The sequence below is a fragment of the Raphanus sativus genome, chromosome 5 (genome assembly GCF_000801105.2).
Source record: "Raphanus sativus cultivar WK10039 chromosome 5, ASM80110v3, whole genome shotgun sequence".
Taxonomy (NCBI): domain Eukaryota; kingdom Viridiplantae; phylum Streptophyta; class Magnoliopsida; order Brassicales; family Brassicaceae; genus Raphanus; species Raphanus sativus.
Window position 1 is genome coordinate 24,270,193 of NC_079515.1, and position 269,204 is coordinate 24,539,396.

Below are 269,204 nucleotides of genomic sequence, written 5' to 3' on the forward strand. Positions count from 1 at the left end.
GCATGGAGCATACGTTACTCAACCCCCATCCACCAATCATCCCCCAACGTAGCATATTTTGGATTACACTTTCTCACAACCAAACAGAATTGTGTATTCTCAAAGTTGCATGATCCAGTTCCCTTTTATAAATGGATACGAAGCGTGTTTCCATTGTCATTAAAGGAAATCTAACTTTAATCAATATCTTCTTAGAGATAACAAAAAGGAAAGTTTAATCAATCATATAATCCCAGATTTGTTTTGAATGTAGATTGCTCTCAGGAAAAAAGAAAAAGAAAAAAGAAGATGTAGAAGAATTGCATTGCAATTAGTTAACTAGATTTGACCCGCGCTTCGAAAGCGCGGGTATTATTTTTCACTTTTATAAAATATATTATTTATTTGTAATTATTGAATTTATTTATTTTAATATTTTTTTTAATAAATTCGACACATAGAGTGTCTCTGATAAACTATGTATTTCTCTAGTTTTGTTTTATTCGCTCTTCAATCAACATATTTATTTGGCTTATTGTTAAAATAAATGATTATAAACTTTGATCTCTGCACCTACGCGGATGTATATTTTTAAAAATATGATGATATTTGTTTTTCATGTAACTATTAGGGTTTAGTAAAATGAATCCGAGGAACAGAACTGATACCAATCCGTAAATATAGTACCAAACCTGCACATAAATTGATTAAATAGTTGAATTATTCAAAATTTTGTTAGTTAGAGAACCGAATCGGATCCGAACCAAAATATTCGTGTACATGAATTTATCTAAAGATAGATTTATATATTTATATATTAATTATTTTTATATTTAACGTATATAAAACATCAAGAATGATAATTTTAAATTGGTTTAAAATACTTGAAAATATATATAGATAGTCAAAAACAAATATCTGAAATAGTTAAAGTATACTCAAATCACCAAAAATACTTAAAATAATTATTGATTCCGTATCCAAAATTTTAAATCAACCCAATTGATATGTTAAGTTTAGGTATTCTGACATATGTTATTTAAATTTATAGGTAATATATTACTTTATTTATAGATTTTGAGAAATTTAAAATATATAGTGATTTAAAACTTTAAAAATAATTTAAATAGGTTATCCAAACTAAACCCGCAAAGATCCGAATTAAACTCAAACAAAAATTTAGAAATATCCTAATAGAACTGAAATCTTTGACCTCGAAAACCCGAAACGCAAACCAATCAGAACCAAACCCGTATGGATGTTTGAAAACCCATCCTTAGTCATTATTATATATCATATAATTTCATCATATAATTAATCGTATTTTGTATGTACCATCATATAAGTAATCATATAATTAATAGTATTTAATACGTATCATCATATAAATAATTACATATATTATATTTTAAAAACTTAATATGAAATATAAAAACCATAATTTGAGTTGGTATTTCAAATTGGACTTTGTATTGTATTTTTCTTATATATATTGACAACATTATTTTATGATGGACTTAATGACTTAAGCCCATTAATTTTTCTGTTTAATACTACTATCTTTGTTTCCAAACAAAATTATTATTTTTAAAAACTACAATCCATGTTTCCAAACACACCAATTTTTTTTAAAACTCTTATCCAAGTATCCAAACACAGTGAAATTGTACTTCAGCTTTAATAAGATAGATATACTTATGCAATCTAAAATTTTGTTAATGAGAATATTTTCCTAAACAGTTTTAGCGTGCAAAAAGGACAGGGGATATCGATATTTTGTATTGAAGTATTAGTTAATTTTCTAAATATCTAGCGAAAAAAGTGTGGCATTAAGGGAAAATATATTTAATTAGGTTATGACTTTTATTTGGGAAGAAAGAATCGAGAGAAAGAGAAGGTTATAGATTTTTTTTATTAGATTGCCTAAGATATTTATTACGTGGTGAGTAAGATTTGGTTATAGATTTTTTTTTTTTTTAAATTAGCAATAATCGTGAACCATTTGTTACACCTATAGCCAAACACACTAAATTTTTTTAATAATCTTATCCAAGTATCCAAACGCACCGAATTTGTACTTCACCTTTAATAAGATAGATAGATTACGCTCTATGTGATCTTTTATTTCATAAAAAACGATTGCTTACCCGAAATGCAGCCGAAAATAAAAATTAAAATATATGATTAGCTAACTTTTATACCAAACAAAAAGACAAAACCATATTACATCCCACACGACACATACCAACGCCATTTGATACTAGTTATTGAAAGTGGTGTTCATTTGGAGACAGCACGTGCACATTAGTGGAATTACTTTGATTTAAATAGTAATCACAAATAATAGTAACACTAGATCTTGATCCGTGCGACCGCACGGGTATTAATTTTCAGTTTTAGTTTTTTTATACTAAATAATATATTTATAATATTTAATCGTTTTATATTGACTAAGTTAGGGGTGGGTATTTGGGTATCCACTCGGATTCGGTTAAAATCTATTCGGATTTGAGTTTTTTGAGTTTAAAGATTCTAGCTCTATTCGGGTATTTATAAATTTTGGTTCCGGTTTGATTCAGATCTTTGCGGGTTTGATAACCCGTTTAAACTATTTTTGAATTTTCAAAATTTATATATCTTTAAATTTCCCTAAATCTAAAAATAAAAATAATATAACATGTAAATTTGAGTAATGTAAGCCAAAGTACCTAAATTAAAAATTAAAATAGATTTAACTTGAATATTTGGATGAAGAATAAATATATATTTTAAATATTTTTGGAGTTTTGATTATTGTTTATCTACTTTAAAATGTTTACTTTTGATTATTTTTTATATTTCAAATATTTTAACCAACTTAAAATAGCTTATATCTTGGATATTAATTCGAAAATAGCTAACATATCGAAGTATATAAATATGATTTAAATACATTTGAATATCCGAAATATTTCGTTCGGATGAAGTTTGGTTATGGTTCTCTAGATACCAAAATGGTAAATCCGTTTGGATATTATCTAGTTTCGGTTCAAATTTGCTAATACTTTTTCGTTCAAATTTTTTAAATGAAGAGTTGATATTATAATTTTCAGAATCGTTTGTCTAATAAAAATGTATTTTTTTTGAATTTGACATTGATTTAATGGAGAAGTTAATGAAGTGTATTTAATTCAAATTTAATTTTGGAAAACACATTAATATAAGTGGAAAAGACAAAGCATTAAAATATGAATGATTATTTAATTTTGTATTTAGTTTAAATTTAATTTGGAAAACACATTAATTGTAGTGAAAAAGACAGCATTAAAATAGAAAATATTATTTAATGTCAGTGGCATACCATTGTAAATAAAAGTGAAAACTAAGGGGTATTTTATATGGGTACTTCTATTTTAATAATATAGATTTTAATTAGTGCTAATCCTACTGCCGTATCTACTTACCAAAAAAAAAAAATCCTACTGCCGTATCATAGGTTCAAATTATTAGATGACAAAGAGACAGATGTATATAATATTCTCATATTTGTCTACGATTATTAAGGCTAGTTAATGAGCTTGTTATTTTCTTTTATCCTAATAACATTGTTATGTAAACTAGAATCTATCTACATGCAATCACTAGCAATATGGCAACACCTTCTGTTGGATTACGTTGTCAAATGAAGGAAAACGAATATTCACTTGAAAGATTATACTATATCCTAATCCACCGACGAATGAATTGCCTGTCATAAACACGAACACGGACTTTCAGTGCACTTGCTAACACTCGATCGTGCTCCCTAACTCGCTCCAGCATATTCTCCAATCCACTGTAGTTAACGGAGACTTAACGTGGACTCCTCGCAATTCGAATTCACTCTTACGTTAAACGTGTAGCGACCTTACCCTGACGTCTTGACCCCACGGTCGTTAGGAGCTCCGTCTATGTCTCTCTCAATTCATCCAGTAATCTCTTAACACGTGTACACTTTCCTTTCAAGACATATTCGTCTCGATTTAATTTCCGAAATTAAAGAGATCTTTTTTAATATAATAAAGTTTTTCTTCTGGTTTATTTATGCTTTTTATTAAAATATATATATTTTTTTTTTGTAAAGGAGCCTTCAAATAGCAGCGGGAACGCGTATAGTTACAGCTACATTCTCCTTTAGCTTTCCCCCTCCCTCTCTCTCTATATCTGTGCTTCTTGAGTTTGTTCTTTTCGAGATCTGTGCCTCCGTGTTTCCTCTTCGTTCGACCCCTTTGCTCGTGAGATTTTATCGACTCGCTCAGGTATGGATTCACCTGACTTTTTGCATAAGCCACTAGCGATAAACATTCGACGATTGCTGTTATATTTATTCTTTCCGCTGCTAGGTTTAATAGCCTGTAGATCTGAGCTGAGTCTCGAACTTTCGATTGATTCACTTTCATTTCTTGATATCGAAACTCCATATCCATTGCCGAGTCTGTGAACATGATTCAAGAGAGAGTGCCCTGTTTTTCACTTTTTATTAGTATAAAAATCGAGTCTTTTTGGGTGGGTTTGAGAACGGTTAGGTCGGTAAAATACTTCTAAGGATCCATGAACTGCTGCAAAACAAAGTATAAAGCGTTTCTCTGTAACTTTCCTTTGTAAAATATTTTGGTATCTTGTGTGTCTCTGTGTCAAGGCATTGCGTTTTGTATTCAGTTGTGGTGGATAACGGTGTGTAGATCTTTGGTATATATAACGAACGCATGATGAACATATATGTTATTTACATCTGTTTGTGTTGGGACAGATGCTTTATCCGTATTTTGTTTCCACGGTTTTCTGTTTGATTATTTTGTATTTGTTTGCAGAAATGGCGCCACCAATTGAGATTGCTGCTACCAAGAGCTATGCTGAGAAACAGGCTTCACTTCCTCTTCTTAACGAGAGGATACTTTCGTCCATGACCCATAGATCAGTTGCTGCACACCCTTGGCATGATCTTGAGATTGGTATGCAGCTATATAACGTAACAATTCCTTCTTCTTTTTTTGTACAGGTTCTAAGATGATTTAACTCTACACTTCTTATTTGCTTTGTTTTATAGGACCTGAAGCTCCAATAATCTTCAATTGTGTAAGTTTCTGTTGGCAACGCTCTTGACATTTATGCAGCAAAAGCCCCCAAGGACTAATAAGTTTTTGTTGGAACTGTCTCAAAAAGTAACTCTGCGCTTGTTCACAGCTTCTATAGAAATTATATCGGTTTTATCTTGAGATATGGATTGAGGCTGTTGAATGATAATAATGATCTCATTGCCTGAATAGGAAACCTGTTTAGTTGAGATATTTCTTTGGGAATCATTAACAAAGCATAGGGGAGATATTATTGCAGGTTGTTGAGATAGGAAAAGGAAGCAAGGTGAAGTATGAACTCGACAAAACTACGGGTCTCATCAAGGTATTCACTTCGTTGCAATAACTTTTTTTCGCTGTCCTTTCCACTATTAGAGCCTTGCCAAGGTTTAAAACATCGGATACTGTTTTCAGGTTGACCGTATTCTTTACTCATCAGTCGTGTACCCACACAACTATGGGTTCATTCCCCGTACCCTTTGTGAGGACAATGACCCTATCGATGTTCTTGTCATTATGCAGGTAATCTCTCTCTTTTTATTTTTTTTTGCCTGTGAAAAGTTGAGACCTGTATAATTCATCACATGCTGTTTATTCGTTCATCTGTGCTTCTTATAAGCTTTGAAAAGTTCAGTAGAAGTAGCTCAACTTTTAGCTATAGGCTCTAGTGTATCTAGCCTAAGAGATGTTGAGTCTCGGTTAGTGAACATTTAGCGAGAGCTAGGCTAATAAAGGTGTCTCGGTAATCAGTTTCGTCTGGTGAACCTGAACTAGAAAAGCAGTTTTACAACTTTTGTTTGACCAGTATAGAAAACACATGTCATGTGAATCATATTGTATTTTGTTCTACAGGAACCGGTGATCCCTGGATGCTTTCTCCGGGCCAAAGCTATTGGGCTTATGCCAATGATTGATCAGGTTGAAAACATTAAACATCCTTTTATGTCAATGTGTCATCTTATGTTCTCACAACACTAAAAGATATTGAGACTATATGCTCTATTTATGCTTTTAAAAAGGGTGAGAAAGACGACAAGATCATTGCTGTCTGCGCTGACGATCCAGAGTATCGCCATTACAATGACATCAAGGAGCTTCCACCCCATCGTCTGGCTGAGATCCGCCGTTTCTTTGAAGACTGTGAGTGTTCTTTCTTCATCTTCTTTCAAGCTTTATTTTGTCTATGGTGGATATAAAATTAGGGGTGCATCAAAACTAAACCTGCCATCACACCATCCGTATATGAGACTCATACATATTCTTGGATTCTTGTCACAGATAAGAAAAACGAGAACAAGGAAGTCGCAGTTAACGACTTCCTCCCTGCTACCGCTGCCTACGAAGCAGTTCAGCATTCCATGTAAGTCCTTTTTTTTTAATTTAAAATGACTGTTATATAAACTTCATTTATAAATGTAACGTTGTTTCATTGAATAGCTAACTAATAACTCTTTTTTTTTTTGCGACATGTAGGGATCTCTATGCCGATTACGTCATGGAAACCTTGAGACGGTGATCTCTTTCACCATCAAGCAACCAACAAAGAACGTTTACAACTGCATTTTCACATTTGTTTTCTTGACAGATGTGAAGTGTATACAAAGAGTAAAAATACTTACATATATATGTTAGGGTTCAAAGGATATTCATCTGTGTATGTCCTTTTTGTTGAATCCAGTAGTATGATGCCGAAAAAAATCAAAGAAACTAAAGAACGTTGGTATTTTTTTACCCATTTTGGTTGTTCTTTTTCACTTCACCTGTATCCTTTTACCCACGGTAAATTGTGTTTTACTCATACTCCATCGGAACATCGTTTATAGACTACAAGACCAATATTTTCTTGTTTATGAGTTCATGCATAACTCAAGCCTTTATCAGTTTATATTCGGTTAGTCAACTGAAATATATCTTTTGAATCTTCTACTCCAATCTTGGCTAGTTTCAAGTAGCTGAGGATCATTACTCGTTTTTTATTGTTTAAGATCCACGTAGAGCTTCTCAGCTAAGTTGGGATATCTGTCGAAACATTGTTGTAGGCATATCTCCTCATTCTTCTATTGTCATGACTTCATCGATCATATTCCAAAACAAAGCAGAATGAACTATATATAGACTTTTCGGTACTGCGTAAGCGCAAGTGATATGTTTGTTGTGAGACTGGTATCGTTTACAGTGGGTGCTTATTACCATTCTACCCTTACTTTTACCCAAAAATAACCGGTTTAAATCTAAAACCCTTTCCGACCTCTAAAACCACTCGGGCCTCGACGAGAAGGAAGACGAACAAGGAGGAGGAGGAAGAAGATCGATTGGCGAGTAACCACCATGAGCTCCTTCAATGGAAGCAGCAACATGGATAACTTTCTACTCCAAACCCTACTCGGACGCCTCCATATTCGTCCCCCTAATTCTTCTCCTCTCCTCTCTCAATCCCTAGACGACCTCCTCCTCTCTCAATCCCTAGACAACAGCGACGGCGATGACGACGACGACGGAGATTCTCGGAACAGCCTCGATCGGGAAGAAGCCAGGCTGGAGAAGGAGCTGATCCGCGTCATCGTCTCGGGTCGAATCGATTCTCTGAAGGCGAATTCAGGGCAGGCCGTGACGGTTAACGAGCTCCACATCTGCGTTGGGTTCCATGAGGACGAGGAGTCGGATTATCGTGTGTGGGAGTGGCACGGACAAATCATGCTTTTCGATGAAGAGAATGGGTACACACCTGAGTATATCTACGGTAATTACTTCGAGAGGTTGCTGCCCAAGAAGAAGGAAGCGAAACAGGAGGCTGAGGAGGAGGAGGTTGAGAATTTGGGTCTGAGAGAGCTGATTGATGGTGGTGGAGGTGATGATGCTCGTGGCAGGGTTATTCACAGGAACATCAACATCGGTTCCTCGAGGTTTGGTTTCTTATATCTCTCTCTGCCTTTGAATTTTGATTTTTGACCATTCTCTGTTCTGTCGCTTCATGTAGGAATGTCTTAGGTAGTCTTTTATGCTGTTAGGACTGCATGAGCTGCATTCCTAGAGTGCAATCAGTCAAGTGTTAGGACAGGTTCAAGTTTTTGAGGTGATTTGTTTTTGTTGATCAAATGTTGGCTATCATTATAAAAATGGTTATTCGTTTGGCATGATATTTACTGTTTGTTTGGTAATTAGACGGATACAGTTTGGTTAGCTACATATTTACAATACTCTTCTTTTTTTAAAAAAATTTGATCCACTGGGTCCTGGGTCCTGGCCAAAAAAAAAATGGAACCGTATAGTGTTTGGTCAGTTCCTGCTATTTACAATCTCAATGTTGTTTAAATCTTCATATGATGCCAAATATATATATGTATACATTCCTATTGAAGTTATATGGCAAGAAACATTAGATCTAATCTACTCCAGGTTATTTGTAGTGCTAGGTCTTGCTCTTACTTTTTCATATGCTTGTCATAATCACTTTTCTTGCAAGCTCTGTTAGATTAAACTCGTCTTGTTTCGCTTTAATTTCCAACTGTACCTTGGTTAATTTTGAGTTTGGATATCGCAAAAAAAAATTAAATCAATCACTGCATTTTACATGGTTCATGTGAATTGGCAGGGCCTAAGTGTTACTTTGAGCGACTTGGCAGTAGATGTTACATTGCTCATGAAGATTTCAAGATGTGTGGAGTGATGAGGACAACAAAACATAACGCGTTGGTGGGGTTTACGGCTTCTGTTCTGTTCTATTTAAACCAGTAAACCCATGGGTGAATCAGTTTCCTTTAAAACAACCACCTGAAGTTGTTTCTGATCCAAATTTACAATACATGTTTGATGAACAGAGCCAGCAAAAATTACATGATTATGGTCATTAAACTTTTCCCTTGTTTTGTGTATTTTATGTTCTTAGCTTGAAAATCACTCATTTCCCAATATTGATGCAGCCGTATTGTAACTTCAGCTCTTCTACAACGATGACAATGTGAATTTGACACTGAAAGAGACGAGATTGTAAACACTCCCAAGCAAAATCTAAGGAATGTCAAAAATGTATAAATCCATCAGCGTAATTAAAAGGCCAATTAATGGGTTCTAATTAAAAGTTCATCAGAAAAGTGAAAAGGAATCGAGCCCATGAGCTTTGCTTAAAAAAAAAGAAGCATAGATTATGAAAAATCTCGTCCGTCAATTTAAAATCTCCCGATCTACGCCACGTCACGAATCCACGTGAAGCTGAAGACAACCAATAAGAATCAGCACAGGCTTCTATATAATAAATCTGCTCCTACATTACTTTTCTCATTCACCGAACTCACACAACAAACATTCGATTCTCTCTCAATCTCTCAAAAAAAGTCAATTGATAATGGCTCCCAAGGCGGCAGAGAAGAAACCGGCGGAGAAGAAGCCAGCAGAGAAGGCCCCGGCGGAGAAACGACCAAAGGCGGAGAAGAAGATCTCGAAGGAAGGAGGAAGCGACAAGAAGAAGAAGAAGTCGAAGAAGAGCGTGGAGACGTACAAGATCTACATCTTCAAGGTCCTGAAGCAGGTCCATCCCGACATCGGAATCTCCGGGAAAGCCATGGGGATCATGAACAGTTTCATCAACGACATCTTCGAGAAACTCGCCCAGGAATCTTCGAAGCTCGCGAGGTACAACAAGAAGCCGACGATCACGTCAAGGGAGATCCAGACGGCGGTCAGGCTCGTTTTGCCGGGAGAGCTCGCGAAGCACGCCGTTTCTGAAGGGACTAAGGCGGTTACCAAATTCACAAGCACTTAGGGTTTCGTTTTTTTTTTTTTTTTAATTTACGTTTCGATCTGGGTTTGCATGTTTAGATATATAATGGATTCTCTGTCTTGGATCTTTTGGTTTCTGGATTGTATTCAGTTAGTGAGATGGTTGAATGAACAGGTTTTTCTATGTTAATGAATATCAGCCTTCTTTGGATTTATTAAGGCCTCAATTGTTTTCAAATTCTTAGAATCTTGGGTTAATTCTTCCACTAAATATGTTAATTAGATCTTATGATACTTGAAAACAATCTATTTATCAATCAGTTAATTCGTCATTTGTTTGGTTCTTTGGATCATCGGAGGGAATTGCTAAACCTTACATTGATTGGTTGGAAGATGTGTAGCAAATTGATTTCGATATCGAGTACTTAACACTGGATATGCGACAGTTACTGAATAATCGTATCTCAAGATCGAGTTCCAGTAATTCGTTGCAAGTTGGAACAAAACAGAATCAGCCCTAGTCTTAAGCTGAACGGTAGACAGAACATTAAAAATGCATAAGGAGAGCGATTGTCCCGACAGAAGAAATGACAATCACATTTGTTAGCGTAGAATTCACTATGCAAATCCCAAATTAATGATCAGAGAAATCTCACGAGAAAGAAAACTAGTCGCAAAAATGCCTGTATCTCTGTTTTTGTTAATTGACTCTGTTGTCACTTTAATACACAAGAACTGATGCAGTGTAGTTAATTCTGTTTACAGCCACTGAAAAGCGTGTTAGGGAAACGAGGCAAGTGCGTTGGGAAGCTGAACGTGCCATCTTATCTTACACCCTCGATTAGGAAATGGAAAGAGATAGAAGAGCAAAGAAAACCTGAAGAAGATAGAAAGAGTGGACAAGAGGGAAGCAGCAACCTTTTTTAGATTAATTGCTATGTCGTTACTCCCAAATCATAATTTGCAAGGATTTGTTTGTATCATCTACAGATAAATTGATTATTAGTTGAATTGAAACGTTCTTTCAAACGAATATCAGGTAAGAGTCAGATTCCTCGATTTTCAGTAATGTATGCTAAAAAGGTTATGGGATAAAGATGTGTGAACAAACACAAATCATGTCACTGGGCTTTAGGGCCCATGGTGTAATGTATAATTCGTTTTTTTAATAATAAGATTGGCCACGTCTTTCTCGCCGTAGATGTTGTTGTTTGACCTTTCTTATATTGCTGCTATAAAATGGTGTTAGATCCATCCACGTTAATCCTCCTCCTCTTCTCAAATTAGCTTCTTCTTCTCTCTCTTTTTTTGCGTCCTGGGTATTAGGGAATCTCATACTTAGATATGGTCAAGATCTGATTATTATGGTTTCGATGATCCGGCTTTAATGTTACCCACCTGATTGATTGATTGATTAATTGTTCCCAAGGCGGTTGTTGTCTCCACTGATTCCTAGATAAGCTCTGTTGGATTGGATTAGGTGTTTTTTTTTTCTGTTTGGTCTGGTAGGGTTTGGAAGAGAGCATAATAATAGAGAGAGATATAATGCGGCTGAGGTCCGAGTTACTCATATCTTTGGTTCCGTCGTTGACTTTTTATCATTCTTCAAATCGTTTGAAACCTCTCGAAAAGAGTGATTGGCGTGGTAATCTCAGTTGAAGTTTCTCGCTCCTTTTGTTTTAGTTTCTCTCTCTTTAGATCTTTTGCTTGCCTTTTTGTTCCATCTCCGCCTTAGTTTGGTACTCACTCGGTTTCAAAAACTAATCGAAGAAGAAGATTGTTTCGCCAGTGATCTTTCTTTCGGTGTGTGTTTTTGACGTTTCGGTTACTAGTCCAGGTATTAATCTATCTATATATATGAATCTTTTTACTGATGTTTTAGTACTTTTGATATTGTTCTTTCTTGGCAGTTACTGTTTTTGGATATGAGCTCTGTCTGTGGTGGTGGGTTGGATTTCAAAGATGCAGCCTCTGCTTCGAGCCCCAGTACATGTTGTAATAATAATGGCTCGAATCATGTCTCCGTTGTTACCGGATCTGAAGATGCTCAAGAGTCTGATGGGGATGATAGTGGTAATATACACCAATATCTGAATGAAGATTCCAAAGTCATCACCAAACCGCCGGTGATCCCAGAGCCTTTACCTCTCAAGTCTTGCGATGATGAAGGAGAAGACAAGAACCTTGCCAAGGTCGTCATCTTCTCTGAGAGTGTAAGTTTCCTCGTACTCTAAAACTAGTCTAGAGCCAACCAACTCTTTTATATAGTCTTTAGGGGTGGATGTACTAGAATGCGGAGGATTTGGACTATAAAATCATCTCTGCCTGAAGCATTTACATAACATATGACTGGAGAATTCACAAAACTGACTTGATGATTTTGAGATATCCCTTTCTTTTTTTCCGATTTGAGAGAGGTAGTACAATCCTTCGGATTGGTTATTGCTGTCTGAGTTTATCTATAGGCTTGTGATTAGCACTTTCCCCATGTTAGGTACATGTTTACAGATTTTAGAACCAATACAGTGTAGTCTTAGACTCGTAGTCGTAGATGCATGAAACATAGTATGATTAAAGAATTTTTAACTGTCTTAAAAATATTACAGTACATTTCAGACATGGGAAAAGAGTGTCAGTGGCTGTTGGAGCTTTATCAATAGATATTTTTGGTTGAAGTATATGATTGTGATCTTGGGTTCCCTGTTTATGTTAGCTGCTTCTGACTGGTGTTCTTGTGACCAACGACAGGTGACTGCGGCGGCGGCTACTGTCATTCCAGCCATTAAAGGCAGCCGAGAGAAGCATGGCAAGCCGCTCGAGAAGCTGAGGGTGTCATGGGCTGAAGATGTGTATGATCCTCCACCTTCCATCGTCTCTCACACGAGGAGCAAGAAACATCAGCATCAGAAATCAAAGAGCAGAGATAGCTTGAAGAAGAACGGAAAGAAAGGACATAAGGGAAGTACTGGTTCTTCATCATCATCATCCCGTGGCAGCAAAGACAAAAAGTCGTCTTCTTCTCGCAGCAAACACAGTCGTGATAAGTTTGGATGGGCGACACAAGTGCCTATCGCAGCCGCATCTTCTTGAATTTTGTCTTTTGCATGGGCAGAGCACGTGCGTCTACTTTATTACTATTTCTCTTCTCCTATCTCTATATATAAATAAGCTCTTTGCTGTGAAGACGTTTCTCTGGATTACAGAACGACTTTTGTTATTTGTACGGAATGGATTTTGTTTTGTTGTTACAATAATTGCTACTAGTTTTGTGAAGCTGGCTAAATAAATAGTTGTGTGCTAGATATGATTTTTGAAACAAAACAAACGGTTATATGTCTCATCTTTTGGCTTTGTGCTCGTCTTAGTTGCTACCAAAATGCAAAGCACAAAAACCTACTTTAAGTGGTCATTCCTTTTCGAAACCGACGTATATAGTGAACCACGAGTGGCAAACTAGAAACAGAAAGAACCAACTTGTTTTCATTTTTTTTTTAAATTCCTTCCTGTTGTACAAAACATTCACTAGGTTTGAAACCTCTCCTGTGTCAACCCTAAGTCTAATGTTCTTTCGTTAGAGTTTGTACAAAAGAAAACAAGAGAGGTACACAAGAAATGACCCTTCTGCAAAAAGAAAACAAGAACTTGGTTTCGAAAGATGAAAGAAAAAAAGCCCAACTACCCAGAAAAATCCAGATGAAGCTTCGAAAACAAAATCTTCCAATAGAGATGATGGACGATGGATGATATCAGATGAGTGGAATTGATTCACAAAGTGTCGGCACTTTCTTCTCCAGCATCGATGTTCCCTTGAAGATTGTAAGTTGCACTTCTCTCTGGTACTTCTGCAACTGCACAGAAACACAAAACACCATCTGTTAAGTCCTCTTTCACCATTGTCTGTAGCCAAACGGTTGAGCCTTTAAAGGTATCATTAAAACAATAAAGATTAAGGACTGTGCCAGGAAAAAAAAGTATTTACGTACTTGCTGTTCAGACATCTTTGTGAAGCCAAATTTCTTTGTCCAGATAGACTCAGCTTCTTGAGCTGCTGGGAGAAGCAAGTTCTCAACACTCAGCGACGAAAGAAGATTTTCAATGCAAGCAAACAACACTTGAAAGTAGCCCTACACAGCACCATAGCCAAATCGGTTTCGTTATTGAAGGAGAAGGGATATAGCAAAAGCGAATCCGACTCAGCAGAGAAACAATGACATGTACAAAATAAAAAGCTTACCCTTCCTTGATACTCTCGGATTGTAGCTACCATAGGAAGCTCCGCAACTTTCTGACCAAATATCCTAAGCAGCGCAGCAGATACAACAAGGGAGCTATACATGCATGCATGCATCATCATCGAAAATAAGAACCAAATTAGAATCCCATATCGAGCTATTCGGATGTGGTAAGATAAATGCATCGGTGACACAAACAAACCATACTTCACCATCAAGACCAAGCAGTACATTCCTCCAAACTCCTGCCCTGATATATTTCTCCTGTAAAAATTTAATGCATGAACGATCAACTACTATCAAAATATGAATGAACAGGGATACTGGAACTGAGTTTATCTTACCCGTAGACCATGACAGGAATGAGATCACGACCAGACTTTGCTACTATAGGATCAAAACACTCCTGAGAAGTATAAAGGCAAACATGTTTACTATATACGTGTTTATAAAGTAAATTCACAAGCCTGATAATACTCAAAAATGATAGGAGCACATATATATATATATATATATATAAGTCAATGCATACCCTGAAAATGGTAGACGTTCGTGAAAGCAAGTGTTCATGCTCTGGGCATCGACTTTTCCCACTAAGCATCATCCATTCCACAGTATCTCCATTGTCCCTATAGATTCCTTTTTCTCTGTACTTTTTGCTTATTGTGTCTAACAAAAGCGTGGGAATAGTTTGTGACCCACGGGAAACAGAACTCTGAAGAGCCGTGTGAATCCTGCTGCAGTCACTACAGCAGAACCACTTATCTTGGGGGATTCCCTGAAACATTAAGTAAAAAAAGTTGAGATAGGTTCAATGATCATGCCAACATAGAAAAGGTAAGGCCAACCTTACGGAACTTACTTTCAAATCACAAAGCTCATTCTCCCTGAGACAACCTACGTGGTACTCTTTCTCACACTTCAAGAGAAAAGAGGCAAATGGCCATTAGACAAGACACAAGTTGTTAAAAGAAAAACTTGGATCAAAGAGACCAGGAACAAGAGAGTACCTGGTCACAGAGAATAATTGTCCTATCGTCAAATTTCCCAACGCTAAAATCATGGGACCTATACGAGATGGGAGTAGAATCAATTAGCAGGGTGAAAGACGCATATATATGACTAACTCAAACTATATGAAGGTATACAGCTAACCTGCAAAACACGCAACCACCAATTTCACTTTCTGGTGGTTTAACAACTCTTCTCGGTCTTATAACTATGGGTTTCAAATTAGGATCAGTAGCAATGGCCGTTTTACTAGAGATAGGTCGATCATTGCAGCTTGAGCAGTACCAACTACCTTCAGGCATAGATTGAAATTTCAAGCATGCTGCATATGAAAGGGGTCATGAATTATTAGAATCAGAGAACAAGCAGGAGCTTCTATGAAAGCAATGCTGATCTAGAAAATCGTCTCGTAAGAAAATTTGGAACAAGAAGTTGCATATTCACGGTAGTAGAATGAACGAGCAAGTCCACCACCTGTATGAAATGCTTGAGGACATCCAGCACAGAGTAACAAATCTCCACCGACGCAACAAATACAACACATGTCATCACTTTCACCACTTGTAATGACATGCCCATCCGCCAATGACAGGGCTATGTCATGCAATGACAGTCCGGAAGATATGCAGATATGATGATAACTGCAAGAGAATCAAAAAATATTTCATATGTCTTATGGCACTATTGCAAAAACACATTGTTACTAGATAACTCACGGTTGTCGCCTAATAGCCATTCCAGCATGCGATTCAAATTGTGAAGGGCTGATCTGTTGTTAAGAAACACAAATGAAAATATGTATAAAGGTCAATTTTACATAATCACAGCATCCAGCATTTTACCACTCGGTCGCAGCAGCTACATACTATACCACTTCCTTGTTTGTAACCCTGCAGTAGATTCTGTAAGAAAAAACAAGTGTTAGTAAAAGCCTGCACTAAGAATAAACAGAATAATGCATTAAGCTTACGATAACAAACCTTTCCTTTAAAATAGTAAGCCAGTTCAGTCCCATCTGGTAGCCCATTTGGCAAAAACAGCAAACGGTGTAAATCATTGTCCCTATAAACATATGATTGCAACTTTTATCATCACCGAGGGATTGCATTCTTAAGAGTGAGCGTGAGCAGGGAGACACAAATAATGAGTTTCAAAAACGCAATACAAACCTGCCGCCTTTAGAAACTTTCTTTTCGTAACCCAAACCAAACATATGAGAGGTACGCCTACAGGATCAACAACCAAGTAAATTTTCTATTTTCATTAAGCAAATACATTAGATATCTAAAGCAAGAAGATAGAGGAACGTACTTTTTTGATTTTGGTTTTGTACATACTTCCTTTCTAATATAGTTGGTATCTGGGAAATAACATGGAGCAAAGACTTGACTCTCATCAAGAGATGGACCAGAACCAGGATAACTGCAACTTTCATAAGAGTAACTTTAACCATGTTAAGCGTCTTATTAAAATGAACAGCTAGATAAGTAAAGGATCCAAATACAACAAATCCGTGACAAATTCCAGAACAAGTAATAACACAAGTAGGCTGCCAAAGTACCTGACAAGGGATTGAAACGAATTATCCATGGTATGATTCCAATCATCTTCAGCCATGTTATTATCCTCCTGCTCGAGACTTTCTGAAAAAGAGAAAGTAGTCAGCGATGTTTCAGAACAGTCAGTCAATCTATGGACCTTTGGGGTGGGCCTAGAACACAAATCTTCAGAAAGTAAAAGAAGACAGGAAATTCCACTAAATATTTAGATACCTTTCCAAGCCTGAAAGCCCTCCTCATTCAGAGCAGAACCCGTCACTTTCCTTATCACCTCGTCAAGAACATCAACAGGAACAGTCTTGAGCTCTTGAACTACGTTGTAAACCGACCTTCCATTCTCCAAAAATATGTGAATATTAGGATGCTTCGTTTTTCTACCGGCATGCTTCTCGAACTCACAGGCACCTAGAACCTTCCCACAAAACAAAATATCACAAGTTTTATCAAAGATTAAAACCTGCAAGCAGTGAAGCCACACACACTATAAAAAATCGCAAACTTACTTTGGTGAAATTACACGCAGGACAGCCACACAAAAACCCACCCGAGTAAATTATCCCATCGAGCTCTCTCTAATGACCACCATTAAAACCAATAATAAGAACACAAAATAATCGCAACAAAATGAGAATATTCCAAACCCATATCACACAAACAAAGAAGAGAAAACTAACCAGAGGTGAGTTTGAAATGTACTTCACCCTCGCACCATTAATGATACCAGTCAACAACAGCTTCTTCACATCAGATACAAAGTCGCTAACTTTCTTCCTCGAAACTACATTGGAAGAGGCACGCTCCTGAGTGGTGGTCATCGGCAAATGACATAAAGCAGCTTCCTCCTCCTCCTTTGGGGGTTTACTGAGCTTAAACGTGATTCTCGTTATCCCCGTTGTGCTGAGATGCTTCGGAATCTCCAATACGAAACTAGACGTTACCCCACCACCACCACTAGTAGTCTCGGAATCGCTCCCGGAACAAGACCCAACGCGACCACCACCTGAGCTCGATGTAGCAGCAGCGTGGCTAGTGATGATATCCACTGGGTTCGATATTTCCGAGTTAATGTCATCGTTTGATGATGTTTGTTTCTTGTTTGAGTAAACCTCTTCGATGCAGAGACGACGACGGTGTCTCTTCAATGATGGATGATGATTCTCTTCGGCCATGTCTCCCGGGAAAACTGCTTCTTCTTCTTCTCCCATTTTAAGAGATTCTCAAACTCTCACGCGATTGCATTCATTCGAGAAGATAGAATGTGTTTCACATCAATACTCGTGAGAACAGAACGAGGCGGAAACCCTAGAATCGAGATTTGCGGGAAGTGATTTTGAAACAATCGATTGCGAAACGAATACGGAAGTACGATTTGCAAGGGGCAGCGAATAAGGGTTGGGGTTTCGGGAGTGAAGATTAGAGGGGAAAGTAGTGTGAGAGAGAGAGAGAGAGATGACGTGCGACGCGGCAACGAAGCAGAAGGAGAGCTTTTATTAGCGCTCATTTTATTTTTTTTTAACTTTGAAAACAGAGAGAAATGATGACGAAGGCCAATTATTTTTTTTTCTCACTACGACAACTAATTTTTTTTTTTAATTAACTGGCGTAGGACAACTAGTTTAGGTGGATAATATTTTTACCCACTGCTTATCGTGATGGAGCTATTCGAAGAGACGAGGAGCAAGGGATGTTTGTGAGCCTGACGAGTTTACTTACAATATGCTGATTGATAGATAGATAGCTAATGCTGTGAAGGGAAGTTGGATGAAGCTCTAAATATGGTTAAGCAAATGGAACTGAGTGGTTGTGCGAGGAGACTAGTGATAACTTGCAACACTTTTGATTGACGGGTTTTGCAAAGCCAACAAGATTAGAGAAGAAGGGAGATATTCAATGAGATGTGTGACATAAACACATTCATCCATGGTTCATGGATCAGATGAAGACGAAAGCTGACTAGTTCACATGTAGTTAACTTCTAACACATTTCTGCAGAGGATGTGACACAGAGAAAGCTGTGGACATCGTGTAAACCATGACTTGAAACGGGTGCGAACCAGACATTGTTACTGATGGAACCTCGATAAGGGGTTTGCGTAAAGCTGGTAGAGGTGAAGTTGCAAATAAGCTTTCGAGGTCTATTCAGATGAAAGGAATTGTTTTGACACCGCACACTCACAACCCGTATTTCAAGGATTGTTTAGGAAAAGGAAAACAACCGGACGCAGTCTCTTACAGAGTTATTTCCCGTGGGCTATGTAATGGAGGCAGACCAATCTGTGAAGCAGTGGACTTTCTTGTTGAGCCTGAGATTCTTCTTTGTTTAATGTTGAGGATGAAGTTCTTTTCACGCTATATCACTGGAGGAGACACTAGGTGAACATGGTGATACATAAAGTGAAATTCTCAGAGGGCTTATGCTACTTATGGTGGCGTCTTTAGACACAGTGGCCAGCAGAGGAGAACCTTCCCGTCAAGATGCTTATACCTTTGAGAAGAGTTCTCACTTTCCAGTTGAAAATAAATTAAAATAGTGAAAGACTATCTGAAATTATGGATCTTATACAAACATGCAACTCCTTACACACAAAAAAACTATCACGAAACTGCTAAGTTATGAAGAAAAACACAGACATGCAGACATGTCTGGTAATGGATGACCAATCTAGAAAAACACAGACATTTGTTCGAACTCTCTTCAACTTATAAGACATTTGTTCGAACTCTCTTTGGCATCTCACAAATGTTTCAATTAATTGTACACTTCTTTACACCGGCATTCACCATCACCAGTCTAAGGCAATCATCAGTATTGGCGTTATTACCGATATGACAAAAGCTCCACGCTTCACTAGATAAGCTTGAAAGCTTGATTGCTTACCTTTAGTGAAAACCTCCACCAGTCCAAGCGGTGTCTGATTTCCCGTTGTGACCAGCTGATTTCTTGTCGCCGGCACTTTGATAATAACCATCATCTTTGGGATCATCCCAACCGGTCCAGCCATCTGCTTCCTTCTTCTTACTTTCATTCTCTCCCCAATCGTCCCAAGAATTTGACTTGTGAGAACTGTTGTAATGACCACCTGATGATGACTGTGACCCTCTTCCTCCAACAGAGGGATTCGCTGTTCTGTTCCCATTTCCAAAGTTCTGGTAGTAACCATTGCTCTCATTTTCATTACGCTGATTCCAGCTTGTTGTTCCTTCTTTAGTGTACTCTCCGACCTTCTGTGACGCAATTGCCATTACTCCTTTCATGATCCCCCATGTTCTCTGTCCTATCTCTGTTGTCTTACTCGCTACTACATTTACAGTTTCACTCACCTTGTGATCATACCCACCTTCCTTCACCTGCCCAAACAAAAATTAGTTTCTTTATCTGATTTTAACTTCACTTAACCAAAACTATGGAAAAAATGGCCAATTAGTGTCTTAACTATGGGTCGCATCGTTTAACTGATACATAAAACAATTCGATATCCATATCCGATACATGATGTAATAACAAATTTCTAAGAATAAAAAACTTTTTAAGTGTCTGTGACAGGCAGTAACGGTAAAACGATGATGTGGAATGGCTGGTAGCTAAGTCAGTTTAGTTCAAACGAGACGACGTCGTTTAATCAGACCCCTGTCTCTCATAGCTAAATAATACATCATCAATCACTTTGTGCTCGAGTAAAACCTACGTTTATGTGTGCAAACACTAAATCTATTATGTCGAAAATGGATAACCGGCGCCTAGGTGAGAGATTAAGCTAACCAACAACTTAATAAATCAACATAGATACTCAGCTAACGAGACTCCAGATAAATCAAAGAACCGTATAGAGAGCATCCAAGCATGATATTATTCTATACAGAGTTATAAAGAATCTACACTAGACACGACATAAAAACTCTTATATAAAGATGTCCAAAATGGGTTAAACGGCACTGAGATGAGAGACTAAGCTAAGCAGCAACTTATGTAAACCAACATATATACTAGACAACGAGACTACAGATAGATACCACAAACTCGATGCTGAGCCCAAATCAAATGTTATGAATTGCACCGTATGAAATCAAAAACAGAATGAAAGTGTTACAAGTACCTTGGATGTGAACTCCTTGGTTCCTGTCTGAACAACCATAGACAATCTTCCAAAGCCCTAAACCCATCACATCTACATTATCATCATCATCATCCTATTCAAAGAAACAAACAGAAACAAAAAAAAAAGCATCTCAAATCACCTGAGATACGACGGAGAAAACATTCTCCTGCTGATTATTACTTCTCTGTACCGGACCCGAGCTAGATCCAAACCCTACATACTTGCCTCCCTGCGAAGGAGGAAGCCCTTCAGGCTTAAACTCGTTCTCCGCCACTCTCCTCGCGAAGAAACTCTCCTTCCCCGCAGCCGAAGCCTCAAGCTCCGACCTCGTGTATATATCCTCCGACGACTTCGACTTCCCCAGCGCACCTCCTCCTCCTCCTCCCAACCCCCTAAAATCACTCTCCGATTGATTCCGTCTCATCTCCGTCGAAGATCGCTCGTTATCCCATCCTCCGTTACTTAACGGAGGTTTCTTCTTATGCACCCCAACCGCTTCCTTAGCGACCGGCGGATCACTCCAAACCCTACCTTCCGCCAACGCCTTGATCCGGTCGCGATACACAGTAGCGGCGTTGGAACTGTACTTGGAGACGATATCCGTCTCCTTGGGGATTCCGTACTGCGCGAGGAAGCTGTTGAGCCGGTCGTTGCCTCCTGCTTGCATCTTCTTGATCTGGATCTCTGACCACGAGTCCATGGTGACGGATCTGACGAAGGAGATGTGTACGCCTAGTCCTCGGTGCTTCCCCGAGCACTCCAAGCACATGAAGATTCCGTAAGAGACCGACGCCCACTGCGGATGCTTCTGAGCGCAGTCGACGCATACTTTGTTATCAGGTTGGGATTGGAGTGTTCGTAGCTGTCTCGCCGCCGCCATGGTTCCCCGGAGCTCCCGAATAATCTGATGATTCAAATCGCAAACTCGTGCTGATAAAATGTGTTGTTGGGTTCGTGTGTTTGGCACGTGCGAGGTTCCTGGCGCAGCCTCTCAAACAAGGCATAAACGAGACTGTCATTATATCATCTCTATGATATGATGTATCCTATAATAAGTACATTGAACAAAAAAAATGGACTTTCTATGTTTTATGAGTAGACTCCAAAACTGCTGAACCAATCAAAATTCTATATTAAGTTAAAATATGTCGTGTGAGATCTATTTTTTATTTTAAAATTAAAGTGTGTGTGGCTTAGTTAAATTCCAAGTTGTAAAGATTATGGATCAGGAATGATACTTTGCGAAAAGGTTGAATCTGCTGAGCTGTGTCCTAGTAGTTTGTCATTTGCATCATGTTGTTTTCCTTGTCACTTGCGTGTAAAGCCAACGCATACATCTTAGTGGTTTTTAGGACCTCTTTAATCACGTGTTATCTAATATTAAGCCGAACTCATCAATCTTATTGCAAAAAGGTCATGAAAATACACAAAAAAATGTCAATCTGAGTGGAACCAACCATTTGTCTAGCTGTTTTTCTTTTGCTGGTCCAAACTATATGATCGCTATTAAATTTATATTACTAGACAGTACTTGGGACCTTCCAAATAAGGGTTTCATAGTAATTCCTTTCTCCACAAGGAACCGAGTAATTTAGACAAACGAGATTGCATCAGTACAATACATTTGACTTTTTTTTTGTAACACAGTACAATACATTGACTACTTACGAGTTTAATATGATACGCATCAGTACAATAATTAATCAAATTTTAATACATGTCCATTATTGACAATCACTATAGTAGCTTACAAGTTACATCTCACAAGATGCATAATCACGGTTAGTTATATGTAGATTGCTCTTACAATTCTTACCACTTTAACCATCAAGGTAATGTTCAACTAGCTACATCAATTTTTTTATTCATACATTTGCATCTCCATTAATACTTTGAGAAGACTCCTTAGCAATTTTGGAAACCTCAATCTCCTCTACATGACCTTTGTTATGTTGTTGAACCACAAGGACTGATGGGATGATGTGGTTGATCGAAGAGGCAAGCACGTCCCCGACAGGACCTAACTCGGGGTGTTCGGCCTGACGACGCTCAGCCAATGCAGCCACCTCGGCCAACGGCAACCTCGCTCTTCCTACCAATATGAGGTCAAAGTCTTTGCCTTGTCCTATTGATAATATTTCTTGAATTATATTGGGTGGTTCCTTTTCATCGTATTCCACTACCTCTTTCCATTTGTTCTTGAAATCTTCTAATGCTCCTTCGTCTAATTCCTGATTTTGTTTGTTGCCAAACAAAAAGAAGATAAAAGATTAAAAACCTCACCTTGTTGACCTAAAAACCCGGTTTGGTTATGTTCTTTTTGAAAACAAACCAAAACCAAAACCAAAACCAAATCGAAATGCGGATGTATGACTTGTACTAAAATACCACATAACCAGCAAAATTAGAACTATACCTTTTCTTTTTCTGGATCCACGTTGGTTGTCAAGCAGGTATAATACTTCTCCTTGCCTTTAGACAATGCCGGTCGTAACGTGACGGCGTTACTCCTCACCGTCTCTCTCACCAAAAACCTAACAACGGTAATTTTAACAGCCGGATGCTCTGCCATCCTCCTGCTGAGCTCCAAAGCCTCACGGTCATCAGGCCCACCAAAGAAAATCACACAAACCCTTTTAACCACATTTGACTCATCATGGCTTGAACTTTGGGCCTCAAGAGACCCAAGCCCACGGTCAACAAGAACCGCCACCGAACACGGCGCATTTCTCAAAACCCTCTGGTTAACTAGTCTCCAACCATGACCGACGTTTTCGGTTATGTTTCCATCTCCACGATCATGATCAACGTTCCATCGTTTGTGGAAAGGTAAAATGATCATTGTGACCCTCTTGGTCTCTGCCATGTGGCATATGTCCTCGTGCATTGTGTGTAAAGAAGAAACTGCGGTAATAGGACGGACAGCGACTCGGCCTAATTGACGATAGGCTTGGAAACCTCCTACGACGCTGCTGTGATTCTCGCCTCGACGGTAACGGTGGACGGAAGGTAATCCGTTTTTACGGGCTCTTTGCACCGTTATGATTGACGAGGTTCTTTCCGTTAGTTCCATGAGGTGCATGACGAACAGTTTTAGCCGCAGGATCTGCCAAAATAAATATATATGGTATTAACTAAATTAGTACCCCCTCTCTAAAGAAAGCAGCTGAACTGAATTTTATATCGTGATTGTAATAAAGGAAGTCAGCGTGGAAACATATATCTATCATGCATCGTATATGTTTAGGGCAGAGCGGGTTATAAACATATATATTTCACTATTATTGATTAATGATACCATCAGATCATGCATAGATTTAAATGTAGATTGTAAAACACAAATAGATATAAACAAAGGTAACTAACCTTGGTGGTTCGTATGGACTCGACGAGAGAGATGAGGGATGAGACATTGGCTGGACCATGGAGGCAGGCGAGGATGCGAAGCTCTTCCTTGGTGGAGTCTTCGTTCGACGACAAGTCCTTTAGTTTGCGGTGGGTGCCACGTGCCGGTTTGTAAATAGCCATTACAGTCGGCGTCGTAATGAACGTTGTGAAGAGTGCCATCAGCACCAATATCGCAAACGTCTCGTCGTTTAGCACCTAATTAAACCAAACCAAACTCAACCGACCGCACGTACGTACCTTTAGATAAAAATCACAACACTGTCTTGTTTTATATGCAAAAATGCGGTTCGTATACAAGAAAACCTTTAATGATTAACGATGAGTCGTCAAGGATCCAAATGTCGAAATGATGTTACTAGGTTATAGTTTTGTTCTTAATAATATTATACTAAAGGGCAAACAAGAACCTTAAAAACTGAAAAAGAAACTACTATTAATTACTTTAGAAGAGCGCAAACAGGAGCTAACCTTTTTCTCCTTGCCTATATTGAGTACAATGAGCTCCACCAAACCTTTCGTGTTCATCAAGAAACCAAGAGTCAAAGCCTCTCTCGCAGGAACTTTAACCATTACCGCCACAGCAAAAGTTCCTACGATCTTTCCGGCGCAAGCCGTAACCACGACAAGGCCCAACATCCCCAACGACTCAGCTCCTCTGATCTTCGCCACGTCAGTTTTCAACCCACTCGTGGCGAAATAAAGCGGTAAGAGTAAACCGGAGACAAAATCCTCAATCCGTTCAATCAATCGCTGACCGAACTCTCCGTCTTTCGGTATAGTCAAACCGAAAACAAACGCGCCGAAAATCGAGTGAATACCGATTAGATCCGTCACGAAACCGGAGACCATGACTCCAGCTAAAGTCAAACACACGTAAGACTCTTGCACGACGTCGTTCTCGGGAGATCCGCGTTTTGCGACCCATCTCATTCCGGGTCGGATCACAACCAACATAAAAACAACAAACCCGACACCCGATAACAAAACCCACAGCGACACCAACGGACTCTTCTTCTCCCCACCGCCCTCCCCGTTTCCCGCCAACGCAACCGCCAAAGCCAACAGAATCCACGCGGCCACATCGTTGAAAGCGGCAGCAGCCATCGCGGTCTCTCCGATCCGCGTCGTCAGAAGCTTGAGCTCGGCTAAGATACGCGCGAGCACGGGGAAAGCCGTGATGGAGAGAGCGACCCCCATGAAAACGAGGAACTCGGCGTATCCGGGTCTATCCGCGGCGGTGTAGAGAGTATTCCTGATCACGAAGGCGACTCCGACGCCGGCGAGAAACGGGAGCGTGATTCCGGCGACCGCGATCCCGAAAGCGCGTTTGCCGCTGCGGCGGATGGACGATAAGTCGAGCTCGAGGCCGACGAGGAAGAGGAAGAAGAGGAGTCCTATGCTCGCGACGGACTCGAGTATCGGCATGCTCCATGTCGGGAACACACGGTGCATGTACGCCGTGTTTCTGCCTAGAGCAGACGGTCCTAACAAGATCCCTCCCTTCAAAAACGGATGATGGCAAACTCGTAAATAAGAGCGATGGCATAATTGTAATTAATTAGTGTGTGCTAGACTAGAGTGTAGTTTTTACTTACGACTATCTCGGCGATGACTTTAGGTTGGCGGAGAGGTTTGAAGAGGACGGCGAGGGAGCGACTGACGGCGACGATCAACGCCGTTTGGATGATGAGTAACGGAAAGGCGAAGTTCAAGGGATTGTCGCCTTGCCACGCTCCGTCAGAGGAGGTTTTCACGGCGGTTATGTTAAAGGCCATACTCTTCTTCTGTTGTTGTTTGCTATCTAAAGGCTATATTTGGAACATGTGATAGATAGTTCATGTGATAAGAAGGTGACGTGAAGACATTTATAGGCAAACATTATAAAAAAAAATTGATTGAAGATTCAAAAAGGTAATGGTGTTGTTACTTGTAAGTTTTGTGCGAGTCATGTGTGACTTTGAATTATTCTGGATTACAGCAACGTATAAACAGTAATTATGCACCCACCCAACAGACTATGGTTGATAGTATTATTCATTTATTTAGATTTTATGACTTTCAGATTTCTCTATTTTGGTCGGCAGGTCGATATCTCTAGAATTTTGTTTACACAAATACTATGGGCATAATCGAAAATTAATGCATGTTAATCTTGCACACGACTATTATTATGTTTTGAACTTTTATTTTCTCTGACAACATGTTATTATGTTGCCACCACATTAGTTTAAACAAAAACATCTGGAATTTAAATAGACATGCAAGTTTTGACCTCTTATTACCTATTTATTCACAACAAAGAGACAAAACTCATATCACAAACAGGAAATTGCAAAATAATTGACTGGATGTTGTCAGCGAAGTGGGAATCATGCGAGTCGCAGGTGGAACGCGAGACACCGGCGTTGACATATGCTACGTATGCGTGATTGGATCTTAGCAGATGCATCCAGGTGACACGTATCTTTCACTTCTCATATACTATAAAATAAATTGTACCATAGTGTTGGCATTATTTCATTAAATAGAGCTGTATAATTTTCCAAGAATCGGTATCTACATTATGCTGTGTATTGACGACTTTTATAACTTTAGAAAGTGGTATATGACTTAATGTACTTCAGGCAATTTCTCTATAAATAATTCTTTTAGTTTTTAATTTGTTGTTTCAACAAACGGAATATATATTATTACTTAAAAAAAATAATTTGTTGTTTCAACAAACGGAATATATATTATTACTTTAAAATATATATATATATATATATAGCATAAACTGTAAAATTTATACTTGCAAAGCCTATATATCAATTTAATTTATTTGTTAATTATATGCTAAATTGGCCATATCCTTGGAACTGTAAAATAAAACACTCGTAAACTATATTACAAATAAAAACGTTAAACATATTACTTTTGAAAAGTAAAGTTTTTTTTTTTTTTTTGCTAAAATATTTTCTATTAAAATGCATGAGAAATAAATGTTTTACAAGCGAAGCTTAGTGGCAAATGCCTTACAAAGAACCGAACCCGAAACTGCAAGCAGTAGAATTTTCATGCTAAGTAATTTTTTCACTCGCCCAAGTGAAAAATTAGGTAGCAGAGCAGTGTAGAGGTGGGAGAGCAGAGGTCAACCTTATCAGGAGTTCCATGCCTGGAAGAGGAGAGAAGCAAGGGCAGGATCATCCAGTCTAATAGCACCAATCCTCAGCTTGATTATGTTATGTATCTCCTTAATGACAGCCTGTGGGAGCCTGAACCTGCTTCTATGAAGCCTTCCATTACGCTCAGCCCAAATGCAGTAGATGGAAGCTTGCCAAGCCAAGAGAGCAAGGGTTCTAGTATGATCTGGAGTTTTTAATCTCCCCAATTCCGTTAGGATTTCAAGCCAGTCTCTTGGTGTGGAGAATCCCGCTCGAGCAGCAGAAGTGTTCCATATCTCCCAAGAGTATGGGCATGAAAAGTACAGATGATCCCTGGTTTCAATGTCAGAGTTGCAGAGGGTGCAGATAGGATCAACATCAAGTCCCCACTCCACCATTCTGTCTTTAGTAGGACACCTGTTCAAAACAAACAGCCATGATAAAAACTTGTGCCTTGGGATTCCTTTGGAGAACCAAATTTCTTTGCACCAAGAGACTCGCCGGTTATTCACACGCAAGAGGTCATAAATTGCTTTTGTTGAGTAGGACTTTGCAGGCTTTCCTTGAGGCGACCACTGATAGGTATCAGCTTCATTCGTCAGCGCCAGTGTGGAGAGATGGGTTTGGATGTTTACTAGAGCTTCTGATCTGGCCGGGGGTAGTTGCCAAGTATCAAGCTCCCATAATTCTGCCAAGGTAGTAGCTGCCAAGATCCCAGTATTGCGAGAGTGTTCTCCTCGGAGGTATGCCGCGATGCTTCCAAATGGTGACCAGTTACTAGACCAAAAATAGCAAGTTTCGCCATTTCCCACCACCATCTTGATCCAATCGTAGACGACGTGGCACTGCAACAGTAGGTAATTCGCCAGCCAGGAGTTCTTCTGCTTTGTATTTATGACCCAAAAGTTGTTGATGTTCCCATCAAGGACTTCCGCTTGATACCAAGTGGCCCAAATAGAATCCTGTTTAAAGAAGAGGAGCCAGATAAGCTTTATTGCACAAGCAGCATTCCATACAACCCAGTTTTTGAGCCCCAATCCTCCTTCATGTTTTGGGGTAGATACCTTTTCCCAAGCTACTTTCGCCGCCCCACTTCCATCCAATTTACCTTTCCACAAAAATCTTGAGCATAGTTTATCAATCTCCGATAAACAGGCTTTAGGTAAAATGTAGGCAGAAGACCAGAAATTAATTATTCCGGAGATGACAGTTGAGATCAATTGCAGTCTTCCTGCAAAAGACAAAGATCTCGCAGTCCAACTCAGAAACTTCGATTTTATGGCCTGGATTAGTGGGGCACAGTGAAGCATCGAGAGCTTCTTGGTACATAAGGGCACACCCAAGTATCTGACAGGTAGCGAACCAGTAGCAAGGCCTGTAGCAGCTGATATAGCCTCCATTTCATGTGGTTTCAAGCCTGCATAGTAGATTGATGTCTTGTCTACACTTATCCCCAGACCTGAACGCGCTTCAAGTAAAGTTACATAATAGTGTGAGAATTCACGAGAATTCTAGTTACAAAATAAATAAACAATCAGATAAAACTAAAATTTCAAATTGTGGTTAATCACTCTCGTATAAACAAACTCTCTTTCTAGATAAATTCTCCGCCTTCTCTCTAGAAAACCTCTGCCGTAATTAGCGTTTTCCGGCCGACGGGTGGGCTTCTACAGCCACCACCGTCGGTCCGGCTTCCTTTTTTTCTTCTTTTTCGTTTTATGTTGTTGTTTTTCTTTTCGGCGTCGCCTCTTCTCTTGACGGTCGACCGACCTTGACTCCGGCGTTGTGCCTAGTCTTCTCAGGCGAACGGTCGGCTTCTGACTCCGCGTCGTATGGCAGCTCTGTTTTGAGACTCCCAATCTCTATTTTTGATTACGGTGGTGTTTGTGAAAGCTTTGCTTCCGGAGGAGATTCCGGATTCCGGTGGATATTTTCCGGTAAAAAAGATTCAGGTGATGTTGATGGTGAAACCAATGGCTTGGATGAGAGCTCGAGATTGTCTCGATGAATCTCTCCAATCAAGTGAGCCATGATGAAACCAATGAATGCGGCGACAGCAGAATCCGGCGAGTCCTGGTGAGACCACTGGCGGTCTTCGTTTTCCCCGGTAATGCATGTCGGCTGGGTCACGACTAGCGTCAAGGTGACGCGTGTTCTGGGTGGTGTCTCAATCGTGAGCGTCTGTTTGCGTGGTGCGACATGTGGCGAAAAGAGCGGTTTAGGTGGTTTGGGTTTTGGTCCACCGTTTTTTTTTTTATGTTTTTGGGTCCGTTTGTATTTTTAGTTGGGCCTCCTTTGTCTCTGTACTTTATGGGCTTCGACCTTTTAATAAAAACCCATTTAGATGGCAAAAAAAAGACACTAAAAATTCAAATTACGAGTCGGTCGTTTTTCCATTTCTCTTTTCTTTTTTTTTCTTTTTTTTTGACAACTAAAATACAAATCCATTTCTCTTTTCTAGAGAAATAGATTTGGACTTTCTCATGAGGGCCAGCCAAAAGTGCTAAACAAGTGGTCCTCCAAATTTTGAGGAACAGTTAGATACTTAGATCAAACACATAGCAAATTTGGTTTCACCATCTTTTTTTCTTTTCTTCTGGTACAAGGTTTCAGTGTTTCACCATCTTTCTTCTTACTTTACATCCCAAGGAACTAGCTTTCACTGAACTGTTTGTTTATTTTTTTTTTGGTGGGGGTGGGGGATGTGAAGACCGAGGATAATCTGAACCATTATCGATCGCCCGTCTCAGCGAATCTGATATTTTGAATTTCATTTTATGTTCGAATAAGTCTCTTTTCACTTAAATTGTTTTCACAGCTAGTATATATATTTGTAAAACAGTGTTTTTACCAACGTAATATTTTAGAACTCGAGTTAGGATTTGATTTTGTATTTTGTGTAAACAAATAAGAAATTTGTGTGTTGCCTTTGCGTTCGAATACGTTTTCGTATTCGTATTTGTGCAGTCATATAGCTGTTTTCTGTCTATGTTTGTTTTTATATATGTTTATTTTGCATCTCAAAAAATGGTACGAACGTACCCTAAGTCATAAGCCATAACGACCTTTTTATTCAGTTGAATAGATCTTTGATCCTACCAATTGATCATTGGCTAAACACTCCTTACATTCTTTTCATTATGTCCTGATAAAACTGAATATTAATTTCACTTGTATTAAGCCATCTGAAGGTTGGTGCCATCGAGACTTTTCTTGATTGTGAATATAATGCCACATACTAAGTTTAGAACGACACATTGACTTTGACATCAACGTGTCACACGTATATTAAACCAAATTGTCTGTCAAACATCACTTTTAGTAATTAGAATTTTAAGAAAGATTTGCAGTTACATTAATGTCTGAAACAAACGCACATTTTGCTGCACTGCTTTTGGCTGTGTTTATTGTTGAACGAGAAAAATTAGAAATGTCGAGTAACAAGAAAAGTAAATATTGCAGTGGATACAGCATAAAAACACCTCCAATGCAAACTTTATTTTTCCTTCTATAATAAAGTAAAAATGAATATGGAATATAATTATAAATACTAAAATTCTACTCTATTTTTCATTTCATAATGGAATAATAAAAAAAACAAATATTATTTAATTTATAGAATAAATTCCATTATGAAATAAAGATATGAAGTTGAATTTCAACATTTTTTACTCTATATTTTATACTCTATTTCATTTTATAATAAAAAATGGAATGAGTTGTAAATGCTCTAAACAGTAAACACAGAACAGTATAGAGGGAGAGCCCATAACTCATTAAAAATTTTGAGAATAGTTGAGAAAACTCAGTAGTGGCATTGATGATTTATATCAAGTGCAGACAGTTCAGTTCACATTTATATATATTTATTTGAGCAAAATTTCACTGAAATATATTTTGAAGTTACGACATACTCCCTCTGTTTTTTAAAGATAGATGTTTTAAAAAAATAAATTGTTTCACAAAAATGTATTTTTTATGTTTCCTATACAAAAATTGCAAATTTCAACAAAATTGATTGAATTTATTGAAAGACTATTGGTTAAAATGCATTGGAATTTGATAATTTCTAAAAATGATGTATAGTTAATGTGTTTTCTTAATATGTGTGAAAACATCAAAACATACATCTTTAAAAAACAGAGGGAGTATATCATACAGAACTACATAACAGCTAGGTCTGCCGAAAACTCAAATTCGTAATTAAATAGTGCATATAATGTAATGTTTTTATTTGGTTCTTTAATTTTATTTTTTCTGCGCCATAAAAATTTTAGCCCAACAGGCTTATAGTAGCTTTTTGTCCAAATGGATTATAGTAACATTTTCTGCGTTACGGTAGTTATCGGGGCACATGGCATTTAAGCCCGAAAAGCTTATCGAGGTGCTACAGGTCAAAATGTCTTCGTAGGGATTGGGAACTAGAGTCCATCAGACTATCGAGAATTAAATGAGGAAACTAAAACAAGATTATTTAGAAAAAAAGATGCCAATATTATTATTCCCATTGATTCTGAAAAACATTTTACAAAATCTGAAACAGAAACAATCGAATCAGCCGCCGAATCCGTACAGAGTTCTTCCCTGCCTCTTGAGAGCGTACACAACGTCCATGGCCGTAACAGTTTTCCGGCGAGCGTGCTCTGTGTAAGTAACGGCGTCGCGGATCACGTTCTCCAGAAAGATCTTGAGGACGCCGCGAGTCTCTTCGTAGATCAATCCGCTGATACGCTTCACACCTCCTCTCCTCGCGAGACGACGGATCGCTGGTTTGGTGATTCCTTGGATGTTGTCTCGGAGAACTTTCCGATGCCTCTTGGCTCCTCCCTTTCCTAATCCTTTTCCTCCCTTTCCTCGCCCTGACATTTTTTTTTTCTCGGGAAAGTTTAAGATTCGAAATTCGGTTTGAGAAGAGTGATATGTTTGGTGATTGAGATAATGGAAGGTAATGAGGGGTTTTATATATTAAGGGGATGAGACGAGGACGACTTGTACATGTGTTTTTTCTTTAATGATTTGAGAGAGTCTATGTCGTTGGATCATTCATAAATCGACGGTTGTTATTATCGATCCGCGTGATTATAGTCTGCTGACTTTTAGACCGTTAGATGTGCTGCTATCCGTGTCATTTGGCTGAGTGAAATTCTGAGCCGTCAGATCTTGTGGTTGGCGATTCGCAAGACGAGGGAAACGAGCGCGGGAGTGTTAGGCGCGTACATGCCAATATTTTTACGAAATTATTTGTACTTTTCCTTTTGTTATTTTGTGATTATAGTTAGTTCTCTTCGTCGTTTATACGATTGTGTTTTTGCCTTTTGGTGTTTCTTTTTGGCTGGCCGGGTTAGAGCATCATCAACGCGGGTGCTTAGCCTGGGTTTTTAGTGTTTTTAGATTTAAAAAAAAGGAAAATTGTGTAATTAAAGAAGCCACGCTGCTTAATTAAGAGTCAGAAGACCCGTTGCTTATGAACACGTGTCAGACATTCACCATTCTTCCTCTCTCTAGACGAAATCGTCCGCCTCTCCCTTTTCCCGATCACACGGTGGGTGATGGAAAAAGAACACAGAGCCTCCTCCCTCCATTCAAGATGCCTCCGTTCACCGCCGTGGCTGTTGATGCGACAGACAGTTTCCAGTTTCTTCGTCGGAGGATCTCAGCAAGAAGATTAAGAAGCCTTATACCATCACCAAGTCGAGGGAGAGCTGGACGGAGCCTGAGCACGACAAGTTCCTCGAAGCTCTTCAGCTGTGAGTTAATTTCTATTTTCTTTGAGCTCTCACTATTAATGGCTATTGCGCTTTGCAAATTCACCGTTTTGAGATTCGATTGAAGCTGTACTGAGGTTGGTAGTATAATAGACGCATCCTATATTAAAGCTTGTTTGGTATTTGATCTGATATCTCTTGTGCTTGTGTTTTTCTTTTTATAATTTTTTTAGGTTTGACAGAGACTGGAAGAAGATTAAAGCTTTTATTGGATCAAAAATTGTGATTCAGGTACAGTAAATTGGAAGAAGATTGAAGCTTTTAAAACGACTTTACTCCCGTAGCTTTGTTTTATTTTCAACTTTATGTTGTGTAATGTGTAGTGTTGACGCTTTGGCTTCACCAGGAATCAAAGAGAAAACTTGTTTTTTATATGAAACCGCAAGCTTTCTCTTTGATTCTTGTTCTCACTTCGCACTTGGTGAGCTTCTCTCAGTCTTACTCTGTTTTTACTTATCTTACTTCACTCTCTGTTTTTGTCTTCACTCACTCTTCTTGTTTCTTACTTGTGTTACAACTTACAACCAAACACAAGCACATACTCTCTTTTATCTCTCTTGTTTGTTTGTTGCTGTACAGAAGAGAGAACACTTATTTGTCTACATTGTTAACCTTCCGTATCTTACCTCCTAGCAGAAGCAACACCAACAGCGAGTAATAGTCATGGTCTCATATCTCTACTATTTTTCTAAGAATCCCAAAATAGGAGCCTCCCGTTGGAGCACACAAAAGTAGAAGGATCTTAATTAAGTCTATTAAGTTTAGTTTAATACTAAAAAATTATTAAGCCACCCTAAATGGGTTTCAGGGTTAATGGTGCTCTTATGTGTATCAATCTTAATTACTTTGTGGGATAGAAGTTGCAACTTTTTTTGGAAACTGTAATGTCAAGTTAAAGAAACTTGTATTGAGACTGAGAAACAAGATGTTTTACGGAGTTTGAGTCTTACAGGACATGAGAGAAGCTTGTTATATCTACGAGTTCCATGGTAACTTCTAAAGCTTTATACCATTTTATAAAATTTACTTGGATGGTGCTTTCTGGAGCATTTTGCTTTGATTGTTCAAAGGTACATTTTCTTGATTTTTCAGTATTTAAATGAAATAAGAGGTAATAAAAGATAAAATGATAAGTTTCAACCAATAATCACCAGTCATGGACAAAATTCTCTTCAAATCCCAAATACTAAAACACGCATAATATGAATAACTTGTCATTCTGAGAGATAAGATGCTCACTTCTTCTTCTCAGTAGCACCACCACCACCAGACCTACAGTCATTACAACAACAAAATCAGTTTCTTTTGCTGTCTATGCTTTAGCTGAGATGAGTATTCAGAATGAAAATTTCAATTTGAAGATAGTTTTGCTCTTATTTTAACTATACACAAGCAACTAGGCTATACAATTAAGTTAGGACTTAGAAACACAAAACGCACAAAAAAAGGAAGCTAGGGGTATTTACCTCATCTTGCGGAGAACGCTAGACATCTCCTCTCTCTTCCTCTTGGCTCTCTTGTGGGTACCCAACTTACGCTTAGCGACCTTGAGAGCACGCTTGTCTTTACCAACCTTAAGAAGCTCAGTGATTCTCTTCTCGTAGGGAGAAAAACCAGCTACTTCCCTTATCAATGATCTGATAAAGAGTGTCCTCTTGCTCGTTTGCTGAGAGAGCACATCAAAAAAAGAAGCAAGAAAGTCATGAATCAATCACAAATTACAAAATGCTGTAACATATGTTGCCACCAAAACCCCGAAATCAAGAACCCATCACAACGGCTTAAGTACAAGCTAAGGAAAATTAGGACGCTACAGAAGCAAGGGCTTTGATTTAAGACAGACTTGTGAACTTAGTACATGCACAAGATGGACGATGTTGGCCCTTAGGTCTACAATAATAATGGAGACCGTCAGATCATGAATCCAGAAACTATGTTCCACGCACTATGTGAAAAAAACTAGCAGAAACTAAGTAAAACTAATCCAAAGAATATTATAGAGCAGAGAGAGAGAGAACATACTCCTTTGCGAGAACGAGGACGAGGAGCTAATTCGCGTCTGGTGACAACATGTCCTTTGTTCAACCCTACGAACAAACCAGTCTTTACTTGCGGAGTTGTCATCTTCTTCTGCAAAATTTTCCAATACCAACAGATCAAAGAGAAATCTACATACAGTTTTTGCAAATTCGATTAACTTAAAACGCATTTTCAAGACAAATTAAACAGATAAATGAATTATGAAGTTATACTTTGCTTTTGGATCGAGCTCCTCCTCCGAAACAAGGAAGACGACTGAAAAACTCTGAATGTATATACGGAGGAGGAGGAGGCTAAAGAGAAACCCTACCTAACCCTTTTCCCTATTACTTTGGGCCATTATTGGGCCTTAACGCGGGCTTAGTTTTAGACTTTTACAGTTCTAAACCATTTTTTCTTACAGGAAGGCCACCGATTGCTTTTCTTTCCAAAAATTAATCCGAAAATCTTTGAAAACTCGAAATGGTTTTAAAAAGAGGGCAAAAGCGTCTTTTAGTTAATTGAACCGGAAAAAGAGGAGCAAAGCCATTTTGACCCGTTTTATATTTTTTTACTGCTTCGCCATTCGTTTTGGTTTGTGTTCCTCTTAGACAGATTGTTTCTCCGAGATTCTTCCTGCCGCGAAAAAAGGTTTTCATCTATCCATTTCTCCTGTTTCCTGTAAAATTGTGTGTTTTACAGATCCTGATTTATTTATTCCTCTGCCTCTTTTTTTTTTTCTTTTTCTGATTGACAATTGTCATTTTGATTCTTTGAATTTGATTTCTGCATCTGGGGGTTCGTCATTATGTATGTGGCTTAATCGAATGAACCTAAATTATCCCATTTAAATTCAGGCGAGTGATAGTATTATTTTTCAACTGTGTTTCTCTTGTGTTGTATGTTAGTTTAATATTATTATTAAATCGAATTGATAACGTGATTCTGCTGGATCTGGATTCTTTTATCACATTCCTTTTAGATTTTGGTTTCTTGTCCTTTCTCTGTCTTGGTATTTTTTTTTCTTGACTCGTTGAAAATGAAATTGTTCTTTTTTTTTGAACTTTTGTTTCATATAATAATGTTATTGGGTAGGTTTGAGCGTGTTTGAAAAGAATCATTGACTGCTTTGCTTTTTAATTTTTAAATCTATTCTTGTTTTATGCCAAATTGGTGTGAATGTTTATTGTTTGTTTGCAGAAAGTAGAAAATGGCTGACGGTGAGGACATTCAACCCCTTGTCTGCGACAATGGAACTGGAATGGTTAAGGTAAAATAATGCTCAAATAGAACATCATTCATCTATGTTCTGTCTATAAATTTTACTTCTTGTCTATAAAGACATTCTCCCCAACATATCACAGACCTGAAATCTTATTGGCCTATGTGTTGTTCTCAAAGTGGATTTTAATTAAACTAATCTGTAGCTAAGCAACGACTCATTAGATAGACGTGTGAAAGTTCTTTTTTTGCTATCCTATGAACAATGTAGCTAAGCGAATCTCTGAGGTTGTTTTATGTTCTCTGCTGTTGACTTAGGCTGGTTTTGCTGGAGATGATGCACCCAGGGCTGTGTTCCCAAGTATCGTTGGCCGTCCTCGTCACACGGGAGTGATGGTTGGGATGGGACAGAAGGATGCTTACGTTGGTGATGAAGCTCAATCCAAGCGTGGTATCCTAACCCTCAAATACCCTATTGAGCACGGCATTGTCAACAACTGGGATGACATGGAGAAAATCTGGCATCATACTTTCTACAATGAGCTCCGTGTTGCTCCCGAGGAGCATCCCATTCTCCTCACCGAAGCACCTCTCAACCCAAAAGCTAACCGCGAGAAGATGACTCAGATCATGTTTGAAACTTTCAATGCTCCGGCTATGTATGTAGCCATTCAAGCTGTCCTGTCACTTTATGCTAGTGGTCGAACTACTGGTATGTCCTGAATCCTATAGGCTTTAAGAAAATCAAAGACATTGTCCTGAAAAGCTGTTATGTTGTAGGTATTGTGCTCGACTCTGGAGATGGTGTGAGCCACACGGTCCCTATCTATGAGGGTTACGCTCTTCCTCACGCCATCCTACGTCTCGATCTTGCTGGTCGTGATCTAACAGATGCTCTGATGAAGATTCTCACGGAGCGTGGTTACTCTTTCACCACAACAGCTGAGCGTGAAATTGTCAGAGACATTAAGGAGAAGCTCTGCTACATTGCTTTGGATTATGAGCAGGAGCTTGAGACGGCTAATACCAGCTCCTCAGTGGAGAAGAACTATGAGTTACCTGACGGCCAAGTGATCACCATTGGAGCTGAGAGGTTCCGTTGCCCAGAGGTTCTTTACCAGCCATCCATGATTGGTATGGAGAATGCTGGTATCCATGAAACCACATACAACTCCATAATGAAATGTGATGTGGACATCAGGAAGGACTTGTATGGAAACATTGTGCTCAGTGGTGGAACCACTATGTTCCCTGGGATTGCTGATAGGATGAGCAAAGAGATCACTGCTTTGGCACCGAGCAGCATGAAGATTAAAGTCGTTGCACCGCCTGAGAGGAAATACTCTGTCTGGATTGGAGGGTCCATCTTGGCCTCTCTCAGTACCTTCCAGCAGGTAACTAGTCCAACCAGACTCATTTCACCCAAACCAAATCATTTGTTATAATTTCTGACTGTCGGTTCTTGATTTTTGCAGATGTGGATTGCAAAGGCGGAATATGATGAGTCAGGCCCGTCCATTGTTCACCGGAAATGCTTTTGAGTCTGAAGTCAAGTCTGATTCCGGAGAAGCCATGGGGGTTTTCCAATTCATCCTTACTGGGTTTTATCTTTGTTCTCTACTGCTATTTGTACTTCTTCAAAAATTTCAGATTCTGGCCTAAAGACATTTTGAAGCACTTACAGTATCTTTTTGTAGTATGGATACTTTTTTACTCTTGTCAGTGAATAAGAACACCTATTTTCCTCAAGTTTTCAAGGCATTGGATAGCAGTAAAAGTACAATGTATCGCTATACAATAGTTAAATGTTGTTCATAGCATCAGCTTGCTATCATGGACATGGACGTAGACTATAGCTTATAGCTTCATGTTGTACTTGCTGATATTTGCATATGATAAAATCTTTGTTGTACTTGCTAATACTATAGCAAATCTAAAATCTAACCAAAACTATAACAATAACAATATTTAAAAGTTCACCTATAATCGTTGTAACCAATAACCAAAACTCATTTAAATGATTTCTATTTAATATATATAATAAGAAGTGTATTTCATCAAAACATAATTGGATGAATAAGAAGTATGAAATATTTTTTTATTAATATACATTTGTAATAATAGATATATTTAGAAGCGTTTACAAATGATTTCATAACATTTTATAAATCTTATAAATGAATTAATAAACCTTTTTAAATGATTTAGTAAAGTATTATAAATGATATATGAACTCTAATAAAATGATTTTGTAAGCTAGAATACAAAAAAATGTTCTTAGATAATTTCAAAATCTTTATACAAATGATTTATGAACAATTCATGTAGGCGCTTTAAAAAAAATAAAAAAGTTCTAATAATATCTTACATAGAAATGTAATATTTTTATAAAATATACAATCATTATATTTATTTCTATAAAATAATTTGTTCTAAAAAGCGGCCTAGGCGGCGCTTAGGTGCTAGGCGTTACAGGACCATGACGATTACTCTTTAAACCGCCTAGATAATTATAATATTGTAATAATAAATAATATATAATTTATTATTCATAAATTATAATAATTAATATATTGTAATATATATTTTTATGAAAATAATTTTTATCATATATAAATAATAGTTTTTACTATTATTAAATATAAAATATTACATATATTTAATATATTGCTATAGTTTATAAACGTCTAAACCGCTTAACTAATAATTTAGGCATCCGTTTATTCGTTTTAGGCGATAGGCGTTAGGTCGCCGCCCATTTAGCACCTAGCGCTTTATTGAGCTTTATTAAAAATGGATTAAATAATTATAAATAAATAATTGATAAAGACCAAATTGATGAAACATTATATACCAGATTTTATATTTTACAGCTAATTACCATAAATTATTATTTGCAAAATAATTTTGTTTTATTTAATAATTTGTATTAATGGATTCAAGAGTTACTTTTTATTTTTTGGATCTGATTAAAAGAAATAATTGATAAAGATTACCAACTAATTAAATTATAATAATTTTTCGAAATGACCTACGAGTGACAAAATAAGCAAAATTCAATAAATGTATTTTCAATTAATATATACTATGAGCACAAATTACAACCACATATAAAACATATTCTCTTCGATAGCGTCATGTGATCATGATTCGAAGATCAGAACAATCTATCACCAGGTATCATTAGCTGCCGCTAAACATCAAGCCCATTTGTGAAAAAGCTAAACGAGATTCACCGACAGGAACTGTTGGACGTTTACAATGGAAGAGCTGGGCGTTGCCGAACAACGTTCAACAAGCCCCTTGTAGAAATGTAATATTTTATAAAATATACAATCATTATATTTATTTCTATAAAAAAATTTGTTTTAAAAAGCGGCCTAGGCAGTGCTTAGGTGCTAGGCGTTACAGGACCGTGGCGATTACTCTTTAAACCGCCTAGATAATTATAATATTATAATAATAAATAATATATAATTTATTATTCATAAATTATAATAATTAATATATTGTAATATATATTCTTATGAAAATAATTTTTATCATATATAAATAATAGTTTTTACTATTATTAAATATAAAATATTACATATATTTAATATATTGCTATAATTTATAAACGTCTAAACCGTTTACAGGGCCGACCCTGGGATAAAGCTCATAAAGCTAGGGCTTTAGGCGCCAAAAATATATATTTATTAGGTGCGCCAAAGATTAATAGATTCTCACTGGTCCAATGGCTTTGACATCTTCTAATTTTAACTCACACGTGCGGTTCGAAGCGTAGATCTTCCTTCTTCTATTCTTTTTTTAAATTTATTTTAGATGATAATGAAAGAATCCGATCAATTTAGTTTCCTTTAGTGACTAACTTCGTTTCCGTTTTGTATTTTTTTTGTCAACGTTTTGTATCTCTTATTGAATGGCAGATTTTTTAATATTAAATGGCAGTCTTAGAAAATAAAACAAATCAATTAATTTTCCTTTCTCGACTGATGTCATTTACCAGATACAATTCTTATTTCCTCTTCTTTCATTAGCATTACCACATAATTCTTCTTTCATTCTTCATGGTTACAAACTAAAAAAAAATTTAGAATTACTATTTTTCAGCATAATAAAAACAATTTAAGATTTTGTTTGATTTAAAAAATAAAAATAAAAAAAAATTGTTGATAAGGGCATAATTTTTTGTGTGCTTTAGGCGCCGTAGCACTCCGGACCGGCACTGACCGTTTAACTAATAATTTAGGCATCCATTTATTCGTTTTAGACGATAGGCGTTAAGTCGCCGCCCACTTAGCACATAGCGCTTTCTTGAACTTTATTAAAAATGGATTAAATAATTATAAATAAATAATTGATAAAGACCAAATTGATGAAACATTATATACCAGATTTTATATTTTACAGCTAATTACCATAAATTATTATTTGCAAAATAATTTTGTTTTATTTAATAATTTGTATTAATGGATTCAAGAGTTACTTTTTATTTTTGGATCTGATTAAAAGAAATAATTGATAAAAAATACCAACTAATTAAATTATAATAATTTTTTCGAAATGACCTACGAGTGACAAAATAAGCAAAATTCAATTAAATGTATTTTCAATTAATATATAGTATGAGCACAAATTACAACCACATATAAAACATATTCTCTTCGATAGCGTCATGTGATCATGATTCGAAGATCAGAACAATCTATCACCAGGTATCATTAGCTGCCGCTAAACATCAAGCCCATTTGTGAAAAAGCTAAACGAGATTCACCGACAGGAACTGTTGGACGTTTACAATGGAAGAGCTGGGCGTTGCCGAACAACGTTCAACAAGCCCCTTGTAGTTGCCTGTTACAGGGAAACAGAGTAAGTACGAAGCTCGAGTTCTGTGAACCACAAATCTTGCTGTATAGAAATCACACTACCTCGTAGAAGGAATTGAAATTTAGGCGTAAAAGAAAACGTCTCAAGAACGGGGCTCGCTGGCTCCCGGCAAGCTTGCTGCTTCTCAGTATGGTGTACAAAGAATTCGACTTCTGGTTGAATTCCTTCAAAACCGCAAGAAAGAAAAAACTAATGAAAACAAACCACTCAGTGTTATAGTTTGAACTGGATGCGAAAAGATAACGCACCTCGGATATGTTTTCAAGTTCCGAAGTGTTTGGATTGCTTTCATGATTCTCAATGTTCCAGCAGAACTGGAGACAGAGTTTCATGATGCTGTCGAGTATCCTCGACACTGCACCAATGTCGAGGAATGATTGAGAGATAAGAGCAGAGAGATACCTGCGTTTGTATTGTACAGTAGGTAAGGTAAGTAGAAGGGTTGTAAATAAACTTTATTTAAACCGTAACAATAGCTCACTCTTGATGGAAGCCAACGAGTTCAGTGAAGTCTTGAGAGTCGTGGATGTGAGTTTGCAACACCTTCCATTGAGATTCTATCACGTCAACCTTAAGACAAAGAGAAATCAAACCTTAGATGTTTTTTTTATCAATCCGTATTGAGACCAACTTTTAAATCCTTCCGAGACATCGTAAGTTTCTTTACCTGAATGTAAAACTGAAGATTCCTTATCAGAAACGCCATGTGCTCTCTGACTCGCCACATGGGTCGTATGCCTTGTCGTCTTTGCTGAGATATTGATTCTTTCGTACCATCTTTCCGATGTTGAGCAAAATCCATGTGATCCTGATGCATTACAGAAGCCCATGATTTCTCCAATTCCATCTGAGTTCTTTTTAGCCGTATCAAGTACTGGAACACTTTGAGATACCTAAACACACAAAAAATCTGTAGCTCTCAGAGAAAGTATCAAGCAATTCAAGTTCCAGCAAACAGCCAATTAAATTGAAGCAAGACCTCCTTTGAAGTGAGAAAAATTAGAAGAAAATGAGGATATAAGCAATGCCCAGTGATTCTTACTTAGAAAGTACTTCTTGAGTGAAAAACAATTGCATGGGCCAATCAACAGAATACTCAAGAGCAATAGCGTCCCAGCCATCCACAGAGGTGTCTGATGTAATTTTCGCCTTCCCCGTAAGAGCGACTTTGGATCTCGCCAGGTCAGCTTGTGAAGATCTTACTGTAACTCCGAATGAAGGCAACCTATTGAGTAGCAGTTAAAACAGCGAAATTATGGAATTAATTTGTGCTTCCCACTTAGATCTAAGGCTGGAAAAAGTCATATAATATAAGATCCGTTAATTAAGAACTTGATGTTACTGACCGTAGGGATACCCTAGAGAAATACTTATCTTCCTCACCAATGGTTTTTGTTGCAGCCTGTGCGTAACCAAAAGAGAGCGTTATATACACAATTTTGACCTGATCAGAACCTATTATCATGAAAACTCTTATGTTGTATAAACTTACCAACTGAAATGGTACCATTAGATCAGCTTCTCCAGTTGACTGGCGAGGTGGAAAACGCATCAACTGGCGGCTCTCCTCTAGAAAGCACTGAAATCAAAGAGTCTATGAGATCAGGTTACATGTCTACAGGATTTTTACTGAGGCTAATGCAAGAAACTAGGGCATAAACAAACTATATGGACATAAATCAACCTTATTTTCACCTCACGAGAGAAAACATATATTAATGTGCAGTTTACCTGAAAGAAATCTCCTTTTTCTAGGAGAAAATAATCTTTTAGAGCTTTAAGATGACCATTGAGATCAGCACGCACAACGACAAGCTGTAGAAAGGAAGGTAGTGTCACAAAAACTGATCCAAGAGATTAACAATCAGAAGTTGTCAGGTGAGAACCTGCCAAAGATGACTGGCTGCTATTGCTCGAACAGAATCAACAGTGCACTCAAATGATCTCTTGTGAAACTCAGATGATTCCTGCACGTAGAGGTATAAAAATTTAAGCACAAAGTGATCGTAAGAGAAAGGCAGATACTAGTTCTACCATGAACATGATAATAAAGGTGTCCCGTGAAAGAAACCGAAATCAACCATGAGACAGTCTCCCAACCAATACCTTCAAATCTTTGAGCATAGCTTCGATCTTGTCTGCCTCAGATTGAGGAAGCAACTCTTCCCCGGTAAGATCCGCATCTAACTCAGTTTCCTTCTCAGAGAAATCACTATGCATAAATCCACGAATTCTTTGGGAGCCACGCATTGTCTGCTGAAAACTCTTGTCCTTCTGGAACTGGAAAGCAGGACTGGGATTTCGCAAAACCCTTATGGCTTTCCCCGCAAAAAGAACTGATTCACCAAGACGCATGGGAATATGATCAGGTAACATATCCTGCAATATAAGAACAAAAAGATCAATAAAAAAACAGTAACTGTTACCTAATTAAAAACTGAAAAATGGGCATGGAAAATACCAAGGAGATGTGAAATCCAGAGTGCCAATCAGTTAAAGATGTCTCGTGAACTGAGGTACGAGCCAACTTATCAGATATTTCTTCCTGAGATGAGCGATGATCCAAATCCCCATCTTCCTGCCTGCAACGTAAATAAGAATTGAACTATGTATTCTTTAGAGAAAAACATACAGTAACCAAAGTGCACAGCCATAGGAAGCTAGTATATTACGAGGACAACTAATGGCGACATTAAGAAAAACGAGATGGCACTCAACGAAACTACAAAAAAAAAAAAGCATAGAAAATTTACAGTTACCTTTTAATGAAAAACTCTTCATGAGGATCTTGGAGAATCCCATAGACCATCCAAGCCGCAAGTTGATTATACATGACCTGATGTCCATGCCAAAGAAGCCTACACATGGATATATGGGAATAAGCAACAATACATTCAGGAACACCACAAAGCAAAGTGGAATACCTCTGGAGACAAGCCCTGAGTTCAGGAACACCACAATGACATCTTTTGTTCAACACATTCAAAAGCTGCCCTCCACGAATATCATCACGCTCAATCTCGAGAACAACCTCGTAAAGTGGCGGGAAGAGAAGGAAAAACTAGACAGACAAACAAAAAAAAAAGATATTTGGCTTTTACTCAAACTGCAACCCTAAAGCTCTCAAATGCATTCACTCACGTGTTGTGTACCTACCTTATTGAGTCCCTGAGTGACGGTAGCAAGAATAGGCGTAGTCTCAGCCAAAAGCTTCTGCTCAATGTGAAGAACCGCAGACCTGTAAACCGAAAGAATCTCCACAATTCCATTAGCAACGGCTCTGCGGTAGACACTAGGCTTCTTCTGCTCGCTACTACCACTACTACTCTGCTTTGACAGCTCATCGGCTCGTTCCAAGGGATGCACACTGGTTACTACCACTGACCTAATCCAGCTCAAGTTCCGGGACTTGTTCGCAAACCGGTCGAGCTCTCTGTAGTAAAACCCTAGCTTGATCAACCTCTCGATCAGGTCCCTAAACGAAGCGCAATCACGATCCAAATCAGGTTCGATTCACGGAGAGAAGAGATCGAGAAAGTACCTTTCGCTGGGTTGGATGAAGGAGATGTCGGGGGCGAGTTTGAAGGTGGATTCATCGGAGAGAGGGGAATCGAGGCCTAGGGTTTTCAGTTGCTCCCGCTCGTCGATTATGAGGTCTCCGGTGAAACCTAGGAGAGCTAGAAGAAGCTCGTGCAACATTGCTTTCTCGGGAGGGAAACAGTAAAATCAAAATGACCAGACGGTCACTGTCGCCGGAGGAACGGTTGGTTTAGTGATGTGTGGGTTCAGGTGGCAACTGATGTAAATTCAAGATAAAGCAAAGTTTGTTTTCGTAATTTTTCGATAGTCCCTCCATAAGTCTCGATTTTAGTCAGAGGGTCTTCGTCAAAGGCTCAGACAAATAAACCAATTCGAAACCAAAGTTTAACCGAAACAAATCGAAACTGTAATTAGATTAGGTTAGCTTTTATTTTGAACCACTAATGTAAGCTTAAGAAATGGATTGTTTGCAGTTTCTACAATGGTTTTCGATTTCTGATTTTCTAAAAACTATTTTTTATCAATCAAAATTTTTAAAAAGTAGATTTCTTAAATTTAGAAAAATTAGATTTTGAAATAACTACCTACTTCTTGGCAAAAACCACATTTTCTTCGATTCTTTAAACAATGTACGTGAATTTTTTAATTTTTTTTTCTGAAATTTTAATATATCTATATTTTTAATATATATATATATATATATATATATATATATATATATATATATATTTATGCATTAATATAGTGTAGATAAATAAAAATAGATTAGCAGTAACTATTCCAAAAATTGTATGAATCACTAAGAAAAAAATAGTAACTATTCCATTGTCTTTAGATTATACATTAATAATTAAATTTACATATTAATAAATTTACATAAATATTTTTGTTTGTCAAAATGTACTTTAAATATGACATGTGCTTTTGACCTACTTATGTCTGTATTTAAAATCATACATTTGAAAAGTGTAATCATAATTAGTAGCATTACAAAATTTGTATTTCTAATATTTTTAGTTGATTTAATGCAACCAAGGAAAATAACATCCCAAATACGGTTTCTATCAACATGATGGCAAGTATAGCCATATTTGAAATTAAAATAAAATTATAATTTAATAAATGTTTAATAATTATAAATAAAAAATTTAATTAATTCTGTACAAATGTTATAGCATAAAATATTAATTAATTAATGGAAAAATAATCTACCTAAGTTCAATAACTTAACTTTTAAAGAATATTATTATTTTGTGATTTTGTTCATGTGTTTTGTATCTTACTAGGTGTTTTGCCCGCATTTGCGGGCTTAATAATTTTCTAAATTACTAAATAAATATATTATCAATTCGAGAACCATTAAAATAAATTATTCTCATGCTTTTTATATATTTAATAATTAACTAAATATTAATTTTATATAAAATAAAGTTTTCTTATTTTAATAAGATATTTTTATTACATAATTTTTTGAAAATATTCATATATACATAAAACTATACATATGTATTTATATTTATTTTTAAAATATTTTGATGTAAAATATTTTGGATCACATAATATATAATTTTTTAGATAATGATGAGAATCAAATTAATGAAATTCATTTTTAATTTGTGAGCAATTTTAATATTAACAAATCTAATCTAATTATTTATTAAGGGTAATGAAGATTTTAAATGCTTTAAATTTTACCGTGAGAAAAGGAAAATCGTTTTGAAAATAGTAATATAAACTACTTGTTTTTCAGTTATTTAAAATTAATATTTTTTTGGATCACATAATATATAACTTTTTAGATAATAATGAGAATCAAATTAATGAAATTCATTTTTTAGATTTTGGATAAATCTTACTATTATTAATTTTAATCAGTTACTAATCAAATAAATTTTTTATTTTTTATTTTTAGCTTAATTATATATTTTAAGTCACTTAATATTCTCTTTTCAATTATTTAAAACTAAGAATTTTATTTGATTAATATTTAGTTATATACTTTATGTTTTCAACTTTACAAAAATTTCAGATAACAACACAACATTAATATATGAATTATATTTATATTTAAAAATATTTTAGATTTTGGATAAATCTTACTATTATTAATTTTAATCAATTATTAATCAAAAATAATAATTTTCGTTTTCATTTTTAGCTTAATTATATATTTTAAGTCACTTAATATTCTCTTTTCAATTATATAAATTAAGAATTTTATTTGATTAATATTTAGTTATATACTTTATGTTTTCAACTTTATATTTATGTTTTCAACTTTATATTCAAAGAAATTCAGATAACAACACAACATACATATAGGAATTATATTTATATTTTAAAATATTGGTTATGATAAGTTATTGGTTACAATTACCAACTAAATATCATGATAAGTTATTGGTTATGATCTTTAAGTTTTTAATAGAATATCAAATTATTTATATATGAAATTTATGTATTAAAATACATATATTCATTATTTCGTTAATTTCTTGAAAGCTTTCATATATATAGTAGAAATATTTTCACTGTATATTTTTGCAACTAATTTTATTTATGATTGAAATATATTCTTTTTAGATGATAATATATATATATATATATATAAAAATCATTTTTTAATCTTTACTAAAATATTCTTGGATAATAACAAAATATGTATATGAATTATCTTTTTTATTTTAATAATATTTTATTATATCAGTTTTAATGAGTTATCTGATTTCATAAAGATTAAATTCATTTTTATGTTTGGGTTTTATTATATTAAATCATAATTACTAAATATTTTATAGTTAATCATTAATATATGCGTTACTAACTAAAAGACTATGATAATAAATTATTATTTTATTTCATTTGAAAATTCTTACACTTTAATTATATTTTTTTTGAAATTTCTTTGTACACATATTTATTATATAGAAATAAATTTTGAAAGTCACTTAATATTCTCTTTTCAAATATATAAAATTAAAACATTTATTCGTTTAATATTTAGTTATATACTTTTTGTTTTCAACTTTATATTTTATAAAAAAATTCAGATAAACACAACATACATATAGGAATTATATTTATATTTTAAAATATTTTTAGATTTTGGATAAATCTTATTATTATTAATTTTAATCAATTATATAATTAAATAAATTAATTTTCGTTTTTATTTTTAGCTTAATATTCTTTTTTCAATTATATAAAATTAAAAAAAAATTATTTGATTAATATTTAGTTATATAATTTATGTTTTCAACTTTATATTTTTATAACAAATTCAGATAACAACACAACATACATATAGGAATTATATTTATATTTTAATATATTTTTAGATTTTGGATAAATCTTACTATTATTAATTTTAATCAATTATCTAATTAAATAAATTTTTAGATTATATATATATTTTATTCATTAAGGGTAATATCGATATTAACCACTCTAACTTTTAACGTGGGAGCTCCGTTGCGAAAATTACTTCGCAAATAATAGTATAGATTATATAAAGCTTGGTTCTTCAAAGTTACTAATTAACATGATTGTGACATGTGTCAATAAAAAGTTAAGATTATGACATGTGTCAATACATTTTTTTGTTAAGAATTTAAAAGAGATTTAGAAAAAGAAAATTATTATAAAAAGAAATTATTTTATGGTTTCTTTTTAGGATTTTAGAAAAGAAAAATTACTATTATATAGTATAACAAGATTTTATAAATTTTGTTTTTTAAATTCGTTTTAATATCACATACTATTTTACAATTTGCATTTGTTAATTAATACTAGATTTTACTATACAAATAATTTTTATTAGGATTTTACAAAATTAAAATTATTATCACATAACAGCTTAAAAGTTTTTAAAAAATTAAGATTATGACAAGTGTTAATACATTTTTAATAATTTAAAAGAGATTTAGAAGAAAAAAAATTATTACAAAAGAAAATTCTTTTATGGTTTCCTTTTAGGATTTTAGAAAAGGAAAATTACTATTACATAGTATAACAAGATTTTATAAAATTGTTTTATTTTTAAATTCGTTTTTAATATCACATACTATTTTTACAATTTGTATTTGTTAATTAATACTAGATTTTACTTTACAAATCTCTTTTATTAGAAAAAATTAAAATTATTATCACTTGAATGTGACACTTGACAATATATACTTTAAGATTGTGACATGTTTTTAATTTTTTTATCTTATTATGAATAGTTAGGGATCTTATTCAAAAAAATTTGGTAGTAATTTTCCTTTTTTTAAAACCTAACCAAATTTTGTTTTTGTAAAAGTACTCATTTTCCTATAAATAATTAACTTTCCCCTATTTTAATAGACAACTGTATGTTTTTGTCAAATTCCTGTCAAAACATGTCACAATTAAATCGATGCCATGAATATCAATTTGATAGCAATTTTATTTTTTTTAAATCCTAGAAAAAAGATAATTGTAAAAGATTAAGAATATCAATTTGCTTTTTCTAAAGAGCATAGAAAAAAAACGTAAAAGAATATTTGATAGTAGTTTTTTTTCAAAAAAAAATTCTGAACTAAAGATATTTGTACCATATTTTCTAACTCCTAACCAAAAGATAATTCTTTTATTAAATTTTAAATAAAAGACAATTGTAAAATATAATGTTTCCATTTTTTAGATCCTAACAAAAAAATATTTTAAAAAATATTTAATAGTATTTTTAAAAATAATTTGGTGAAAATATGATTCTAAATTATTTAATCAACAAAAATCAGAAAATAGGATGTTGTCATGATTGGTCTTTATATATGTTTGGTCATACGAAAATCAACCGTATGTTTTATATATATTTTCATGTCTGGTCATAAAAATAGATTTTTATCATTATTGTCACCATATGTGATCTTTATATGTGTTAGGTGACAAATAAATCAAGCTTCATATATAGTCATATTATTATATTTTTACTATGTAGTATTTTTCTAATTCATTTTTAAATATACTGTTATTGTGGAAATATATTACTAATAAAGAATGAATTAAGATAATCATTTAAGATTAGATCATTTTAATAAAATGGTATATTGTTACTATAAATTGAGAAGCAAGTAATTTGAAAATAATAATAAAGCACTCATTGGAAAACTACAGATCCAAAATGAAAAAAAAAAAACAGAGAAATTGACTGAAATACTATAACTAGAATATTACTTTTTAATACTACTTTCGAGCAAAAATACCATAATATTTGAGTTAAATATTTAGTGATTATTATTTAGATTTAGGGGATGAAGTTGAGTTTATAAAGTTATATTCAGTTTTCAAATGATAAATATGATTGTGAACGTTGTTGTATATTTAAAATTAAATTAGAAGAACTTTATAATTACCTCTAAGATTGTGTTTTCTTCAACCTTTTACGATATATAATAAAATAATTTATTTATCTTAAGATTTATCACCACAAAACTATATTTTTTCCACAATACTATTACTAAAAAGTTATGTTTTTTTTATAAACGGTTATTCACACAATCAAAATTCATAAATATAGTCTTCAACATTCACATAATTTTTGTAGTTATAAGATGTATGTAGTGATGGTTTCATTATCATTAATTAAATAATAAAAAAATGATTCAAAATGATTTATATTGGTTGAACAACTAAAATTACACCAGACAAACCACTATGTAGATGATATCAAATGCACAAAAAACAATTTCAAGAACTCTAGAATGACAATACAAAGTTCACTAAATGACTAAGAAAGCTTTAGAATATATGTAAACAAGAAGAACAACATAAAGTAAGTTAATAGAAACATTACGTCATCGAGTTTATTGGCTTTATTTGACTTTCAAGTATTTTAATTTCACTCTAATTTTTATTTCGGGTTAAGGTTTGATTTAAATTTTTAGGTATGAATATTTCTCTATCACTAAGTGTAAAGTTGATAATAATTCAACTATGTGCCATAATTATTAAAATACAAATATTAACCTGAATTTATATGGGAAAATGAGTTCCTAATTATAAAATAAATTTCACAAACATATGCAGACTGAATCCTAAAACTATTTTAAATTAATTTATTGTTTTTATATTCTTTATAAAATTAAAATAGCAAACAAAACCTGTGCAACGCACGGGTCCATATCTAGTAATAAATAAAACATAGAGAATCTATGAGAATCAAAAAGGGAAATTCTTCTTACTAAAAATATAATTACCTCTTTTTGTTTGGTTATTTGGAAAATAAGTCCAATCTAAATCCAAAAACTCAATTCAAAAACTAAAAACAATCAACCTCCTAATAGGTTTGGTTTACTTTTTGGATCTTCCTATATATTAATTGAGAAGTCAATTAAATGATTTTTGCTTATATGTTAATCGGGAAAATCGCATAAAAAACCCTCAAAGTGTCACTTACTAACACTTTAAACCTTGAAGTTTTTTCACTAACACTTTTAACCTTCAAAGTGACATTTGTATCATAAAAAACCTCCAAATCAAAAAATTGACCGGTTCAGCAGGTAATTTTTCAAAAATAATTATTTAATTAATAAAATAAACAAAATAAACAAATAAAAATCCAAAAATAAATAAAAATCGAAAATTTTAATAAAATTTACAAAAGTCAAAAAAAAAAATTAAAATTTTAAAAAATTAAATAAATATATTAAAAATTAAATTATTTTCTAAAATATTAATAAAAATAACTAAAAAATTAATAATAAATAAGATTAAATTTAAATAGAGAAGAACTAAATAAAAAGTTCACAGTTTTTTTTAAAAAATGGAAAATATAAAACTCAAAATTCAAAATTCACAAGTGACGATGATGGTTTCTCACATAACCATTAACAATGACGATAATTGTCATATCTCCAATGATAGTTTCCAACATCATCTTAAAAATGACAAAAAAATATTTTTCAAACTTTTGAATTTTCATTTTTTGAAATATATGAATTTTTTATTTTATGTTTTTAGTTTGATCTCATTTATTTTTGAATTTTAATTTTCTAAATAATAATTAATTTCGGATTTTTTTCTAACTTTTTGATTCTTATGTAATTATATATTAATTAATAAAAATCAGAAAATTAGAAAAAATCAGAAAATTAATTAAAATTTAGAAAATTAAAATTCAAAACTAAATGAGATCAAATTAAAAAAAAACAGAAAAATAAAAATTCATATATTTCAAAAAAAAATGAAAATTCAAAAGTTTGAAAAAGATTTTGTTTTGTCATTTTCAAGATGATGTTGGAAACTATCGTTGGAGATATGGCAATTATCGTCATTGTTAATGGTTATGTGAGAAACCATCATCGTCACTAGTGATTTTGAATTTTATATTTTCCATTTTTTAAAAAAAATTGTGAACTTTTTATTTAGTTCTTCTCTATTTAAATTTAATCTTATTTATTATTAACTTTTTAGTTATTTTTATTAATATTTTTAGAAAATAATTTAATTTTTAATATATTTATTTAATTTTCTAAAATTTTAATTTATTGTTTTGATTTTTTTCATTTTTGTAAATTTTATTAGAATTTTTCGATTTTTATTTATTTTTTGGATTTTTATTTATTTATTTTGTTTATTTTATTAATTAAATAATTATTTTTAAAAAATTACCTGCTGAACCGGTCAATTTTTTGATTTGAAAGTTTTTTATGATACAAATGTCACTTTGAAGGTTAAAAGTGTTAGTGAAAAAACTTCAAGGTTTAAAGTGTTAGTAAGTGACACTTTGAGGGTTTTTTATGCGATTTTCCCTATGTTAATCATAGAGAAACTTTAAAATTTATTGTTATAGTTTGATTGGTTGAGATTTTCAATTATTTTAATGAGATCTAAAATAAAAACTAAATCTAGATTTGATTTATATCACTTACCAAATAATCTAAATGATATTACAAATAATAATTTATGGTAACTAGCTGTAAAATTGTAGAGAGTTTGGTAATGTTTGATTAATTTATTTTCATATTTATATACTACATAAAATAATTAATAGAGCACAGTTTATAGAAATCGATATATGATATCATACTCTTATATAAAACATTATATTCGTAACATGATTGAAAAGAATAAAGTAATATTATGATTAAAAAGAATTATAAGATAAAATTTTGGTTCATTGATTGTATGGTTTGTATTACTATTTAGAAAGAGAAAAATAAATATTTGGCAAAAATATGTAAAATTTTAGTAAAAAATTAGCAAAATATTGATAAAAAGAATGAAATAACAAGAAAAAGGTCAAAAATATGCATACTATGGGTTGGATATATGAATGTGATAATTAAATATATAATTATACAAGCATTTGTTATTATTAAATTTTCATCAGTTATTACTTTACGATATTTTGTACATAATATATATTTTCATACAATATTTATATCCACGAATTCGCGGACAACCACCTAGTTTTCTCTTAATTGAGTTGTAAATACTTATGTTTTGGTAGCTGGATTTAATGACGCCAAATACTTAGGTTTTGGTAGTGGGTGTTAATGTCCTCTTCTTTCTTCCCCAATTGACCGTTTGAAATGTCGAACATGAAATTCAAATCAGTTAGTTTTATCAATACATTTTAATCTAAAAACACTTATTGTATTTGTCTATAAAAACTCGGAGGTTATAGTATCGTTAAAACATTAATAAAGTCATCGTCATAAATTCCGAAGAAAATGCCGCTTAAGTGCACGTATTGAAACTCTTCTTTTAGCTTTCGCGATTTCTATGTTGGCTTGGCGGCCTGCTTGATATTGTTCGCCATCGCCAACTGTTTGATCAACGGAGGCAACTTCGGCTGGACATTCTCGTCGTCTCCGCCGGTCTCACGTGTTACTAAATCTTATATACCTAGATAATCATCTGTGTCTTTTTTTAACACTGAAAGATGATTATATTAAACAAACAACACTACATTGAAAAATACAGATCTGAAAACCAAAGCCGGACGAAACCAGAAGTGAAGCTGGCATAAATAAATTCTTCGGAAACAGAGCCCAAACAAGGGAGTCATTAACATAACCTTAAACTGCTTGCATGATGAAAAGAGGGAAAATCCAAAAAAAAAAACAAGATCAAAGCAAAGAGGGAGAGAAACTCCTAAACGACACAACACCAATACTCCATGCGGGTATTTTAAGAAGTGAGTAAGAACCAGGAACCTCCCATAGTAAATAAGTGCAGGCAATTAGAACCAGAGAACATGAGCTTTAACACCGGAGAAAAGAACACTTCGTTCTGAACGGCGAAGTCGAGACTACAACGAGAACGACCAGGAAACACCAACTGAGAAGCCGTGAAAGATGAGGACTCGATCAAACCTTTGGAGAGAAGACAGGGAGCGAACCACACCACTCCGACCAAAATCAAACTTGATAAACAAGCGTGACTAGGGATCGAGACGAAGCAGAGCCAAGAGACACCAGCAATAGAGAAAAGGAGCATGCAACCTAGAAGACACACCACCAAACCGTTGATCTTGCGGACTGGAAACTCCAATCTCGAAACAAGCCAAATCAGAACAGATCTATGATAAATCAAGATCTTCAGCTTTTCACCTTTAAAATCGAACATGCAAATGGTCGGATGAAACATTGGAGATGGAATAAACAAAAAAACTAAACCCGATTTCAATCCTATAGAAACGGCCGGAGTCGGTGAACGGAGGCTCAGAGATGAAGAAGTTTTTTAAGAGAGAAGATGGAGAGTTGAGAGTTTAGAAAGAGAGAGTATCAAGCACTCAGATGGTCATCTGTGTCTATGACACGAAGTTATACTCAAAAAATGTCTTTTTTTACACAAACTCAAAAAATGTTTATAATTACTAGTCACTATGCAAACTTTAAGAAAAAGGATTAAAACCGACTAAATGAATAGTTACCTTTTAGTTGTGACAAAAAAAAAGGATAGTTACCTTTTAGAGGGACATGTCTTTTCACGAAGAGTGTGTTACAACTGATATAATTGTGTAAGAACCCGAAGCTTATGAAGAAGTGAAGACAAGTGTTGGTTCAAACTGGTCTGTGTGTTTTTGCTTTGCTTCCGTCTACTTTTTCATAAGATACAGGTTTTTCCTCTTTCTTCTTTTTTGCATTTTAAAACATATAGAACACACGTGGCCGACAAGATCAGCCTATGACACAAAATAACATAGGATTCAAAGATAATGAAAACTGAGTTTGGTCTGGTATTTTACACTTGTGTTTTCAAAATATGTAATGAAAGTTTTCTTCTGAAGTCGTCCTAAACACAGCCCATGCAAATTTACTAAAGCACGACCATGTGGAAATTTACCAGAGATCTCAAAACTCAAATAGAATAATTCAGAACAACATAGTTATTATTTATAAGATATATACAAAGAAAGCAAGCAAGCAAGAAAGCTTAAGACGAAGAAGATACAATGTGAATTCAACGGCAAAGCTGAACGCATAAGCTATTAATCCGTGAATCCGAAGGATTAGGCAAAATGTACGACCCAGACTTGCCGTTCCTCAAACAGGTCATGCTCAATTGGTTGCCTAATTGAGTCGTCTGCATTGAAAAACGAAAAAAAAAAGTTTTAAGGAGATTCTATCCAAGGCTCTGGAGAAAGAAACCATGTAATAAATAAAAAGGGCTATCAAGAAGAACTTTTACCGTGCAAGAGGCTGGTTCTCGGTTACAGCTCCATCTAGAAGTTGGAACACATGATAGGTAATGACACCATGAGCAATGTTTGTTTCCATCCACATTGTTGAAAAGCGAGATCAAACCGCCAATGAACCTGACAAGTAAACAAACCGAGGGACAGAATCATTTTAGATGAGTATGCATATGGACTTAACTATAAGGATAATGTGATTACTTACCAAGCAAGTAAGAGGAGAAGAGACAGGGTCCATAGTATGGCCTGATACATCTTGTACTTGTGCGGTTTACCTAGAGGAGCATTCCTTTGGTGGTTAATCCATCCGTAATGGGGACGGATCAAGAGCACGAATCCAAGAAGAAAACCGGTAGCAAAACCACCTATATGAGCAAAGTTATCTACTCCCGGAAGCACACCGAGTCCCAAGTTTACCGCCACAATCAATACAAGAGTTATTATCGTCACAACCTATACAAAAAAAAAGTATTAACAAACAACATCAAAGTTCCAATCTTTTAGAAAGTTGTTGAAGGTATCATCATCAAGTACCTTGTTCGAATAGATTGTCCAATTGATAAAGATCTCAGAGAGCATTCCCCCAAGTAAACCAAACACGGCTCCAGATGCACCCACAGAGATATTTGAGCGGAGGAAAAGAGCTGACAATATACTTCCTCCAAAGCCAGATATCAAATAAAGCAATCCAATCCTTACTGAGAAAACAATATAAAACTATAGGTTATACAAACATTTCATCAAATGTCTGTAACAAAATCGATCTAGATAGGCAGAGAGAGAGAGAGAGTACGTACTAAAACCGAACTCACGTTCCATACGCATACCGATGAACAAAAGAGTCAACATGTTCACGAGTAAGTGAACAACTCCACCATGTAACCAGTTGCAAGAAAGCAGACGCCATCCTTCATCTCCTTTAACCACTTTCTTCACTTCTAATCCACCCATTGTTCGTAACCTGTTACACAAAAATCAATCTCAAAAAAGTCAAACTGACCGAGTAAAAAACAATTCTCTGAAGAAACAGAGAGCCTTTACGTGAGAGAGGAAGGACCAAGAAGAGGATTCTCCCGTGTGCTCTGAAACGAGAACCGACCCAAGAAACCGGCGAAACAATCTCCAGATTTCTTCGGACAGTTGTTGACGTACATGGTGATCACGAACACGACAACGTTTGCGATCACGAAACAGGGGATGAGCCAAGAGAACCAGCTCCGGAACTCCTTGACTCCTCTTCCTCGTTCTGCATAAGAACCTCCTCGATTTCGATTCAGCGATCGATGTTGCCCGGATTGAGTCGACGACTCTATGTTCACTGGGTGGATGTTGCTGCTCTCTCGCTGTTGGGTTTTTCTCCAAATCGGAGCTGTCTCTGAGTCCTTCTCACCCATTCGAAAGCAGTTAAAAGGTTCGAGATTTGAACAAAATTCGAGAGGTTTGAGATTGAATTTGAGGAAAAAGTTAGGTTTTTAGGTTTAAATCGGTTTCGGAGTTTTGAGCTTAAAGCGAGTTCTTCTTCAGACAAGAAGGAAACTATCTTCTGCAGATTGTGTCTGAAAATAAGAAAAAGGAAAGAGTTAGTCAACGGTCTTTACCAAATGTGCGTCGTCATCACACGGTACATAATCATACCAGTAAACCAATTTTCCATTAGATTACCAAAGTTGGTTTGTTCTAGGCTTCCGGTTAAGTTGAAAAATTCGGTTTATACATAAAACCTTATTTGTATTGTATGTCATGGAATTTTCGGTTATATAGCATTTTCTTAGTTATATATATTTTTTTCTTGGTCTTATATTTTTGTGTTGAACAACTACGAGTCTACTAGTACTTAGTTTGCATTCAAACATTACATTTGAATACAGATATTAAATTCTGGAAAAAGTATTTGTTATAGAAAATCAACACTCGACATAAAAATTTCAAAATGTTTTTCAACTTCTTTATTTTAATCAAAGCAATATACACGAAGCAGTGTTTATTTAAGAGAAGGTCGTCTTTATTCTTTTTGTTTCTTTTAAATACTCCATAAGTCAGGAATAATCTTATCTACTATTTATTTCGTTGAGTTGTGGCGATGGTGTGTTTTTTTTTTTTTTTTTTTTGGTTTAAATGTCAAAATTTATACCACTTTTTTGAGTTTACATTGTTGTGAAGCAAAACTTATGACAAAAGAAAGAACAAAGGAACAAAGGAAAGAGCAATTTAGAGAGAGTAACATTAACTATAAGGGGAAAAAAACCAGAAATAAAGATCAAGTAAAGAGGGAGAAGGAGCAGAAACAGTAGGCCAAGATAATGACAGCAAACGATCTCTCATAACACGGTCCACCCTTCTGAAAATCGCTCCTGCGTCGATGATACTCCTGTGAAGATGTGGGTGTTTCTCTCGCGTCACAGGCTGTAGATGATGACTTGGTTCAGAAACTTCAGCACAATCACCGCACGGGAGGCAAGAGGTCCGGAAAGCTGCTGGCACAGGCGAACAATGTCGGTGAGGGAGGTGGGCCTTGACGCCAAGTACCTGCCACAAAAACGAGTCCAAGTAGCAACCGCAAATGGACAAAGAAAGAACAAATGTGATATAGATTCATCTACTAAGGAACAGAGAGCACAACCTGGCGGGACCGTAAGGCCCCAGGAAATGAGACGATCCCGAGTTGGAAGTCTACCAAGGAAAGCAGTCCAAGAAATGAAAGAACATCTAGGTATTTCCTCTTTGAACCAAACCACTGTATGCCACGGTACCATTGGAGTAGCGACTCTCGATCTCTCCCAAGTAACCCGAGAGGAGAAAGAAGGTCCAAAACCACCGGAACTATGTCTCCATAAGTAAACATCAGCACCGCTAGTAGGGGTAGGAACTGGCGTCGTCGACAGGATTACTTGGAGAGTTTCAGCGTAATCAGAGCGAGCCGGAGGGAGATTCCAGTGACCATTACTAACTGCCTGAGAGACGGTGGCAGTAAGAGATCCTAAGAGAACGAGAACCCGTCCGAAAAGAAGATGCAATGGACCCAGCTCAGTCCAATAGTCATACCAAAACAAGGCTGTGTTTCCATCTCTGATGCCGCATCGAAGAAAGGTATGCAGTTAATCCTTCAGTTGTAGCATACTCCTCACCGCACTTGAAAACCTTGGCGCATCATTTATAAGCCATAGACTCCTGCCATTGAAAGGTATGGTGTGTTATTTGCTAAAAAGAAACTACTTTAATTAGCATATTTTAGGGTTTAAACATTAGGGTGCTAGGATATATAACTATAGATGGATGGATTGTAAATGAAGGAAATTAAATAATATTTCAGAGGAATAGTTCTGTCGATATAGTAGAGGAACACCCATAAAAAGGGAAACAATGGGAGAAAAAATGTACAATTCCAGTCCTCTCTAAAGCTAGGTTTTTACTTGGGTTTTCAGATATTTCTTGTGCAACATGGAGCTAGCTAAGTTTCCATATATCAAAATAATATTATTTTCCTTAACAAACTTGGTCATATTTGGATCAAACTATATAAATCTCTAATTTTTGTTTTCAAGTTTTTTCAAATAAAATCTAATTTTTGTTTTCAAGTTTTTTCAAATAAAAATATTAAATGTACAATTCCAGTCCTCTCTAAAGCTAGGTTTTTACTTGGGTTTTCAGATATTTTCTTGTGCAACATGGAGCTAGCTAAGTTTCCATATATCAAAATAATATTATTTTCCTTAACAAACTTGGTCATATTTGGATCAAACTATATAAATCTCTAATTTTTGTTTTCAAGTTTTTTCAAATAAAATCTAATTTTTGTTTTCAAGTTTTTTCAAATAAAAATATTGGTGTTGACTAGCCGTTTGTAATAATACTTATCCGGGATCAAATCAACTCTATCGATATTGATAACAAGATAATTGATTTTGGGGAAGGAAAACCATGTACTAACCTAAAACATGATAAATGGAAAACGTTGGTTCACATGCAAAATATCAGCAAGGCAGAGGAGAGGCGAACCTGTACCTCAAGAGCTTCTTGATAGAGTATTAACCGCTCACGCTTTCTGGTCTGACCATACGGGCCAAAAGAGAAATTCAATAAACGGTCCTTTTTAGTAGGAATAATAGTTTTGATATACGATCCGGGTTTAGATTCGGTTTAGAACTATTTAAGTGGATTTGAATGGAAAGACATACGATTGCCATTTTCCGTACTTTGACAATGCTAGTGGAAGATAATAGATTGATATTACAATGACTTCACCAAAAGTGGCTTGGGGACATTTTACTGATTACTGAGATGGTGTGAGGTTCTAAGTAGTAATAGATGTTTAACGCATGTATGCTAATGCTTGTGTGACTCAAACATGCATATAGATAAAACTTATATTTATATTGAATGTATGTGAGTTTTCGCCTTCCAGTCTACTGCATTATTTCAAATGAATCTGTTGATAGTATAAATAGAGACTTAACAAACAGAAAAAATATATACATAGAAGATCCAAAAGTAAAAGATTGATGAGAGTACAGAATTGGAAGAAATATTATTGACTCTCATAGAGAATAGATTACGATATACAAAAGTTTATATAGAGATTACTAAACCTAATTCCTAAACTAATGGAATATTACATTATAGATAATTATAAGTTTCCTATTCTAATATATTGACATATATTTTGGATTTGGGTCGATCTTCTACATCTCCCAATACCCTCCCGTAAGCTCATACGTGGTTGGTTGATAGCACGTGTGAGATTGGACAAATCTTCAAAATATGGTCGTAGAAGTAATTGATGGGAGAATCAACGGCTCTGGATCTGTAACATCCAACTCTTCTTAAGAGTAGTTAATGTAGAGGTAGAAAATCGCTTGTTTTGGGGTCACCAAATACTTAGCTTGAGTAGTAGTAGTAGTTGAAGTATGTATACCTTTATACCATCATGAGTTCATGCTTCTTAATTATGATGGAAGGCTACGTAAGAAACCATGCAGAAACAGGTGCACCGCAAACAGTCTGATGCGTTGAATTTGCAGCGATTTGTTTGGTGGTAGTAAGCAACAACTATTTGTAGTTGTAAAATAGTGCGGAAGTGACGGCCTTGTTGTCGTGAATGAAACAAAGGCGGATTTTTAAAGAAGTTGACGGCTTGATGAAGCTCGATTGCTTATGTAGAAGTAGAACTTGAACGCTGCTTGATGAAGCGGCTGTAGTAGAAGTAGTAGTGGTGGCGACTTGATGGAGCGCAGCAGTAGAAGTAGTAACTCGAAGAGAATGCAACACTGGTTTGTGAAACAATGACGATTGTTCATGTTGCGGAAGCTACGACGGCTTGTGCAGCTGCCGATGGCTTGAGTAGTAAAGTAGTGCTTAAACAGCGATCTTATTGTCATGAATGGAAACAAAAGGCACCCCGTGTAGAAGTTGATGATGAATTTCTCTTTCACATAGAAGTAATCATAGAGAAGCAATTAATAAACTCGTGAAGAGCATTTCACACGTGACTTCTGCTTCTTCTTTATTTTAGTAGAAAGTAAGAAAAAAAATAGAGATTCAAAAGTCTTGAATCTTGGCTCTGATACCATAAAAGATTGATGAGAGTATAGAATTGGAAGAAATATTATTGACTCTCATAGAGAATAGATTACAATATACATAAGTTTATATAGAGATTACTAAACCTAATTCCTAAACTAATGGAATATTACATTATAGATAATTATAATGTATTTGGATCGATCTTCTACATCTCCCAGTAAAAAGAGACTTACAGTATAACACACCCTTTCTGAATAAAGCTAGTATTACAAATCGTATCTGGAAGACTTAAAACAGTCCTTCAACCTATAGTGATTCAAAAAATCATCTATGAGAGTCTGAGACACTCTAAAAATTATAGCAACAAAGGACAAGGAGTAAAGAGGTCTGATGCATGAATTGCTATAGCAACCAATATATGTTCATGATATCTTAGACTATAATAGAACATTATTTTCTCCTCTATAATCACTATATTTTAGAGTTCTTTATTATAGAATTAGTTTTGCTTTAATAGTTAACTCTATAATATAATGACTCTTTAAGGGAAATCTGATTCTCTAGTGATTTTAGCGTCAGATAATGTTCATAGGGGATGCTATATAGTATAGCCAAGTAAATTAACAAAAACAAATTAGAGAATAACTTCTTAACAGAAAAAAACTAGAAAATAACTTGTCAACCTATATATTTTGTGTACACTGTGGCAAATTAGCAAATCATAGTGTATGTGTGTGTAGAACAACCATTATACATGTTAACTAGTAACCTCTGATTCTCTATGATAACGTGACAAGTTGATAACAACAATTATACAAAGGGAATTTAACCTCGGGATAAAAAAAGTTAACATATCGGTCCAATTCATAACAGGTGAATTTAAATATCTGGTTATCACCGTCTCTTTTCTTTTTTAACAGCAATAGCTACTATGAATTTAAGTTTCAGAAAAAAAAGCTACTATGAATTTAAATATTTGGTTGTCACCATCTTTAAAGTTATGGTTGCCATGTATTTGTACCTAACTGCGATAAAAACCATCAGATGAATTCTGCCTGAGACGAAAGTTTGATTAACCACTAATTAATCTTGTAAACATTACTACAACCTTTTGCAAATGCTGATCGAACGTCTAGCGATGTTTTTTATAGTCTCACGGCTCCTCTCCTCATTGGGCCATACGTTTTGGGACAGTTTGGACCTGCGAACCGATAAAATCAAACGTCGTCGTTTTAAGTATTCACATGGCGGGTCCCTCTCACTCGTTCCCCCTTAACCGATAAAGTGGTTGGTTTATCTTTGCAACTTGACCACGTGTTTTTGTCTATCCATACAAAAAAGTATCTGTATCCTTTGTTCGTGTAATAAATAAACACTTCACGGCCATACGAAAATATCTCCGTGTTCGTGTAATAAATTAGTAACATTCTCTTTCGATCTCCATCTTCCACAATTATCCGTTTCTGAGTTTTTTTTTCCCTTCGTTTGAAGAAACGTAAATGGCGAACAATGGACCCAGCTGGGACGGATTGCTCAAATGGAGCCTCTCCCATTCCGATGGCGCTTCCCCTTCCCGCCCTTTGAGGTCCGTAAGCTCTGTTTTCACTGTAACTAAGATCATTTAGATTCAAAGATCTTTCCTTTTTTTTTCTTGATCGGATTTTAACCCTCTTCGTTTTCTTCAAAGCTTTTTTATCTCTGATCAAAGCTTCTTACGATGGGTTATTATATGATCGAAGTGCTCTGTTTTTCTGTTAATGAATAACATTTGGATGCTTAATCTTTGAATTCGATGCGGACTTGTTTGCTTATGATCATGTGTTCTTGTTAGTGAGGAAGATCGACAATGGTTCATGGAAGCAATGCAAGGACATACGATCGATTCAATTTCTCGTATGAAACAAATATCTCAAATCATGAAAATGCCTGATCACCTCTTGGATTCTCAAGGAGTCACAACAGACGATCTTGAAGGTTCTTTTACTTTTGTTCCAATGTCTGAATTATTCAGTTCCTCCAAAAGCAATGTTCCGATCGATTTTTTCAATCTTTTATTCGGACAGGAATGTTGGATGAGTTGCAAGAACACGTCGAGTCAATCGATTTAGCCAATGGTTTGATCTCTTACACAAACCTTTATTTTTGTTTTTGGTAATATCTTTTTGACATGTTTGGATCGTGAACGTTCAGATCTTCATCCCATTGGAGGTTTGGTCCCACTCCTTAGCTATCTTAAGAACTCTAACGCCAAGATCCGAGCAAAAGCAGCTGATGTTCTGACCACGGTTGTCCAAAACAATCCTCGTAGCCAGCAGCTTGTTATGGAAGCAAATGGCTTCGAGCCCTTGTTAACAAACTTTACTACTGATCCGGACGTTAGAGTCAGGACCAAAGCCCTCGGTGCTTTATCTTGTAAGAGTTACTTATCTCTAAGCTTCTTGCAAGAGGTGAGGACATGAAGTTTTGACAGTGTTTTGTTGTTGCAGCTCTTATCCGTCACAACCAACAAGGGATTACAGCTTTCCGCCTAGCTAATGGTTACGCTGGCCTGCGGGACGCACTGGTCTCTGATACCGTTAGATTTCAAAGGTAAAATCAGATCCTATCATTAGATTTTCGGAAATCTAAAACAATTTAATAAAAAAAACAATACATATTTTAAAATAATTTTGGATGCTTATTTTATATATACATCTCGTAATATAGACCAATATTTCACTTACCTATGTCTATGATGACCGGTTCTGCTTTAAACATCTGTAGAATATGCATTAGACAGGAGTGTTATTAAGTCCATGATGTTTATAGACTCTTTCCATTTCAGGAAAGCGTTGAATTTGATTCACTATCTTCTCCAAGAAAGCAACTCAGACTGTAGAATCGTTAGGGACCTTGGATTCCCTCGCATAATGATCCACCTAGCATCCAACCAAGACCTTGAAGTCCGTGAATTCGCTCTTCGTGGTCTCCTAGAGCTTACCCGTGAAGAATCCGAGAGAAACCTCGACAGAGCGGATGTGAATCTAAGACAGCTTCTCGAAGAGAGAACAAGAAGAATCATTGCCATGTCGGATGAAGATCTTTGTGCGGCTAGAGAAGAAAGAGAGCTAGTGGATATCCTTTGGACCGTGTGTTACGATGAACCGTCTCTTCTAAGAGCGAGAGGTCTGGTCTACCTCCCGTGTGATGACGAGATGGCTCCTGATGTTGTTAGAGACCGCTTTGAACCTCCGCTAAGGGCTTGGGCTGCAAGACGAGATGATGAAATGAATGAACCACCGGTTCCACTTCTTCTTGGTCCTCCTGCTCAGTGATCTCATTGCTATGGGCCTTTGATCCCATCACAAATAAAACTGTGTGGAACAGTTATTTCAAATGTTCTACCGTTTCTCTGTTCAGTTCTGCCAAGACTATATTACAATCTATTTCAGATATTGAGAGAACATCGACCATATCAACGATTATAGACACATAAAATCAAAAAAGAATTTGGAAAATCGAGAAATTATTTTACCTAGAAAATAAAATTTAGCTCTTTATATATTCTTCCATATTAGTATTAATTTAAGTCAATGCATATTGTAATCTGAGTCAATAGCATTCCTTCAAATTCTTAAACTCTCATCAATTTATAACAATCATAATCTTATATATAATCAAAGTTCTCGTAAGAAAATCTTACATCTACGCAAAACTGTATATACATTCATAAAAAAATATAAATAAATAAAGCAAGAGCATCATCATACGTTGCTAATGTGGTTGTAACATCATCAATCACCTCCCACCAGAGAGTAGTGAATCAGCGATCGAAGACACACCAGTAAACCCTCTAAACACCGAGGAAGAATACGACATGGCTATACCGCTAAAACCGTCTCTCCCTCCCAAGCTCATCCCATTCCCCGCCGACAAATCCAACGGCGTCAGTTCCGGCAAGCTCACGTCTCCTCTCAGATACTGTAACACCAGCCTCATACTCGGCCTAGCCCGAGGGTCCGAGTGAGAACACAACAGACCGAGCTTCAAAACCATTTCAACCTCTTCGAGATCGTACCGATCATCACACCCAAGATTCGGATCTTTTGCTTCCATTATGTTCCCTCTAACCCACAAACCGAAAACCCACTCCACGAGCAAGAACGTATCATCGCTCTCGCTGTGTAGCTCGATGGGTCTCCTACCCGAAACAACTTCTAGAAGAAACGCGCCAAACGCATAGACATCGGTAGCGGTCGTGGCGCGTCCCGTACGAGAATGTTCAGGTGCTAGGTAACCCAACGTACCAACGACGTGAGTTGTCTGAGGATCCGACCCGTGATCATACAACCGGGCCAACCCGAAATCCCCGAGTCTACCGTTGAAGTCAGCGTCTAACAAAACGTTACTAGCTTTCACGTCACGGTGGATAACCACCTGTTCCCACTCCTCGTGGAGATAGAACAATCCAGAGGCAACTCCTTTGACGATCTTACACCTCTGCCTCCAGTCCAACGTCCTCTCCGGATTGTTGTATAGATACTTGTCCAAGCTCCCGTTGGGCATGTAATCGTAAACGAGAAGAAGCTCTCCTCTCCTACGACAGTACCCCAACAAAGGCACCAAGTTCCGATGACTCATCCTCCCGATACTCACGATCTCCGCCACGAACTCTTTCATACCTTGTTTCGAGTCGTGCGAGACTCTCTTCACAGCGACTTCGAGCTTCGACGTGGGGAGTATCCCTCTGTAAACTCTCCCGAACCCTCCCGAGCCGAGGAGATCCTTCTCCTTGAACCCTTTCGTCGCGTGGTAAAGCTCCTTGAATCTAAACCGGTTCTTGCCGAACTCCGTCTCCCAGTCGTCGAGCTCTTCCTCAAACTTCTTCCTCCTCCTCGCCACGTAGAAGGCGAGGGAGATCACGGAGAAGATCAGAAACAGGGAGATCAGCGGCGCGCCGATCTTGTAGAAGTCCGAGACTCGCTTCGGCTGGAAGCGAGGAAGCTTCGGGAGGTTCGACGACGTCAGCGGAGGAGCTTCTCCGTTTAACCGGAAACTCCATCCGGCGACGTAATGCTCCGAGATCACCGAGCCGGTCGCGGAGGCGAAACCTACGTACATGTCTTGAAGTAGAACGGAAGAGAGATCCGTTACGTGAGTGACGAGCGGTTTACTAGGCTTGTCGGAACCGTACGGAGACATGGTGACATCGATTCTATTACCGAGACTGTCGTAACTGATCCAAACCTGCATCAGTTTGCGGCTGATCAAGTTCAGATTCTGAAACGAGTTTTTGTTGTCCCAGTATCCAGCTGTCGAGTACTTGACCGATCTTAACCCGTTGATGTCGATTCCGACGTGGTTATCGTTCGGATCTCCGAACTCGTTGCTCTGGATCGTGTCGAACTCCACTGCGAAGACGTGGTTCGTGTCGTTGCCGTTGTTGGAGCTGTTGAAGAGGCCGATGTACTGGCTGGGAAGAGCGGAAGGGAGACCCGGGGACGGAGCTACGACGAAAGCGATCCCGTGGCCGCTCAGAGTTGGGATCTGGGAGTATATGGCGAAGACGAAGGTGGTGGAGAAGGAAGAGACGGTGGCGTTTGGTGATGATGATTCTTTGAACCGGATCGGTTTGGTGTAGAAGGCGTGCCCGGTTTTTTGTACGGTTGTGTTGGTTAGCTTTAGGAGACCGTTGGGTGTTACTGTGGCGAGGCCTTGGAGGGAGATGTCTGTCGGAGGGTTGAAGCCATTGTAGGTGAGGATCTGAGAAGAAGATCTCGAGGTTTGAGAGAGGAGGAGGAGGAGACAGAAGAATATGAGTTTGATGAACATGGTTGCTTCCGGTTACTTCCGGTTTAGTCTTGCTCAGTTTTTGAAGACGATGTGTGAAACAATAAAGAAAATCACGCCCGTGATTGAATAAAAGGTGTCAGAGGTAGGTTGTGGAGTACTGATCAAGATAATAAAGCTCGAGTTAAATGATATTTAATGGCATACTATTGATTATTTATTAATATTCGTTTTCGTGAGGACTATCTAACACCCCATCACTTTGATTTTGACTACTACATGAAAGTCCAGTTTGTCTGCACGTGGCTGCCATTCTTTGTAGGGTTCTTTGTAATAGTAATAATAGTCAAAATGGTCGATCGGTTTGATGTTGATAACTTTAGTTTTTCCGGTGACAATGAAATTGGAATTTAAGTCCAAGCTTAGGGTCATATGTTTATTGACCATACATAAAGACAACAAATTCGCATTTCTGATTTTGAGAACTTATCTTATTATCTGCAGGATTTCTTTTTGGTTAGTTGATAATATAGTTTTGTATTGAAGATGGTATAAACTAGTATAAAAAAAATTATTTTGGTATAAGTGAATTTCACTGTTTTATGTTTTAATATATAGAGGTCTATGCTGAAAGTGAGTTTCGCACTTCCATCAATTTTTTCTTTTTTTGAAAAGAGCCTTCTATGCATTATATTAGATAAAGAAAAGATACAAGCCTTTAGGCAGTGTTTTGATTTTAAGGAACCAAGAAAGCAGCATGTTAAGAGAACACACAGCAGTAAAATAGATCAGAACATGAAAAAACGCCAGTATGCTGAAAACAAGTGGGGATATAGGACTCATCAACATGAAGCCTTAGGATTGAGAACACAGGGTGTGATGATCAGTAGAGAACCAAAGTTGCAGCATCCTAGAGGAGTTCTTTGTGTTTTGATCTCTTCTACTAGCAATCCGGTTCCTGATAGTGGAGTCAATTTGTAAGAACAGTGAATCACAAGACCTAAACGAGGAGTTGTGCAGTCTGTTGTTTCTCTCCATCCAAAGATAGCACATTGTGCACTGCCAAGCAAGTAGAATCAGTTGAGTGGAGAACCCCTTAGCAGGAAGAGCTTGGAGATCGATCATAGTCTGATTCCAATCCTGCGATGGTAAGAACTGACACCTCTGTGCAACCTGTTGCCATAGGTTCCAAGAGTAGCTACACCGATAGAAGAGATGATCCCTTATTTCTGGTGCAGCCTGGCAAAGAAGACATGATGGATCAGTATTTATGCCCCATTGAATCATTCTATCTTTTGTTGGGCATCTGTTGAGGTAGAAGAGCCAACATAGAAAGCTATGGCGCGGGATGCCTCCTTTATTCCAAACCGATTTCACCCATAGTAGGGGGGTAGTAGCTTCCCTGAGACAGTCATAGAAGAAACCAGTAAAGAACTTGGTAATAACAACTCCATTTATCTCCCACACATAAGAGTCTTCATCATCAGTGAGAGATAAGGTTGTTAGGTAGGCATGAAGAAGCACTTGATTCTCTGTTCTTGCTGGTGGCAGATTCCAGGCACCATCCACAAATAGGTCCTCCAAGCGAGTATCCAAAGGTATACCCAGTCTAGTTATGTTTCCTTCATTTAAGAAATCCAAGAGTTTCCCATAAGGAGACCAATTATCCCACCAAAAGCGACAGGTAGAGCCATTTCCCACTCTCAACTTTACCCAACTGTAGATAGAGTCCTTGGCTTTGAGGATTTTATTAGCCATCCAAGAGTAGTTGTTTTTCTTCTTTGTTGTCCAGAAATTGGCTAATGAGCCTCCAAGAATTTCCTCCCTATACCCTGCAACCCATATTGAACCGGCCTGTGAAAATAACATCCATACCAGCCTCAGCATACATGCTTTATTCCAGATCACCAGGTTCCTTATCCCCAATCCACCCTCTGACTTCGGCTTCGTAATTGTTTCCCAAGCAACTTTAGCTGAGTGACGTCCTTCTACTGAGCCTTTCCAGAGAAACGAACTACACATAGAATTTATCTTTCCAATGCAGCTCTTTGGTAATGTGAAGGTAGAGCACCAAAAATTATTTATTCCAGCCACTACAGTTGTAAGGAGCAACAGTCTCCCAGCATAAGATAGAGAACGTGCGGACCAAGAAGTGATTTTACTTTTTATCTGTTGAAGTAGAGGTTCACAATTTGCAAGCGTTAGCTTTTTAGTGCAAAGTGGAACACCAAGGTAACTGATTGGTAAAGAGCCCTGAGATAAACCAGTGGACACATCTATGGTGTCGGTAACTTCTTGAGAGACTGCAGAGGTGAAGAAGCTAGTCTTAGTTCGGCTAATAGCAAGACTTGAGACTTCCTGAAACTGATGGAGCACCTGAAGAACACACTGCACAGACTCCACTGAACCATCAACAAAGATAAGGAGGTCATCCGCAAAGCTCAGATGAGTTAACCCTGCTTTTTCACACTTAGGATGGAATTTCAGTGCATCCGAGGAGGCTGCAGAGTTGAGCATGGCAGAGAGACAGTTCATCACTATCACAAATAGGTAAGGCGAGAGGGGATCACCTTGACGAAGACCCCTTTTCCCTTTAAAGTATCGATGAACTAAGCCATTATAGCCGACCGTATACGTTGGAGTACATATACAAGCTTCTATCCACCTTATAAAAATCTCAGGGACTTCAATACTCCTTAGACAGCTGAAAACAAAATCCCACTTGACCGTATCAAACGCCCTCGCAATCCCACTTCCATCAATTTCCGATCAGGTTTCACTTAAATTAAAAAAAGTCTAACAAACGATTCAAGCCTAGCTCGTTAAAGAGCGTAAGTAACAGAAGAAACGTGACGAGCCCGAATCCGTGCCTTATGACATTTGTTTTATTTTTATTTTTTGGACTAATGTAAAATTTTATTCACCAGAAAATCTTTAAACAACAAGTGGATCTTTGATTGAAAAGAAGAAAATGACATTTGTTTTAACCGGTAAAAGAAGTATGGATGATACAATGGTTCACAATTAATGTTTATGGATGGGATGAGCTAAATCTGCATTGCAGCGAATATATGAATATTCTGAGAAAGATAGAATGTACTCCTTTCGTTTTATATAAGTATAGTTTTAGTTTTAACTTTTGTTTCTTTATAAATATCGTTTTATATTTCCAATATATATTTTACATAAATTTTCCAATTTTTATCTTTATATTTAATTTATTAATTAATAAAAACTTACAAAAATTACATTAAATAGGAGTAAAACAGTAAATTTGAGTAAAACAGTAAATTTAATAATAAAAAAATTAATTCGTGTGAAAAATCTTAAACGGTACTAATATAAACAGCTATCTTTTATTTCATTTAGAGTATTTTTGGCTATAAAAGAAGATTTTTGTTAACCAAATAAATGACCGATTTTTCTTTTGAGAAAAGAGAATATAAATAACTTAACGATTTCAATAACGTTTTGTAAAAGCGAACTTGATTCTAATATCGAGCTCGTCACATTTGTTAGGACATCTTCAATTTCACTCTATTTTTTACGCTAAAACAGAGTTTAGAGTAAAAAATATTCTAATAGTACTCTATTTCTCACTCTATAATAGAGTGGAAAATAAGTTTACTCTAAATATATACTCCCTCCGTTTCTTAAAGAGTGTCGTTGTGACATTTTTCACACAGATTAAGAAAGTTGTTAAAATATATGTAAATTGTAATTAATTATACCTCTTTGACCAATAGTATTTTAGATAAATAAAATTATTTATAAAATCAATGCAGTTTGCAATTAATTTTCAGTTGAAAGTTAGTATAATTTACATTGGAATTGTAAAGTGACACTCTTTGTGTAACAAGAAAATGAGCTTAGAGTGACACTTATTATGAAACAGAGGGAGTAGTAAGTTATTTTTTTGTTCATCACTCTATTTTCTACTCTAAAAATAAAGTACCATTAGAATAAACTTTATTTCTATTATAAAGTCATTCTATTTTAAAATTAAAAATAGAGTAAACAATTGAAGATGCTCTTATGTCATCTTTTTACGTCGATTTATTTCTATTGTAAACGAGATTTCCAACCTACTCATCCTTTAGTCGTTCTTTAGACATAGGCCTGGGCACGGATCGGATATTCGGGTTTTTGAAGGTATTTGTGATTTGCTTCGAATGTTACGGATATCTGATTTTTCGATTTGATTTGCTTCGGAAAAATACGGATATTCGGAAAAACGGATATCCGGAAAATAAATAGATATTTGCGGATATTCGCGGATACTTACGGATCTCTCATTTGTTTTGATTAATACAAATAATCTTAAAAATTTGATACAAATTTGTTTTGTAAAATATATTTTTTGCATGATATAAAAGATAAAAATTAAAAAAAGCAATGAATCTTCATATTTTGTAAATTTTTAAACTTAGTTAAAATTATAATAACACAAAACTTAAAAAAAAATTATAATTATCGTAAATATTTTCTCTTCCTTTTATATAATACTTTTATATAAGTAATAATATGAATAGAATCTATCAAATAATATATTAGAATAATAATTATATAATTTTATACATTTAAAACTTTAAATATAATCAAAATATACATGTATTTATATATTGACGGATCGGATCGGATATTCGCTTCCCAAAATTTTAATATTTGTGATTTGCTTCGATTTTGACGGATATTGAATTTTAGTATTTGCTTTGCTTCGAAAGCTTACGGATATTCGGAATTTTCGAATCGAATAGCAACGGATAACGAATCAAATCAAATTTAACGGATAAAATGCCCAGCCCTATTTAGACATAATACCAAACTCACTATTCAACAGTTCATAATACGATAATCACTTTGAGAAAATAAAACCTGAAGTTCGATGACTAGTGTGAATGGAAAATAAATTTGAGGAAGAAATTCTTGGAAACGTTGTTTTCAGAAAATTGAGTTTTTGAGTTTTATTTGGATTTGGTCTCCACAATTTCCAAAGCATCTCTCGTTGACCAAAAATAGAAACGGTCTATACTATAATCTATTTTAATATTATGAAGATTCTCTAATGACGAAGACTTTCAGGATATCGACAGAAATATTATTCTTTCGACATTTCTAAAACTAATATAGTGTAAACAATGACAAGATATCAGAACACATGTTAGCTTGAAGGTGTAGATTACAGACAAGCGAAAAAAGAAAGGCTGAGATTTGCTGTGGAATATATCGTTTGCTCCTTTTTTTTGAGCAACTATCGTTTGCTCCTCTAAGATGAAAAAAGCTGACATTAAGTAAAAATCCTATAAATTAATAAATATTGAAACTTCAGTATTTTATTAATTTATAGATTTATTAATTTACAAAAAATATCTTTTTCTATTTGAAAAGATATTTCTTTCAAATAAGAAACATAATTAATTTTAGTATATATTTATTAATTTTCTTTTGAAATTCGGTGTTTATATTAGTTTTATTATGTTATCTGGTATATAAAATCTGATTCATAGAATTTAAATATGGTTTTAAATATAATTTTATTAAATCTCATCAAAATATATTAAATATTAAAAATATAAAATAATTTTATTATGAATATAAAATAAAAAGTATAATGGTCGGTTTATACTTATATAAAATATATATAAATATAAATTATTAATTTATAGTTTTAATGAAACTGTATATTGACATAGGATTTTGTAAAAAGTTAATATCTTATTAGTTTATCGATTGTGTCATATTTTCAACTAGTTCAACTTGAAACCGGAAAATTTATTATTTATGTTGTTTATTAAGTTACAAATATTAGTTTATAGAGTTTCAACTGTATATGTATTTTTGTTTTTATTACAAATATTTTAAGAACATAAAATATTATTCCTCTGCTTATATTCTTCTTTGAATATTATTGACTGTAATTTTTAAAGGATTTTTAAAATACTGGGAATTTGAGGATATACTTTGAAATGATTAATGGGTCAATAATAAAATGAAACTGGTACGCAATTATATTACCTGTTTAAGTGAAAGAGATGCAGCAGAGTGAAGAAAATTCAAAGAGAAAAGGATCGAAGAAAGAAGAAGTGAATATAAACAGAGTTTCTTTTTCTAGAAACAGAGTTCCGCCTTCTCACTAGAGCACAACCGCGGCGATCTGTGTTTTCCGGCCGACGGAGGGGTTCCCTTAGCCCTCGTCGGTCCGGCTTCTCTTTGTTTCTCGTTTTTATCTTTGTTTTTTTTGTGTCTTTCCTAGCTTCCGGCGTCACATCCTCTTCGTGGTGGACGTCTGGCTTTGACTCCGGCGTCGCATCCTCTTCATGGTGGACGGCTGGCTTTTCGGCGAATGATGTTGTGGCTTCGCTTCAGGCGGTTTGATGTCCAGTGAAGAAAGCAAAGGGCTAGTAGTTGGTGACTTCGGTGAATCTGAATGAGACCTCGAGATTGACTCGATGAGGCTCTCCGTTATCAGAGTTCATGCGAAAAAGATGAAGTTGAATGGGCCGGCAATCAATTAGTTTCGGCATGGTTTCATTGTCCCGATGAGGCGTTTGTTCGGCGTTCTCCGGTGGAGACTCTAGATGGTGGCGAAGCGGTGGGGTAAGACGCGTGTTCTTCGGTTGGCGAGACTTCAACACGTGTCCACTTCGTGCCTCTCAATCAGACGCGTGTTTCAACGCGTGGAAGCCTACTGATTCGATCACATGATCGGTTTGGGCCAGTGTTGGATCCTTGTAGTTGGGGCCATTGTTGGACCATTTCGTTTTAATATATGTGTGTATGTTTTTGGGTCTCTCTCTTTGGGTTGGACTTTGTATCCTGGACTTGTAGATCCATTAATAATAATCATAAATGGAAAAAAAAAAGTGAAAGAGATACCACAAGATACTCGTGATGCAATAACAAACTATTGTTTGACATTTCTCCTTGGGATGAGTAAGATTCATGTGACTTTAATGAAAACGTGGGCTTTTATCCGCACACGTACACCAAAATATTGTTGATTGTTACGTCGTAGTTTAGTTGTTGGTATGATGGTATTAGTCACATATCTTTGACCAACACCAAAATAATACAAGAATGAAATATCTTTTCTCGAGTAGTGTTGAGAACATGAATACAAATACGAATACATTGACACAAAAATGTAACCGAACTTCTAGTGTGCTATTGTAATATTGTATTTACCCTCAAATATGACATATTGTACACGATCAAATTCTTTTTTTTTTCTGTTTTTCTTTACACGATCAAATTCAGCTTATGCTTTTGAAAATTTTTTGGTTATAAACTTATAACATTTTCTAATCTATATAAAATTGTCTAAAAATTATTATCAGTAGAAAAAAGATGATCAATAACTACTCTGGTGATCTTAAAACTCGTTTACGTGTAGGAAAACGCGATTTGTGAGAAAAGGAATCGAGACGAAGGGAAAGAGAAAAAACAACGACTTTAAGGAGTGACGATGATAGTGATGGTTATGAATTAAATGGACAAGTGGTCAAAACTTGTCCACTATCTCTTGGAAGGAAGGAACTTCTCAATTCAATCTTGACCGTTGATTTTTTGGTGTCAGTCAAATACATATATGATGGTCGGTCTAACGATATGATCCCATCTTTTAAAGTTTCTTTGGATTTTGACCAAAAAGAAAAAAGTTTCTCTGGACTTTTAATTTTGTTCCATCCCGACTCAAATTGATTACTATGTTCGGACTCGGAAGTATAAAACAGAGCAAAACAAAGAAGATTTAAAAAATCGAAAATAATAGATACAATTAGTCAATTACCGAAGAGAGAAACATTGGCGGATCTAAAATTACGGGGATTTGAAAGATTTTAAAAAAGAAAATTATAATTCTTTTTTTTCAGAATTTAGGGACATATATCCATGACAAAGAATTCCAATTTTTTGGGATCAAGACCAATGTTTCACTAGCCAAACACCATGCAGTGTTGATTCAAAAGTTCTTAAGATGTCATTAGATTACATATCCGACTATCCCCCCAGATTTGGTGGACCACAAGAAAACCAGGACAGACATGAATGGAATGGCATTAAAAGATTAATCAAAGGTGGTGTGAATGTTGCGCGCAGTTGAAGTAATATACTTACTAAACTGCTAGAAATAATATAAATGTTGTTGGGATTGTAGTACTGGTCTAAACAGTTATATTTGTAGATACACAAGTAACATACTTACATATATTAATTCATACACACATGTTAAGCCTATGTCATATACATGTATCACACATGTAATTTTACCAAAACATAATAAAGCCATAAACTATTATGAATTTATGATCAAGCATTCAATCCGGGTAGTTTTATCTAACATACTTCTTCTTTCTTCATCATTTGCAAAAAAATGGTCCGTCCCTAAGAGACGATTAATGTGTATATTTTCCCACTCTTAAAGACGGACCACATGCATGGCTGATATTCATGAAACATACATCTCTAAGCAAAAAGTATACAAACTCGAAATGTATAGTAACATTAATTTTTGTAACTGATACTTAAGTTTTGGTTTAAAATATAGTAACATTTCTAGACATGGTAGGTGCATTCTATCGATAGGCGTTTTAGTAGTGTTTTTTTTTGAAACACTTTTATTTTGAAACACTAAAAAATTGTAGGGCTTCATTCTAAAGGGAACCCTCCAAAAATTTTCGAAGGCCCAAGACAAGTTTAAGCCCAGGAGGAGGCTTGGGGCAATGAACGCCGCCTCGGTTGGTACCTCATTAGCTGCATCATTGCTGCAAGCGCAAAGATGCGTTTTAGTAGTTTTTATGCTGTATTTTTTGTAATTTTTTTGTGCTGTATTATTGACAACTGTATGCTAGTTTCTTAGAGTCTTAAGAGGTTAGTAATAGTAGGATGCATGAATTACAATCATGAAATTGTACGACCTGCCATGAATCGGTTTGGAATAAATTAATATGCGTGTGCGGGGTGTGCCTTTACACAAGGCCATAACCGTAGAGCATCAGAATAAAAATAACATCATGTAGAAGAAAGAGAAGAAGGAAAAAAAATGCACTTAAGCCCAGGCCAGACCCAACGCTTGTATGTTAAATCAAAGAGAAAATTACCCAGATTAAAATTTTGTTTTTAACCCATTAGATAAAATAAACCAACAAAAGTTCTTGTAAATGTTTTTTTTTCAAATAATTTCTTTAAGTGTTTCAAATAAACTATACAAGGTTTCGTAGATTTAGTGTGACATAATACCATCATGTGTTTATCTTTTGCGCAAGTGAGAATCTATCTACGGTATTGGTGGAAATTCATTAGTAGAGTTGTATATCTCAAATTAAGTTGATACTCCGAAGTTGTTAACGTATAGTAGTGATCGTATTATTATATCTTCCGTTAACAAGTTTTTGGTGATAATCTCGTACTAAAATTCTTCATATCTCAATGTTATATATTCTGAAAACTTGGGTATGGTATTGCCGTATTGGTCATAGATAATAGTATTTAAGTTAAGTATGATCAAGACGTCTAAAATCATATTCCGACACTTTTTCTTTGCGTTGCAGATAAAGAAAACATGTGAAACTCAAACATTGAAAAGTCGGCAAATGAAATGTTCGAATTAGAACTATTCTTCGAATCTTCCAAAGCATGACCCTTTTCACATTCTAACCATGGAGTTAATATAATCTTTTGGAGATTGTAATGTTTGTCAATATCAGTTAATTGTTGGATAGTTCCAAGACACTATTGCAGAATTGTTCTATACAGTATATAGTTTCTCGCATCTTGCTTAAGGAAACTATACGACTTACGCGTATATGAGATGTATAAAGGTGAAATAATATTTAAGTTAACAAGTTATTAACCAAGGAAACGTCGTCATCATCATTTAGCGTATGAGATGTATCCTGTCGGCTTATCCGAATTTGAACTCGAATAATGGTAAATCAACAACACTAATACATACTATCATTTAGCTCAAACCAAATTGAAAAACATTTCTTAAATATTTTTAAACAATATAGTAATTATTGTCGGTTGATATGTTAGTATTATATACCAAGGCGAAATGTAAACACTAAAGCCAATAAAATGACCAATCATCACATACACTATCTAAAAGTCGACAGACTTTTATATAACAATGACCAGGGTCCAAAGAAAAAAAAAAAAAACAATGACCAGGGTCAGATTCACAATGTATACACTATATATCTAACCGTTCTCATTATCCAACATTACCTTGTGATTAATCAAATTTACACATCTTCACAAATCAAAACACCCCTTTGTATTTGATATTCGTTTATATACTCTCGATCATATACACCAATGAATAGAAAATACTTGGCTCGACGACCATATTCATGGTCTGGACAATCAAGACCTTACATATGCGACTTTTGCGAGAGAGGTTTCTCCAACGCACAAGCTTTAGGAGGGCACATGAACATCCATAGAAAAGACAGGGCAAAGCTGCGGGAGGCGAACCTAAAAGAAGATCGTGAAGACTCCATATGCAGCAGTTCAAGAACTCGGTTCCAGCAGCAAGATTTGATTGAACTGCCTTTCTTCGTTGATAAGATAAGTACAACAAGAAAAGAAGACAATGATAAAAGTGGAGACTATTTGGGAGATGAAGAAGAGAAGAAAATTAGGTTATTTCGAAAAGCTTTGTCCCAACGTGCAGAAGTGATAGATCTTGAGCTTCGTCTAGGACTAGATCCTTATAAGAAATCACCAAGTACGTAATTATGTGAAAAGTTTAATCACCAAATACGTATATATGTAATTATGTGAATATTTTTTCGTTCGTTTGGTTTGATTTGATTAGAAATTGATTTGTTAATAGAGAAAACTACCAAAATAATCCCGAACTTTCAAAAAAATGCCAAAAAAATTCAAACTTGTATTTAAGCAATTTAAATCATCAACTTTTCAAAATTGACCATTTTAATCTTACATCAATGTTGACTCAACCATTTAAACTCAAATAAAGTCAACAGTTAACTTTTCATTAACATCCGTTTAGTTCAATATGATGCCGTTTTGAAAAACACTCATCTTCATCAAAAAAAAACCAAATCGAGAACATAGACGCAAAAGAAATCTTTCCTAAATACTTTATTTCCTTCATGGAAGAAGAAAAGAACACACCAAATTAATGTTTTGGACAAACTAATAAGTTCAAACTCACGATTGTATCTAACATTTGGTTCCACATAGTACTGAAGTTTTGTCAGTTCTAGAGATGGAACAGCAGGTTATGTATACTACAACTAACAAGCCTTGGGATCCAGCTGGTACTGCTACGGCCAAGACTCCATATAAAGACTCATATGACATTGATGGAGAGATACAGTGAGAGGGAATCAGACAGTGTTGCTGGTACATCAAAAGTTACAGATTCTGTAGAAGTTACTTGCTTATATATGAGTTTGAAGTTTTTTTGGCATTTTTTTTGAAAGTTCAAGGTTAATACTACACCTAAGCCAACATTGTATGTGCGTAATGGTATCTGATTTTGATGCGTTTTTGTATCACAATAGTTTATTGCCAGGAATGCTTATATGTAGATGATTATTTAAGATTTATGCATTTTGTTTTAAATCTTACGAAACACAAATACAAGATAGTAAGCAAATATCTATTGTTCTTTTTTTTTTTTTGCATAGCACAGTATTAATTTAACATATTTAGTTAGAACTTAGCAAGTTGTTGATACAAAATTGAATTATCATCCATTTTTTAAATAAGATTTCGTTCAGGACTGACAGATAAGAGTCAATGACCACTAGAAAGAGTTTTGAGTTCTAATGTCTTAAAAACAAACCTATAATTATTTTTTCGAGTTATAATTTTTTGGTTTTGAAAAATTAGAAATTTGGAAAGAGTTTTGGTTTTGAGTTATAATTTTGTACACTAACTTGAGTTTTCCCAAACCAATCACCAGATCCAACAATGCACACATTTTCATGTTTTACGTCTCGTGAAAGAGATGCTTATATAGGTTTTACAAAAGCTGTACATACATGATTTTTGATGTATGTGTTTTATTCAAGCTTCCCTGTCTTCATGTTTGTTTTAAGGGACAGAGTTTTAACTTTGCATTGTGTTGTCAGAAGGTAAATTAATTTACGCAACATAACAATAAAACAGTTTTGTATGACATAATCCTTGGCTTATTTGGATGATTGCGAGATAGTTGAATTCTTATAGATTGTCAGCAATCAGCATGAACAAGAATGGGAACAGCGCTGTGCATTATGTAATCGTTTTAAAAGAGCGATATATATATTAACTCACACATTGCTTAGTGTAATATGACCAGTATGATCCCTTCTTTCTGAATATAAAGGTGGTTAAACTAGTAGGTTGTTCAATATTTTTATCTTTGGAAATCTTTGTTTAGTAAACTCATGAGAACAACGTTTTATCCCACTGAATTTTGTGACAGTGACCGTGTCATGCCATCAATAAATGTACAATATGATCAAACTGATTTATTAACTGTCTAAATATGATTAGTTGTTTTTAAAGTCGTACATGTCTAAAGTTGCGAGTAAACTGCGATAAGGAACCGTGGCATGACCACTAAGTAGCTGTATTAGTATTGCAATTTGTTTCAAAACGTTGTATCAGAAACTTTCGTTGAAATCAAGTTTTTATGTAATAACCCTAGAACCGTGATCTTAGTATTAGATTCTCAAATAATAATTATTCAACAAACTATTTCGTTAAATCCCAGGTCACAATTTCATATACGCCAAAACTGTAAAAGAGCATGAACGCTAACTTGCACTCAAAGCAATCATCTGAACAATTGGATCGAAAACAACAATCTTAATTAACTACAAAGAAATCACTTTAAAACCAAGGAACAAGAATCAGAATAATCTGGACACTTCGATATTCGACGGAGTCACAAAGACTGTGAGCCACTCATACATACATATCGCCTTCAGCTTGTCCAGGAATGACAATCAACTGTGCGTCTGTGTGCGTAGACCATCCGTATATTTTCTTTTATAAAAACCAACCAACATAAAATCAATTAGTTCTGCAGGATTTAAAACCTGATCATATTATGCCCTTTTTAAAAATAATAATATTAAGAATAATTTGTGTATGGAAAGGAAAGATACACAAAGTAGCTTAGGAAAGCGGAGGTAGAGAAGCAAAATGGCATATGTATACTGCAAAACAAAGTCAAGATCCAAGGACAAGTATACATATGTATCGAATGTGAATCAAGTTATGATTACAAGATTACAAAATTAAAAATTAAACAACTGTAACGCCCTTCCATTACTTCTTTCCTACTTAAATATATAATGTAACAACTAGGGGAAAAACAAAACAAGAGTGTCACTATAATTGCAATACTATATGTTGGAGGGCACGAGATTCCATTTAATATAGATGGTATGGACAGCCAAATGTCAGTAAGATTACTTATGTTTGGTGATTAAGGATCTAAGATTCTGTTTCTATATGTCAAAGGATTCTAGAGATCTGTGACTTTGCTACCTTTTCGGTATATAATGTGTTAGACTTTGCTACCTTATTTCAGACGTTTTAAGGATTCTGGAGATCTAACGATTTATAAGAATTGCATTTTAAAATTTTTAGAAAGGGTTGATTTGTTCTTCGTCTAACACCTGCAAAGCACGTTATGCCCTAAGTTGTACACTTGTTTAGGGGTATATATATTTTTCTCATATCTAGCTAGAGTGTGTTTTTGAATATCTGTCGTGAATTAGTGTGTTGATCATTTTAGAATTGCAGCTTTCATTTAAGAATATGAATTGCATATTAGAGTTACAGCCGAACGCTTTATCTGAGTGTGGTTACTAAAGTCTCATTACCAGTTACCACTACGGGACATGATTTCACCCAAGGTTAGCTTAGTAAATTACATGCTTGGGTTGATTTAGCACTAAAATACTTTATAACTGGCCAGTTGGCTACTGATCACAGAAGTATAAAGAAATATTTACCTCGGAACTCATGTCACGTCGCAGGAGGTTTTGTCTCGTTGTTCCAGCGAAGCTTTTATTTTGGTCAATCCAGTTGCAATAGAAAGTTTTCACAAATTTTGCCAACTATGATTAAATTTTAAATGATATCTGAAAAGAATATTACATATCAATACACGCTCCGACGCACATCCGCAACCAGTTCATTCTTATTATTATTTTTATTTTTTTGTAAAAACAGTTCATTCTTATTGAACGATTCATCTTTGAAGATTATATAAGCTATATGATTTTCCCCACTCACAATTTACTGAAGTTGACGTTTTAAATAATAAAATCATCGTACTTTCACATATTGTATTGTGAGGTCTTTCAAATAAAAGAAAAATATTATACACGCACGAAAAATACAAACGTACAAATGAATACGTACATAGATACATGCATGCAATAAAAAAACGTCTTCCACATGTCGTCTACTCATGAACGAATTTCTTTAAGAAGTAAACAAATCAGAATTTTGTATCCATTCGAGATATCTGAACGCAGCTTTTAATGTACCATGATGCAATCGGGACATTGAAATGATCTATTCGTTTTACTCTATGACAAAAGATAATAAAACAAGTATTGATTATAAGTTATTACTTACAAGTTACAACTAATCTTCTTTAACGGAAAAATAGAAATCATAATACACAGCTAATATACATACCTTCCACACCCTGAGAAAGCACCCGCCCATAATAAAACAAAAATGGAGTTTCCATTGCTCTCTTGCTTCTCTCTCAGCACATTCACTCTTCTCATACTTCTCTCGTTTTCTTCTACTGCTGACTCTTTCAAACGATGCCCTAACTGTGGCTCCACCCGAGTTCCATACCCGCTAAGCACAGGACCCGGTTGTGGTGATCCGGATTACAAGATCCGTTGTGACAACCGCGGTTCCTTATGGTTTGATACCCTCAACGGATCAACCAATCCGATCAAACTCATTGACCCCTCAGGCCAACGGTTTGTCCTCGTTCCACCAGGGTTCGAACCCAACACATGTGTATCAGTCGATATCAAGAGCCACGGTATTCAGCTAGACCCAAACCTTCCTTTCAATGTAAGTAGTAGCAACACAGTTATAGTCATGAACTGTACGAAAGTCGCTCGAGATGATTACCTCTCTCAAGGTTTCAACTGTTCAGATAATAGCTTGTGCCACAAGTTTCTAAATGAGAATCCTGAGGCACGAGCTAAGTGCCGAGGAGTGACATCGTGCTGCTGGTTTAAGACCGGTGCATCGGTTAATACTTATAAAGTTTATAGGGCTAGGGAAGATAAGTGTACAGCTTATCAGAGTTTTATGAATTTGGATCTGACGATGCCGGTTAGCAAATGGGGCGAACAGGCCGTGGAGATACTATGGGAAGCTCCGAGAGAGCCGGTTTGTAAGATACCGGGAGATTGTACGGATTTGGTGAATTCGGTTTGTTCGGTTGATCCAAAGAGTTTAGGACACAAGAGATGTTTATGCAAGAAAGGCTTACAATGGGACCCAGTCAACGCAGTATGTGGAGGTTCGGTTTTGTTATATGGCATTATGGCCTTTGATTATTGAGATTTGAGTTGTGTTTTCATTTTACTAAATGCAAAACTAATCTTTGTTTTAATTTTAGGTAAGAGGTGCTCTAACGGAAAGAAATGCAAGCGACGGAGCAATTTACCTTTAATCGGAGGTAAATCAAGTCCTCAAATTGCATATGCTAATCATGATTATCGACGGGTTAGATTCGGTTGGGTAATTGATAAACAAAAATTACTCTAGTTGAAGCTAAATGTAGGAAGAAGCAAACCAAAACATAGGCTTTTAATTTGGATATCAATTTGGCATCTGATCAAGTTTGTACGGTTTAACCAATGTTTCGAAAATCCGACCGGATACCGACTCAGTATAGACAATAGATACTGGTTGACAAATAAAACCGGTTCAACCGATCAAACTTGATTTTTTTTTTGTTTTTTGTAAATTAGATATATTTACCATATCTCCACCAAAAGATAGTTCAGCATATGATGTATTTTGTGTTTTTTTCATTAGCTAGAACAATAAATAAAAATTTAACTATATATATATATACAATAAACGAGTGAAAATTGAAATTGATAAACACGCAAATGATTAGTCGTATTTATTTATTTTTACAATTAAGAGCCAAAATAATTTTTTAAACTATCTTGCTTAAGAAAGTATAGATAAATAGAAAAATATTAAGATAAATATAGTCAAACACTGATTATATAGTATTAAATTTTCATAATAATTAAAACATATTAATTATGTGTTGATTTTAGAGTCAAGTTTTTAAAATGATCGGAATCACTGTTTTTTTTTGCTTTTTCTTAAATTTAGATTGTAAAACAAATCGAACACGGTTTATCAAATAGTCACAAATGAACTAGTTCAACTAATCGATTCAGTCCGATTATCGAAACACAGTGTTTAACTTTCTAAATTTTATTTAGGTTTTATACATTGTAAGACCGTATGTATTACTCCCTCCGTTTCATTTTATTTGTCGTTCTAGACTTCGACACACAGATTAATAAAACATTTAATTTTGTATATTTACTAGAAAAACATCATTACCGATACATCTAACCAGATTTCAACCAATAGAAAAATAATTTAGAATAAAAATCAATAAATTTTGCATTGAAATCATAAAACGATACTTATTTTGAAACGAAAATTTAACTCTAAAATGACATCTAATTCGAAACGGAGGGATTATTTAAGATGTTTATTTGAAATATTAATTTAGATATTTTAATCTAATTTTCTCCATGCTATAAAGTTTGGTTGATAACTTTTTGGGTTCAGGTTATATTTTATATCACCTTATAAAATTTATCAAAAAATATTTTTATAATCTGATCGGGTTTGAGTTTTGTTGGGATATTGTGTTTCAGAAATTTTGGTTTACAAAAAAAAATTGTGTTTCAGAAATTTAACTCGATAAACAATAGAACTCGGATTCAGGCCGGTACGGTTCGTTTTGGTATATGATATGGACTGATTCGGTTTAGTTATTGAACAGGTTTAGCCGGAGGTGTGGGCGCCTTACTGATCGCCGGAGGCGTAATGAAGATGATAATCTCGAAGCAGAATCGGATCGTCGCCGGAAGCCAATCGTGGGCGAGCATAAGGAAACTCCACCGTCACCTCCTGAGCACAAACAGCGCCGGACTCGACAGGATCTTCTCCGGCAAAGAAATCATCAAAGCCACGAACAGCTTCTCCAAATCCAACCTCCTCGGCTTCGGCGGATTCGGGGAGGTTTTCAAAGGAGATCTAGACGACGGGACAACGGTCGCCGTGAAACGAGCCAAGCTTGGGAACGAGAAGAGCATATACCAGATCGTCAACGAGGTTCAGATCCTCTGCCAAGTAAGCCACAAGAATCTCGTGAAGCTCCTCGGATGCTGCATCGAGTTGGACATGCCGATTCTTGTTTACGAGTACGTGCCTAACGGAACGTTGCACGAGCACATCTACTGTAATAGAACAACGTACGATCCTTTACCATGGAGGCGCCGCCTGGTGATCGCTCACCAGACGGGGCAAGGACTTGCTTACCTCCACTCGTCGGCTTCGCCTCCGATATTCCACAGAGACGTTAAGCTGAGCAACATTCTCCTCGACGAGAATCTCGACGTTAAGGTCGCCGACTTCGGGTTATCGAGACTAGGGGTGAGCGATGTGAGCCATGTGACGACGTGCGCGCAAGGGACGTTAGGGTATTTGGATCCGGAGTACTATCTTAACTTCCAGCTGACGGATAAGAGTGACGTGTACAGCTTCGGTGTGGTGCTGTTTGAGCTTTTGACGTGTAAGAAGGCGATTGATTTTAACCGGGACGAGGAGGATGTGAATCTTGTGGTGTTTTTGAGGAAGGCGTTGAGAGAAGGGAGATTGGCGGAGTTGATTGATCCGGTGATATTGAAAGGAGCGACGGAGTTGGAGATGGAGAGTATGAAGGAGCTTGGTGTTCTTGCGGAGCGGTGTGTGAAGGAGACGAGGCAGAGTCGGCCAACGATGAAAGCTGCTGCTAAGGAGATTGAAAGCATTTTACATGGACTTGCTTCTGTGCCGTGTGAATGAGAATTCAAATTTTTGAAAAAAAATTGTTTTTTTTTTTTGAAAAAAAATTGTAAAACGAAGTTTCTTTGTGTTGTCGTATAAGAATTTCGTATATAATATGAGATGACAAGAATATAGACATAGGTGACGTGCAAGTGTGCAGTTAGAAAGAAGCTGTTATTGGGTGGTTATGGCGATGGAAGAAGCGATTGTATTATCCTTTCAAACAGTGTATTCTGGTGATGCTCCTACGATCTAGACATCTTCATGATGATCTCGATGTTACTAATTGTCATGGTTTTGGCTCTTATCCAAAGACACATACTTTTTTTTTTGAACACAACCAAAGACACATACATAGTGCTCTTTTTCTGTCTTTCTTGTAACCAAAGAAAACAAATCAGAGAAGAAGCTCGTACCGACAGAGATTGTGTGTTCCAAACTTCCAAGGAAACTGAACTGCTCGAGGCAGTAGTGTGTCTTGCGCTGGACACTGTGACCAAGGTTAACAACAACAACCTTTTAAATTTTAGGTATTCCGGACCTTTGACCCATATAGTTCTGGGCTGAGGTAGCTATTTGAGACCACCTGAACTATCAATGCCTTAGGCTGACAAGATAACTAGCCCAACATGTGTGTAAATTTTCTAGCGCTGGAAGCGACCAGTTGCAGAGTTTCGGGCCTTTGCTCCCAACCCCTAGAACCCAGCCGCTGGGTTAAGGTAACATCTTTGTGTTTCTTGTGGTCAACGTATATAGATCAAGTTTGATGAGTATCGTTAGATAAGGTGTTGAATGTTAAGCCAGAGAAATATTTAGAAGTTGTGATATAAGCTTAAGAAAACAATGATGGTTTTCATATGAAGCTAAATGTTACATGTCATCTTAGCCAGCTTACAATTGTTTCTTCACACTTGAAGAAACTAAACCGAAGCATAGATCCAAAATGAGACATGAAAGGAAACTGCAATTTGAACCCAAGTGACGAAAGAAAGCGCCACAGCAACTCCATACCTAAGACATGAAAACTGGTCATGGACATCGCAACACTCGACATCTTTGGCGTATAAAACTACAACTCCTGCTGATGAACATGCAGCTGCAAGAGATAACACTGCAGTCACCTGCGCTTCAAACAACAAAAACAATTCAATCATTTATAGAGAGTCCAGCAAGGAGCAGCTATCATTAGGAAAGAAACCGTACCAAGTCGCCACCGAGGAATAAGCTAACCAAGATTGGGGTTTGGAGATCTTTCTTATACTTCAGAGCAGAAAGATAAGCACATGCAAGCCAGAAACTCCACGTTGCTTGAAGACACATTGAAGCACTCAAGTAGCTGAAACAACCAAACAGGGTACTGATTGAAAATCCGACAGCTAAGGGATACAAAAGGTTGTTAAAGAGAGAATCTAAAACTATACTGGAAAGCAGTGCGGTTATAGGACTCCGTCGCAGTGAGCATAACGGACATTGATGCGGAAGCAGAAAGAAATTGTCCGATTCTCAGTATCAGACCACACACAGTTCCTGGACCTCCGATAATCTTGCTCATCTCAGTCGATTCTGATGGATCAGCTAGGAAATTGAGGAGCCAGCAAGAAACTCTAGCTTTTAATTTTTGGAATTTTGGCGGGGAACAGCAGATGCAGAGTATGGTAGCCACTTTTTTTTTTATGAAACCCTAGCTTTTACGAACGCTAGAAGATTATCGGCATTTGTTGTTGTTGTGTGCAATGTATGATCGACACTTAAAGATAAGAGTTTCCGAAATTGCTCTAGTTTCGATTATTAAGCTCCTTCTCCCCGTCTTTCTTCTTTTTGACATTTACAATTTTTTTTAAGCTTGCTTTTAAGTTCTTGAGCTAGTGGAATAAGGTAGCGTCTGACGTGGCTCCCAAATTTTTCTGTTTTGGCTTTTTGTTTATGAGGTTTTAATTAGCGATAACACAATCAACACTCGAATATTCGCTCAGATTTGGTTCAAGTTTTTTTGATTAGCGATGGTTTAGATATTTTGCTTTTTTCGGAATTCTGACAAGATGGTGTGAGTAGTATAAGGCTTCAAGTTCGGTTAGTATCACTGAGTTCTACTTTTTAAAATTGTCAAAAAAATATTTTATTTGCTCAAATATTTTTTATTCAAAATATTTAGTTATTTGAATCTGTAACATTTTACACAGATTTGATTTCGTATTTTAATTTTTAAAATATGTTATGATCTTATTCCGGTTCAGGCCGAGTTTTGGTAATATATCTGAACTATCACGATTTTCTTACAAATCGAATTTAAATTTTTAGTTTTAATTTAGGTAATTTATTTGGTATTTCCATTGAATTTTAAACAGTCGTAATTAGTAGGGCTAACTAAGCAAGAGATCACTGTAATACGTAGCTTAGAATATGCACCGTTAGAATTCATCCACGTGTATGTAACCTTGGCCATCGCACGAACAAACCTCACGATTTTCCCGCTCTATCAATCTGGTTGAGCCCTGAAAACCCCAGATCTAAAATCGCAATCCTAAAAGCTCCGAGTCTCTGAAAAATGGCGAACGAGATCCGATCCTTCGAACTCAACACCGGTGCAACGATCCCATCCGTCGGTCTCGGGACATGGCAGGCTGCTCCTGGCGTCGTCGGCGACGCCGTCGCCGCCGCTGTGAAGGTTTCGTCTCACGATTTTTAGTGATTGAATTGGAAAAATCGTTTCAATAGTATAATTGTCTTTTCTCGTTTCGCAGATTGGGTATCAGCATATTGATTGTGCTTCAAGATATGGCAATGAAGCTGAGGTAAATCCATTATATGCCTCAACAATCTGAGTTTGTGTTATTTTCTAAACCTTACTTATCTGTTAAGCTTATAGTCTGTGATAGTGTTTTAGGTCTCATGGACTATAGTGTATAGTATGATATGATCATCCTTATAGGACTATAGGATTGGCTAATATACAAGTAATCTTACAATGGACACACACTGTCTTCTTAACTAGCTTTAAAGTGTGTTGGCTTATATTATATATACTGGATTCATGGAGATATTGACAAGGCGCCCTATTGCAACTGCAGATTGGGAAAGTTCTGAAGAAGTTGATTGAAGATGGCGTAGTGAAGCGTGAGAAGCTGTTCATCACATCAAAGATCTGGTATTTTGTTCATAGCTTTACTCATTTTCAGTTTTTCCCCTTTCGCGTCTGCTTGTCCTCTAGCTTTTGATTCTGTCCGTGAGTCTCAGGTTGACTGAACTCGACCCACCGGATGTTCCTGAGGCATTGAACAGAACTCTACAGGATTTGCAGCTTGACTATGTCGATCTCTATCTCGTAAGCAATGGCTTCTTCTTAAAAAAATTAAAAATGCTGCTTTTGTTTATTTTTCTAAAAGTTTGCAAAAGGTTTGTTAAAATCTATTTTAAATCCAGCTTAGAGAAAGAGTTGAATCTCTTGATTAGGAGCTGTTATTATGCCTTGTCATACTTCATTGGGTCTTTCATTCTAGATGCATTGGCCTGTTCGGTTGAAGAAAGGCTCTGTTGAGTTCAAGCCCGAGAACATTATGCCTATCGATATTCCTAGCACGTGGAAAGCAATGGAAGCACTGTATGATTCAGGCAAGGCGCGAGCCATTGGGGTAAGCAATTTCTCTACAAAGAAACTCTCGGATCTCGTGGAGGTTGCTCGCGTTCCTCCAGCTGTGAACCAGGTGGAATGTCACCCTTCGTGGCAACAACATAAGCTACATGAGTTCTGCAAGTCCAAAGGGATTCATCTCTCTGTAAGTTCGAACCACTTAACATTGGCCAATTCATTATAGTCAAAGCTTCATTTTTTCCCCTACATGTGTATTGTCGCAGGGATATTCACCATTGGGTTCTCCAGGAACAACATGGGTGAAAGCAGATGTTCTAAAGAGCCCGATCCTGGAAACGGTGGCTAAAGAACTCGGTAAGTCTCCCGCGCAAACCGCACTTCGATGGGGTCTTCAAATGGGTCATAGCGTGCTTCCCAAAAGCACAAAGGAAGCGAGGATCAGGGAGAATTTCGATGTATTGGGATGGTCAATCCCAGAAGAAATGTTTGACAAGTTCTCAAAGATTGAACAGGCAAGTAAAAAACCACACTACCTCTGCAAATTGCGATCCTAATGAAGAGTCTAAACATTGTTTTGTTGTTGTATTCACTGTGCAGGCTAGGTTAGTGCAAGGTACATCGTTTGTTCATGAGACGATGAGTCCTTACAAGACACTTGAAGAGCTTTGGGATGGCGAAATTTGATGTCTTTTGTTAAATTTCAATGCTTAACCATTTCCCTCTGAATATGGAGAAAACTATTTTTCCACCACTTTTCTCATTTGATAATAATAATACAACACAGTTCAATAGCAGGTTTTATTAATGTATTTCCTCTGTTTTAAAAGAACATCATTTTGAAATTATTTTGTTTGTATAAAAGTATATTTTACCATTGTTTTTATCAGTATGAAATATACCACAAGAAACGGAGAAAACCGGGAGTATAACACAAATCAATTTCAAGTTATCAAGTTCATGTGGCATAATCATCAAGCTGAGTGAGATGGCAGTTATCAATGTATAATCAAGAGAACTGATTCAATTGGCACCGAAACTTAAAATATCTTTTATAGATCAGCAAAAAAAGAAAAAAAAAGACGCGAGTTCGTAGCTAGAAAATATTCAAAGAAACATGGCAAAAACAACAAGAGAGGGCAGCTTATAGATTAATCTCTATCTCTCACTGTTGTTTGGCTTCGACTTCTTCTTCTGCCAGAGCCTGTCAACGCCACTGTCTGCGTCTCCCTGCAATTTCAGTCCAAACGGTTACTAGACAAACACAATAACCACACACTTCGCTAAAACAATTCCCAAAGATCAATACTAGAATTAGAAGAAGAGCTATAACAAACCTGAGCACGGACAAAGCCGCAGAGAGCGAGAGTGGTGAACTGGCCAGTGTAGATACCATCGGCGTCAAGATGACCAATGTTAAGCTGAACAGAGGCATGATCCTTTGAGGTGATCAATCTGTTTGTGGCCGAGCTGCAAAAATTAGTCAACCAAAATAATCAGCTAAAAGATTAATCAAAAATAGCAAACAACATAGTGTAAAAAGAATAAAAGAGCTTACCATTTCCTTGGAATGTAAAGCTCGGTGACGACTCCTTCCTCGTTCTGCATGATTTCTTAGCTTGGAAAAATCGATCTGATACATAAGAAAAAATAATGTCTGATGAGCTATAGAAGTTTGTTTTCAAACAGAGAAAGATTCGCTAGAAACAGATGAAAAAAATGAAGTGAAGAGTAAGCTTAAGCTCCTAAGTCCTAAAATAGACATCGTCAGATAAACATTTAACGAAAAAAATGAAAATGGAGAATTATACACGAAAACGAATGCAGCACAGCTATAAATCTAAACAAACCAACTTCAGAACAATGATTCCGATAGTTTCACGGAGAAAATAACTGGAATGAGGAGATTAAGAAGATTAAGAGCCTAAGAAGATAACCTGAGCAGAAGAATAATCTAATCGGAGAGAGCAGTGCGGCGGCGTGGAAAAATAGACTGAGAAGCAATTTATGTTATTTATAGTCATGGGCTGTTAGGGTTTTTTTGGTTATATGAAAAGGAACGTTAAAGACTGTTCTACCCTTCGTATGTAATCGAACCGAACTGAGCTGAACACATGATAGTTTCGGTTTATTAGTAATCCGAATGAGAACGTAAAAAATTGAAATACTACGGTTCCAGCTAAAATCGAATGATCTGAACCGCATAACAGAGTCGTTTTTTTTCCTTCTTTTAAACTTCATTAGTTTGCGCTTATTTGTCACAGACTCACAGAACATGGAACATATAAATGAAATAAACAAGTTAGCTCCATCCTAATTACAAGATTATAATGTTTAATTTTCTTTCAAAGAGTAGTTTTGTTGACAAAGTTGTTTGTTTCACTAGCAGATGACAATGATACACATACAAATCTGGACGAAGCAAAACTGGTGTTTACAAGTTTCTTCTTTTGTTTTCTTAATATTCAGGAACTCATATTCTCCAATGTGATCTCTTACATATCATAGACCTTTCACCAAACCTGAGATTTAGATCAATAAACAATGACAAGAAACCAAAAAAAAAACATCAAATCTAGTGATTTGTCAACTGTAAATTTAGAGAACTCACACAAGAATCATCACTTCATCAAAAGCTTAACCAAAACCTCCGACTTGTTTTCATGTCCCGAAACTGCGGTCTCCAGGGTCTCCAAGCCCAGGGATTATGAACCTAATCCCATTAATAAAGGTACCAAGAACATTGTAACTCCATACCATACGCTAGTTTTCTTACAGAAATCAAGAATCCAGTAACTTTCATAACTTACCCCTTTTCATTGACTTCAGGATCAATAATTCCAGTATACACATGAAGCCTGGAACGTTGCAAACGAACGGTTTAGTACTAAAAATTCCCGCCAAATTTTTCAAACAAGTTAAAGAAGAGTCAAATATTTTCGGTATTGACATACCCGGGATACTTCTCGTTAAGCTTAGATAGGGCAGGAGGTGCAGCAACCGCACAAATCTGTAAACATGGAGATACGGATAAAGCAATATATATATAGCTGAAGAATGTTCTTCAGTAGCCAACAAGCTACTTCATGTTTGTAATATGCGTACAACTTTGATTTGCTGAACAGACAAACCACGTTCCTTCAACAGATCCATCGCCGCAATTATGGTACCGCCTGTTATACAAGTAAACCCAATCTTGTCACACGCATAGAGAAAGCTACACTTCTAGTTATGAAACATTCGGTATTATATCTGAGGCACATCAAAACACTAACTACACTTGTTCTACTACGATCTATATTTCTTACCTGTAGCAAGCATTGGATCCACCAAAAAGACTCTCGAGTTGTCGGGAAATTCATCAGGCAACCTGAAGAAGAACACGTATCAAAGCTGTCCCCCCCATAAACGATTCAGTACATACTACATAATAATGATGTGGAGAAGTTCTTACTTGTTGAGGTACACCGAAGGCAAAAGTGTTTCCTCGTCCCGACTTATTCCTGGGGTAAGAAAGGACATCATAAGCTTATTAGATTAAACGTTTCTTATCTTCAGGCAAGCAAGAGATGGTATATTTTACCTAAGTGATATATTTTATTTGCAGGCAAAACTGTTGATGCGTGTTCTGCAAGAGCAAGACCAGCTCTTAAAATCGGAACAACCTACACCAGAGACAAAAGCGCAAGAACAAGAAATGACTTTTAACTTTTATGGATTGAGAAGAAAAAAAAAAAGAGTTTAGGGAAGAGACAAACCGCTATAGGCTCTCTAGGATCAATGAATTCAACAGAAGCAGCAGCACCCATTGGAGACATGATTTCTCCAACAACAGTTGGCTTTACACATCCATCACATAGGGGAAAAAGATGAAGAAAAAGAAAAAAAAACAAACATAACAAAAAGAGAGAGAGATGTGAAACTTTAGTCAGAAACATAACACGCACCAGCCACTCTCGAGATGCTTCATACATCAATAGTCTCCCTAGTTCAGCGATTGCACTCCCTAAAAGAAGAGTCAGATTTTCAAAATAAAGACACAATACTTTTCACTGTACAAAAAAGAAAACATGTCTCTCAAATACTCATCCTAACAGGGGTAGTTAGAATCTGCACTAACACTCTCTCAAACACTACTAATCTTATAATACTCACTGAAAATGGGACAAGGAGTTTGGTCGTTTCTCAGGACAGAGATCCAGTGTTTGATCAAAGGATGTGGTGGCACGAATACCTGCAATAACAAAAAAAAAACAAGAATCAATCCAACTTTTCACTTTTGAAATAAAAAGGTTATATATTAATTCATTATTTTATACAACTACGGAGATTTAAGACTTTCATTAGTCCTCATGGAGAGAGTTGTAAGAAGAGCATTCACATAGTGATTGACTGGCTCCAAATACAGTGTTAAATTTAGAAAACAATTGAGAATCAGTTAATTGGTTGGTTCTCTCACCTTCTACATATTATAGTTTATTCATTCTTCAAAAAACTTTCGTTCATTTATTAATATAAAGAAACAAAAAACTATGATTAATTCCAGATAAAATTTACCAGCATCCTATTGCTTCCTTTAATCGAGCCTTCCGACGCCGCCATTTTCGCTCTTACCGGAATACTCCGCCGAGAAGGAGAAGCACCCAGAGTCTATATAATTCGAAATCAAAATGAAATATTATCGAAAAGGATAGACTCTCGAGAACTGTGGTTGCTACCTGAGCGATGATGGGGGAGGAGTTAAAGGAGAAGAGAGAGGAATGATTAGGCATTGTTACGCGGCCGCATTGTTGTTGTTGTCGAGGAGCAGAACGCAGCGTTTCAGAGTAACACCGGAAAGCGTTACCGCTAATTGTTGAGCACGATGCCATTCACGGCGATGTTCGAATTCTGGTCTGAGATGAAAAAATTTGAGAAAGACGATCGACGATAGAGAGATAGATAATAAACCGGCCGTCACAAACTGTACCGAATTAGTATTTGGTTACATTGGTTTACGAATTGAGCTATAATATATTTCCTTTTTTCAGAAACCCATTGGGCTTTAGACACCTCTCGGTATTGCCCACTTTTACGATCGAATGTGCTGTTTGAATGATCTGTGGGCATGTTGGTTCATATTTTGTGTTTCTTTTTCTACCAGATCGAATAGTTTTGTCTGTTGGTTGAGTATATAAACTTTAGATATCGTTTTTCATGACACACTGTTCTTATTATATTCATGGATACCAATCTCTCTTGGGGCAAAGATAAAGAGTTAAAGCCCATGAACCAAAAAGTCAGTCGTTGCTCTTTTGCAGTCGTAGCAAACAAGCTTTTTTTTGCTAAAATCGTAGCAAACAAGTTATAGTCTAGGATTTATTTTTGCAGGATCGTATGTGCATTTGACTGTGTTGATTGATGTGCGTTCTCTAACATTAGTCAGCGTTGATTAATTTAGATTTGTTTGGTTTTCATGTCCACAATTTGATGAGTCGATAAATCCATATAAAACCAACAAAAGTACAACGAAAAAAAACATAAAATGATGATCGTATGACCAACCATATAGCGATGTTACGTATACTTCGACGTATTAGGCGTCGAAGGTGTCTCAACATCATCGCCACCGTCAGCAACAACCACACTTGATTGCACACTCTTGTAAGTATACCTTCTGGCCACAAATACAAAGAAGCATATATTTGCAGCGGTCAAAGTGGCTATCGTCCAGTAAAACCGGTCCAAGCGGCTGCTATTAAGATCTTTCCCGAACAAGCTCTTTCCGGAGATTTTTTCAGCCAAACGATCAGTCACCGCCATCAAAAGATTGTTAACAAAGCTAGCCGCACCAACCACACTAAGGTAAAGTCCTATGCCTAAACTTCTCATAGAATCAGGAACTTGGTCATAGAAATATTCTTGAAGACCCACAAGGGTAAAAGCGTCCGCTATACCTATAACTATGAATTGAGGAGCTAACCATATAGCATTCATGGGCACGTAATGTTGCTTAGTATAATCCAATCTTTTTCTCTCTACCAAAGCAGCAATTATCATGGCGAGTAAGGAGAAAACCATACCGGTTCCGATTCGTTGTAGAATGCTAATACCCCTTTCTTTTCCTGTGATGCGTCTCGAAAGTGGTACGAGAGTTTTTTCATAGACTGTTACGGAGATGATCATGGAGAGAGCTACGAGGGCAAACATGGAAGATGGAGGAACTATGAAGTTGTGACCGATGTGTCGGTCCATGATAATGGCTTGCTTGATGAAGAATGTTGTGCTTTGAGTGGCACATATGCCAAAGGCTAATGTAAAGAACCATATTGGAATCATGTTGATGAGTAGCTTTAGTTCTTCTACTTTTGTTACCGTTGCTAGTTTCCATGGACCCTCCTTCTCGACCATAGCATTCTCGATTCCTCGATTTTTGATAATGGCTGCTTTGTCTAAAAATCTGCAAATCGTATAGGAATTAGTTCCATGTATGGATGCAAAAAACTTGTTATAGTTGAAAATTAAGTTTTTAATCCTGATTCTCTAGTCTATATTTGCGAAGTGATTTGCCACATGTCCTCTGTATAATCGTTTTTACAAAAAAAAATTGTGACATGACTATCAAGATTGATGACATGTCATATGGTTAAATATGACATGGACAATTATATTTAATAATGATATATATTTTTGGAAATCTTTTTAGAATATGACAATAACTCATATATTACATTTAGTATTGATTTATATTTTTGGTAAACTTTGTAGAATATGGTAATAACTCATAAATCATCATTACAATAAATATATTCAAATATGACATACTGAATTTCGAAATATTATATAATTATACAATTTTTATTAGCTAAAATTTTCTGATTTAAAAAAAGAAAAATTTTAATCGTAATATCATTAGTTTCTTTTAGATATCTACAAATAAATAATTTTTAACCAAAAAAAATAAATAATTTTTTATCTAAGATTTTAACTCTTTATAGATACATATATATTCTTAAATATAATTTAAAATATAAAAAATTATGTTCTCTTAATTTTATGCTTAATTAAATGATATTTATATTAATTATTGGTCAAACATAATAAAATATATAATATTAATAAATTATATTTTTAAATATAAAATTTAACTTTAAAAAATTCATCACTGCACATGGTGCAGGAAAACACCCAGTAAACAATTAAAAATAAAAACAAATCCCAATCCTCAAAAGCTTGAAAGTTAAAATTTTGTGCCATTAAGTTATATGTTTAAATAATATTTATAACTTTATAAGTAATACTTTTAAAATAAAATTGTGATGAAAACAAAACCATTTACATCTGAATGATTCTTGGGCATTTTTAATCAATTTTTTTAAATAGGTAAAAAACTTACAAATCATATATATAAACCAGGGCTCTAATTTTTTATTATATGGAGACATCAGATTGGGCTTTGAGGCAGTTGCATCGTTTATTCTTTCTGAACCAACTATGAATAATTCAACCGATTCAACCCAAAAAAAAATCCTAAACGTTTTTAACAAAAACTAGATTTGTGTTTTGAAAAAAAAACTGAATTCAAATAGAGATGTAACAAATCCGTAAATTATATTAGATTTTACTTTGTTTACTATGTATTGCTATTCAATAACCAAAACCGAACCAAAACCAGAATTGAACATATATATAGAATATAGTTGTAACTTGTAACCTTATTTGAGAAAAAAATTGTAACTTTTTTTTGCTAAAAAAAGAAAATTGTAACTTGTAAACTTACTTAAGGTTTTCTGTGCGGGAAAGAAGCCGTCCTTTAGTATACTCTTCTCTAGACAACTCATGAAGAAGAGAAGAATCATTAGGACGAGGAAGATGTCTTTTGGCAATGGCAGCAACAAAGACTTGCAACATCGGTGTCAAGGGGCTACCAGAAGGTGGACGATAACGATAGAACGGTTTACCAATAAGGAAGACCAAAAGCGATGTAGCCATGACTACGGTGAGTATGATACCAGCCACACCCCAACCAATATGGTCCTCTATATAGACGACTATAGTCACCGCGGTTAAAACACCAGCGCATAGACCGGCGCTCCACCAGTTAAAGTAAGACATTTTCATTTTCCGCTCTTCAGGATGGTCGTCTTCGAATTGGTCAGCTCCAAAGCTCTCAAGGGATGGCTTGTGACCTCCAGTGCCTATGGAGATTAAGTATATTGCGATGAAGAAGGCTATTTCGTGGGCTCTCCTTGGCTCAACGCACACTTCTTCATGACAAGGTTTCAATCCCGGTATAAACCAAGACAATGTTAACAGAATCAAACCCTGTACATTGAAAAAAAAAATATCAACAAAGATAAGAAAATAGAAGAAACAAACCATCAAGTTTTGACTGATCTGAAATTAAATATAATACTATAAACAAGGTACATATTTGAAACGCGACCGTCTCAGAAAAACTCAAAAACTTATCAAATATGTATTATCAGAAACATAAGAGAACAAGAGAAACAAACCATCAAGCTTTGACTGATATCAAATTATATAACATAAACAACGTATATAATTAGAACGTGACACTCGCAAAAATAATTAAAAACTTCGTGAAAAATATATATTATCAGAAAAATTTAAAACAAGGGTCCCAAATATTTTAAAACCGTAAGTTTTGTTCGAATCCATCGGTAGCACGCACATGCTAACAGACAGTTTGGATATAAAATATCAATAACACTTTTAACATTTGGAGTATTATTGGACCGGTTATGAGAATATATGTATGCAAGAGATGCTACTATATATAAAAGGCCCACACCAAAACAACTAGAAAATGTATATAAATAAGGTTTTCAACAAAATAAATAAATAACTAAGGTTTGTATCTTAAATATTGAACTGAGTATCAGATTTTCGAGTACAAGATATTACCATAAGGTAGATGATGGTTGCAAGTAGGACAGTGGCATAACGGCCGATATAAGCATCGGCGACGAAGCCTCCTAGAAGAGGCATTAAAGTGGTGACACCAGACCAGTAGTTTGCATTTCTTACTGCCATCTTAAGATCTTGGTGAAGAATGGTCGTTAAGTAGACCACTAAGCTCGTCGAGATCCCAAAGTAACTTAGCCTCTCACTGAACTCGATTGCTGCATATACATATATATCAAACAATAAGATTATATTGTAAATATTTTATACAAAGAGTCTCTACACAAAGTTTATATACAAACCAATGATGAAGAGTGCAGCTTTCCAAGCTCCGGTTCTAGCCCGAACAGGAATCTCTCCTCTACTATCGAGAGAAGAATCAAGAACCCATTTTTGTTGATCATCGTATGACTCTATATCGTTCTTGCTCTGCTCCATAACTTTTTGTATTGATGATTGAGAGATAGAGTGAGTGTCTGAGAGAGAGAGGATTGTTGATGTGTAATGTGTTTGTGGAGAAGCAATCTTGGTTCTTTTTATAATGGATAACATTCGCTATGTTGACTCTTCTTGTTTAGTGCTTCAAGATTCTCTCAAAGGAATTAACCACGAAAAAGACAAGTTAAGTTGACAAAAGAAGACACGTACGTAAGAACTTAGCTACTACTCTGGTTCTTTAATAAATGCGTACATAAAAAGATTCACATTTAATTTCACACGATTCTTCTTCTTACGCCTATAGCTATAGTTTTAGTACTAAAGTTTATACAGCAGATACATGGAAGTATAATGATAGTGAAGTTTTGATTACGCTCAGATAAGTACAAATCTCGGTGTGATGTGGTACACATCTTTTTCCAATCGCTCACCCTTTCAGATTGTAATTTATGTGCTTTGTGGACCTCACGAGTCTCATAAATGAAGTTGAAATTCCTATTAACTCCAAAGTTTACGAGAGTTAGAATTAGATCAAATTTAATCGAAGTGTTCTATGATCTTGAATGAACTAAATCAGAGATATTTGATGATTTTTCTTTTTGGAACACTAGAGATTTGATGACCATATGTGATTTTTGTTCAACAACTTTGAGCTAAAAAGACAATAAATAATTTTATACTCCAACCAAAAGTGAAACAAAACTAAAGTACAACTACTTTTTTCTCTAAAATACAAACATTTTCCAATCATGAGTAAAAGATTATTAAAGCTTCAAAAAATATGTCTGTAAAATATAAAATAACTAACTTTTAAAAGTTTAATAAAAAACTCATAAAATATACTCAAACCTAGAACCAAAATAAAATAATTACAGTCACAAACAAACTTTACTTTGCGTAATTGTATATCAAAAGATATAAAGTCACAACTCCTAATTAGATCTTAGAGCAAACTCACCGAATAAAAAACTAATAAGAGGCTGTCAATTTCTTTATATATAGATTTAAGATAATTTCACTATTGTGATTTTTAAAAGACCAAAACCGATGATAAAACATCATTTATAAATTAAATATCTGATAGAGTTCTAACATTATCTCATTTGAGACATCACTCTTTACATTTTTAAACTATAAAATTAAAAATCATTGTTAAATATCTATCTTCATGGAAGTGCTCTTAGTCCTACTCCTACCTCAAAAGAAGCTTAACATGGATTTGTCGCTGTGCAAATATTATACGAAAATCTTATGGATCCTGAAGAATCTATATATCATATAGATTTGATGCCTGTAGTGTAGATTCCCTCTTGGCAACCACCAAGATAGCTTTTAAGAGTAGAGAGTTAAAACTTAAAGCCATCACACAAAACTTCTCATTCACATGATTCCAAATTACCAAAACTTTGGTCCAGAAGATTCTGGAGAAACCCTTTGTAGGCCTCTAGGATCTGATCCTAATGTCTACAAAGAGAAACCCTTGTAAACTCCTGCAGTTTTTATTATAAATGTTAATACAATAATACAACTACCTTTTAACTTGATTAATTTCCTCTTAAGCAACGTTTGAATCATTTGTTTCTGAAGTCTCGTTGGAGGAAAAACACGACCAGTAAAACTATTTAAACTTCGTAAAATAACAATTTTCATTCTTTAATTACTTCAAAATCAATCTCAACTCCATGATTGAGCAAAAAAAAAAAAGAATCCATAGTTAGGTAGATATATATTACCCAAAATAGTTAGGATTACTAATTGATTTATCATCATTTCTGAGTTCCCTTACGTATCTTCTTAAGATCATACATAAAATTCAGCAATAACAAAAAGATTTTGCCGCCATGTTTGAATTTTTTTTTTATCACTATCATCTCATCTATTAATGGTGTTGTTAACCACTACCACCACATTACACGATCAATATTGTACTATATTACTACTTTAAGTCTATAATCACTCGTGAGAAAGGAAAAATGGAAGAGTGATGTAGATGGATATTTGGAAATATTCTAAATATCTTATTATTGATTTTATTAATTATTTAGATAATTATTTTTAATGTTTTAGGGTTTTATGATTTTATTATATATAGCCGTCTATGTTTATGGTTGTATTCAGTTTTGATTTGATTAATAAAAGTTAAGAGATTTCTCTTTGTTCCTTGTTTTCGGTAGATCATTGGTGATCTCAACGAATTTAAGAAGACATCGATCTTAGACATTCTTAGACTAAATAAGATCTTTGTGATTATCCTAGTTTTCTGGGTATTCTTAGAATCAACGGATCTCTAGTTCTATCTTTTAAAGCTTCCGCTACATCAGGTGGTATCAGAGCCGGTGTTTTGATTTCTTAATCAAAACTGGATTTTGGATTATGGATACTTTGTTCGTGGAAAGTGAAGTTATTATTTACAAAGAAATAATTGGTCCTGCCATCTATGATCGATATGATGAGGACATGATGATTGGCGAGCGTATTGATTTTGTATTCAGAAAAGATGCTTTCAAGTCAACAAACAAGCACGTGAGAAATCTTTTGGGTGTTGTTAAAGGTCAAATATCTAAGGTTTGAAGATGATAATTGGTCTACACTTGGAACACCATATGGCGTTGATTGAAGACTTGTTGGAATTTTTGTACAAATTTGCTATGAAGTTCAAAAGGGGGAGGAGTCAATTGATTGTGCAACGTGCGGTAATTGTTTCTTGGCAAACAAAAGGGTTTTACACAGAGGATCAAGATATTCGATGGCTTGAAGGATTTTACATATGGAATAGAAGAACAAAGTTAACAGGAGACTACAGTTAAAGATTCAGGGACGAATCTTCTCCAACCCGGAGAAAATGATGTAGATAGATATTTAGAAATATTCTAAATATCTTATTATTGATTTTATTAATTATTTAGATAATTATCTTTAATGTTTTAGGGTTTTATGGTTTTATTATATATAGCCGTCTATGTTTATGGTTGTATTCAGTTTTGATTTGATTAATAAAAGTTAAGAGATTTCTATTTGTTCCTTGTTTTCGGTAGATCATTGGTGATCTCAACGAATTTAAGAAGACATCGATCTTAGGCATTCTTAGACTAAATAAGATCTTTGTGATTATCCTAGTTTTCCGAGTATTCTCAGAATCACCGAATCTCTAGTTCTATCTTTTAAAGTTTCCGCTACATCAAAGAGGCACACTTAAGCATAATCATATAACTGCAACTGTAACAGTAACCATCACATGTTAATTAACTAGGGGATTAATTATGCTTAATACTGTAACCCCCATCCAAATTAGTGACGTCATACGATCAGTATTGTACTCTATTACTACTATAAATCTATTATCACTCACGATAAAGGATGAAAAGGAAGAGACACACTTAAGCATAATCATATAGCTCCAACTGTAACAGTAATCATCACATGTTAGTTAATTAGTGGGTCAATTATGCTTAATACTGTAACCCCCATCCAAATTAATGACATTTTTACGATCATTATCCTCTACTTCTAGAGTGATTCATATAGCCTTTTCTAGAAACTCTTATATAGATATGTGGTTAGGGAGACCAATTCAAGTTTTAAACTTAAGTGGCTGTTGCTAGCTTGTTGGGGATCATTGCCACGAGAAAGTTGTGAATCTTTAGTGGATGGGCTACCAAAACCAAATACATCATTCCCAAACTTTGAATATTTAAGTAAGGAAATAGTAGTAATTAAAAATAATTATTGTTTAATTAAGAGTCAACTCTTATCATGAATGAAAATAATGGAAATCTGAGGTTGTGGTTGAGGAAAGTGGATTACCTTTTCACATAGTGCTGATACCAACATTGTCTGATTATGGTTCTAACTCAGTGACTGTTAAAATAAAAATATGAATGAGTAGAAAACAACAAGTAGAAAAATGTGTACAAAGAAAAAAGTATTGAAAATAAATATTTATTACTTTCATTCAATATTAATTTTGATAACAAATGTTTTTGTTCTATATTTCCTTAAACCCAAAAATTAAAGAGTGATAAGAAATCATATGTATCAAATGTTTTTCATAAATGATGTAGTTTTTAAGGAATGAATAGGAATTGACTATTCTTTTTAATTTCATTTGTCACCATTTAAACCTTAAATAGAGACATCAAAGTCATAGGGGATTGTGGATTATTAGAGCATCTCCAACGGGGGATATTAGGCATTTCTTAGCTCAAATTCTTAGGCAAACTGATTAAAAAAATATATAATATTTGGGATAACCTAAGGATCAATCCTTAGTTAAGGATATTAAGGACTAAGTCCTTAATGTGTTGGCAGCTTCCGATTGGTGAGGCGAAAGGTTGTGTTAAAAAAAAAATCATTCAGATTCGCTAGGAAAAAAAAAAACCAAACGGCGGAAGGAAAGGCGACTCGTTGACGAACGATGATGGCCCCTGGTTTAGCGACTTGATCGCCGTAAATCTTGACGCCGAGTATTTGACAAGGAGAATCACGACCGTTCTTAGTACTTCCGGCTCCTTTCTTGTGCGCGGATTCAATCGTCAATGGAACCGGAGCTTGGAGTTTTTCCAAAGGGAGAGTCACGGTGAAGGAGGTAATTGTTGATTCCAAAGGGAGAGTCACGTAATCATTAACGATAAGCATCATCTATCATCATCATCATTAGCACTACAGACAGCTAAAATAGATTCATATTTTTTATCAAAAGGAATCACCTTTTTGTAGTTGTTGATTTGATATCTTGTGGGTTTCTACCTTGTTTTTTTTCTTTCTCTGCAATTACAGATCGAGAAAGTATCTGGGTGAGAGAGAGAGAGAAAGATCATTCAAAGCTTCTTCTTTTTTTTGTAAGAGAATGGGATATCTCGTGGGTTTCTTTTTCTGCGTTTTTCTCTGCTTCTTTTTTCGTAAAATCATTCAAAGCTTCTTTCTCTGCAATTTGATATCTCGTGGGTTTCTACCCAGAAAAGATGTTAGCTTTGTACTTTTATGTGTCGTTTAATCAAACAGTAGTTCACATTATATATGACTGAGCTTGAATTTGATTATCATCTGTCTGCTTTTGTGTTGGACATTCTCTGTTTAATGATCACACGTTCTTTAATATTACTTAGGATCTTGTCTGAAGAATTGATTATTGGTGATTCTGCACTTAAAGATTATTTATTTTCTTTCGTAACGGAAACTAATGTAACATTCTCGGTTTTGTTCTTGTAGTGGGACAGGAACGGTTTAGAACACTGACGAGCTTTTACTACAGAGGCGCCCAAGGAATCATTCTCGGTAATCCCCATCATTTTACCAGTGAACTTGATTCTTATATAGTTAGTGTTGCTTATATAGTAGGAACCAGTGAACTTAGAGCACCATTAACGGAGACGCTTAAAGAGGTGCTTAATGTTTTTATGATTTTAAAAAATAAGAAAATGATGTAATTAGGCAAGATACGACGCTTAATTAAGCACCACAAAAGGAGTGGCTTAAGGGACACGTGTCTCGCATTCACCTCATCCCGTCTCTTTCTCTCTCTCAGGAAAAACGATCAAATCGACGGAGTCCGTCCGCCTCTATCTCGTGTCCATCGTCGATGAAATCGACGGTACTCTCCGCGTGTCGTTCGCTCTCCTCATCGCCTCCGTGAATCCGTCGTCGTCGTGATCTGTCCTCGAGATGATCTCTCCTCGAAGGAATCGATCGAAGAAGATGATCTCTCCTCGTTTCTCTCGCTCTCCATGAATCTCTCGACTCTCTTTGTGTTTTAATTAATTAGGATTTGAGTTTTGAATCAATCTCTGAACCAGGTAAAGGGGAAGATGGAATTTACTAGTATATACTCTGTATATTCTATGGCTAACACATCGATTCTTGACAGGGTGATATGATTGCTCCTATTCTCCATGGTAAAGTATCAACCAACATTAGTAGTAGCCCACATCAGACTAATCAGCCATGTATCGTAAATTGTAGCAAAGGACGTGAATCTGAGATTCAACGAGCACTTGCGTTACAGCATGCTTTAGATGAGAAGGTAATGGGATCAACATTGCTTGCAAACGAAAACTCTACCTTCTGATTAACTTGAACTAGCTTATAAATGTGATGTCTGACAGGAAATGGAGCCTGAGATGCTAAAGATTGTCAAGGGTTCAAAGACAAGAGTGCAAGCAATGGTGGATGCAGCTATCAAGGTAATGATTCACAGCCACTTTCATATATTCTCTTGCTTACATACATATGTTTTGCTGAGTTGTTGCTCACTCTATGGTTCTAGGCTGCATCATCCTGTGTTGCCTCTTGGTTAATGATTCAGGTTCGTGCATATTCAAGTCTTGTAAGATTGTAGTTTAGTCTTGTGTCTTGGACATTTTGTTTAAATGGTGAATTTGTGTTATTTTTTTTTTAAGAATCACTAAACAAGATGCTTGCATTAGAGGATAAAAAATTAGAGATTTCTTAAATAAAGTGCTTAACATCTATTTATTATTAAAAATTGATTAAGCACTCCATTAGGAGTGCTAGGGATAATGATGCTCTTATATAGTTAGTGTTGCTTATATAGTAGGAACCAGTGAACTTGATTCTTAAGCACACCAAGAGAGAGATAAAGAGCAGTTACAAGATAAAGAGCAGTTTACAAGATTCTTCTTCAACCTCCATGACGTCGATTCCTGAGCACACCAAGAGAGAGATAAAGAGCAGTTACAAGATTCTCTCGCCTGACACGAGAACAATGGGTGAGCAAAACAATCTTCTACTTCGATTTCATCTATGCATTTGCTTTGTATTTCGGTTTTGTTGATTGAGATTAATGATCATAGTTTCATAGAGTTCATAGATGTACACATATACATATACACATATAAAAATTCCAAAGCTCTAAGATTCAATTAAAAAAAAAAAATCTAAGAACTCCATGATAGATAACACCATTGGAGATATAATTATGGTTAGAATCCTTAACTATTCAGAAAAAGAAAAAAAACAATATTCTAATCCTAAGGATTCCAATGGTGGGTAACACCATTGGAGATGCTCTTACATCTTCAGCTTCAAATTAAAATAATATAGAATATATTTTGTGTGAAAATTTTATTTTCTTTTTTGACACAGTTAATTAACTTTCATATAGTAGTTCATTTTTGACTCATTCAATAAAATTTTCATTTTCAGTGAATGAAAAGAAAATATAAGAACACTGAATAAATGAAAGAAAAGTTCTCCCATTACCCTTTAGTGGTTGAATCGGAGGTTTAGAAACACATCAGAGAATATATTTTCTAAAAGCTATATTTTTCTAATATATATCCTCAAAACCAGTGTCTACAAAATACGATGGAACCAAGATGTGAAGTTACACAATTCTGTGGCATTTCTTGTCTTGGAGGCTCATAGTTCATTTCTTCATCATTTGAATAGACTTCATTGATGCTTTATATTTCATATTCTATTATGTAAAAAGCTTGATAAACAAGTTATGTATTTTGTATGAATCGACATATTGAATAAGTTAATAAGATGAGAAAAAATATTACACTTTAAAGGTTTACTCCAAACTTATTATGGTATCGGATTTTTCGACACTAATCCTAAAAGGTTATGTATATCTAATCGATTTTTATTTTACTTCTTTTTTTAGACCTTGTTTTCTCGAACTCTTGTTCAATGGAATTTTTTTTTTTAAGATAGCTGCTTTGAGTTTCATTAGGTAAGGGTTTTATTTCATATATGATTTCTTTCTTCATCGTATTTCTTTTAACAGATTTTTTTTTAAATGTTCTCGGTTTTTAGGGTTTTACATTATGCTTTTATTTTTATCCATTATGAAAAAAGAGAGAATACGTGGTTTTATACTACAAAGAAGACTACATTTTCATGTGATTAGCTATCTACTATAAATCTGATGGTGATCATGAAGATGTTTAAGATTGATGATTCCGATGGATATATACGGATCCATATGTTGCAGTACTTTGAGCATGGATCAGATGGGTTTGTTCAGTCTACTTGGTGGCATGAGACGACGAAGGTGCACAACTACTACAGTGTTGAATTCTTCATGGAATCGATTGTTCAGTCTACTTGGTGGCATGAGACGATGAAGGTGCACAATTGATACAGTATTGAATTATTCATGGAATTGATGACCGCATTAAGGTATAAACGTTATTGATGGCTCTATGGAGGAGTATAAACACCATAAAAATTATCTGATGATTGTCCAATTTCACATGTGTTACCACATATAAATTTCCCGGACGTGATAATATTTGGAGATCTTAGAAATTACGAGATTGCTCAAAAAAATATTTTGACGTAACCCTTATGAAAAATATTTTTATGCATAATTTTTTTTGGTTAAATCTGTTATGTATAAGTTATGTTTACTATTCTGTTATATAAAGAATTTGATAGACAAATTACGTATTTGTATAAATAAGTCTATTGCCTACGTTAATGAAGATTAGAGAACTATTCTACTTCTTAAGTTTCCTTTAAACTTATTATTTATCACCACCATGTATATACATTTTTCACTATATACATTTATACAAAAGACTAGTCATAAAATTCGGAAAATCCATAAATAATTTAAGATAAATATTTAATATAAGTTATAATTTGGAAACAAATATATATATAAATCTTTAAAATTTTGAGATAAAAACAAGTGTTTATCATGCTTTGTCCAAAACTGACCCTATCATACATATAACAAATGTATGCTCTGGCGATAGGACCACCAAAAAGATTACTCTGCGAAGGAAAACTCAAAATACATATAGTGGACTGTGCATGCATGCTTTAACAAAAAGTCTTGTTAAGGTCTCTATCAAGAATAGATACCATTTTGTCCAAAGCTAAGAATAAATAGCACATGGTGATCGTGCTTGAAAATTGTTTTTGAAAGATCTTGCTTGAAATTTCTTTAATAGAATTTATAATTTACCTAAGAGATTCTGCTATTCTTTCATTGACAAGCCGTTTTCCTGTCCGAATATACTCTTAGAAGTCAGTTCAAAAAAAATTATTTAAGAAGTCTTCCTTTCTATTCCCATTTCTATTCTCGTGTTGAAATTGATGTTTGGAAGAGAAATAGAGGGGGCAGATATGATTTCCACACGATAATTGATTGAGAAAAACTACTAAACTTCTTCCACTAATTACAGTCTTGTGTAATGCATGACGAAAACAGAAAGAGTAGAAAGCAAATGGATCATAAGAAACACATGTTATAGACTTATATAACAAAAACGATGATTGATGCAGACTTAAAATCTATCTTATTAAAGTAGAAGTACTTTAAGCTTTTGTTTGGTAATAGGGATAAGAGTCTTTAAAAAAAAAATTTTGTTTGGTAACAAAGATAGTAGAGAATTTTGTTTTTTCCTTATTTAAATGATAGATTTAAGTATTTAATGTCTTTCCTAATTTAAACAATAGATTTCTTTAATAGAATGAATCTTATCCAAAATAAATTCCTTTATAGATTTTTTGTTAACATTTTTATATTTTTCAATATTTATTAATAAAAATAATAAAATAAAAATCACACATCAAAATCAATTTATATATCATATAAATAAAATATACAATATTTTATTTATAAATTGTTAGTATAAAACTTTTATAATATAAATCCAATTAGTTATAAATATTAGATTTTTATATGATACACTGTGATATAATAGACGATTAAAATCACATACTATTACTATTTAAAGTAATAAATAAAAAATTTGTTTTAAAATGCTATACTAACAATTATGTAATACATATATATATATATATATATAGATATTATCATTAGAACAAAGAAAAAAATTGAAGTGAAAGCAAATATTTATACGGCCACGGGTCAAACTATAGAAATAAACAACAATGACGTAAGATTTTTTTATAACAAATTTATTTTAATTTCAAATATGTTTATATATTTTATGTATTTATAAATTGTTTTATTTGTTATTAAGAATGCTAAGATTTTGGAATTGGAAAAAAATATGATCCATCTCTATATTATTTTAATTAGGAATTTAAAATTTATATCAAAATATTTTTTTAAACTTTTAATTTTATTATAACTAAAAATGTTAATTTTCAATCTAAATTTATGTTTAAATATTACAAATATATCATTTATAAATAAAAAACTAATAACATAAAATAAATACCCGCCCGGTTGGGCGGGTCAAGATCTAGTATAGATTAAAGTATTTAGTTGAATTAGTCAAGATAGATCATCATTACCTTACAATAAAAATTCTACGTTTGACAACGGAGCAGGTCGACTCACTTAGTCACTTTGGCACGAGTTACTAACCTAATTTTGATCTAATACTATATTTTCAAAATGATTTTATCGCACTTAACTCTCGTTAGAATTATACCGGTTAAATTTGTCATTATTCTTAATGATCTAATTCTAATATACTAATTTAGGATCTTAATTTTTATCTACTATTAACAAGTCATAGTAAAATCACTTAAAAGAATTATTTAATACGAAATATTTGATTATTTACGTTATTAATAAACCAAATATAAATTTAATTTTTTAATTATAACATAATTTATTGAGAAAGAATCTAATAAGATCTTACTAAAAGTTTAACTATTTTTATAAAATAGCGCATTAATTAATTTTGTAATTAATAATATAATACTATCATAAATCAATATTAATTAAAAATTTATTCTAAAACAAGAAAATATAAATTCTATACTATTTTATAAATTTTAAAATTATAACTTGTATTACATAAAAATAGAAGTGAATTATGAGTTAAATATGACAAATTATATTAAATAAGTAAATTAATAAAATTTATTTTAAAAATTGGTTCACTTAAATAAATTATCACTCATCATTAAAATTTGTTAAAATTCGTAAACTAAATAATATTTTTATACAAAAATAAATTTATTAACATATGTTAAACTTTTATATCTACAACTATATGTTTTCTCTTTATTTTTTTTTTGAAACTCTCAATAGTATATTGTTTGAAAATGTTTATATACAAATATATAATGGTATATAATAACCTTTAGTTCGTAAATTATTTTAAAAATACGTTATTAGAAAACTATGAAATTTTAATAATTCATTTACAATATTAATGACAAATCAAATTTTAACTATAAATTTATTTTTTTTATTCTAATTATGAAAAAATCTGTTGAGAAAAATTTAGAAAACATTACCAAAAGTTCAACATAGAAAACATTACCAAAAGTTCAAATATTTTTTATAAAATAATGTATTAATGTAGTAAAAATTTCAAAATTGATGTAATCTCTCAGACTTAAAATACTTGTCTAATTTTTTTAAAGTTTTCTTGAAAAAATATATTATTTTAAAAATAAATATTCAAACTAAAAATGATAATACTTAAATTTTATAAAAGATAAAATCATAGATAATAAAGAATATCCTTTTGAAATGCACCACAAAAAAAAACTATATATGTTGTAAAAATTAAAGTAATATAATATATTGAAATCTTAATTAAAAATAAAATTTAATATCATAACATCCAAAAATATCCTCTATCAACAATATTTACTAAAATAATATGATAAATGCTACCATATATAAAATTTACTAAAATAATAGAGCAATATTATTTAAACAAAATAGTGTTTTTACTTATAAATCCTCAAAATACAAAGTTGATGTTTGTTAAAGTATATTAGTTAAAACACAACATGTAAATATAAATGATCTTGAACATATATAGTTTCTATAATATAAATAAATAAAGTTTAAAAATGTATTATATGCAAAAAATATAAATTAAAGAAAAAACATATTTTGGAGGAAGTTCTCGATTTGATTATTTCTGATTTTTATTTGTTGTACATAACTCCAAAATATATTTGTAATTAAGAAAATAAAAACAAAGTAAAAATGTATTAAACAAATAAGTATATATTAATAATACTGAATAAGAAATATAAGTAATAATATTATAAAGTTACACATAATATATAACACTAAAATAGAAATTATATATTTAAAACATTTGTAATAATATATATAATATATTTATAAAATAAAACAATATATGTACCGACATGCGAGTCAAAATCTAGCATATGTCATTGTTACTTAGACAAAAATACATGTTCTGGTTGATAGTGATAGCCACCAGGCATCAGGGGTCTAGTGGGCCTTTTTCATATTTAGTTAGTTAGCCACTGAGGCCTTTTTCATATTTTGCATTAGAGCCCAAGAAGATTTCGGCGTAGGCCCAATATCTACACATTGAAGGTTTGTATTCGTAATAGGGTTATGTATAAATAAATACAGAATCGAAACCTCTCCTTCAAGTCAAAAACAAACAAGGAGGAGGAGGAGACATGATGGCGAATTCACAGACGGTTATGCTTGTGATCAGATCAGCACGGCCGACATTTCGAAACAACCGCGATAAAGTGGCTTTCGTAGTCCACGCTTCCTTCGTCACCTCTGGTTTCAGACTCGTCGCGATCGGACGGCCTGCGTTCGCTGCAGACGCTCTAACTTCCTCTCCTGCTCAAGGTTCGTATTGTGTTTACTATTCTAGGGTTTAGGATTCTGATTGTCGATTATCGAACAAGTTTGATTTTTAGGTTTTCCGTTGCTTAGTGTTGGTTTCCTCTTTTAGGAGGTTTTCAGTTGTTAGGGTTTAGGATTCTGATTTGTGGATTTTGTAGGCGAAGTTGGGATCGAGGGGTGGAACGAGTTCGAAGAGTACGCGTTTGTGTATGCGAAAGGATCGAAGAAGTTTCTAGTTAAGTGTTTTGCCATAGAGGATAAGCTTCTTGTTGATGCTGTAGATGATGGTGGAAAAGAACCTGCTCATATCGAGATAGAGTATGTTGTAATCGTGCCCTCTTTGTTTGTTTGTGTGCTTGATGGTGATTGGAGTCTTGATTTTACTTTGTTTTTTTTTCTTGTTCAGAGTTGACAAGTATGCTGCTGAGTCTGGAGTGGAGGGTGATAACGATGCACAGTTCAAGAACTTGGAGAAGTTAGTCACTGATTTGCAGAATCGGATTCTCTACAAGCTTGATGAAGGACTTAAACCTGTTGTTGCTTCTACGTCCCAGACCAGGTAAATCCCCCGTTAATTATAGTTACAGTAAACATAGGTTTGTTCTGATAGATGTGATTGCATAGTACTGTCTCGTCAATGTGCAGAAGAGACTACTAGTATTGTGAAACTTATATTAATGGTGTGAAGCATTTGTTAGTAGTTGGACTAGAATGATATAATGATTTCATGATTTTTAAAGTGTATTTTATGACTTTATCATATTTGTGGCTTGTAGTTCGGAGAGTAACAAAGTGTCTGAGCCTGGATATTACAGTCGAAGGTGGCCTGTTCCAACAGGCCCTCCGGTCTTTGGTGGTTTTGGCGATGGGAGGAGCATGCTTGTAGGACCTAATGATACTCGCATGTTTCCCGGATTTGGTGATCATCCTAACTTCATGATACCACCAGAACCGTAAAATCTCTCTCCCTTTCTAGCATCGTTTTCTTTCACACAAATGCACATACACAGCTCATATAGTTGAACACAAGAAAAGTTCTAAAAAAAAAAAAAAAAAAAGTTCTCAACTAAACATAGATTCTTTTGGTTCTGACAGGGGTGTCCCACCTCCTGGTGTTCGGTATGATCCACGTCCACATAATGGCCCAGATTTTGGCCCAGGTTTTGAGCCAGGCCCGTTCAGAAGGTATGGTAGTCTATTTTTTCTTTACTAAACGAATAAACTCCTCAATCAATTCTTGATATCTGACGCTTGTTTTTCTCAATTTTGATAGGCCTCCTCCAAGGAGGCCAGAAGATGTTCATCCCGATCTTCAGCATTATCGCCGCGGTTATGATGCAGGCTATATAGCCGGTTATGATGCATTCTATAGATTAGCCCATATGCAGTCTAAAGGAAAGCCATCTTAGAAAAAAAAAAAGAAGCACAAATTCATCTTTGTTTTAATGATATAAGCTATATTTGCTTTGCTTTTAGTCAATATTTCCCTAGCTGTTTATTTCTTTCTTTGGTTCTGTTGCATAGCTGCTTATATTTATAACTTTGATATATATATATAAAGTTTTGTTTTATTTCGCTTTTGAAATTCCCTCTGGTTAGCGTCTTGAATCAATTCGCCTGATTGTTTATCTCAACCCACTATGCTTGATTCGCCTGATTCGCCTAGGGATAAGTCTGTTCCCCCTCGCCACGAATCCAGAGGCCGTCCTCCGGGTCCTGAAAAGGACAAAGGCATTGCCATCACAGACGTCCCATATGCTAAAACCCCTTCTACTAAACCCGCAGTTATGGCTCAGCTTAATGGAGATCAGGCTGGAACAAGCAAGGCTGCTGGTAATACTTCAGTCTCTGAAGTTGAATCTGACTCTGACGACATTCTCTCCTCCGATTCTGAAGTTGAAGAAGGGCAGTACACCCCAGTAAAAACAAGACACATGACCAGGCTTGGTCGGGACAGAGGTCCCAAAAAAAACTAATATCTTTTTTATGTGTACAGAAATTTTTTGTTGGAATGTGCGTGGCTTCAATAAATCAACGCATCGTAGCGGCTTTAAGCATTTTATGCGGCGAAATAATTTTCTCTTTGGAAGTTTGATCGAAACCCATGTCAAGCAGCAGAAGCAGCAGAAGCTTGTCCATGCTGTGTTACCGGGCTGGCTTTTCGATAATAATTACTCTTTTTCGGAACTAGGAAAAATTTGGATTCTGTGGCATCCTAGTGTGAAGGTGGACGTCTTTCACAAATCTCTGCAACTGATCTCCTGCGAGGTCCAGCTCCCTGACTCGCCTACTCCTATGGTCGTTTCTTTTGTTTATGCTTCAACGGATGAATCTGTCAGACGGGATCTTTGGGATGAGTTGATCACTCTATCTAACGACCAGCGTCTATCAGGGAAACCGTGGGTTGTGCTAGGAGACTTCAACCAGGTTCTAAGACCGGAGGAAAACTCTGTTTCTACTAGTCCCAATGTTGATCTCCCAACCCGTCTGTTTGCTGATACTCTAATTCAGTCTGGCCTCGTTGACTTAACCTTCAGAGGCTCCTCTAATACTTGGTGGAATAAGAGGCCTCTTGAACCTATTGCCAAGAAGCTCGACAGGATCTTAGTCAATGAAGAATGGTTTCTGGCTTTCCCTCTATCTTTGGCTTTCTTTGGGGAACCAGCATTCTCTGACCATGCCTCTATGAGCTTATCTCTCCAATCTGGGAACCCAAGGCAGAAGAAACCCTTCCGGTTCTTCAATTATCTCCTGGAAAATGAGAACTTCCTCCCGCTTGTAGCTAATCACTGGTTCTCGTATCAAGCCTCCGGACACTTTATGTTCAGAGTCGTCAAAAAGCTAAAGAGCTTGAAGAAGAAAATCAGGGAGTTTAGCAAAGACAATTACTCTGATATTGAAAAAAGAGTCAAAGAAGCTGCTGATGCTTTAGCCACTGCTCAGGTCCGCACTCTAAATAATCCTTCAATCGCCAACGCAGCTGTAGAACTGAACCTCCAGGAGAAGTGGATTAAGTTGTCAACGGCCGAAGAATCTTTCTTTTACCAACGCTCTAGGGTTACCTGGTTGCAAGTTGGTGACCGTAACACACCGTATTATCACCGTATGGCAAATTCAAGGCAAGCCAAGAACCATATTCACTATCTTGAGGATGCAAGTGGGCAAAGATTTGAATCTCAGTCTGACATTCAGAATCTATGCATTGACTACTTCTCCCAACTCCTTGGTAAACCTGTCGATCCGCCTTTGTTTATTCAAGATGACATCTCAAGCCTGTTTCAGTTTTCTTGCTCAGCTGACCAGCAAGCATCTATGGTTATGGCCTTCACTGCTGAGGAAATACGAACAGCTTTCTTCTCACTGCCGCGTAATAAAGCTAGCGGACCAGACGGTTTCTCCCCGGAGTTCTTTATGAGTGCTTGGCCTATTGTGGGAGGTGAGGTTATTGCTGCAGTATCAGAGTTCTTCTCCTCCGGATCGCTACTGAAACAGTTAAACGCTACCAACCTCGTCCTCATTCCCAAAATTCCTAACGCCTCTAAGACAACGGATTTCCGGCCTATTTCTTGCTTGAATACTATATATAAGGTGATCTCAAAACTCCTTGCTGATAGGCTCAAGCAAGTTATTAGCATGGCGGTTGGGCACTCTCAATCTGCTTTCATACCAGGCCGCCTCCTCTCTGAAAACGTTCTACTAGCTACTGAGATCATCCATGGGTACAACACCAACGCGGTTGAGTCGAGTGGAATGCTGAAGGTAGATCTAAAAAAAGCTTTTGACTCCATCAGATGGGATTTTGTTGTCGCCTCTCTGAGAGCAATTGCAGTGCCAGAAAAATTTATTAACTGGATCTACACCTGTATCAGCACGGTTTCCTTCTCTATCTCAGTCAATGGACATACGGGAGGATTCTTCAAGAGTACTCAAGGTCTGCGACAAGGAGACCCACTTTCTCCCTATCTCTTTGTGCTAGCTATGGAAGCGTTTTCAGGTCTCTTACGAGCTCGCTATAACTCGGGTTATATCCGGTATCATCCTCACACCGAGGATCTGGGGATATCTCACCTTATGTTTGCAGACGATGTGATGATCTTCTTCGATGGTAGCGGCTCGTCTCTCCATGGTATAAATGAAACCCTTGAGGATTTTGCAGGTTGGTCAGGCCTGTATATGAACAGAGACAAGACTCAGTTATTCCATGCTGGATTGAACCAAGTAGAAGCAAACGAGCTGGCAGTCTACGGATTTTCTACTGGCACGTTACCTATACGCTACTTAGGCCTCCCGCTTATGCACCGAAAGCTAAAGATCTCAGAGTACTCACCCCTGATTGATAAGCTAAACAGCAAATTCAATTTCTGGGCAACAAAGTCACTGTCTTTCGCTGGTCGAGCGCTGCTGTTAAAGACAGTTATTACTGGAATGGTTGTTTTTTGGATCTCCACTTTCTCTCTACCTAAAGGTTGTATCAGCAGGATCGAGTCGCTATGCTCGCGTTTTCTCTGGTCAGGCTCTATCGATAGACGAGTTCAGGCCAAGGTCTCTTGGAAGACGGTGTGTTTGCCAAAAGAGGAAGGGGGTATTGGTCTTAGAAGCTTTAGAAGTTGGAATACTGCTTTGCTCTTGCGCTTCATCTGGCTACTTTTCTCTGGTAGCGACTCTCTTTGGGTGGCTTGGCATAAAACGCACCACTGCCGTTCGTCGTACCAATTCTGGGCTCTCCAAGAATCTCAAACGCAAACTTGGAACTGGCGTTGCCTCTTACGGTTAAGAGACTTAGCCTCTCGTTTCTTGTTCAGTGAGATTAAAAATGGTCAAGACACAAGCTTCTGGTTCGACAATTGGACACCCTTGGGACCGCTGATAAACGTTTTTGGCCAGGCAGGAACCCGTAGGCTCAGAACCCCAATAGATTCCTCTGTAGCAGAAGCTTGTAACGCGAGCGGCTGGAGGCTTCCTCATCCTAGATCAGACCATGAAGTTACTCTTCACACATTCTTGTCTACATTACAACTGCCCTCCGTGGAAATGGGACAGGATTCATTCAGCTGGGTCATAGGACATGTCTCCTATACATCTTTTTCTTCCACCATGACTTGGGAGGCACTAAGACCAAGAGGCACAATCCAGCGATTGGCAAAGTACATTTGGTTCTCTAGCGCCACACCGAAGCACGCTTTCCAAATGTGGGTAACAAACTTAAACAGGCTCCCAACCCGTGATCGTTTGTCGTCCTGGGGGATGCAGGTCCCTCTAAGCTGTTGCATATGCTCAAATCTTCCAGAATCAAGGGACCATTTGATGCTCTACTGTCCGTACGTCTTAACTCTGTGGGCTGAGATCAGGGTCAGACTTCGATGCATTGTGCCTGTCTTCAACAACTGGTCCCACCTTATGGAATGGGCGTGTTTGTCTACAACAGGAGCTCCTGCTGTCTTAAGGATGCTTGTAGTCCAAGCTATGGTTTATTCTGTTTGGAGACAGCGAAACAACATGCTGCACAACCAGTCTCTTATTCCACCGTTAGTTGAGTTTAAAGACATCAACAGGCAGGTCATTAACTCCATATCTGCCCAGAGGACCAAGAAGAGATTCAGGGACCTCATGTGTAGATGGCTTATCTGATCCTTTAAGTCCCGCACAAGGATATAACATGATCCTCTTTTGAGCTTCCTTAGATTTTTAGTATATCAACCCCCCTGTTTTTTACTTTCTTTTTGCCAGGGTTTTGATTTGTATAGATTAGCTGCTCTTGTAGACAAATCTTTCATTTTTAATGATATTTACATATTTAGCAAAAAAAAAAACCCACTATGCTTCTGGTTTTATGAATTTATTTACCGATGATACATGTGTCTTGGTGGCTGTTCCAATCGACATCATGCATGGATTGTATAATTGTTGTTTTAGCTTGTTAAAACTTGTTTAGGTATCCACTATAAGGAACCGTTGAAATTTAGTTTTCTCAGTGTCTTGTTGTTATCGTGCGTTTGGTCTTAGAGATGTTGTTTGCTCTGGCGCCGAAAGGCCCATTTGCGATTCACTCGAGCCTCCTTCATCGTTGTGTCCCTGATTCGTTTTTTCCACTAGAAGAAAAAGAAAAACGGTTTGGCAACAATTAGATCAGAATCTTACGAATGGGGGGCCGACTTCTTTCCTTTGCCAAACAAAAGTCTTGCAGAAGTTCTACTATTACTTGAGCATGTTTAAGCTTAGCCCATTAATAACAGTATGCCTCACTATTCTTATCACTATCCATACGCCCAGCTACTTTCTCCTCTGTCTTAATTCGCTAATTTTCTACAAAATGGCTAATCTCACCATAATGGTAAGCTGAAAACTAAAAATAACCATTATCTCTTCAACTAAAAATCTACACTATTAATTCATGTATTTAAAAATTCTGAATGTAGTTAAAGAAATTAGAATTTTTTTTCTTCTCAATGCATTTCTGTTTTGCTTTGATAAACTGTGGAAGTTTTTCTTATAAAATATTCCAACTTTTGTCCCCAATAGTCAATGAGACAATGACCAATGGAGAAGGCATTCCAACTGTCCATGTGATTTCTCTAACGTGGAACCTTTTTTAATTATTTTGGATATGTACAAATTGTTTAAGCGAGCCCACCGCATGTTCATGTGAAGGTCACATGGAGTGGTTCCATCAACAAAAACTTGCCGAAAATACTTGAAATGGTTAGCAAGGAAACCAAACATTACAACAAGATGTTAGTGTACATTATTCTGGTATTGTATAAACCAAAAACACAAGAATCTCCTCGATTCTATTTGTCTGCGTGTGTCAACAACAACTATTGAACTTAATATATTGATATGATTTCAAATACAAATACAACAAAGAAAGAAAAGAGTTCACTTTATTAAAAGCATAAATTGTGATTATTATTTTTTTATCGAACATATGAGATCACAGCCTTTTGTTTAGTCCTTGACAACGGTGACCGGGCAAGGGGCGTGTTGAATCACAAAGCTGCTCACGCTTCCCATTATTATCCTGTTTCAATATTTAAACTAATTAGAGTTTACGAAAAAAAAAAATTAAACCAATTAGTCATCTACACACTTTGGAAAAAAAATTAATTATACACTTGCAGGAAGAAAAATGTTTATCTTTGAAAATTCATGAAAAATATAAGAGATATGTATGTTACAGGTGTAACCATTGATTAGATTTCAGTTTTAGAATATCTTGGAAGGGCTAAATAGTTTGTTTCTTTCTTAACTATCATAGGAAGACAAAATTTTCAAAGTGAAAACTAATCTAATTTGGTTGGGAAGTTATTATCATAGAAGCTTTATATAGCTAAAATTGTTCTTCCTCCAAAAAAAAGATCTCTTAACCAGCTAAGACATAACAATTTGATTAAGACTAATTAACAAAATATTAAGAACCATCAAAATGACATTGTTTTAAGATTGTAAAACCGTGGACTCAAAGACAACGGCCCTATGAGGTATTTGTCATTATCTTCAGATGACGAATAATTTTAATAATGAACCGACATTAACAATCTAAGTTATATTTAGCAAAAAAAAAAACAATCTAAGTTATATCACCCTTTCACGTTATAAATTTCGTATACGATTATATTACATCTAATAGTACCATGCAATCAATAAATGCCATTCTGGCTAGACATCAAATAAATAAACAATTTAAGAAAAACCTTTGAAGGGCACTGAGTCCTCTGCTTCCCATGACAATAGAATCAAGTTTGAGAGATTTAACAGCATCAACCAGCTTCTCTCTTGCATCTCCCCAGTATATTTTCGTCACTACATGAATCTGTTTCCAATTATATTATAAGTTTATAACCAAAGATTGCCAAAAACAATTATTTATTTTGATTAAGTCAAGAAATATATTTGTAAAAAAGAAACCTCTTTCTGCCTCGAACCAGTGTCGAGCATGTCAAGAACTGGTATATCGATTTTGACACCGTATTTCTCCATAGTCTCTGGTTCTCTAAACTCCACCAACGGTATGAGAGCTGCAGCACCAGATAAATCCGGGTTAAACCGACATTTCAATCACAATGTGTTTAAAAACCGGATGGCTAAAGAGAAGACTTACGAGAACCGGATTTAAGCCAGAGGGAGTTACGAGGTCCAGCTTCAGAGGTTGATAACGCGTGAATGATGTAAAACGTATCTCCTTTATCAGCTAAGTTGTCGATGGCCCATCTCAGTGCGTTCTTGCTGCTCTCCGAGAAGTCCATGGCGATTCCGATCTTCCTGTCTTTAGGCATCTTTCTTGATCAAACTTGTGATCTGTTTTCTAATTTTCAAGTTTTTTCTAGAGAGAGAGATGGTGAGGAATTGTGAGAAGATTAGCTTATGGCTTTGAACGTTAAAGTTACAACTTATAAGATTTGGAAAGTGAGATAGAGAGACCAATGATGAAGTTTCCTGGATGCTTTCTGTTGTTGGATCCCCTGTTTACATCAGAACCGTCCATGTTTAAAATACGAGATTTTAATATATAATGATAAATTATACAAATTGCTAATAGATTAAATGTAGTATTAACCACTAATATATAATTAAAGTTCAGCAACTTGGTTGAATATATGAATTTAAATTTAATATACAACTAATATTTCCACATAATTCCAAATGATCTGATCCAACATTTAAAAAGAAATGCATCACATGATATAAATAATATTATTATTTCAATAGTACATCAACATTTCTGGTAATATATTCTTAATTCATTTAATGAGTTGGTTCGCCATTGGATTAGGATGGACATGTGATCAGTAAGTTGAAAGCGCATGGTCATGAAGGTACATGTTCTAGATTATGAATTCATTTTCAAAAGTTAATATACATGTTTAAGGTTGTTGTGTGTAGCAGATGTTTAAGTGAAATCTTATGATTCTTTTCTTGTGAAACAAATCCTGATTGTATTGCAAGTCTCCGGAACTAATAAAGTGAGTTAATTTGTTTTCTCTGAAATCAATAGTTCTTGGTAATTATCGAGAAACAAAACAAAGACGGTAAATATTTGCGTTTTGCGCTTTTATATCGTGATGACTAAACTATTTAAAGAAGCAATGTAAATACAAACGTAAACGCTTGTTCAAATCTAGTTGGTGAGTTTAGAAGTATCTATATTCAAGTTTTATAGTGGTACGGTTGTAGAGTTGTAGTCTATCAAGTCTTTTGATATCAAGTTTTTTGATACGATATTACTTGAAATTCTTTAGATACACTTAGAAGTTGTATCTGATCAGAATTTTACAAATCCAAGACACATCACACTTTAACTTGCAACTATAGTCTCCAGTCTCTCATGATCAATATATTAACTTGATCCTGTTTATATACTTGTAATTACACAAGCAGTCCGCCTCGCGATTTATATAGTAGATATTAATAGCCAACGCCCATTTTGCTTAAAGGTTTGCTTTTAATGCATGAGTCTAAATGTAAACATAGAGTTCTATTTATAAAATATAGATTCGACGTCACAACCCTCAAAGTTAGTAGCTAGCCAAGATATATAAAGAGCCGAACAACTCTCACTTGATGCTATTCTTCTTGGTACTTTGTTATCCTGAGAATACAGTGAGTTTTTCAACCTCAGCATCTCCTGCTCGACATCATAATCATCATTCATCATAGTTAGTGGGGCGGACCCACCATAAAAATTTAAGTTGGGGTCACAATATATAGGAAAAAAATTATACAGGTCATTGTCAGGTATCGAACTGACTCCACATTTCTTCAAGTAGGTCCGCCTCTGATCATAGTTGATTAACAGCTCACGTAGACAGAGCTCCAACAACTGCATTGTGGACTAGTTATGTAGATAGCCACGAGTTAAAATGGCATAGTAAACTTTTCATTTGCGTCTCTAGGTTTTCTAATTGATTAAATGGATTCTTGTCCCAATCAGTACCAGCCCTGGGTACACATGTGCTCCCGGCCTGTTTAAAATATGTAATACTTCGACCTTCAAATAGTGAAATCTTTGGTAGTTTCATTGGTTTATACTTGATTCTAGTGTATTTGTAGGTGTTCGGTTTAATTCTCTCTAGCTTCATTTTTTAGTTACTAAATAATAGGCTCCAAATTTTGTTTTTGTTGCTTCCAGCCCTTTATTTTTACGGGCCGGATCTGGTCCAATACATAATATAAGTATCTGGGTAAGGATCAAACCAACTATTGAGAATAACTTTTTCTTTTCTCGGTAGATTTTATTAACAAACCAAGATGAACACAGAAGAGTACAGACACTAAGCAGGCAGAAACAGAAATATCTCCTGAGACTAAGCCCACACAAGGGAGACAAGCTAAACAAAGGATTAAACTACAAAACAAACACTTGGCTAGAGAACCATCATCTTTAAAACATCACCAAAGACTAGAAGACTTAAGTCTAAGGGAGCAGACAGCTTCAACACAGAAGCAACTCTCACAGCAGATGTCACAAAAGTAACCCACCAACAAAGACAAGAGTCCCTTGCTTAACCTTCATCCCAGCTACAGAAGTAAACCGGCGAAGTTACAAGAGAAGTCAACACAGATCCGACCACCTCTGAGAGAGAACAAATTAAAAACTTACCCTTAGGAGAACAGAGGTATTTCAGAACTCGCAACCTCCAAACCTGAAACCGGCTGAAGCAGACAAACCGGGAAGGTACCGACGGCAAGAGAGGAAAGCAAGAGCTTTCCTTAAAGTGTATCCATTCCAAAGTACAAACTTCAACAGGCTGGAGGAGTGAAGGAAAATACCAACATTCCAAACCTCAGCCAAACCTAATCTGACAACAAGTTCTAAAACCACCCGAAGCAGCGACGAACGAAATTACAGCTGCAACCAGGCACAAACCGGCAAGAGAAAGAAGATGAACTCTAACCCGTCAATAAGGGAAGGTGGAGACAATCCGGATCAATCAAGAACAGAACCAGTCCATCTCAATGACTGACGCCGTCGCTTGGCCTCACCACCCGAAGACGAAACAGTGTAAAGCCGTAAAAAGGAAAGCAAATCACAAAGGGAGCTCAGCTCCGGTGCTAACGGAGCCACCGGAGCCGACCAAAGCTCAATCTGATTTTTAGATCTGGGTTTTAGCCACTCAAATCATGTCTTTTTCTAACTCGGGTTTTGATTCACTGTTTTAGAAATGTCTAGCTACGATTACCAACATAAGTATCTAAAAACAAGAAGTTCTAATGTAAACCAAAATTAATAATAAAAAAAGGTTCGAACATGCAAATTTGGCAATTCAAGTTCATCTCTGTTTGTTTTTTTTTAAATTATATGGATTTGTTGGGATGATTTGATTAGTATAGTCAAAGTTGTAAACTTGCAATCATCTTGAAGACCAACCATATTTTATACATCGTGTAATCAGAATGCCTACTCCTAATAGTTAATGTGTTTATGGGGCTAATTAAGTGATTTCGTATAAGTAGTACATTTGGGTTGGAGTTTCGTACTTCTTTTCCATGAGCCTTTATCAGGTAATATTGAAAAGATAATTAAGTCGTATAGTAAATAATACGTTAATTTGAATCGTAAGCGCTAACTATAGTAAGAGAAAGTATATTATTACAGCCGGCGAAAAGAAGTTAGCAAATTATTTTGCACATTTAATAGAAATATTTATGGAATCTCTTTGGTTCAGTGGTTTGACCAATAATTCATTAATACTTCTATACTATGAGGTTTGGGTTTCAATTCCCGGATAAGGCAGAATTATGCGAATTAAGGAAGAAAAACTTTACAAGAAATCTGCAGCATAGCACAAGAAATACGGTCAAGCGTAGATTCCATAGACAGCTCATGTGATGCAGTCAGACGTAAATCCTCATACGACAGTAAAAAAATTAGAAACATTTGGATTATTCCGAGGAAGATCATGAATATGAAAAATCCAAAATAGTTTCTAAGAAGTTAAATGAAAAACCTTGACATTTGAAATCACTTGAATCCATCTGCAGATGAATTTGATATAAGATAACAATGATCATTCGAAGATTTTGCGACTTCTCTCTTCAAGACGAACACTCATATTGAGCAAACCTTATCTCCGACAACCGGTATGATCTCTATCCCTGGTCGGAAATCTCTTCTTTTCCTTTTCTTATTTTTTCTTTGCGTTGTTCTCCTTTCCTGCACATCTCCGATATGTGAGCATCTCTAGAGGATCTTCTGATGATTCGGTCTTGCTCGAGAAAGACAAATCTTCTAATTTTACCTTTTATTCTAAAGTTGCAACGAGGTTATGGTTGGATTTGAGGCGGAAAGGCGTCAGCTTTTTAAGGATTCGAAACTCGATTTTTCAGATCTGGCAGTTTCGTCGGATTTCAAGCTTCTGAGAAACAACAAAAGCCGAAGTTAAGTTACCTTAATTTGGTTTGGTATTAAGTGGGGTCTGATTCCTCCTGTTGATCCTCTGTGCTCGCGGAAAGGCTTTGCTTCTCATCGGATTTGACATAGGGGTAGTTAGTAAATGCAGTTTGTTATCCTCAGTGTATTGGTGTGACGGTCTAATCTTCCACGGTCTCAAGTAATTCTTGAGGGTTCGCTTACCTCAGAAGCGCGTGCAAAGTCAGGACTGCTGCTGCGTGGTGGTGTCTTGCCTCCGGTCTAAGCGTGTATGGTTTGATGAGCTAGTAACCACAGTCGTCAAATGGCTGTTGTGAGACTGGTCTTTGCGACCATTCTGCTTGTTTATTCTGTCTATTGAATTCTTTTGATCATTCTTATTTTCTTGCAGTGACAACTGCTACAGGAGTGGAGGCTTTTTAAACATGTTCTGGTACTCCATCTATCGGTTCGCGGCAGTGGCAAATGGCGAGAGCTCATGTCGTGTTCATATGGTCTTTGGTGTGTTTGTTCATTGATGACTCCATTTGAGGAGATAGCACATCCCAATGCCAATGGTTTGGCTGTTCGACCGTCTTGGTAGTGCTATTCTTTGTACTTGGGTGCATGTTTGGGGCTATTTGATTGTGGTGGTGGTTGCTCTCTTAATCCCATCTTTGTGCCATGTTCACGAAGTTATACCGATTTCAATTTTGGTCAGAAAGTCAGGTATGAATTTAAAGTTCTGTCTCCGCTTAAGAGACTACAGTTGCCTCGGCTAGGATGAGAATGAGATGCATGAGCTCCTTTACCTAATTAACTTAGTGCGGTAGTTTTGGAGTTGCATTCAAAATTTGAATGTGTTACCAATAGTTGTACTACTTTTTGTTTAATTTCTAGTTTGATGGTTACAGTAAGAAAGCTAATCGGAAAGTTAATAAAAAATTTAATTAAAAAAAGATAATAATGATCACACCACAATTTTGCACAAGTCACTAATAGTATACTGGAAACTGACAAAAGAAATAATATTATTTGACCACAGATTTAATCAGATAGTTAAACCGAATATATGTCCGGTACAAACTCCCATACATGGTTTTCGATTACGGATGTCGCGCAAAACACGCTAAGATGAGTTGTAAACTCAAAACATAAACAAAAAGAAGGATAAAAAGAAACATACTAGATTTGCTGCTTTGATTGCGTCTGATTAGAAATAGATTTGTTGGTTGGATAGCTCATGCAAATGTTACTGTCACGTGCGTAGGCTCTCCACTCTGCACATGCAGCCACACAGGACCAAGCCTGCCCAAACTTCTCAAACACCAAACTTCCGTTTCTTTTTCTGATAAACAAACTTTCGTTTCTCGAGTGTGTAGTAGATCTTCGCACATTTTTGCTTGTGATGTAAGCTGATTCATCTTCTTGAAAATTTATACATGTTTCACATAAAAAAAAATTAATACATGTTCTAATTGTCCCAATTATCTTTTTACACAACAAAGAAATATTTGAAAATACGATGGTTATGTGTTTGGGATAGAAGCAAGAAGCTGCAGCCAAATATTATAATTTTACTTTCCGAAACAAACACAAATGACCCGGACGAGTTAGTCCAGTGGTACCCCGAGGCTTCGGCTGAAGGAACGCGGGTTCGAAACTCGGGCGGGGAGGCGTGTCCAGGACCTTAACCGGTACAGACGCAGGCTGGCGCCGGGCCTAGGTGGTGGGTCCCGAAAGGGCCAACACCTGGTTAATCAAAAAGAAAAAAAAAAAAAAAAAAAAAAAAAGAAACAAACACAAATGTACATAAAAGAGAGAAAAGTGCGACAAAGCAACAAAGCAAAGGGGAGGACATTATGGAAACAATAAGCAATAATAAAAAGATAAAAAAAACAGTTAAAAATATATAGTCAATACTTGCGTCTACTCTCTTTGTCCTGGAGTTTTTTTTTTTTTTTTTTTTTTTGGCAACGAGTCCTGGAGTTCATGTGATGCATGTTGCATTTCTGATGTCAAATAACATCAAATCCTATGTATATTCTTTTTCGCGGTGCTTGCTGTGTTTATGTATTTATGATTTAAAATTATAATGTTTTCATGACCTGTGTGAAAGAGTGCGTTTCATGTTCTATATGAAAGTGATGTTTTTCTTTTTCTTTTATCATACTAGTTGGCAAAAACCATTCAAGTTACTTGCTGTGAGCAACTAATGTATGTTTTAAGAAACAATTACGAGGCTTTGTCTTTTATATGTACGTCTTTTAAAAGGTAAGATTAAGCACAGTTACATTCTAAACATGCATGTTATATGTGTTATTATAAGTTTTTTCTTTTGGCTAAAGATGTGTGATTATAAGTTGCCAACTTAAAATTCAGCGAGGACCAATAAATTAATCCTTGTTTGTATATTTCGAATGAGTGTGTGTTAAAAGTTCCAAATATATATAGGCTAAGAAAGCAATATATAAAGATGATTTTTTTTCTAACAAATGCCATACTAATTTTAAGACAATTCCAAATTCGAAATCTAGTTTGATGGAACTTAATTAACATAAATCATACCAGAAAGCCGATTTCGAATATTATGTGCAATCTTGTCGACTAACAAGATGTATTCTTTGTTTTTAGAATATGTTGGATTGTAATGTGGAAGAAGAACTCAATACGTTGTTGAAATTCGTCTGTTTGCGTAGTGAAAGCTAACTATTATGTCAGTGTGGATACCAACTTTTACCATTTGAGTACGATATCTTTCAAACACAGCCTCTATTATTTGAAAAGATCAGCTTATTGGCAAATATTTATGAGATTTAAAAAAGACCGTTAAAAGATTGTTAATCCATAAAACAACTATTAACACACATCTGAACAAACAAGTTAACATAAGAAGATGTCAACAAACGTTAATAATAGTTATGTGGATCATTCTTTAGTGATTTTTTTTTTATGTTCCTTTTGCATAGCCAAGACTGGCGAGTCAGCTTTTACTAAGGCTATGTGCGGTTTTTTCCTTTGGGGTCGACAGCCTCCTCGACATTAACTAGTATGTAATATATTATCAGATAAAGATAAGAAAAGCATGCAATGCACGTATACTTGGCCGGTAACAAAGAGACCCTTCCACAATTGTTTATGCATTCTGAGTCATACATAACGGTGTATATTATATTTTTATGAAAGGTACCAGAAATTATGTTGGAGTGTGGATTCTTCACACTAATTAGAAGCGTGGTCAATGATAACATTTGAGTATTTCTCAAAAAGAAAGCTATAATAATTGAGTTGTTAGTGTAATTAGTGGTTTGTTCCTATCGTGATAAGTCAAATAAGTAAGAAGAGAAAACGATGTTAAAATAACTCCAGGCTCCGACTTATCTTTCGGCGGAAAATAAGATCAAAGCGATCTCTTTCTGCTTCGCCTTTTTTTTTTCATTTGCGGAAATGTGTTCTTAGATTTCGGAAAGTGTGTGGGAAGCCAATCATACTAACATTCATCTCCCGTCAGCATAAATAAATCGATACATCATCATCTCCTTTATACTTTAATTAATTTAGGAACGAAACAATATGCAAAACTGTAGAAGTACTGCACGTGGACTACCGTAAGCCAACCCACATGTAGCCATGTAGACAGAATGCATGCAAATGCTTTTTTTTCGGAAATGGTCGAGAGTACAAAACACAATGTGATTTGTATATCCTTAAGAAATGAGAAAAGAAGTTTGGATAGTTGACATGATTTTAAGATCCATATCGTCTACGCTGGTGAAGTGATTTTGTTCGTTTCGCTAATTATCATCTAAAACACATGTTTTTCTAACGAAAACATTTTTTTTTAACGAAAACATTGATAAGAGATATAATTCATATGAGCTAATAAAGTTACTAACACTATCAAGGGCTGTCCATTCTTGTCTACTCCAAACCAAACTCTTTTTTACCCTAAGAAAATTTTACTTGGTCATAGTCATTGATCTTCGATCCCTCACCGTTTACATAATCGCCTTCAAAATTGTACGAAATTTGTATTAGACAAACCTTTTCTCCGAGAAAATGAATTTAAATAGGCAGGATAAAAAGAGCTCGAGCATATAGGTGTATCCTTTTTACTATGTAAGTCAATGAGGTTCCATCCGAAAACCGTAGAACCGACCAAATATGTATATGACTTAGTAAATGATGCTTGCCGGAGAAAAAAATATACAAGGATAAAAGTAGTGGGAAATGGTGTGGGATAACTTGTAGGTGAAGAATCACGTCCCGTTCCCTGTTCGACCAAGTGGGCACGAGATGGGCCAAATGTCAAGGATCACTAATCCAAATAATTAAACTGAAACACGTGTCTTTTCCATGTCACATCATCGTGCAGTGCAGTTGAGAGAATCGACTTGTTTTGGTTCCATCTGGAGCTGATCTGGTTTCAAGCACCGTTAAGCAATCTGACGGAAATTAAGTTTTTCAACTACCGATGGCAAAATCGTCATTTGCGTAGTGTATAGAGAAAGTAACAATGAAACCTAAATTAACGTGCTTTCAACGACGGTGAGTGGTGGTGTGACACCCATATCTTCTGTTTAATTACGATAATAACCTTTTTCTACTGTTTTCTGTTAAACTTATAAGTTATAACCATGTCTCTACTAGTATTAGTAATTATTCTTGTTCAAAAACGCGTTTTCCGCGTCCGATTATTCGCCGAGAAAACGTGAAACGGCTTCTTTCCATGACAATTTAGTCTGATTCGGTTGGTTAATCGATCAAAGATAAAAACTTCATCATTTTCTCGATTTCAAATTCAAAATCATGATTTGCTATACGAATTCTTAGGTCAAAACGAACAAGATAAGAAGAAAATGAAGAAATCACAGAAAAAATGATGAAAGGCGGCCATGGAGTTACAGGTCTAACATTGAAGATGAGTGTATTTCAGTATTTTTATTTCATTAACCCTAAAAATAAAATAAAAAAGCCAAAACGAAGTATGCCTTACTCGAATCGCGCACCTAAATGAACAAATACCTCGAAACTTACCACTAGACAACGTCAGATACTAGTTTTTTGTCACCAAAACAATTATTATAACATGTATCTATGTAGAAAAATAAAATATAACCTAAAATTAATCACCGATTAATCCATGATTAATCTCCGATTTTTTCATTAGGCACTAGGTCCAACCCGAACGCATATGTAGCGTCTACCGAGTTTCGGAACAAGGTAATTATACAAGTTTCTTTGTTGTGACGTTAATCATTTAAATCAGGAAACTATACTCGTCCAGAAGGGGTAACTTGGTAAACTCAATGCCCAGGGCCCAGGGAATGACGGTCTAACAGCTATCACGTGCTAGTCAACCCGGTATCACAGATATTCAGAGAATAGGTCCCCGCTAACTTACTTGCCATAACCCCCTCGTCGTAGCCCACTAGTAGGCCAACATCACTCTCTCCCTACGCTGTATTCAAAAGCGCGTGAAATCCATTTTCCAAACCGTATGCGCGTGGAAACGCAACCTCTCCCCCACCACCACCACCACTCCACAACTAACTTTTTCTTCTTCCTTCGCCTACAAATACTAACTTTTCTTTTTGCGAACGAAGCAGTAACCTCTGCTATAATCTAACTTCCTCGATACTCGTGAAAGACCGACCTCTCAAGAGAGCCATGGAACCTACTAGCTTAAACGACGACGTTGAGTTCCGACTTCCGCCTGAGTTTCTCACTGACGACGACTACAAGCTTTTCGAGGGTGATGATGAGTCCACCAACTTGTTCCCCTACGAGCTGATTCATGGATTCGGTTTAGACTCCGGTTTTGATAGTAGAACCGTTAAGCCAACCGGGGACGAAGTGAATTTCTTAACCGGATCGACCAGGAAAACCGCTCGGTCATCATATCTGGAAGATGATGTCTCCTGTGGATTTCTCGGTAACCACGCTTTTCCCGCCGATAATAACTACAAGGTGACTAGACATAAGACTCATCTTCTCTCCGTTTACATTAACCGGATTTAACCTCTGTAACTAACGTTTATTGGTTTATTCAGGCGTGGGGTGCGACTCGTTCAAGTCCTTGTAGGGCCGGGGACGGTTACGGTCGCCGGAATCAGAACTGTCAGACGCGAGTTTCTTCTCAGGCGGCTGCGTGTGATCTGTATTGCTCCGCGGTGGAGGAGAAGCTGGCGACGATGAATATCAGCGACGGTTACAACAACAGTGGCAGGGGAATTGTCGATCTTCCCAGAAAACATCCCCTTGCCCCCGCCGCCGCCGCCGCAGTCAGAAACCCTAACGACGACTCTGGCTACTACAGTCGCCAGTCTCTCCAATACCATAAGCTACAAGCTCTCCAAGTAATCAAAATCGCAACTCTCTTGCGTCATTTGATTTCCTGAGTTTATGATATATGTATCAGTGGTGCTGATTTTTGTCTTCTTGCTCCAGTTTCAGCAGCAACAGCTACTGCTGATGCGGAAAAGAAGAGGATTGAAGGCTAATAATAGCAACAAAATTGTTACCCAGTCGCCATCTGTGTGGTCTAATCAGCAGCCACAGAGAAGTGATGGTTCGGGCATGCGTGCTGTTTTCCTCGGAGGAGGTGACCGCACCGGGAAACGTAGATCAACCGGGACCGGCGTCTTCTTGCCTCGTCGCGTTAACCATACTTCCCCTGAAACTCGCGAGAAGCCCAGTAAGTTTTAATGAAGCCCAGTAAGCCCAGTAAGTTTGGTTATAAAAAAATTCTGATGGGAAAGGTTTACTCTCTTGGGATTTTTAGGTGTTGCGACGGTTTTGATTCCGGCTAGAGTGGCGAAGGTTCTTAACCTAGACGAATCTGTTGTCCAGCCATCGGTCCGCTCTTCAGCTAGTAGTAGACTCAACGGTATAACAAAACCCGAACAAACCCATAGCGAGAGATAATTTTTTTAGTTTTATTAATTTATTTTTGTTTTAACAGAGCCGTCGTGGAGACAGAAGAGTTACAATGGCGGATTCTCGAGCCAGATGAAGATGGAGCAAACAGCGATTGAGCCTCGGTTGCCATCGGACTGGGCTTACTGACCGAATCGGGTTGCGTGGGTGTTTTTTTTTTAGGAAAGGTTTGAAGGAAGTAAAAAGGAGGAATAAGATTTGGATTTTGATGACTTAGGGTAGCGAAATAGTAGCAAAATTAGGGTTTATTATGGATAGTGTAAGATTTGAAGGACCAAGAAAAATAAAGGAAGGGAGAAAGGTGAAGAAGATCCTGTGGACATGACTGGGTTTTGGATTGTTTTTAACCACACCACTGTTGACTGAGCAAAGCAACAAGAGTCCCTTTTGGCTTTTTGTTGTTTGTTTTTGGTTGTCCATGGGGAATTAAAGTCTCAGTTTGTCTCTGGGCTGTTGCTTTAGTATCTACCCCCTTCTCTCTCCCCCTCGTTTGTTCTCACAACTCTTTAATCAATGGGAAGTATTAGTAAAAATAATTTTGTTTGCCAATATGGAATGTGTCATTTTATAAGATCGTTGCATCCTGAATCATGTCTTAATATTGCGAATAAGGTATCTCGCAAACAGTGAAGTATATGTCTAATGTCTTACGCGGAGCAGAGTAGTTTAGACCCTTTTTTTTTTTTAATTTGCCTAAAGAGCCTTGTTACTAGCTCTTTCAATCATAATTGTTTGGTGATGCACTTATCATTGATATAGTAATTGAAGCTGATTTACTGATGGTTCATTTAACATATATAGTGGTTTTTCTTGACATTAAAGAAAAGGAAAACAACAAAAGTTGTCTTAAAAATCATCACGTCTTATATACTTTAGGTTTTTAAATTACAGCATGTCTCCTGTTTGTTTAACCTTAACTATGGGGTATCATTTAGTATTTCTCAAATCTATTCCCAACTTTCAAAGTAAAATAATTCATCCTGGCTATACTTCAACCATACTTTATTTGCTGTTTTGTTGGTTGTGTGAAAATGTTCCGAGAAACCAAGTGTGCACAAATTTGATGTAGGACGCTTAACATTAAGACTCGTTTCTGAAGGTGTCAATAATCCACACAATACTGCAGGAAGTATGTAAACTCTTTCATGTTATTGCCTCTCATTCTCTCAACTATGGCCTAAGCTACTCAACTTGTTCGAGTTAAGCCGGTTCGACCAAATTCGACGTCCCGGTTTCATATTAGACTGCGAGACTTTTTTTGGGGCTGTATTTGCTGGAGATAGGACCGACATGTTGGATGGTGGTCTTCTGTACTTTTTGACTGCTCCACGCGGTTCGTTGTGTTTTTCATTATTGTATTAATTTGTTTGGATAAAGTTTTAATGAAATTCACTTGTATTTTCACATGACTTGGCATTTATGCTACTTGCATCTTTCCCAAGACATCACGTAGCATAAAATATGACTGTTTTGAAGAAAGTACCGCTTGGTGTGTATACATGCATGTTGGTCTCTGTTTACACGTTCACAATCTCGGAGTATTCATATTTTAATATGAAGCACTTTCTTTGTATGTTCTTGTACCCTAAACCACTGAAAAGGATAAACCTTCTTTTTTGTAATACATAGAAACTTAACCTCCAAGGTTCATGGTAGGAGATACAAAAGAAGCATTCAATAAAGCTTGCTTTGCTAGAGCATCAGCAGCCTTGTTTTCAGAGCGTTGAATCCAAACGGAAGACACATAGTCAAAAGCAAGAACAAGATTTGTAATGTCAGAGACAATGCCATAAATCTCAGAGATGGGGCCTTCCTCATTAAGAGCTCCAGTGAGTTAAAGAGAGTCAGATTTGCAGAGCACAGCCCGGGTTCCCTTGGCGATGCAGCAGGTTAAAGCTTCTCGTAGCGCCAGCCCCTTGGACTGTGAATGAGGGGAATCTATAGCTGTAAACTGGGCGAGTCCACGTCCATTAGCCCGTATCCATTTGTCCATTTATTGTTTGTGGACAAAGAGTGACCATGTCCATTAGAACCATGTCCATTAAGAACCATGTCCACTAAAACCCATATTTTTATGGGTTGCCATAGAGTCCATAATAGACCATATAAGAAAATTTTAGATTTTAATTTATAAGCCTATAATTATATATACAAGTTCATAAAATTAAAATTAATCCATAAATACAACAATTTTGGTTTTGGCAAGAAAACTTGATTTAGCGGTTTTAACGGAAAAATTCGATTTTACGATTTTGGCGGGAAAACCTGATTTTCTGGTTATGGCGGGAAATCCCGATTTTGCGGTTTTGGTAGGAAAACTCGATTTGCAGTTTTGACGGGAAAATCGATTTTGCGGTTTTGGCCGGAAAACCCGATTTTATGGTTTTGGCGGGAAAATCCGATTTTACGGTTTTGGCGGGAAAACCCGATTTTTTGGTTTTGGCGGGAAATCCCGATTTTATGGTTTTGGCGGGATAACCCGATTTTACGGTTTTGGCGGGAAAACTCGATTTTCCGGTTTTGGCGGGAAAACCCGATTTTCCGGTTTTGGCGGGAAAACCCGATTTCTCAGTTTTGGCAAGAAAACTTGATTTTACGGTTTTGGCGATTTTACGGTTTTAGCGGAAAACTCGATTTTCCGATTTGGCGGGAAAACTAGATTTCCCGGTTTTGGCGGAAAAATCCAATTTCTCTGTTTTGGCGGGAAAACTCGATTTCTCGGTTTCGGCGGGAAAATCCGATTTTACGGTTTTAGCGGAAAACTCAATTTTTCGATTTTGGCAGGAAAACTCGATTTTTCCGGTTTTGGCGGAAAAATCCGATTTCTCGGTTTTGGTGGGAAAATCCAATTTCTCAATTTTCGCGGAAAACCCCGATTTTACAGTTTGTGCGATTTTACGATTTTGACAGAGAAAATTCAATTTCCCGATTTTGGCGAGAAACCCGATTTCTCGGTTTTGGTAGAAAAACTCAAATTTTTTTAAACCCTAGATTTTTTTTGTCCATTGGACAACCCATGTCCATGAAACCCAAAACCCATAAAGACCATTTTTAAATGGTCATCCATATTTTGTCCATTAATAACCCATGGAAAAAATGGGTGTGTCCATATTAAGTCCATTTAAATATGGACGTGGACGACCAATGGACGACCCGCCCATTTGACACCTATAAGGGGAACCAGACTAGGTCTCTCATGTCTCACTGTTATTTCGTCAGTTCCCCGCTGGTAGCTGAGGGTAAACCTAAAATGTATTATAATCCATAAACTGCAATTTGATTTAAGAGGCAGTAAATGCTGAGATTCAAATACACACGGTGAATGATTGACAAAGTTAATGAGTGGCCCTGGTGAGGGAGAGTTTTTTATGAAAAATGACCATGTTTGACTTCAATGTGGTATAACATGCTAAAAATGCTTGTTAATAATTCCAATCCTTGGAGATGGAAGTTTGTCTAGTTCCATTGAACTTTGTGGATGTATTTAGATGATCAACGTGGATAAATTTTCTAAAGCTGATGCGACAGCCGCACTTTTAAAACTCAAGCAGAAGGAACACGCCAGTGTTTGAGTTCAAAAGGCCAGTTATAATTTCAAACATGTTTGCTGATCTGAATTGTTTAATAATCAGGAAGCGGAGAGCAAAGCTATAAAACAGTTCAGGCTCTGTCAAATGCCCAATCAGTTATTTTCAATTCAACATACATAAGCTTCACGTCTTCTACATGATCTTGAAAGATGTAAATTTAAGGACTCTGACATTAATTAAGCTCAAGAATATGTGCAACATAAACTCGTTGCCGTCTTAGACCTTGCAAACCAGGGTTTAGCACATGAAGGAAGACGTTGACATTTCAACTTTAGGTTTTTAGGTATTGAACCACAAACATTGTTCATGCTCCATGTACAAAGTATAATTGTATAGATGTGATAGTCGAGTTATTAAGCATCGCTTATAAGTTGCGATTGCACATGGCATATATATAACGAACAGGAAAACAGAAAAATGATATTACAAAAGTTCTTATTATATGGGAAAAATTTTAGAAACAGAACCAATAATCAAACTCACTCTGTATCATCTGCTCTCTCATATGAATCAAAATATTAAACATATATAAATCATGACACACGTGAAATTAGTAACATTACTTTTACATAGCAGCCGGAGCTAGAGCAGGGGCTGAGGTGTCGGAGTCAGGGCCTGGAGCAGTCTCGGAAACAGGCCCAGGAGCCGCACTGGAACTGAGCATTTCCAACATGGAACGGTGGGGGTTAATCCGTTGAGCATCACACAGATCAGGTAAAAATGCACCTGCATGTAGTCAATTGGTACGTTATACGTCAAGTTTACACTACTTTACATCATTGATTATATATTGTACCAGAGTAATTTACGCAACCATATTACACAGTAGATAAATCACTATCATTCAAATAATATTTAAGGTTAGTGAAACATAACAATCAAGCTCCTACCCAAATTCCTTGCTTTGACGATGAGAAACCCCCGAAATACTAAAGTAAGTTTCATGCACCGCTCAGAAAAAGGACCCGACCCAAGGAATATACCAAAACACACACAAAAACACAAGTATATGATTCCCTTACTTCATTAATCAGCCAAATTAAACATAATTTCAACTTTCTATTTACGGTAATCACTTGATTGTGTTCTTATTTCGTAAATAAATGTTTGTTTTCACTTTTTGGTATCTAATATCAATTTCTCAACAATTTTTTTTGTAAAGAAATCTCAGTTACGTAGGTATAGTGGACATAATAGTACGTATACTTTAGCACAACAAAAAGAAGGATAATTATGCTTTTTATAGTTAATAAATATATAAATTTGTATACCTAATTATTAATGTGTTCTTGCATTGATTAAGTTTCACTATATACAGATACAGTAAAGCAAGACTTTATTCATAACAACATTCAAATATTTCATCAGAATGTCGATCAGGCCGAATCTTAAATTTTGAAGACTAGTAAATTTAATAACAGTATTAATTTTTTAACAATTAAAAACTTGTGTTTATGTAAGTTTTTCTTTGGAGCAAAACTTAGGTTTATGAAAACTTATGTTTATGTAAGTTATTTATCAAATTATGGAGATTTTACACCAACGTTTCATTTGTCCATGCCCAAAACCAGTCTTGAATCGATTCATATGCAATTTATAAGATTTATATATGTACAGACAGCAAAAAAATGCCAACGTACAAATGAAAATTTTAAGAAGGCTAAAGATGGTACCTTCACCGGCGGCGAGATTGAAATAAAGATCAAGAATGTTAGGACAATAATCCAAACAAGCCGGAGAGCAAAGCTTAGCGGCGAAACCTGCCTCCATCATTGCGTCCGACGAGATCCCTACGGTTTTCCGATCAACCCCACAAGCAGCTACACACTCATCGCTCTCCACGTGGTTTACAATCCCTTCAACCTCCACCGCGGAAGTCCGGCAAGTGTATTCTCCTGCGACGTTAGCTGTCTCCAATAAACATCTTTTCCCTGAAGCCGATATCGAGAACGCACACATACCCGTTGGCAGATTCTCGCAAATAATCCCCTCTCCTGTAATTATAGGAAAAAACATAAAGCCGATAAAGAAAAAAAATGAAATGTTCAGTTACAAAAAAAAAATGAAATGTTCACATAAATGATTTTCTTTTTCTATGGTTTATTTTAAACCGATCATGTAATCAGTCAAAATGGTAAAAAATCTGTGGTTTATTCCTTTGATCTAAAAACTAAAAACTTGTCTAACCAAGTATAATTTTTGAGAAAACAAATATGGAAAAGATCTTAGTGTACTTCTTGATCATGATCTTGGGTATTAACGGGTGGAGATTTCTATACAATAGATATATGTGTACGTACCTAAAGCGGCATGGAGAAGAGATGAGAGAATGAGAAAGATTGGCAGTTTGAGGGAAGAATAAGACATTGTTTCTGTTTTTTTTTTCTTTCTTTGGTCTCTCTTCTTGTCTTTCTCCTTTATTGTTTTTAGGGGTTTAACGTTTGATGAAAGAGTAATATAGAGAGAACGTGGGAATAGAATTCGTATATTGAAGGAGATGCTGTGAGGTTTGTGAGTACATTGTATATATAGATGATGTTTTGATGAATGATTTGTATATTCTAGTTAATTTTTTATTCTTTACAGCACTCCCTATATATGGTTTTATAATATATTAAAGTATTTGCTAGGTTTTAATCCAAAAAAAGAGAGCACTTGCTAGGCTTTTCTTTTTTTCTTTTATGTGCAAGGCTTTTGTCGATATTCAAATAGCTTAAGTTAAGCAACTATGGGTTTCTTTTGCTTAAGATTAAGCAACTATGGTTATTATGTAAAGTACTATATGTACTTCTTAAAACTGATATTATGATTTATATATCTATGTTTCTTTTCTGTACCAAAAAGCTATGCATTGTTTTGAATTTATACTATTCATAGCTTCATTGTTCTCGTCATCATCTCAAGCACTTTGCTCCGAATCAACAGATTCGCTACATGATATTATATAAACATTTTAATGATTTTCTTTCTAAATTACCATTTTAAAAGATCTCGGGCAACGCAAGCAAAGACATAAACTATTGTAAAAGATTTAGTTGAATTATCTTTTTCATTACAAGACTTTCGGGTGGGTGGGTGGCTTCCTTGGAAACAAAGCGACGTGCGTACAGATCTTCACGTTCGTAATCAACTCAACGCGTTAATTAGTTCAAAATAATATCGATACAATTTTGAAGCAAAAATTATAAAATCAAGTATAATAAGTTGTTTTGGTTAAATAGTGTAAAGAACAAGCATAATCGTGTTTTTGATGTAAGAAAACACAAAATATATTCTTCTTCTTTTTCTTTGCCAAACGTACTTGAAAAATGTTTAAAGAGTATTGTCATCTAACTAGCAACTACAGAAGTGTTGTCATCTAACTTGCAAACTTGCTACATGTACAATACAATCTTTCTTCTCAGGATATACCGTACGTGGAATCGTTTCCACTGAACTAGTAACTTGGAAATTTAAGAAACTAGTATGTGTGATACTAATGGAGAATCACGCCGCATCTTATACCACACCGCATGTAATTTGTTATAATCTGTTGCATCATCTATACGGTCAGATGTTTCCAGATTGCATTAGTTGGTCAATTCTAAAATACATTGAAACTCATTAATTAGTAGCGAATCAACGAGCTGATACATGTCCTCCAATAAGTAGGTCAGTTTTGGTTTTGTTTGGTGTAAAATAATCCAAACCGATCCGATTGTACAAATGATTTCGGTTTAAGAAGTCTCAATTTTCTTATTGGTTTGTTAAGGTTTAAGGGCCACGCCAGCAACAAAAATCTATATTGTGCTGTGGTGTTGGGTTGGGTTGACTAAAATAAACTAACATCAGGCCCAAATGTTTATAACAACAACACTTCTAATCCTTAACAAACAATGTACATTAGCCTGCTTATACAGCTATGCTATATGCTTATCATATTCATTTTTTTTTGTTTACGACTTCATCGCCACGTGTCAACACCACACAAGATAAGTGGAATCCACATGAATCGAATCCTTCGTCCACCTCACAATCCGATCATCTCTCCACCTCCAAAAACACACAAAACTCCCCATCACCTCAAACTCATTCAAAACACAGACGCAGAAAAATGGCAGCAACAACGTCGTCGTCGTCTCATCTTCTCCTCTCAAGCTCACGCCACGTGGCATCCTCATCTCAGCCACGAATCCTTTTCCCGAAATCTCTCTTCTCCGGCGGGAAACGGTCAGCAGCAGCTGGGAAACACAACCATTATGCTGGTGGTGGAGCGAGGTGTATGGCGGTGGCGGCGGATGCTGCGGCGGAGGCTAAACCGGCTGCGAGGAAGAAGAGTGGGTACGAGCTGCAGACGCTGACGAGCTGGTTGCTTAGACAAGAGCAGAAAGGAGAGATAGATACGGAGCTGACGATAGTGATGTCTAGCATAGCGATGGCTTGTAAGCAGATCGCTTCTCTTGTACAGCGCGCCGGAATATCTAACCTGACCGGCGTTCAAGGAGCCGTTAACGTTCAGGGAGAGGATCAGAAGAAGCTTGACGTCGTCTCCAATGAGGTCAACTAATTCATTCACTCATACACGCACGTGTTTGGATAATTCTTTTCAAAAGTATGGATATCAATACGTTTCCAAAAATGCAGAATCGTTAGGACGCAACCTTGACCATATAAAATAAAACACATGTTTATATTTTATAAAATAAATAAATATATTGTATTTAACTATATATAGACACATACATGTAGAAAACTAATTAAATAGACAACAAAACTCACCAGATTGGGTGAGATTGGTTAGTGTATAGTTTTTATTTAGTTGTATGTTTTTTTTGGTATGAGACAATTGTACCACCTCTGAAGTATTTAAATACTTTGCTTCAGAAAAAAAATGTTGTAGAGGTTATGGATTTTATATGGAATCCACAAAAATATATACAGACCGATTGGGAAACAAAAATACTGTAAAATATTTCTGTAGCCTGACAAATCATGCTCCTAGTGTCTCGAAAATCATTTTAGGTTCTGACTGGTAAATTCTGGAATCACCTAATGATTGAATAATCTCACAATGTTACCAATCACTAGGTTCAAAAAGTTGGTTAATTGAGTCCTTTACATATGACTCTCATGAAATGGAATTATGATATTTAGTAAGTACTAGATTTTGACCCGCGTTTTTGAAACGCGGGATATTTTACGATGAAAAAATTTACTAATAATTTAACAAATATTTTGGTAATTTTTAAAGAGTGTGTATTTAAAATATTTTTGTATTTAAATCAGTATTTTTAAATTCAACCCGATTGTGATTATACCGGTTAATCCGGAGATATGACAATTCAATTTATGTTTTTAAAATATTCATATTAAAAAATCACTAAAACCCGAGACTAACCGATTGAACTAATGGATGACCGATATGTAATCTAATTGGATTTAAATTGTAAAAGTTTCATAATTTGTAATCTTATAATCGAAATTTTAAAGTTTACTATTTTGCAATTTATGAAATTATGACGTTTTACAAAATTTTAAAGAGAAAATGATAGATATAAAATCATTAAGATTAGTTATTATATTATTTGGAAACATTGATAGTAGTATAAAAAATATATTGTTTGGAAACATTGATAGTAGTATAAAGAAATAAGTATATTGTTTGGAAACATTGATAGTATTATAAAAAAATAAGTATATTGTTTGGAAACATGGATAGTAGTAGAAAGAAAAGAACATTAGTGATTTAATGTATGTTTAACTATAAAGTATAAAGGTGTATTTAATTTAAAAACTTACAAAATAAATGTTAGGTCCAACCGAATGTTTCTGTTTTAATAAGATAGATGCAAACTTGATAAACTAGACCACTTGATGTCAAATCTACAAATACTAAAACCTTAAGTTATACATGATGGAAAGAGATGGTTGGATAGAGAATAAATAAATAAATATATCTATATGTGACATAACAAAGTATTATATGGTAAAAAAAAAAAAAAAAAAAAAGTATTATATGGTGCAGGTGTTTTCGAACTGCTTGAGATCAAGTGGAAGAACAGGGATCATCGCGTCAGAGGAAGAGGACGTGCCTGTAGCAGTTGAAGAGAGTTACTCCGGAAACTACATTGTCGTCTTTGATCCTCTCGACGGCTCCTCCAACATCGACGCCGCAGTGTCCACCGGTTCAATCTTCGGTATCTACAGCCCTAATGACGAGTGCATCGTCGAAGACTCGGACGATATCTCCGCTGTAAACTAACTACTACTCTCCCTTTCACCTTCCACAAAAAGATACACAATGTTTGTTGTTGATCTTTGGATGTGTGTTGCTTGCAGCTTGGGTCAGAAGAACAAAGGTGTATTGTAAACGTGTGCCAACCAGGGAACAACTTGCTAGCAGCTGGATACTGTATGTACTCCAGCTCAGTCATCTTCGTCCTCACCTTAGGCAAAGGCGTTTTCTCCTTCACGCTCGACCCAATGTACGGCGAGTTCGTCCTGACTCAAGAGAACATCCAGATCCCCAAAGCCGGGAAAATCTACTCTTTCAACGAAGGGAACTACCAGATGTGGGACGAGAAACTGAAGAAGTACATGGATGATCTCAAGGACCCTGGTCCGAGCGGGAAGCCTTACTCGGCAAGGTACATTGGTAGTTTGGTCGGAGATTTTCACAGGACTTTGTTGTACGGTGGGATCTACGGGTACCCACGTGACGCCAAGAGCAAAAACGGGAAGCTTAGGCTTTTGTATGAGTGTGCACCGATGAGTTTCATCGTTGAGCAAGCTGGAGGGAAAGGATCAGATGGTCACCAGAGAGTGCTAGATATCCAACCGACCGAGGTAAACTCAAAACACATCTTATGTTTAGTTTATTACAGTAGACTAATTTTTTTTATTTGGGGTGCATGACAGATACATCAGAGGGTTCCGCTTTACATTGGAAGCAAAGAAGAAGTTGAGAAGCTGGAGAAATACTTGGCTTGAGTCATGTACCAATCATACGTCTTTTGATTTCTATTGTAAAACCATTTTCTGAGTACATGGCACATCCCAATAGATGCATAAATAATAAAAGTTATATTTTGTTATTTTATTTCAAATATAGACGTATTAGCTGTTTTATTATAGAGCCAAAACCAAGTTGACTTTATACAAATCATAGTACTAGCTGATTAGGATCGACCTTAGGGAAAGGCATTTTTTGCATTCCACACATTCATTTCACAAATTATAGACATAATTATGCCAAAGCAGAGGACTTTGCAGCAGTCTCCTGCAAATGAAGCATCAAGAATGAGTGAAAATAGCTAAGATAGATATAAAACCAGGTGCAGACCAGCAAGAGATAATAGCCATTTACAAAGCGGCCCATGTTTCATTCATCCAACTGAATACCCAATACCGGTGATACAAATGATGAGGACCAAAGCCCATCATTTTACAACTTTTAATTAATATTCACAAATGATAGATGAAACAAAAATGATGATAATGCATTACAGAGAAATTGATGTTTAATGAAAGATGAAAGCATAGAATAAGAACAAAGACAGCATTTTTTGGGCTTAGACCATCTCCAATGTATTTCTCTATTATAGAGGTGGAGTTTACTCCAATGTATTGTTCTATAATAAAAAGTAGAGGATTGCTATTTCTACCTCTATTTATAGAGGAAAATATAGCAATTTCTATTATAGAGGAAAAAATAGAATAGAAATTAAGTAAAATTGACTCTAAATGCTATTATAGAGGCAAATATAAAGGAGGGTTGGAGATCATCTTAGTTAACACAGTGACAAGTAGTCACTGACAACAAAGAAAGAGGAGACAAAAGTCGCTACCTTTAACGCTTTCGCATTGTCCAAGTGCTTCTCTGTTCTCTCTCTCTCTCTGCCCGCACCACACACTTTACTCTCCTCCAACACTAGATCTCATCTCCCATTTCAAACCCTAGAAAAACCAATCAAATTCAATTAACCACAGCTTGCTCCACCAATGGCGAGCTTCGTTCTCCCCAAGTCACTCCTCCTTCTACTCCTCTTACCTTTACTCTCACTCTTCTCCGCAATATCTGAAGCTAAACCATCATTTGCCTTCGGTAAAAATGGAAGCTTTGAGTCCGAAGACATCGCTCTGTACGGCGAAGCAAACCTCCTCGACGGCGGATCTTCGATTTCGATCCAGCTGAATGACTCAGTGAGGCATAACAGTGGGCGAGTCGTCTACAAGAAGCCCATCGAGTTTGTCGAGACTAAGTCCGAGTATCCCGCCGGATTCTCTACTCTCATCTCTTTCTCCGTCAACGGTGGCGGGAGACTCGGGTTCGTCGTGTTTCCTGTTAACGGGACGTTTGATCAGTCTCTGTTCGAAGTAAAGTTCGGTGCTTTTGAAAGGAATGTGACTGTGAGTGTAGATGGCTCTACGGTTCCCGAGGAGATTCGCAGTTTCTCGATAGCTAACTTGGAGGAAGAGGATGATAAGGAGAAGAAGGTGTCGTTGTTGTACGCTTGGGTTAATTACATTGCAGGTGGGAAGTTTTTGGAAGTCCGGTTAAGCAAATCCGAGAGCTTCGAACATGTTGATCCTTTGATGTTCACTAGGATCGACTTGTCGGGAATGTTGAAAGGTGACTATGAGTTCATGGTTGGTGTGAAGGCGTACGGTGGGAACGTGAATCTCCACTCTTGGAGCTTAGAAGCGAGGAGTGTCCCTAAAGGTGTGCACTCTTATGGGGCGGTTATGGTGGAGAAGCTTATAGAGGAAGAGGAGGCGGCGAAGAGGAGGAGGATGAGAAGAGCGAGGGCGTGGGAGATTGTGACTTGCTTTGTGATGACCTCTGGGTCTACCGGGCTTGTGTTCTTCGCCATGATGCATATTTGGGCAGCTTTCAAAAGGAACAATCTTGTGATGACAAAGGAGTTTGAGTATGAGAAGATGGAGAAAATGGAAGCTGTGATGAGTAAAGCTGATAGCGCAAAATGAAAACAAGTGAAGTAATCAAGTGTTGTGATATCTCTATGTTTCTCTTGTTTGTTTAGGATATGATCTTTTATGTAATCAAGTAGATTCTTCACTGGCTAATATAGCCCCTTGTTTTTCATTTCATGTGTGAACTTGCAATATTATTTCTCTATGGGATGTTCAGTTTGTTTCAGTATGCAAAACTTGACAAGATGGGATACCGGTTTGTGACAGAAGAGAAAAAACATATTTAATCTCCTACATCTATTACTATAAAAAAAAGTTGTATCTATCCTGGTGACACATCAGCATCCACCTAGGAAATTAGTGTTTTCACAAGCTGCCACGCGTCTGGTAACTTTGAAGCGCATCATTTCATTTAGAGATTTCGTTCGTGGGCTTTGTCGGGTGTAATAGATTTTGGCCCAGCGAGAACCAGAGAACACGGTAACCCTAATCAGATTTGGGGGTTCTCGCCTTCGTCCTCCCTATCTCCATCTTCTTCTTTATTCATGTTATAAACATCAAGTGATGATCCAAATCGATTCTTAGCTTTCCTCTCCCTTATAATTCTGATTTACGGAGCCTTCTGGTTTGATTGTTTTTGTTGGCTTATTTCTGAACCAATTGTCGACAGGGAGAGCGCTGAAGTAAGAAATAGAGAGAACGAGATTGAAAACAACAGAGTAAGTGATGGAGATGTTGAGATGAAGAGTGACGGAGAAGTCGAGATATAGAGACACGAAGCAACTGAGTAAGATGGAGCATTTTTATATATCTTCTGGTCGGATATGCTTAAATAAGCTTCGCTACGATCAAAACAAGGAAACATACACATAAGTACAATATTGTTTATGCTATTTCCTATTTCAGACGAAATGGTCTTGCTTGATGTTATTTGATCTCCAGATATTGGCATCGTTCACGATTCATAAAGGTAATCAAATATTGACCAAGAGCTTGAGATGTCAATTAAACAAATCTGGATGCTTTTCTCATGAATTATGATTAAACATTGCTTCTTCTTTTGAGCTTCTGAAGGTATTGTATTTTTTTTCTTAGATTACCTTGGAATATAATGATATTGAGAACAGCTTTAACTACTGTATTTTTATATAAGCACCCAAAATGGACGAAGAAGTGTCAAAGCTGAAGGGGAAGCTAGAATACAATGATGACGTAGAAGTTAATGTTTCATCTCTTGCAGTCTTCGTATGTCTGCATCAACTATTTTTACACAAATAACAATATGAATCATGTCTCTTTTGATGTATTTTCCCAGAGTTTCTTTGATGCGTTGTTTAAGATCGTCGAGGATCTAGGTCCTAACAGTGGCTCTATTGGATTTATCTTGGGGATGACGCTGATTATCACCATGAGACACATGATAATCTGAAAATTGATGTATGTTTTCATCTTCTGTTTTGATCATTGGATTTGATCTTTTCATGCATATGCTGTTGAGAGTCCTTTTGGGTTCTTTAGGTTATGCTTGATACCATGAGACCTGATTTGCATGTTATCAACGATTCTGAGAGAGCCATTACTCTTAAAGATGACGGACATGTGACATTAAAACAAAACCAAGCTTAAGAAGAAGCCTCTTCTAAAGTCTTTCCCGTTAATTTATTGCCAACATTCTTTCTCTACCAGAACGAGGTAATATCATATATCTAACCACTGTTAATCATCTCTTTCCATAGGTAATCAACCTTGGTCTTTGATTTCAGCATGAAAAAACAAAGATTTATTATCTTACTTTGTTTTTCTTTTTCTTCTACTTTCAGTTAATTCCATACTTCCAACTTTGTTAAGTAAATTCATGATTTTCGTAATCCATTGTTGGCTCTTTAATATACGCAGGAGCAATCTGGACTAATGGGTTTACTCACACAGGCTTTGTTGGTAGGGTGGCGGAACCATCCAGATGATGAGGTGCTGTTAATCTCTCCGTGCACTCAAACCCAATTGTAAACAACATTGGTCCAGAAAACACCAACAGGTGTGATGCCGCTGCAGTAATCGAAGGCTGTTCAGAAGTGTCCGAACCAAATTCTCTGCAAACTGATACACTGGTGAACACGAAGGAGGAAACAACGGGTGCTAAGAAGGGTCCAAACTATAAAGGGTCCTGATCACTCAACCTATAGAGACAATGAATCTGGCCAAAAATTTCTTAATTCCATTTCTGCTTCCTGAGTTTTTACTCTTCACTGAATAATGTAGTTGTCTTGCAACTTTTTAGTTAATCAGCTCTGGTTTTCGTTTGTTGAAGTATAATTGGTACAGCTGGTAATTTTAGTATTTATGTTGTGGTTATGAAACTTTTTTGTTAACCTGATTTTTTTTTGGGTTTCGTATTGTTTTGGTATCATTTTGGAAACAGAAAGGAAATATATAGCAACGACAAACACCACTATTACAATAAACAGTTGTAGTTTTTTTTTTCTTACTTTAAGCTAGACTTTGTCCTAAAGTGGAAAATGTAAAAAGGAAAAAGAATTCAAATTAATATAACTAACATAATTCAATTGTAATAGTGAGATTAAAGTAAATAATTGTAAAGTCTGATCGAGTACCGTAATACACAATAATTTGATAAAAACAAATAAGAGTAAATAAAATAAAGTAATTACTCTCTTAATAAAAATGGGTTATCCACAACCTAATCATTCCAAATCCAAAATATTACAAATCACATAAATTTTTGTAAAAGCAAATCATTTGAAGAACCATTCGAAGCCCTCTTAACATATCAACCACATATGTTTATGTAAAAACAACTATCACTTTTTTAGACAACATAAACAATCATTGTAAACAAACAAAATATATCTTATCACGTATAATTTTTTCTCCTGAAATTTTATAAAAACAAAATCATTATCATATACATTTCGTTCAAATGCAGATCTAAAACAAAATGACAAAATCATACAAAAAAAATAATAATCTAGATCACAAGTAAATTATATCCCGCCCGTAGGGCGGGCCGACCCTAGTTATATATGTAATAACGAATGTTATAGCTACACTACACACAGTGTAGTTTACCTTCGAATACACAAAAAACTTTCAACCAGCGATAATCTTCATGCCGATGACTACAACGTTAATGAGCAAGAGGGGCAGTCTCATGTACTGGCATGCATAAATTAGACCAATGATTTGACCTTTGGGAGAGTTTCTTCTACCGGTCTGGTGGAGTTTTTCGAGCGTCCATCCTCTCGGAGCAAGGAAACGATCTTCGTTGAGGATTGCAAACGCATTTGCAAAGAGCAGCAGACCTTTTATCAATGTCCAGAAAGCCATCGTTCCCTGTGATATTGTATAGACTTGAAAAGAATGATCAGAATCAGGGAACAGAGAGTGGAACGAAGCTTGTCTGATAACTGATTCATGGCACACAGTTTACAACTACCCATTACTTTGAAAGAAATGGAGTTTAAAACTCTGTGAATGCACAGTAAATAAGTGTTTCGCAAGGTCATGATGGACCTAACGACTACTGAAGAGAACCATGAAGATAGCACTACACATCTCAATTTCCTAAGTAACGACACGTAAGTCGGAATTTATACTTATTACAGGACTCATAGAAGATACCATTTCAAAGAGCCTTAAGCTAAGCATGAGTACTGCCAAACCACTCAAGTCTCAGGGTATCAAAATAAATAATTAACATAGATATGATTTACAATCATTAGGATCAAACGCAGCTTTCTAATAGCACCAAAGCTATAAGATAAAACATCAAGTTAGTGCAAAGAAACACTTCATCAAATCACAACATCATGAAATCGAAAACGTTTCTTCAGGCTCAATAGGAAGTTTAATCGAGATCGAAACTGTAATCGAGGATCCAAACATTGGTTACAGAATCACCCAAACTGAATCGAACGGTTATACGAAAAACGCAAAAACCTAGCAAAGCAGTGAGATCGCGAAAGCAACACTTACCGAGGGGAAGAAATCGACGGCGTGTGACGGAGATAAAATCGAATCGTCTGTGAGATTTTGCAGCCGGAACCGAGGGAAGTAAAATCTTCGTCCTCTTCTTATATAAAGCACCGAGTAGTAAAATAATTCACGGGTTGACCCGGTTTAATAAGAAACCGGGTCAGGACCCGATATGTTTTTTTTTTGGTTTAATTTTCATTTTTCAAAGAGGAAGATTTGGATAAACCCTGGGGCGAATCGAAGTAACAACTAACAAACCCCTCTCTCATGGCTTCACTTCATCTCTTTCCTCACCTTCACCATTTCGATTCAACCATACATCGCAGGGATATAGTATCTCACACTCGGAGGCAATTATTCCCATCTCCCAAAGCTTCGATTAGTGGAGCATCAGCGGCTGAAACCGCGAAACAACCTACTCGCAAAGGGAGGCAGAAGAAGAAGCAAACCTCGACGGTTACTCCCCAAGAGACGAACCCCGATTCGGATCCGGCCCTAGTGGATTACGACGACGGGATGGACTTTCCGTACGACGACCCTCCCCTCGTCTGCTGCTTCGGAGCCGTGCAGAAGGAGTTCGTTCCCGTGGTGCGGGTCCACGACAACCCGATGCACCCCGACATCTACTCGCAGTGGAAGATGCTGCAGTGGGATCCGCCGGAGTTCGGGCGGGCTCCGGGAGGTCCGCCGTCGAACGTGGCGATCTCGCATGTTCGGTTGGGAGGTAGGGCTGCGTTCATGGGGAAAGTGGGCGGAGATGAGTACGGGGAGGAGCTGGTTTTGATGATGAACAAGGAGAGGGTTCAGACGAGGGCTGTGAAGTTCGATGAGGGTTCGAGTACTGCTTGCGCTCGCGTCAAGATTAGGTTTGAGGATGGGAAGATGAAGGCCGAGACGGTGATGGAGCCGCCCGAGGACTCGCTTGTTGCTTCGGAGCTGAACTTAGCCGTGCTGAAAGAGGTAAAAGTCTTTCACTTTAGGGTTTAGGACTGACATGATAGCTTGAGAGTACCTGTGTGATGGCTATTAAGCTGTTTTATTACAATGCAGGCAAGGATTTTTCATTTTAATTCAGAGGTGTTGACGTCACCTACAATGCAATCAACTCTGTTCAAGGCAATACAATGGTCCAAGAAGTTCGGAGGGCTTATTTTCTTTGATTTGAATCTTCCGTTACCGTTATGGAGATCACGAAACGAGACTAGGAAGCTGATCAAGAAAGCATGGGATGAAGCGAACATCATAGAAGTTTCGCAGCAAGAGCTTGAGTTTCTACTCGATGAAGAGTACTACGAGAGGAGAAGGAACTACACGCCGCAGTACTTTGCTGAGGATTTCGAGCAGACTAAGAACCGGAGAGACTATTACCATTACACACCTGAGGAAATCAAGCCGTTGTGGCACGACGATCTGAAGCTGTTGGTTGTGACTGATGGAACACTTCGGCTACATTACTATACTCCTAAGTTTGATGGTGTTGTGGTTGGGACGGAAGATGTGCTCATTACTCCTTTCACCTGCGATAGGACGGGTTCTGGTGATGCTGTTGTTGCAGGCATTATGAGGAAGCTAACGACGTGTCCTGAGATGTTTGAGGACCAAGATGTGTTGGAGCGACAGCTCCGGTTCGCAGTTGCTGCCGGGATCATATCGCAGTGGACAATTGGTGCGGTTAGAGGCTTCCCAACTGAAAGCGCGACACAGAATTTGAAAGAGCAAGTTTATGTTCCATCAATGTGGTAGTTAGAAAGACCAAGAACTGATCTTCTTGTACTAAATCTTTTTGAACAATGTGAGATGTATACTGATTTCAAAACTGTAATCCAATGTACAATCTTTTTTTTTTTGAGTTCACTGATAACAACAATGTGAGAGGGTGGTGAGAACATGATACCCTAATGAAGTCTATGTTTGGTTCTGCTCAGATAACCGTGCAGAGTCCCCAAAAATGCTCTATAGCTGTGATCCAAGTCTTGATGCTATTTCTGTAAGGAAAATCGATTCTACAAGCTCTCTGAGCAGAACTCGGGTTACCTCTTTACCTATGTTGTACAAAAACGCTATAAACTCGAAGCAGGTTGTTCTGTGTCCTGATCCTGCAGTGTTTGACGTGGGAATCTCTCAGAACTGTTTTTGAGAACGCTATTTTAAAGCACTCTTGTTCCATGTCTTTGTCTCCGTTCTTAGACTTGATTTTTTTCCAGAGCTGCCAGAATGAGACTTGGTACAGATGCAATCGGGTTGTGGATTCGCATAGAAATTCTCCTCTAGCCTGGGAAGTGCAGCAGGCAGTCTCGCATATGGCGCTCCAATCCTGTCTCTGTTTAGTCGCTTAACCTCTGAAGCAAACTCTTCCCAAGATATGAAGCCATCATCAAAATGATCTATCAGTCTAACAAAATTCAACCTGAAACAATCACACAGAACAAATCAGCAAACAACCACTGAGAGCAAGGAACAATAAATCAAAACGAAAAGTTTTATACCTGTCTGGATTTATCGACTTTCTAAACCCTTCAAACCTTCTGTGCCCTTGTACTGCCTTAGCCATATTTCCATCGTATGTATACACAAAAACATCGCTTTCAAGGGCCACGATATAGTCCAACGCAGCAAGCCGGTTCTGGTAAGGACTGAAAGGCTCTAACTCTTCTTCAGTCGCAAGAGTTGAATGAGAGAAGACATTTGGGTACTCTGCACGGAAAGCATCCATGCTCTTGCTTCCATAGATTTCACCAGCAACGATATATACAGTAGTGGAGGATGGATATCCCATTGCCTTAAGAAATATGGCTGCTTCTCGCGGAGACATAGGACATCCGCCTTGGATCCGTCTCTCTGCGCTATCAATCTCTTTCTCCTTCCAGTGTTTGACATTGTACCTCATGATTCTCAGATCTTCGGCTTCCTCAGATGTAAGATTGTGGCTGCAACCTGTAAAGGCAAGCATGTCCTTCTCGTATCTGCAAATTCAAAACTCATTCGACTCAGAACCAAGATCCAGATAATTTCCCTTTCTGACAACAACAAGAAAAAGAAATGCTGGATTTACCTCAAATGCAGAGCGATATACGGCTCACTGTTGTTTCTTAAACGGTTAACCAATACCTTTCCGAGGTCCTCGATCTCTTTCGTGTACACTAGTGCCTTGTAATTAGCACGACATCTCAGTCTTTGGATCGATGGTGGCAAGCCATTGTTAGCAAGCCGTGAGTCGGTAAGCATGAACTTTAACACCTTGTAGCGTTTAAGAAGTGGCAGCATTTCGCTTCTGTAGTAACTAGCCTGCATTTTAAATTATGAATTTAAGAAGGTAGATAACTCTAAAATCCATATAGGAACAGAGATAGGAGAGCACAAAATGGTAACCAAGAAAGACTTCACTAATATGAACACACACCTTTGACCAAGAAACAGGGGCTTTGAGAAGAGGCTTCATGGCGGCATACTCAGGAGGCAAATACTCTACAATGTCAACATCGTGTTTCAGTACATTCATGAAGTTTCTCCAGTCGAAAATATCTTTGAACGTGCTGCATACAAAGAATATTTATCAGCATTCCATTTGTTTTCTAGTAATATCTGGTGATATCATCAATAAGATTGGTACAATATTAGGAAGTTACCTCGGGTCAGTCCAGAAAGATTCGTGGTCGAGAAGAGGAAGAACAAGAGTTGCATTCATAATCTTGGCAACAGCAACCATGTCACATATCTGCATTTTGGTCAAAACGAACAAAGAGCAGTAATTCAAAAGAAGTTCACTGTGGAGAATCATGAGACCAAAACCTTCTAAAATACCATAGAAGTGAGAACTCACCCCTGTTCTCATCTGATTCAATCCTCCATTGGCGTGTACTATAAGATACCCATTGGTTTCTTGGCCCAGTCCTGGACAAAGACGTATATCAGATCCTCATTCCAGGAAAATAAACAAGATCTTGATAACTCAGATACAGTAAGAAAAGCACACAACATACTCGTCTTGTTCTTAGGACGAGCCACACATTGGCGATACTGCCCGCTTTCAGGTTTCTGCCAAATCTCTGGAATCTGTAAATAGCAACAGCCAAAACAATCAGATCCTCAGAAATAAAGTCAGAAAGGAAAGAGGTGTCTTCCTTTACAACAAAACAGAGGAAAGAATATAAGCTCGTTCTCAATCTGTACTACCTCAGATTACAGTGATCAACAAAATCTCTCGTACCTTAAATTTACTACGTGGAAAATTCAACAAGGTTACTTAACTAAACAAACGAAACCACACAGTAACAGAAATCAAAGTTTGTAACTGAAGAGTGTACATCTACTCAACGGTTACATGAACTGTTATTATAAACGCATATCAACTGGGATCTTTCAGGAACTTTTAGATAAAAATCAAAAGTTTTTCAATCTAAGACATCTCAAACTATGCCACAACAAAAAAAATAAAAAGGCCATACACTTTGCCGAACCTAAGGTCAACTGAAACTGTAGGAAAGTGATGATCCACGTAAAGTCCCACTCAAATCAATTGACTATTAGTGTTCGTCAAAGTCTTCCTCCAAGAGCTCATAAAAACGAATTTCATTTCAGAATATTCTAGCGCCACCGAAACATTAATCATCCACTTATGATATCATCAAAGAATTCAATCTTCTACCTAACCCACTTCTCCTTCATCTCCCCCTCAGTGCAAACATTAACATCACTCAAACTCGTCAACTAAGTTACAATTTTCCCGAAATTCAGCAGGCGACACAACGCAACACAGCACACAACAACAAGATTCGATCCTAAGCACTGACCTAATTAAAAGATTAAATTAGTGATCAAGAGAAAACAACCAGTAACAAGTCAATCTAATGGCTAAAACTCTTGAATTACGTACTAGGGAAGGGGTCTAAGATGTCACATGTTCAAATCCCGATGAAAACGAGTCTGAAAGTTTAAATTACATGGTTCGGATCTACGGGCTTAAGAACCTCTTGGCTATATCCAAAAACAACAATTATAGGAGAAAACAACAGTATTATTCACAAAGATTAGTTTCGTTAAGATCCCTAAATGTTAAGAGAAAAGAGAGATAACAAAAAAACTCACGGGAAGCTTTTCGAGGACGCGCATTGGCTGAGACGAAGCTTGGTTCTCCGCAACTTCGCGTCTCGCCATCGACAGATCGTCACGGAGCGATCTAACGACAACGAACTCGCTCAACCGCGCGTGGTCGACCACGCGCACGCCGCCTATAAGGTAGACCCTGAGGAACACTGACGCGACAGCGAGAGCCATGAGGAGACCCAGGATCCGACGCCCTTCGTTTTTACCAGATCTAAACCCTTGCCCCACTACAGTCCCCGATCCACCGCCGCCGCCGCCGCCTCCTTGAGATCGGAATTTACGGGGGAAGAGGTAGTGAATCGCCGGGTGGTTGTGGAACCGGTGGAAGTGATCGTGGTGGTAGTGAGATCCGGTAGAGGAGGAGGAACCTTCCGAAGATGCGGCGTCTTGACCGCCGCTCGTATCTCCGCCGTCCAAATCCGTCGATTCGTTACCGGTGGTTGAATTGACTGTACTGCAGAAATCGGCGGGGTTCAACGGTCGTTCGGAGACTACGTCCACACGGCGGCGGGTCGTGGTGGTTGGTCCGGCTGGGACTGGTGCAGCGGGTGAGGGGTTAATCGCTCCGGCGACCGACATATCGTCACCGGTAAAAGGGAGTTCAGAGTTAGAAAATTGAAGAGAGAGAGAGAGAGAGGGATGATTAGTCTTGGAGGGAGGGTTACGTGGCCACGTTCTGACTTTCTTCTTCTTCTCTATAAGCAGCCACCGTCACCGTGAACTTTGGCGAAGCTGAGACGCCGAATCTTCGTTCCTTTTTGTCAGCTTTTATGTTGGCATGTGCGTTTGTTTATATTTTCTGTGTGACTCTTCTAACCATTTCGTTTTTCTTCTATTTTTGTAACTCATGGATAACTTTTTTTTGGGTGTAAACTGTGGATAATTTTGTGAACTCATTCATCCCGTATGTTATTAACACATGTGATTTAATTGGTGAATTATGGTTAGGTTTTTGTGAATTCAATTATAACATCTGTATTCTATTATATTTTCATTTAATATTTAAACAAACTCTAATTCTGTGAGAATTGAGTTAAATTTATTTTTAAATATTACTTCATCTATATCATTTCAGGTGATGTTTAAATTTTTTTTATTTTGTTTCATTATAATCGATGTCTTCACTAGTTTAAATAAAATTTAATATTATTCAAAATTTATGATCAATTACAAACTAATGTGCTATTTTTGTTGGTTAAACTAGTTTTAGCTAATATGATTTTTATATAACTAAGATAAATTATATTAAAATTTATAGTATTTTCTTAATATTTGGGTAAGAATCTTAAACATCATTTAAAATGATACATAAAGAGTATTGTTTAATATTTTTCAGACACACATAAAATTTTGTATTAGTTTTTGCTATTATTATTGCTTATACATAAACTAATCGAGTGAAACTTCCTAATCCTACTTCCTCGATTTCCTTAACACAAAACGACTCGACTCTAATCTCGACTGATGGTGCAATGAGACTGCACAAAAAGAGCCTATAAGGGAAATGGAGCGTTCGGATTATTGAACGGTTTAACTAATAGGATTTGGTTCAAGTCCGGTTTAGTTACTTTACTCGGTTGGGGTCACACATGTGTATGTACGCGTGCGTACTCTTTCGTTTATTAGCCTATTAGTTCAGTTGATCTAAACTTGAAGCTATGTTAGCTTAGAGAGGTTTAGCAAAGACAGTGAATACTGCGATCTGCGAAAGAGTAAAGAATCGTTGTAAAAGACAGTAGTTCAAGTTTTCAGAATCATCAGAACTTAGTGCATCGTCAGAAATATTCTGTCTTTTAGTGAGTATAATTATGTATCGGTTGAGAAGAGAAATGAACATTGGGTAAACAGTTCGTCGTGTTTTCTCGTTTGTTTCTTTGTCTCTTATAAACCAAGATCAAACGAAAGAGGGGACGAGTTTAAGAACGAATAGCTTCTACAAGTGAATCGAAGCAAGAAACTGGTTTCAACTTTCAAGTTCAACATCGATGGCTACAAAAAAGAGTAATCTCGATGGCTACAAAGAGTACATTAACTCTAATCTCGATGAAACCCATAAAATTAAAACACATAATAGCTCTCTCTATTCCTTTACAACACTGGCTAGTCTGGCTTTAATCATTTTACACCTCACATGTATGATGTATCATAATAGAAGTGAGAATATGAACATATATGATCCACATGTTATCACGATAATTAATGACTAACATTCAAAGTTGAATCTTATACTATAAAACAGACTTTTCTGGCAGTTTAATGTGTCCACGTCGCCTTTCTAAGATGGGGCATTTTGCGACACGTGTCGCGACCTCATTGCTCTATTCTTTTTTTTTTTAAATCGCGCTTCCTCTTTGATTGTGAAACAGGCCCAGGCCCATCTCTCCATCAACCCTCTTCCTGTCGTCACTTCGTCTTCCTCACACCCCTGCGATCTCCCCGATGAGATCCTCAAATTTCAGTCGGCGGCGTTGATCAGTAACGTCTCCCCTTTCAATTAATCACCTCTTTACTCCGGCTTTAATCGTTTCATCCAACCCGACTTAAAAATACCTCTTTGTCTTCCTTAAAAACCCAAAGAAGGCTTCCCTATAAATATCGGTCTCCTCCTGCTGCAATGAGCGCACCTCACACAATATCAGAAAGGACTCTTATTCCCAGCAATCGATTTCCATGTCTTCATACACTCTGCTTGCTGATCTCAGAGCCGGCCGATGCTCTAACACCGCCGATGTGCGTCTGCTGCATTTTTGGGAGGCCAGAAATATCACCAGTGGAGACCTCATCAGAAATATCATCGATGAGAATGTAAGAACTTTTCTTGCTGTAATTGTTTTTTTTCTTATGTGTTGACATGTTGCTCTCTTTGCTTTGTGTTACATTCACTACATACCAAACTTTGTGTAATTTTAATTTTTTTTTCCCGCATATTAAAGGAACGAACTGCTACAAGACCCTTCATGGAACTTGCATAACTAAAGCTCTTAAAAAGCCTAAGCCCCACAAATTTAGAATCTTCGACGTTGGTACCGAGAAAGGTATGCAAATAGATTTGGCAACTGCAAACGGAAAAAAAGAACGAATGAATTTTAGACAAAGTTGTGTTTTTTGTTGTGGTGTGAGCAGGTAGGTCGGTGAAGGAGATTGTTTAAGTCGTCTTGCAAGAACCATGAGAAGGAATTTAACTGGAGCAAGAGTTCCTTATGCTTTGAATTTCTCAATGTTAACAGAAAATCATCATTACATCCAGCAGTCCCACTTCAAGAGTAACTTATCCGAAGGCTTTAGCTTCAAACCTCTACGTCGTATGGTCCACCAAAGATTGTTCTTTTTATATGATTGCAACTTGGCTTGAACTATAAAATATCCTTGCTTCTACAAGTAAATCCAATCAAAATCATATGAATTTCAACTTATTTATTGGCTTCAGGGTACCTCCTTTGCAGGGCCTTGGATGGAAGACAAAAGTATATCTTCCTGGTGGATGGTGGACTTAGGCGAAGATCACCAGGTCTCCTCCATTACTTCTCTTTCTATCACATCATTTGTTTTCGTAAAGACACATGCAGTCCAAGAACTTCATAACCTGAGAAACAGAAAACTTATTTCGTTTTTAGTTTGATATCTAAGACCCTAACCAGCTGAGTATTGTGGGATGCAGCTTATGTGCAACTACTACACTTTCAGACGATGGGTCAAGAGCATACGCTAGGTCCTGGAGTTTCAGGTATCTTATCTATATGTTTAACCCTGGACTTTATGTCTTATTAAGAAAAGCACCTTAGGAAGATTATGTATGTCTTGATGGGTTTGAAGGGATTGTTTAGTCTTACTAACTTAGAATGTGTCAAGCATTGCTTGAATCTGTTCTTCTCTCTCCTTTCCACTTTACGATTTTTTTAAAAAACTGCCCTTTGCTAGACAAAAAATTTACCATTTTGATGATGAGATAGGAACTCCCTGATATTAAAACTAACTCATCGTCTTGCAGATTGAGAAAACTGTCCTTTTCATGTTGGAACAACAAGGGTTGCTCGCAGGAAAACTAGCCACACTGAGGGAACGCATGATGATGTACTTGCGCAGCCAGACATATCAAAATTGTTCACCTACGAGAATCATAAAGAGATGTTGGAAGAGATCTTCTACAACTTCTGGTATTCGTTGAGTTGAACGCCATTGGTCTGCGCAAGATATTTAAGAAATTTGGCAAACGCTTTGGTTAAAGATTCGCCGACTACTACGTGTAAGCCCGTGGTAATCATCCTTACTCACAGCTTCAGCAAGTGTTTAAGCATGTGGTAAATACAAGTTTCTTACCGCTCTTTCATTGTTTGTGTCAGTTTTTTTGACGTCCAAGCCAGCCAATTTCACGACGGCGGTGGGTGTGGAGCCAGCATTAACCCCAAAATCGAAGGTGATTACCATCTTCTTTCCAGACTCCGGAGTGGACTTTTGTTCTGTAACTAATTTCGTATAACTTCTATGCCAAGCATTAACCACTAGCATTAACCCAAAAAATCTCTGGTTGTGATTCTTCTTCTACCACTATAGAATCTTAACAATGGCAACCATTATGGGGCTGTGAAAAACTGTAAATGCGAGTTCAATAAAGCACATCACTGATATAATTCTTCTGCAGCCCGGTTATTTTTGACTACCACCTCCTGCACTCATTCTTACTTTGGTATACAGACTGCAACAATTAAAAGAAAATGATGACATGAGAACGTTTATCTATACAGCTATCGATGATGGACCAAAAGGCCCACCTAGGCTTTCGCGAAGGTTGTAAGACATTCATTCACCTGTGTTTTATAGAACCAAGGGGAATGATAACAGACAAGAATTAAAAAAATATATAATAGACAAAAATATGTATTATAGAATAACGTTCACCTTAAACAACTCATTGTCTTTACTTTCTATTTCTTGAGAGGTCCAAGTTGATGAATCAGTAACTGAAAGAATTTTATTCACCAACACGATCTGATTAGAAGTAAACATTCAAAACACACATTATCAACGAATGAAGTTTCAAAAGAACGACGGGATTGACTTCCACAAGGGAACTTTCGTTAGCATATAATTTTACTGGGAATAATCTAAAACATTATATATATACTATTTTGGATAAAACAAGAATATCCAATAAATAAATAAAACCATTTTAATAATAAATTATAATAAAAATTTCAAAGTATAAATATATTTGTTTATAAATAATAAGATAAGATAAAAATATCAGAAGTTATTTCTCTAATATATTAACATTTTAAATAATGAGTACATATATTTCTAAAAGCAATATTATATTTGTAAGGTGTCTAGAAAATGTTTCACAAAAAATACAAGGAATCAATTCCTACTTTTCATATTATTTAAACATAATAAGTTTAAAATAAAAAATTTAAAAATATTAATACAAATAAATCCAAAAATATAAAACAAAAACAATAATTTGTTATTTATGTGTTGAATATCAACCGTAATTTATTAATTAAAAACTTACTAACAGCCGAAGACAATAACAAAATTGATGATCTTCAAATTACTCTTACTATCATAGACTACAACTAAAATGTGACTGCAAAACTTGACGTCGACCATATCATTAACAATCTTAAGATAATTAATAGGCCTTCAATCACATAAGAAGAAAACAATATATGCACTGCATGTTTCAGAAATTAGAATAATAGAACTTATCTATCTTCTCTTGCTTGCGGTCATACTTTCTATTTCCGCTGCATTGATCTTGCTTCATACAAATATGAGCTGTTTCGTTTTCAGTTTCATCTACGTACTGTTCTTGATGTTCGTTTTAATTTCCAAAAAAGTTTCCTCATTTGCTAATATGTTCCATTGGCAGTATGAGTTCCTTAACAAAAACCAAATAAGAAAAATATATAAACAAAACTTCATTACAAACGTCTAAATTAAGATTAATCTAAAAAATAGAATTTCAGGTGTCGTTCATTCTATATACTAAAAACATGGTACTTAACATGATAAATATATTCTCTAAACAAAACATCAACTTTACTTTATGTTTCCATTCCAATTAAATTAACTTTGTTATAATTATCGGTTTTATTTTTTAATTTTTTATTGAATCATTTAGTTACATACTATTCCACTTTGAATTAAGAAACTTCAAACAAAATAATATAATATGGTTATTAACCACTATCAAATAGATCATAAATTCTCATTTTCGACAAATTTCCATTTTCATATTTATGAACATATTTATTTACTAAGACCACAAAATGAATTGTAAATTTATATAAGAATAAGTTTATATAAAAATAAAATGTAGGAACCCGGCGCGTAGCGCCGGAATACCACTAGTCATACAATATAATACACTTAGATGCACATTGCTATACTATAACCATTGACTTTTTCTTCGCATCTAAAAAATATTTAATCCAATGGCATTTCACGATTGTTAAACTAATGAAACTGCTAGAGTTTCTGATATGATGAACATTAGACATGTTAAAATACAAAATTTCCCCATAAATAAATAAGGGAAATAAATTTAATTTCTGCCATGCACCTGTCTAGCATGTAACATATATCATTGTGTTGCTTTCCGTATATTATATGAACTAGATTTTGACCCGCACTTTGGAAGCGCGGAATATTTTACGATAAAAAATTTCACTAATAACTTAACAAATATTTTGGTAATTTTTAAAAGAGTGTGTATTTAAAATACTTTTGCATTTAAATCAGTGTTTTTAAATTCAACCCAATTGTGACTATACCCGTTAATCCGGAGATCTGACAATTCAATTTTGGTTTTTAAAATATTCATATTAAAAAATCACTAAAAACCGAGACTAACCGATTGAACTGATGGATGACCGATATGTAATCTAATTAGATTTAAATTGTAATAGTTTCATAATTTGTAATCTTATAATCCAAATTTTAAAGTTCATTATTTTGCAATTTATTAAAATATGACGTTTCTACAAAATTTTAAAGAGAAAATGATAAATATAAAATAATATGATTAATTATTGTATTGTTTGGAAAAATTGATAGTATTATAAAAATATATTGTTTGGAAACATTGATAGTAGTATAAAGAAATAAGTATATTGTTTGGAAACATAGATAATAGTATAAAGAAAGGAACATTAGTGATTTAATGTAGATTTAACTATAAAGTATAAATGTGTATTTAATTTAAAAACTTACAAAATAAATGTTAGGTCCAACATAATGTTTATGTTTTAATAAGATAGATATAAAACAAGGGAGGTGTTTAATGCACATTTTCAAACCAAGGAAGATATAAGAAATGGAGGGGAATAATCAATTTCTTCTTGTTCTTTAAAAATTATACCATTTATAAAAAATATTTGATGCGTATAATTTCTTGTTATTTATATTTTAAGAAATTATGGAATAAAAATATCTTTTTAACAAAATTGATGTGGGACAAAAAAAAAATCTTTCTATTTTGCTCTACTTTTTCCACTTACTCATATTCTTATTCTGATATGAGTAACAAATTATTTCGATTAAATTTTCATATAAATATAAGTTCTCTTTTGGAATGAAGCATGTGGAGATTTGATAAATACCCGCGCTTAACATAAGAAATACGGGGATAATTAAGAGTGATAAAAATCTTTAGTCTAGCGTGGCGTGGTGTCAGCATTTGTTTGACCTTTTTCAAGTTAATCACAACGAAGAATCAATCTTAGTGGATGATTAGTGTGACACACACACACCTGGAAATATATTAATATATATATATAAAGCGCTTCTAAATTGGGCCGCCCATTACCTTTTGTTCATTTCGTAGCAGTGCGAAGAGAGAGAGAGGAGACGATCTTTCTTTCCCAACTGAAACTCTCGACGTCAAGTTGCGTAGCCGTCGTCGCACTTGCCGAGACTCGAAATCCCTAACTCCCTCGTATCTTTTCTGGATCGTCGAAGATGGTAGCCGATAGCAAATCCGACCTTTCGCTGCCCAAAACATTCGCCTGCAGCGCCTTCGCTGCCTGCGTCGCCGAGGTACTTTCTGCGAATTTTCCACGCTTCGATTCTCGCGCGCAAATGTATTGCGAATTTTCCATGGAAAATACTCGATTGGTCTTGTCATCGTATGTCTAGACTCATCGCGTTATTAGATTCTATATATATATATATATATATATATATATATATCATGTGCTCATGTTTAGTTTCTATGGAACTGATTCGATTTCAACGGTCAGATCTGTGGCTAGGATTGAGTTTTCTCAGCGTTTGGATTGACGATGTGAAATCATGCCTTTGGATATGATTCTTTGCGATCATAATAATGCTAAACGCAAACTGTGTCCTCTGCTTAGCTATGTGTTGCTTTTGTGTTGTGTTAAACTGTGGATCAGGTGTGTACGATTCCGTTGGACACTGCGAAGGTTAGGCTTCAGCTTCAAAAGTCTGCCGTAGCTGGAGATCTCACTCTCCCTAAGTATCGAGGATTGCTGGGAACTGTTGGTACCATTGCAAGGGAAGAAGGGCTTCGTTCGCTATGGAAAGGTGTTGTTCCTGGATTGCATCGCCAATGCTTGTTTGGTGGTCTAAGGATCGGAATGTATGAGCCGGTGAGTTTCAGATTCTACTTTTTTTCTGGCTCTAGACAACGTGCTTAGTCGTCGTAAGGCTTAAACCAAAATTGTTGTTTTGCTTAGGTCAAAAACTTGTACGTTGGGAAAGATCATGTAGGTGATGTTCCGTTGAGCAAGAAAATCCTTGCTGGTTTGACAACAGGTGAGCGTTCTCTTCGAAGAAATTATCTTTCTTTCCATCTTTGACAACTGGCTTGTTATTGTTATTGTTGTTGTGTAAATCTTAGGTGCGCTGGGTATCATGGTGGCGAACCCCACAGATCTTGTGAAAGTTAGACTTCAGGCTGAAGGGAAACTACCTGCAGGTGTGCCAAAACGGTATTCTGGATCGTTGAATGCGTATTCAACTATTGTTAGACAGGTATTTATCCCGCCATGGAAATTACGGTTATGTATTAAGTTTGCTTAAGCTCTGCTTCATATCTGTTTAATTTGGCACTAACAGGAAGGAGTTCGAGCTCTTTGGACTGGTCTTGGACCTAACGTTGCCAGAAACGCAATCATCAATGCTGCTGAACTAGCGAGTTACGATCAAGTGAAGCAGGTATGGAACAAACATCCCCTTGCTTCTCTTGGCTAACCTGATATTTTATTAACCAACGTTCTTGTTATTTGTTTTTTCTTTCTCTTTCAGACAATCTTGAAGATTCCAGGTTTCACTGATAACGTTGTCACACATATTCTCTCTGGACTAGGAGCAGGATTCTTTGCTGTCTGCATTGGTTCCCCCGTTGACGTGGTATGGCATCTAAACATGACATTAGACCACGAGTCTTTTCCTGTATGCTTCCTGGTTTTCTTATTGAATCTTGTTGTGCGGCACAGGTTAAGTCGAGAATGATGGGAGATCCTTCTTACAAAGGCACTATTGACTGCTTCGTTAAAACTCTGAAGGCGGACGTAAGCAAATCTCTTCTTCTGTGCTCTCTCTGGAAATCTTGTTCTGAACATAACCACGAAGATGTTTACGACTTTGAGTTTTTTTTGTTGTTCGTATAGGGTCCTATGGCATTCTACAAGGGTTTCATCCCCAACTTTGGACGTCTTGGCTCATGGAATGTCATCATGTTTTTGACCCTTGAACAGGTAAATGACCTAATGCTACTTTACTGTATCAAATCAATAACGGAGCCCGTCTCTCTCTTTTTTCTAATCATTGTTCCTAATACTTTGATCCAGGCAAAGAAGTATGTCCGGGAACTAGATTAGTCCAATAAACACTGAGAAACAGAACATTAAGCAGAGAGAGAGAGAGAGAGAGAGAGAATAAGAGCAACACTGTTTTCTTCTTTAATTTCGGTGGTCGAGAGAGGCCAAAACTTCATTGAATATTGTTTTCGGAATAGAGAGTCGTTTTCAAGCAAAACTATAAAATAAATTTATGTTGGTTGCTCAAAATAAAATTTCTTTTGGGATATAGACTGTACTGTTAAAACATTTATCAAAAGGATACAATTTCTTCCCTTGCGCAAAACTGAGAAACCAAAAAACAAAAACAAAAACTCCTGAAGAAGAGAGAACTGGAGACAAAGAGACAATCTCAGCTCAGTTTCTTATATTCTGGATAAGCCCATATCTTGAATCTCAGGTAAAGCTCTTTAGCTTTGTTGTAGATGAGCACCATAGATCCATCTATGTTATCCTCGTATCTCTCATAGAAAGCTGGAACGGCCATCACCACCAAAATCCCTGCCAAAAATAACCAAAACCAACAGCCACAGTTTTATGAATCTTCCAGCTTAAAACCAGTCCAAGTCTACGAGAGATATTTACTTACCAGAGTGGCAAAGTGTTTGAAAATCCATGAGGCTTCCAATGACTGCTATGAGAAACAGATAAACTGCTACTTTGATAAACAGCTCTGAGTCTCTTCCCATTGCAATGTCATACGAGACTTGAAACAGTTTATTCAGATGGATGCGCAGCAACTTGGAAGCTTCTTCAGCCATTGCTTCACTTACTTGAAACTCTGGTAATGGCGGTGACGGCCTAAGTGCCAAAGGGACATATAAATTACAAATTACAGATGAAGAATATTTCGTTACAATTGATCTCTTGAGAGAGAATTGTGGTTTTACCTGTTGAGGATGGATGCAGATTTGGACCAGAGGAAGAGAACAGAGAGCAAGAGGAGAAGAACACTTGAAAGAAGAGTGAGGATTGTATAAGCAAATGTCTCAAACACCATCCATGATCCTATTGTTACTGTGACTATACCAACACTCACATTCTTCTTCCTCCACAACATCACATCAGCAACTGCAGATTCATTTCATAAGAAAGTAAGAAGAAAAATTTTCACAAGAGAGAGTTCACTTAGGTTCTGTAATGGATTTGGTAATGATAATAGATTCACTTACCAATGCCACCTCCCAGAATCTCATGTACTGTTCTCTCTCTGTTGAACAACTTTTCTGAATAAGAAGAACCCATTTAGAAGAACAGGAGTCCACCTTGGATTTAGATACTTTCAGATCCCAGAAGTTACCCAGTTATAGTGTCAGAAACAGATCATCAAGTGCAGATGGATCACAAAGGCTCAAAAGGAAAGAACGGCATGAATCAGAAGCAGAGAGTAAAAAAACAAAAAAAAAAGGTGATGAGACTAAAGTTGGGTCATCACCATCATCATCAAAGTCATCAAATTTGAATATAATAAACTAATAATAATTCAAAGCTATTATATGCTCTGTTTAAGGAAAAAAAGAAAGTGTGAGTTGGCCCCTCTTGATGTATTATTATCTATCACCTTCCAGCCTAAAAGTGTTAATCCCTTCTAGTCCATGTTTTTAACAACTGTACAATATGGTCGTATTATCAAAGTTAGTAGTGTATTTATTTTTTCAACTCAATTAATTGTTTAACTAAAAATGTTGACCCAAAAAAAATTCTGAATTCAAAACAATAGAAGCAGTATAATATACTTGAAAAGGAAAAGTATCTATCTATTTTGTTTTAATTTTGGTAAATGATCATATAAACAAATATTTGAAACATTCAGCATTTCAGTATTTAAACGAAGGAATGCTGATTCGGACCAGAGGAAGAGAACAGAAAGCAAAACTCGGAAACACTATCCCCCAACACTCTTATATCACTGTTAACTGTACCAACACTTACATTCTTACAGTATCCTATCTGCAAGACTGCAACCGCTGACGAGAGCCTTGGGTTAAGCTGACGCTGAGTTTGGAGTGAAGAAGCTTGGTTGTTTGGATCTCAAATTTAAGATTGTCAGAAGTAAAAGATGGTTTGATTTACCAAAAAAGAACTCAAACACAAAACACCATACCACAAGCCCATTGGTTTCTGTCCAGTGTAAACTTCTATGTTCTGTAAGTAAAATTGTTGATATCAAATACAAAAACAAAAAAAAAGAAACAAGTGAATGTTCCTTCACCCACATCAATGAAAAGCCTTGTTCTCTATTTCCTCTGCTACTTTTGTTTCTCAGATTCACTTTGAGAAGTCCCAACAGCTCCAGGATTAGCACCAGCAGCACAAGCATCTAGCAAACTCGCTGCAATCGCTGCCTTCAAGTCATCATCCTCCATCTCCGAAAAAGCCCTCACTTCCTCCCGCGACAATGCCTCATACGGTCTCTGTTGATCAACATTATCACTAGTTCTGTTTCCAGTGGCAGCAGAGGAAGAACTCCGCACGGCGCCCGTGGTCTTTAACAGCCTCTCTGCGTCTTCGGGAGAAAGCCACTGACCAAAACCGTTAGAAGCCTCAGAAGAAGACAGGGGACACTCCTGCGGGAAGTTTCCTTGCACGATGAAGATGCTCCATCCCGAGCCTCTGAGAGAGTCGAGAAACGCAGAGAGGTAGAATTTCGACAGGTGTTGCGGTGCGGCGAGGAGGCTGTCAAAGTTATACCACTCTCCGTTCACTTTCCTTATGCAAAACCAGTGGTCATGCAAGTGGCAGATGAAAGCGTTTTCAAGCTCGGGGTCGATCTGCGCAGGCTCCGCATCGCGGCAGTTGAGCGGGATCACTTGTAAATTCCACACTTCCAAAGCCTTCTGCAAGACCTGTCAAATCAAAAAAATACAAGCCACTAGTTGAATCAAGCTATCCAGGAACCATAGATGATCAGATACTTGTAAGTTCTTACACGAGACAATCAATGATCAAAGTCAAGCTTAGCACCCATCACTAATCTCAATTCAATACTTTTGCAATCAACTTGATTCGATCTGTAGCACTTAGCTATAAAAAGTTCAAATCTTTAAAATTGGTTCAGCTTCAAAATCACAATTTAAATGAGATTCTTAATAACAACAATTATATTATTCACCACGAAATCGAAACCCTAAATCTTAGAAACGGGCAATTCGTTACCTGGATGCTGAAATCGCCGCCGAGGGAAACGTTGTGAGACTCCTCGGAGAAGAAATCGCCGGCGGAAAAGGTACCCGCGGCGGCGGAGCCTTCGAGCATGACCTGACGCTCCTTGCCGTCGAGATCGGAGGCGACGGCAGCCAGATCGAATTCGGAGAAGAAAGGACCCTGGAGGACGGTGTTGACGCAGTGGACGGCGCAGAGATTGGCTTCCTGAACCTCGTGGTACAAGATTCCTCCGTTGCTTATTCGCTCCATGGCTCGATCAAGATTCCGAATCAAAACCCCTAATAATCTCTCCTTAAGATTCCGTGGCGATGATATATAGAGGGAGCGATGCGAAAGTCTTTGCCTTCAAGCAATTACGAAGCAAAGAGGAAGCAATGGGCAGGAGTGGAGAGAGAGATGGGAAGTTGGAAATAAAATATATACAACCTCCCTTTTAGTTATCCTTTTATATTAAAATGTTTCCCCACGTCACTAGACATGTGTCATAAAAATGTACTTTTTATTTTACAACTAGTGCTAATGTAGCAGCGCCGGGTTCGTGTGTTTTATTTTTATTGAATTTTAAATTAAGTTTATGGTTTTAGTCAATAAAATATTTTCAAATATATGAAGATGCAAATATGTTGAAAAGAATGAAAATTTTCTTATATATTTGATAGTTATTAGCGAGCGTAATATATCACTTTGTTTTAAAATTGGTTAGGTGAAAGAAGAATCTCATAAATAGTTTTCACTGATCGATTCAATAAATCATCCTAATTACGTGAAAGAATCTAACTACCTATATAGTTTTTATTTGAAATATTTAATTTTATCCAAATTACCAGATATTTAATATGAAAACTAAAATAATCTATTTTTTATCTAAATCGTCCAAAATTAACCAAACATCAGAACCAAGCCGGAACCGAACTGGAACAAATATAATCAGTTTACAAAAAAACAAAAAATAATCAGAATAATTAGTTAGATAATTGAACAGTTTCTATATTTCTATAAACTGAATGTCTACTTATATTGTGCAGCTGGTGCTGTTGTGGAAGTTGTGTACATGTGATTGAGGAAGAGTGTGTGGGGTAAGGAAGTTACATGTGGCCAAGCTATGGGATGTTGTAGCATGGAAGTCTGTGAGTGTCAGTGACCAATTGTTGTTGTTTATTTGTGTTTGTAATATTTGACTCTCGGACGTGGAAACATTATGTGTGTTGTCTTCCGTTCATGGTAGTCCAGACCTGTTATTATTGATGATATAATTTCTCCAGATACAGCCTAGGTTTTCTTTTTCTAATCACATAGAGTGTTGGTTGTAATGGTTGTCTTTTGTTTTGATGTGATCAAATAATAGTGATTGTAAAAGCTCTGGAACCTATGTTTTAATTACCAAGTTAAAGAGGAAAGTGTAGATATTATGGAAGAGTTCATTCTCTTTAAATATATAATTAACATGCATCTTTGACTACTGTTGGTTGGCCTACATCTCTCTTCCTTAAAGCCTTGATATTTTTAGACATGTCCCTTGAGTCACTCCAGAATTAGCAACATATAGTTGTTCATGTCTGAATACACTCCTAGGTGGATGAAGTATGACTTCTTTGAGAATTTGACCTCGTCTTGTATTCATTGTCATTGAGATATTGTGGCACTGCTTCTCCTTGTCTACATACCACTCACCAATCCCTTTCTCACCTTTTGCTGTTAAATAAGTAGGTCCTATCCCGTAGCTGCATAATAAAAACACAACGATTTCCAGTGTAAGAAAACATGGTGGCTAAGGAGGCAAAATGAAAATATAAGAAGAATAGGCAAGAAGCTACAAATTTTCTGTAGTGAAATAAACAAATAATAGAGAGTAAAAGTACGAATACTATAAAACCATTGGATGTTATTTTTACAGCTCTTGCTTTTGAATATGTGGGTCTGCAACATAAATGCACATAACTCTCTCTTAGTCTGTCTAACTGTCCATGCCTTCAGAATCAAGTAGGGTTAAGGGAAAAATATAGAATCTTTAACTGTTTCTGAAGTAGATGAGAGTGTGTAACTCTACCAAGCTCGACTTGCCATTTGCACATTCCTGTGAATTAGAATACGAAAAGTCTGGTTATAAAAGGAAAATGATCATAGGACAGTTGAAGAGTAGTGATTTTTCCTAGTCGATGAGCTAGATATGACAAGACAAGAGCTTAAGTTCCAAACCAAATCAGGATGCTGCAAAATGTCAAAAGTTAACAATTTTGTCTGGAATTTAGAAATGCTGGAAAATAATAAGCCTTGCTATCAGAAACATAACACACAGCAAGTAACATGTGTACAAAGACATCTAGAACCAGATAAAGAAGTTAAGTTATATAGGATTTAACAGTCAAAAACAAAAAGGAAAGAAAGAACAATATCTCACTTACCAGCATATAACCATATGAAGATATTCTGGAGGACAAAGATCCCCCGCTACAGAAGTACACAGCCTGAATAGTAATAAATTTAAATGGTTAGAGATGTTGATATACTGTTAAAGTCACCAACAATTTCACAATTGAAGCATCATGGAAGTGTTCTCTAGCATCAAAGGTGATAAATCTTAACGAATTAATTGGAATAAGAAACCAGCGAACCTTCCCATCAATGAGAAGCATATCAAAATCAATTACCTCGCCCCCTTTCAGTACTTTTCAGGTCTCCTAAAATGGAAGGAGTATGATTTGAACAATCTGTCTGCATCAGCCTATATTGCACTCTGAAAAATGAATTGAGAAGTCACCATGATCGAGAGGTTTCTGTGAGATAGAAAAAAGCGCTCTGATTTGGAGAAGTCGCCATGAATGAACTCGTTTGAGCTTTCCTCCTTTCGTACGTTGGGTGCTTTCCAGAAACGCAGGAGACGCGTCATAACAGTATGGTCGGATTTCAAATCAGAAAGAATGATCTTGGATGACAAATCGAATACAATGACGCGCGTGGAGTTGATGTAAAGAGAACGACATGTGTTCCCATTTGCCCACAATCCACTGTGGGCGCAACGCGTGATACCCACAATCCACTGTGGTTACGACATGTGTTCCCATTTGCCCCTCTCACAAAAATGTCGTGGATAGCTTGAGAAGGCAGATTTCTCAACTTTATTGTATTAGATTGAGTTATTGGTTGGGTTGGGCCTTATGTTATTTTTAAATAACATAAATATTATTGGCATATCACAAATTTAATAATTATTTGCATATCACATTTTGAATAACAATAAAATTTGATAATTTATTTTAAAAAAATATATTTTAATTCATAAAAATAATTATTTTATATATACATCACATATTTAACATATTTTATTTAAGATATTTTATTTAAAATATTTACAGGATATATGTTAAATCTACAATAAATTTAACTACATCAAAAATCTCTAAAAAAAAATCTACTACAACTAAATTACCTATATTTATCTCTCCCTTTATTAAGCTAACTAAAATAAGTTCTTGGATTTAACTAGTGTATTCAAATCCTTTTATTTTTTTTATACAGCAACTTAACAAACATTTAGAGAAAATCAGAAATTATTAAAAAACAAATCCTTTATGTAATATTTTAGGTTATGGTATATGATAGAATTTAGTTTTTTTTTAAAAAAAAAATAGATTTTCTTTCATAAATATAGATTTTTAGATTGTTAAGCTAATTTCAGTAATTGATATTAATAAGTTGTATACTTTTGACTACAAAAAAAAGTTGTATACTTTTAAAAAAATAATGAATGTTATTTGAAATGATTAACTATCACTGGTTAGTAGTTATTGAAAAATCTATAGTATATGATAATAATAAATTTATTTGTAAATATTTATCATATCTTTAATATATGTGAATACTTAAAAATATATATTTTTAAAATGCAGGGAGTAGCACATATAAAATGCTTAAAATTGATTTAACTTTTTACATGATCCGAGGACATATATATAGTTTTCTCAATACACACTCCAGAACCATTTGTTTCTAATCAAATCTTCGGCTACTCAGCTTAAATAAAAAACACATGACATAATAGTGTGTGTGTGTGTGTGCGCAAGTGCAAAAGTAATTGAGTTCAACAAGTCTACAAATCAAAGCCAAGGTTGAAAAAAATCGAAACTTAGATTAGTTTCCAACTATTCAACTTCATTGTCTAAAATTCCAATTTTTTCTCTAATCAAATAAACATTTTACAAAGTGGTAGTATTATCCAGAAACACACAGCACAATCAGCAAATCCAATTCATCAACAACACTAACAAGCAAGTACCTTGAAGTCACTTCATGTCAAAAAGATACAAATATATATACATCAATGACGTGCGGTTATATATATTCAGAAATTTGGATCACTCATATTAAGTTGATTATACCATGGGTTCATTGTAGATTTGTAGTTGACCAATTGATCCCCGTCTACTCAAATTATTGATTCTTCCAATCGTATTTATTAAAAAAAACCTTCCTTACTCATTTACATCAGATAAGTGTTCCAACGCCTTATCTAGCTTAGCTATAGTTCTAAAGCTAGTCATTTATTTTCTTTCAAACATACGAATCCAGTAATTTTGGCAAGTATGTTGGACAACTCTCAAGTCCATTCATTACATACTGGTCGTTTATCAGTTTTGAAGAAAAATCAAGGTGTTGCCCGTTGAGTCACTTTAGTATTATTGATAACGAATATTGATATCCAAACTACGTTTTTACTTCATTTTTTTTTTTGTTGAAAAAAGAAAGAAAGAAAGTAAAACTATTGTTCTCTCAAATAGTGTACAACATAATTTATTTAAAACCCTTATTGAATTGGCAAAATACTGACGCGGTGATCATCCTTTCGTTAATACAAAGTTTAATAACTTATATCGCTAGCACATTATTCTCTAGCATGCCTCATCTTCACTTGTATTTTGTTTCTTACTTTGTCTATTTTCTTCATCTGATGGTTGTCGCCTTTCTTGCTTTCTCCCAACATCCGTTTGCAGCAAGTTATCTTTGGTACTGTCTCCAGACACTTTATCAGTTTCACTTCTCATTTCCTGCTCAAAAACAAGTTCACCAAACTAATAAGTGACAATGACTAATATTATTATACAACGTGAAGAACTAATTATGCTAATTGATTAAAATGTTAGATGGATGCTTAAGATGTTGTAAAAATACCGGAATTTTCCCAACAATCATATGAGCCTTGTAGTGAACATCTTTGACTTGGTTTTCATCACCCCAAGCTTCCTTAAACTTGGTTATAAGATCTTCATCAACAAGCTCCACTCCTTGTTCCTTGGCCTTCATAGCAGGCTGCCAAGATTTCAAGAATCCTATAAACCCTTTAAGTGAAAGCTTATGCGGAATGTCAAGCGTAACAGGTTTTCCCTCAGATCCCATCCCTATGCCCTCGAAAGGAAACGGCAGCGTTTTATAACTATCGAAAGCCAAATTCATAATAGGAGTTCTAAAAGGAAGAGTAGAGTCCACAAGGCTCTTCATAATGGGATCTATCTCGGACGAGATAATGATATCGTTGTAGACCCAAATGGCGATTAGGCCATCATCCTTACGAAGTACACGTTTTGCAACATTGTAAAACGTGGTTAAGTCGAAGAAATGGACAGCTTGTGCAGCAACTATGAGATCCATTGAGTTTTCTCCACCGATTAAAGCGACCATTTCGTCTTCTGACATGTTTTTTGGAGTGTGATGGTAGCTGATTCTTGGGTGTTCGAATGCTCGTTTAAGTTGTGCCTCGTTTATATCGGTAGCCACCACGTTCTCGTAATGCTCAACAAGCTGAGAATATAGAGAGTTATTAATCTTTTGTTATACTCTGTATAAAAATATTCAGGCTAATATGACACGTTCTCCTGCTATATATCATGCATAGCTATAACAACAAAGCTGTTATTTAATTTTTCACTTGATTAATTCACGTAACAATTCATAGTGAAACCACGTGGATAAAGCATCGATGATGAATTTCTCTTGTTGAGTTTTGCCTTAATATCTTCTTCCAGAATTTAGTGTTTCAAAAAGAAAAATCTTCCAAAATTTGCCGAAACTAAGCTCATTTGTTATAAGTTCTAAGTCATGAAAGATTATGGTATTTGAGATGTTATTTTCCTATTATGTAAAACTCTTATACACATACATTTTTAGTCAAACAAAAGAAAAACAACTATCAGTGTGACCGCCACCAAGTTTGACTTATCCTAAAAATAACAAAAGAACCCTCCTAAATGAAATACTTATCTTTTTGATAGAATTATCAACGTAATAAATCTATGTAACACAAATCATACTATTATAGCAGTTAGCAAAGAAAGGTTTCAGGTGTTTCCAAGTCTAAAGAAGAAGATAGAAATTAGAAAGTTTACCCCAATAGCAGCCTGACCGTTACCAGTACCGACATCCCAAGCAAATTTGTGGTCTTGTGTCCGTGCAGCTATCTTCTTATACCAATCGATGGGATACCTCGGCCTTGCGTCCAGATAAGCTGCAGCGTCTTTCTCTGATAAGGCGGCCATTTTTTTCTTCCCTCTCTCTCGTTTTCTTTTATTGCTTTGAATGTCTGAACTCTCCGGAGCTTCTTAATTTATACAACTTTCTTGCTAGTGTGATCTATCATCTATAAAAAAATGGTTGAATGAAGTCAAACTTGGCGTGTGGTAGAGTTTTACAGCAGTCCTTTGTGGTTGTCTTTAAGCTTTTTTTTTATTGAGATATCTTTGAATACATAAACATTGTTGAAAATTCAACCAGCATGCATGTTCCACGAAACGAGAAAATGATTTTCTTTTTGGACTTAACTTCAATTTTTGGTTGAATTTTTTTCTTGTCATTGCCTTTTAATAACCCCAGATTACATAATCTAAGCCTAAATTATTATTTAACATATTATAATTAAAAGTAAAAATATTTAAAATAATTTAATGTAGAGCCCAACATATTATAAATATTAAATTTAAAACAAATATTTAAAAAATCGCCACCCAATAGTTAGATTTTTGTTTAGATGGATATCCATACTTAAATACTTATATTATTTTTTAAAAATTATTTTGGATATGTTATTTTGTATAAATCCGATTTATTGATTATATTTCATCTATATCGATTTTTAGAATATTGATTTAAAACATTGAACTATATAAAAACTGGAAATATGTGTAAATGATCTGAAACAACACATGTCTTTTCTCATGCAATTAACTGTACAAAAAATTGCTAATAATTGTTTTGAAAAATAAAAAAAAATTATTATACTCGAATAGTAATGGGAGAATTTCTTAAAAATACATAGACTGAATTTCTTTTGCTGAAAAAATACAAGAATTTTTTTGGCTTCCCAAAAAATACACAAACTAATTTTGATTGTCCACAAAATACACGAACTTTTGAATTTTGAAGGTTTCACACCTCGATTTTAACGGTGTAAACAGTGACTAACAGAATAGTAAGACGCCGTTAGACACCGTTAACTCTGATTAAAAAGTTCATGTATTTTATGGACAACCAAAATTAATTCGTGTATTTTTCGGGAAGCCTAAAAAGTTCATGTATTTTTTCAGCAAAGGAAATTTAGTATGTGTATTTTTAAGGAATTTTCAAATGGAGTTTGGATATTTCATATACTATTTAGAGGCTAAATATCTGGACCCAATACATATCCAAAATTTTATATTTGTAAACTTTCGGTTTGGTTTTGGACCAGATATTTTCGATCTGAAAAATCCAGATCCGGAGAAAAACGGCCCAAACCCGACCCAAATACCTGAAAAAAACACATTCTCTATCACATGATACATGTCCGAAATTTTATATTTGTAAACTTTCGGTTTGATTTTGGACCGAATTAATGTCTAGCCGGATTCAAAAACTTGAATCGGAACTGATCCAAAAATATTCTATCCAAAACCAAACCAAAAGTTTACAAATATTTGTTGAGTCCAATTTAGTCGAAATATATCATATATATCTAAAAATTCACAAACAACTCTAAATTTTACATTGAAAGTTTCATATTAATTAAAAATGTTTCTGTTACAAAAACAAAACTAAAAGAGTTTTGGATCCAACAAATATTTGTAAACTTTCGGTTTGGTTTTGGACCGAATATTTTCGGGTCAGTTCCAATCCAAGTTTTTGAATCCGGCTAAAATGTCAAGATTAGGTCTAGATATTTTAGCCGGATTCAAAAACTTGGATCGAAACTGATCCGAAAATATTCGGTCCAAAACCAAACCGAAAGTTTACAAATATAAAATTTTGGATCTGTATTGGGTCCAGATATTTAGCATCTGAATAGGATATGAAATATCCAAACTCCATTTGAAAATTCCTTAAAAATACACATACTAAATTTCCTTTGCTGAAAAAATACACGAACTTTTTAGGCTTCCCAAAAAATACACGAACTAATTTTGGTTGTCCATAAAATACATGAACTTTTTAATCAGAGTTAACGGCGTCTAACGGCGTCTTACTATTCTGTTAGTCACTGTTTACACCGTTAAAATCGAGGTGTGAAATCTTCAAAATTCAAAAGTTCGTGTATTTTATGGACAATCAAAATTAGTTTGTGTATTTTTTGGAAAGCCAAAAAAATTCGTGTATTTTTTCAGCAAAAGAAATTCAGTTTGTGTATTTTTAAGGAATTTTCCCAATAGTAATTTTGTCTAATTGTACATGTAAATCACAAAAAAGGATATAGCTAATTGCAAAAAAGAACAAAACCGTTGTTTCAAAAAAAAAAAAAGAACAAAACCGTATCCAGATAACCGGGTTGACCTTTTCTCCACTTCCCCTTCCAAAGAAGTTAAAAAAAAAAACTAAAGCCCTAAAAAATTTCCAGCCGCCGTCGTTCTCGTCGTCCCACACACTCCGCTGCAACCTCACCGTCACTCCACAATCGACAAATCCCCCTACCACAGAAACCTCAGTCTTTTTTTTTTCCGAATGGAGTTTTCCTTACAAGACGACGAATTTGGCGGGGATTTTCCCGCTACTAATGCCACCATAGCTTCAGGTCGATTCCCTGTCATTGATAATACTTCATATTCGAAAATCATACTCACTTTCATCTGTATTCACTCCCTCAGGTAGTAAAAGAAGCTTCGATGATCTCGAAGACGACGAAGAAGATAACATCTTCGGATCCAAAAAGGTACCCCCTTTTTCTTATAAATCATAACAACATTGAAAAGTTTTGGACTGTTTCATAGTTATGGGGGTTGCTTCTTAATAATGTATATATACTCAGTGCCTGGTGTTTCTGCTGGCATCAATTTCTCTTCTTCTTTCTCGGTTTCGTATCCTAACACACTACTATAGTTTGTGCTAATGAGAAAGCTTTGTTGTTTATCTTTTATCCAGGGTCGTACAAACGCAGAGGTAGCTGCCCCTGGTGCTACCACTTGCGTGATTTTGCAACTCCGAGAGAGGTTTTTTTTTTTATAAACAAAAATATGAAGAGTGTCTAGTAAATAGTTTGATCTTTGATGTATATTTTTTTAACTTCTCTTGCAGTCTTAAGAATTGTGAAGATGAGCTTGCTTCATGCCAAGTAATTGTTCTCTATATCTGTTTGATATTTGGTGTTAGTACCGCTTTCGTTTTTATGAATCTGACTGTTTGTGTGTTTCTGGTCAGGATGAGCTTGAATCAGCCAAAGCAGAGATTAATAAGTGGAATTCAGCGTTTCAGAACGAGTCCTTTGTACCCGCGGGGAAATCTCCTGGTTAGCCTTCTCCATTCAGTGTTGTTTGGTTTGGTTTTGCACATTTTGAATATGCGATGCTAACTCTTTACAAATTTGAAAACTGGTCAGAACCTAGATTTTTGATCGACTACATCCAGAATTTGAAGTCTTCTGAGAGATCTTTGAAAGAACAGGTAGCTTGGCATTGGAGTAATAAGTCATTATATATCAATACGAAGGTCTTGATTTTATTTTTTTCAAACACTATTTGATGGTTATTTCTCTTTCAGTTAGAAATCGCCAAGAGGAAGGAAGCTTCTTGCATTGTGCAATATGCGAAACGGGAACAAGAAATGGCAGAACTAAAGGTAAGTCTCAACGAACTCATTAGCTACTACTACCCTCATGTTTTATTGACCATTACATATAATGCATGTCGCTAAAGCATACTCTTTGATTTGTGTTTCTAGTCAGCTGTTCGCGATTTGAAATCTCAACTCAAGCCGGCGTCAATGCAGGTACCACTTCTTCCCAAATGTTTTCATTGTAATAACCATTACAATTATGCCAACAACACGAATCATTGAAAGTTAGTTGTCCAGGAAAATTTGCACTTTTGTAGAGTCTTCCACTTTCTTTTTTTTATGTCATAGTGTGCCTTTTAGGATCGCCTTTCCTCCTAATCTGATATATATATAAGGAATGGCTATTGTGAAACTACATTAATCTCTAGCAGCTCGAAATAATTAGAAAGCAGTATCATTGAATTATCTTTGGTTTAACTGTGCAGGCGAGGAGGTTGTTACTGGATCCAGCCATTCATGAAGAATTTTCACGTCTGAAGGTCTGTACCTACTCTTTTCTAGCTGTCACTGCTCGTAATATAATTCCATAGACAATTCCAAACTAAGCAAAGTTTATTTTGAGCTATGAATGATGACTCCTTAAACACCTAGCTCTCGTTGTAAAATTTCAATTTGTTTTGTTTTCTCTTTTGGCTGTAGATACTGTTGCAGATTAAGACACACAACTTATGTTGTTAGTACATGAAAATTGATCACATGTTTCTTGTTTATGTTTAACGACAGAATCTAGTTGAGGAAAAAGACAAGAAGATCAAAGAACTCCAGGATAGTTATACAGCAGTTACTTTCACCCCTCTAGGCGTTAAGGGCAAGATGCTTATGGAAAAGTGCAAAACCCTGCAAGAGGAAAACGAGGAGATTGGACGCCAAGCTACTGAAGGGAAGGTAATATATATACCTTCTAAATCTTCATTCTAGTTTTTTTTTTTTTTTGGAATATATCTGAGTGGTTTCTTATGTATCCATATGGAATGTGGATAGATTCATGAACTAGCAATGAAGCTTTCAGTGCAGAAGTCTCAAAACGCGGAACTTAGAAAGCAATTTGAAGGTAACCTCATATGTTGACATTAGGCTTAGCAAAAATGTTTTTAATGTACAAATGGGATTTGGATTATTGAGAGTTGAGAGGTTTTGTGGAATGCAGGACTGTTCAAACACATGGAAGGATTAACTAATGATGTTGAGCGATCAAACGAAATGGTGTTGATCCTTGTCTTTATCTCTTAGCTCCTTAGTTTTCTTTTTTATGGAAATGGGATTTTGATGAGAAAAAGCTTATGATGATGATTGATGATTTTCAGGTGATAATATTGCAAGATAAACTGGATGAGAAGGACAAAGAGTTAGAGAGAGTAAAGAAAGAGATGGAGGAGGTTGTTGTGGCTGATGATGTAGGTGACAAGAAAGATGATGAAGCTCATGATGATGATGAAGATCCAAAAGAAATTGATGATGGAGAACAAAAGATGTTATGCACATTTTGAGAGTTTATTGCAATTTTTCTTTCTTATATATCTTTCAGTATTTTGTCTTTTCTCACTAAAGTGTTTAATTTCATGTACTAATTAACAATAAGTTTTAACTTCAGGAGGTAGTGTATTTTCATTTCAATTCAATTCCTCCATTATTTGAATGATCTTCTTTTTTAAATCCACAAAAGTAACTACCAATACGAACCAAATCCTCCGGCCAAACCGATCTCAAAAAATTCCATCAATTAATAATATAGGGAGTGTGCTAACCTATAGCCCTAAGCCGCTTGAACCTTCTCTGATCCAGAAACTCATGTTTCAGCTCTGTAAAGGAGTTGCATACGGCATTGTCACAGTTGTGTCAGAGCCTACACTTTAATATGGATCTTGTTAAGAAAAAAAATGTTCTACAATTGAAGGGCTCTGCTACATATGTATAACAGCTCTTTAACGTTTGGACCATTTCTAATGTTTCATTATGCTTTGCCTGTGCTTTCCTTGATCTGAAACCAACAGCAGAACCTTTCTGTGGTGAAAGATAAAGAGCTTCTTCAGATCGCTGATCTTGGTCTTTCACTGTACCTCTTAAAATCCTATACGCATGAGAACGTTACTCTCTGGTATAGAGCTCCTTATGTTCTTCTTGGTTCAGACTCGTTATTCAACTGCTGTTTCATGTGGTTTGCTGGTTGCTTTTCTGGTTGGTAGTCTCAAATGGTGTTTTGAGTGTATCTCAAAGGGCTGTGATCTTGTATTTATGTTTGTTTGCATATTTGAATTTGAACAGCTGATATGGTCAGAAGGCAAGCTCTTTTCCCTGGTGATTATTCTTAGTTTCAGCAATTGCTTCATATATTTAGGTACTTTGGTCTCTCCTTATAATGTTAAACTTCCATTGGTTCTTGATACTTGCTATGCTCTAGCTACAAGGATATCATTAAATGATACAGCTTGCACCAATTGAGAACATCAGATCATATACACTGGTTCTTACTGAATTTTGCATTCTTGTGTAGAGTTAGAGAATATTAGCTTTAAACTCGTATTTTTTTTGGTTCATGGAGATCTGCGAGGAACACCGACTTAGCAGCAACGGCCGGGGTGTTTCCTCTCTGCGTGACTGGCATGACTACTCAAAGTGGGAGCCGCAGGACTTGAGCTCATGTTCCATCTCATTCGACTCAAGGAGTTGTTCTCACGGTAAATTAAACTGCTTGATGATCCTAGGCTAGGGTCCAACGACTATCTTGCTTCTGCTTCCTCTTTTCTAATAAGCAGAAACTCTTTGATTAAATCTCTTCTTCCCTTTCATCTGATTGCATTTATATGTTTGAATAAAATGCAGAAAATGCTCAAGTTTGACTCGAGTACAATCCTGCTTTATACAATTGCAGCAATACAGCACTTGATCACACCCTTATCTTGCCAATGAGAAGATTTATATAAGATTACTTTATTTTGTTATCGTACAAAACTTGCTCAACCTGACTCTGAGCATACAAAAAAGAGATGTAAGAGATTCTTTCAAGTGAAATAAAGGGTCTGTAATAGACTTTATCAAACCCAAATGTTACGTACAATGACACTAGTGTACATAATTGGCATTCTGAATCACAAACACATGCCCAAACGTAGTTCACAACAACACAAATAGCTGCTCGAAAGACACTAAGTTAATAGAGATTGATCGCTACACACACAATTGAAGTAAACCAAATAACACAGTAGAAGTAGTAGAAGTAGCTAACATGATGATGATGATGATGATGATGTGAAATCAATTGGACCACACATGAACGTAGCCGTGTCTGTTTCCTGTGTAAATCTCATTGCGTTCTTCATCATAGAACAGAGCCGTTATGTCTTCCAGAGCTTCAGCCACAGCGTTTCTTCTTAGCTTCGAGTTGTTCCCCAAGGAACTGCTGCTACTGCTACTGCTCTCATCTTCTTTTGGAGGACCACTGCTTGATGTTATCTTAGCTAAGCATTTCCCAGTCAATATGTTGCTGATATTGATTGATCCCGCTGCAACATTAACAAACAAACAATCAATGAGACTCGTTGGCTTATGTGTATCCTTACTGAGGTTATTGTTTTTTACCATTTCCTTCTATCCACTGGTCTTCAGTATCTGCTTTGCAATAGGAGATGATCAGATCTTGATCACTTGTTATGTAGATGTTGTTGGTGTTACAGTCCGGATGCCATAGGAGATGATCCTCAAAGGAAGTCACGAGCTCTCCACGAAAATTCCATACAGATACGTTCCTGTTCCTGAACGTTAGAAACAGCTGGTTCTCATACAGGAATATGAACGCAGAGGGTGTCATGAACTCGGCTCTACTAACTTCCAATTGTTGAGCGTTTCTAACCTGCGTTTACAAAATAAGAAAACAAAACTTTGTAAAAAACAAAGAAACTACGAGATTGATTTGAATCTGATAAAAAAAATCAAAACTTACGTCAAGAATTTGGAGATTCTCATTCTCTTGCTTCACAAGAAGTTTCTCATTGAATTGTTCAATGAAATCGACTTTCTTGTTTCGGTGAAGCAAATGATTGAAGGACTTGAGAACCGTGCCATCCTCTATCGACAGAATCTTCAAAGGGACGTGACTTGTAGCTCTCTTGAAGATCAATAACATTATCCCTGGACTGAGGCATGAAAAGAAACACGAGTTAAAAGGTACACATAAATAAGTGTCAAAAAAAATCTTCCAATCCATAAGGGCTAACGAAACACATTGAGGGCTAAAGACAAAGGGAGAAACGTTACCTGATTTTAATTTCTTGAACATGTTTGTCTGATATCGAATACAGCATGGTATAGTTTTTCAGATCAAAAACCTTGTACACACTGTATAAACCGCTATCGAGCTCAGAGGAAGAAAACTTGTAGTCTACAAAATATAGGTAGAGAAGACCAGAAAAATAACCTGTCCTGCGCAGAATACGTAAGGACCTTTCCATTGACATCATCAAACTCAACAAAACCAGGCCATTTCAATGACTCAGACTCAAAAAGAGCAAACCCTGCATCTGGCTGACCTCTCAGAATATACCTAACAGTTGAAAAAAAAAACAACCAGAAAAAGACACATTAGTCTACATAACCCAATAAAGATATATAAAACAACAAGGGAGAGATAGAGAGAGACAACATACTCAATCCTAGTGGATCTGCATTTCAAAGAGCTGAAATTGTCAGAGGCATAAACAGAGACAGTGATGAGAGAATCATTGTTCTTGTTGTAGAACAAGCTCCGTATGACTTCATCTGGACTCACATTTAAAAAGCATATTCTCCTGTTCGTCTCTGCAAAATTGTAAAGCGGGCCAAGTCACACACAGACACACACAAAGCTTAAAGCTTTTAAGCCAGACAAAAGTGATCTACCTCTACTGAAAGCAGCGCAGACACCAGAATGAGCAAGCGCAAAGACAATATCCCTCGCGGCAACAATCTCAATAACTTTAGTTCTCTTCATCAGAAACGGTAACGCAACTAAACAGTGTCCCTTGGGGTCATGAGTATCATATTGCTCCTGAAATTAAAAAAATCAAAAAATCAAAAATCGAAACTTTAAGCACATTTCTAGGGTTTTGAATTAGGGGAAAACAAAAAAAAAGAACTTTTTTTTACCACGAGACGCATGTTACGGAATCTCTCCTGAGCGGTGCTGATGGAGAAAGCTCGGTCTTTACGAGACGAGATTTCTCTTCGCTGGAGCTTCTTAACGCTGTTGACGAACCCATCGGGACGAGACCTCTTTTTCGCCGCCGCCACGACTCTTCTTCCGCTGCAAGGTCTAGGGCTAGCTGTGATCCTTCTTCCTTCCATCTTATTACTAGGTTTTTCGATTTTTTTTTGGGGGAAAACCCTGAGGATGAGGTAAGAGGCGGCTGAGTTTTGAGGAAACCCTAAGGGAGAAGGGAGGAGTTTAGAAAGTGAGGGGGGTGGCTACATACCCAGTGAGGTAAAGAGCTTTGTAGATTCAGATTTGGGGATGGGTTTGATTCAATGTTCCTTGAAGAAGCTCTTTTCCCTTCAAAATCTCGATTTCAAGCAAGTACCAATCTGAATCATTTTGTAATTTGTGCAGATCGATGGAATAAGAAAAAAAAAAGAAAAAGATGTAATAAAATGTTTGAAACGGTGCGTGTTGAAGTTAGAAAGTTTGATGGGGCTGGGTAGATTTTATGGGCTACGGCCCAGTAGTCCTTGTAAAATTTACGTTGGGCTCGCAAACCACTTTTGTAATGAATGGAACTATTCACTTAAATTGAAAATATTAATATCTATGGTATAATTATTTAAAATTTATTTGTAAAATGATTAAAACAATAGTTTAATGATATTTGTAGGATAAATCTCTTACAAACACTTTAGAATTTCTCATACTAGAATCCCTTTAACATTTTTTAGTTTTTATTATTTTATATACTTTATTATTTATTTACTTTGTTTGAGAGACTCTGTGGAAGAGTATTGGTTCCAATACTGATATTTTTAGTTTATAACCTTTTTAAAAGTAAGCGAATTTATCCTTAGTTAGTTATAAAAATAGAGTTGAGAATTCAAAGTAAAATCATACTTACCTTTTTGTCACATAATCTGATAATCATAGGGGATTATGTAATTGTACTATTGATTCTATATTTTCTTATCACAATTTCGTGTTATTTATTTTACAGATGTAGTAATGGATTTGAAAGTGTTCTGAAGTTGAATATAAAAAAAAATGAAATCCAAAGAAATAGATATTAAATTAGGAACATAAATAAAAGTTCAAATGAGAAACCAAAACATTTTACAACATTTTTTATATAAATTACTAAACTTAAAATAAACAAATGAATGATCCAAAAATTTGTGAGTGGATACCGTGGATCTTCCTGAATTAACATCCCAAAAACTTTCCTTTTCAAATCCCTATATACTAAAGTGCAAGTCGCCTAACGAATAAAATTATGACAAGTGGAAATTGTTTTAAAATTTAAATTAAAAAATGGAAATACAAATAACTTTTTAAAGAAAACTGTTTATCTTTCCAAACAACTGAACTCTATTGTATTTTCCATAAAAATAAAATAAAAGTCTATAATATCTCTCCCACTACTTCATGATCTTAAAATCTATAAACCGTTAGCTTTTCTTTTTATAAGACTTTGACTCACGAATACCATGCTATAGATTCTTCTCAACATGCAGTCACTCCATTGAATTCTAGGAGTACGAGAGTTTGATGAAATTCCAATTTCTAACAAGACAAGTAAATGATTTCTAAGGTTTGTATCAACACTGTCAATAATGGAGTTCTATGTCTAGGTTGACATAGCCTCTGGCCAAAAACATCTTTCGAAGTGGCAGATGAAAGTTAAATCCAGGTTAGTGATACTAAATAGTATGTCAAGTTGATTTTTTCTTTCCCTTTTCTCTTTTGTATGTTGGAAAAAACTATAAATTTATGCAATATTATGATGAAAAGATAAACGTCATAAATGTGTTAAAAAAATGTAAATGTCATAAATTAGGTCACTACCGTTTTAAAAACTAACTAGAGTAATTTTCGGTATGCTTGATAATGTTTTTTGGTTGCAGTGGTGATAATTTGAGAAAGGAAAGTAGGAAGGTCACCTTAAGGATTTTATAAGACCTCCTAACAAATTTCAGAAGCAACACAAGAGAAGAAAAAAAATGTGGTGATAACTAGAATGAAAAAAAAAGTGGGATGTAAATGGTAGATGAAACGTGAAGGATTCTCATGTCTACTTTCTAGATGAAGGACCTTATCTCAGGTTAGTTTTTTTTTTTTGCGATCTCAGGTTTAGTTTTTCTTATTTTATATATGTTTTAAATTGTATAGAAATATTATTTTTGTTTACTTTAGGAATAGCATACACATTTGTTTTATTTTTTTATGTAATGTTACCTAATTTTGCAATATACAACCAGAAATGAAGAAAGATAAATACACATAGAAAAGAACTAGAAACTACAAGAGATAACGTCAGTTATTCTACAAAAGTATAATTAACATCTTTTTTTTTGTTTTGTTACAAGAGCCTGAAATTCATATCATATAGTAATATTTATTTGGTTTGGGAAAAAGAGAAATCAATATTTTACTTTTATATTTTGGGTATATACTGAAGTGTTGTAAATAACGGTAAATTTTTATATTTTTAAAATTATCACTAATAACCCTCTAAATAATATTTCTTTTTGTTGTAAATTTTACACATATTTTATATTTAAAAAATACAATACCCGTGCATAGCACGGGAAAATACTAGTCGTGATCCATGTTCGAAACTACGCTAGGCGCTAGTCGGGCGGTGACTCCAGGCCTAGCGAGTTACCAAAAAATCGGAGATTAATCGGGATATACGCGGGGATTAATTTAATTATTATTTTATTTATTATAATATTCAAATAAATATATATTATAAATATATTAGGATTTAATAGTTTTTGTATATTATTATTGAATTTTATATTTATTGGTTTAACAAAAGTTAATTGCTAGCATTATATTATTATTTTTTAATTAAAAGTATGTTTTTATATAGCACAACATATGCCTACACATTAAAACATGATGTGGTTTAGTGGTGTTGGATGACATTGAGGCAGTGAAATTGTTGGTGGTTCGACCCCAGTAACATCACATTTAATTTTAGACAAAAAAAGTTTTAAAACATACAAAGAAACAAAGTCCCACATCGGTGAAACACAAGAAAGGAAGATGATGAAGACTCCTATAAATATAGTCGTTCAGTATTCGCTCCATAACTTACATCTGGGTTTCAATTGCAAGCCCACTTGTAATCCAATAGTCAAAATTTACGCGGGTTTTAGGCGGTTAAAAATCGGTTTAAAGCCGATTAATCGGTTCATTGACCGAGTAATTGGTCAACCGAGTTGTTGAGCCGGTTTGGCTATAATCGCCGCGGTCACTTGCCGCCGAGCGTATAGGCGGGCGAGTAATTGCCTAGGCGTCCGCGTTTTAGAACGTTGGTCGTGATATAAAACTGATGTATTGGTGGCAACTGTCTCATTCTAGTTAGGATTTATTGGTGGCACGATGATCAAACAAAGATTCAATTAACGGGCCAAAACCCAAAAGTCGTTCCCCTGTAATTAAAGGAATGGGCCCAGACAAAGACGGTCGATTGATTCATTGCAGTAAAACTACTCGCACGAAATGAGCAAAAGCGACAGGATCTTATACAAAGCCATGTGATTAGTGATTTTTTTTTGTCAACATGTGATTAGTGATTACTCTTGTTTCTACCTCACTCTATTATTTTATCATCTTCATCCTAAGCATTCAATTAATGCACTCGTTGAAAAAAGGAGACAAATAATTAAAACCATACACGTTTTCTTTCTCGAGTCATTTACATTAATCAACATCCATTTCGCTGCACAACCGATAACCAATACCGTATACTAGTATACTAGCAGTAAACACATTTATTGCGTCCAATACACACACCGTCCAACATACGGAGCCATCCACGTTCGAACTCTATTGTTCCCTCTGCTTTTATTAGAAGAAAAAACCAATTTAAATAATCTTTCCAATTTGTATGCAGAACTTTCAAATTATTTAGCGTTTGTGACTATTTATATTCTCCAGTGTTACTTTATCAATTGGATTTATTTTAGTTAATGATGTTTTAATGTAAAAGAGGCAAGTTAACCAATACTGTATACTAGCAGTAAACACACTATTGCGTCCAACACACACACACACCGTCCTCCAACACAGCATACGGCGCCATCCACGTTCGAACTCTATTATTCCCTCAGTTTTTTTAAAAAGAATTAAGTTAAATAATGTTTTCAAATTTGTATGCAATTTTTTTAAGTTACTTAGCTTTGTGTGTGTTATTTTTATTAATTTGATTTATTTTAGTTAATGATGTTTTAATGTAAAAGAGGGAAATTAAATAAAAAATTGTGTGTGTTTTTAACTAATTCGAGATTTCTATAAAGTATTCCAATTATATGTTGCCATTCGAGAAATCTATAAAGTGTTCCAATTAGATGTTGCCACAAACGTCTAAAATATTTAAAGTCCGTGACAGATGAATAAATATTTAACTTTAAAAAAGCAAAAGAAACATTTTATTCAAATTTAAAAAAAAAGTAAAATAAATAAGTCGGATTTGTTATTTGACTTGCGTCGTAAAGTCGGTTACAAATACGAAACATCACCGAGAAAAGAGAAAAAAAAAAGAGCAGCCACGAGAAGCAGAAAGCGTAACAGAGAAGAAGAAGGAGAAGTAGAGAGAAAGAGTATTTACGATGAAAACAGACGATAAAAAGGAGAAGCCAGCAATACCCATGTTAGCAGCAACAGAATCCCCCAAGCCAAACGCAGCCATGGAAACGCAGTCAACAAACGGCGTTAGCGGCGGCACGAAAGGGAAGAAGAAACGCAACCGCAAAATCTGCATCTGCGTCACACTCCTCCTCCTCCTCGTCATCTTCATAGTCCTCCTCGTCTTAGGCCTCACTCTCTTCAAACCCAAACGCCCGATCACCACCATCGACTCCGTGGCCGTGGACCGTCTCCAAGCCTCCGTCGACGTCCTGAACCTCAAGGTCGTTCTGAACCTCACGCTCAGCGTCGATCTCTCCCTGAGAAACCCCAACCGCGTCGGATTCAGCTTCGGCAACTCGTCGGCGCTGCTTAACTACGGCGGGAAACTGATCGGAGAAGCGCCGCTTCCGGCGAGCAGGCTCGGGGCGGAGAAAACGCTGCCTATGAACTTGACGCTGACGTTGATGGCGGATCGGTTGCTCGCCGACACGCAGATTATTAGTGACGTCATGTCCGGGTCGATCCCGGTTAACACTTTCGTTAAAGTCGCCGGGAAAGTGAGTGTGCTGAAGATCTTTAAGATTAAAGTTCAGTCTTCTTCTTCGTGTGATATTGTCATCTCTGTTGCGAATCGGAACGTTACGAGTCAGCACTGTAAGTATTCGACTAAGCTGTGATCATTGTCTGAAAGGTTTTAGTTTTATAGAGATCTATTATACTTTTTGTCTTCTTGTTGTCTTGATGGTTTTGTTTTTGAAATCCTTTTGTGTATTAATATGGTTTGGAACGAAATAAATTCAAAAGACATTGGTTTGTATTTTCATTTTCATATCTCAAATTGATTCAGCGAAAAGCAGTAAGTAAACACGTTCAGCGTCCTTTGCAAATCAACGTGTCGACGTAACAGATGCTTATTTTATTCAACTTTTTCATACAAGAAAAAGTCAAAATGAGAACCAGATTTTAAAAGGTTGTAGTAGTTGGCAGTTCAAAATTGCATTCATAGCACTTGTTTCTTTTCGTAAAATTGTTCATTCTTTGTAATTTGTCATCATGACGCTGACGCAAGAGAACATTATCTTCTCACATGACCCAAGCGTTAAGCTTTAGCGTAAACCCAAACTGTGCCGTTGCTGCATAGTTTCTTGCCTCATCAGAGAAGCAAGTTGTAAGGAATCTTAAAGAAAAACAAAAGTTGCTAAGATCATTACTTTGACTTCCCATCCATGAAAATGAAGAAACAAGAATCCGAAGTGAGCACTACGTTGTAAATCCTCCTGGGCTTGTATTCTTTAATGTGGACTTTTCTTTCAACTCCAATTGATTTTTTTTTCTTTTTGAATCTTTGACTTTTTGAAGTATATGTTGTAAGATTTTGAACTAATTTTACGAAAACTTATAACAAGTAAAGAACAAACCAAACACCTGCTTGGATGAATTCTAGAACACTTGATCATAAAACTTAAAGAAACAATCTCCTCACTCAGTGAAATAAAACTCTTCATTCCTCCAAACTCTAAATCATACCATGAGAAAGAAACCCCACATTTTGGTAGACCAAAGAAGCCTCTCTACAAACATTCAAACTAGCTATAAAATCACAACGCCTCCTACATTCTCAAAGCTTGTTCCATCTAACTGTCACTTAACAAGACCAACACATTTTTTACCAAGTTGATTCCAAAGCTCAACAAACACCAAACAAATAAATCTCATATCTGCAATAATAAACAACTGACTCAAGATTACAAAAGCAAAGAGTCTAGTTTTTTGAACAAACAAAAAACAAAACGATAAACCTCTTAAACAAGCTCAATATACGCCATAGGAGCATTATCACCTCTCCTAGGAAGAGTCCTAATGATCCTCGTATACCCACCATTCCTCTCTCCATACCTATCCGGAACCTCGGCGAACAACGCGTGCACAATCTGCTTCTCGTAGATATACCCCAGAGCTTGCCTCCGCTTGTGCAGAGACCCGTCCTTGGCGAGAGTGATCATCTTATCCACAAACTTCCTCATCGCACTGGCTCTAGCTCGCGTCGTCTTGATCCTCCCGTGCTTCAGCAGCTGCGTCGTGAGCCCGCGGAGCAGAGCTTTCCTCTGGTCCGGTGGCCTGTTCAGCTTCGGGACTCTCCTCCCGTGTCTCATCGCGTACACGCGGCCACCGCCGTCGATGATCTTGAACCCGTCCTCGAAGCTTTGCCAGCCTGGCGTTTTCGGAAATTAGGAAAAAAAAACGGTTTGGAGATTGATTAAACCGGAGGTGGGAGTAAAATTGAACCGGTTTTAAATCGGGAGGTTTACCTGGAAGTCCGGTTGAGATGAGGGGGTTGACCGGAGAGAGACCGGAGAAAGAAGGGAGACGAAGAGTGACAGGACGGGGAGGAGACGAGGAAGGTAAACGGCAAGTTACGGAGGGGAGAGATGATTTGAGAGATGACATGCTCCAAACTCTGCTTAGGGAGTCTGTAGGTGTGGCCATTGCCATTGGGATTGCCATTACAGTGTGTTTTACTCTTCTCTGCAACCAAGGGAGAGGGAAGATTGGTGAAGTGGAAAGGATAAGGGGATATAGGAGGAGAAGATATCCGAAAAAAGTTTGGGAGTGGGCCTTAATGGGCCGAAATCATAGTTTCTCTCATGCACGATGTTGTTGCAAATTCTCATGTGCCTTAACTATTGTTGGGCTAACTCAGTTATCTGACCTGAATACTGTAATGGGCGGTTTCGTTTTCTTAGATCAAAATTCAGAACGTGACCCAACACCAACATCTACGCAGATATGTAAAAAAATATTACAATAATTTAATTAATTTTTTATTGATTAATGCTTATATAAAAATTTATACTTAGAATCCTACAGATAGAATCTATCATCAATTATGCAGATCAATGGAATTTTTTTCAGATAATTGATCTATTATTTTCAGAAGTTATATTAATAAATGAATGTTAAAAACTAGCTAAGGATTTTGTTTGATAATCACTATGTAAAAAAAAATCACTACGTACGGTTAAATATTTAATTTGCTTAAGATTTTCTTCACTAACTACAGTAATGAAATATGCACGGTTGTATAGAGAGATATAGGCCTACAACCAGTGAATATTTAAGGGCAATAAAGACATTGTGAATATGAACTTGGAGAAAGCCTTCCAGCTTTTTACGCTGAGAACTTTCATATTGAGCCGTGTGTTTGGTTTGTGTGTGTGTAGATATGAATAAAAAAGTTTTTACAAGTGAAAAAGGGATCGTAAAAAGCGTGGATGGTTTCTCTAGGGCTTCACTGCCATTTCCCAGGCCATGCTATTATAATAAGGTCATGGGGGCTAGTGTTTGACGTACAAAAGTCTAAAAAACTGTCAGGCCAAACAGGTCCAAAATTCAGTAAATAAAATATTTTATAAAAGTAAAATTGTTAAAAAGGGGAAAAAGGAGGATGCATATGAAAGCAAAATGTCAAACACTAGTTTTCAGATTTTATAGGGAACTGGAGTTTGACAGTTGGTGTAATGGACTCGTCACAACATGTGCATCTCTTTACTTCTTTGTAATTACTGTTTTAGCTTACTACGTCTTGTCCATTTCCTCTCGCACATGACATTGCCCGTGGTCCGTGGATATTTTGGAAATTACTACTTGGCTTTTTTTATTTTAATTTTTAAAAAATAAAACGAATTAACTTCTTCTTTAGGCTATTTTTTATACTACAAACTAGCAACATGGCTATCCAAATACTCCCTCCGTTCCTAAATATAGGATTTTTTGGAGTTTTTCTTTGTTCCACAATATAAGATTTTCTATATTTTTAAGGTAGTTTTGTATACTTTTGAGGTTCTTTTTTTATTAAAAGTTGTACTGATTAAATTTTATTGGTAGACAGTTATTGGAAAGTGTGTAAATGATATAAATAATTAAATAAAGTGCAAATAATTATTATAGTCTTAATAAACGTGAAAAGTGTAGAAAATCCTATATTTAGGAACAGAGGGAGTACAATATCAGAACATTCACAAGTTTATTATGTATATGAGTTGTTACTCCATTTGGAAACATTTGCAGTTAATATCCATTATAATAACCATTCTAATTTCTCTGAGAAACTGTAAAAAATCATTTTCTCTATTTAAAAGTAAGTGACGTTTAACAATTTTTACATGTTGAAAAATTGTTAACTTCTATTTAACCTATTTTTGTTTTGCACAAAACAACAATAACTAGCTAATTTAACCAATAAAAATTAACACTACAAAATATAAATGGTTAAAAAAATAAGCAACATTTAATTTTTTAATTTTTAAAAAATATCAATTAGACTGATACAAAAATCTCTAAAGTATTACTTCATATGTTTTTACATAAATTTCATTTTGACATTTTCACACAAATTAAAAAAAAATGTCGGAAATATATATAATTTGTTATTAGTTACATCTTTTTGACCAATATTATTTAAGATAAATAAAATTATTTATAAAATCAATATATTTTACAATTAATTTTCAGCTGAAAATAATTATAATTTTTTTTTTTGAAAAAGGGCTTTCTAAAAATAATTATAATTTACATTGAAATTGTAAAGTATTGAAATTGCAAAATGACAATTTTTGTATAACAAAAAGATATCAAAATAACATTTATTATATAATAGAGTAGTATCATTCGAAGTGAAATGGAATGATCTCACAATCATAAAACCTTAAAATTTCTTATCTATTTTCAGTTTATTACTTTAGCCCCCAAAAAAACATATCGAATACTCTGTTTTTAGTTAGAAAATTATGTTCCGTTTCCGCGAAAAGAAAAAAAAGTCTTCCCTAAGCAGTAACATTAATTGTAGAACAGTTTTTAATTATTTGAATTCAATTTCACATCCATTCCAACAAACAAAAAAAAAACTATAATCCGGTTTAGAACTAACCCTCTTTTTGTCTTGGCGTACATTATGATCAACTATGGCGTGGAAAATTGTGTTGAAAATTTGGTTGTCGTGTGGAATCTAATGGATATATTTTTGAGAGTTAAGTTTGATTTTGAATGTTCGACCCCCTCGTTGGGTCAAACACTAAAAATCAAACAATTAACAATCAAAAATATTAAAAGTCATTTTGTCGATTATTAGAAAAAGAATAATATATACTCTACCGGTTCAATTATACCAATGTAAATGTTATCTTCTTCTTCTTGTTGTTTTTGAGATAGGGAGAGAGTGGTGGAGGAAGAAACAAAGATGGATCGGCAAAAGGAAGAAGCTAAACAGGCAACGACGAACATCTCCGATCTCCCACCTAATCTCTTCCCCCGTTTATACTATTTTAAAACCAAAAATTTAATTAATAGAGAAAAAGAGAGAGAGAGAGAGAGAGAGAGAGAGAAGGAGTTAATACGAATAGAGGTAGAGAGAGTCATTAAAACCAATGAAGCGACATTCACAATAATTCGAAAAGGAGGAAGACGAGTTACATACGGCCAGGCTAGGCATCTCTCTCTATCTCTCGTCCACCAAAACAAATCTCTCTAACCTTTCCTCTACAAGAATCATCCTTCTCCCAACACACTCCCTTCCAAATTAAAACACTCTTTCTTTTTTCTATCTTCATCGGACATCGTGAAGAACAAAGAGTTAAAATTAAGAATCCCCATAAAGAGAGAGGGATAAGAAGAGTAGTCTATTTAAAACCATGCAATCTCACGACAACAACCTCCATGGCGGAATCAAGCGGTAGAACCACTTCTTCCGACAACACCAGCACCAACCGTACTGTTCCTCCTCTTCCTCCTCCTGCTTCAGCTATGGTGAGAAAGAGATTAGCTTCCGAGATGTCTTCATCTCCTTCCTTAAACAACAACCAACGTCTTCCCCCTCCTCACCGCGTCTCACACCTCCCTGACTCCTCCTCCAACTACATCATCACGCCTGACTCGACAACCCACCCGACACCACCCGTCTCCGTCTGCGGCTTCTCCGGCCTTCCGGTTTTTCCTTCCGACAACAACCGGACAACAACAGCCATGTCCGTACAACCAATGGAACAACAACAACAACAACAACAACAAGACTCCTCTGCTTCATCTTCTTCTTCACCAACGGTCTGGGTGGACGCCATCATCAGAGACTTAATCAACTCCTCAGCTTCGGTCTCTATCCCTCAGCTTATCCAAAACGTCAGAGACATCATCTTCCCTTGTAACCCTAACCTCGGCGCTCTTCTCGAGTACAGACTCCGCTCTCTCATGCTTCTCGATCCTCCTCCTTCCTCCGACCCTCCTCCTCCTTTCGACTCCATCTCTCAATACCATCAGATCTCCAACAACCCTTCTCCTCCTCCTCTAACACAACAACAACAACAACAACAGCCCAAACCTCCTCCTCCTCCTCCGGTTCAGCAGCAAGAGAGAGAGAACTCTCCACCACCGCCCGAGACTGTTACCACCACAAACACAAACACGGCGGAGGCGTTGAGAGAGAGAAAAGAAGAGATCAAAAGACAGAAACAAGACGAGGAAGGCCTCCACCTCCTCACTCTCCTCCTCCAGTGCGCCGAAGCCGTCTCCGCGGACAACCTCGAGGAAGCCAACAAGCTCCTCCTCGAGATCTCTCAGCTCTCCACTCCCTACGGAACCTCCGCGCAGCGCGTCGCCGCCTACTTCTCCGAAGCCATGTCCGCTCGCCTCCTCAACTCCTGCCTCGGCATCTACGCCGCCCTCCCTTCCCGCTGGATGCCCCAGACCCACAGCCTCAAGATGGTCTCCGCCTTCCAGGTCTTCAACGGGATCAGCCCCCTCGTCAAGTTCTCCCACTTCACGGCCAACCAGGCGATCCAGGAGGCCTTCGAGAAAGAGGACTGCGTCCACATCATCGATCTCGACATCATGCAGGGGCTTCAGTGGCCTGGTCTGTTTCATATACTCGCTTCTAGACCTGGTGGTCCTCCTCACGTGCGTCTCACGGGACTTGGTACTTCTATGGAAGCTCTTCAGGCTACTGGGAAGCGTCTTTCGGATTTCGCGGATAAGCTCGGCTTGCCTTTTGAGTTCTGTCCTTTGGCTGAGAAAGTTGGGAACTTGGATGCTGAGAGACTTAATGTGAGGAAGAGAGAAGCTGTTGCTGTTCATTGGCTTCAGCATTCTCTTTATGATGTTACTGGCTCTGATACACACACTCTATGGTTACTCCAAAGGTATACAAATAAACACTATAGTACCTTTCAATGTTGAAGGAAATTGCTAAGAGACTAATGACTAGGCGGGTATCTAGACCGATTTTTTAGAAAAATCATTTTGTTTAGGTCCGGTTTAGTGGCTAAACCAATTTTTAGAACACTGGTACATTTTGTCATTTTTTAACTATAAAACTGTTTTATGTTTAATGAAGGTTAATTAATGATTGGTATTTTGAACAGATTAGCTCCAAAGGTGGTGACAGTAGTGGAACAAGACTTGAGCCATGCTGGTTCTTTCCTTGGAAGATTTGTGGAAGCGATACATTACTACTCGGCGCTGTTTGATTCCTTGGGAGCTAGCTACGGAGAAGAGAGCGAGGAGAGACACGTGGTGGAGCAGCAGCTGCTGTCCAAAGAGATAAGGAACGTATTGGCTGTTGGTGGACCGTCGAGGAGCGGCGAAGTGAAGTTCGAGAGCTGGAGGGAGAAGATGCAGCAGTGTGGATTCAAAGGGATATCTTTGGCTGGGAACGCAGCGACGCAGGCGACGCTTTTGCTGGGGATGTTTCCGTCGGATGGTTATACTTTGGTTGATGATAATGGTACGCTTAAGCTTGGATGGAAAGATCTCTCGTTACTTACTGCTTCAGCTTGGACTCCTTGTTCTTAGATTTTTTATTTTTAGTTTTCTCTCTTTTGATTCACACAAACAATGCCCATAAATAGAGTCTTACTACTACTTTTTGTTTATGTAATGAGAAGAGAGGATTCTTAAGTTGTTTTACTTGGAGGATCATCAGAGGAAGTTGGTAGTGGCAGAAAGCGCATACAGCAAGTCGAACTTTCTGTTGTTGAATTAAGCATGCAAACATGTTACAGTACTATGCTAAATTGGGATCCACATTTTGGCTATTGGGCTAATTCAACCAGTCTTTTTTCTTACAACGTAAAGTTTTATGTCAGTCACTTAACGGACCGGTTCTGAGATTTTAGAAATTAGTAAAAAAAGTTTACAAATTTAGAGACTTATGTTTATGTAAGTTTTTCAAAACTATATGAAACTGAAAGCCAATATTTCACTTGCATATATGTCCATGACTGGCTCAGGTTAGTAACATAAAAACACGAACATCACATGTACAATGGATACAACAAGTCTAGTATTATTTTTGCTCATATCGGGTCCATGCTTTTAATTATTGGGGTTAGGCCCACAGTTTTAAACCCAACTGAACTAAACAAAATTTTGGTCCAGTTATCAGTTCTAAACCGATCGCCACATTTACAAAATTAATATGATTATCGGTTCGGTTCGGCAGGCTTTTCGCTTCTCAAAATTAAAGAAAACCGAAGTAACCGACCCGACAAGGCGTAACTGGGCCAATTGGTTCTTTATGTTAATTACCGATATAAATAACTTTTTTTTATCTTAATTGCCCTAAAAAGAGATTCGTATAAAAAAAAAAAAAAACACTGTCTCGCCTAATTTCATCTCGCTCTTCAACAACGACGAAATCTAATCTGGTTTGATTCTGCAAACCTCCTTAGCTCGAATTGATCGATTGCTTTCTGATTCGAGGTTCTCTGATATCATCTCTGGTGGCTGCGTTTCTGATTTAGTCAGGCTTGTCTTCTCTCTTCTCTGGTTCTTCGGTTGGTTCTCTATAAAATATCTGATTACAAAGTGTCTTTATTCCGCTGTTAGCAGACCTCAATCGTTTTCTTCCCATTCACGGCGTCTTCCTCCTGCTTTCAGCTTCACCCTGGATAAGAAAGACCTGAGGCTGTGGTGGTATGCTCTTATTTTTTCACTATTTGATTTCAGTTTATTCTTCTTTCATGGATGCATTCAATATTTTTGTATACCGAATCAGTGATTTTATGTTCTATCAATATCTGAATATTTCAATTTGGATAAAAATACTAAGGCCTAAATTTGTTACTTAGTTGTGTTGTTATAGCGACTACTTATAGCCAATTTCGAGTTGTTCATCAGTCGTGGGAGTTTTTTTTTTGGATTATATATGCATTAACGGATGCATGTTTGTTTGTTTTATGCGTGTGTGTTTCAGGAAAGGGCTTTGAATAAGTTTGTAAACATATTCTCTCATTTGGATTGGAAATGGATCCTGGTCGATTTGGTCGTCAGCAAGATTGGGATAATACCAGTGTAATTTGTGGTTTTCCTCCTTACATATATGGGATGATGATAAAACAAGATTTTTTTTAGGGATGTTGTCATTGTCCCCCTCATCCGAGGACTGAGAGACAGTGGGGAAAAAAATGAGCATGTGGATCGGATTTGGCTAACCTAGTATCAGTCAATCATGTTTGTTGCTGACATTGCTTATTCTCTTCAATTCACAGGCTCCGGAGGGTTATGGTCCTGAGCACGATCCAAACAACCGGTGAGTGCTACTCTAATTGGACTATTTGGTTGTAGTTTTTACTTCTCATAGGAATTAACCACTCGTATTTTTTTTTTTTTAATTTATTAACCACTCGTATTAATGTTCACTAGTTTGCATTTCGTGTAATATACTTCGGTTTTGCCTGCATTTTATTTTAATTTTTTTTCTTATAGGTTTGACGTATCATATGATAGGGGATATCGAGATGATGTCTACAATTATCCACCTGGACATGATATGGGTCCTTTGCCTCAGTCTAGAAGGCGAAACTCTGAGGAAAGTTATCCTCGTGAACTTCGTAGGCAAGAAAAGCCTCCCACAGAAACAAACTATGATGCTGGTTACTATCATGACACGGAAGTTGGGAATCGTAATGGATACTACCGTGATCAAGGACACGAAAGGTCTTCACGATATGATGGCCGTGATGACTACTCTTCCAGTAGATCTAGAAGCTACCATCATAACAGAGATGATAGCCGAGGAAAAGATTATGATTATGCTCGCCGGAGTTATGATTCTGATTATGAAAGGGGCAGTGTTAGAGATGTCAATAGGAGGAGCGGGGATTCGCAGGATAGAGAACGGAACTCACGTGATAGAGAGCGGGGTTCACGTGATAGAGAAGGGGACAATAGATCTTTCAGCCGCGAAAGAGATGTGAGTCCACATAGGAGATACGAGAAATCTCGATCTGGATCTGCTGGACGTGATGGTTTCTCTAGATCAAGATCAAGATCTCCAAGAGGTAGGAGCCATGGGCGAAGTTACCGGGAGGACAGCTTCGAGGGAGATCACTGGCATGGAAGTGAGAGGCGAAGAGACTATGAAGATAGACATGACCAAGATCATTTTTCTGCTGTATATATTATTCTCCCAACCCTGGTTTACATTATTTGTTCCAAGGACATTTTAAAAATCCTTTCCTATATATTTATGGTTTTTGCTAGACCCCATCCGCCACTGTTGTTGTGAAGGGTCTCTCAACGAAATCAACAGAAGAAGATCTATACCAGCTTCTGGTAATCTCTTGTTCATTTTACGGATTCGTATATCCTTAGGGTTGAACAATTTTCCTTGCATGATTTCATTGTTCCCTTATGCATTACTAGGCTGAATGGGGTCCTCTGCATCATGTCCGTGTGATTCGGGAGCAAAGTTCTGGAATTTCTCGTGGATTTGCATTTATTGATTTCCCCACAGTGGTATTTACTTTACACTAGGTTGTTAGTTCCTTGTGGCCTGATCTCGTGTTCCGTTTAACCCACTAAATGCAATTGTGTATATTTTCCTGTGCAGGATGCCGCACGCAACATGATGAACCGAGTTGAGCATGATGGTATAATTGTGGATGGAAGGAAGCTGATCTTTCGTTACAGGTCTTTTATTGTTACTTGACTTTGATTTCGATTTATATCTAGAATTTGTGGCGGACCATTGGTTCATAAGATTCAAACAAAAGGTCCTTGAACTTTTTTAATACCATACGCTCAGTTAGTTGTATAGCATTCGTTGACTGAATTGCGGTGTTGAGCAGCACACCGAGGCCTGGTGTACCCCGTAGGCAGGAAAATGCTTCTAGGCGCGGTTATGGTGGCAATATAGTTCCTTCAGATTGGATATGCACAATCTGTGGTTGTATCAATTTTGCGCGGCGAACCTCTTGCTTTCAGGTTTGTGCATTGTTGGGAAAAAAGTTATATATACTTCATAGTGAGTGCTAGAGTATAAACCCATCTGAAACTGCAGATGAAGTTATGCATATTTCATTTTAGGAATAGAACTGCTCCTTGAGGTTGTCATGAGTTAGTGGTGACAATACCACCAAAGATAGAACTGATAAAACCCTCAGGATAAACTGTTTTGTGCCCCGAAAATTGTTTTCAGTGGAAAACATGTATTCTCAATTGGCACTCAATATTTGGGACTAGGGTGACATACATATATCGGTAATAGTGGTATTTGAACACGTTATCTTTACGTAGAGGCGTTTGATATGCGTACCTTCCATTTAGTTTGGTTAGCAGTAAATAAAGCTTTCATACATCAAAAGTCAAAAGAGAACGTATGTAACAACCCAACTCCTTGAACTGGTATTTACTAATGGATTATGTTACATTTTTCGTTCTGCTTGTGTGAAATCAAAGTGTTCATTAATTGTTCAGTGTTGTGGTGGTACATTGTATTATGTGTCCCTTATTTGTTATGCAGCATTCTGTGTCTTGATTATTGTTAGAACACTAAAAAAGCTGAGGTGCTATTATAATATGGCAGAAGCGGTTCGTTGGCATTATGTAAATCTCTATGATCTCTTTCTTTTTACGCAGTGTAATGAACCAAAGACCGATGATTCTCCTTCAGCTGACGTAGGTTTACCCAACTCAACATTGGGAAAACGAAGTTCTGAATCAGGTTTCTGATAAACATTTTCTTTAAGATGTTTTACGTGTTAAAGGTTATTATAGTTATTGCATATCTGTACACATACCATTTATGCCTGAGACGATTTTCTTATTTTCCTTTCAGGTCCAACTCATGTCTTAGTTGTACGCGGGTTGGATGAAGATGCTGACGAGGAAATGATTCGGTATGAATTTTCCAAACATGCTCCTATCAAGGTAGACAAAAACCCTTTTGGATTCATGTTTAATAAGATATGCACTTTTACGTCAGTTGACCTGGTGTTTCTCTTTGTATCATTTTGTAGGATCTTCGTCTTGTCAGAGACAAATTCACGCATGTTTCACGAGGATTTGCATTTGTGCATTTCTTTTCGGTAAGGTCTCAAAGCAAAATTGGTTGTTGCACTTACTAGCTCCGGTGTTGTGTTCCTCGTATTCTATCTTCTTATTCCCTTCCCCTTGCTGACAAGTCAATTGCAAGTGTACCTTTAATATATTCAAATATCTATTTTCTCCAGTTTATATAAGCTATTTGACTACTTTTTCATTTAGCTATAAACTTGACACAGAAAAATATGATTATACTCGTGTAGGTTGAGGATGCTACCAAGGCACTTGAAGCAACAAACGGAACAATCCTTGACAAGAATGGTAAAATCCTGAGAGTCGCATATGCAAAGAGCGTTCATGGTTCTGGAACTGGTATACCAGCATCATCTCACGCCAGCAACCTCGCTGCTGCAGCAATTGAAGCAGCAGCATTTTCTCAACAGGTATCTGAATATTGTTTTCATCTAGTTTCCCTCGTTTGTATTTGTTGGTCGCACATTGATTCTTAGTTAAATTTGATCTTCTAACATTATGGTTATGTAATGAAACAAAGCTAGGCTAGTTTTCACTGGAGTTTGTCAATCAAGTGTACTAGAAGACGCAATTATGTTTTTATTAACCAAAAGAAAAACAAAAGTTCTGCCTGAATGTTGTTAATACAATGTTTCAACATAAATATATTTCTAACGAGGCTGATTTCTTGGATTAGTTTTTCTTCCAAAGATTGTCATGCTTATGATTCTTGTGCTCTCTGTGAATGGTTATTTCTCATTTTCTTTATTAGTATGACGGTGCGGGATGGGCTCCAAAGGAATATAATCATGATGAGAAACAAACTGGAGGGCAGGGCCAGGGCATTGGGCAAATGGCTTCTGCTCCACAATCTGGCTACGTGTGGGATGAAGCATCTGGTTATTACTATGATGCTGCTTCTGGATATTACTACGATGGAAATTCAGGTTTGCATTTTCTTATGTCTCTAAATGTTTAAGTGTATTATTTTGCAAGATAGTTTTCTTGCCAATTAGTATTCATCTGATATAGCCCATTTTTGCTATTTTGGCTATTGTGTAACACAAGGTTTCAGGATATCCTGTAGCTCTTTGATTCTAAATGCATTAAAACAGTAACTTGGAGATACGCAATTTATGTCATAAGTAGACTTCGAAGTTTTGCAGAGTTAGGCCTTATTACTATGTGTGCCTTGAAAATTCGCATCTGATAGAGAGCTATTATTTTTTTTTTTTGGTAATCATTAGTCATCTAGACTTGATGTGTATGTGGTGATAGTAAACTTGGCTTCGCCGGTCTAATAAGAGGGTCGTATGTTACTACTAAGTTAGTTGTACTAAACATATGCTTCTAAATATGCAGGTCTTTATTATGACAGCAATAGTGGGGTTTGGTACTCGTATGATCCTCAAGCGCAACAATATGTTCCTTGTCCTGATCAGAACAATGAGAGTAAATCAACTGAAAAACAACCAGAGTCTACCAAGACGGAGAAATCCAATCAGCAAAAAGTTATTATCTCTGCAGCTGCTACCCCCACCGTAGAAAAGGCCGTCTCCTTACCAGATGCGGTTCAGGCGGCTGCAGCAGCAGCAATTGCATCGGAGAAGAGAGAAAAAGAAAGACTGAAGGAAATAAAACTTGCATCAAAGAGCAGCATACTGGCTAGCAAGAAAAAAATGAGTAATGTTTTAACAATGTGGAAGCAGCGGACCAGTGAAACACAAACGCAACGTCCCTCACTTGGTGGTGAAAATCCACCACCTACCGTTCTGGCTGAAGCAAGGTCGTCTTTCTCCACTGCACAATCCAAGGGCAAGCTGACATCTGATACAGTGATTGCAAAGGAGAGATCTACCTCCAATCATGGAGTTGCTGCAATGACATCAACTCCCACTACAGAAAGCTCGAGTAGCAGTAAAGCAGGAGCACCTTTGATGGGGGTGATGAGAGGTTCGTTTGGAGGAACTTCTTCCTCAGCTAATGTACAAGTGCCTCCGGTTTTACCTTCTGCTCCTTCCCCTTCGGTTCCAGTTTCTGGGAGTGGGAGAAGAAGGTTCTCTGAAAAGCCGACTGCAGTGCCTACTCACAGAGACCAACCTCAGACATCATACAGGGACCGTGCTGCAGAAAGAAGAAACTTATATGGTTCATCAGCTCCAAGTGAAAATGATGTTATGGGTTCAAGTAAGCGTCCTTTGGGTCTTCTCTCTTTTTCACATAAATAAAAACTGGTAATGAGGAGTTATATTATAGTAACATAATGGGGGAAAACGATGTTTGAATGAAGGTGAAGATATTACGGGGTTAAGAAAAGGCGCATCGGATCCAACACCTTTCCCTCCTGGTGTGGGCGTACGTGGGATTACGACGACGGAAGCCAGTAGTTTCGATGTAATCACAGAAGAGAAAGCAATAGACGAAAGTAACGTGGGAAACAGAATGTTGAGGAACATGGGTTGGCAAGAAGGATCGGTAAAATTTTGAAAAAAAAAAAAATCATTAATCTAACGTTATAATATATGGTGGTTAATGGTAAATAAGAAGCGAGTGGGTGATGGTTGGTTTGTTTGGTTAAGTGCAGGGTTTAGGGAGAGACGGGAGTGGAATGAAAGAACCAGTGCAAGCACAAGGCGTTGATAGGAGAGCAGGACTTGGGAGTCATCAGAAGAAACTTGATCCTGAGTTTGAGGCTCAACCTGGTGATACCTACAGAACTGTTCTCCATAAGAAAGCTCTTGCTAGGTTTCGTGAAATGTCTGACAATAATTGACTGTTGAGACTTGAGAGTGGTTTTGTGTTTGTAAACTGGAGTTGGGAGCTTTTGTGCGTTGGTGGGTTGTGTTTAAACTGAAAAACTGATTTTAGTTTTGCTCTCTAGCTTGAACTAAGTGATCATAAATTATTTGGGATTATATTTACATAAAATATTATTACAAGCCATGGCTATGCTAGACATCACTATCGTCAGCTCTGTATCTATCTTGCCTCGGCTGCTCTTGCCTCGGCGCTGTATGTTTACAAGCCATGCCTATACTAGATATCACTATCGTCAACGCTGTATATTTGTATATTGTATACAAATATACAATGTACTCACGAACCTCACAGCATCTTCTTCAGTATACAAATTCTATTCCGACCTTCTCTCTTTCATCAACCTTTAAAACTCCTAAAATCAATAAAGGAGAGAGACGAGAGTGACAAAGAAAACTGAAACAATGTCTTACTCTTCCCTCAAACTGCCAATCTTTCTCATTCTCTCTCATCCATGCCGCTGTAGGTACGTATACTTGTATAGAAATCTCCCACTGTTAAAACCAAAATCATGATCAAGAACGCTAAAATGTTTTCCATATTTGTTTTTTCAAAAAGTACATTTTGACTGATTACACGACTGATTTAAGATAAACCATAGAAAAAGAAAATCGTTTATGTGAACATTTCATTTTTTTCCTTTATCAGTCTATGTTTTGCTAAATAAAGTTTACGATAATCTCTATTTATTTTGGAATGTTTTTGTAATTTTATTTCATTATTTTCTGTGTAAACAATATATTTATTTTCAAAAACTCAATATAAAATTTAAACATTATATTCAACTTTAAATCCCAGTATTTATAATATAATTGAATAAAAACCTAAAGTATATACTTAAAACTTTAATGTTTTAAACTTTAATATTTATTTTACCAAGTAAAATAAATATAAGCATAATAAATCTTATAGTTTATATACAGACCTAGACACATTGAACATGACACACCGATATCAAAACTCAATAACGTATGAATCTGTAACAAAAACATAAATAATTATGTTTATAACATTGCTGGAAATAAAATTATATAGTTATGAAGAATAAAAACTCGCGCGGATCAAAAACTAGTTGGTCGTTAAAACAAAATTAAATTGATCGGTAAAACAAAGATTCGAAAAAGATACCAGTTAAGTACACGAATGAAGACTCATAGTTTAGCTTTAGAGATTTCTATTTGGGATTCGCCGTTTGCTTTGTACTAGCGGCCATCGCAAAATGCCTGATGAGGGGTGGGAACACAAATTGGAGCTATACATCGCCGGTCCTAGCTCCGCCGGAAAAGTTAGGCGGAAGCTCCGGTTGAAGCTCTGGCGGACCAAGAAGTTGATTTCGTCTGACTTCGAGTTTGAAGTTAAGTCTTATGAAAAAACTACTCTATAATGGCCAGGACCGTCTAATAACATGTGTTATTGGAGCGGTCGAATAGAATCCAGATCTAAAAATAAAAAATAATATTAAGAAATTTTCAAAAAAAGATAAGCAAATATAGTTGAAAATTTCAAAAATTTAGATATAGTTTTAAATTTATAGTTTATAATTTGAATGGAAACCTGAAATATATATAGATAAAAATATTAACTCTTAAACCTATTTAATTACATATTAAAATATATAATTAAGATTTTTTTGAACAGGGCCTTAATATAATTTGAGACAGCCCTGATAATGGCTATACTAGAAGCAAATGTATTAAACCACCTTGTCTAATATTCTCCTCTGAATGTATGAAGCAAATCTATTAAACCACCTTGTCTAATATTATATCTTTTTCCTTTGAATGTCATGATCATATTCTCATGTGTAAGCTATGAATTAATGTTGATACCATTAACCCAGGCTGCCTCGTACACTTTCTTCTTACAACCAGAAGCTTCGCACTAACCCAATGATCCTGACTTATAAGTTATAATCATGCGCTGAACCTCTGAAAACTTCACTCAAATATTAACCATTAACCTTTTAATCGTCATAAGATTGCCGCAACCCATCAATATGCAGAAAACCATTGCTTCATAAAAGCTCATATAGTACTTTCTTCTCAAAATCACAGAGCTTTAAACATTTCTCATATAGTCCAAAATCATTTGTTTCCAAACGCTGATGGGATGGTTGAAGAAACTGTAACTTTTGCCTATATTCCCCAAGCTTCTCACTTCATTCAATTTGTTAACATTTTGTTTAGATTTGGGAAAAGGAAAATTGTACAATTAGTAGTATCTATTTATTTATGTATAATGTATGCATTTCTTTTATTTTCTCGCAATTTATTTTTTTAATATATGTTGCAGTGTAGTAAAAAATGTATTAGGGTAGTAAGAAAGCTAGCAGTAGTAGAAAACAACGAGTTTGCACTTATTCTGGCACAAATATCAGTTTCTTAAAACTTGCAGTTAAATGATGGTGATAATCATAACATTTGAAGCAGAGACAATGCTCTCATTTGGGAAGGCCGGTTACCGGATCGAGAAGAGCTTGAGTCTGGTCGGGAAGCACGACGGGACCTCTTCCAGGTCTAGTGCATATAAAATAACTGACTTCTCCTTTTTGATCCTGAGATCCAATCTTGTCTTTCATTTCAGGTGGAGGTTGCAGATTCTCAACACTCTTTGCTCCCTCTAATCCTGCCTCCTTTAGAATCGAATTGTCTCCCACTACGTAACTGGTGAAATCAAAGATATGTTAAAAACTCACCAAAAACCGCAGTAAAAAAGTCACATGGTTTATTTATGTTACCTCTTCATATCAGTGTCAGACTTAGGAGGGAAATAGTAGAGAAGCCCCTGGAGAAGTTGAACAGCTACCTTTCTGTTGCGTGCAATCAGTACAGCATTTGGACCAGCATCAAATGTGTAAGCAACCTGTCCAGATTTTAAGTTATTCAAGTTATATATGTTGTTGTTGTTTATATACTTGAGGAACTCAAAACAGTTTTTTCGGGAATGAGATTTGAGCTAAAGGTGGTCCTGTTCTATCTCAAATCCTAATGCTTGAAAAACAAATATTGGAACTAACAGATGATCAAAAGGTCGAGCAAGAAACAGCTAAGTAGGACTTTACCTGTGGAGTCCCTTCAGAACGGTTCCACTTTTCAACTAAGCTAATTATCCTGGGGAAGGAGTTAACGGCTTGATATTAAGAGTAAAAATTAAAAAAAAAAGAAGCAACAGCATATATAACTGTCAAAATAGAAAAATACCTGTGGGAGGTGTCATTCATGTAAAATATGGGTGGAGATGTATCTAGACAAACAGCATGGAACTGGTTACTGTCTGTGCAGCTCAGTTGGGTAAACGATGCAAAATCTTGGTTTTTAATAGCTTCCTCCATTTGCACAATCCGTTTCGGCACAACTTCCTACATACAGAGAAAGTAAAAAAACAGAACTTGAGGTTAAACAGTTAGTACATAAGAATATAGTTTCATCAAACACATCAAGAAGAGAACCGGACTTTTGCTCTGTGCTGTAAAAGCAAACTCGTCTCAACACTTTCTCGCATTCCAGAGGTGCTGCTCGTTTCCTTCTGCCGTGAACTTACCTGAGTGTAGCATAAACTTAAACCAGTTACAAATACATATTAACAAAGAAGCTGTCAGAGGCTACACAGAAAAATAATAAGCAAGGATTGTCAAAAAGTTGAGATCATATTTTTGAGCTTATCTTTATCATTCCATAACTGCAGAAGAGTGTGCTCGTATGAATATATATTATTTACTAATGTTCAGATTAAGCCACTCGGTATCGACTCCTAGCAAATACTTATAAATACTTGAAATAACTGTACGACCAAGTCTAAAAGTCAACACTTAGATGAAAGATTCATACAACTCATACCACAGCAATGATGATAACAAGATCATCCCAATGCTTCTCATCTGCAAGTTGAACTGCAACGCTATCACTTCCATCTTCTTTGCTTCCCATTTTCCACTTGACAAATCCACCAAACAAACTACGGCAAGCACTTCCTGAACCTTGCCTACATAAGAGAACGAAAGTTAAAACTGCGTATACCAGTTCCACTTATTATCTAGAAGAATGTCAGATTTCACGTAATTCAACAAAAAAAAAGGACAACTTTGTACTGTTACCACTGATGTATATAATCAAATGTAAGGAAGGAAGTGGACAACATATGTACCTGGCTATCGCAGAAAGCTGGCTTAGATCTTCCTCTACATTCATCAACTTTGCAAGAGAGAAAACTGTAAAGAAAAATAACAAGTTTTGAAATTAAACTAGTAAGCCATGTTCAAGCTCATGATCAAGTTCGGAAATTTGTAAATATCTTCATCATCATCATCAGAGAGAAAAAAAGTCCAACAAGAATATACCTAGACAAGCAAATCCAGCAGCTGAAGAAGCTAAACCAGCAGCTGTAGGGAAGTTGTTATGAGAAGCAATATGCAGATTCAATCTCTCCCAATCTTTCTTCTCAATCTTCACACCTTTCTCCTTGTCTTCGACATCACCACCACGGCTTCGAATCTCCCTCAAACAGTTCTGGTACCTACTCCCCGATAGAGAGATCTCCTACACTTAACACAAACAAACATTAACAACGACCTTTCCCTTCCTAAACTACTACATTTCTATTAGAGTTGTGGTGGTATTCAGATCCGGTTTACTCTGAACCGACTCTAATTGTACCTGGTTATGTATAAGATTATATCTCTCCTATGTCAAGTAACTGATTCTGTTACGAGATGAATAAGTAAACCGTGTTCTTCGTCTCTACTAACATGAAACTAACATGGTTAGACTCGGTTTATAGTAAACCGGACTATACACATTTTTGAATACTACACCACAATCCATCCTTGAATTCGATAAAATGGGGAATCTCAGCAAAGTGTATTACCTTGCCGTTGAGCCACATTCGATCCCGATCGAAAGCGGGACTGACGGCGACGGTGGTGACGGTGCAGAGGTGATCGGGATCGAGAGTTACGCTGATGCTGTCGTTTACGGGGAGGATCCGGACCTCGTCTCTCTTTCCCCAATACTTAATCACCGCGATGTTCGTCGGAGTTTGAGCCGTCACCGTGTGCACCCATTTCTCCGCCGCCATAAGAAGTGATCTTCGTCGTTTGCGCAGAGAGAGAGAGATCTGGAGAGAGTTTTCAAGAGACGGAGAATTCGAAACTGTACAAAAGGCGAGTCATCACACCTGTAACGAAATATTAAAGTGTTATTTTATTCAAATTAAAAAAATTAAGGTCATTTGAATCAAATGCTATAGTTTTTAGCCTTTTTTTGTTAAAAAACACTAAAATTTAACCTAACAAGATTTTGAGAAAAAGAGTTATAGGTACCGGTAGACATTGAACAAATTTATTAATCTACACTATTTGTTAATTTATTAAATATTAATTTATAGAATTTCTACATTCACTTTTCACTAGTATCACTGAGTAATCCTCGTAGGATCGAAGAAAATGTCGTTATGTCGTTTTAGTTCCGAACTGAGTGAGATTGAATCAAAACCGGAATAGTAGATCTCTTGATGAAGAGAAAAAACTGGAACCAAACCGAAATAGTACAAAACAATCCATGTAAACCAAAAAAATCAAACACGAATTCTTTCTTAGTCATCAGTGTCATGAAGACAACAATCAACAAGTATGGAAAAAAAAAAAAAAAAAAAGTATGAAACAAAGGAGCAAACCAATCAATGCGTTAGCAGATTACATGAACCAAATAAATGTAGGGTTTTGTTGTAGAGACCCCAGGAACTCTCCCTGTCCAGTTATGAATCCAGTACAGACCACAATCTTCCTTATTTATTATTTTCAACATATGTAAAAAAAAGAGTATTAGTGAAACCAATACATAACACAAAACAAACACGTATGCTCTTCTGGTTAGTTCTTGTCCCAAACAGGTGAAGTATCGGCTTGATATGTCAGTATCCAGTTTCAGAAAATCCATTTTTCCTGATCATCTGAACAGGAACCATCTAACCATGATTGTTGGATGTGCATCCAAGTCAGCTTTTCCTTTTCCTCCTTTTACATTTTACACCTCATTTTCAGATTTTTCAAATCAATCAAGTCAGTCTTTTAAAATGACATGAATCAATGTTTACCTGACAACTTAGTAAGACTCTCGTCGAACATGACCGTACTTTTCCATCTGAATACAACCCAAAACAAACAAGACTAAAACATTTTAAAAGCAAACTTCAACGGTAAATTCCCTTATGATGAGGAAACAAACGAATCAACATCTTTTTTTATCACTTTCAAAAAAAAAACAAAGATCAAACAAATCTTTAATACTTCCTAGACAAACACATCAAGAAGAGTTTAGATATCGATTCCTCAACCATACAAGTCACAAGTAGAATCTAATCTGAAACACAAGTAAACATTACAAAATAGGAAGAAAAATGAATCTAGTATGATATGACAACGGTGATTGGTAATTTGGTAAGGCAAACAGAATAAAAGGTCTGAAACTGAAAATATAATTGAAATAGTAACTTAAATTACTAGATTTCTTACCAGATAACTCATGCTTGTCAAATTTTACAATCCATGTCTCTGGGCTGATAAGAGAAGACGAGACTCTATCCAGCCAAACGCGAAACTGCTTCTCCTTCCCTTCCTCCCCATGTAAATTGTCCAAATCATCTATCCACTCATGTATCAGTTTCTCCACTCCAGACGGATGAACAAACATACCAAGTGGACTCTGAAACATTGCAAAATCAAAACAGTTTAGCCAAATTAATCAGTGTATATGGCACAGCCAATCAAGAACATTTTTAAAACTACACTTGAAACATTACTCAAATGCTCCCTCGTCTTCAATAGTTCTCAAGAAAGTGTAGAAGAGTGACAAACATCATGAAAAATGTGAAGTATTAGAAGAAAAACACTTACGGAGAGCGATTTCAAGTTCTGAAGATACTTATCAGACTTCTCCACCTCTCCACGGCGCCATTTCTCGTAAAGCAAATAAAACTGAACCACCTCATGAGCAGGATCCAAAACTTCCACGTGGAAGTTTTCAGTATCCAAAACATCTCTCGGAGAGACGCTTGGTCCCAGATTAAACCTCTGTAAGGCTTCTATCATCCCAGCTCCACATCTCTCGGACGCAAGAATTATCTTCGGGTTGTCCTTTGCATTCTCCTCGTGCCATTGCAGTAGTTCTTTGTGCGAATTGCTAACCTTAAAACAGTTAAAACAGCATCAACAACTACCGCCAATCAAGTTCATAACACAGTAAAGAAACTAACTAACTAACCATTACACCATATGCTTGAGGAATGTTGAAGAGCTCGGCATCGTTTCCAGAGTCACCACAAACAAGTATGTTACAAGGCTGCTTCCCTTCGCTCTCCAGCTTTTCAAGTAGATAAGTCAGAGCACCTCCTTTGCCAGATCCTTTTGGTAAAACATCGAAAGCATAGTCGTTGCTGTAGACCAGCTTCACATCCACCTATACACAAACTTAACTTATCAGTGTTCTAAAAATCGGTCTAGGCGGACAGATCGGATCTAACCGAAATGATTTTTCTTAAAATGATTCTTTAAAGTAAAAATCGGTCTAGGCGGACAGATTGGATCTAACCAAAATGATTTTTCTTAAAATGATTCTTTAAAGAAAAAATCGGTCTAGGCGGGGCAGATCGGATCTAGACGTCCACCTAATCAATAATTCTCTATAAAACGCCTAATCAGAGTATCAATTTCTTGAACATTAGAACTTATACCACTGTCAGCATCAAAAGGAAGAATCTATGAAAATAATAGCCATCAAAATTCAAATGAGGAGTACAGTACACAAACAAAGTCTCACCCCACGCTCCAATAATCTCCCAGGAAGAACCTTCATAATTTCCACAGCATGTTCTCTTCCCACAAAGAAACTCACTTTGTGCTCCTCTTGGCTCTTAACTGGCTATAACAGACCAAAGACAAAGAGCTTTAGAACAACCAAATTGCTGTGTTACAGCATAGCAATTCACGCAGTAAAACAAAACCCACAACCAGTTTCATCTATGCCAGTTGCTATGTTAAGAGATGCTTTAAGAATGTTGTAATTATAAAGTCAAAGTCAACGCAGCCAAGAGCCAAAACATCAATTACTCAAACACGACAAGGCAAAACAGGAAACGAAACTCATTGTAATGACAAAAAAAAACATGAAAGTCAAAGTCAACGCAGCCAAAGAACCAATATATCAAATACTCAAACACGACAAAGACAAACACAGGAAAGATTACCTGCGGTTCGAGTTCAGGGAACTTGGAAGTTTCCTCGAGGACAATCTCTCTGTTCCACATTTCACCCATACGAGCCACCCAAACATCATCCGACACCATGGATTCTTCACCGCCGTACGCAATCTCGGAACCGACGGAAGTGATGGCGATGTCAGGAGTCAACAAGGGCTTCTTGTTCCTCAGACTCAAGTAAGAACGCATAGACCTTCCGGTGGAGTAAACAAGGAGCGAGTCATGGCGGTAGTGAGCCTCCCACAGCGCATTGAATCTAAGGAGATCGGTGTTCTCAGGATCATCGTGATCAACCTGAGGATTTGGAGAATTATGTTTTTCTTGGAATCTTTTTTTTTTTTTTTTTTTGCTAAAATTTGGTTTTTCTTGGAATCTTGAAATAAAGGTATAAAGATTCTTGAAGTCAGAAATGTTGCGAGAGGAGTTAGGAACCTACCAAAGTGCAATCAAGATCTGTGACTAGTATGAGCCGTGGTGGACCATCAAGCCTATCCATCGTTTTCCCCCAAAGATGAGAGACTTCCTTGACTTCTTCTCCTCTTGAATACTTTTCCTAGATTTTGTTTTGTCTTTCTCTGTAAGAAGACTTCGTTTATATATCAGGCCAGTTTTTCTAAAAACTATATAAAAAATGACTGTTGCTGATGGTATATATAAAAAAATTGAGTTGGTTGTATATGTTGACAAAAAAAGAGTTGGTTGTATACATGTTTAGGCATCAACTGTAATATTTGTTTAGAAGAATTATGGTTTCCACATGGTTGTTAAGATGAATGAAACAGAGATTAGTAGAATATGGATAATAAGGGAAGAAACCTATTTACACATTAGAACTATCATATAGTACAAACATACATATTTTTTCAACCTCGTCTTAATTGCACACAGTTTAAGTTTAATAACCTATTTCCACACACGATAAAAATTTGAAACTCGTTTTCACGCAGACCAAGATTTGGTTTGGTTTTAATAGTTTATGATCTGGATCGATAGTGAACCAACTCGTATCGGTTGATATTAGTACAGCCCAACCCAAAAAATTATATTTTAGGGTTTGATTTTTTTAAAAAAATTGGATCTTGTGTCTGTTTATTAGATCCAATTATACTAGGTTAATTTAATATGGTTTAAATTCTCTAACCAGCTAGTAATCTGGTTTACATAAATCAGTCATTGGTTAAGTTTAGGGTTCAAGGAACAATAACCAATTTTAAACCACTATTTGTTGGTAAAGTTCAGGTGGAAACGGTTTCGAACTTTTATCATGTGTGGAAATAAGTTGTGAAAGTTAAATGATGTGCAATTAGAACGAAATTTAAAGATTATATATATTTGTTACTATATGATAGTTTTGGTGTGGAAATAGATCATCTTTCTGGATAATAGAGGAATAGTTTTCATTCATTCATTCCTCTTATAGAATCAGTTTGGGCACGAGGCTTTGCTGTCTGCTTGACGTTCATCACTAGCAATGAGAATATGATTGCGAGTTTGCTCATAACCGTCATTAAGTCTTATGAGAAAATAATATTGTGTTCGTTCTTGAAGAGTTTTTTCAAAGAGCAATACCACATTCACATTTGTCGCAAGTACTAATAGATAATTTGAAATAGTTTTTTTCTTATAATCTTGAATTTTAGTATATTATAATTAGTGAAATACATTTTTTAAATACAAAACAGAGTTATATCTCCAAAAATAAAACCGGCGGAACATAGTTTCTAGAGACAAATGATGTTGAGATAATAATTAAGTTATCAAATTTTAAAAATAACTAGATTTTGACCCGCCCTTAAAAAGGGCGGGTATATTTTTTGTTGGAAAATTATTTTACGTAATAAAAATTATGATTTCTGATAAATTATATATTTTAAATTTTTATGAAATTTATTTTTAATTTACTTATATGACTTATTTTTGTTATTTTAAATATGACTAAATTTTAGAAGAGTCTAAATAATTATAACCCGTAATATGATTTTATTTATTTAAACCGAAGCTAAACTTATTTTACACTGATTTTTTTTAATTTAAATGAAATATTTTATATCTTCAACAATACTCTTGTATTGAAAAATTCATTTGTGCGTTTCAGAACATTTTCTATAATTTCCTAAATTTCACCAACTCAACAAAACTAACTCTTATAAAATGCACATAATCATATATAATGAAAGATACCTAATAATATAAAATATTTTGGGTACTTTGATTACCTAATGGAGTCGGAACCGTATTCAAACAGAGACTCATGGGTCCAAAAAGTACTATATGTGATATCTATAATACTAAAGCAGATGCGTGTTTATGAATCTACCCCTGAAATTTCTAAATAATTACAAAAATTACTTGTATTTTTTTCCAGCATTATTGCAACCAATCAAAAGTCATTACTTTAAAATTACATTAAAGAATATTTAATATAATTCAATTCTTAGCTTTTTTGAAAATTTTGTTTCCTAAAATGTTTGCACCATATTTTTTATTAAATTTAGTTTATGTGACTTAATTTTTATTTTAAATGAAACTATTTTTTAAGGAGTTGAGATAATTCATACCCGTATTATGATTTTTGTTGATTTAATCATTTGTTATTTTCAACTTGATTTTATTTTGAGGTTTTATTTAATAAATGCTTTCAAATAATTAATAATGTGAAATATTTTTTGAAAAAATATGGTGCAAACATTTTAGGAAACAAAATTTTCAAAAAGCTAAGAATTGAATTATATTAAATATTCTTTAATGTAATTTTAAAGTAATGACTTTTGATTGGTTGCAATAATGCTGGAAAAAAATACAAGTAATTTTTGTAATTATTTAGAAATTTCAGGGGTAGATTCATAAACACGCATCTGCTTTAGTATTATAGATATCACATATAGTACTTTTTGGACCCATGAGTCTCTGTTTGAATACGGTTCCGACTCCATTAGGTAATCAAAGTACCCAAAATATTTTATATTATTAGGTATCTTTCATTATATATGATTATGTGCATTTTATAAGAGTTAGTTTTGTTGAGTTGGTGAAATTTAGGATTTGCTTAACAGATTTTTGGGTAATTTAATATTTTAAAAATTTATATTAAATAATAAAATTTAAATTAATTAATATATATAATTTTATGTAACAGACACCTTTTTAAAGTGTTTTTTGTGAATCCTTGTTTTGTAAAAATTTGGTCTAAATATTGTAGGTATATTATTGAGTATATGAATTATTTTTGAAAATGGATATTTATTTTGAGCATATGATTCGTAAAATCTTTTTTTTTTGATTTCTGAAGATTTCACATTAAATCAAAGTTTTTGTAAGGGTAAGCTGAAAAATCGAAATAAATGTTTTTGGATAAACATGTTGAAGAATAATGATAATTCCATAGAGATAGCTATTTGTTAAATTTCTAGATTGTATTGTAATCTCAAATCTAAAATTTCCTTAAATTTTGAAATCATATTTTTTGAAAGATTTCATTAATAACCGGTGGAGATTTGCTTCTGATTTTTTTTTTTTCGTTTCTCCTTCTTTGTCGTCTTTCCATATGACCCGTTTTCAATTAGACTAATAAGAATTGTTTTTTAAACAGACTGATTCGTGACTCAACTCATTAACAATCAGACATTATTACTATATTTCACCACATGGCACTTATTATGTGTTGTAAAACGTGAAGCAAAAACTGCAAGATGATGAAAACTAACAGAGTGTTGCAAATATAATCTCCAGAACTCACATAAACATTCAACCAAAGAAAAAATTTCACAGAAGCATGAATACATCTTCCATGGTGGTTCATCAAAACATTAAAAATATAGACTATCAGACTCATGTTTAAGACTTTAGTGTTGTTTATGTTGTTTATTAGAAGAATGTCTTACGTTATGTAGAAAATAATAGTCATAACACAACACGTATATTTAGATGGATGTGTTGACCAATTCTAATCGGACATAAATTTTGGTTAATATAATAGGGTTAATTATTAATATTTGGTTGTATATAATAGATTAGAACAAAAATGAATAGGTGCAACAACCTTTATAAGTAGATTTTTTCAAAATGATTCTCTTTTAATAGTATAGATAATTAAATTTTCTAATTCAAGTATAACACATTAAAATTAAAATACTAACTCAAAATATTAAACTAACTTATGATTAGTAATATTTTGTGTTATGCTCATAGCTCAAACTTAATCAATTATAGATCGTGCCACCAATCAAAACCACAATTTTAAATTTAGAAATCAATTGAACTAGAAAAACAAATTAAATAAAAAGTAGCAAACACTAGAGAAAAAAATAGTTTTGGATTTGAACACATAACAAACAAATTGACTATTAACGTCGTTCCATTCGATTATCGTTTGTTCTTTTGAATAATCGTTTTAGAGATTGAGGTAGAGCTTTTCCATGTGTTTCTTCGTATTGATGAGCATAACTCACCCTTTAATGACTTTATCTTTGGTTTTATTGCAATGTTTCTCTTTACGTTCTACCGTTTCTAATTTTTTTTTTTAGCTTATAAACTTTGATGCTCATTGAGCTTTTATAATATAACTAGATTCTGATCCGCCCTTCAAAGGGCGGGTATATTTTTTCTTTATAATCATATTCGTATATAATAAAGAATTAGTAGTAAGAGGTTTTAATAATTATATTGAATTTGTGATGGTACATAACTAAACACTTGCGTTATAGCCATCTTACACATTAATTTTAAACTTTATTCCAAAATAGTTATTAATTTTTTCCAAGATAGTTATTATTTTTTAAATAACAAAGTATAGTTACAATTTTAGGTAGGTGTCTTTTTGCATTTATTAGCATTAATGAGTTATTAATGTAATTAGCTAATAATATCCATACTTGAAAACCGACATAATTTCGACTTGGAACCGTTATAAAAATCAGGATTTCCAACCCGATTAAGATATGACCTATATACTTGAACATGTTTTAAAATTCTATATTCGAAAAATTGATACCATATCAGATCGCAACAAAAAACGAATGAGTATTCAAAATATATATGTATATTTGTATGTACATATATATATGTGTAAAACTTTTACAATACAATAAATATGACCTATTTAATTTAAATCTTATAGGATTACTCATTTTGAACCTGACAATTATATTGATCTTAGAGTAATGCCTTTTTGGAGTAATAATTTCTTTATTTGCTCATAACTGCATTTTTTACCATTTTGCAGTAAATTATGCAGTTGAGTTGGAGATTTATAACACCTTTCTAAACCTATTTAAATATTTTTAATATTTTTTTTTTAAAAGATAAAAAATATTTCAAATGTATTTTCTTTAAAATTGTTTAAATTAAAATTTTAAACAGTTGAGAAAATGTGTGATATTTTTTTTAATATCATACATCTATCAACTATTGTTAATTGGACACATTCCTAATTTAATCAGATTAAAAATTGTTTTTAAATGAACTCAAATTAACTGAATATACCAAGAGAAAGTTTTTAAAGAGACGTCAGAGGATTAAGAGTGAGAAGATTTTATCTTAAACTGTTTTTTTTATATAAACTATAAAAATTGTCATATATATACTGTGTTTTGTAATTTTATATGTAATCTGAAAAACCTTGTGGTTTGGTTTGCATCGGCGTCTGATTATGTCCCATGGTTTACTGAATTAATAAGTAATAGATTCTGACCCGTCTTTAACAGGGCGGATATATTTTTTGTTTTATTTTTTTGAGAATTATTTTTATATTTGTATTTTTTTGTAATTATATTTATATTTAATATTAATTTAATCTACTATAATTTTTGGTAACTATATTAAATTTATAAAGTTTCATTACTATTCTCTTATACCATAAGCACTTCTGAAATTATTTTTAAATCTTATTAACAGAAGTTACAACATGTTATATTTTCTTAGCAGTTACCTAACATAATTAATCAAGTATATTTTAATCGAATAACCTATTTAAAACCCGTAAACCTAAATAAGTTATATAAATAATTATTTCTATTATAAATCCACTTAAACCTTATTAAACTCTCTTTTTAACATCATGTGCTTTTGTTAATTGATAAATTTAATGTATGTGCCATATTTAAAATTTAAATAAATTAATGTATGGTCGAATAAATCATAATTTCTTGAGCTGTGATGTAAGTTATGATGTCCTATTGCGATAATGATTTTTGTAGAAAATATCAAATTTTATTATAATTAAATGTTATACTGCAATAGTCGGTGAAGATAGTATATATTTTCTTTCGTAAAAGGTGAAAAAATGCCTCTCGGTGAAAATAGTATCTATTGGTCAAATCAATGTGGAACCTACCCAGAAGTTGGATCTCAAATCCCATTAAGTCCAGCCTATATACTCGAAAATATTGATTGCGATGTTTTCATTTTAGATCCAAATCCGGGATAAAAAAGGTAAATTTAGTGATCCTCATATAATCCAGCTCAAATTTAGGATTACTTATAAAATTATATTTTAGAACTCCATAAAATCCAATTAAAAACTTCAAAAGTTCGTCATTGATATGTGATCTGGCAATGGTTGACCCGATAAAAACCTAGATAAATCTAATAAACTTTTAAAAAATTCAACTTAAATTTAATTTCATAATAATAATTATTTACTAATTTATAGGCAAAATCCTAATTTGGTAGATAAATTAGTCAAATAATTTGTAATTCATGAAATTGAAATAAAGTCTAGTTATATTTTGATATGTATAGAGAATATGACAGTTATGGTAATAAGATATTCTGGTCTAGTGGTCGTGGAAGGGATTATATGGTAACTGCTCTCTTGTTCGAACTTGTATGTTTCTTTTTTGTTTTGATTTTTTTTATTAATGGTACAATCTATCTTATTAAAACAGAATCATTATGTTGGACCTAACATTTATTTTGTAAGTTTTTAAATTAAATACACCTTCATACTTTATAGTTAAACCTACATTAAATCACTAATGTTCCTTTCTTTATACTACTATCCATGTTTCAAAACAATATACTTATTTCTTTATACTACTATCAATGTTTCCAAACAATATATTTTTATACTACTATCAATGTTTCCAAACAATACAATAATTAATCTTAGTTATTTTATATATATCATTCTCTTTAAAATTTTGTAGAAACGTTATAATTTCATAAATTGTAAAATAATGAACTTTAAAATTTGGATTATAAGATTACAAATTATGAAACTATTACAATTTAAATCCAATTAGATTACATATCGGTCATCCATCAGTTCAATCGGTTAGTCTCGGGTTTTAGTGATTTTTTTTAATATGTATATTTTAAAAACCTAAATTGAATTGTCAGATCTCCGGATTAACCGGTATAATCACAATCGGGTTGAATTTAAAAACACTGATTTAAATGCAAAAATATTTTAAATACACACTCTTTAAAAATTACCAAAATATTTGTTAAATTATTAGTGAAATTTTTTCATCGTAAAATATTCCGCGCTTCCAAAGCGCGGGTCAAAATCTAGTTGTAATTAAACTGTCTTCCTCCTCAAGACAGCTTTTAAGTTTCCTGCAACTTTTTATATCGTAACAATGACTATGACTTAGCCTTTTTCTTATTGTTTTTCATCAAATATACAGATCTGGTAGCCAGTATTCGATTGCAATGATTCAAAATAGAAAAAATGAATTGTTTTGATAAACTGGGTTATGGAGATATTTGAAATTCCAGTGGCTGTTTTTAATAATCTGGGTATAAAAGGATGAGTTGAGGAGAAATCAATCACGTATCCTTTGATACACGAAAAAGGTAAATACATAAATCCAACCGTTTTAATAAAGAAAAACGTAACTGCTCGTAGTTAGATAGAAAATCGCTTTATATTAAATAGATTAATATATAATTATGTAAAAGTTGGAATTTTTTAAATGGACACAACTAATATCAATTAGACATGTTGAAGAATTAATAGAATAGACTAGTTGAACAAAAAGAAAAACAATTCGACAAAATCTAGTTACTGAATGAAGATGGACACACATCACAAATGCAGTTTATATACTCTTTCTAGAGAACAAATTATAGTAAACGATAACATCCATATATCCTTGTTGAATAAAGCAAATATGTTGTTTAATTTATAAATACATGGAGCTATTTTTACTTAAATTAAATTTCCACATTATGTGTTTCAAAATTTATTAAACAGTAGAGAATAAAAAACTAAATCTGATCTTTCTTTTAACTAATTGCATTAATCGACCATATTGGCAACTATGTTATTGTAAAATCCATTATCATCATGATGTTTTAAAATTTTGTCGACAATATTTCCAAGCTTATTATAATCATTAAGAACCATTCGAACCGAGCGACACTACATATAAAAGCCAGCACCATTATATGTTATTAATTTCAAGCATGCATAATCAATACTATGAAAATGTAAAGGTTATCATACTTATCCAATAACTGATGAAATGGGGATGGAGAATTACAATGTTGATGTGGATTGGAGGAGGTTGGAAAACAATTTTGAAGAATCGTAAACGATATCGACTCGATGAATCAAAATCAAGTGAAGAAAACGAAGAAAAAAGATAAAGAAAATAAAAAGACGTTTATTGTTGAATATTTTGTAGATTTTTGATTCCATACTGAATTAGCTATTCTGAAATTATGATTAATATTTTATTAGATTCAAAACTGAATGTTCAACGTAGCTATACTATATCTACATTGTAACAGGGAGGATAAATCCAACCTAGAAACCCACCAAGGATCGAAGATTGGTGAATCAAAGCCCATGAGAGGATCACTGAGGAAGAAGGATCATCTCTAGAACAAGGATTTCAATGGTGATGATGTATGAAAATAATGATATGATGATGACGATAGAGAGAGACAGAGTTAAAGGAAGAAGATAAAGCTTATGTTTTTGATTGATTCTCTAAAATGGTGGTAAGACCAGAACATATAGTTTGATTGAACCGACAAACCGGTAAATGAACAAACCAGCATAACCGAAAGTAAATCATAATAACTAAACCAGAGTGGTATAGCTTTAAGCTGTCACAATACTCCCTTCTTCAGAGCATCCTTGCCCTCAAGGATGAGTGATGAGTAGCTGCTCCAGCAATCCATGTTGTGGAATAATACCTCAAGTGGTCTAGGAGAATGATACCATTCGTAAGTGAAGACTGAAGCCAAAGAGTATCCAAGTATATATCTCTGTCCATTTCGTCCTTCACAGCCATAATAACTCCAGCCAAGTAGACCCACAATTTCGGTTGGTAACTTCTCTGCATCTTATGTCTCACAACCACAAGATCATTCCCCTGTGCCTTGCTTCCCACGAGGTCTACAGAAGATATATCTTGATCTGGGGGATTTTCTTTCCACTGAGTAAGGAGTACAGAGAAACCATAGTCTCGGTTCTGATCTGCTAAGAGAATCATCACACAAATGCCAAGCAAAAACCTGCAAACTGAACTGCACTCTTTCACAAACGTAGCAATGGAGATCTCTGTCATGTTCTTCTCAGCAACCAGAGTGTGTCTATCACTGCATAAGGTTAAACTCCTAGCAACGACCAACAATATCACAAGCTCTTCCAAAGCTACATATATTTTGGCCACCACATCTCCTGAGAAGCTGTTCGTATCCCTCTTAACACCATCGTCAACACTCCATAGCTTCTTCTTTTCTCTTATATGAGCCTGTCTTGCATACTTATTTCCTTCAACCTCTATTGAATAGCTAAGAGACTTCCATGTACTCGCCAATAATCCACCTGGCTCCCACACATTATCAATATGAGACCTTTGATCAAGAGACTTTGAGCATTTCCTTAGAGCACCACAATTACTTCTCTTTTCTACCAAAAGATTAATGGCAACAGCATCAAATAATATCTTGGAGGCTGAACAACAGTCATCCACTGATATTCCAGCTGTGGCACCAACAGTAAAACCCAAACCAGAATATGATACATAGAAAGAGTCAGGTTCCGAATGAGAGTACGTCTGCCTCTTTTGTGTTGCATTCAGTGCAGTCTCTGTATCAATTTCTCTGCAATCTTCATGTAAAAACAACCACAAGAGTTTTGAATATCTTGCTACTGCAGCTGTGAAAGTAATGTTGTTGTCGTGCCTAGCATGAATCATAAGTCTTGCACTGACAAACAAATCTCGAGTTCCCTTCACCAGTGGCCCGAACTTCATTGGACTTGTCAGTAAGTTCTTCTCATCAAGCTCCTTACTCTCTAAAGTATTAAACTTGAACCGATGATGCATCCAGAAACCTATTCTTACTGCTGCTTCAAACTTCATGCTGTGAAAATCCATACCAACAAAGAGCTTCACCACATTATCCAGCTTTGATTTAACGCCAATTTCTTGTAAACAAGATAGCAATTGCACTTCTGTCTTGTGAAGCTTCTGAGTTACCTGCAACATGTCATCCTGACTGTACTGTTTCTCTCGCCAGTAACACTGAACTGCTTTAGTTGATAACCCACCAGGTTCCCATACTTGACCTTGATCAATGAGAATGATCATCTGCTTCTTACACTTCCAGCCATAGGTTTCAAATCCACCAGGCTCCCATACACGTTGATCCTTTTGAGATTGACAAGGCTGGCTTATTTTCATACGCAGAACACATATCTCTTTGATATGATGCATCTGACCATGTAGAACTGCTTCAGTTTGAAGCATTCCTCGATCTGGGTTGACCAGAAATCCACCTGGTTCCCATACACGATCCACCTTTTGAGTATGGTCGCCCACCATCTGTTCGATCTTATTACCAAGAGAGAAACTCATGTTTTCTTCTGCATCACTTCTGTTTTGAGCTTTCTTTTGACCTGTGGTGTTAACAATCTGTAAATCTGAGGTCAAACCCTTCAACGATTCAGAGAACGAGTGTAGCTTCATGACAGTTTCAGTTACAGAGTTGGAGTCAACGAAGCTTTCTTCAACGATGGGCTCCCGGTCATCTTCCGTAACGATGGGTTCTTCTTCATCACCTTCAGACACGAGAATCTTCACCCCTTTGTGCTTCAAATCGTGGTGACCAGGTGTATCAAAATCTTCACAAAATATGCATAACCCATTTGACATCCTGTTATAGATCTCCTCACATGAGTATTTCACAGGAATATTACCTTTGGTTCTGCCCTTTCCATGGACCATGTCTGGAGGACCAGGAGGCTTCTTTGGCAGCGGAGAAGTAACTGAAGAAGTAAAAAACGGAGCTTGGCGTCCAAATCCGTCATGAAACCACTCTATTTTTGAATTTTTAACCACATTAACTTCCTGTTGTTTTTGGCCCACCATGTGCTCGACGAAATTACCCAGAGGGTTCTCGAAGTTTCCGGAGATTTCTCGACCACCAGAAGCCTTGCTTGCTAGCATCTGATGAGAAGATATCATGGAGGCTGATGCTGAGTCATCTAATTTCTTCAAATCGTTTCTTGCTTCACGGATTATGCTGAGCATCTCACGAACAATTTCTGGAGACAGATTCACCTTGGCCATAGATTTTTTTTTTTTTTTTTCTGAGTCTGAAGCTCGAAAGCTCTGATACCAATGTAACAGGGAGGATAAATCCAACCTAGAAACCCACCGAGGATCCGAAGATTGGTGAATCAAAGCCCATGAGAAGATCACTGAGGAAGAAGGATCATCTCTAGAACAAGGATTTCAATGGTGATGATGTATGAAAATAATGATATGATGATGACGATAGAGAGAGACAGAGTTAAAGGAAGAAGATAAAGCTTATGTTTTTGATTGATTCTCTAAAATGGTCGTAAGACCAGAACATATAGTTTGATTGAACCGACAAACCGGTAAATGAATAAACCAACATAACCGAAAGTAAATCATAATAACTAAACCAGAGTGGTATAGCTTTAAGCTGTCACATACATGTGGTATAAGCTTTGACCAATTAAAAGAGATAAACCAAGATATGTACAGTATATCAACTTATGAATATCTACATTGTAATATACATATGCTCATTCATCTTCGAATATTTAATCTCAAATATAGCATGTATATCAACGTTGGTTGGTTTGTTCAAAAAAAAAAAATTCAACATTGGTTGGTTTGATGAAGAAGACCATTATTGATACTTCTGGTTTGTAGATAGATCTAATTTTTTCAATAAACTTTTATCAATCTTCTAATATTCATAATTTTTTTTATAGATTTCTGTTTTTATTTTATTTTTAATTAATTAATTTTGGTCATAGTTACGAGAAGAACGGTTTTATTCCCAACGAAAGAAAAAATAACGGGCTTTCCCCATTTGTTGTTATTTTTTATTTATTTTAATTAATTGTTTTTTGCAATTTTTTTTTTGTTCGAGAGGCTAAAAGAAAAAGACGAGGAGGAAGAAGAAGGAACCCAAGCAGGCATTATATATCAGCATAAGCATCCTCTTCTTCTCTTCACAACCTAGCAGCCTAACCAGGTATCCAAAAACCCTAATTTAACTTCCCTTTCCCCTTATGAATTTATATTTCCCTTTATCTCTCGAATTTTCCCTAGAAAATCACGAGGATGTGATGAAGATAGGAAACGCCTATCCCTAACAGATCGAATTACTATAAAAAGCTTTTCGATAATTCTAATTTCGAAAATTCCTGATTTCGATTTTTCGTTTTCGCGATTCCGTGATGTGATTGATTTATCTGTATTGTGTGTGTGTTTTGTAGGGTTAGTTTTCGCAAAAGTGATTGGATGAGCTTGGATGTGGAAGTGAAGCCAACAAGAAGAGGTGCACTTTCGTCGTAGTCGTCACTGTGGCCATCATGGCTCAGCAACAACAATCTTCGCGACTCAGTCGTCTCCTTACATTGTTGGACAGTATCCTTTGATTTGCTTTTTCTTCGTTTTGATAATGTTAGCCTTCGTATCTTAATCTTCGAAGACTGTACATGTTCTCCTTGATTTGTATTTTCTCTTCTTAGCTGGTTCAACACAAACTACTCGGCTAACTGCAGCCAGGCAGATCGGAGACATTGCGAAGTCTCATCCTCAGGACTTGAGCTCTCTTTTGAGAAAGGTATTTCGTTTTCCTGATTTTCTCGGCTTTCTAGGAATTAAGATTTTGTATGGTTAGGGTATCTGATTACAGAGATATAGGGCTTTTTAATTGATTGTTATACTCATGCGAAACTAACTGAGATACCAGGGACACTGGCAGTGGAAGTTACCTTAATTTTCTTATGCCCTTCTCTTAGGAAGTAGTAGTTTTTTTCTTTCTAGACCTATACTATTCTGCCCAGTCTGCTCAGTATAGATGGGTATATAGATTAGAGTCGTTGATTCATATTAGTCGAGGATTTCAGAGATGATGAGTGTCCCCCCCTGTTCTATACGTTTACATCTTATGTAAACGTCACCTAATGTAAACATCACAAGTCCCTGCACGGCTGGAGAAAGTTTGTTGTATAGTATTATACACAACTATGATTCCTAGGAGCGTCTCCTAATGTTTGACACCTAGTTACATTACATATTTACTAGGCTGTTTTCTGCATTGTTTCAACATACCCACAGTAGGCAATTTGTCAACCCATACTGCTCCCAAAGGATGTTGGTGCATTAGATAAAAATTCTAATGGGATTTCAGAATGGGATCTTAAATAGGGCGACGACCTACCTATCAATTAGTTTCAGGATTTTACTCGCATTTCTAGACTGTCTATTATTAGATTGAAGCTCAAGCTTTGTTTTGACTTCTGATCTTGTGCATTAAATAATATTTCTACTCAGGCTAGGTTTTGTTTTCTCGAGAATATCTTATACTATACTCCCTCTTAGCATTATGGTTTAGTTTTACATCTTTCTCAACTGCTAAGTTGTTCGTTACATTAGCTTTTCCTATTTGTTCCTTTGGTCTAACTCTATTTTTTTTTTCGGGGATTAGGTTTTGCATTACCTCCGTAGTAAAAAGTGGGATACGAGGGTTGCTGCTGCTCATGCTATTGGTGCCATTGTCCTGAATGTCAAGCATACTTCATTGAGTGAACTCTTAAATTCTTTGGCAACAAAGTTGGCTGAGGCCGGGTTATCTGGTAATGTAGATGAAGTGGTGGCTTCAGGCAATCTACAGTCCAAACTTCTAGAAAATGCTCCCTTCAGAAGGTTAAATAGATTTGTTACCCGATACATAGTTTTTTTATGTCTTCGTCATGTTTAGGTTGCCTGGTTTCTTTTGATGTCTCTAATTTTTGGCATGTGCTAACAGCTTCGAGATGAATAAGGTTTTAGAGTTTGGCGCTTTGTTGGCATCTGGCGGACAGGTAATTGTATAATTTACTATTGTTTATCTGTCTAGGTCAGTCTGTATGATTGCAGCTGATTTATCTCTGGTGTAATAGCTTCACCGATGTCTCGTCTTTAGGCCTAGGAAAAGATCTTTGTGGAAATTACATTATATTGACTTTTTTTATTGCGGATCACATCCTTAGCATGATCGAAATTATAATTTTCCACCAAAATATTCTTTGTTATCTGCACTCTGTTTGTAGCTAAAGGAAACTAAGTGCTTTCTCAACACAATTACTTGATGCGACATCATAGCTTGCTCTCATTTGTTTGCTCCCTTTATCCCAACCTGTTTTTTCCTAACATTTCTGTTTTGTTTCACGAGATACATCGCAGTTCCTTTGGTACAAACAAACATAAATTCAGCTATACCCAAATTATTAGCTCTTTACAGAGAAACTCTTTTTGTTGCAGGAGTACGACATTTTGAATGACAATTCCAAGAATCCAAGGGACCGAGTGGCCCGTCAGAAAAAGAATCTCCGGCGACGTCTAGGTCAGTGTTTCCTTGCGCTTGTCTTCTTTTTTGTTGATCAATAACCATGGGGAAGTGTAACGAATGATCCAATCTAATGATTGTGACATTAATATATATGTGTGTGTATTTTGAAAATCCGGTTCGTCTAAGTATTATATCACTGCTATTAATTCTCTCATTCTTTGTAAAGCTGACTTGTAAACCTAAATATCGTTTGTTTTACTTGATTGATGCATCTGATTAGACTTCTGACAATAAATGGAACAGGTTTGGACATGTGCGAGCAGTTTATGGATGTCAATGAAATGATTGGAGATGAGGATTTGATTGAGCAGAAGTCCAATGTTCCTGCGAATGGAGTTGGAAACAGATTATACGCAAACTATTCTCAACATCACATTCAACAATTTGTTTCAAGAATGGTTCCTCGTGCCACTCATAGGAGGCCAAGCGCAAGGGAATTAAATCTACTGAAACGTAAAGCAAAAATAAGCTCAAAAGATCAAGCTAAAGTCAACTGCGAAGGAGCAGATGTTGAGATGTCATCATCTCATGCCTCAACCTCAAAAAGAACTTTGTCTGACTCAATGGACTCTAACAAGGTATTTGGATACATCATACTTGTAATGAAGGATAACCAACTTGTAGAATTTGGTTGTAGAACGTTAGGATGGGGCATACAACCAATTTGAAGACTCAGGAGTTCATTGATATGCTATCCTAGGATTCAATTCTCTTTAGTGTGTAATCTCTATAGCCCACACATTCTCTGAAAATAGAAACGCAGTTATCAAACTTTGTCTTAGTAATAAATGTCAAGCTGCGTGAGGAATTTTTCCTGATTTCACTTATTAAGCACTTCTTGATTTCAGCAGACCATATTTCATACTTTCTTGTTTCTTATGCATATGCTACTGGAAAATCTTAGGCAAACATTGGTAACGAAGATGATATGGAGCTTGATGCGGATGGAAGATGGCCTTTTCACAGCTTTGCTGAGCAACTTATTCTTGACATGTTTGACCCTGGTAAGGTTGATGTACTAGTGTTGTATGATTTCACTTTGTTTCTCACTCATTGAAGTCGAGTAAAGTTGACTTATTATCTGATAATATGGTCAGCATGGGAGATCCGTCATGGCAGTGTAATGGCTCTGAGAGAAATATTAATGCTTCATGGTGGTTCTGCTGGAGTGTCAACAGAAGAGTTTAGCTCGGATAATGGGTTTGATTTGAAAGAAGATTTGACTAAAATAACGCGAGAGAAAGAAATCGACTTGAATGTGCAGTTTTCAGTAAATGAGCTGGAGCCACTTCGGAAAAGACCTAAGATTGAGGATCCATCAAAATCATTTATCGGTAACACGGTTTTGGAAGTTATGAAGAATGACTATGACAATAGTGTTAAGGATGAAGAAGTTGAGTTTTTACTGCCACCAGTGAAGGTCAATGGTCAAATTAACTTTGGTTCTACCAAGGCGGAACCTGAATCTTCTATTGATGACTCATTATGTCAGTCTGATAGAAATCATGTTGCGGAGGTTAGCAATCACGTTGAAGATAAGAGTTTTGTTGAGAAACCCCTCCTACCTAATAAGAATCAGGAAGAAAATATTGAAGTGTTGGATTTGGTTAAACAAGCTAGGCATTCTTGGATCAAAAATTTTGAATTTCTCCAGGATTGCACCATTCGTTTCTTATGTGTGCTTTCACTTGACCGGTAAGTCTTTGATACTCAATCATGGATTTCTTTTCCAGTATTAGTTGTTTTTGTTTCATAGCATCTTGGGTAGCACGGTTATTTATTAACCTTCCCATTCTAACTGAGATTTGGTTGGGCATTTCTAAGTTGGACGTTATCTTTCCCACTATTGCAGTTTTGGAGATTATATTTCTGATCAGGTTGTTGCTCCTGTGCGGGAAGCTTGTGCCCAAGCACTTGGTGCTACTTTCAAATACATGAGTCCCTCGTTGATTTATGAGACATTAAATATCTTGCTTCAGATGCAGGTAAATGTTTAATTTCTCTTTTTGAAGTCATTTAAAACTAAGAAACTTGTTGCGGTCTCTGTACATTATAATACTGACCGGTAATTTTATCATATATATCTGTGTAGCGCCGGTCTGAATGGGAAATTCGTCATGGAAGTCTTTTGGGTATCAAGTACTTGGTTGCTGTACGACAGGTAAATCTCCCGTACATGAGAGCTACTTTTAAGAAGTTAACACATAGTAACACTGAAAAGGAACATATTTAGGGTCTTGTTTGCCGTTTCCGTGTCCGGAGGACTCTTGTTTTTAACATCATATTATGGGTAGTATTTTTAAGTGTAAGGTGTAGGGCACTTGATTTCTTGAGCCTTCCAGTTGTTTGTATATATGCATGTATTGACTGTTCTTTCTTATTCACTCCTGATTATTATGTTTTGCAGGAAATGCTCCAAGATTTACTTGGCCATATTCTTCCGGCGTGTAAAGCAGGGTTGGAGGATTCTGATGACGATGTTCGAGCGGTTGCCGCTGATGCTCTGATACCAGCAGCAGCCGCTATTGTTTCTTTGAGAGGACAGACATTACTTTCGATTGTCATGTTACTGTGGGATATCTTGCTTGAGTTGGATGACTTAAGTCCATCCACCAGCAGGTACGCTAGTGATAAAATTACACTCTCTCCTTCTCGCTATATATATATATGGTTAAATCTTTATTTTTCTTGGTATTGGGAGATTTCTGCAGAAGATCAATGTTGAACCATTATAATATTTCTTGCAGTGTTATGAACCTCTTGGCAGAGATCTATTCTCAAGATGACATGACACTGGTGATGCATGAGGAATTATCAGTTGGGGAGGGACAAAATGTTGATCTCAATGAAATGGCTCATGTCGAGAGTGTTAGAGAAAGAAGTGATGTTAAGGAAAGCCCTTATGCGTTATCTGGTTTAGCCCCTAGGCTGTGGCCATTTACGAGACACGACATCACATCAGTTCGATTTTCTGCTATTCGAACTCTGGTGGGTTTCTACTGTTTGTTCTACAGTCAAATCTCTCTCGATGCTTGCTGTCTATGTTTGTCACAACTTCCATAATTTACTTGCATCTTGTGCATTGAGTTTCTCGCCACTTGCAAAATTTACATGCATCTTGTGCCTTGAGTTTCCCTGGCTTATTATATAACAGACCTTTTTGATTACTTCAGAGTACAATTTTCCTGTATGTTCCTTTCTTATGCTTACCACTGGTTCCTAATTTTCTCTGACAGGAGCGACTACTTGAAGCTGGATGCAGAAAGAACATTTCGGAGCAGTCCAAAAGTTCTTTTTGGCCATCTTCTATTTTAGGGGACACCCTAAGAATCGTCTTTCAGAATCTTTTGCTTGAATCAAATGAGGAGATTCTGGAGTGTTCGGAAAGAGTGTGGAGGCTTTTAGTTCAGGTATCTAGCTGCAGAGTATTACTTTCTTTCAGTGCACCTATTTTTTAATGTTTTTCTACACCTTTTGAAATATAGATTTTCGTTCATGGTTTGCGTTGAACTTCAAATCGTAGAGTAGGTTTCCAATCTGCTTGGTGATATGTGTGGTGTTGCGTATCGAATTACTTGACATTAAATCACAGGATAGTTAGAATATGTTTGCATCTGAACCCTTATAGTAGCTGGATGTCTTTCGGCTTTTTTTAAGTTTACCCATAGCGGAAGTAATTAGACCACTTCCAACCCACCTATATAACTTTTCTATAAAATAGAGCAACTATGAAAATAGAGGTGGTAAGGAACACATTGGAGTGAAACCCATCCGGTTCCTCTATTTCCGGAGGAAAGTTATACAGTTGGGTTGGAGATGCTGTTAATGGCAGATTGGTACATGTCGGACCGGATGCGCTAAACTTGTTGCTGATTGCTTACGAATTTGGGTCATGTAATATAGTCACCTGAAAACATGTAATTTTGTAACTTTTTACGACAGCTTTATTTTTCGTATTTGGCCCCCGATCTCTTATTTCTCTTCATGTTCAGTGCCCAGTGGAAGATTTAGAAGAAGCTGCAAAGTCATACATGGCTTCGTGGATAGAACTTGCAGCTACTCCTTATGGCTCAACATTGGATGCTACAAAGATGTTTTGGCCAGTAGCTCCCCCTCGTATGAGTCATTTCAAAGCTGCTGCTAAGATGAAAGCTGTCCAACTTGGGAATGAAGCTTCCAGCACTCTGGGATTTGATTATGCAAGGAGTTTTGCTTCCCTTGGAAAAAATGAAGATGCTTCTGCCAAGTCCACTAAAATTATCGTTGGCTCTGATATGGAGATGTCAGTGACTCGCACCCGAGTAGTTACAGCATCTGCGTTAGGTATCCTTGCATCCCGATTGAGCGATCGTTCAATGCAGTTTGTGGTAGATCCACTGAGTAGTACTCTTACTTCCTTGTCCGGTGTTCAACGCCAGGTATGCTCTCTCGCTCTCTCATTAGACGCATGTTGCATGTTTTGAACTAATCCTCTGGCTTTGCAGGTTGCTTCGGTTGTACTTATCTCTTGGTTCAGAGAAATTAAATGCAAGGTCCCTTCCCCTTCTGATGGAAGTGGAAGTTTGCCTGGTTTTCCTACTCCTCTTAAAAAATGGATGCTAGACTTGTTAGCTTGCTCAGACCCTGCATGCCCCACTAAAAATACACTTCATCCTTATACTGAGCTATCAAGAACATACACTAAAATGAGGAACGAAGCTTCTCAGTTGTTACATACAGTCGAAACCTACCATTGTTTTGATAAGTTATTATCGACGACTAAACTCAATGTGGATAGCTTGAGTGCTGATGAGACAATTGAATTTACGTCAACGCTAGCATTGTGGAATAAAGACAGTGTTGAAAATGAATCCTTAGAAAAGCAAGTTTTTGAAGATGTGGAGTCATCTAGGCAACAGCTATTAAGTACTGCTGGCTATTTAAAATGTGTTCAGGTACCTGGAATATGTTTTTGATATTTTTCATGTGTTTTTATATCTTTGGTCTGCTAGATTATCACAGGTCATGTAAATTAGCATTTTCGTTTTTGAGGTTGAAATTTTTTAACCCTTTTTTGGACGTAATTTTTGCAGAATAATCTACATATCACAGTCACCTCTCTCATCGCTGCTGCTGTTGTTTGGATGTCAGAATTTCCCTCTAAACTTAATCCAATAATCTTGCCTCTGATGGCTTCGATTAAAAGAGAGCAGGTAACAATTGAAATTAAATGTTTGTTTTCATATACGCTGAACCGAACACCGACTCTGCTGTTTTCAGGAACAAATACTACAACAGAAAGCCGCTGAGGCTCTAGCAGAACTTATTGCTTACTGCGTAGATCGGAAGCCTAGCCCTAATGACAAGTTAATCAAGAATATTTGTAGTTTGACGTGCATGGATCCTAGCGAAACACCTCAAGCTAGTATCATTAGGTCTATAGATATTGTTGATGATCTGGATTTCCTGTCCTCGCGAAGTAACGCAGGAAAACAGAAGGCAAAAGTAGTGTTGGCTGGTGGCGAAGACAGGTCTAACGTTGAGGGTTTTATCACCAGGAGAGGAGCTGAACTTGCACTGAAGCATTTAAGCATGAAATTTGGTGGTTCCTTGTTTGACAAGCTCCCTAAATTGTGGGAGTGCCTCACTGAGATTCTTGTTCCTGTAACTCCTGAAGATCAACAGAACTTTGACCTTAAAATAGAATCTGTCTCTGATCCACAAGTCTTGATAAACAACATTCAGGTACACCCAGTGAAGTGTTTTGCATAGTTATGATTTTTCAATTTCTTGCGGCAGTAGGGATGTTTTGTTCGAGTTATTTGAACGGTTCGTTTTAGAGATTGGGCATGATACCTCCTTTAGATATAACAATGACTCTTGTTTATTGAATATATGCAGAGCCGTAACTTGGTGTCTTTTATTTTATCTGTTTTTCAGGTTGTACGTTCCGTAGCACCAGTGATGGAAGAAACACTGAAACCTAGATTACTTAATCTCTTGCCATGTATTTTCAAATGCGTTCGCCATTCCCATGTTGCTGTTAGATTGGCTGCTTCTAGATGTGTTATGACAATGGCTAAATCGATGACAACAAATGTCATGGCAGCAGTAGTTGAAAATGCTATTCCAATGTTGGGAGATTTGACATGCATAAATGCCAGACAAGGCGCAGGAATGCTTATTGGTTTGCTTGTTCAAGGGCTGGGCGTGGAACTTGTTCCATATTCTCCTTTATTGGTTGTTCCCCTCCTGAGATGCATGAGTGATGTTGACAGTTCAGTCAGGCAGAGCGTGACACGTAGCTTTGCTGCCCTTGTACCTATGCTTCCGTTAGCTCGTGGGGTTCCCCCTCCTGTAGGGTTGAGCGAAGATCTATCCAGCAACGCAGAAGACGCCAAATTTTTGGAGCAGCTACTTGACAACTCCCATATAGATGATTACAAGCTTTGCACTGAGTTAAAAGTTACACTGAGAAGGTAATCTTCATAATCCAGATTAAATGAAAGCTGTTTATCTGTTGTGCCTTTCTCTGTGTCATTCAAGGTATCTGTACTTTTATATGATTTGGTCGTTTCACTGGCGTTCTTTCCCTTTTTGCCTTGGTATTCTCAGTTGCATCTATACAACATTGAGGGTGGTTTGTTAGCAATGGTAGGACATTACACCTATTGTTTTGTCAACCAGGGTAAATCTCAGGAAAACATTCTGGTGCTTAGCCCGGTCCTTGATTGATAGGATTATACGTATATTCAGCAACGTATATCAATTTTCTAAATTGCTGTAACTGAACTGAAAGAGAACTGTTTTTTTTAGAATGTTCTCGAATATTTATCAGTTTTCTGATTTCAGGTATCAGCAAGAAGGAATCAATTGGTTAGGATTCTTGAAACGTTTTAAGCTCCATGGAATTCTCTGCGATGATATGGGACTTGGTAAAACGCTTCAAGCATCTGCAATTGTGGCATCTGATGCAGCGGAGCGTCGTGGCTTAACAGATGAACCAGATGTTTTTCCATCTATAATTGTCTGCCCTTCAACACTAGTTGGCCACTGGGCGTTTGAAATTGAGAAGTATATCGACATTTCTCTGCTAAGCGTGTTACAGTATGTTGGCTCTGCCCAAGACCGCGTTTCTCTCCGTGAGCTGTTCAAGAACCACAATGTCATTATCACATCTTATGATGTGGTCCGCAAGGATGCTGATTATCTGACACAGTTCTCGTGGAACTATTGTATTCTGGATGAGGGCCACATTATTAAGAATGCGAAATCTAAAATTACTTCAGCAGTGAAACAGTTGAAAGCCCAACACCGGCTTATCCTTAGTGGAACGCCAATACAGGTTACATAGGAGTGCTTGACTTTCCAAAAAGTTTAATACATTTTGCTTTTATCTTCTTGACTGATAGTGTTTCCTTTTTCAGAACAATATCATCGAGCTGTGGTCCCTTTTTGACTTTTTAATGCCTGGATTTCTTGGAACAGAGAGACAGGTAAGCGCTTATTCATATTCCCTACCGCTATGTTGTTACAGATGATCAGTTTCCGGTGTCATTTTGGGATAATTTATGTTGTCATAAACGTGGATGTGTTTCTTTATCGCGCAGTTTCAAGCATCTTATGGAAAGCCGTTACTGGCTGCTAGAGATCCTAAATGCTCTGCCAAGGATGCTGAAGCGGGTGTACTGGCGATGGAAGCACTCCATAAGCAAGTAATGCCCGTTTCTAGAGTTAATATATTGCGTCTTTTGAATTTTTTTTCCTCTGTTGCATTTGTTCAAAACTTTATGGTTGCATTATTCCTGATAATATATTTGTATCACGTAGGTTATGCCATTCTTATTGCGGCGTACGAAAGAGGAAGTCCTCTCTGATCTGCCAGAAAAAATCATTCAGGACAGATACTGTGACCTCAGTCCTGTTCAGTTGAAGCTTTATGAGCAGTTTTCTGGTTCGCATGCTAAGCAAGAAATAACTAGTATCATAAAAGTTGATGGATCAGCAGATTCGGGCAATGTGGAAGTTGCGCCAACAAAAGCATCCACACACGTTTTCCAGGTACAATAATTTTGTGTCCTGCATTAAAGACAACATAACATTTATATCACTCGCTTCTCTAACATTTACAGTATGGAATAGACCTGATTTATGTTTGAGTTTTCTTTTCCAGGCGCTGCAGTACCTGCTTAAACTCTGCAGTCATCCGCTTCTTGTTCTTGGCGAAAAGGTTACAGAGCCGGTGGCTTCTGATTTGGCTGCAATGATAAATGGCTGTTCAGACATTATCACTGAGCTTCATAAAGTTCAACACTCGCCAAAGCTTGTTGCTCTTCAGGAAATTTTAGAAGAATGTGGTATAGGTTCTGATGCGTCTAGTTCAGATGGCACTCTAAGTGTTGGCCAGCATAGAGTTCTGATATTTGCACAGCACAAAGTAATTTCATATGGAATCTTGCACTTCTAATTTCATCCTTAGTTTCGTTATGTTTGTTTCCTTACAATTACGTCCAAGATCTAACCATGTTAATTCATGCAGGCTTTGCTGGACATCATTGAAAAAGACTTGTTTCAAGCCAACATGAAAAGGCGAGTTCAACTTGTGAATTTACGCTTTTTTATTATAACTATCTAGTTTATTCGACTATGTATTGTTTAAATGAAGTCGTAATATCTCAATTGTTTGTTGTGATTCCCATGTTCCTATCTTAATTTACTTATCCTTAAAACTGGCTTCTTCAGTATGATGCTTATCAGTTTATACCTTTTCTTTCTTGAAAGCAGCGTCACATATATGCGACTGGATGGTTCAGTTGTACCCGAGAAAAGGTTTGAGATCGTGAAGGCTTTTAATTCAGATCCCACAATTGATGTTCTACTTCTGACAACACATGGTATGCTTTTTCCACTTGGCAATGTAGTTGTTCTACAATCTAGAGTAGATGGTGTGACCAATTTGTAACTGAAAACAATTTATTACTACTCAATTCAGTTGGTGGACTTGGATTGAACCTGACCTCTGCTGACACGATTGTATTTATGGAGCATGATTGGAATCCTATGCGTGATCATCAGGTAAAATGGTTTTGAATTATATTTGGATTTGTTCTTGTAAGAAAGGAGGAAGAGCTTATCTCTTAATGTGAAACAAAAAATGTGGCAGGCGATGGATAGAGCGCATAGATTGGGACAGAAGAGAGTTGTAAATGTACACCGTCTCATAATGCGTGGCACACTGGAAGAAAAAGTGATGAGTCTCCAAAGATTCAAAGTATCGGTTGCCAATACGGTGATCAATGCTGAGAATGCTAGTATGAAGACAATGAACACTGATCAGTTGCTAGACTTATTTGCTTCAGCTGAAACTTCGAAAAAGGTAATAATGATAAACTTTTATTTTGACTGCAAGTATCTAAGATGAAGAAGCAGTTTTGGTATCCTCAATAACTGGGGTCTTGATTGTATAGGGTGGTGCGTCATCGAAGAAGGGATCAGAGGATAATGATCAGAGTGCTGGAACAGGGAAAGGAATGAAAGCAATTCTGGGAAACTTAGAGGAACTGTGGGATCAATCACAGTACACAGAAGAGTACAATCTTGGCCAATTCCTAGCTAAGCTAAACGGGTAATAATAGCCAAGTAACCAGGATTGTCTGTACATATATCTTTTCAGCTCGATTCAGAAAAAAAACCCAACATTTTTTGACACGTTCCAGAAGCTTTACATCTCCACTCGCTTTTCCTTCCACTCTATTTTCCTTCATTGGATTTGTTGTCAGTAATCTTTTGGATTCATAAAAGAGATTAGTTTTAACTTAATAAGAAGAAAAAAAAGAGAACAGATATTGGAGGTAGGAGAAAACACCTAGTCGTTAGTTTTTGGCAATACGACCGGTCTCTAATGTTTGTGACTGCCAATATAGCTTTTGTAGTGATTCTGAATCGTGTAAATACACTTTTTAACTTAGCTTTTCCCTCTGCTGTTTCAGCTTTTTATAGTTTAGTTAGTTTTATGTTTTGTCCTACTTTTCTGTCAGCTTGTTTTGTCGGTGCTCAAGTCTAGAGGCATAATAACTTTTAACAAGACAGGTAGAAAGAAAAAGCAATACTCTCGAGTAACTGACAAATCAATCGATGGTTCACATTGTTGAAAACTTAAAATGTGTGATAATTCACTCGACTCTAATGAGTTAATATAACATTTTTGTTTAACCTAGGAGAACAAAGAAAACAAACCAAGCCTGATCGACAATCTGAACTCTATTTACACCAAATACACTTTCACCAAACACGACAAAGAGTTTTTTAACAAAAGAAAAATATCAGTCAGTCAACAATGTCTCGTTGGGACATGAAAGAAGAGATAAGATCGGGATCAGCAAAGTCCATGAGCAAGTCAAGATACTGCATAGCTTCTTGAGGAGTGAGACCTTGGAGGAGGAAATCAAAGCCGTTAGTATGAGTCCCTCTCATAACTTCCAAGCTTTGATTCAACAGCTTCTTCTGCTTCTCTTTCCCCATCTCTGCAGCCTCCACCATCGGTAATAACTCCTTCTCTTCCTCTTCAAAATGTGCTTTACACATCATCTGTTTCAAACAAACACCAAACACCTCTGTAAGTTTTCATTTCAAAAGAAGAAAACAACAAGCGAAGAAGATCTGTTCTGTTAAACCTGTAATGATTTGAAACGAGAAGCAAGACTAAAGAGCTCCTCAGAACATATCCCAGAATCCATCACAACAATCGATTTGATATACTCTTTGATTCCGTTCATCATCGGTAACTCTCTCCCATGCTCTTCGGTCGCACTCTTACACATCCCTGCAACAAAATATTCCAAAACTTATAACAACAACACGAAACCAAACTCAATGTGTGAATCAAAACGAAACCTCTCTCTTTACCTCGATCAACAGATTCAAGAACAGGGAAGAGGATCCTCTCCTCCATCTGAGCGTGTTCCAGCATCACCTCCTGCAACTGCGTGTAGCTCCTCGCGAACTTCCTAATCTCCATCTTGGGCGTCCCCACGGACGGATCCACGGCTCTCCTCCCTCCACGTGCCGCTAGATCCTCCGACCATCTCAGCATCCTCTCCACGTGCCACGTCATGCTCCTGTGATGGAGCCAGATCGCCTTCACCACCGGCGGAGTCCCCTCGTCGAAGCCTTCTAGGTTGAACTTCCAGATCATCAGCCGAGGCTCCGGGAACTTGTCCTCGATGTGGCGGAGGAGCGCCTCCCGAGATCCCGACGTTTTCTCCGATCCGATTTGGATCGCCGGCTTTTGGTCTTCTCCTCCGGAGGAGGAAGGGATGAAGCGGAGGTTTACTCTCTTGTGGAGGAGAGCGAAGCGGAGGTACGAAGTAGTCAGACTGTTCGATGGTCCGTATAGTTTCACTGTGACGTTGGAGGTCGCCGTCGCCGTAGCTGTTGTTTCCCTCGGCGGAGCGATTGGGAGTTGCTGAGCTGGAAGGTGAGTATGTGCGGCGGCGGAGGGAGAGGATGCTACGACGCGGGGAGGTTTGACGGCGAGGTCAAGCGGAGAGATCTCGGCGGTGGATACAGAGGAAGTAGAGAAGCAGTTTCCCATTTTTTTTCTGAGACGGAATTGGAAGGAGGAGGAAAACGTGTGGGCGAAATTAAGAATCTAAAGAGAGACGAAGAGGAAAAAGCTAGAGGGAGAGGAGGAGTGAGGTGCAAGCAATTGGAGTGAGTGAGAGAAGAAGATGGATGAGATTGTTGAGAAGACAAAAGGTGTCACGCCATTATCACACTGACCAAAAGCTTAGGAAACATGAATTTTTATTCCTCTCCCCGATCATAGTGTTTCCCAAAAAATTTAATACTACTATATAGTATACTAACATTTTATTTTTGTCTTTTTTCATATAATACCAATAATGATATATACGAAACATTGAGATTTCGATCGATGCTTTGGGACTTTTGATGGATCACATCACGGTAATAATAGTCGTCGTGACTAGACCAATCACGTTAATGCTGCTTAGATTTGTTTGTTTTTGATTTTATATTTTTATTTATCTTTTTTGCAGATTATATATTTATTTTACTTTTAAGGCAATTGGCCAAATTTAGACAAAATGTTTTTACGTTAAGTCGTCCAAGAAAAAAAAATTGTAAGAACAAATAATTTTTTTCATTATTGATTTGAGATTTTGTGTGTACAACGATTATGGCAACAAATTTTCCATTTATAGTGGATGAAGAGAGATCTTCGTAATTAGTTCAAAAGTGGCATATAATATCTAGTTATCAATTTTGTAGGATCTAATTTCTTTGGTGCAGCATTATAATTCAATATTCAAATCAACGCTGCTGTGGAACCCGTTCTATTTTATTAAACATGTTTTATTTCGATTATGATTCATTTTCTCAATTATTTTAAGACTAATGATTGCTATAAATTTCAGTGGTTATCCTTAGAAAGCTAATCTCGAGTGGTTAGCCAACTAAGCTAAGGTTTTGATAGAGAAATGGAGAACCAAAGATACTGTAAACCTCTTCTATGAAATAAGAACCCCCCCCCTGGATCTAGAGGGCTGCAAGTAGGAAAAATAATTGGTCTCATTTCTGTAAAAACTGGCCCAATAGACCCGCTATAATGCTATATATTAGAGCAAACGCTATTTACTCAAAAATCGTTTTTCTTTTAGTTCATGTTGTTCTAGTTGTATCTCTTTACGTGTAAAGAAAAGAAGCAAATGTGCGGTTTCTCTGGTCTATACCTACTTTGATTGATTTCATTATCCACTTTAGAAACGAGGAGCAAGTGTATCAGACATGGAGAATGACTTTGTGCCTTTCCCTTTTCTTTCCAGCCCATGTGATCTTTGCCCCTACTCACCTCGCCTTTACGCTTCGCCTTTTGCTCTTTTTGCTTCGTCATCCACAGAGTTCAAAGGGCATATATGAAAAGAAAAAAAGATATGCTTTTCTGAATCCTTATCTTGGTTTTAAAAATGTATTCTAATATGCAAATGCAAATTTTTTAGCACTTATTCAAAAGTCAGTTATAAAACAACACAAGCCAAAACTTGAAATCACAAAAAAAAAAAACTTTTTTTAATATATATATTGTAGATAGCTTGTGGGAATGATGATGATGATGATGATACTATAAGTTCCAACATGTACAAACATGAGTATGTGTCTTACGCAAGGTGATGATGATCAAAGAGATACAAACGAAACCAAACATCATGACGAGCACTTAAAACCTCCGCAAGCAACAACCCAAACGATGAGAATAAAGGACATAACAGCACCACCCACCATCAGCTTCATCTGCAGGCTCTGTATCCACATCTTCCTTCTTAGCTGTCTCCCTTGTCTCTGGAAACTATCCGCTTGGAACTGAAGGTTCTCCGTTTTGTCAACCAGAAGTTCAATCTTCTCTCCTCTGTCCAGAACCTGCAAACATCCACAATTTCACCATAAAAAACCCTATCAAAAAGGGGATAAACCAACCAATCGCAGGAGATACGATGACAAGTGATTACTCTAGCAACTGATCCTATTCCAGTTTGCCTAACCTTTTCCAACACCAAAAACTTTATTGTGTTGAAAATTACTTGTAGATACTCTCTGTTTTAGAACAAAAACATACCTTCTCAATGTTGTCCATCATGATTCCCTTGACATCATTTATCTGTGCCTTCAACTTTGAAAGTTTACTCATCTCTTCTGGATGGCTCATACAATACTGCATATGCTCCTTAAGTATAGGGCTGTCAAAAGGCAACAAAAGAAAGAAAGACTATAGAACACTTATTCAAAACCAAAACAATCACTGATAATTCCAGAAAATAGCCATTAGCTAGAGTGACAGACCCGAACTCCCTGTCAAGATTGTACGCGATGCTAAACCGATCACCAAACAAATCTTCTTCGTCATCATCATCAGCAAGAGGGTGTGGGTCATCATTCTTTATACTCGCCTCGTACCGCTTCTTGAAGTCTTCTTTGACCCGTTCAAGGAACACAAAAGGAACACTTCTTCCAGTGGACTCATCAGCAACCACAAGAAACACTAAACACACACACACACACACAATCAAAAAAAAAGGCATCAACTAACTAAGTAACAAGCATCGAGTAAAGTACAGAAGAAAAGCTCTCTCACCAAAACCAGTGTCGTCGACAAGGAAATTGAAAGTGTGGCCATCGCAAGAGTAAGTGTACTTGCTGCTATTAGTGGGAAGCTTCTGGAGACATTGAACAGCGATGGTGCTAAAGTTTCCAGAAAAAGGAGTGTGCTCTGCTAGAACAACGGTTCCTTTGGCGACAAAGCTGTAAATCAAACCCTTCTGACTCATTTCTGAAGCCCTCCTCTAGAGAAGAAAGAAAGTCAAACACCAATATAAACGATCAGATCTGGAAAATGCAAAATAATCCATAACAAAGAAGCGATCAGGTCAGTTACAGATATCACCACGACGTCAAAAGCAAACGAAGCCCTAAAAAACAAACACCGAGATGATGAACAGTGAATTGCTAAAATCGGAGAGGCTAGTTAACGATTTCAGAATGATCGGATGGTACGATTATGTGTAAGAGACGACCAAGTTCAAAGATCGGGGGCGGGGGGCTAATTTTAGTTCCGTGAGGCAAGCAGAAAATCGAGCGAGAATCAAACAAGCTTAGCAGTTGAAGCAAAAAAAAACGAGCGAGAGAGAGTAGTACCTTCGGATTTGGCTTGGTGATGAAGGATGGATTATGCTCAAATTAGATGGAATGAATGCAACGAGACGATGTGCTCTGCTATATATCAGAGACGTAATGACATTACTTAATGCTATTATTAATCCAACACTTTATATACAAAAAATCATTAGCGTACAAGTATTCCTTTAATTGGTTGCTTTTCGGTTCTTTGGTTTTTTGCTGGTTTAAAGTTATATCCATTCTTGCTCATTTTGGTTTATATATTCTTCATTCTTTTCATTCCCAAGTGAATAAACCTCAATACTTTCTTTTGGATAAATACCCTGACTTAAGATTTTATTTTGAAAATTACACCATTATATAAGTTTTTTGAAAAATACACTTTCGTATATATGAATTTACTAAAATATCCATTCTAAATATTCAATATTATTATCAACATTATGTCATTATAAATTATTTAATATTAAAATAATAGTTTCAACAAAAATAAGTTTTAAAAGATAGAAATATCTATAATATCTACGCAATATCTTTTTAATTTATCTAAATATTTTATTTAATTTTGAAAAAAAAAAGAACAAGTGAAAGTCGTCGATCTCCTCTTCTTCCTTTTGATATTTTGTTCTCCAATTTTCAAAAACTTTCTTTCTCTTTTCTTTTTCTAGCTTCATCTTTATTCTTCTTCTCATTCGGAGGTTTGTTAATGTTTCACCCATCCCTTCAAGTGTAATTCGATTTCGTAAAAGGTGATTTGGCTTTTCTTCTTCGTGATTTCACCAGCATATGTTTATGTTTTTTTTTTTGAAGAAACTTATGTTTACGTTTTCCATTAGAGACCTTATAAAGGATTTGGTTTTGTTTATTTTCTAGAGGACTTTAGTGAAACCCTCTCCTACTTTAGCCTAGTCACTGAAGTAACTTGTATTTGCTAGTGTTGTGCTGTTTGAGTTTTAAGAGTGATGTGCTAATCGACATGTTAGTACGTCACGAGACAGAGACAGAATGCTGAACCAGAATGGTGATTAAGGAAGATGCAAGGGCTGATCATATATTAGGAGAGCTACAAGAAGTAACTTGTGACGCTGATACAATCCCGTGACATGTGCTGATACAACTAATAGATAACTTGTGAAACAAGGAAGTGCTATGGAAGTGTTTGTTGATCTTACGTGTGTGCTTCGATTCTAAAACCTAGTCAAGCATGGATGACTGGTTTAAGAACTTAATAGAACATGACGTATTACAGAGGCAAAGACGTTACGGCAAGGAATATGATTCTAGAAAGTAAGAGAAACCTTGCAGAGACAGTGAGATAAAGTCTTTTGGTTGGTTGCTTTGGTTCGTGTCGTGTTCAGTGAATATATAAAAAGAATCGTAGATTCAGTTCCGAAGACATCCCGAATTTCCACTTTAGTCCTCCGTTCTTCAATGATGATAACCCATAACGAGATAATGTGTCAGGGGTTGTACTCTCTGTTCTTGAACCAGTGAAGTGATGATAACTTATGTTTCAGGTTTCAAACTATTCTGAAATATTAGTTTCTAATAACAAATCCGTTTTCTTTAGCTTTTTAAAAACTCTGCATGAGAATTTATCTTAAACCTATAGAATTATAATATTATCATTATTAATTTCAAATGTATATTGTAATTACTGAAATTCTAATCTGGTTAAAAATGTCTTTTCACATTTATTAAAGTGTACTTTTCAAAAAATTAAAAAGAAAATATAATTTTCAAATTTGAAACTATTATTAGAGTATTTTCCAAATTATCCCATTAATAAACCCTAATACTGTACTTTCATGTTAAAAAACTATACTACCAGTCTTTTTTCGTTTACATCAGATAAACCTCATTGAACTGGTTTATTAGATATCAAAAATTAAACATGGTTTATCATACTGAAAATCAACAGAATTAGTTATTTTCAGCTGTGATTTTAGATTAGTGATCCTCTCTTATAGTATTAAAACTTTGACCAAGTATCAACTTTATTCTTATAAAAATCAAAAAACTTTGATAGTAATTAGTAGTTACCAAATAATATACAATTAACCAGTTAAAAAAAGTAGAAAAATAAAAATAATTAAGATAGGTATCTTTCGAAATTTGGGTATGGCTGATTGATAAGAAGTGATTTCGTTGAAACTTTTGAAGGAAATGATCATGCATTCCTCTATTCGATAATCTATGTAAAGTTGTAAACTGCGAAAGTGAACCAAAAGAGAATACATTCATTTTTGGATGTCAAATTCATCAATACCAACTGTTTTTGATAAAAAAAAACGTACACGCAAACAAAGTTAAAAATCTAAAACCGTAATTAATACATCATTATAAATCAAATACTTTTCCCAATCGAAAAGATACTGTGGACACTGCCACAAATTAAAAAGGGGTACTTGCAAAAACAACCTAGAAATTCAAGTCAATCCCAAAACCAACTTCTTTTTTTTTTGTTATTACTATTCACCATTGAAAATTCATATTCATCCTTATGTTTTTGAAATATTTACAGAATTGCCATTATTAATTATTTTTTTAATTAATTCGAAAATGCTAAAAAACCTATAACACCCTAAACATTTTTTCTTATTTACAACCATGCCATTATCACCAATTCTTCAACCACCATTAACAACCATTTTTGAGCTCTTTACACCTCCATCATTCAATTCTCAACCATTTTTTTGTGTTTCTAAACAAACAAATCTTCATTTCCTCTTATTTCCTCTTCATTTTCATCTAAAAAACTCACATAACTTTCATTTTCATAAGCACAACTTCAAATTTTTGAGTGTTATCTCTTAAGGGTCATCAAAGTTCCTTCCTTTTGCTCATATTTGGAGTTTGGACGGTGGAAAAGGGTGGAAACGAGTTTCACACCGCAAAAAGGTAACTATTCACATAATTTTCGTCATTTTTCAGATCTGTGTCGCGGATGTAGACAGCTTTGTAGGTCTACGGCTATACGTAGACTTACATTACGGTCTACAAGTCAACGCACAGGTTAGTTTTGCAATTGACCAAAATGCTTAAAAACCTATAAAGTAGACTTCCTTGGAAGTCTACGACTTTTCCTTTGATAACAAAAAAAAATATCCCGTAAACTTACCAAGAAGTCTACGTAAAGAGGTTAGTTTTTTCATTTGACCGAACTTTTGACTTTTCAAAGTAGACTTCTTCAACAGTCTACAACAAGTAGACTGCTATGAAAGTCTACATAAGGTCTGTTTTGCATTTGACCCAAACTTTGACTCCGTTGATTAAGTTAGTTTTGTATTTGACTAAAATTATAAAAAGTTGACCAAGATGGAAAAAAATTGTAGATTTCTTATTCAGTCTACTAAAATCAGGAAAAAAAAAGTAGATTGCATATGAAGTCTACTATTTTATTTTGGTCAAATGCAAAACTAACCCAGCGGATTGATGTGTAGACTTCATATAACATCTACACATTTGTAGACGTTCGTGTCAGTCTAGTTTTCGAAAGTCAACTTGGTCAATTGCAAAAACTAACCTGTTCTAAGAAATAAAAAAAACTGTAGACTATATATGAAGTCTACTTTTCAAAGTCAAATCTGGGATGAATTCTGGTCAATTGCAAAAGCTAACATTTTCAAAACGTAGACTGAAAACAAAGTCTACTTGTATAAAATTATAACATTTTTTAAAATACAGATAGTAACCCGTGAATTTTGCAATTGCAAAAACTAACCCAAACAGTAGACCTACAAGACAGTCTACAAATGTAAACTGATAAGAAAGTCTATTTATTTGTTGACGGAAAAAAAAGTCTACGTTCGAAAATATATAAAAAGTGAACTTGTGTGTTATTCATGATGTATTTTCAAGATTTTATTGTTTGACATTGTTTGTTAGTTAATCCTAATGGTCCTGAGCTATTTTGAAAAGTTATATCTCTTATAGTTATGAAAGTATCAATCTTTTGGTTTGACTATGTAGTTAGTTAATAAGTGTAGACATATTTGTAAGTCTACGTTTATAATTTTAAAAGTGAAGAAAGAACACTTTTTGTGGTTGAAGAATGTTAAGAAGTTTATGGAAGAGTGACAGGTAAGATCATTACCAAGTATCTTGAGATAAAAAAAAAACAGAAATGTTTAGATGAGACTCTCAAACATAGTTACAATAGATGTTATGAGTGATAGACGAATGTGAAACTTATATTGAAATTGTGGTCTTGAGTCAGTATTATGTACTAAACACATACTTATATTGAAATTGTGGTCTTGAGTCCGTATTGTGTACTCAACACATGTTCTATTGCTTTGATGTTGTGTTACATGATGAAATTTTGATAAATTGCAAGCCTTAACTTTTATGCATTCCTTTCAAGTTGTATTAAAGAAGTCTACTTTCAGTCGGTAAAGAAAATTAATATCCAAGCAAATTACAAGTGTTTCCAAAAAACACAATACAATATAGTCTAGTACAGGCATATATAATAAAAACACCTATTACCCAAAACTTATATATAATACAAACACCTATTACCCAAAACTTCATATCCTCCAATTATAGCCAAGAAAATGGTTGCACAATTAAGGCAGTTGTAGCGGCCACAAAGAATGCAATCAATGCTTAAGAAAGATGGATAAGACTGTAACTACTCGCGATTTCTCTTGGCAAGTTTACAAAAGCAATCAATCACAACTGAAAGGGTACACATATAGATCATAAACATGAGAATAGACATTACAGTCTTCAACAACATGAATCTTTCAAGCTAGTCGCTAGATGATCTTCTTTGAGTCACTTCACGAGCCAAACAAGGTTCATGCGGTAACTTGCATGCATTGCATTGCATAACCACTGAAATCAGGAAAAAGAAAAAGAAACGGATGAGGTAAAGAAGTTATGGACATTGTATATTATGTGAGAGACTGACATAAAACACTAATTGGAAGAACAAAAGAGAAATAACATGGACTTGCGTTTTAGGTTTTAAGTTGACAAAAGAGGCTCAGTCACAGTTTAAGTTTTTTTTTTTAATGATTGAGATAAAATGGTGAATAAACCATCGGATTGCGTTTTATTCCTAGTAGTGGAGATTAGAAGACAATGGAACCAGATAAAAGGAGCAGAAGTAATAAAGGGAAGCATGTACCTACAAGGTCACCAGTCCAAATTACAGCTTCTTCTCCACGAGTTACCTTAAAGCAATATGTTTCTGGCGTCAAGAGGATGGTGGGAAAAAGTAAACATCAGCTGACACAAGTAAACACAAAGTTACAAAACTATGAACCAAGTCCAAGAGCGTTACGTAGTTACATGATGGAGAAATAAAGAGGGTAAACCTTAAGTTGTTTTCGAAGCTCCCCAGCCATATCTTCATCAATGCCAGCCTCTTTCGCCAAAACTGAATCAACAAAAGTACAAAACCAATCAAAACAAAACCCAAGGAACAAAAATGATGCAAAAGTAAAGAAAAAAAGGAGGAACCTTTGGATTCTGGTAACTGCTTCTCATAGTCCTTGAACCTACGGATACAACCTAGGAATAATCCGAAATTGAAGTCAATATAAATAAACCCAAATAAAAAGTTTCAAACTTTACAGCAAATAAATAATGACAATACATCGTCCAGCTCGGACATGGACTGTGTTAGTTTCTGGTAACTCCTTCTCCTTCATACCAAAAAGGAAAAGTCAGACCTTTAACCAGATCCTCGTTCCTCTTCCTCAAAATCGAGACTTCAACACAACTCTTTTCAGATCTGAAACAGTTCCAATAAAAAAGAAGAATCAGAAGTTGCTTCAAGAAGGATAGAAACATAAAAATAAAAGAGAAACAGGGGAGCAAGCTTGGACAAAGAGCGGCATATATCTGGAGACGTGAGACCATGCTCCTCCGTCAAACTTCTTCTCCATCTTCCTCCGCCTAGAACAAAAATAATACGAATCAAAACTCACACAAACACACAGAGACATAGAGAGACATATATATATATATAGAAAGAGAGAGAGGGAGGTAACCGTGAGAGAGGTGGTCCGGCGTGAGAGATTTGAGTCGGATCTTGAGTTCATGAGAAGATGAGAAGAGGAGGAAGAGCGCCGTGAGAGAGAGAGAAAAAATTATGAGATTAGGGTTTTGCATTTTAATATAATAAAGCAAAATATATTATTATGTAAAATTTCAAAAAAAAAAATTCTGAAAAAAATAATATTCAAAGCGGGAAAATTTTAAGCGGGAAAATAAAACTTTCCCAAAAATAATTGTTTTTATACATTCATTTGAAAGTAGACTAAATTTTAAGTCTACGAAACCCTAAACCACAAAACTCAAATCCTAAAATGCTAGCTTGATACGTCGACAGACACTAAACCGGAGAGATTTACTTACCGGAGAGAAGATTGAATTTGGTTAGAATTTACTTGGTTCACTCCGGTTAGGTTAAATTCGATGAGAGTTGACCTTTTATCAGTCTACAATATTTTAATTTCTATTTTATATTGTTGTTTTAGTAAATTTATATATGAAATACTAAATTTCTTTTTTTATTTATTAATAGTTACAATGTGTGATTTCACTTTTTTTTATTCATAAACTCAATTTATAGAAGAAAAAATGACTTTTTGTACACTTATTAAAGTAGACTGAATTGTAAATCTATAAAACCCTAAACCACAAAACTCAAACCCTAAACCACGAAACTCAAACCTATATGTTAGTTTGATAGGAAATTATTGTATCAAATATAAAATTTACAAAATATAAACTATTCAGTAATAATATGTTAATCTGAACAAAAAAAAAATCAATCTAAATCTAACCCTAAAGATAGATATAACATGTTATGTAACCTTTTGTTACTAAACCATGAACACACATGGTTACCAAATCAACATATATTCTTTTTAGTTGTTCACTTATATACAAATTTAGTTTATAAACTTCATATTAACCTTTACATTGATGATTAATTAATAATTTCATAAAAAATAATTTTATATATTTTTAAAAGTAATTAACTAGATTAAATTACAACGTAGACTACAAATTAAGTCGACAATGTAGACTGTGTATGATGTCTACGGATATGTAGACTATGTTTGTTATGTGTAGACTTACGAAGGACAGAACAGTAAAATGACTTTATATTTTTTTGTTTAGTCGCAAGGACTAAATAGTAGTTTTAACACCCCTTTAGGTTGGGTTTGCAATTGATTGAATATGGGGTCTACTTTTAGGGTTGCAATCAACTTTTGGGTTGATTTTAGCAATTCTCCCAATTAAAAATGAGCCAAAATGTGTCAAAGCAGCAAAGTTTGGAGTAGAGTGGCAAAAGCATGCAAACACACAAGAAAACAACAGTGACTACACTTGTGTCTTCAAAAAGTAGTCCCACACTGTTTCCAGACAATCTTTCAGCATGTCCGAAACACATTTCCTCTCCGCATCTTCCTCCTGATATTGGCAAAAAAAAAAAAAAAACTATTGTCACTTAATTGACCATCACTATACAATTCAAGAAACATGAATATTTTACCTTTAGTAATTTGCTTAAGGCTTTTAGCTTGAGAAAAACTTCCCTCGAACTTCCTCCAATTCCAGTTCTGAAATCATACCGATCAGCCTCTCGGACTTGAAGCCTCAAACTAGAGTTCCTGTATGCTGTTGTGACGGTATGCCACACACCGCAGACGCTATAACGATCACCACATGATGATTTCCCAAGCGGCCATTTTAACCCACCTTTCACATTAGTATCTATCACTGCTGAATCTGTCAGTTCTTTAAGATTCTTGATTTCATTCTCCTGGATACAATCCAAGACAATATTTCATATTTTAAGTATATACTTTATCTCATTTTCTTGGATACTACATATGAAATAGACCAAACTGGACTCACTGATAGATTAGTTAGTGTCCTTTTTGAATCAACCGACAGTCTCATGTCAAGGTCTTGATCAAGGCATGATACATCGAGAGTTAAGTGCCTCAGAGCATTAAGCTCAGCCTGAAGAAGATACACGAGGCAGTTTCTATTGTCATGCTTAAAAATGTGGAAACCGGAAGAGGAAAGAAAAAAGAACTTGCCTTATAGAAATTGAGACGTTTATGTTGTTGGTCCACCATACATTTACAAGAGATGGTTATATCAGGACGAGTGTCGTCAAATACCTACAAAACCATAAAAACAAACCTCAAACTTTTCAAAATTAAACAGAAGAAAATGATTACTATAAAAAGGAAAAGAAGACACACCACACCTTCACATGATACAACTCCTTGGTCTCTTCAACAGAGAGTCCCATCTTAGGAACAACTCCATACGCAACGTTCTCGACATATGACTTCGGAACATTTGTATTAAATGATTTCTTGAGTTTTTCCAGTACCCTTTTAGTTACGTTTTCATCTCTTAAAGTGCCTGATGAACTAGAAGATCTGCACCATGTAAACACAGTGTTTGGATGATAACATGAAAAGTTTCATGTTCGATCACTAGAGAAAGTTACAGTTTTTGCGTAAGCAAATTGAAAGAAAAGTCAAAACTCTTTACCCATTGAATACAAGTTTACCAAACCGAGCGATCAATCTGAGGTTAACATCCTCTGATGCATAACGTAGAAGCATCTTCTTTGCCCTACCAAATCCCAATATAAGATCGTTCTCAACCTTCTCTGCTACCCATAGCCATGGAGTTCCCAGTTTTTCGGACTCGCTCTTCACTAAGATTACCAACGATTTGTCTTCTGGCCATCTCCTCCACTCTGGAGAAACGGGCACAAGTTGAAAGCTGTTGTTGTTGTGCTCTGAACCAACGAGAAACCACCTGGAAATGAAATCATTTGCGTAGATTATCTTTGTATTTTTGTGTTTTGTAGGAAGTGAAGGTGGAACAGAGGATGCCCTGAGTGCAACGTTTTCATGTCGTTTATGTGGAGGAACGTAAGACATAACTATTACGAAACGAGATAAAATTTTAACGTGCCTATTAAGACAAACTTAAATCTATTCAGGACTAGACACGAGTGGGAGAAGAAGAAACACAAAACATACTGTTTTATAACGATTAGAGAAGAGGAAACTGGAAAGACAGTATGAAGTCGAAGAGACGGCTCCTAGTCTTAATCACTACTAGCTTTAATAGCCTTGAAAAGCGCCTAATATCCCACTCGTCTTTCGATTTCTATATTCAACGTCTAGTTATTTTTAAACACGGTAATAGGAGTAAACATCTAAACTAGATGTTCTGGAAAAAAACATGATATATTTTTATTAGAGTTTTTTTCTATCGAAAGATGCACTGATGACTGATCATCCCTAGACCCTATCTAAAATCTATATATAGTCACTGGATTTTGTTGCTAACCAAGTGTAATGAGTGGTATTCTTTGGTTTGATCAGATACATTTACATCTTAGGTTACACAAAGTGTGTCAAAACACTAGTCATGTTTGATGTGTCTTCCGGTAATGTGTGAAAGTTTTTAGTTTAGCTAGCAATATAGTTGTCGTTTCAGAAACGTATTGATTTATAATGTATCTCATTCGTTTGCTAGCTAATGTTATTTGAAATAGATACCAAAACCGTGAAGAAGGGGTTTATGCGCAACCTGCGGTGTTTGAAGCCTAGTTGAAAGTCTCGTACATGTGATATCATTAACTGTATCCACTTATTCATGTACAAATGCAATTCTTGTGCTCTAAGAATGTGTCAATAATCTATTGTAATTCAAATTTTATCTACTTGATATTTTCAATTTACCAATTAAGATTTGAAAATTTGACATTTATTATTTGCAATCATAATATTTCAATATAATTTAGTATAAACAATATACTATCTACATTTGCAACTATTTCAATTAGACATTTTACTGGACAGATATAGATGCCATTATATATATATATATATATATATATATATATATGTTCCAGTTAAGCGTTTTAAGTGTATATTAGATTTCGACCCGCACATCCGTGCGGGTAACCTTTTATTTTAAATATAAAAAATTTATGCTATTTTGTATATAACAAATTTTAGATATTATATTACTGTCATTTAAAATAATAAATAGATAATATATAGTTCTAAAAATAAAAATTAAACATATGTTAACAAATTTACTTTTGTAAAAAACTATTACATAATTTACGAATTTTAATCATTTTAAAAAGTAATGATATTTTAGTCACTTTAAATGGTGAATGATATTTTATTTATTTATCTAAATGAAATATTTTTTTTCAAAATATATTGGTTTTCCAATTTAATATAATTTTAAAATGTAATTCATTTATTACTTTTATTTTAATATAGTATAGACTATAATTATAAAATTTATAAAATTAGCATATAATTTATTATTTTGTTTATAATAAAATTTTAATTAAAGTTAATTTATAATAATATTATACTATTAATTACGAAATTAATCAGTGTATTAACTAAAAAATAAAATTTTTAAGAAGATTTTCTTAGATTTGTTTCTCAACAGATTTTGTTATTACAAAAACTAACATTTAAATTTATTGGTTATAACAGATTTGTTATTAATATCTTTATAATTATTTAGAAATGTTATACATTAAATAAACTAATGTAAATAATTAAAAAAATGTAACTAAATATATGGACCTAACTAGTATGACTATTTTATAGTAGATAAAAATGGTACTTCTCTTTTAATAGAGAAGATTTTTGGTTGCTCCTACCTTTTATAGTGATTTTATTCTTATTGGGTATTCAATTTCAATATGGATTCCCAAACCACCTATAATTTGAATAGTAAAATAGCATTTTGATGTTAAAAATGTATAATTTGGGTTACTATCAGCTAAACATTAATCAATTTCTGAAAAAGATGCATCTAATTTTAATTAGGTTACAACTTATCTAAGAAACTACGGTAAAAACTCTATAAATTAAAAATGTTGATACTATAGAACTTTAGTAAGTTATGAGTAGTATTGTTTGGTATATATCTTATTCGATATACGATGTTTTGAAAACAGTAAATTATATAAATAAAAAGGTAACAAAATTGAGTATTTTAACAGGTCAATTTTATTGATTTTAAAAATACAGATATTTAATTTCAAGATGGAAAAGACTGCATCTTTCATATAGATGAAAATATGTGTATTTTTACCAACTATATTTTCTAAAATAAACAGCTACTTCTAAGATTTCATAGTTTTAAAAAATCAAACCAAACTAAAAATAACTTTTTCTAACACTATTTCTTTTTTAAAAAATAGAAATCATATTGTTCAATAAGTAAAATATGTAACTGGTGTTCTAAAAAAATATAAACAGCCATGTACACATATTTTAGCCGTTACAAATTTATAAACCGTGAAAATTATTCCGTATAAGTTAAAATTACACGGTTTTATATTTAACTCAACTGTATTAGTCAAATATTATTTTCTACAAATGTCCCTTATAAAATTAATGAGCAGTTTTTTTCTTTAATATATTATATTTTACTAGGATTGTATATATAATTACTTTCACATAATTTTATAAATAATCTGTATGTCAAATTTGATATAATGATTAGCCTTAATGTAAAATTTAATACAGTTCAATAATTTATAGATTACTTAGCATTTTCAATTCATCTTTAATATTAGAAAACTGACAATTTTGTTATTTACAATCATAATATTTCATTGACTCAATTATATCACATATATTATTTTATTTTGGATTCCAAAAAGATTCCCAGTTTTTTTTTTTATTAATGAAAGCTAGTCAATAATTGCCAAAACATAAAACGTACAAAGAATTAATGAAGAGAAAAAACGTACAGAAAATCAAAAAAAAAAGAAGCCAAAAACAAAATAAGGGACAGCGTGGAGAGTAAAGCTATTGGTAGCATGGCTGCAACAGAAGGCCAAGTGTTTGGTCTTGCAACTATTTTTTTGTTTTGTTTTAACACTTTGTTAATCAAACCCATAAGCCCTTTTACTCCTCCCCTGAGAGTCCTGAGGGTTTTTATTTAAACTTCCCCTTTCTCATCTCCTCGTTTTGGTAAAGCCACTTCATTCCCCCAAAACACAAAATCTCACTCTCCTTTTTTATTTTTCCTCAAGAGTTTTTTAATGAAGAGACCCTTAACCACTTCTCCTTCTTCTTCTTCGTCTACATCTTCTTCGGCTTGTATAGTTCCGACTCAACCAGAGACTCCAAGGCCTAAACGAGCCAAAAGGGCTAAGAAATCTTCTCTTCCTTGTGATGTTAAAAAAACACAGAATCCGACCAGTCCTGCCTCCACCAGACGCAGCTCTATCTACAGAGGAGTCACTAGGTTTGAATGATTGATTGATTCTTTTTAGATTTGATTTGGGTTTTATGTTTTTTTCCTAAACTGCATTTGGACTGCATGTTACAGACATAGATGGACAGGGAGATACGAGGCTCATCTATGGGACAAAAGCTCGTGGAATTCGATTCAGAACAAGAAAGGCAAACAAGGTTCTTAATTTTTACAACAAACCCATCTTGGTTCTGTAATAAAGATCTGGCCTTTTTTTTTAAATCTGATTTTGGTTTCTGTTGTTTGATTGATCTCGTCTACTTCGTCACTGCCCTCACTCTGCGCCTTGTTCTTCTACTCATCAGTTTATCTGGGTAATTTATTTTTAATTCTTTTTTAAAAATTGAGAAATTAAAAAAAAGAGTTTGATTTGGTCAAGAGGATGGAATCTCAACTGCTATGACGCCGTAATTGCAGGAGCATATGACAGCGAGGAAGCAGCAGCACACACGTACGATCTAGCTGCTCTCAAGTACTGGGGTCCCGACACCATCTTGAACTTTCCGGTAAGAAAAATATTTTGATTCACTGATTGATCGATTGATGCATGTGTTTGTTTGATTTGGTTTTAATAATAAAAAAAATTGATTCATCACAGGTTGAGACGTACGCAAAGGAGTTGGAGGAGATGCAGAGAGGTACAAAGGAAGAGTATTTGGCTTCTCTCCGCCGCCAGAGCAGTGGTTTCTCTAGAGGCGTCTCTAAATATCGCGGCGTCGCCAGGTTGGTTCTCTCTTTAATTACGTGTTTGGTTTTAATTTGATTTGGTAAATTAATTATACCAAATCCAGAAATTAATACTTCCTTTTCCGCATTATTTGAAAAAGTAATTAATATGGTGGTGACTAAAGAAAAACAAAACAAAATAGGAAATGTCATTTTTTTGGAAATTAAAAAGCTGGACTTTATTTTCCTGAAGATTTGCTTTCAGATATTCTCCCTCTCTCTATCATAATTAACTTTTGTTTAAGTACTTTTCCTGCAAAATTTCGAGATGTTTATTGTAAATATGTGATAGTTTATAACTTGATTTTCGCGCAAATGATTTGTTACATGTATTAAACATATTTTGTTATTTCTTTCCCATTTTATATTCTGAAAAACAAGAAAATAATAAGAATTTGCAAATTATGGGAAAACAGGCATCACCATAACGGAAGATGGGAAGCTAGGATTGGAAGGGTGTTTGGAAACAAGTACTTGTACCTCGGCACCTATAGTACGTACATCCTTGACTCTTTATTCTTGAATAATAAATTGTTAAAAATAATATCAGACTAATTATTTTTTTTGTTAAAAGTCACTAGCATAATCGAATATTTTTTCAAAAAACTACCGGGGATAACGGATCCTTAACAAAACTAATATGGTATTTGATTTGAAAATAGTTATTATAATGTTTTAATTAGTTTATTTTCTATAAGACTTCCTGTTAAGGATTAAGCAAATAATTATTTGTTTAATTAGTCAATTAGAATAAACGTAATGGGTAGCCAGTGGGCTTTTACACACTCACGTGAGACGAGAGTTTTGACATCATGTCCCCTCACTTCACCTCTTAATTGATTTTTATCTTTAATCAAATCTAACTTTTTCTTCTTTCCCATCTATTTTTAATAATCTGATCTCTGCATAATTACCTTTTAAATTCTGCATTTTTGTGGATCCAATACTCTGAACACAAAAAATTAAAAACTCTGCAGAAGGGAATATTAACACCAACTCTTTACTGTACCAACTCTTTACTGAAAAGTAATAGTACCTCTTTTCAATTGTTTTGATCGAGTCCTGGGTTATTAATGGATCTAATCTTTTGGAAAAAAAAGATACTATTTTTCGTTCAAATTCAAGATGTTTTTATTGACTTTCTCGGATTCAGTTTTGCAAAAGGGAAATTTGGACGCATGACTATAGTACAATTAGAATTGAGGCGGTAACCATAGTGAACGGAGTGCTACGATATTCTTTATATAATATGTATAATGACAAAAATTACCCTTTATTCCTGTTCATTCTCACTCTCACTTGATCTTTGTTTTTTTTTTCTTTTATTCAATGATTATTTACAAGTTTATGAAACCATACGTTACACGACGTATAATTATCATATCCACCAAGTGTTTGATTTTTTCTTCATATCTTTGTTTGGGTTTACAATTTTACTACTATCCAATATATATGGGATTAAGAATCAGAGGATGCGTAGAGCTAGTGGAGAAGATGAACAGTATACACTTCGTCGAACATACTATTTGATAAACATAGAATAGTACACCACGATGTGTACTGTTACATCATCTCTATGTCTTGTCTTTCAGTAATGTCGCCAATCATTGTTTCCTTACCTCTTTCCACCGTCTCTTCTTTTTCTCCAATTCTTCTGGGTATTTTTTTCTCCTACTTCATCAATTCCGACTACACCTCCATCATCCCTTTGCTAATGGTGTATCTTCTTACACTACTCGACTCTACTATTTAATGATTATAGTATAGTATGTCTCATCTTCTCCTCTACTTCTTATTGTGTTTTTTTACTAATCCCTCAAATTTATTGACAATGCCACTAGTTTCTTCACAAATCGGAAATCCTCCTCCTTTGGGTTTAGGGTTTAGGGTTTATGGTTTGGGTTTAGGGTTTAGGATATATGGTTTGGATACATTGTTGGGTTTATGATTTGGGTTTAGGGTATATGGTTTGGATTATGGTTTGGGTTTAAGTTTAGGGTTTGGGTTTAGGATATATGGTTTGGGTTTAGGGTTTGGGTTTAGAGCTAGTGTAGAAAATGAACTGTATACACTACGTCGAACTATACTATTTGATAAATTTGAATAGTACACAACGATGTGTACTGTTACATAATCTCTATGTCTTGTCTTCCAGCAATGTCGCCAATCATTGTTTCATCATCTATTCCCATTGTCTCTTCTTTTTCTCCAATTCTTGTGGTATTTTTCCCCCTACTTCATCACCTCCATCATCCCTTTGCTAATGGTGTATCCTCTTACATTGGACGACTATACTATTTAATGATTGTAATATAGTATGTTTCATCTTCTCCTCTACTTCTTATGGTGGTTTTTTACTAATCCCTCAAATTTATTGACAATGCCACTAGCTTCTTCACAAATCGGAAATCCTCCTCTTTTGGGTTTATGGTTTATGGTTTGAGTATAGGGTTTAAGGTATATGATTTGGGTTTAGGTTTCAGAGTTTAGAGTTATTTGATTTCCAAATTTGAAAGGTGTAGAAGTTAAATACTTGCCCATGGGTTCACTAATCCATGGGGGGGAGGGGGGGTTAGGGTATAGTTTTGAAAAGGAGGGAGGATTTGATTTGGGATTTTGGGTTTTGATCAAAAATAAAATTATAGAAAATGGGTACATAAGATCAAGGGAGCGTATAGGAGATTTTCCGAAACCATTTCCAAACATAGAAATAAGTAACATTGTTATATATTATGTTAATGTGTTACATTCTATTGTAAAATCGAATAATAGAAATATAAGTGTAAACTAACCAAATATATAATCTTTTTTATAGTATTGGTATCAATTTGTTTTCTATACTATTTTTAAAATAGTATAGTATAGTATAGTTAGTTAATTGTGCACAATGCGTCAAACAGACTATCACGCGCGTAGAAGGAGATTTTTGTCCACTTTTGTGGTAAACAGACACACTTCCCCATAAAAGTCATACATGGTTACTTCTTTGATTTTTCTGCTTGCTGTGAATATAGAGCAAATTGACCCTTTGCAAAAATATAGGCAGTGTTAAATTACAAAAAATAATAATATAGGCAGTGTTATAACAAAAAGACACATACTAGTATTATATTTCGATTTTATTTTGTATTTAAATAAATAAAAAGAAACGGATAGAGGGGAGCCAGGAGCATAATTACAAGAAAATGAAAGTCGTAGATGTGAATAAATAGTAGTACGTTACAAGTGTAAAGGCGCGCGTAGCGCGTAGGTCACGTGGTAACACTCTCACTTCATAAAAAGGACAAAATTGGTCAGAGGGGCTAGGACCAAACCCGAGGTCGATCTGGTCTACTTTTTTTGTTTGTGTGGTGGTTTCATTAAAGAGTGGTTTTAAGAGTTGAGTCTGTTCTCAGTAGCAGTCACGAGCCCTCACGTGCATGTTTCATCTCTATCTCTCTCATTCTCTCTCTACCATATCTTTCATCTTGTCCGCAGGAACAAAATCTTGACTACTTTATTTTTGGAAGTGTAAATTATTGCCTTTTAACATCCTACTTTTATAACATTTATTTTTTCTGTGGAAATCTTCTAAATTTATTATGCAAATTATGAAGTTAGTAGTCATGGTTTTTACTTATTAGAGGTAAGAGTTGATACTAGGTGGGTATCAATTATTGATAATTAGTTAGTAATTGAACGTTCGTGTAATTAATTATTTATATATTAAGCTACAAACTTGGGACTCTTTTTAGCGTTTATAGAGCGGCGGAGAGTGGAGTAGAAATGGTCTCGTCCACGCCTATGCTCTATACGCATCACACAGATAATGTAACCCTAGTTGTCCCCACTAACACGTCACCTAATTCCCTTTTTGTCTTTATTAGGCATCTTAAATTTCTAAAAATAAAATATTAAAAAGCAAAAAAATACATATTGAAACACATGTTTGGTGAAGTAAACAAACAATTATGTGAAAACTGTTACTTTCAAACACGCTGACTTTGTTGGGTTGCGCAGATACGCAGGAGGAAGCTGCAGCTGCATATGACATGGCGGCTATAGAGTACAGAGGTGCAAACGCAGTGACCAATTTCGACATTAGTAATTACATCGACCGGTTAAAGAAAAAAGGTGTCTTCCCGTTCCCTGTGAGCCAAGCCAATAATCATCAAGAGGCTGTTCTTGCTGAAGCCAAGCAAGAAGTGGAAGCCAAAGAAGAGCCAACAGAAGAAGTGAAGCAGTGTCTGGAACAAGAAGAAGAACCGCAAGAAGCAAAAGAAGACAAGACTGAGAAGCAGCAAAAACAAGAAACGGAGGAGGCGGTGGTCACTTGCTGCATTGATTCTTCAGAGAGCAATGAGCTGGCTTGGGACTTCTGTATGATGGATTCAGGGTTTGCTCCGTTTTTGACGGATTCAAATCTCTCTCGTGAGAATCCTATCGAGTATCCTGAGCTTTTCAATGAGATGGGGTTTGAGGATAACATTGACTTCATGTTCGAGGAAGGGAAGAACGAGTGCTTGAGCTTGGAGAATCTCGATTGCTGCGATGGTGTTGTTGTGGTGGGAAGAGAGAGCCCAACTTCATTGTCGTCTTCTCCGTTGTCTTGCTTGTCTACTGACTCTGCTTCATCATCAACAACAACAACAGCAACAATAACCTCTGTTTCTTGTAACTATTCTGTCTGAGGGGAGAGAGCTTTGGCATTTCTAGGTTGAATTTTTCTATTTTCTTTTGCTTCTTCTTTTTCTTCTTGTTGAGTTCCATTAGGGTTTGTATTCCGTTTCAGGGCTTACTCATTGGTTCTAAACAATCAATGTATGGTCCTCTTTTTTCCCTCGCCTATTCTTAGATAAGGCAATAACTTAAAAACTAAAAAAATCATGAAACGGAACACAGAGGTATAAGTGTTGACAAATTGTATAGCCAAACTATAAAATGGTATTGGTAAGACCTTAACTGTTTTACCTTAACCTACGAAATATAGACTTGGGCTAAGCCACAATGGAGGTAACATTTCTAATTTAAAGGATCATAAAAACTTAAAAAAGTGTCCATAAAGTATTGCACTTAGTTCTTGGTAAGCAGAGCAAGACAGAAAGGAGGCTAAATCTCAGGCACTTATACAAAGGGGGAAGTTTAGAAGAATCTTAGGCAAAGAGAAGGTCTCAAAGGCTATATAGATCACTTGAAGGATATAGCCTTTGCAACCCGAAATGAAGCAATACTTCAAAGGGCTATTGCTTCTCAGCAGCAAGCCAGCAGCAAGCAACTAATATGGGGGTATTATATGAGTACTAATTAATTAAAAAAAAGTGGACTAATATTTAAAGTTAAGAAGTAACGTGACATTCAAGCTTCTACTTTTGTACATACACCATATCAAACTAAATATCGAGTCCTCAGTTTCTTGAATTCATGTAACCCTCTGAACCAAAAAGCTAGCCAACCCTCCAGCTAGATGTGAAATCATACGAACTAAGTTAGTTATTTTGGCAACTCTTATGATAATATAGAGATAAATACGGAGTAAGGTTAAGTAGGAAATCGACAATATAATATCATACACAGTCTTGAAAACATTCCAACCACAATATGTCAAAGCAGCAAGCTACTAATCACACAATCCTTACTTAAGAGTAAGAAATACATAATTAAGAAACATGATAGTTTAAGGTTGTAGTAGAACCAGCCTTATGCTTTTCAAGTAGTTATAAAGTAGATAGATAATGATAAATAACAGCAACCTTTTAACCCTTAATCATTCAAGAAGGTGGAAGGTAATGATGTCAGAGGCAGATGGTGCATGGAGGGCATGGTTGGGGTAATGGTGATTATGGTTTTGATGGTAACGAAGAGCATAAGCACGTGATCCTTCGATTTGATATCCAAGAACCGAGTCGTAGTCGCCTCCATTGTCTACTAGGCCATAGTGAGGATCTTCCGCTCTTAGCTCCTATTTCATCAAAGAAATTATATTAAAAAAGGCCATATTCCACATTCAACGTTGTTAACTCCAAGGGACATGACATGTTGAAGTCATTCACTAAAGAGAGAAAACGTAAGAGTGACTCCATCTCCACACACTTCTATTATGCTTAAAACAAAAACAAAAAAAAGAGGGGAACAAGAGACATTACCAGCTCATGTATGAGATTCTTTTGTATGTCTTGTTGACTTTTGTTCTGCAATTGAGTAAACCACAAGAGAAACTATGAAGAGGCTGAAATGAATAAGACTCTTAACTGTCTAATCCATTTCACTTTCATTTAGCTTTTATGCCATCACTATAATATACTCTTGCTTTTCCTTTTATACATTACCTTAATTAGAAAATCTCATTCCATGAATTTCTCTAACAAAAATAATACTTCATCTGTTTCATATTATAGGTAGTTTAAGGAAAATTTGTTTGTTTCAAAATATAAGTAGTTTTCATTATTCTATGTAACTTTTACTTTTATTGGGTATAGTGTGACCAATCAAATAATGTGGACTTATTTATGATTGGTCTAACTATATTTAATTTATATATCAAATGCTATTTTTAAAATAAATAATATCCTTCTTAATCTTTGTGCATTCAACCAAAACTACTTATATAAAAAAACAGAGGGAGTAATATTTTAACAAAAGCTGTTTAAGTCATAAAAATATTTGGAATCAATTAATCGTAGTTAAGTGTATTATGATATGAAGTTCTCATGAGTCACTTATTCTTTTCATTTTATAATTGTAAGAAACTCATGCTAGATAACAGTTTCCAAACACAAGAATACTTGATTAAAAAGATCTACTAATCTCGTTATCAAATATACGTTTAAGATTTAAAGACTATAATTATAGAAAAAATGGAATGTAAAATTATGTTTGAAAAAGTTGGATGCCACAAACGGTGACATGGTTAGATGAGAGTGCTATCAACAGTTTTAACAAGTGCGTAATATCAAATCACACGATTTTTTTTTGAGACAGATAATATGATAAAGATGCAAAGGGAGTGAAGATAGAGGAAGATTAATTTGAACCTTTTTCTTGGTGGTTTCGATCTGATTCCCAAGGGATTTGAACTGTACAATTAACATACATATGGATTAACAATGATGCAAGAGTAAAACTAAATGCTTACCTTTCCAACATCTAACTAACACAACAAAAGTCTTCTATCTATATTTAACAAAACTCAAAACAATTCAAAATCAGAAAACGAAAAAGATGACAATTAAAACCCTAGATAAGGGCAACATATACCTTGCGCTCACGAACGAGTTTGAAAGTGTTTTCCATTTCTTCCTCAAGACTACGCAGCTCCTGAATATCAAGTTCATCCAAACACTCACCTAGCCTCTGCCTAAAATTAATAATCAAAATTTATAACTATTTTTCTGTTTAAATTAAGAGAGGTGGTGAGAGGAGAAAGAAACAAGTACTTAATCTGAGTCCGGAGCTTTCTATTAGTTTCCAACAGCTTCCTCTTGGTTTCTTGCATTCTCTACAACAACGAATAACCAAAATTCACCGAACCAAAAAAAAAAAACACACATGTCAAGAACAAGAATCAAGATCTAAGAAGAAGAAAAACCTCATAGTGAGCGCTCCAAACATCAACATCGGAAACCGTTTGGTACAGATCTATGATCTCCTTTGTTCTACAACCAACAAAACCAAACACAACAACAAGTCATTAACTAGAAAAAGTAAAGTAAAAATGATTCAAATTTAGTTTAAGAGTGGTATTTTAGAGAGATTATGTACGTGGTGTTAGGGCTTATAAACTCATGAAGCTTGTTGGAGCTAGAGAACATGATAATCGAAACCCTAGCATCACACAAAACCGTAAGCTCGTGAGCCTTCTTGAACAGACCATTTCTTCTCTTGGAATACGTCACTTGTCGGTTGGTCTGGTTCTCTATTCTCTTGATCTGGATCTTCCCTCTCGCCATTATTCTTTCTTTTTAGTTTCTGTTTATCTTTTGTTGAACAGATTTGGCGGAGAGGACAAAGAGATATAATATTATTACAAGAAGAAGAAAGAAGTGAAAGAGAAAGAGTTGAAGAAGTAAAGGACCCACTTGAGTTACTAAAGTAGAAGGTATTGCCGAATCCATGAAAGGTAAGTTCAGAAGTTGATGAAAACTAAGTGATAAACTTTCCTTTTTGGTAAGTGGAATGGACATATATGATGGTTAATCACAAGACACTGCTTAAATTAAAATCAACTGTCTCTACAGGTGGAAGAGGGGACCAAAGCTATAAACAGGCTTAGTTTACTTTCCGTTTACTTACTCACAGAGCTCCGTTAAGTTTCTACGTTGTTTGATGTTTACACGATGGCATACTTAACGGCGTTTGTAAACGTCAATATCAGTGCAGGTGGATTTGGTTTAACTTTTTTCCCTTACCCTATAAGGCCCTAAAGTAAGCTAAAGTTTATGTTTGAACCAAGTTTATATCAGTGTTTCAAAAAAAAAAAGTTTATCTCTTGTTGGATAAAGGCAAAGATTGTACTTTTGTTTGCTGAATTAAGGGATTAATGTTTTTTAATTCTTTGATTTGACTTGATGTGAGTTGTATTTTACCAGGAATCATATATGTTTCCTGAATGATAACAATATTTTTTCCTTATTTGCCTTTGTATAGAAAGATCCATGATATATCATTATAAACCAACGAGTTTAAGAAAGGCTTAGGAAGTTAGTAGAAGTTAAGGATGTGATAAGATGTACAAAACATGTTCCTGTGGTCAAAGGTAAACATTAATTACAAATTTAAATTTTTTTATATATTAGTTTAGAAAGTTTTAGTGATATATTTCTCAACTAAATTTTTAACTGTTTTCCATTTTAAACAGACAGAATTATAGATCGAAGACGTAATCTGAAGGTTTAAAACATTAGAATATTAGTTAAGCAGTTTCTTCCGATTCAAAAATATTTGAAAGAGTTTTATTTTTATCATTTTGAATTAAATTTGATTTCATGAAACTGCGATACTTTTGAGTTTATTTTCTCATAGTAGTAGCCTAGAATGGAAGTATCACAAAGATGACGCCCAAGGTTTCGTTTAGGAGTTGAATATCAAGATTTTGAGTTATTCCACGGTTATTTCATTCATAGTTGGTCAATGTAGACGTCTTAAGTGATAGTGATACTCGAGAGTCGAGACATATACGAGCAATACACATCTAGCTAGAACCTATCATAAACACTGAATCTCTGTTTCGTCTATTTCATTATACACTGAAAGGAAACACAGAAAGCAGTTTCACAACACTGTTAGTCACACTTAAGATATATCTAATCTACTCTAATCTACCAATAAGTAACAACCACTCAGATTCTTTCACAACTCTTTACATTCTTGTAAACAGCTTCTTCATAATAAGTTCATAGAGTGCATACAATCATATCATGCCTTCTTCATAAGTTCATAGAGTGTATATAATTTTGAAACCATCAACAAGGTACAGAGCACTCTGTTTCTTTGGATCCTTAAAGCGCAAACACAACATTTTTGCTTTCTCGTCTCTTTATTTCAAAGCCAAAATGCGACAGTGGTACAGTACAGTCTATATATATACTTACAATAAGCCTGCATCAGTTTAGATTGCAGCTTCTGCGGACCCTTCAGGCTTCTCTACTTGCTTCTTCAGAAACTCCAGCACAGAGATACGCTGCGGTCATGTTAAGAAATTACATTTGTCAGATAAATTTGCACGCACATTTAGTAAGTTTTGAGATGCGGAAGAATGTAAATAGTGCAAAAGATCTTACTCGTTGCTCGAGAGCAGCAGAATCTTCAGAGTCCAGTTTCAAAGATTCCAGTAGTTTCATGCCTTCCTTGAAACCATCTGTGGCTGCATCTTCATTTTGTAGAGCCCTGTCTATATCTGCAACTTTGGCTAAGGAAACCGCCACATCCAGAATCTAAAAATAGAGATTGAAGAAGTAATAACCAAAGTTAGTAAAGGTTTCTCTATTCACCAACGAGACATTTATTACACACTTATCTAGCCACTAAGTAATAGTACTTTGGTTAACTAAAGAGTCTCAACTACCGACCCCTAGGATAGTTACTATCTTCATCTACTAGACTGACAGGTTAATGTTCAGAGTAGGATATGTGTTTTTTTATTGACTTGGTCTAAAAGCCTAAAAGATGCATACTGTTCTTCATATATCAGAACATCCAAGAATATGAGAAATCTTAGCGCAAATGTGGATCTATGAGAGCATATTGATGTACAGTCTACTATTTTACGCATCAGATCTAATACATAAAGCATATTGCAACTTCAGGACTTAACTTGCAAGGAAACCAAAGAGAGATTTCCAACAGCATAACAAATGCCTCTAGATATTTAGCTTATGATCTATGGTTAAAAATGCACGCAAATCTATAATTTATGATCTACAAGTGCCACGGAAACAGATCTTATGATGTACAACTAAGCTTTCACACATGCTATAACAACTTAACTACCACCAAAATTCTTTCAGCCAGACATTGAAATGAGCACAGGAACTAAGAATAGCTCACTTCACTTTTTCTTGTCCCCACCATTTTTCTAAGAAATTAAGAGGTAATAATAACACATGATACTTGTGAAGAGCAGAACTGAAATAGCATGATGGCTTACTTGTGAAGGAGCATTAGGGTGATGCTTCATGGCATCACGTCTAACATTTAAAGCACGGCAGTAATACGACCTTGCAGCTTCTAGGTCTTGGCCATAATACTTGAGATCTCCTATTTTATTGAGCGATACAGAAAGTGTGTGTGTAATCTGCAAGTTTAGCAACCGACTGTTAATAAAATGGTAACAATTTCCAAATAAAAATTCACAAAAAGTGTGGTAGAAACCTCCAAATCATCCATCGGCAGTTTCATAAGGAACTCAATACTCTCTTCGAAATGATTGACTGCAGAGCTTGAGTCTCCCATTGCTCGGCTGCAGTAACAAGAACAACTATGTTAAGAAAGATTTCAACACACCAAACAAAAGATCAATAGCCTCTTCAGCCTATGAAAATCAAAGTGTCTGAATCAAATGAAAGAAACAATGAGCATACCTGCAGTCGCCGAGCATACCAAGGACTGCACCAAGCTGTGAACACAACTCTGGTGTATTTCCCTCCCTCCTAAGCTGATCTCGGATGTCCTCGGTACACATGGCCAATCTTGATTTAGCACTTTCATAGTTCTGAGCTTGGAATGCCTGCTCATACAAGTAGAATAAGAACAACGTCCAACAACAAGATCTCAGACAGAAGGACACTCATATAACCAACCAACTACCAGTTAAGTTAAACAAAGGCTAGAGATATGAACTCACCCTCATAGCTTGTTGCACCAAGAAAGAACCTCTCTCCATGGAAACATCAGCGTAAATCACCTTCTTGTTATCATTCCCGACCTCTTCTTCATCTGTGCTGTTCACAACAGACCTCTTGATCCTAGCATGACCTTCAATAAACTGATCAACCATCTTCTGAAGGCTTTCATCAGCTTCAATACTCTCAACGTCAGCGCCACATAAAGGACAGTCCTTAAACCGTGACACGCACACCCTTGCAACCAAAGAAAAGAAAAAAAACACTATCAAGAAACAAAAAAAACGAAAAAAAAAGAAGGCAAATTATTTAACACTAAGCAACTAGGACGTACTTGCAGAACACATGTGTGCAAGGAACACATCTACTGCTATCATACAGAAGTGCCTGACATAGCATACAACTAAAAGGCCCAAGCTTGAACGTCTGGGAATCATAACCAAACGGGCACTTGGCAGGCACCGTTGCGGAATCAGCTGATTCCTCTTTGTTCACTCTTCCTTCGTTTTCAGGACATGCTTTACGAGCCGAGGCATCATCAGGTTTGGAGAAAGGGCAAGCAGAGGCTGTCGTGTCGGCTTGTTTTCGAGCAGAGGCATCGGCTTTGGAGAAAGGGCAAGCAGAAGCAGTAGTTTCGCCTTGTTTTCGAGCAGAGGCGTCGTCGGGACGAGCAGCTTTGGAGAAAGGGCAAACAGAAGTCGTCATTGTGGACGAGATTACCAAGAAACCCTACACCTCAAAAAGGAAACTTTCAAATCCAAAATCGATAAAGATCGATTCTTTTCTCTTCTCGATGTAAATTGAAAGGGTTGACAACAATCTTGGAGAAGTGAAGATTCAGAGAGTAGCTAATCAGAGAGAGAAAGAGAGATGGATATAAACCTGGGTAGGATTCAGATGCTCTTTAGCTGCAATCAACGATCGATGGAGATTTGTTATTATTATAAAGCTTTTTGTTTTTCTTTGAGTTTTATCTGTTCTTCTCTCAGTCAGAAAGATTGAAGGAAGGATGTGTGGATTGGATTGTATTTGGGCCTTTTTTTTTACTTTTCTTCAACGAAAAATACGAGTTCTTTGTAATGACAATTCTACCCTTATAGATTATTATGACCGATTACTTTAATCGTTATCCGGTCGGAAAATGGTTTAAAGACAAACATAGGGAGGGAGTCGTGGTTACGGATTTAGTTTACGCTTGCTAGGTAGGGATGGCAATTAAGGACCTGGACCGCGGGCGTGGCCCGTAAAAGCTTGCTGTAGGACGGGATTAGGCCTTTATTTGCGGGCCTCGCGGGACGGGCTCAAAGCGGGACGGATTCAAAGCGGGATGGGCTCAAAATGGGACGGGTCGAAAGCGGGATGGGTTAAACCGCGGGATTTTGCGGCAATCCTAAGTCTCCATTTATTCTTTCACATGAGAGAGAGAGAGAGAGAGGAGACACTATGGAACTCCATTGATGGTGATTTCAGTGTCGATGATGCTTACGGTCTCCCAAGCGCCTCTAATCTGCACTGGTAGAGCTTTTTCAAGCCATCATAAATGATAATAAATACATTTGTTTTGTATAAGCTTAATGTATTGATCTTATAAGAGTATACTCGATCATGTGCAAGATGAAAATCAATTCATGTGTATGTTTGTTTGTGCATGTAGAAATAAGCAATGTAATATTTGATGTTCCGCGGGATGGCCCGCGAAGGCCTGCATATTTCGCGGTACGGGATTGGGCAGCTAATTTGAGGACCGCATTCCGCGCGGGACAGGCCTGCCGTGTACCGCCAGAAGTTGAACCCGCAGCGGTTCGGGATGGGACGGGACGGGAGAGCCCAATTGCCATCTCTATTGCTAGGAAGGGGGAGAGGGTGTCTAAATCGGTTTACCTGGTTCTTTTCCTGTAATGCAGCTGAATCAGATACGGTTTCATCGGTTTGGAGATGGGTTGTTGTGTGTTTCACAAAGATTATTTTATTGGTAACAGAGAACTATCAGTGAACAGGATATTACATGAACATTTTGGTCTAGTGAAAGTTAAATTTTGAAAATTGTTCATTAGAAAAGATAAATTCTTACCTAACCAGCGACCTAAGGATTATCTGTTGTTTAAAATAATTACGGAAGCAGGACGCCACCTACCTTCTCTCCTGGTCACAGTTTTTACTCTGAAATAATACTACCACATCAAAACAGATGTCAGCTTTTTTTTTCTTTTTGCTCACCATGTCTCTGCTATAAACTTGTTATAACATGAGGAAATGAATAGGCCTCATTTTTGATTAAAAAAAAGAATAGACCTCATTTTTATACATTTCTTAGGTCATTAGACCATCTTTATCCCGGGTTATTAGGAGGTTTCTTAACCCGGAAGCCTCACAAAAACATAAAAATCAATCACAAAAATAATGAAATAAAGATCGATTATGGAGGGGGTTTTGCACTGTTTGCGGGCTCCACCAACACGTGGCAGCCCGCGATTGATTCAATTTTTGATTTTTTTCAGACAAAAAAAAAAACTAAGAAACCTTGAAACGGTTTCAGCTTTAAAGATGCTCTTACAGATCAAAAAACTACAGCCTGTTTTACAAACTATCTCCATTTAAAAACTGAACAACAGAACAAGCCGCACTATAAAAATTAAGGGGAGAAATTAAGAATACTACTCACACTGTGTGAAAACTCCCTAAAACAGCTTCACAACAACCTCTTAGTATTAATTCCAATCAAATCATAACCTTTTAAACCTTCTTCTGGTCTACGTAAGTTTTGTTGCTTCGTGGGCAGCACAATGCACCCATAGGAATTAGTACATGTCTCAAAACCACACTCATGGGTCATGGCATAAAGATTTAACAATCATACATGGCAGGGAAGGCGCTCGTTGATTGGCTAACTATCAGGGACAACACGTGCCCTCTCACTCTCCATCATCTTACAATCCAAGCAGAGATCTCCAAGCTTTGGTACGAGTGGAACAACGGACTTCATAGTGCCGTTTCTTCCAGTCCTCAGGGCATTGGCAAAACCATAGATAGGCTGATTAGGAAACTAATGCAAGTTTGGTTGAAATTTGCTTACACGATTGTTAGTGATCACATATCCTAACATGTAAGCCCTTTTCGGCAACAATTAGTTATATGCTTTTAACATTCTGTACATGTACAAACACCTTCTTCCTAATGATAATTCACATATTTATCAAAGAAAAACAAAAACAAAAATTTAACATCCAACTCATGATAGTATTAAAGTTGGTTTATGACATTTCAAGATTACTAACAATACAAGAATATAAGATAAAAATGAGGACTCTTAGTCAAAAGTTTGATATATATATATATATATATATTACCTTCATCATTAGGTCCTTAGATAGTTGCAAGAGAGGATAGGGTTGAAGCTTGTAGCAAACGTTGTTTATGCTTTCCACAGCATTTTTTACCCAGATACGAATCCATCTAACTTTTTGTTTTCTTTACCATACCAGCAACATTTTCTTATCCAAATTCAATCTAGATCATCTTCACCACACTTATTCTCATTTCATAGTAAATAAAGTCAAAAGCCATGACCAGTCCTCAACATCAAAAGAACAATATGTCCACCATTACCGTTTGGGTGCTGTTCCACAACTAGCCTTAACAAGAATTATAACATAAGGCTAGAACCACACTATATGTTACTGCAACTTTCTATAACCACATGAAAATTAGACAATCAAATGTTATCAGTCTGAGACGGTAATGGCATCTCTATAAGCTAGATTGATCATATTTTTATTATTATTTAACCATGCATTTGTAGGCGTAACCATTCATCCCCAGTGAAGAATAATAAAAGTTTAGAAAATTTTTAAAATGTCTTATAAACTAAAATATATTTCTTATAAAATAGTTTGTATTGTGTACTAATCACCCGCTCCTAAGGTGGACAAACCCTAGTCTGAAAGAAACTAGTGGTTTTTCCGCGTTTCACGCAAAATGTTATTGTTGGATTACTGGTTTGTGTATATTTGTGGATTGGTATTAGGCATTGAAGTTTGATTTTCGATTCACTTCTAAATTTTTTTTTCTATTTCCAATTTCTTGGTTATAGAGATATATGAATCATTTAGTTAATAATGACATTTTATTCGGATTTGATTCAGGTATTTTGTTTTTTAATTCGGTTTGGATAAAGAAGTTAATGATAGTATCTGATACATTCTGGTTCATATGCACAAAAAAACATTCTGATTTCTATGAATTCCAGTTCAGGTAAATTGGATAACAGTGTTTGACAAAAGAAAGGTTAACAATGTTGTTTATTTATTTGTTTTCTAATTGATGATGTTGGTTGTTATATTCGAGAGTTGTAGTTAATTTTGGTAGAAGTGTGTTTTCTTTTACGTATTTGTGGACTATAGTTTCCGAAGTTTTATTGCATCGGCTGATGGTTTTGTTTGATGTTGCAATTTTTTCATGAAAATTCGTTAGCCTTGGTTGGCAATTTGACTATGATATTGATGTGAAGCCTGGATTGGAGTAGTTTAATGCATAGATGGAATTTATTTAAGAGAAAGTATAACAAAAGTTTTTCAACTGAGCTATTGTTTTGATACCGTGAGAACATATGCTTATTTGTAATTTTGGCTCTATTTTTTGAAAATATATATTTAATTAAATTAAATAGTTAAAATTTTATTAAATATTATTACTTATTATCTTAACACTATCTTGGAGAGGAAAATGAAAAAATGTCAAAAAATTGTTATTAAAAAAAACTTCGTTGTAATCTTTTAATCCGAAAAAATATTTAAGAAATTAATAGCAAATTAAAACAAAAGGAGAAAAAATAAGTTTAATTTATTCGCATCCCCTTTCTATTATTTGAAGAGACCATTTTTGAAATAAACCTTTAGTTGATGTGTTATTAACCACTATGCCATTACTTATGTGTCTTCACCATATTTCACCTCAGCCTTTTTTTATAAAAGCCCTCTCTTGCCTAGACTATTTACATTTTATGTCATGTCATTGCAATGTACATATATTATATTTTTACATATATTATTCACCTAAAGAAGAGCAAGTTCACGGACATATATAATCAGTCTGTGACGGTTACCTAAAATACACATATTGCAATAACTAAAAGCATCTCCTTCCGTATTTTATTTTTGATAGTACTATATGTTGATATCATGATGTTGGCCATGCTTTCTAAAGTCCAATATTTTATTTTTCATGTTGTTTCGTAAATTTTCGATTTTTATTTTTGAATATATTTTGTATAGAAAATGGTAATAATACAGGAACCAGCTGTAATGAATGTTTGTAATATAGTACATATGTATAAAAGGTTTTATATGGACGTCAAATTATTAGTGACCGGACCAAGATATTGATCATTACAGTATAAAATAAAACAACAAAGTGACTATTAATAAATTTGTATATGTATTTGTATATGTTAAAAACTGAACATTATTTTGCAGCAGCTAGAAAGATATAATCTATGCGAACCTATACACTTTTTGCGTGTAATGAAAAAGTGTATATATTTAATAATTAAACTGATCAATGTTTTGTAAATAAAAAATGTTTGAATTAAGGTAGTCCATACTATGAAACCATCGCTTGCATGTCGCCGAAAATTATTCAATACTCGGTAAGAAAATTATTCTTTACTTCTGTTAAGTCAACTGTGTCTTTTATTTTCCTATCAATCTCTTTGAGACTATCATGTTAAAAGAGTCATCTCTTTGCAATCCATATACTTAATGACCCGATATCTTTGTAATTGAAAGATCTTCATAAATGTTAATTTATTTTCGGAAAAAGTCTGATTTAACGCGATTGCAATATTACTTTAATAGTACACCTACGTTTCCATTAGGTTTGTGGTTATATTTCTTATGGAAAGTCAAAGTATTTCTTTCCAATTTATGATGAAAATATTTGTTGTTTAGTAAAAGATTGATCGTATAAATATATGATTAGTAACCATCGATTTAAAATCAGACTGTCAAATCCCATAAACTGCGTTCTTTCCAAATTATACATATTTTGAATGATCAATTACTCATTTTATTGGCTTAATTATAGGTGTTATTTGATTAGCATGATATTAATTCGCCCCTCCCTTAAATCCTATATCCTCGATTGATATATATATATATTTCTCACACTTCTTACACAGCCATCACAAACTAAACATATTTAAAAGCAACATCAAAAATGAATGCTATGAACTTTATTTCGGATTTAAACCAAAGAAATCTATGTGAAAACAAGGGTGAAAATAATTAAGATTCTGAAAGCAATATTCAACGGCTGATGGAAAGATCCTAGAAATGGTTTTCGTGGATGCAAAGATAAGTCCGCCGTTCCATCATGTAGTTACATACAATTTTTTTTTCGTGTTGAATATTTTTTTCTGACCGAGTATTTTTTCAAGGAAATAAAATCCATGCGTCAATTAAAAAGGAACTGGTTCACCAGTTTGAACCATTCTTCGGCCAAGGATGTTCCGAGATTTTTTTTAAACTTTTCCTTGACACCTTCCTGCAGTTCTTACCGGACAACCAACCACCCTTATAAGATTAGTTTCTTTCCTACCACCGGATTCAAAACTGTGAAGACCTCCCGAACCAACTCTCTAGGCTCCAACATGTGACCTATCTTTCGATTCTAGATGGAACCCTCGATCCTAATTTTTTGGTTGGTAAGTGATCATTTTCTATATCTCAAGTTCCAAGAGAGTAAAATACTAATATTACTTTTTGTTAATATTATTATGTCATATGTTATTGGAGCTGGTTTCTGTGAATGCAGAAAGTTACCAAATTATATGACATTTATAACATCTACTCCAACTTATTTTTGTTTTTTTTTCCTAAAAATAAAGAATTATATATTTATCTCTATATTTAGAGGTAAAAATAGCATTCCTCTATAATAGAGACATATTTTTTTATTTATAAAATAGCCCTTTAAATTTTTTGTAATTGTAACAAAATATATGTCTATGGAAAACCTAATTTCTTTTTATTTATAACAATACAGTTTTTTGTTTACATAATAGCAATTACTTCATAATTTAGAAGAAAATTTTATTTAATAAATGGTATTTAAAGTTTTATATCTACCTAAGATTAAAATCAAAATTTAATTATTAAAGTTACATAGATTTTTCATACTGATAACATATTTACGTTCAACCTAAATATTAATTTTTTGTAACACAGCCTAAATATTAGTTATTTGAAATACTTCAACAACTTTGATAAAATGTTCATTTCTCATTTTGGGATGCATAATTAATCATTTATAGTCAAATTGATGGTTAGATGATATCTATTTTATTTTGTTTTGTATTCTGTCTTTCTGGAGTAAAATATATAGTTTAAAAAATACTAAATTTTTATGAAAATAAAAATTACAATGAATGGATCAATTAACAACATTAATAAGTAAAAATCATTAATTTTAAAATAGATAAAAAATATTATAAGAATATTCATTTTTAGAAAGAAAATAGAGAAATACATAGAATATCTTAGAGACTAACAAAATAAGGATTATTGTTCTTTTTGTTAAGATTTTTATATTATTATATTATATGTATTAAATAAATAATATAATGTAAATATTTACATATTATAAATTATCATATCTCAATATAATGTAAATAACTATTCGTAAAATATCTTGAACCGCGCAGGGCGCGGGTATCACCTAGTTACATATGATAGAATATGAAAGTTTCTAAACACAAATACAGTAGACATACATTGTATTTGTTGGGCTCCAGATGAGCATGTTTTATTCATTTAAAACAAAAGTAGATATTAGGAAGAATTAAATAAAATGGTTATTCAGATTTTCTTAAATCCTTGATGTAGGTTCTCAAGATAACTTATTGTTTGCCACACCAACCTGCACATGTATCTTTGGTCGCGTAACACCTGTTATTGGAGGGACAACAAAAGCAAGTCTTATTTTTATCTTTGGCGTTGGGGCATGGGGTTTGTTTGCAAGTTCCTT

General features: G+C 35.7%; 51 protein-coding genes, 3 long non-coding RNA genes and 1 pseudogene across 84 annotated transcripts in view; 25 read left to right on the forward strand and 30 right to left on the reverse strand.

The window, feature by feature from the left end:
• The first annotated feature begins 4,075 nt into the window (after window positions 1-4,075).
• LOC108857097 (soluble inorganic pyrophosphatase 4) lies at window positions 4,076-6,831 on the forward strand. The gene is made up of 9 exons (XM_018631028.2): window positions 4,076-4,256; window positions 4,809-4,949; window positions 5,045-5,073; window positions 5,332-5,397; window positions 5,487-5,594; window positions 5,925-5,990; window positions 6,092-6,212; window positions 6,351-6,432; window positions 6,546-6,831. Exons 2-9 carry the CDS (start codon window positions 4,811-4,813, stop codon window positions 6,586-6,588), a joined length of 654 nt encoding a protein of 217 aa, XP_018486530.1. The 5' UTR covers window positions 4,076-4,256; window positions 4,809-4,810; the 3' UTR covers window positions 6,589-6,831.
• Window positions 6,832-7,235: 404 nt separating this feature from the next.
• On the forward strand, window positions 7,236-9,005 carry LOC108856284 (uncharacterized). The gene is made up of 2 exons (XM_018630054.2): window positions 7,236-7,975; window positions 8,665-9,005. The coding sequence occupies exons 1-2, from the start codon at window positions 7,401-7,403 to the stop codon at window positions 8,669-8,671; spliced, it is 582 nt and encodes a 193-aa protein (XP_018485556.1). The 5' UTR covers window positions 7,236-7,400; the 3' UTR covers window positions 8,672-9,005.
• A 334-nt stretch (window positions 9,006-9,339) lies between these two features.
• Window positions 9,340-9,978, forward strand: LOC108856285 (histone H2B.8). The gene has a single exon (XM_018630055.2). It carries the CDS (start codon window positions 9,415-9,417, stop codon window positions 9,829-9,831), a length of 417 nt encoding a protein of 138 aa, XP_018485557.1. The 5' UTR covers window positions 9,340-9,414; the 3' UTR covers window positions 9,832-9,978.
• A 1,028-nt stretch (window positions 9,979-11,006) lies between these two features.
• Window positions 11,007-13,090, forward strand: LOC108805398 (uncharacterized). Its single transcript, XM_018577435.2, has 3 exons — window positions 11,007-11,625; window positions 11,699-12,001; window positions 12,537-13,090. Exons 2-3 carry the CDS (start codon window positions 11,714-11,716, stop codon window positions 12,876-12,878), a joined length of 630 nt encoding a protein of 209 aa, XP_018432937.1. The 5' UTR covers window positions 11,007-11,625; window positions 11,699-11,713; the 3' UTR covers window positions 12,879-13,090.
• Window positions 13,091-13,254: 164 nt separating this feature from the next.
• LOC108856853 (uncharacterized) lies at window positions 13,255-18,095 on the reverse strand. 3 transcript variants are annotated; one of them, XM_018630751.2, is made up of 19 exons: window positions 17,265-18,083; window positions 17,094-17,162; window positions 16,804-17,002; window positions 16,593-16,674; window positions 16,343-16,453; window positions 16,201-16,257; window positions 16,012-16,093; window positions 15,874-15,933; window positions 15,748-15,800; window positions 15,506-15,672; window positions 15,176-15,353; window positions 15,031-15,088; window positions 14,883-14,939; window positions 14,553-14,798; window positions 14,365-14,426; window positions 14,228-14,284; window positions 14,023-14,116; window positions 13,772-13,912; window positions 13,255-13,636 (listed from the first exon to the last, which is right to left on the reverse strand). In XM_018630751.2, exons 1-19 carry the CDS (start codon window positions 17,793-17,795, stop codon window positions 13,535-13,537), a joined length of 2,406 nt encoding a protein of 801 aa, XP_018486253.1. In that variant the 5' UTR covers window positions 17,796-18,083; the 3' UTR covers window positions 13,255-13,534. The 3 variants fall into 3 exon arrangements, with proteins under 3 accessions (XP_018486253.1, XP_018486252.1, XP_018486254.1); XM_018630750.2 differs by having other exon boundaries at window positions 16,343-16,459; XM_018630752.2 differs by lacking the exon at window positions 13,255-13,636 and having other exon boundaries at window positions 13,773-13,912; window positions 14,223-14,284; window positions 16,343-16,459; window positions 17,265-18,095.
• Window positions 18,096-19,118: 1,023 nt separating this feature from the next.
• LOC108856303 (probable ADP-ribosylation factor GTPase-activating protein AGD6) lies at window positions 19,119-21,706 on the reverse strand. The gene is made up of 3 exons (XM_018630076.2): window positions 20,827-21,706; window positions 20,685-20,741; window positions 19,119-19,938 (listed from the first exon to the last, which is right to left on the reverse strand). The coding sequence occupies exons 1-3, from the start codon at window positions 21,565-21,567 to the stop codon at window positions 19,471-19,473; spliced, it is 1,266 nt and encodes a 421-aa protein (XP_018485578.1). The 5' UTR covers window positions 21,568-21,706; the 3' UTR covers window positions 19,119-19,470.
• A 652-nt stretch (window positions 21,707-22,358) lies between these two features.
• LOC108860287 (cation/H(+) antiporter 20) lies at window positions 22,359-26,020 on the reverse strand. The gene is made up of 5 exons (XM_018634186.2): window positions 25,691-26,020; window positions 24,564-25,595; window positions 24,054-24,290; window positions 23,104-23,793; window positions 22,359-22,918 (listed from the first exon to the last, which is right to left on the reverse strand). Exons 1-5 carry the CDS (start codon window positions 25,868-25,870, stop codon window positions 22,553-22,555), a joined length of 2,505 nt encoding a protein of 834 aa, XP_018489688.1. The 5' UTR covers window positions 25,871-26,020; the 3' UTR covers window positions 22,359-22,552.
• Window positions 26,021-31,708: 5,688 nt separating this feature from the next.
• On the reverse strand, window positions 31,709-32,184 carry LOC108857178 (histone H4). The gene has a single exon (XM_018631127.2). The coding sequence runs from the start codon at window positions 32,102-32,104 to the stop codon at window positions 31,793-31,795; it is 312 nt and encodes a 103-aa protein (XP_018486629.1). The 5' UTR covers window positions 32,105-32,184; the 3' UTR covers window positions 31,709-31,792.
• A 362-nt stretch (window positions 32,185-32,546) lies between these two features.
• On the forward strand, window positions 32,547-33,616 carry LOC108861777 (uncharacterized). Of its 2 annotated transcripts, XR_001950902.2 has the most exons (3): window positions 32,568-32,985; window positions 33,177-33,234; window positions 33,327-33,616. It is a non-coding gene; the product is annotated as an uncharacterized LOC108861777 (long non-coding RNA). The 2 variants fall into 2 exon arrangements; XR_008946107.1 differs by having other exon boundaries at window positions 32,547-32,985; window positions 33,177-33,616.
• Window positions 33,617-34,118: 502 nt separating this feature from the next.
• On the reverse strand, window positions 34,119-35,365 carry LOC108859580 (60S ribosomal protein L36-2). Its single transcript, XM_018633489.2, has 4 exons — window positions 35,256-35,365; window positions 35,026-35,133; window positions 34,470-34,669; window positions 34,119-34,275 (listed from the first exon to the last, which is right to left on the reverse strand). The coding sequence occupies exons 2-4, from the start codon at window positions 35,125-35,127 to the stop codon at window positions 34,239-34,241; spliced, it is 339 nt and encodes a 112-aa protein (XP_018488991.1). The 5' UTR covers window positions 35,128-35,133; window positions 35,256-35,365; the 3' UTR covers window positions 34,119-34,238.
• A 182-nt stretch (window positions 35,366-35,547) lies between these two features.
• LOC108863417 (actin-1) lies at window positions 35,548-37,992 on the forward strand. Of its 2 annotated transcripts, none has more exons than XM_018637838.2 (5): window positions 35,548-35,673; window positions 36,223-36,292; window positions 36,562-36,955; window positions 37,024-37,637; window positions 37,719-37,992. In XM_018637838.2, the coding sequence occupies exons 2-5, from the start codon at window positions 36,233-36,235 to the stop codon at window positions 37,782-37,784; spliced, it is 1,134 nt and encodes a 377-aa protein (XP_018493340.1). In that variant the 5' UTR covers window positions 35,548-35,673; window positions 36,223-36,232; the 3' UTR covers window positions 37,785-37,992. The 2 variants fall into 2 exon arrangements, with proteins under 2 accessions (XP_018493340.1, XP_018493341.1); XM_018637839.2 differs by having other exon boundaries at window positions 35,551-35,670; window positions 36,221-36,292.
• Window positions 37,993-40,821: 2,829 nt separating this feature from the next.
• LOC108856411 (gamma-tubulin complex component 4) lies at window positions 40,822-44,936 on the reverse strand. Its single transcript, XM_018630201.2, has 16 exons — window positions 44,675-44,936; window positions 44,290-44,608; window positions 44,058-44,194; window positions 43,893-43,991; window positions 43,595-43,715; window positions 43,240-43,512; window positions 43,020-43,100; window positions 42,865-42,948; window positions 42,626-42,712; window positions 42,480-42,535; window positions 42,176-42,358; window positions 41,801-42,026; window positions 41,615-41,703; window positions 41,382-41,535; window positions 41,175-41,297; window positions 40,822-41,097 (listed from the first exon to the last, which is right to left on the reverse strand). The coding sequence occupies exons 1-16, from the start codon at window positions 44,830-44,832 to the stop codon at window positions 41,041-41,043; spliced, it is 2,247 nt and encodes a 748-aa protein (XP_018485703.1). The 5' UTR covers window positions 44,833-44,936; the 3' UTR covers window positions 40,822-41,040.
• A 10,055-nt stretch (window positions 44,937-54,991) lies between these two features.
• LOC108857010 (RHOMBOID-like protein 4) lies at window positions 54,992-56,906 on the reverse strand. Its single transcript, XM_018630926.2, has 6 exons — window positions 56,381-56,906; window positions 56,137-56,300; window positions 55,874-56,037; window positions 55,545-55,792; window positions 55,333-55,459; window positions 54,992-55,227 (listed from the first exon to the last, which is right to left on the reverse strand). The coding sequence occupies exons 1-6, from the start codon at window positions 56,731-56,733 to the stop codon at window positions 55,105-55,107; spliced, it is 1,179 nt and encodes a 392-aa protein (XP_018486428.1). The 5' UTR covers window positions 56,734-56,906; the 3' UTR covers window positions 54,992-55,104.
• An 829-nt stretch (window positions 56,907-57,735) lies between these two features.
• On the reverse strand, window positions 57,736-58,455 carry LOC108858578 (uncharacterized; annotated as a pseudogene).
• Window positions 58,456-62,237: 3,782 nt separating this feature from the next.
• On the forward strand, window positions 62,238-64,317 carry LOC108859078 (hsp70 nucleotide exchange factor fes1). Its single transcript, XM_018632926.2, has 6 exons — window positions 62,238-62,444; window positions 62,691-62,833; window positions 62,923-62,973; window positions 63,050-63,271; window positions 63,346-63,448; window positions 63,684-64,317. The coding sequence occupies exons 1-6, from the start codon at window positions 62,359-62,361 to the stop codon at window positions 64,171-64,173; spliced, it is 1,095 nt and encodes a 364-aa protein (XP_018488428.1). The 5' UTR covers window positions 62,238-62,358; the 3' UTR covers window positions 64,174-64,317.
• Window positions 64,318-64,471: 154 nt separating this feature from the next.
• Window positions 64,472-66,801, reverse strand: LOC108856244 (L-type lectin-domain containing receptor kinase IV.2). The gene has a single exon (XM_018630008.2). The coding sequence runs from the start codon at window positions 66,668-66,670 to the stop codon at window positions 64,637-64,639; it is 2,034 nt and encodes a 677-aa protein (XP_018485510.1). The 5' UTR covers window positions 66,671-66,801; the 3' UTR covers window positions 64,472-64,636.
• A 10,144-nt stretch (window positions 66,802-76,945) lies between these two features.
• Window positions 76,946-77,399, forward strand: LOC108861154 (transcriptional regulator TAC1). Its single transcript, XM_018634981.2, has one exon. The coding sequence runs from the start codon at window positions 76,946-76,948 to the stop codon at window positions 77,363-77,365; it is 420 nt and encodes a 139-aa protein (XP_018490483.1). The 3' UTR covers window positions 77,366-77,399.
• A 3,950-nt stretch (window positions 77,400-81,349) lies between these two features.
• On the forward strand, window positions 81,350-85,000 carry LOC108860293 (wall-associated receptor kinase-like 15). The gene is made up of 3 exons (XM_018634192.2): window positions 81,350-82,165; window positions 82,265-82,319; window positions 83,682-85,000. The coding sequence occupies exons 1-3, from the start codon at window positions 81,350-81,352 to the stop codon at window positions 84,743-84,745; spliced, it is 1,935 nt and encodes a 644-aa protein (XP_018489694.1). The 3' UTR covers window positions 84,746-85,000.
• Window positions 85,001-85,580: 580 nt separating this feature from the next.
• LOC108856859 (CASP-like protein 5B2) lies at window positions 85,581-86,498 on the reverse strand. The gene is made up of 3 exons (XM_018630756.2): window positions 86,149-86,498; window positions 85,931-86,063; window positions 85,581-85,848 (listed from the first exon to the last, which is right to left on the reverse strand). The coding sequence occupies exons 1-3, from the start codon at window positions 86,277-86,279 to the stop codon at window positions 85,648-85,650; spliced, it is 465 nt and encodes a 154-aa protein (XP_018486258.1). The 5' UTR covers window positions 86,280-86,498; the 3' UTR covers window positions 85,581-85,647.
• Window positions 86,499-86,508: 10 nt separating this feature from the next.
• Window positions 86,509-118,561, reverse strand: LOC108857383 (universal stress protein PHOS32). 2 transcript variants are annotated; one of them, XM_057010337.1, is made up of 5 exons: window positions 118,289-118,561; window positions 118,096-118,205; window positions 117,882-118,000; window positions 117,101-117,208; window positions 86,509-86,518 (listed from the first exon to the last, which is right to left on the reverse strand). In XM_057010337.1, exons 1-4 carry the CDS (start codon window positions 118,461-118,463, stop codon window positions 117,136-117,138), a joined length of 477 nt encoding a protein of 158 aa, XP_056866317.1. In that variant the 5' UTR covers window positions 118,464-118,561; the 3' UTR covers window positions 86,509-86,518; window positions 117,101-117,135. The 2 variants fall into 2 exon arrangements, with proteins under 2 accessions (XP_056866317.1, XP_018486870.1); XM_018631368.2 differs by lacking the exon at window positions 86,509-86,518 and having other exon boundaries at window positions 117,007-117,208.
• On the forward strand, window positions 87,133-89,195 carry LOC108856858 (aldo-keto reductase family 4 member C11). Its single transcript, XM_018630754.2, has 7 exons — window positions 87,133-87,392; window positions 87,469-87,519; window positions 87,796-87,872; window positions 87,962-88,049; window positions 88,225-88,500; window positions 88,580-88,828; window positions 88,914-89,195. Exons 1-7 carry the CDS (start codon window positions 87,273-87,275, stop codon window positions 88,998-89,000), a joined length of 948 nt encoding a protein of 315 aa, XP_018486256.1. The 5' UTR covers window positions 87,133-87,272; the 3' UTR covers window positions 89,001-89,195.
• Window positions 89,341-90,388, reverse strand: LOC108856860 (40S ribosomal protein S21-2). The gene is made up of 4 exons (XM_018630757.2): window positions 90,251-90,388; window positions 89,872-89,946; window positions 89,651-89,783; window positions 89,341-89,543 (listed from the first exon to the last, which is right to left on the reverse strand). Exons 2-4 carry the CDS (start codon window positions 89,919-89,921, stop codon window positions 89,472-89,474), a joined length of 255 nt encoding a protein of 84 aa, XP_018486259.1. The 5' UTR covers window positions 89,922-89,946; window positions 90,251-90,388; the 3' UTR covers window positions 89,341-89,471.
• On the reverse strand, window positions 90,588-93,283 carry LOC108859278 (uracil phosphoribosyltransferase, chloroplastic). 2 transcript variants are annotated; one of them, XM_018633168.2, is made up of 13 exons: window positions 93,032-93,283; window positions 92,871-92,963; window positions 92,469-92,547; window positions 92,261-92,319; window positions 92,072-92,152; window positions 91,897-91,978; window positions 91,768-91,816; window positions 91,622-91,683; window positions 91,422-91,486; window positions 91,268-91,323; window positions 91,124-91,171; window positions 90,925-91,026; window positions 90,588-90,835 (listed from the first exon to the last, which is right to left on the reverse strand). In XM_018633168.2, exons 1-12 carry the CDS (start codon window positions 93,182-93,184, stop codon window positions 90,975-90,977), a joined length of 879 nt encoding a protein of 292 aa, XP_018488670.1. In that variant the 5' UTR covers window positions 93,185-93,283; the 3' UTR covers window positions 90,588-90,835; window positions 90,925-90,974. The 2 variants fall into 2 exon arrangements, with proteins under 2 accessions (XP_018488670.1, XP_018488669.1); XM_018633167.2 differs by having other exon boundaries at window positions 91,419-91,486; window positions 93,032-93,282.
• On the reverse strand, window positions 93,779-97,772 carry LOC108859014 (protein NRT1/ PTR FAMILY 5.7). The gene is made up of 4 exons (XM_018632849.2): window positions 97,523-97,772; window positions 97,221-97,438; window positions 96,073-96,617; window positions 93,779-94,752 (listed from the first exon to the last, which is right to left on the reverse strand). Exons 1-4 carry the CDS (start codon window positions 97,770-97,772, stop codon window positions 93,870-93,872), a joined length of 1,896 nt encoding a protein of 631 aa, XP_018488351.2. The 3' UTR covers window positions 93,779-93,869.
• LOC130512393 (protein ALWAYS EARLY 2-like) lies at window positions 101,893-105,985 on the forward strand. Of its 6 annotated transcripts, none has more exons than XM_057010336.1 (8): window positions 101,893-102,243; window positions 102,867-102,932; window positions 103,183-103,450; window positions 103,522-103,677; window positions 103,760-103,837; window positions 103,921-103,959; window positions 104,212-104,383; window positions 105,616-105,985. In XM_057010336.1, exons 4-8 carry the CDS (start codon window positions 103,528-103,530, stop codon window positions 105,621-105,623), a joined length of 447 nt encoding a protein of 148 aa, XP_056866316.1. In that variant the 5' UTR covers window positions 101,893-102,243; window positions 102,867-102,932; window positions 103,183-103,450; window positions 103,522-103,527; the 3' UTR covers window positions 105,624-105,985. The 6 variants fall into 6 exon arrangements, 5 of the variants coding, with proteins under 5 accessions (XP_056866316.1, XP_056866314.1, XP_056866313.1 ...); XM_057010334.1 differs by lacking the exon at window positions 105,616-105,985 and adding an exon at window positions 102,435-102,516 and having other exon boundaries at window positions 101,907-102,243; window positions 102,875-102,932; window positions 104,212-104,529; XM_057010333.1 differs by lacking the exon at window positions 105,616-105,985 and adding an exon at window positions 102,435-102,496 and having other exon boundaries at window positions 101,907-102,243; window positions 104,212-104,529.
• LOC108860199 (probable proteasome inhibitor) lies at window positions 109,967-111,768 on the forward strand. Its single transcript, XM_018634103.2, has 6 exons — window positions 109,967-110,193; window positions 110,349-110,508; window positions 110,597-110,749; window positions 110,967-111,143; window positions 111,286-111,375; window positions 111,464-111,768. The coding sequence occupies exons 1-6, from the start codon at window positions 110,013-110,015 to the stop codon at window positions 111,597-111,599; spliced, it is 897 nt and encodes a 298-aa protein (XP_018489605.2). The 5' UTR covers window positions 109,967-110,012; the 3' UTR covers window positions 111,600-111,768.
• Window positions 118,562-128,129: 9,568 nt separating the features above from the next.
• On the forward strand, window positions 128,130-130,024 carry LOC108856278 (uncharacterized). Its single transcript, XM_018630047.2, has 5 exons — window positions 128,130-128,506; window positions 128,590-128,895; window positions 128,987-129,233; window positions 129,321-129,425; window positions 129,501-130,024. Exons 1-5 carry the CDS (start codon window positions 128,207-128,209, stop codon window positions 129,602-129,604), a joined length of 1,062 nt encoding a protein of 353 aa, XP_018485549.1. The 5' UTR covers window positions 128,130-128,206; the 3' UTR covers window positions 129,605-130,024.
• Window positions 130,025-133,483: 3,459 nt separating this feature from the next.
• On the reverse strand, window positions 133,484-135,567 carry LOC108859365 (uncharacterized). The gene is made up of 3 exons (XM_018633263.2): window positions 135,366-135,567; window positions 134,739-135,059; window positions 133,484-133,791 (listed from the first exon to the last, which is right to left on the reverse strand). The coding sequence occupies exons 1-3, from the start codon at window positions 135,430-135,432 to the stop codon at window positions 133,631-133,633; spliced, it is 549 nt and encodes a 182-aa protein (XP_018488765.1). The 5' UTR covers window positions 135,433-135,567; the 3' UTR covers window positions 133,484-133,630.
• Window positions 135,568-137,068: 1,501 nt separating this feature from the next.
• LOC108856520 (fructose-1,6-bisphosphatase 1, chloroplastic) lies at window positions 137,069-140,138 on the forward strand. The gene is made up of 4 exons (XM_018630345.2): window positions 137,069-137,602; window positions 139,070-139,297; window positions 139,384-139,890; window positions 139,963-140,138. The coding sequence occupies exons 1-4, from the start codon at window positions 137,159-137,161 to the stop codon at window positions 140,032-140,034; spliced, it is 1,251 nt and encodes a 416-aa protein (XP_018485847.1). The 5' UTR covers window positions 137,069-137,158; the 3' UTR covers window positions 140,035-140,138.
• A 696-nt stretch (window positions 140,139-140,834) lies between these two features.
• LOC108861303 (L-type lectin-domain containing receptor kinase VIII.2) lies at window positions 140,835-142,204 on the forward strand. Its single transcript, XM_018635142.1, has one exon. It carries the CDS (start codon window positions 141,046-141,048, stop codon window positions 142,030-142,032), a length of 987 nt encoding a protein of 328 aa, XP_018490644.1. The 5' UTR covers window positions 140,835-141,045; the 3' UTR covers window positions 142,033-142,204.
• A 40-nt stretch (window positions 142,205-142,244) lies between these two features.
• On the reverse strand, window positions 142,245-146,116 carry LOC108861304 (uncharacterized). Of its 2 annotated transcripts, none has more exons than XM_018635143.2 (3): window positions 145,972-146,116; window positions 145,014-145,329; window positions 142,245-142,274 (listed from the first exon to the last, which is right to left on the reverse strand). In XM_018635143.2, the coding sequence occupies exon 2, from the start codon at window positions 145,321-145,323 to the stop codon at window positions 145,087-145,089; it is 237 nt and encodes a 78-aa protein (XP_018490645.1). In that variant the 5' UTR covers window positions 145,324-145,329; window positions 145,972-146,116; the 3' UTR covers window positions 142,245-142,274; window positions 145,014-145,086. The 2 variants fall into 2 exon arrangements, with proteins under 2 accessions (XP_018490645.1, XP_056842054.1); XM_056986074.1 differs by having other exon boundaries at window positions 145,014-145,346; window positions 145,972-146,055.
• On the forward strand, window positions 142,306-144,352 carry LOC108861305 (uncharacterized). Of its 13 annotated transcripts, none has more exons than XR_008934323.1 (5): window positions 142,307-142,458; window positions 142,649-142,765; window positions 142,885-143,415; window positions 143,497-143,670; window positions 143,875-144,352. It is a non-coding gene; the product is annotated as an uncharacterized LOC108861305 (long non-coding RNA). The 13 variants fall into 13 exon arrangements; XR_008934322.1 differs by having other exon boundaries at window positions 142,409-142,539; XR_001950844.1 differs by lacking the exon at window positions 142,307-142,458 and having other exon boundaries at window positions 142,465-142,765; window positions 142,885-142,948; window positions 143,074-143,415.
• Window positions 146,117-146,232: 116 nt separating the features above from the next.
• On the forward strand, window positions 146,233-147,815 carry LOC108861302 (fructokinase-like 1, chloroplastic). Its single transcript, XM_018635141.2, has 2 exons — window positions 146,233-146,931; window positions 147,022-147,815. The coding sequence occupies exons 1-2, from the start codon at window positions 146,239-146,241 to the stop codon at window positions 147,712-147,714; spliced, it is 1,386 nt and encodes a 461-aa protein (XP_018490643.1). The 5' UTR covers window positions 146,233-146,238; the 3' UTR covers window positions 147,715-147,815.
• On the reverse strand, window positions 147,752-151,930 carry LOC108861301 (O-fucosyltransferase 28). The gene is made up of 8 exons (XM_018635140.2): window positions 151,057-151,930; window positions 149,952-150,024; window positions 149,792-149,862; window positions 149,598-149,686; window positions 149,372-149,504; window positions 149,024-149,256; window positions 148,458-148,934; window positions 147,752-148,378 (listed from the first exon to the last, which is right to left on the reverse strand). The coding sequence occupies exons 1-8, from the start codon at window positions 151,651-151,653 to the stop codon at window positions 148,114-148,116; spliced, it is 1,938 nt and encodes a 645-aa protein (XP_018490642.1). The 5' UTR covers window positions 151,654-151,930; the 3' UTR covers window positions 147,752-148,113.
• Window positions 151,931-153,423: 1,493 nt separating this feature from the next.
• Window positions 153,424-155,704, forward strand: LOC108861307 (uncharacterized). Of its 3 annotated transcripts, none has more exons than XR_001950848.2 (7): window positions 153,424-153,879; window positions 154,008-154,109; window positions 154,198-154,376; window positions 154,502-154,582; window positions 154,733-154,798; window positions 155,063-155,328; window positions 155,415-155,704. It is a non-coding gene; the product is annotated as an uncharacterized LOC108861307 (long non-coding RNA). The 3 variants fall into 3 exon arrangements; XR_001950847.2 differs by having other exon boundaries at window positions 153,425-153,879; window positions 154,518-154,582; XR_008945823.1 differs by having other exon boundaries at window positions 154,198-154,582.
• Window positions 155,705-158,877: 3,173 nt separating this feature from the next.
• Window positions 158,878-161,127, forward strand: LOC108862934 (mitochondrial uncoupling protein 1). Its single transcript, XM_018637205.1, has 9 exons — window positions 158,878-159,111; window positions 159,471-159,686; window positions 159,774-159,852; window positions 159,938-160,071; window positions 160,156-160,254; window positions 160,345-160,449; window positions 160,536-160,610; window positions 160,710-160,796; window positions 160,890-161,127. The coding sequence occupies exons 1-9, from the start codon at window positions 159,034-159,036 to the stop codon at window positions 160,917-160,919; spliced, it is 903 nt and encodes a 300-aa protein (XP_018492707.1). The 5' UTR covers window positions 158,878-159,033; the 3' UTR covers window positions 160,920-161,127.
• Window positions 161,065-162,360, reverse strand: LOC108862936 (reticulon-like protein B12). The gene is made up of 4 exons (XM_018637207.2): window positions 162,071-162,360; window positions 161,789-161,969; window positions 161,488-161,699; window positions 161,065-161,399 (listed from the first exon to the last, which is right to left on the reverse strand). The coding sequence occupies exons 1-4, from the start codon at window positions 162,141-162,143 to the stop codon at window positions 161,251-161,253; spliced, it is 615 nt and encodes a 204-aa protein (XP_018492709.1). The 5' UTR covers window positions 162,144-162,360; the 3' UTR covers window positions 161,065-161,250.
• Window positions 162,361-162,949: 589 nt separating this feature from the next.
• Window positions 162,950-164,468, reverse strand: LOC108862935 (ataxin-3 homolog). Its single transcript, XM_018637206.2, has 2 exons — window positions 164,055-164,468; window positions 162,950-163,744 (listed from the first exon to the last, which is right to left on the reverse strand). Exons 1-2 carry the CDS (start codon window positions 164,310-164,312, stop codon window positions 163,148-163,150), a joined length of 855 nt encoding a protein of 284 aa, XP_018492708.1. The 5' UTR covers window positions 164,313-164,468; the 3' UTR covers window positions 162,950-163,147.
• Window positions 164,469-168,805: 4,337 nt separating this feature from the next.
• Window positions 168,806-170,719, reverse strand: LOC108856941 (uncharacterized). Its single transcript, XM_018630848.2, has 3 exons — window positions 170,441-170,719; window positions 169,230-169,856; window positions 168,806-169,105 (listed from the first exon to the last, which is right to left on the reverse strand). Exons 1-3 carry the CDS (start codon window positions 170,588-170,590, stop codon window positions 168,950-168,952), a joined length of 933 nt encoding a protein of 310 aa, XP_018486350.1. The 5' UTR covers window positions 170,591-170,719; the 3' UTR covers window positions 168,806-168,949.
• A 2,141-nt stretch (window positions 170,720-172,860) lies between these two features.
• LOC108861836 (FKBP12-interacting protein of 37 kDa) lies at window positions 172,861-175,758 on the forward strand. The gene is made up of 13 exons (XM_018635804.2): window positions 172,861-173,091; window positions 173,165-173,229; window positions 173,439-173,506; window positions 173,592-173,628; window positions 173,715-173,802; window positions 173,893-173,957; window positions 174,054-174,131; window positions 174,234-174,281; window positions 174,554-174,607; window positions 174,852-175,013; window positions 175,110-175,179; window positions 175,276-175,331; window positions 175,433-175,758. Exons 1-13 carry the CDS (start codon window positions 173,022-173,024, stop codon window positions 175,613-175,615), a joined length of 1,044 nt encoding a protein of 347 aa, XP_018491306.1. The 5' UTR covers window positions 172,861-173,021; the 3' UTR covers window positions 175,616-175,758.
• Window positions 175,759-177,132: 1,374 nt separating this feature from the next.
• On the reverse strand, window positions 177,133-179,718 carry LOC108861835 (uncharacterized). Its single transcript, XM_018635803.2, has 8 exons — window positions 179,247-179,718; window positions 179,001-179,148; window positions 178,769-178,919; window positions 178,540-178,665; window positions 178,380-178,460; window positions 178,066-178,258; window positions 177,705-177,975; window positions 177,133-177,628 (listed from the first exon to the last, which is right to left on the reverse strand). Exons 1-8 carry the CDS (start codon window positions 179,442-179,444, stop codon window positions 177,381-177,383), a joined length of 1,416 nt encoding a protein of 471 aa, XP_018491305.1. The 5' UTR covers window positions 179,445-179,718; the 3' UTR covers window positions 177,133-177,380.
• Window positions 179,719-183,790: 4,072 nt separating this feature from the next.
• Window positions 183,791-184,762, forward strand: LOC108861837 (NDR1/HIN1-like protein 6). The gene has a single exon (XM_018635805.2). The coding sequence runs from the start codon at window positions 183,921-183,923 to the stop codon at window positions 184,614-184,616; it is 696 nt and encodes a 231-aa protein (XP_018491307.1). The 5' UTR covers window positions 183,791-183,920; the 3' UTR covers window positions 184,617-184,762.
• An 869-nt stretch (window positions 184,763-185,631) lies between these two features.
• On the reverse strand, window positions 185,632-186,506 carry LOC108861838 (50S ribosomal protein L17, chloroplastic). The gene is made up of 2 exons (XM_018635806.2): window positions 186,249-186,506; window positions 185,632-186,151 (listed from the first exon to the last, which is right to left on the reverse strand). Exons 1-2 carry the CDS (start codon window positions 186,442-186,444, stop codon window positions 185,742-185,744), a joined length of 606 nt encoding a protein of 201 aa, XP_018491308.1. The 5' UTR covers window positions 186,445-186,506; the 3' UTR covers window positions 185,632-185,741.
• A 2,624-nt stretch (window positions 186,507-189,130) lies between these two features.
• On the forward strand, window positions 189,131-191,892 carry LOC108805386 (protein SCARECROW). The gene is made up of 2 exons (XM_018577421.2): window positions 189,131-191,126; window positions 191,349-191,892. Exons 1-2 carry the CDS (start codon window positions 189,652-189,654, stop codon window positions 191,776-191,778), a joined length of 1,905 nt encoding a protein of 634 aa, XP_018432923.2. The 5' UTR covers window positions 189,131-189,651; the 3' UTR covers window positions 191,779-191,892.
• A 675-nt stretch (window positions 191,893-192,567) lies between these two features.
• LOC108862708 (SUPPRESSOR OF ABI3-5) lies at window positions 192,568-199,206 on the forward strand. Of its 3 annotated transcripts, XM_018636931.2 has the most exons (17): window positions 192,569-192,727; window positions 192,817-192,900; window positions 193,181-193,278; window positions 193,476-193,516; window positions 193,693-194,380; window positions 194,470-194,541; window positions 194,632-194,724; window positions 194,819-194,898; window positions 195,057-195,192; window positions 195,847-195,931; window positions 196,046-196,137; window positions 196,227-196,295; window positions 196,515-196,694; window positions 197,036-197,210; window positions 197,626-198,450; window positions 198,554-198,738; window positions 198,848-199,206. In XM_018636931.2, the coding sequence occupies exons 3-17, from the start codon at window positions 193,231-193,233 to the stop codon at window positions 199,034-199,036; spliced, it is 2,958 nt and encodes a 985-aa protein (XP_018492433.2). In that variant the 5' UTR covers window positions 192,569-192,727; window positions 192,817-192,900; window positions 193,181-193,230; the 3' UTR covers window positions 199,037-199,206. The 3 variants fall into 3 exon arrangements, with proteins under 3 accessions (XP_018492434.2, XP_018492433.2, XP_018492432.2); XM_018636932.2 differs by having other exon boundaries at window positions 192,568-192,900; window positions 193,714-194,380; XM_018636930.2 differs by having other exon boundaries at window positions 192,569-192,900.
• Window positions 199,207-201,372: 2,166 nt separating this feature from the next.
• LOC108856214 (diphosphomevalonate decarboxylase MVD2, peroxisomal) lies at window positions 201,373-204,256 on the reverse strand. Its single transcript, XM_018629977.2, has 9 exons — window positions 203,944-204,256; window positions 203,417-203,615; window positions 203,224-203,287; window positions 202,917-203,061; window positions 202,534-202,620; window positions 202,281-202,438; window positions 202,142-202,190; window positions 201,818-201,942; window positions 201,373-201,743 (listed from the first exon to the last, which is right to left on the reverse strand). The coding sequence occupies exons 1-9, from the start codon at window positions 204,151-204,153 to the stop codon at window positions 201,521-201,523; spliced, it is 1,260 nt and encodes a 419-aa protein (XP_018485479.1). The 5' UTR covers window positions 204,154-204,256; the 3' UTR covers window positions 201,373-201,520.
• Window positions 204,257-204,619: 363 nt separating this feature from the next.
• Window positions 204,620-207,928, reverse strand: LOC108857233 (probable sucrose-phosphatase 3a). Of its 2 annotated transcripts, none has more exons than XM_018631191.2 (8): window positions 207,767-207,928; window positions 207,319-207,624; window positions 206,892-206,993; window positions 206,337-206,531; window positions 205,970-206,260; window positions 205,589-205,778; window positions 205,171-205,243; window positions 204,620-205,090 (listed from the first exon to the last, which is right to left on the reverse strand). In XM_018631191.2, exons 1-7 carry the CDS (start codon window positions 207,824-207,826, stop codon window positions 205,179-205,181), a joined length of 1,209 nt encoding a protein of 402 aa, XP_018486693.1. In that variant the 5' UTR covers window positions 207,827-207,928; the 3' UTR covers window positions 204,620-205,090; window positions 205,171-205,178. The 2 variants fall into 2 exon arrangements, with proteins under 2 accessions (XP_018486693.1, XP_018486692.1); XM_018631190.2 differs by having other exon boundaries at window positions 205,171-205,217; window positions 207,767-207,925.
• An 11,722-nt stretch (window positions 207,929-219,650) lies between these two features.
• Window positions 219,651-232,126, forward strand: LOC108861573 (TATA-binding protein-associated factor BTAF1). The gene is made up of 29 exons (XM_018635474.2): window positions 219,651-219,801; window positions 220,046-220,196; window positions 220,301-220,395; window positions 221,263-221,480; window positions 221,584-221,638; window positions 222,078-222,159; window positions 222,409-222,743; window positions 223,070-223,169; window positions 223,263-223,860; window positions 224,018-224,150; window positions 224,258-224,326; window positions 224,573-224,784; window positions 224,913-225,153; window positions 225,402-225,575; window positions 226,158-226,583; window positions 226,650-227,099; window positions 227,238-227,357; window positions 227,425-227,889; window positions 228,085-228,623; window positions 228,997-229,489; window positions 229,572-229,640; window positions 229,755-229,859; window positions 229,975-230,205; window positions 230,318-230,581; window positions 230,684-230,733; window positions 230,929-231,038; window positions 231,137-231,219; window positions 231,308-231,520; window positions 231,612-232,126. The coding sequence occupies exons 2-29, from the start codon at window positions 220,142-220,144 to the stop codon at window positions 231,771-231,773; spliced, it is 6,147 nt and encodes a 2,048-aa protein (XP_018490976.1). The 5' UTR covers window positions 219,651-219,801; window positions 220,046-220,141; the 3' UTR covers window positions 231,774-232,126.
• Window positions 232,127-232,260: 134 nt separating this feature from the next.
• Window positions 232,261-233,981, reverse strand: LOC108861575 (uncharacterized). The gene is made up of 3 exons (XM_018635475.2): window positions 233,050-233,981; window positions 232,818-232,966; window positions 232,261-232,731 (listed from the first exon to the last, which is right to left on the reverse strand). Exons 1-3 carry the CDS (start codon window positions 233,735-233,737, stop codon window positions 232,471-232,473), a joined length of 1,098 nt encoding a protein of 365 aa, XP_018490977.1. The 5' UTR covers window positions 233,738-233,981; the 3' UTR covers window positions 232,261-232,470.
• Window positions 233,982-235,141: 1,160 nt separating this feature from the next.
• Window positions 235,142-237,011, reverse strand: LOC108861676 (vesicle-associated membrane protein 727). Of its 2 annotated transcripts, none has more exons than XM_018635603.2 (5): window positions 236,854-237,011; window positions 236,294-236,501; window positions 236,002-236,200; window positions 235,778-235,898; window positions 235,142-235,581 (listed from the first exon to the last, which is right to left on the reverse strand). In XM_018635603.2, exons 2-5 carry the CDS (start codon window positions 236,484-236,486, stop codon window positions 235,369-235,371), a joined length of 726 nt encoding a protein of 241 aa, XP_018491105.1. In that variant the 5' UTR covers window positions 236,487-236,501; window positions 236,854-237,011; the 3' UTR covers window positions 235,142-235,368. The 2 variants fall into 2 exon arrangements, with proteins under 2 accessions (XP_018491105.1, XP_018491106.1); XM_018635604.2 differs by having other exon boundaries at window positions 236,294-236,544; window positions 236,854-236,952.
• A 4,443-nt stretch (window positions 237,012-241,454) lies between these two features.
• Window positions 241,455-245,982, reverse strand: LOC108860812 (uncharacterized). The gene is made up of 12 exons (XM_057011302.1): window positions 245,393-245,982; window positions 245,081-245,241; window positions 244,944-244,991; window positions 244,720-244,827; window positions 244,355-244,624; window positions 242,841-244,272; window positions 242,676-242,745; window positions 242,444-242,581; window positions 242,308-242,358; window positions 242,163-242,224; window positions 241,973-242,073; window positions 241,455-241,677 (listed from the first exon to the last, which is right to left on the reverse strand). The coding sequence occupies exons 1-6, from the start codon at window positions 245,769-245,771 to the stop codon at window positions 244,183-244,185; spliced, it is 1,056 nt and encodes a 351-aa protein (XP_056867282.1). The 5' UTR covers window positions 245,772-245,982; the 3' UTR covers window positions 241,455-241,677; window positions 241,973-242,073; window positions 242,163-242,224; window positions 242,308-242,358; window positions 242,444-242,581; window positions 242,676-242,745; window positions 242,841-244,182.
• Window positions 245,983-248,714: 2,732 nt separating this feature from the next.
• LOC108857239 (ethylene-responsive transcription factor WRI1) lies at window positions 248,715-254,686 on the forward strand. Its single transcript, XM_018631198.2, has 7 exons — window positions 248,715-249,132; window positions 249,217-249,299; window positions 249,447-249,455; window positions 249,559-249,647; window positions 249,740-249,864; window positions 250,284-250,360; window positions 253,867-254,686. The coding sequence occupies exons 1-7, from the start codon at window positions 248,927-248,929 to the stop codon at window positions 254,535-254,537; spliced, it is 1,260 nt and encodes a 419-aa protein (XP_018486700.1). The 5' UTR covers window positions 248,715-248,926; the 3' UTR covers window positions 254,538-254,686.
• Window positions 254,687-255,360: 674 nt separating this feature from the next.
• Window positions 255,361-257,857, reverse strand: LOC108859485 (floral homeotic protein APETALA 3). Its single transcript, XM_018633390.2, has 7 exons — window positions 257,605-257,857; window positions 257,432-257,498; window positions 257,280-257,341; window positions 257,101-257,200; window positions 256,878-256,919; window positions 255,990-256,034; window positions 255,361-255,805 (listed from the first exon to the last, which is right to left on the reverse strand). The coding sequence occupies exons 1-7, from the start codon at window positions 257,790-257,792 to the stop codon at window positions 255,611-255,613; spliced, it is 699 nt and encodes a 232-aa protein (XP_018488892.1). The 5' UTR covers window positions 257,793-257,857; the 3' UTR covers window positions 255,361-255,610.
• A 1,349-nt stretch (window positions 257,858-259,206) lies between these two features.
• Window positions 259,207-262,222, reverse strand: LOC108856246 (protein NCA1). Its single transcript, XM_018630010.2, has 8 exons — window positions 262,065-262,222; window positions 261,517-261,911; window positions 261,185-261,419; window positions 260,922-261,067; window positions 260,713-260,800; window positions 260,489-260,635; window positions 259,623-259,775; window positions 259,207-259,522 (listed from the first exon to the last, which is right to left on the reverse strand). Exons 2-8 carry the CDS (start codon window positions 261,885-261,887, stop codon window positions 259,451-259,453), a joined length of 1,212 nt encoding a protein of 403 aa, XP_018485512.1. The 5' UTR covers window positions 261,888-261,911; window positions 262,065-262,222; the 3' UTR covers window positions 259,207-259,450.
• A 6,644-nt stretch (window positions 262,223-268,866) lies between these two features.
• Window positions 268,867-269,204, reverse strand: part of LOC108860796 (EMBRYO SURROUNDING FACTOR 1-like protein 8) — a 673-nt gene continuing 335 nt past the window's right edge. Inside the window, exon 2 of the mRNA XM_057011177.1 lies at window positions 268,867-269,204. This exon is cut by the window's right edge and continues 12 nt beyond it. Coding sequence (XP_056867157.1) covers window positions 269,077-269,204 — 128 coding nt within the window. The 3' untranslated portion in view covers window positions 268,867-269,076.

Bases quoted from the DNA above. Each gene is read 5' to 3' on its own strand.
- LOC108856520 (XM_018630345.2), top strand. From the start codon at position 137,159: ATGGCAGCAACAACGTCGTCGTCGTCTCATCTTCTCCTCTCAAGCTCA. The intron at 139,298-139,383 runs GTAAACTAACTA...TGTTGCTTGCAG, and splicing joins ACTCGGACGATATCTCCGCT to CTTGGGTCAGAAGAACAAAG. The intron at 139,891-139,962 runs GTAAACTCAAAA...GGTGCATGACAG, and splicing joins TAGATATCCAACCGACCGAG to ATACATCAGAGGGTTCCGCT.
- LOC108856941 (XM_018630848.2), bottom strand. From the start codon at position 170,590: ATGGCCGCCTTATCAGAGAAAGACGCTGCAGCTTATCTGGACGCAAGG. The intron at 169,857-170,440 runs GTAAACTTTCTA...CTATATTCTCAG, and splicing joins ACGGTCAGGCTGCTATTGGG to CTTGTTGAGCATTACGAGAA. The intron at 169,106-169,229 runs GTATTTTTACAA...GTTTTTGAGCAG, and splicing joins TGATTGTTGGGAAAATTCCG to GAAATGAGAAGTGAAACTGA.
- LOC108856303 (XM_018630076.2), bottom strand. From the start codon at position 21,567: ATGGCGGCGGCGAGACAGCTACGAACACTCCAATCCCAACCTGATAAC. The intron at 20,742-20,826 runs GTGATTTGAGAT...TGATGGGTTTAG, and splicing joins TTTTCTCCGTCGTATCTCAG to GGCTTTGGAAGATTGTCTAT. The intron at 19,939-20,684 runs GTACTTGTAACA...TTGTTTGGGCAG, and splicing joins CCAAGGAGTTCACATCCAAG to GTGAAGGAAGGTGGGTATGA.
- LOC130512393 (XM_057010334.1), top strand. From the start codon at position 103,528: ATGATTGCTCCTATTCTCCATGGTAAAGTATCAACCAACATTAGTAGT. The intron at 103,678-103,759 runs GTAATGGGATCA...GATGTCTGACAG, and splicing joins AGCATGCTTTAGATGAGAAG to GAAATGGAGCCTGAGATGCT. The intron at 103,838-103,920 runs GTAATGATTCAC...CTATGGTTCTAG, and splicing joins TGGTGGATGCAGCTATCAAG to GCTGCATCATCCTGTGTTGC.
- LOC108862935 (XM_018637206.2), bottom strand. From the start codon at position 164,312: ATGGAGCGAATAAGCAACGGAGGAATCTTGTACCACGAGGTTCAGGAA. The intron at 163,745-164,054 runs GTAACGAATTGC...TTGATTTGACAG, and splicing joins GCGGCGATTTCAGCATCCAG to GTCTTGCAGAAGGCTTTGGA.
- LOC108859278 (XM_018633167.2), bottom strand. From the start codon at position 93,184: ATGGCATCGTGCTCAACAATTAGCGGTAACGCTTTCCGGTGTTACTCT. The intron at 92,153-92,260 runs GTGCGTGTTATG...GGATGTGTAAAG, and splicing joins AAGCATCTCGAGAGTGGCTG to CCAACTGTTGTTGGAGAAAT. The intron at 91,684-91,767 runs GTAAGAACTTCT...GTTCTTCTTCAG, and splicing joins CCTTCGGTGTACCTCAACAA to GTTGCCTGATGAATTTCCCG.
- LOC108856859 (XM_018630756.2), bottom strand. From the start codon at position 86,279: ATGAGCAAGATTATCGGAGGTCCAGGAACTGTGTGTGGTCTGATACTG. The intron at 86,064-86,148 runs GTATAGTTTTAG...TGGTTGTTTCAG, and splicing joins TATAACCGCACTGCTTTCCA to CTACTTGAGTGCTTCAATGT. The intron at 85,849-85,930 runs GTACGGTTTCTT...TTTGAAGCGCAG, and splicing joins TATTCCTCGGTGGCGACTTG to GTGACTGCAGTGTTATCTCT.
- LOC108861301 (XM_018635140.2), bottom strand. From the start codon at position 151,653: ATGTCGGTCGCCGGAGCGATTAACCCCTCACCCGCTGCACCAGTCCCA. The intron at 149,863-149,951 runs GTATGTTGTGTG...GTCTTTGTCCAG, and splicing joins TCGTCCTAAGAACAAGACGA to GACTGGGCCAAGAAACCAAT. The intron at 148,935-149,023 runs GTAAATCCAGCA...TTGAATTTGCAG, and splicing joins TATATCGCTCTGCATTTGAG to ATACGAGAAGGACATGCTTG.
- LOC108859014 (XM_018632849.2), bottom strand. From the start codon at position 97,772: ATGTTATCCATTATAAAAAGAACCAAGATTGCTTCTCCACAAACACAT. The intron at 97,439-97,522 runs GTTTGTATATAA...ATGTATATGCAG, and splicing joins AGCTGCACTCTTCATCATTG to CAATCGAGTTCAGTGAGAGG. The intron at 94,753-96,072 runs GTAAGTTTACAA...TACGATTTGCAG, and splicing joins TCCCGCACAGAAAACCTTAA to ATTTTTAGACAAAGCAGCCA.
- LOC108805398 (XM_018577435.2), top strand. From the start codon at position 11,714: ATGAGCTCTGTCTGTGGTGGTGGGTTGGATTTCAAAGATGCAGCCTCT. The intron at 12,002-12,536 runs GTAAGTTTCCTC...GACCAACGACAG, and splicing joins TCGTCATCTTCTCTGAGAGT to GTGACTGCGGCGGCGGCTAC.
- LOC108857097 (XM_018631028.2), top strand. From the start codon at position 4,811: ATGGCGCCACCAATTGAGATTGCTGCTACCAAGAGCTATGCTGAGAAA. The intron at 4,950-5,044 runs GTATGCAGCTAT...TTTGTTTTATAG, and splicing joins TTGGCATGATCTTGAGATTG to GACCTGAAGCTCCAATAATC. The intron at 5,595-5,924 runs GTAATCTCTCTC...TTTGTTCTACAG, and splicing joins ATGTTCTTGTCATTATGCAG to GAACCGGTGATCCCTGGATG.
- LOC108805386 (XM_018577421.2), top strand. From the start codon at position 189,652: ATGGCGGAATCAAGCGGTAGAACCACTTCTTCCGACAACACCAGCACC. The intron at 191,127-191,348 runs GTATACAAATAA...TATTTTGAACAG, and splicing joins ACTCTATGGTTACTCCAAAG to ATTAGCTCCAAAGGTGGTGA.
- LOC108856285 (XM_018630055.2), top strand. From the start codon at position 9,415: ATGGCTCCCAAGGCGGCAGAGAAGAAACCGGCGGAGAAGAAGCCAGCA.
- LOC108861676 (XM_018635603.2), bottom strand. From the start codon at position 236,486: ATGAGTCAGAAGGGTTTGATTTACAGCTTTGTCGCCAAAGGAACCGTT. The intron at 235,899-236,001 runs GTCTGTCACTCT...GCCTTTTGACAG, and splicing joins AATCTTGACAGGGAGTTCGG to CCCTATACTTAAGGAGCATA. The intron at 235,582-235,777 runs GTATGTTTTTGT...GGATGTTTGCAG, and splicing joins TGATGGACAACATTGAGAAG to GTTCTGGACAGAGGAGAGAA.
- LOC108860812 (XM_057011302.1), bottom strand. From the start codon at position 245,771: ATGTCTTACGTTCCTCCACATAAACGACATGAAAACGTTGCACTCAGG. The intron at 245,242-245,392 runs GTAAACTTGTAT...CTAGTTCATCAG, and splicing joins CAGATTGATCGCTCGGTTTG to GCACTTTAAGAGATGAAAAC. The intron at 244,273-244,354 runs GTAAAATATTCA...TGCCAATATCAG, and splicing joins CCTTAAGCAAATTACTAAAG to GAGGAAGATGCGGAGAGGAA.
- LOC108856214 (XM_018629977.2), bottom strand. From the start codon at position 204,153: ATGGCGGCGGAGAAATGGGTGCACACGGTGACGGCTCAAACTCCGACG. The intron at 203,616-203,943 runs GTAATACACTTT...TGTTAAGTGTAG, and splicing joins GAATGTGGCTCAACGGCAAG to GAGATCTCTCTATCGGGGAG. The intron at 202,439-202,533 runs GTCCGGTTCTCT...CTCTGTATGTAG, and splicing joins TTTTACAGCACAGAGCAAAA to GAAGTTGTGCCGAAACGGAT.
- LOC108856278 (XM_018630047.2), top strand. From the start codon at position 128,207: ATGGAACCTACTAGCTTAAACGACGACGTTGAGTTCCGACTTCCGCCT. The intron at 128,896-128,986 runs GTAATCAAAATC...TTCTTGCTCCAG, and splicing joins ATAAGCTACAAGCTCTCCAA to TTTCAGCAGCAACAGCTACT. The intron at 129,234-129,320 runs GTAAGTTTTAAT...TGGGATTTTTAG, and splicing joins TGAAACTCGCGAGAAGCCCA to GTGTTGCGACGGTTTTGATT.
- LOC108856860 (XM_018630757.2), bottom strand. From the start codon at position 89,921: ATGCAGAACGAGGAAGGAGTCGTCACCGAGCTTTACATTCCAAGGAAA. The intron at 89,784-89,871 runs GTAAGCTCTTTT...TAATTTTTGCAG, and splicing joins CTTTACATTCCAAGGAAATG to CTCGGCCACAAACAGATTGA. The intron at 89,544-89,650 runs GTTTGTTATAGC...CTGAAATTGCAG, and splicing joins GCGGCTTTGTCCGTGCTCAG to GGAGACGCAGACAGTGGCGT.
- LOC108860293 (XM_018634192.2), top strand. From the start codon at position 81,350: ATGGAGTTTCCATTGCTCTCTTGCTTCTCTCTCAGCACATTCACTCTT. The intron at 82,166-82,264 runs GTTTTGTTATAT...ATTTTAGGTAAG, and splicing joins ACGCAGTATGTGGAGGTTCG to AGGTGCTCTAACGGAAAGAA. The intron at 82,320-83,681 runs GTAAATCAAGTC...GTTATTGAACAG, and splicing joins CAATTTACCTTTAATCGGAG to GTTTAGCCGGAGGTGTGGGC.
- LOC108857178 (XM_018631127.2), bottom strand. From the start codon at position 32,104: ATGTCAGGGCGAGGAAAGGGAGGAAAAGGATTAGGAAAGGGAGGAGCC.
- LOC108859580 (XM_018633489.2), bottom strand. From the start codon at position 35,127: ATGACAACTCCGCAAGTAAAGACTGGTTTGTTCGTAGGGTTGAACAAA. The intron at 34,670-35,025 runs GTATGTTCTCTC...GTGCTCTCTCAG, and splicing joins GTCCTCGTTCTCGCAAAGGA to CAAACGAGCAAGAGGACACT. The intron at 34,276-34,469 runs GTAAATACCCCT...TAATGACTGTAG, and splicing joins AGCGTTCTCCGCAAGATGAG to GTCTGGTGGTGGTGGTGCTA.
- LOC108856284 (XM_018630054.2), top strand. From the start codon at position 7,401: ATGAGCTCCTTCAATGGAAGCAGCAACATGGATAACTTTCTACTCCAA.
- LOC108856246 (XM_018630010.2), bottom strand. From the start codon at position 261,887: ATGACGACTTCTGTTTGCCCTTTCTCCAAAGCTGCTCGTCCCGACGAC. The intron at 259,776-260,488 runs GTAAGCCATCAT...CTCTATTTTTAG, and splicing joins ACCCTAATGCTCCTTCACAA to ATTCTGGATGTGGCGGTTTC. The intron at 259,523-259,622 runs GTAAGATCTTTT...ACATGACCGCAG, and splicing joins CTGCTGCTCTCGAGCAACGA to CGTATCTCTGTGCTGGAGTT.
- LOC108861575 (XM_018635475.2), bottom strand. From the start codon at position 233,737: ATGGGAAACTGCTTCTCTACTTCCTCTGTATCCACCGCCGAGATCTCT. The intron at 232,967-233,049 runs GTAAAGAGAGAG...ATTTTGTTGCAG, and splicing joins TCTTGAATCTGTTGATCGAG to GGATGTGTAAGAGTGCGACC. The intron at 232,732-232,817 runs GTTTAACAGAAC...TGTTTGAAACAG, and splicing joins CTCGTTTCAAATCATTACAG to ATGATGTGTAAAGCACATTT.
- LOC108861836 (XM_018635804.2), top strand. From the start codon at position 173,022: ATGGAGTTTTCCTTACAAGACGACGAATTTGGCGGGGATTTTCCCGCT. The intron at 173,803-173,892 runs GTTAGCCTTCTC...AAAACTGGTCAG, and splicing joins ACCCGCGGGGAAATCTCCTG to AACCTAGATTTTTGATCGAC. The intron at 174,282-174,553 runs GTACCACTTCTT...TTAACTGTGCAG, and splicing joins TCAAGCCGGCGTCAATGCAG to GCGAGGAGGTTGTTACTGGA.
- LOC108860199 (XM_018634103.2), top strand. From the start codon at position 110,013: ATGATGGCGAATTCACAGACGGTTATGCTTGTGATCAGATCAGCACGG. The intron at 110,194-110,348 runs GTTCGTATTGTG...TGGATTTTGTAG, and splicing joins AACTTCCTCTCCTGCTCAAG to GCGAAGTTGGGATCGAGGGG. The intron at 111,376-111,463 runs GTATGGTAGTCT...CAATTTTGATAG, and splicing joins GAGCCAGGCCCGTTCAGAAG to GCCTCCTCCAAGGAGGCCAG.
- LOC108860287 (XM_018634186.2), bottom strand. From the start codon at position 25,870: ATGGCCTTTAACATAACCGCCGTGAAAACCTCCTCTGACGGAGCGTGG. The intron at 24,291-24,563 runs GTTAGCTCCTGT...TGGTTTAATTAG, and splicing joins ATATAGGCAAGGAGAAAAAG to GTGCTAAACGACGAGACGTT. The intron at 23,794-24,053 runs GTTAGTTACCTT...TTATTTTGGCAG, and splicing joins AGTCCATACGAACCACCAAG to ATCCTGCGGCTAAAACTGTT.
- LOC108861304 (XM_018635143.2), bottom strand. From the start codon at position 145,323: ATGGCTTTCTGGACATTGATAAAAGGTCTGCTGCTCTTTGCAAATGCG.
- LOC108862936 (XM_018637207.2), bottom strand. From the start codon at position 162,143: ATGGGTTCTTCTTATTCAGAAAAGTTGTTCAACAGAGAGAGAACAGTA. The intron at 161,970-162,070 runs GTAAGTGAATCT...ATGAATCTGCAG, and splicing joins GATTCTGGGAGGTGGCATTG to TTGCTGATGTGATGTTGTGG. The intron at 161,400-161,487 runs GTAAGTAAATAT...TATTTTTGGCAG, and splicing joins TCAAACACTTTGCCACTCTG to GGATTTTGGTGGTGATGGCC.
- LOC108861154 (XM_018634981.2), top strand. From the start codon at position 76,946: ATGAATAGAAAATACTTGGCTCGACGACCATATTCATGGTCTGGACAA.
- LOC108856858 (XM_018630754.2), top strand. From the start codon at position 87,273: ATGGCGAACGAGATCCGATCCTTCGAACTCAACACCGGTGCAACGATC. The intron at 87,873-87,961 runs GTATTTTGTTCA...CGTGAGTCTCAG, and splicing joins TTCATCACATCAAAGATCTG to GTTGACTGAACTCGACCCAC. The intron at 88,501-88,579 runs GTAAGTTCGAAC...GTATTGTCGCAG, and splicing joins CCAAAGGGATTCATCTCTCT to GGATATTCACCATTGGGTTC.
- LOC108862708 (XM_018636930.2), top strand. From the start codon at position 193,231: ATGGATCCTGGTCGATTTGGTCGTCAGCAAGATTGGGATAATACCAGT. The intron at 194,899-195,056 runs GTCTTTTATTGT...GGTGTTGAGCAG, and splicing joins AAGCTGATCTTTCGTTACAG to CACACCGAGGCCTGGTGTAC. The intron at 195,932-196,045 runs GTTTCTGATAAA...TTTTCCTTTCAG, and splicing joins AAAACGAAGTTCTGAATCAG to GTCCAACTCATGTCTTAGTT.
- LOC108863417 (XM_018637838.2), top strand. From the start codon at position 36,233: ATGGCTGACGGTGAGGACATTCAACCCCTTGTCTGCGACAATGGAACT. The intron at 36,293-36,561 runs GTAAAATAATGC...CTGTTGACTTAG, and splicing joins ATGGAACTGGAATGGTTAAG to GCTGGTTTTGCTGGAGATGA. The intron at 37,638-37,718 runs GTAACTAGTCCA...TGATTTTTGCAG, and splicing joins CTCTCAGTACCTTCCAGCAG to ATGTGGATTGCAAAGGCGGA.
- LOC108856244 (XM_018630008.2), bottom strand. From the start codon at position 66,670: ATGTTCATCAAACTCATATTCTTCTGTCTCCTCCTCCTCCTCTCTCAA.
- LOC108856411 (XM_018630201.2), bottom strand. From the start codon at position 44,832: ATGTTGCACGAGCTTCTTCTAGCTCTCCTAGGTTTCACCGGAGACCTC. The intron at 42,713-42,864 runs GTAAACTGCACA...CTTTGATTTCAG, and splicing joins AAAAAGGAGATTTCTTTCAG to TGCTTTCTAGAGGAGAGCCG. The intron at 42,536-42,625 runs GTAAGTTTATAC...GGTTACGCACAG, and splicing joins TAATGGTACCATTTCAGTTG to GCTGCAACAAAAACCATTGG.
- LOC108861302 (XM_018635141.2), top strand. From the start codon at position 146,239: ATGGCTTCACTTCATCTCTTTCCTCACCTTCACCATTTCGATTCAACC. The intron at 146,932-147,021 runs GTAAAAGTCTTT...ATTACAATGCAG, and splicing joins ACTTAGCCGTGCTGAAAGAG to GCAAGGATTTTTCATTTTAA.
- LOC108857239 (XM_018631198.2), top strand. From the start codon at position 248,927: ATGAAGAGACCCTTAACCACTTCTCCTTCTTCTTCTTCGTCTACATCT. The intron at 249,648-249,739 runs GTAAGAAAAATA...GATTCATCACAG, and splicing joins ACACCATCTTGAACTTTCCG to GTTGAGACGTACGCAAAGGA. The intron at 250,361-253,866 runs GTACGTACATCC...TGGGTTGCGCAG, and splicing joins CTTGTACCTCGGCACCTATA to ATACGCAGGAGGAAGCTGCA.
- LOC108859078 (XM_018632926.2), top strand. From the start codon at position 62,359: ATGGCGAACAATGGACCCAGCTGGGACGGATTGCTCAAATGGAGCCTC. The intron at 62,445-62,690 runs GTCCGTAAGCTC...TGTTCTTGTTAG, and splicing joins TCCCCTTCCCGCCCTTTGAG to TGAGGAAGATCGACAATGGT. The intron at 62,974-63,049 runs GTTTGATCTCTT...GTGAACGTTCAG, and splicing joins GTCAATCGATTTAGCCAATG to ATCTTCATCCCATTGGAGGT.
- LOC108859485 (XM_018633390.2), bottom strand. From the start codon at position 257,792: ATGGCGAGAGGGAAGATCCAGATCAAGAGAATAGAGAACCAGACCAAC. The intron at 257,499-257,604 runs GTACATAATCTC...TGTTGGTTGTAG, and splicing joins TTTATAAGCCCTAACACCAC to AACAAAGGAGATCATAGATC. The intron at 256,035-256,877 runs GTTCAAATTAAT...ACTCAATTGCAG, and splicing joins TCGAAACCACCAAGAAAAAG to AACAAAAGTCAACAAGACAT.
- LOC108862934 (XM_018637205.1), top strand. From the start codon at position 159,034: ATGGTAGCCGATAGCAAATCCGACCTTTCGCTGCCCAAAACATTCGCC. The intron at 159,853-159,937 runs GTGAGCGTTCTC...TGTAAATCTTAG, and splicing joins CCTTGCTGGTTTGACAACAG to GTGCGCTGGGTATCATGGTG. The intron at 160,611-160,709 runs GTAAGCAAATCT...TTGTTCGTATAG, and splicing joins TTAAAACTCTGAAGGCGGAC to GGTCCTATGGCATTCTACAA.
- LOC108861835 (XM_018635803.2), bottom strand. From the start codon at position 179,444: ATGGAAGGAAGAAGGATCACAGCTAGCCCTAGACCTTGCAGCGGAAGA. The intron at 178,920-179,000 runs GTAGATCACTTT...ACAATTTTGCAG, and splicing joins CTGCGCTGCTTTCAGTAGAG to AGACGAACAGGAGAATATGC. The intron at 178,666-178,768 runs GTATGTTGTCTC...TTCAACTGTTAG, and splicing joins TGCAGATCCACTAGGATTGA to GTATATTCTGAGAGGTCAGC.
- LOC108859365 (XM_018633263.2), bottom strand. From the start codon at position 135,432: ATGTCTTATTCTTCCCTCAAACTGCCAATCTTTCTCATTCTCTCATCT. The intron at 135,060-135,365 runs GTACGTACACAT...CTATAATTACAG, and splicing joins TCTTCTCCATGCCGCTTTAG to GAGAGGGGATTATTTGCGAG. The intron at 133,792-134,738 runs GTACCATCTTTA...GACTACATGCAG, and splicing joins CAATCTCGCCGCCGGTGAAG to GTGCATTTTTACCTGATCTG.
- LOC108861838 (XM_018635806.2), bottom strand. From the start codon at position 186,444: ATGGCAATCCCAATGGCAATGGCCACACCTACAGACTCCCTAAGCAGA. The intron at 186,152-186,248 runs GTAAACCTCCCG...CGAAAACGCCAG, and splicing joins CATCTCAACCGGACTTCCAG to GCTGGCAAAGCTTCGAGGAC.
- LOC108861837 (XM_018635805.2), top strand. From the start codon at position 183,921: ATGAAAACAGACGATAAAAAGGAGAAGCCAGCAATACCCATGTTAGCA.
- LOC108861303 (XM_018635142.1), top strand. From the start codon at position 141,046: ATGGCGAGCTTCGTTCTCCCCAAGTCACTCCTCCTTCTACTCCTCTTA.
- LOC108856853 (XM_018630750.2), bottom strand. From the start codon at position 17,795: ATGGGAGAAGAAGAAGAAGCAGTTTTCCCGGGAGACATGGCCGAAGAG. The intron at 16,675-16,803 runs GTATCTAAATAT...TCTCTTTTTCAG, and splicing joins GGGCTTTCAGGCTTGGAAAG to AAAGTCTCGAGCAGGAGGAT. The intron at 14,117-14,227 runs GTATGGTTTGTT...ATGCATGTATAG, and splicing joins TGCTTGGTCTTGATGGTGAA to CTCCCTTGTTGTATCTGCTG.
- LOC108857233 (XM_018631190.2), bottom strand. From the start codon at position 207,826: ATGGATAGGCTTGATGGTCCACCACGGCTCATACTAGTCACAGATCTT. The intron at 205,779-205,969 runs GTAAGTGTTTTT...GCAATGTTTCAG, and splicing joins AGAACTTGAAATCGCTCTCC to AGTCCACTTGGTATGTTTGT. The intron at 205,218-205,588 runs GTAAGAAATCTA...GGTTGTATTCAG, and splicing joins TGACAAGCATGAGTTATCTG to ATGGAAAAGTACGGTCATGT.
- LOC108861573 (XM_018635474.2), top strand. From the start codon at position 220,142: ATGGCTCAGCAACAACAATCTTCGCGACTCAGTCGTCTCCTTACATTG. The intron at 225,154-225,401 runs GTGGGTTTCTAC...TTTCTCTGACAG, and splicing joins TTTCTGCTATTCGAACTCTG to GAGCGACTACTTGAAGCTGG. The intron at 229,860-229,974 runs GTAATGCCCGTT...TGTATCACGTAG, and splicing joins TGGAAGCACTCCATAAGCAA to GTTATGCCATTCTTATTGCG.
- LOC108857010 (XM_018630926.2), bottom strand. From the start codon at position 56,733: ATGGGTGAGAAGGACTCAGAGACAGCTCCGATTTGGAGAAAAACCCAA. The intron at 56,038-56,136 runs GTACGTACTCTC...TTGTTTTCTCAG, and splicing joins GGAACGTGAGTTCGGTTTTA to TAAGGATTGGATTGCTTTAT. The intron at 55,793-55,873 runs GTACTTGATGAT...TTTTTTGTATAG, and splicing joins GGACAATCTATTCGAACAAG to GTTGTGACGATAATAACTCT.
- LOC108857383 (XM_057010337.1), bottom strand. From the start codon at position 118,463: ATGCCTAAAGACAGGAAGATCGGAATCGCCATGGACTTCTCGGAGAGC. The intron at 118,206-118,288 runs GTAAGTCTTCTC...CTGGTGCTGCAG, and splicing joins CTGGCTTAAATCCGGTTCTC to CTCTCATACCGTTGGTGGAG. The intron at 118,001-118,095 runs GTTTCTTTTTTA...AATTGGAAACAG, and splicing joins CTGGTTCGAGGCAGAAAGAG to ATTCATGTAGTGACGAAAAT.